At 35.0% G+C, this 261011-nt stretch overlaps 1 protein-coding gene across 1 annotated transcript; it reads left to right on the forward strand.

Annotated features, from left to right (window-relative positions):
• The first annotated feature begins 87714 nt into the window (after nucleotides 1-87714).
• RNF217 (ring finger protein 217) lies at nucleotides 87715-243372 on the forward strand. The gene is made up of 6 exons (XM_074187496.1): nucleotides 87715-88480; nucleotides 188550-188783; nucleotides 199668-199832; nucleotides 220325-220526; nucleotides 232714-232785; nucleotides 234845-243372. Exons 1-6 carry the CDS (start codon nucleotides 87740-87742, stop codon nucleotides 234916-234918), a joined length of 1488 nt encoding a protein of 495 aa, XP_074043597.1. The 5' UTR covers nucleotides 87715-87739; the 3' UTR covers nucleotides 234919-243372.
• The last annotated feature ends 17639 nt before the right edge of the window (nucleotides 243373-261011 follow it).

Here is a 261011-nt window from a genome sequence, read left to right on the forward strand (position 1 = left end):
ATGGTAGAGAAAAGAATGCTTACAGTCAACAAGACCAAAGTTAGAATCCTACCCCACATTCTTATGAGTTGGATGACCCTGGGCAAAGCCCTTAAACTCTCTCAACTTCAGCTTCCCTATCTCCAAATTAGTGATAATGATAGCATGGAGTAAGATAAAATGCAAAAAATTTTGTAAACCTTAAAGCACTAAACAAATGTTAGTTACTGTTATGTCTCTTAATTTGTTGTCCTTTAGACTTAACTATTTCTGTCAATAGTACTATCAATTCCTGTATCTTCTGTCATTCACCTGATTCCCAAAGATAAGAAGGCTGAATTTGAAGTTTAAAAATCTGGCTTCAAACCTAACACCTATCTGACCTTTGGCAAATTTTTTGACTTCTCCTGACTTCAGTTTTCTTATCTATAAAATGAAGAATTACAATGGATAACCTCTAAGGTACAGTCTTCAATCTGTAATCCTATGATCTTTTGAGTTTTACCTTTTGCCTATCTCATATCTAATTCCCTACCAGATTCTGTTCCCTCTCCATAACTTCTCTTATATTTCATCCCTAACTCATATCCTCACTTCCTAAGAGTAGCAAGATCCTGGGCCTAAAGTCTACATAGTATCTCTCTTAGAGTTCTTCACTTTCTCCTACCTCCTCTCAAGACATCATGCTATTACCATAAAATAATTGATCTATTATAGATTTAAGATGCCACTTAGTTGTTGTTCATTCATGTCTATCTCTTCATAACTTAATTATGGGATTGTCTTGACAAAGAAACTGGTATGATTTTCCATTTCCTTCTCCAGTGGATTAAGGCAAAGAGAGATTAAGTGACTTGCCTAAAGTCACACAACTAGTAAATACCTGGGATCACATTTGAACTCAGATCTTCAAAGAGATGTTAAGTTACTTTCCCAGGGTCACTCAGCTAGTATGTGTCTGAGAGTGGGATCTGAATTCAGGTCTTCCTGATTCCAGGTCCAGAATCCTATATACTTTGCCATCAAGCTGCTTCCAACTATTTAATACAATTTGCATATTTTAAAGATGAGGAAACTGAGACTCAGAGAAGTTAACTGACCTGTCCAAGGCCATGTAGGAAGTAAAAATCAAAGATAGGAGTCAAAAGGAATTCTGATTATAGGACCAAAGCTATTTCTACTATACCATTCTGTCTCAGGAATACTTATATCTTGTCCTTTTTATCTGCTCCAGAATTTTCATTAATTCTTTTTATGCCTCCCACACTCAAATTTTTTATCTGGTATTCAAAGCTCTCTACTACTTGATGCCATCCTACCTTTCAAATTTTGTTTCATCTTACTTCCCTTCTTTCATTCCAATTACAGTCAAATGGGATTACTCTTGTCCCCACAAACATGTACTCTAATATCTCTGTGACTTTGTTCATGTAATGTCCTGAAGTCTTCTCTCCCCATTTGTTGAATCATTTAATGTTCAATTTAAATGATAACGTTTTCAAGAAACCTTTCTTGATTTCCCCTGTTGGTAATGGCCTCACTCAGTTTCGTGTGTGTGTGTGTGTGTGTGTGTGTGTGTGTGTGTGTGTGTGTGTGTATGTATTTATAGATAGATAGATAGATAGATGATAGATATATCATGGTGCCTTAGCCTTGTTAGTCTTTGAGTTCCATAAGGAAACATGTCTTATTTAACCTTTATAACTCTTTGAGAGGTTGGTATACTGCTCTGTACAAAATTATATGGTGAAAAGATTTCCTGGGTTCAATTTCTGCCTCTTTTATTACCTGTGTTGACCTTGGGAATGTAACATTCAATTTTCCCATCTGAAAATGAGGGAGTAGGAGCAGAGGTTAAAGACATTACCCTAACCAAACTCCATTCAAGGTATACTGATTTTTCCTTAAAATATATTGAAGCCATTCTTGAGTGAGCCTCAATTGGGAGGAAGCATTTATGAAGTGCCTATTATGACCAAATACTATATTGTCTTATTTAAGCCTCATGTCAATCCTGCAAGGAAGGAGTTATTATTATCCCCATTTTACAGTTGAGGAAACTTAGGCAGATAGAAGTTAGGTGATTTGTTAAAGGTCATAACAGCTAAGAAGTGTCTGAAGCTGGATTTGAACTCAGGTTTTCCTAACTCCAAACATAACATTCTATCCACTGTGCCTGCTTGAATGACTTAGGAAAATAAAAGCTTGGGTCCATTGACATCATTTCCAAGTCACCTAGATACAAAAAAGTCACTATGCAACTCCAGTCTTTCTAATGCTTGACTGCTAGTCTTTAATGGGAAACTCATGCAAGAGAACTTCATGTAGGTAAAATAATTCACACTGTTCTAAGTGCCTGTCCCTATTGAATTATCTGTTTCTGATATGGCTAAACAAATCTCCTTCTGTTAACCAATGAATGACCCATGAGTCTCTTCTTTTCTTTCAATATCTGACATAAATCATTAAGGAACTTATGTGAGTCAGAACAACCTCTGAAATTCCTTCCAGCTCACAATCTATGATCCTGATAAGTGTTTATAGAATTGTTGGGTGACAGAGAAAATCTGTTATAAATACTTGCTGATTCTCAATCTCCCTTTTTCTAACAGCATTGCTACTTTCTCTCCATTTTTGCTTTCCTTCTGATATCTTTCCCCCTTGTCCCATATTCATTTGCCCTCCATTAAGTGCCTACAGAGTTCCTTTCCAGATTGCTAGCTGTGAGTTCTTATATAGGTTTCATGCAAGCAGTTTTTTATCATCAAACTTCATTTTCAGGAAGAACCCAAGAGGTAATCCTTTGAAAGATAAAGGATTTCAACCCATCTGTCAAAAATCAGCTCAAATAACACAATTCAAAACTGAGAAAAATTGTCCTTAGACAAAACTAGAATTTCTCTTTCCTTAAATGAACAGAAGAGGGAGCTCTGAGATTGGAATGAACACTCCAACCTTATTAAAGGATTGAACTCATGGGAAGGATAAAATTACTAAACAGAGATAAAAAGAAAATCACTGGACCCCTTTAATGAAATAAATAAGGAAAACTACAAATGTATTTTTAATCATTCCAATGCCAAACTGCAGTCCCTTGACAATATGATGACTTTTCAGCATTCTAATAAAAGTTGAAATATTCATATAGCTGAAAATATAGTATATATTTGGAGATTTTGAAAGTGGAAAAAACTTATTAATGTCACTATTGAAGGTAGAAGGGGAAACCATAGGGCTCAGAGAACACAAAACCCTCTGCCTCACCCTGAAAAAGTGGTATTGCTGGGCATATCTGATGTAGTTGACTTCTGAGGGTACTGTCACTTCCCCTAAAATATTTGGGGGAGTCACATATTTGGAGAAGGATTGAAATTAGTTCATCCTAAAGAGAAGTCAATCAAATTTGTCATGAGATAGATTAGAGAGAAGGCAGGGGGGTCACACTAGCTGTGGCATAAAGAAATATATATGTGTGTGTATATATCCATATAGATGTATATATATATACATATATATATATAAATATACAAAATACGTACAAGACAATTTGCTGAGCAGAAGGTACTAGTGACTGGGGAATCACAAAGTCTCAGGAACACATTAGTGATACAGAAGAAAAGGCACTGGTCCTGTGTGATTAGAAGAAATGACCTCCAAGGATTCATCCAGTTTCTAAATATATGAACCCGAAGATGTAGGAAGCAGTTCACTGAGGTCCTCCAAAAAATACTTCAAACATAGAAAATGCATCAGACCAAATTGTTATTTGCAAATCCAGAAAAAATTAAAAATGATTTGTTCTTCCAGCCCAGGTAAGCACAGAGACATAGATTGATAGCTCTAATGACTCTGGAGACAAGGTCCTCAGGAGCACACCATGGAGAGAATAATATTGTATTGAGGAAGAGTCTTACACTGGGGCAAGAAGTCAGACCCATATCAGGGCACTTCAAAAACAGCAGCTGCCAATTTTCAGTTTTCTCACTTACTAAGCAGTTGTGTCTTACAAACACAGAGCAGGTTTGAACCCATATTGCAGAGAAATAAGCAGGGCATGAATCCCAGACCAAAAGGGAGCCGGAAATTCTCTTATTCTGAACCAACATAATTTCCCAAGTGGTTGACAGTGACTGAATCCAGTAGTAATCTACTCAGACCCAAACCCATGTCAGGAAAATTGCAGACTTCAATCTGGAATGGAGTACAGGGGTGGAGAGGTAGTAATCACCCTCTTCTCTCACACCAGTTTGAGAGGATTGAACAGTTTTAGGATCCAAATATGAGCTATCCCCAAAGTCTGGAAATAACCCCTGAAATAACCCAAGGAAATAAAAGCAGTAAAAATCCACATCTTTTCTCTGGAAATACAAAGAGCCTGGCTCCAACCTCAGTTCTGAGGTCAAGAAATAGTCTCCAAGAATGAACAAACAAACCAAAAGGATCCCACCATAAAAGACTGTTGTAGTGGTGGGGATACTCAAGCATAAACCCAGAGGGGAAAAAATGACTGAAACATCTGCAAAGAAAACCTCAAAAAAAAGAATGCATAGATTGGGCACAAATCCAACCAGAATTTTTGGAAGAGATGAAGCAAAAGTTGCTTTTTTTTAAATAGACTTGAAATCAATTAAATGATAGTTATAGAGGAAAAATTGAAAAAGAAATGAGAGCTATGGAAAAAAAGAATCAGAAAGGAAATTGACAGTTTGGTAGGAGGGGTATAAAACCTTTCACAGGCAACAAGCTCTATAAAAATTTACAATGAACTAAATAAGAAATAATGGTTCCATGAAACAAGAAATATTGAAAAAAAGAAAAAAGGTAGAATATTTCATAGCAAAAAAACTGACTTAGAAAGCATCTTGGTGAGAAAAAGCTGACCACTAGTCTACCTAAATGTCATCATTTTTTTTAAAAAGCCTAAAAATTACTTTGCAATTAATGTTAAAGAAAAACTGCACAAATATCTTAGAACTAGAGAAGAAAGTAGAAATACAAAGAATTCTAGGTCACCTCTGAAAAGAAACACACAAAGGAAAATCCCCAGGAACATTATAGTCAAAATACAGTGTCCAGGTCTAAGAAAAATACTGCAAGGATCCAGAAAAACAGAAATCCAGAACAAAAGTGCCAAGGTCAAAATTAAACACAATGTAGCCTAAACTACCACATTGAAAGGGCAGAAAAATTGGAATCAGATGCTCTGTTGTTATTGTTGTGATTTTTTTGTTCAGTCATTTCAGTAATGTCTGATTTTTATTGACCCCATTTGGGGTTTTCTTGGTAAAGACAGTGCAGTAGTTTGTGATTTCCTTCTCCAGCTCACTTTATAGATGAAGAAAGTAAGACAAAAGGATTGACTCGTCCAGGGTCACAGAGCTAGTAAGTGTCTGAAGTCAGATCTGAACTCAGAAAGATGAATTTTCCTTATTCCAAGAAGGAATATATATAACCTAGCTACCCCCAGAATATGAATTACAAACAGCAAATTATACAGGCATATAGCCAAAATTAATTTTCCCAGCAAAACTGAGTATCATCCTACAATAAGTGGAAAAATGAACTTTTAATTAAATAGAGAATTTCCAAGCATTACTAATGAAAAGATCAGAGTTGTGTAGAAACTTTTCAGGTCACAATACAAGAGTTAAGAGAGACATAAGTAGGCAAACACATGCAATCAAAGATAAAGGACAAAACAAAGATAAACTGATTATATTATAATATAGATATATAATTAATGTAATAATATAATATAGTAAAAAGAAATGATACATTTGCCTTCTTTGAGTTCATTCACCATCAAAAGTCATAGAGAACATCTAATTAGAAAGACCTGGGAGTGGTTTTTTTTTAATATATTAATAATCTTAAGAGAATGGAAAGAAAGGGGAAGGTGAAGACATTGTGGGAGGGGAGACAGGGAAGGGAAAGAAAGGTTAAGGAAAATTATTTCACGTAATCAGAATACAAAAATAGAAGTGACATTTCTATACAAAAAAGAAGTGACATTTCGACTCTCAGTTGAATTGGTCACAAACACACAAAACTCTGTTAGGTGCTAAAATATATTGAGTATTCAATAGGGAAAGAAAAGGGAAAAGGAAGAATGGAGGAGGGGAATCTGGAGAGAGGGGAAGTTAGCCCCGAACAAAGCAAACTCTCTCTCTCTCTCTCTCTCTCTCTCTCTCTCTCTCTCTCTCTCTCTCTCTCTCTCTCTCCATATACATATACATGTGTGTATGTGTATATATATATATATATATATATATATATATATATATATATATATATGACTCTTTGAGAAAGAATGGAAATCTGAGAAGGTGCCCTTAAATTGGGGAAAGAATGAATAAATTGTGGTATATACATGTAATTGTATTACTGTGCTACTGTACTATTATGCTGTTAGAAATTATGATTTAAAAAAAAAACTGGAAAAACTTCTGTGAATTGACCCAAAGTGAAGTAAACAGAATGAGGAAAATAATTTATACAATGACAACAATATAGCAAAGGCAGACTTTGAAATAATTAGGGATTCTAATCAGTGCAAAAACCACCCATAATTCCATACTATTGATGAAAAATGCTATATCCTCCTGAAAGAAAGGTGAAGCACTAAAAATAGAGAATGAGATAAAAAAAACTTTGACATGATCAACACGGAAACTACACATGATTATAATGGGTTTGGGTTTTCTTTTGTTCTCATTTGAGGGTGGGAAGAAAGCAGTTGGATGGAAGGAAAAGACAAATTCTGTGTTTTGAGAGAAATAAAATATAATTTAAATAAACAAAATAATTGAAGAGATTTGTTCCCAAATAAATAAGTTTAATGATTTATTGATGTTAATTTTGATGTTAATTAATAAATTACTTTATTTGAAAACAGAAATTTAAAAAAGATTTATTTGTTTAATTTAAAAATTGAAAGAAAAGTCATAGAACTTGCCTCATGGATGTTGAAAGAGCTTGAGGCCCCAAGCTTGTCATGATTAAGAGCTATAATAAAGGGTACCTCGACCATCTGCAAATGCTTTTATAAGATCTAGGATTCAGTTTAGCAAAGTCAAACCAAAACCACATAAGACTGAAGGCTAATCTTGACAATGACCTATTGCCAGTGAAGGCAAAAAGTTATAATGCAGTATATGGTTGTATGTTATTGTACATTCATTTCAGTCATGTGCCTTCATGATCCCAAATGGGGTGGAGTTAATGGGGAGAAAGGAATGTATTGAAAGAAAGGGAAAGGAGAGGTAGAACGGGTAAATTATTTTTCATAAAAGAGGCAAGAAAAAGCTTTTGCAGGGTAGGCTAAGAGGGAGAAGGTGAGGGGAGGTGAATGAGGCAACTCTCATCAGAATTGGTTCAGACAGGGAATAACATACACACCCAACTGAATATACAAATCTTTCTTACCCTAGGGGAAAAGAGTAAAGGGATGAAAGAAAGGGAAGGGGGGAAGGGTGTGTAGGTGATAGAAGTGATAGAAGGGAGGGAAGATGGCCGGGAGGTAGTCAGATGCAATACACTTTTTTTTTTTTTAGGTTTTTGCAAGGCAAATAGCATTAAGTAGCTTGCCCAAAGCCACACAGCTAAGTAATTATTAAATGTCTGAGATTGCATTTGAACTCAGGTACTCCTTACTCTAGGGCTGGTGCTCTATCCACTGTACCACCTAGCCACCCCTGCAATACACTTTTGAAGAGGGACAAGGTGAAAGGAGAGAGAGAATAGAATAAATTGGGGTGGGGGAATAGAATGGAAGTAAATACAGCTAGCAATGGCAACTGGGAGGAAAATATTAAAACAAGTTTCTCTGATAAAGTCCTCGTTTCTCAGTCAAATTTATAAAAATATGTTATTCCCCATTTGATAGATGATCAAGAGATATGAACAGTTTTCAGATGAGTTATTAATATAATCTATTTAAATACACATAAATATATATATATAATTTTTTGAAATGTCCTACCTCATTATTGATAGAAGAAATGTGAGATTTAACAATTCTGAGGTACTACTACATAATATCTATTGAATTGACTAATAGGACAGAAGGAAAAAATAACAAATGTTGGAAGGGATATAGGGAAATTGAGACATTGATGCACTGTGAAATGATTCAACAATTCTATAGAGTAATTTGGAACTTTTCCCAAAGGACTATAAAATCATACCTTTGGCCTAGCAGTGCCACTTCGAGGTTTGGAATCCAGAAGAGATGAAATATGAAAAGAAAAGTATCTATATGCATAGGCATATTTCTAGCAGCTCTCATCTGGGGGGAAACTAGAGATTGAGGGGATATCCAGAAGTTGGGGAATGGCTGAATGTGGTATGTGATTGAGATGAAATGCTGTTCTGTTATGGGAAATGATGAACAGGATGCTCTCAGTAAAAAACTTACACAAGGGCGGCTAGGTGGCACAGTGGATAGAGCACCTGCCCTGGACTCAGGAGTACCTGGGTTCAAATGCAGCCTCAGACACTTAATCATTACCTAGCTGTGTGGTCTTGGGCAAGCCACTTAACCCCGCTGCCTTGCAAAAACTAAAAAAAGAAAAAGAAAAAATTTACACAAGCAGAGGTGATGGGTAATGTGTCTTATACAAAGTAATAGTAATATTGCAGGGTGATCAGTGTGAATAACCTACCTTTTCTCAGCAATGCTGGGACCCAAGAGAACTCTGATAAAGAATGCTATAGACAAAGTTTGATGATGATGTCTGAATACAGACTGAAGCATCCTTTTATCACTTTATTTTTCTTGAGATTTCTCTCTTTTTGTGGGATTCTGCTTCCTTTTACAACATGACTATTGTAGTAATATATCAAAAAGAAATAAAAGTTTTCATCCATCAAAAGGAAAAATCAGGGGCAACTAGGTGGCAAAGTGCATAGAGCACCAGCCCTGGAGTGAGGAGGACCTGAGTTCAAATTTGACCTCAGACACTTATTAAATGCCTAGCTGTGTGACCTTGTGCAAGTCATTTAACCCCATTGCCTTAAATTTAAAAAAAAAAGATTAAAAATTTTTGAAAAGAAAAAGAAAAATAACCCAAAGGACTAAATCAATTCCTTTTGATTTTTGAACCACCCAAAGAACCAAATCAATTCCTTTTGTTTTCTCAATATTACTCCATTTAGATTTGCTGTTTAGATCAGTTATAACCCAAGAAAAGCTACTTATTTTTAATGCCTTCTTAAAACTAAATTATACAAAATATAAATAAAAAGGTAGACAAAAATTAGAGAAATGTAATTTTTTGTCAAAATAAATGAGATTTGTTCCTGGGGAAAATCAATTTATTTATTTAAAGATAAAGAGTATTTATTTGAAAACAAATAATTCAATTGGTTAATATAATCATATAAATGAATGATAAAAGGGTAATAGTGGCTCCTTAGTTGTAGATTTATCTTTAACCACCAACCTTTGGTAGAAGGATCAAATTTGACTTAACAGAAGTAATAAAGGGTATGCAGGTTGTTTTCAGAAATACTAACCTCACCACTTGCTTGTTCCAAATGAGTCATTTAATTTAAAATTATAGATGTATATACTTTTAATATGCACTACTACTACTATTAGTGCTGTTGCTATTACTATCTTTTCTAATATTACCACCACTACCACCACCATTACTACTACTACTACTATTACTACTACTACTACTACTATTAAAAATACCATTATATTATTATTACTACAATTACCACACCTCCTCTCATTCTTCCTACTGCTGCTACCACCATCATCACTATTATTAGCATCATTACCAACCACACCTTTTCCTCCTCTGCTTCCTTCTCCAACTACTACTACTACTACTATTCTCATCACTACCACTACTACTATCATTACAATTAACACTGCCACACTTTCGTCTCTCCTCTTCCTCGTAGGATTCCTCCCTCCCACCACCACAGCCACCACCACTACTACCACTACCACTAACACCACACTTTTTTCTCTCCTTATCCTTCTCTTCTTCTTCCTTCTCCTCTTCCTACTACTACACCCACCACTACCACCACTATTGCTACTACCACCATATCTCTTCCTCTCCACCTCCTCCTCCTCCTCTTCCTCCTCTCTCTCATCTTCCTATTTCCACAACCACTCCTATTACTATATCTATCTTCTCCTCTCTCCCACCACCACTATTGCTGACATGACTTCTTCTCCTCTTTGTTCTCCTTGTCCTCCTCACTCTTCTCTTTTTCCCACCACTACCACCACTACCACCACTCTTACTACCATTACAACAACACCTTTTCCTCCTCCTCATAATAGCAGTAATACTATTCCAAGTACCTGAGCCTGTGGTACAAGGAAGACTTGGCTTGATAAGAGTAATAATAAAGGGATTTTACCTACTTACAGGTGTTATTGTATTTCTTCCAGTTAGATATAGCAAAGTCAAATCAAAAGTCCAGAAACTTGAAGAAGAACCTCACCTCTTAAATCTTGTCTGATGAATGTTAAAGTTAAAATGCAGAGAAGAACATAATTTTTCTGACATGGACAACTTTAAGATGATTTCTTATCCAGACATGTTTTAGATATATTTTTAGCTTTTATATTGGGGGAAGAGGGGAATGGGACATTTTTCCAATTTTTAATAGGGCAGTCCATGCAGACCAGCACTTTTTCTGCAATCATAATCTTTGAGAATTATTTAGTTAATTCAGAAGACAAGTGACTTGCTCAGGGCCATAAATCTGTTGCTAAGGCCAGTTCTCTATTCTCTTGTCCATGGCTCCTTGCCTATATCCGATGCCAGCAATTAAATTATTTTTTACTCTGAAGAAGTGATGTCCATTTAAATTTTCAGCACCCTGCTCAACCATAATTCTTGTCCTGAGGATAGTGATCCTTGATATTCACTATTATAATTCAGAAGTATGAGATGCTAATATGCCTTCCAAATAACAAAAATTCATTAATTCTACTCAGTAGTTGAACATGTCTTAATCTCTAGTTCTCTGAGCAATAGTTGTCCACTAAAATATGCTTGATAACTCTGTGAACTCAAATATTGGATTCATCTAAACATCCCATTTCATAGTTCTGCTAAATAACAGTTTGTTGAAACATTACTATAAACTCCTTAGGGAATAATAAAGTCTTCTTTGTAAACTACCTTTTTTAAATAAATAAAAGCAAAATTAACATATCACTTCAAAAGCAAATCAAAGATTCAACACCCACAAATAGTCTACTACCATTCTGGATCACTTTTAATAGGTAAAATCATTAGATAATCCTTTACCAAAATGTATCTTCTGCACAGAGAAGTGTTGAATTAATAACAAGATTAGAGTAAGTATTCCTTCCCTCTGATGCACCCTCATTAACAAGGGCGATATGCTCTTTGTCCTATGGATGACAAACTGGCAGTCATTGAAGAACTACTAGATTTGTCTATTTATTCAGGGCATATAATTTCCTTTTAATGAGGTACACATTAGTGTCACTATAGAAGAGATTTGTCAGGAAGGACTCCTTGCATTTTGTGGTGAAATTAAACGACTGCTTTATCAATGATCATCCAGACAATAGTTCCTCAAGCATTCGGCCAATAGACTTGGCAGAATTTGACCCTTGGTCTTTGTTTTTAGCTCTTAGCAAATATTTCCTGAGCATATGCAAAGATGAATAAAATCATTCCAAGTCAAGAGACTCTATTCTAGCTTAGGATAAAGAAAACAGACTGAAAATTAGCCTTGCATTAATTTTATGGATATTTTATACATATTTATATGTATGCATTTTATCTTCCAAATAAAACATAATCTCCTAAAGGGCAAAATTTTGTTTCATTTTTGTCTTTGTATCCTCAGGGACTAGAATAGAATCCAATATATAGTAGATGCTTTATAAATAAATATAAATTAATATTATGCTGACTCTCAGGGAAAGGGGTCTGTATTTGTGTGTGTGTGTGTGTGTGTGTGTGTGTGTGTGTGTGTGTGTGTGTGTGTGTGTACTAAGGAAAAATTTCTGTGGGAAAAACTTCTTTAAGCAATCTAAATTGTATCATATTGAATTGTTACCTTCTATAAATGTCCATGAAAAAAGATACATCTTTGAAACTTGATAATGAAAATTATTAAAACATTTGAATCATCTGGCATTATTTTCACAGCCTAAGGTTAAATATTTACTAAATGAACAAAGGGCAGTTAGGTGGCACAGTGGATAGATTAGCAGGCCCAGAGTGAGGAAGACTCATCTTCCTGAGGTAAAATCTGACCTCAGAAACATATTAGCTCTGTGACTCTTGGAAAATCACTAAACTTTGTTTACCTCAGTTTCCTCATCAGTAAGACCTGAGATGAGAAAGGAAATGGCAAACCTGTATCTTGAGCAAGAAAACCCCAAATGAGGTCACAAAGAAGCAGGTATGACTGAACAACAACAAAAATGGAAAAAATAGAATATTTAGATTGCTGACACTCTGACCTTGGCTCAATCATTTCCTCTCTTTCCATTTTGATATCCTTATTTGAAAATTCAAGGAATGAGCTATGATCCCTAAAGTCTCTTTTAGCTCTAAATCCTAGAATATCCCAAAATTTAAGGACCAAGAATCAGGAATACTCATTTAGAAAGGACAAAATTCCTCAATGGCATTAGAAAATCTGAGACTTCTGAATTCTGAGGTCATAGAAGTTAGGGACTTGAAACTAGGTCTTTCTGAACTGAGACAACTGTATTCACCAAAGCAAAACAACTAATTTTCTTTTCCTCAATCTAAATACATATTTGGTTTAGCAAAGAAGCCAACTTCATTTCATCAAAAATGTCAAATATTCCTAAAGTCAAAGACTATATTTGGAAAATTGCCATAGCCCCCTAGGTCAACAAAGCTTGGGATCATTTTGGTTTTCATGATCTCAATCTCAGCCATTACATCTCAACCACACTTTCCTAGTAGCAAAAAACCATAAAATCAGATTCAGAGCTATGTAGATAAAATGTGATCAGGAACATAGTCATCTTCTCTAACAGGCAGTGAGAAAAATTCTGGTTGATAATATCAAAAGCATCAGCTACCAAAATAGAACACATTATCACCTAAAAATCTACATTTTTTAATTGGACAGGTGTCAGTACTACTCCTTTCCAAGAAAATATAATTATGTCATTCATTGATTTGAGAGGTTTTCCTGTCCATATGTCAATAAAATTCTCACACATCTATTTAAGAAAAGTATTTGTGGATGAAAGTGGTAAATTAAGAATTCTTCTTTAGCCCACCCAATTAATCTTTAAATATGTTGCTTGATTTCCCTATTAAATGGGGATAATAGTGTTTATTTATTAATTAAGAATTTGAGAAGCCTATTATGAAATCATAGGATGAAGGCCTAAAAGGGACCTTAAAGGTCAATTAGTACAATCATTTTGGTTGGTAAAAATGGTGGTAAAATGGTGGTAAAAATGACTTTTGAAGAGGTATGCAATGAAAGGTTGCATGTTATCATGCAACTAGAAATCCCTTCTATCAACATAAAACTGTATTGCTGGGCCAGACAACTGTAACCATGCTATACATTCCAAGCAAAGCTGCAGACTAGTCTTAGATGATCTGGAGTCTGGTTTCCCCTAAGGCTGTTGGAGCAGCTGCAGCTGCTCAAATTGCTTCAGAATTCAAAATGACAGCACCCTCCTGGCTGGCAGCAAAGCTGTCCTTCAAAACAGAGATCACAGAGCTTATATCATTGCTTACTTTTGACTCTCAGCTTACAGACGTCAGCAAGAGCCCAGACAGTGCGTAGGCCATAATAATAGAAACTTGCAAAGCAAGAAAGTCCTCTCAACCATGACAAGATATTAACCATCCTTGTTGGTGAAATAGTGTCTAAGGAATTAGAAAAATGAATCTAGAATCTCCACTTTCCTATGTTTTAGTCAGCAAGAACCAAGTGGGGATTCATAAAGGAGAACCATTAGTACAGTAAAAATTTAAAAAGTAATGTTTTAGGGTGAGCAAGATCAGTCAACCAATAATCATTTCTTAAAATCTAATTCTGTGTCAGAAAATTGCTTATACTTGTTACACAAAAACAGGGCACCCTACATTTCACAAAGTCTGAGAATTAACTGTGTGTTCCTTGCCTTCTGAATATGACGTAGACTCTCATGTCCATAGAATTTCTCTTTTAATGCTGTCAAAAACAGCCATCAATCTCTTTGTAGACAATTTTACCACTTTTTCAATGCTTAGGTGAATTTTAATGCATTTTTCATTTTTTTGAATTACATGTGAATAATATTTTAACATTTGTTTTTAAAATTTTGACTTCCAAATTCTCTCCCTCTATTCCTCCCTCTTTGAGAAGGCAAGCAATTTGACAGAGATTATACATGTTTGGATATGTAAAATATTTTCATATTAGTCATTTTGCAAAAGAAAATACAGTCCAAAACAAGCAATAATAATAAAGTTTTAAAAAAGTATACTTCAATCTGTATTTAGACTCCATTAGTTCTTTCTCTGGAGATGGATAGCATTTTTCATTTTAAGTCCTTTGGAACTGTTTTGCTGAGAATAGCTAAGTTACTCACAGTTGATCATCATACAATATTGCTGTTACTATGTAGATTAGTCTACTGGTTCTTCTCACTTCAGTCTGCATCAGTTCATGTAAGTCTGGCGAGGTTTTTCTGAAAGCATGCTTTTCATCATTTCTTACAGCACAAAAGTATTCCATTGCAATCATATACCACACCTTGCTAAGCCATTCCCCAATTGATGGGCATCCCCTCAATTTCCAATTCTTTGCCACTATAAAAAGAGCTACTATGAATACTTTCTTACATATAGATCATTTTCCTTTTGCTTTGATCACTTTGAGGTACAGACTTATTAGTAGTAGTAGTACTGCTGAGTCAAAGGTATGTATAGTTTAGTAACCTTTTCGGCCTCTTTCCAAGGACTCTCCAGAATAGTTGAACTAGTATTCAACCAACAGTGCATTACTATCCAGTTTACCCATATCCCCTCCAATATTTGTCATTTTCCTTTTCTGTCTTATTAGCTAATCTAATTAAGTGTGAGGTGGTACTTCAGAATCATTTTGCTTTCCTCAGTTTTCTCTATATATTTGTGAAATGAGGACTTTATGAAAGAAACTTGATGCAAATTCCCATTTTCCTGCTTCCCTTTTAATCTTGTTGCATTGGTTCTTATTTGTACAATATATTTTTAATTTGATCAGAATTATTTAGTTTCTATCCTATAATACTCTCTATCTTTAATTTGCTTGTAAATTATTTTCTTATCCATAAATCTGACAGCTAAGTTACGCCCCCCCTCTTCTTTTTGCCAAGATCAGAGTCTATAGATATGAATTACTTCATATAATGTCAGATTTTCTCAATGTGCTAAAATTTCTGAACTTTTTTCCTCCTGTCTCATATTTTTTTAGTTTTTTGCAAGGCAAATGCAGTTAAGTGGCTTGCCCAAGGTCACACAGCTAGGTAATTATTAAGTGTCTGATGTCATATTTGAACCCAGGTACTCCTGACTCCAGTGACAATGTTCTATCCACTGTGACACCTAGCTGCCCCCCCTGTTTCATATTTTTTATCATGAGAATGGCTCTCTAAGAAGTAAGAGAGGAAAGACCCATTGGGAAATATAGGTTTGCTTATAAAAACAAAATTATTTGCTTTTTATTTTCTAACTTTGACATTAGGAACTATCCTATTTTCTCAGATCCTCCTTATTAGTTCTAAAATATCTTTGTTTTTTTTTTTTTTTTGGCTAAACTCCCCATATTACTGATTTTTCCTTCAACATTCTTTTGGGAGATGTGTCACAAGAGTGAAGAATCTCTTCTTTTTTCTTCTCTTATTGATCATAAATATACTCCAGGTCTCTATCCAAGGTCCTCTAGTCTTTTCTCTCCTTTTCTGGGCAAGCTTATTGTTTTGAATTATCATCTCTAAATGGTTGACTTCTAATCCCTTTAAACTATCAAGTCTCACATTTTTTCTTATTTTCCAATGGAGTCATCATTATCTAATTGCCAACCCAAACTAAAATAATCTCCACTCAAAGTTTCTCAATACTACCCACAACACTTACCTCAAACCTTCTCCACTTCACAATTTCTGGGAAATCTTCTTCCTATTCCCTTCAGATCTCTAGACTTCATTCTCTCTTCTTTCTTACAAACTTCCTCAACTAATCAGCTGGCTATTCTGCTGCTGTTTCATCTACAGGATTTCTGAGATCCTTCTCTTCCCTTTTTATCAGAGATATCAACAGAAACTTTGTTATCTAGTCCCTAAAATCCTCATCACTTAATTTCTTATCTCTTCAGTTTTGCCTAAATATTACAGTTAAAATCATATTTCCATCATTTTCACACTGCCACCCTCAAAATATTTTCTTCACGCCTCCTTTCATTTTGTTCTAGTTTTATATTATTTGTTTTTAGTCTCAGGACTCTCCACAAGAATAACCTAATAAATACTGCCTATTTTGTATTTTTAGACTCCTTTGCCTGTTCTTTAAATTCAAGGTAAGAAAAATTTTCTTCAGTAATGTAGAACTAGTTTAATTTAGTCCGGTTGCAGTATTATCAAGGTTATTTCCATAGTCAAGACTTTAATTTATCCTAGACTACCAGACAAGGATATAATCTAGATTGAGAGATCAGGGTTACAACCTGATCTCCTGGTTTCTTGAGATGACTTTTGAGGGGTTATAGTCAGCAAATTCTCAAACGTAGAGGGGAATGGCAACAGCTTTAGGTTTTAAGCTCCAGATAGCCCAATTCTTCCTACCAATGGGGTCCAATTGGTGTTACCTACTGAAGAATAGCAGAACTATTTATCTTTATTGCTTTGGATTCTGAATTTCTAGTTAACTCAATCAACTGATATTTCCCAGGATGTTGGCACTAAAACTGGACCATTATGGAAGAATGCCTTTGGGCCCAACTAATAGCAATTTTGTAAATGTGATTGTTCTCATCTTCCTCCTCCTTTGTGACTTCCATGTGTCCTGACCATGGTCAGGAGCTTCATCAGTTGCTAGTTCAAGACAGGGTTATAGTTTCTCTTCTTAGATGGACAAAGTCTTTTTCTAGGGTCTTCCTGGAATGTATAATATTCCTTTGTAGTAATTCATCATTCTTAGATGATGAACTAGAATACAACAATTTGGAAAATAATGAAGTATGGTTGAGATGACAAAGCAAACTTAGGCTCTTGGGACCTCATCCTCTTGGGTACCATCATAGGTTATCAGAGGATTTAGATCTGGAAAGATCTTTAGCATAAACTAGCCCAACTGCCTTGTTTTCCAGATGAGAAAATAGGCTTAACAAATTTAAATGACACTCAAAGTTTCATCTAAGAAACAAAGCTGAGATTCAAACCCAGGTCTTCTGATTCCAACTTCAATATACTTTCTACTACACCCAGTTGTCTCTTGTAGTTCCTCTTCAGAGTCTTAGGAAGTCTACTCCATAGTGAGGTTTTTTTATTGTTTGATGTTAGTTTTTTTCCTCTTATCTAAACTACCACCATCAATTCCTTCCTTTTCTTTCTCTCCACTGATCCATTTAAGACTCCAGTAGAACTAGAGGTTGATGTTATAGAATGAATTGGAAACAACTCATTGTTCTTGTCTAAGTAAAAACAAAGTGAGAAAAGTGGTACTTTTTTTTCTTTCCTTTTATTACTCTTTCATGTCATTTCCTCTTTTCTATATGTTTTCAATATACCATTTCATGGTTACCCTCTTCACCAGAACTTGGGATCAGGACTTGGTATCTGAATATTAGGGATTATTAGTCACATTGTAAGAAAACAGAGCAAGACTATAAGCTTACAATCAGTCTGCTACTCTTCACTAGCCTCCCAGCAACTCATTCTTGTCTGATAAAGAACAAGGACAGTATGGAGCAATGGAAAAGCCAAAAAGATCTAGAGATTTAAGTCTAACATCTGACATCCTATCTCAGATAAAGAACAATCAAACCTCACTTCACCCTTGACTTGTCTCTTGCCCAGACATCCTTTTTATTAGAAGTCTAATAATCTTTGACATATGACTTCTACTTTTGGACGGCTCTCATCCAATCAGAAAATGTATATTGATGCTGATCTTAGACTCATTTTATTGTAGCCTTTTTGTGAATTCTAAAAGAAACATCTAGGAGATGAGAAATTCTGGCATAAGGCACACATATAGATTTGACCCTAGCATAAGGATCTATCTTTCTTATTTTCTAAGATCCTCATTAGTTCTAAAATATCTTTTTTTTTGCTAATTAGAAGGGCATTTCCCAAAAGCAAACCATAGTCTTATGACTCATCATTTCTATAATTTACAGTAAGAATGTCAACAGAAAACAGAACTGTGATCAGGTACTATAAGGATAAAAATAAAGTTAGTGATCTTGCATGTAGATAAGATGTGAACAAGATAGAACTGGTTTAAAAAAAACAACTAAGAAACATGGATTTCCCCTACTCCATTTTTAGAGTTCCCTCTTATTATAAATTATGATATCCCAGATTTCATAGGATTATAGATTAAAGTTAGAGAGACATTAACCCCTTCCCCTTTTACTGATGAGGAAAATGAATCCAAAAGGGATAAAGTGATTGGGTCAATGTCACACAAGTAGTTAGTGGTAGAGCCCGTGTTCAGACCTTCTAAGTTTTGAGTCTGAATTTATCTTATTCCCTTTCTACCAAATTGGAGTTAGCCTTCTAATTTTATTTTTGTTTTTGCTCCAGTCAACAAACAACAATACATAGGCAAAGAATATTTAAATGCACTGTATAACTTCCCAGAGTATATATGCACTACTCTGCTCATCAGAAAGTGGATGTATAAGTGAATAGGCATTTTGCTAAAGAAACTAAAAAGGCAGGCCATGAATGTGGAGCTGATATGTGAATTAAGTTAACCTTCACTTTTGGTGAACACCACCAGGAATGAGTGACCCTTAAGCAATATTTGGGCAATTGAAGGACTTTAATACTGAAATGTTGTGTATTAAGGTTGTTCCTGCCAATATACATCCCCAAAACTATTCTATATTTTAGCAAGTTGATTTTTGTAGCCTCATTCTGCAGTCCACTGTGTTGTGATACAATTTTTTTTTTACATTATAACCTGCCTCAGAGCAGTCTAGAAATTTGTATATGTGCATTGGACATGGTGGTAGTGGCCATGGTAGCTGGGCAGCTAGGTGGAGCAGCTAGATAGTGCTCTGGTCTTGGAGTCAGGAGGTTGGTAGTTCAAATCAAACCTCAGACACTTGCCACTTAACCCTGATTGCCTCGCATCCAGGGCCATCTCCAGGTGTCTTGATTCAGATCTGGCCACTGGACCCAGATGATTTTGGAGGAGAAAGTGAGACTGGTGATTTAGCACAGTTCCCCCTTCACTCAAATTCAGTTCATGTGCTTTTCATGGCTTCACCTCACTGATGTCATGGTCTTCTTTGAGAACAAAGGACAAACATCATCATCATCATCATCATCATCATCAGTGGCAATGGTGATGATGGCAAAACAAATGGAAATTTAATGCTGTTTAATTTCCCAAAAGCAATCTAATGTAATTTAGTCTTCTCTTATTCAATTCTGGGCCCAGTTCATTATCCTTTTATAATATCTGACAAATATGGGAGAGGTAGAGAGATGATTGATATGCAAATAGATAAAAAGATAGATAATAGATTGGGGAGAAAGAAAAAAGACATAACAAATAGACTTCAACTCTCAAGGATTATCAGGACAAAGGTAAAGATTCATAGAGAGAGATTTGGGAACCCAGAAAAATGAACACATTTCATCCCCACGTAGCTTACTCTTGTAAATATTGTATAGACAAAAAAGGAGGCATACAAGTCAGAAATTATTTCTTTTAGGTCATCTTTGTTTGACAATATAAGAAAATAGAGATTCAGAATGATTTGATGAGGTTTTAACAACCACTGATCCATTTATAGGGCAATTAAGTGGTACAGTGGATAGAGCACTAGCCTTAAAATCAGGAAGACATCTTCCTGAGTTCAAATCTAATCTCAGATACCTATTTGATCCTGGGTAAGTCACTTAATCATGTTTGCCTTAATTTCCATCTATAAAATGATCTGGAGAAGAAAATGGCTAGCTTGACACGACAGAAAAGGAAAAATGATAACTGTTGGAGAGGATGTGGGAAAACTGGGAAATTAATATATTGCTAATTGATTCAACATTTTGTAGAACAATTTATAGCCCAAAGGGCTATATCCTTTGATCCAACCAGCACGGCACTGGGTCTATACACCAAGAGATGATAAAAAGGGGAAAAGGAGGAGCTGCCCATCAACTGGGGAATGACTAAACAAATTGTGGTATATGAAGATGGAATGCTATTGTTCGCTATGAAATCATGGTCAGGAGATTTTAGAAAAACCTGGATAGACTTACATAAACTGATGCTGAATGAAGTCAGCAAAACCATGAAGTTAGCAGCACCATTATGTAAGAATCAATTTTGATAGACTTAACTCTTCTCAGCAATACAGTGATCAAAAACAATATAATGGAAATTACCACCCACATCCAAAGAAAGTGCTATGCAACCTTAATTCAGACCAAGCATACCCTTTTCCCTTTTTAAAATTTGTTGTGCATTTTTAAATTTCTCACCATTTTTCCCTTTTGTCTGATTCTTCTTAGAAATAAGAGTTTAATAGCGTGAAATTTCAAGAATCTTTTGTAGAAGAGATTCCTGCAGGGAGACTTGCCCAGTGGAAGACACAATATCTAAAAGTTGAAGAGTAGAAAAGAAAAGTAGAAAGAAACCTAGATCAAACCAAGTTCACATGTGTAAATGATAATTTCAAGGGTATTAAGAATCAGTTTTCAAGCTATCTAAAAGAAGAGAGAATATCAAAGGGGTGTGTGGCATAAGGCACACACATAGATCTGAGAGAATTTGAGATTCAATTGAGCTCATAATAAATATTTATACAGCACTTTAAGGTTTGTAAAAGTCCTTTACAAATATTATCTCTTTTTATTCTCCAAACAATTTGGAAGACAGGTCCTACTATTTATCTCCATTTTATAGATGAGAGGACTAAGTCAAACTGATGTTTAGTAACTTACCCCAGATCACACAGTAAATGTCTGAGGCAGTATTTGAACTCAAGTCTTCCTAATTCTAGATTCATTACTCTATCTAGTAACCTAAGAGAAACACACATTCCAAATAAATAGGTACATATGGAAGTCATTTGAGAGTGGAAGCAGCTTCAAGAAAGAACTACATGGTTCTTTTTGCACCACATAGGATGGGATGTCATATATATGTATGTATGTATACATATATATATGTGTGTGTGTGTGTGTGTATAAATGAATATATTATATATGTATAGTTAAATCAATATGCTTGCACACATACACACAGCTATATGTAGCTTGCTTTTTTAGAAATTCTATAATAAATCCAACTGGTTCTCAAAAAAAAAAAAGAACTACTGACTAAAGAGAAGTCTGAATACGGACTCAAAAAGACCCTATCATTGTCAGCTGCAAATTGGGCTGCCTGAGGAAAAGACTTTTAAGCCCTGTAGTTAAACAGTTGTGGTTCCCTTGCATTTCCTACACATATATTTCACTACTTTTGTATTCTTAAGTTTCTACCTGTTTTTCACAATGATGCTCTGTATATTTGTCTGGTTTATTGGGGGGAATATTTTGTAGATGCTTTTGTGTCTTCTGGTTGATTGTTAATGATGAGGGCTCATAGTATTAGAATATTAGAATATTAGACCTACTGTATACCACTCCTGAACTTTGAGATTGGCATTCAATCTTCCCTTCAATTCAATATACATTTACTTTTGCTATGGGTCAAGCACTGTGGTACATCCAATCAATGATTGTCCAAATTGTAGAAGTAACCCAAACAGAATACTTCAGAAATGACATTTCAATTTCACACACACTCTCACACACACACACACACACACACAGACACACACACAGAGAGACACCTTTGATTTTCTTCTTTTAGATAGCTTGAAAACTGATTCTTTATACCCTTGAAATTATCATTTCCATATATGAACTTGGTTTGATCCAGGTGTTCTTTCTACTTTTGCTTTCATTCATGTTTTTTCTGTTTCATTATGTAGCTTAATCTAGGCAGCAGTGTTAGAGTTCAAATGTGTTTTTTCAAGTGTCATTAGTGGACAGAACAAGATTGATATTGAGATTGCCAATTTTTTTCCTCTTGTTTGTTCATTGGTCAGTCAATTATTGAATTACTATTAAATGACTTTGAAGTGATTGGGCATAATTGGGTCTATTGCAAAGGTTTAATATAAACCCATTCTTGCACATACCCACAGTTGCTCTATATTTTCTGAGATCACACTGTTCATAATTTTTCACCATCTTCATCTGTGCAGTTTTATAAACTATGTAATATTCTTAATTGACATTGAACTTAGTTGACATATTTCTCCACTAGACAATGAAATACTGTCAGAAGCAGTTTCTAGATTCTTTTCAACTCCTGTGGGAATTCATTCATAACAATTAAAGTTTTGGTTTCTCTTTTTTAGAATATGGTAGTAGTCTGTGTTCATGACTGTTCTTTTATCCAAAGCCCACTTCAGGAGCAGCATCTGGCTTAAGTGGATCAAGATAGATTTGTCTCAATTGTCTGCCTTATTTTCTGATTTGGTATTGCATTTAACAGAAATAACTCTAATATTGGTAGTCACTTTACTGTCTAATAAAATATAATTAATTTCATTTTATGATACTATCAATATCAGACCTTCCCAAATCTCTTCTTGAGGATAGTAAAAGTGATAGTTTTTGAGGTTTCCATATAATCTATAAGTGTTTGATGTGCCTTATTTCTTATATGTAAACCATGTTTTCCTACTTTTTTTGCTGTGCCTCTTAAAGTTCCTGTATTAAAATAACTAAGTATTTATCGATTTAATTTTGAAGACATTACCAGGTTCTTTTCAATTTTTTCTACTTCCTAATATTCTACAATAAATGTTAATGCAAAAGCTACAATTATCTTTGTGTTGCTAATTTTTTTGGCAAACACTTATAATGAACACTTCTATATGAAATAGAATGAGTTAGCATATCCTGTTGCCTTTTAATGCACCTTCAAACTAACTCCTACAGTCTGTTTATTTACCCCTCTAAGTCTTCATCCTTCTTTTTAGTTGCAAATTTCTTTTGTTTTTTTGTTTTCATTAAGCCTGAGAAAGTTCAAATTGCTGCATCTCAGTTCATCCAACAGACTGTTGATTGGTTACTGAGCTAGCAGCTCACATTTGAAGAACCAAAAGCTAAGTTGATATTTATGGACTGACTTAAACCTATGCAATTCTTATCATCTTCTTCCCCCTTTTTGAATATTTGCCACAATTACTACAGAAGCAGAGGGGATCAATGAGGACTTAGAAGGACTATGGTTTTGTTGTTGCTGTTATTGTTGTGTTACTATACTAAAAGTATTTCTAGCATGATAGATTCCACAAGACTTCTTATGGTATCTACAAGAATTCAGAATCATGATGAAATCATGATGATGAATTTTGGGTTAGGACTTTGTGAAGGAAGATTTAATTTTATTCATGAATTCATAAGGAATATTTCTCTAAAGGATAAGTAATCAAAGGATAAAACAGTTCTTCAAAAATTACAAAGTATTGCCCATTAGGTAAAAGAATGTCCCAAATCAATAGCAATAAGAGAAATGCAAACCAATTAACCCCAAAGTTTCATTTCATAATCTTGAAAACTGGTAAAGATGGCAAAAGTTGAGAAGAGCTAATGTAAAGAGAGGGAGGTATGGGAAAACAGACACACTGGTGAATTGTAGGTAGAACTGTGAATTGATATAACTATCTTGGAAGACAATTTACAATTGAGCAAATAAAGTGGCTAAAAAAAATCTATAGCATATCCTTTAAGAGAACTGTTTAGAAACGTGGGAGATTGATTGATCCAGTGTCTCACAATGTGTTTGAGATAAGACAGTATTCATGATTGTCTTAAATTGAACATACTTTTCTAATATGAGTGCTGGAGAGATGTGGTGTTATTGAGGTAATATCAAATTGGACTTGACACAAACCTAGATCTCCTGATTCTAGGTTCAATGTCAACCATAGCATACTATCTTTTCAAAAGTCCTATTAGGAAAACATGAAAATAGATTGAAATAAGGCAACTATGAATATTCATAAGATCCTTGGTAAAAAAATTTCTTCTTCTGAAAAAACTAAAGTTATCTAAATCATTAGATCAGAGAAATGCACATTAAAATAACTCTGAGATATCACCTCACTCCTATCAGATTGACTAACATGGCAAAAAAACCTGAAAATGATCAATATTGTAGAAAATGTGGGAAAACTGAGACACTAATGCATTGCTGGTAGAGTTGTGAACTGAGCCAACCATTCTATAGAGCAATTTGGAACCATGCCCAAATGGCAATAAAACTGCACACCCTTTGATCCCTAATACTACTACTACTAGGTGCATACCTCAAAGAGATAATAAAAACAGGGCAAAAAAACCCCACGTGTACAAAATATTTAAACCAGAGGGAATATTCACCAATTGGAGAATGGCTGAACATGTTATGTAGGAATATTATTATTCTGTAAGAAAAAAATGAGCAGATGGATGTTGGAAAAGCCTGGAAAGACTTGCATGAACTGATGCTGATAGAAGAACAGGAGAACACTAAACACATTAACAGCATCACTATAAGATGGTCAGGTATGATGGATGCAGTTCCTCTCAGCAGTTCAGTGATCAAGGACAATTCTGAGAGAGAATGTGGCAAATGCCATCCACATCCAAAGAAAAAACTATGGAGTCTGAATGCAGAGCAAGGCATAAGATATTTCTTTCTTTCTCACGATCTTCTCTCCCTCCCCCAAGTTCTAATTCTTCTTTCATAATATGCCTAATACAGAAATATGCTAAACACTATTGTACACATGCAACTTATATCAGATTGTTTGTTGCCATGGGGAGAGGGGAGGGAAGAGAGGGAGGAAGAAAAATGTGATACATAAAAGACTTGCAAAAGGATAAATGTTCAAAAGTATCTTGGCACATAGTTGGAAAAAATAAAGAAGAGAGAAAAAATTTATTAGTTGTAAGACTTTAAGCTGGCCATTAAACATCATTGAACCTCAATTTTCTTATCTGTAAATTAGGGTTCAATAATATCTTTCCCTCACCAGATTGTTGTAAAGATCAAACAAAATAACTTACATGAAAATGCCTTTTCAGCTGTACTCTGCAAATCTGAATTATTCCCTTTACTTTTTAAAATAGCAACAAAAATTTGATAGAAAAATATGATAAAAACACTATCCCTATGATAGTAACAAACTATTATCAATCTGAGAGTTCTCAATATGCCAGGGGCTCATGCTTTCAGTATTTAAGATCAGGGTTTCATTTTCAAAGACAGCATTCATCATCTATATCCATATTCTTGATAAAATGGCAAAGAGTCATAAGTAATAGAATACACAGTTTTTTCCCAGAAAATAGGATATGCACCAAAAATACATTTTCAACATATGGTAAGAAAGTAGACATACTTTTGCTTCAACATGCTTTGAATATTGATGGACTCCTCTTATATTTCCCTTACCAAAACTTATAATGCATATTTTTCAGCAACAGATAATATAAATCCAGAAGAAAATTCAACTTCCTGACTGAACTTTGTTAATAAAGAAAATGAACAGAACAGAGAAACAAATAAATGACAGAGAAAAATTAGCTAGAGATAGAGATAGGTAGATAGACATAATCAGAGAGAGAGAGAGACAGACGGGGGGAGAGAGAGAATTTAGGGCAACTAAAAATTAATTTAAATGGGAAAATGAAATCTATATATTGTAGTTTAATTTATTTAAAAAGCAGAAATCAAAACAAACTGATGTGATTTTTAAAAATTTGAACCTATGATTTTGTTTATAGAATTTGCCTCTATGGAAACCTCCTCCACTTGTACAATTCTGCAATTTGTCTCTAAGTTGTCCTTTTGAAAACTGTCTGATGCACTGAGAGGTGAAATAACTTGCCAGTTATCACATCTATCAAGGGTAAGACTTGAACCCAGGTCTTCCTATATCCAAAATTAGTTTTTTATCCACCACACCAGAAATTTCATTTTTTATTAGAACTTATCACATTGTATTTGGGGTGGCTGATGAAATAATAATTATGAATCAGCACTTTATTATCTAGATTTTTGGAACTGAAGAAAATTACCTTCCTCTCCCCAGTTCTCACCAGAATAATGGAAGAAAGAGTAAAAAATGGCATATGTAACTAGACTAGAAAAGTAACTTATTATAGTTAAAAGAAGACCCATTTAATTCAGATCTAGCTTATCCACTAAAGAGGAACAGCAGATTTAGTGAAATGTAGAGAATTTTGCCTGAAGTCTCTTGAGTGAGAAGGGAAGTATGGTATGGAGCTGATACTAAACAGAAAGATATTTCTGAATTCTCTTACAAATGATCCACCAAGAAGACAATAGGGAGCTCTTCTACAAGGACCTATCTCTCTTTCCTTCCCCTCTTCTCTTGTCTCCTCTCATCCTCTCCTCATTTCCCCCTCCATCCACAAGAAGCTGAAGTCAGGTGAATGTACCTTTCCCCTTTCTTCCTCTCTATGAGAGAATTATGTTTCATCCTTCTACTTCTCTTTTGTTCTTTCTTCCTTTGGCTTTACCAAAGCAAACCATTAACCACCATACCCTGTGACCTTGGAGGTTTTTTAAATTCTGCCTCTTCATTTTTCTGTTTTTTCCCCTTTTCCTTATTTTCATCACTATTTGATGCTCTGAGTTTGCCTGTCTTGTCAGGATTAGGGGACCTTGACTTTCCAGGGCTTCAGTTCTACTCCTACCTCAGATATCTAAGGAACAATTCTATTTTAGGTTCTAGCCTAAGGGGTCCTCTTCAACAAGAAGGCATGGGGACTAAGGGACTGGAGTGGGGAAGTTAAAGACACAAGGGAATAAGAAAAGGTGCCCAACAGATAGTTTTTCTTCTTATACAAAAAAGGAAATACTAAACAGTAAAGAATAATAGAATTATTATAGTCAGTTAAGAAATTTTTTTGAGAGTTTGAGAGTTTCCTGCTGTGGTTGAAAAGCCAATAAACCCCTTTAGAAAATTTGAAAAGTATAACCCATGACTCAAAATCCAATTGCATAAGACTGTCTTCATTAAAGGATACTGATTACTCAGTGCCTCAGTGCCAAGAGGGAAATTCTGCCCAACTGGAAAGAAGGTAGCAGGTAGCAGGTAGAAGAGCGCTCTCTCTCTCTCTCTCTCTCTCTCTCTCTCTCTCTCTCTCTCTCTCTCTCTCTGTCTCTCTCTCTCTCTCTCTGTCTCTCTCTCTCTCTGTCTCTCTCTCTGTCTCTCTCTCTGTCTCTCTCTCTGTCTCTCTCTCTCTCTCTCTCTCTCTCTCTCTCTCTCTCTCTTGAACTGAGATAGAACCTCAGTTCTATTTTATTAGTTTTTGGAACTGGGACCAACTGATTAAGAGGAATGAGCAAGGGCCTTCATATTTGTGCCAATAAAGGTGAAATCTTTGGACATTTGCCAAGATTGTTTTTATTAATCAAGAATGAAAGTTATAGGTTCAAAAACAATCAGATACTACCCTAATTCCAACCACAAATGATGCCAACTAGGGATCTTATTCCCAGGACCTGCCAGGCAGCTTCCAAGAACCAAAGTCTTTGAGTTCTAAGGGGAGTATGGTTGCAGAGCTGAGTAGAATAATACAACCACTTTACTGAGCATTAAAAGATCAAGAAACAGGATAACAATACCAAAAAACTGCAACTGTACCAAGCTGACAATTAGACCATCAAGAGACATATCAGCTATAATGTGGTTCGCAAAGTTGTCATCAAAGACGGCAATACTGATGTTATGCCTGGCATTGCTGGAACATTGATAGTAGTGCTTTGTTGATACAAGAGGAAAACCATATCCATAAAGTCACAGACTCCCTCAGCATCAAGACATCACCGAAAGTCCTGTTTCCTATCAAATCAGGCCAAGAGGTGAAAAGATTCTGGAAAAGAATGAGAAAGATATCTTTGCACAAACTCTCCTGATTATAATAACCATAAGGTTCAAGTCATGTCAACATATATTTTGATGACTTGGTCTTCTTCGATTATGAAGGACAACCACAACTATTACCACTCTCAATGGGAAAACTCATTCATTCAGTGTCTGGTATTTATTATTATTATTATTACTTCTGGCTTCTGTCTGATAACTGTGATCATTATGTATTTATTTGTTATTTGATACATATGTTAATTGTAGAATTGGCATTTAGTAGGAAAAGAGTTAAGCTTTAAATACATAACTTAGGGGCGGCTAGGTGGCGTAGTAGATAAAGCAACGGCCTTGGAGTCAGGAGTACCTGGGTTCAAATACGATCTCAGACACTTAATAATTACCTGGATGTGTGGCCTTGGGCAATCCACTTAACCCCATTTGCCTTGCAAAAACCTAAAAAACAAAAAACAAAACAAAAAAATAATAAATACATAACTTGGGGCATTCCTTTGTTAAGGGACACTGATCAGGGATACAGCTTGTACCTAAGAAGCATTTCTCCTAAACCAACAATACTTAGGGAACTGTCTGGGGAGAGCAAATTGACCAACCTCTGACCACAGCCTCCTGCTTTCCTTTTTATCAGGAATCAGTCTCTCTTGGAGAAGGATGAGGGCCAGACACCAGAAACATTCAGCTACAGCCTTGCCTAGAAGGCAATTAGCTCACATCTGAACAGATCCATGTGAATGTATATAACCTAGATGGTGTGCTCCCAACACATATCCCTACAGAAATAGTTTCTTTTCAGTGGCTCTTAATTAGCCATTTTACATTTTAACTGCTCCAAATCCAACTAATCAATGTCAAATGGAATCTTTCTTTCTTTGGCCTCTTTTTGTTCTAATGTTTTCCTTTTGACTGGTCTACTGTTGCTGTTGCTAGGATTCCTGCTCTAGTAGCAACAGCCCAGCTACTCAGGAACCTGGGAAGGGGGAAATGGCACCTGCCTTTTGATATTTCCAAGATCCTCTACCAAAGAGGAGAAACTACAAATAACTTCCCCATTCCAGTCAAAACCTTGCCTAGGAAGCAATGAGCTCAGTGCATTTATCCAGGTAGAGAGAAGTACATTTCTCCCTCTACTAGACTTTCTAAAGCTAAAAGAATCTTCAGATAAGCAGAAATGAGACACCTAGGGAGCCAGAAATATCCTTTTAATATATCAACAATTACAGCTCAGTGGCCACTTAATTCACTTTTATAACTACACAGTATACAGGCCTTCTTCATTATGACCTACAATAAGTAGTCAAAGGATAGCTATATCAATAAGGAGTAGAATCAGGTCCTATCCAAGTATTCATGAACTTAGTTTGAATGCCTATTATGCATGCTCCAAGGAAATAGGGAAAGTGGGAAAGAGGCAATATAGCTTTGTAAATGTTAGCTATAATGGTTTCTAGAACCACTCAAAAAAGATCAGTTCTTCTCTTCTCATCTTATGCCTTTGATATCATACCCAATTTCTTCTATTTTACCCTAATCTCTGATGAAGAGATAACTCTTTTCCTCACCAAAGCCAATTCCTTTTACATACCTATTTGGTTCTCTCCCCTCTGCTCTTCTCAGTAGACTATCTCCATCCACAATCTTTTTTCTATTCTTCAATAATTCCTTAGATAAGGCTCATTATCTGTTTTCTATAAATATGCTTATTTTCCTATCATTCTTTTAAAAAGAAATATTTTAATTGACTCTACCATCCTTACTATTATTTTTGTATATCCTTCCTACTTTTCTCTGCTAAATACCTCAATAAAAACATCTATACCAAGGTTCTCTATTTCTTCTCTTCTCACTACCTTATAAACACTATAATCTATCTTCTGAATCCATACTTCATTTGAAACTACTTTTTTCCCAAAGTTACCAGTGATATTTTAACTGCCAAATATAATGGCCTTCCTTCAGTCCTCATTCTAATTGATCTCATTCTATTTGACCCTTGATCACTATTTGCTATTGGATACATTCTTTTTCTGTGGTTTTCATGACACTGATCTTAGATCTCTTCTTACCTGTCTGACCACTCTTTCTTGGTGTCATTTGCTAGATTTTTATTATCACATCTCCTAACTGTAGACAATCCTCAAAACTACTCCCTCTTCCCTATTCACTTTTCTCTCTGTAATTATATTATTTGATGATATCAGCTCCTATTGGTTTAATGATCATCTCTATGAGATGACTTCTAGATCTATATATCCAGCTATAATCTCTCTTCTGAGCTTCAGTCTGGCATCTACAAATGCCTATGAAACACTTAGAACTGTATGTCTTATTGGCATCTCACACTCATAAAGTTCCAAAATAAACTTTTCCCTTAAAAACCTTTCTTTCACCCTGACTATCCTAATTAGTATTAAGGCACTACATCCCATACTCCTAAGTTCTCAGTCTTGACAATCTTCTCTACAACTCCCTCTCACTCAACCCTCATAGTCAATCAAATGTTGTCAATTTAAATCACAATATTTCTCATATACTTCTCTTTCTCTACTCATTCAGCCACAACTGTAGTTCAAACCCTCATCATCTCTTGACTGGGCTGTTTCGATAGACTCCTAATTGATCTCCCTACATCAAGTTTCTTTCCATTCAATCTATCCTTCACATTGCTGCCAATCGGCAACCTGACCATATCATTTTCCTGATCAATAAAGTCTAGTGGCTCCCTGTTACCTTCAAAGACAACTATAAACTCCTGTTTTGAATTTAAAGTTCATAAACTGTCCCCTCTTTACTTTTCCAGTCTTTCTATTCACTCCATGCATACCAGTGATACATACTTGATACAAGGATCCTAACTATCTCTCCAGCTCTTCTTTATACAGTTGTGTATGCTATTTCCCAGTCTGGGATATTTTCTTTCCCTCCTCAATTATTCCCCTTTACATCCCTAGCTTCTTTCAACACTCAGCTCAAATGCCACCTTCTAGAGGAAGTCCTCTTGGTCCCCCTAGTCACTTGAGCCTTCACCTCTAATGTTACCTTCCTTCTACCCCATATCTATAATGTATGCACATATTTATTTACAGGTTGTCTCCTCCATTAGTACGTGAGCTCTTTTAAAACAAGCACTGGGGTTTGAGGTTTTTTGCCTTAATGGGTATGCTCAGTGCTTAGCACTTTACCTAACACATAGTAAGTTCTTAATTAATGCATGTTGAGTGATTGATTGAATCTAAACAGGCAAAGAATGAAGTTGATGAAGAATCCCTATTACATACAAGAGGAATGGTTGTTGAGTAATGTGTATAAGCATTCATACAAATTCTACTTCATATATTTATTGATTATGTGATCTTGGTTAAATCAAATCAACTTTGACCTTTGGCTTTCCTCATCTGGAAAATGGGAATAATAATAGCACTAAACTAACAAGAATTTGATGAAAAACAAAAGGAATTTTGCATATCTATCCATCCACATAGATATACACATATATGTAAATTTATATTATGTAAATAAATTGCTTATCTACCTTAAAGTACAATATAAAAGTCAGCAATTATTATTTCCTATCATAGAATTTTTATACCTCTTGAACAATATTAGGGAATAGTCAAAAGGATTAATTGCTTACTTTGTGGATGTCTTTTCAATATTTAAAAAGTTACAATTTAGTTTCTAAAAAAATGACAAGACAGTTTGAGGAGTCACATTCATCAAAAAGGAGTTCCAACTATACCTATTGCAAAGGTCTCCCTTACCCAATAGATATGATCCTGTGAAAATGTAGGGCATTTCTTCTGGATATGATAATCCCGGAAAAATAGAACCACTATGTAAAAGTCCAGAGCACCATGTCACTGATATCTAGGACTAGCCCTAATGGGTGAGAACCCAGGGCAAATCACATTATGTATTCTTTTTACACTTCCCCTTATTTTTTACAAGGATTAAAACATCAAAGTTAGAGCACCAAGAGCAGCCTTAAAGGGAAATAGAAGAAACAAAAGGGTAGCCTTCTTAAAAGTGTATGTGGAAGGTTGCAGAAGGAGAGAAGACACAGTGTTCCTACTTTGGCTTGATGCTAAAAGTAGGACATGACTTGGTGTAAATAAATGATAGTATTATAAGACTCTGGGTTGGGGGGGTTTGTTTTGTGGGGTTTTTTGGTTTTGTTTTGTTTTGTCAATAGTTGGGGACCACTTCTCCATCCCTTCCACCTACCCTTGCAATATCTCACCACCTAAGAGCGAAAACATAAGAACATCCCCCAAAGTTTAGAATCTGAAATTACTTTTCCCTATATTTTTATATGATTAATAAAATAATTCACAGAGTAATGTATCAAATATAATGAAGTATGGTTTAACAGAAAATACATTGGCTGTGAAATCCAAAGATACAGTTTTAAGAAGCAAGGAATACCCTTTGGAAGTAACCTTCAGGACTCCATTTTTTTATTTAATGTTTTTTTCCTTGATAGATATTTTATTTTACATGTTATGAAAGTTTTTCAACATTCATCCACTTGCATATTTATTAATTACATATTTTTCTATCCCCCTCCCTTCCCTCACCCCTCCCCTCAGTGGCAAATAGTCTGGTAAAAGTTGTATATGTACATTTGTATTTAACATGTTTGCATATTAGTCATTTTGTGTATGAGGAATTAGAGCTAAGGGAAAAAAAGAAAACCACAAGCTAGTCAAAATGGGGGGCGGCTAGGTGTCCATTCAGATTCTGTAGTTGGTTTTTGTTTATTTGTTTTTTCCTCTGGATGTGTAAGGTGATGTCCATAAAGAGGTCTCCCAGAGTTATCCTAGATCTCTGAACTGCTGAGAAGGGCTACATTCATCCAAGCTAATGAACTCACAATGTTGTTGTTAATGTGTACAAGGTTCTCTTGGTTTTGCTCCCTTCATTCGACATCAATTAGTGTAATTCTTTCCATGCTTTTGTAAGGTCTAACCATTCATGGTTTCTTATAGAACAACAATTTTCCATAACATTCATACACCAGATGAATTATTCATCCATTCCCCACTTGATGAGCATCTCCCCATTTTCAATTTTTTGCCACTATAAAAAGAGCTGCTATAAATATTTTTGAACATGTGAGACTTTTGTCATTTTTATGATTTCTTTTAGATATAGAAATAATATCGGTATTTCTCTGTCAAAGGATATGACCAGTTTTATTGCTCTTTGGGTACAGTTCCAGATTATGCTCTAGACTAGTTGAATTAGTCAAGATTCCATTGAAGAGGAATTCATCTGGCAGTAGAACCTGGACATGAGTGTGAGTGACATTAGTTCTCTTCCTCTGGTCATTAGAAAGTCCAACTAGTTTTCCTATGTGCAAGAAATAGTTATGATGAGTAATCCTGTTAGGGTCCCTTCCATTTTCTGAGACTATTTTGTAAGCAGGCAATTTATTCAGTCTCTCAACAGCTTTGTATGAGTTAAATTTCCATCAAAAAGCTAACTTGTATGTCCCTTGAATGACAAGATTTCTCAGTACAACTCTGCCTTTTTGCAATATGCTAGAATTTTGGAAAGACTTGAATCAATTCCAATCAGTTCTGACATTGTAGTGCGGGGTATAGGGTCTATATATACCTGAGTTACATGTCTACCTTTCTCTAGACATCAACAATTTCCTTGAGCAGTTCAAACTCACTTCAGTGGACTCTTGGTATGAATGGTTTTTAATACTCAAATCATTAAGCCCATATTTTGACATAGATTTTAAAGATATTTTTCCCAAATACTTGATGAAAAAGCTGAAAAATGATGCTAACTTAAGATCCACTGTCCAGAAGAGCAATCCATTGTCTAAAAAAATTACCATCACTTCTGAATGAAATCTGACGAGTCCAGGTGGAATATACTTAAAGGAATTGATGAGGATGTCAATATAACTGCCCCTGGAGCCAGGAATGACCTCCTTGCCTGACTCCATCCTAGTATCCCTAAGATGGATAAGAAGATTTTTAATTTCTTCATGAAAAATGTTATAGCTTCTTTGCTATTACATCCCACCTAAGTATGATCACAGCTAGGACAAAAGGTGGACCTGGTACATTGATGATTATCTGAAGGAAGGTTTGGTTTTTTTTATATTTTCGTACCTTCCATTTCTTTGGTCCTCTGCTCCTTCGAGCAGAATACAATTCTCATCTGACACCTGATTTTCTCTATTTCTGTGTCTGCAGCTCAGCACATGTGGTGATATTGCCCTGCTTTACTTTTGTGCTCCATACTTGAGAAGACCTACTGAGCCTGAGTCCTGGGAATTTATATTGAGCCTTGAATTTCAAGAGCACTTCTCTTACCTTGGACATTAAATTCTCTTTATCATTGAAATCAAGGGTCAAGTCTCTATCCCTATCTCTAAATTCAGATAAGAAGACTGCCAAGAAGGGCTGGTTAGGGAACTTGGAATCAAGCCCAACAAGGATTATTTGAAGGAATTAGGGATGTTTATCCTGGATAAAAAGAGATTGATATCCATCCTCTAATATTTTAAAGTCTCTCATTTAGAGTATTTCTACTTGTTCTTAAAGATCAAAACTAAGAACAGAGGCATAAGTTCTCAAAAAAATTAAATTTCATAAGAGAAAATTCTCTGGCAATTACAATTGACCCAAAATAGACATGTCAAGAAGTAGTGAGTTCTCTATTACCAGAGTCCTTCAAATAAAACCCAAATAATCAGGCAAGATATAGTTGAAGTCAGGATTCTAACTCATCAAGGCTGAACAAACTTCTGAAGGTCTCCCAGTTCTCATATTCCTTGACTATATCTTTCAATGACTGTGAGAAAAGATACTATGTGAATCACAAAGATAACTTTGGGTTGAATAAGGGAGGGGGGAAGTAATTTTAGCTACAAATTCATGATTTGTATATTTGTGTATACCATACTGCAAATCCCCTGATCCATTAAAGTAGAGAATTTTAAAAGCAAGTCAGATAAATGACAATGTGCAAGAATGCTCAGGACACTCTTGTTATTAGTTCTCCAGTTTTGTTAAACAATGTGTCACCTCTGCAAGAAAAAGTGATTTGCCCTGGGTTCTCACCCATTAGGGCTAGTCCTAGATATCAGTGACATGGTACTCTGGACTTTTACATAGTGGTTCTATTTTTCCGGGATTATCATATCCAGAAGAAATGCCCTACATTTTCACAGGATCATATCTATTGGGTAAGGGAGACCTTTGCAATAGGTATAGTTGGAACTCCTTTTTGATGAATGTGACTCCTCAAACTGTCTTGTCATTTTTTTGGAAACTAAATTGTAACTTTTTAAATATTGAAAACATATCCACAAAGTAAGCAATTAATCCTTCATGTCCAAAGTGAAACTTTGATGAAATGATTGGAGCAGCTACTTTTGAGCTTTATGATTTGGAAATCTAACTGCACTGTTTTGAAATCAATCTATCCTTTCATGAAAGAGTATTCTGTTATGCCAGGGGAAAGGATGACATACTTTTAAAGTTTCAAAACAATCTTGTGTCTTTAAGGGAGAAAATGCAAAAATAATCTGGAAGGATACATAAACAAGAGTTACATTTTCCAAAAGATGACTACAGAATCATAGGTCTGGAGTTGGAAGGGATTCCAAAGTCCAGCTGTTCCATATTCTGACACACTCTGTATCTTCATTTAACAGTTTAGGAAAAATGAGTTCCGGAAAGGTTTAATGTTTTGCCTAAGGCCATAGAAGTTATAATCATCAGAAGTGAGCTTCTCAGGAGTCCCAAATTTCTCTAGCCTAAGCAATCTTTCTGCTATCTCAGACACAGTTCTGACCAAGTATCATATTTTAATTTTGGCATATGGAATAAATATATACATATATAATACTATACATACACATATATCATATAAATACATATCAAAAAGGTGACTTTCTGGGTAGGGGGAAAGGGAAATAAAAATTATACAAAAGCAAAATACATAAATACAAAATTAAAAAATAAATTCAACAAATGGTTAAACTTTCAATAACCTTGACCTATTCAACTCCAGTGACCTTGCTATACCTTGAATTCATCATCCCTTATATTTTTCTGCTTTCAATTTCTTAGTCTAAAATTCCCATATCTGACCATATCTTCCATCAATCCTACTTCCTAATTTATACTAAACATATTTTGTATACCTTGACTCCTTATTCTTCCTGTCCATTATTCACTTTGAGTTTTACTCATCTCTTTAAATTCTGAAACCCACATTCACCTATTTCAATTCTGCCTTTGCTGATGCCCTAGAATCCCTTCCTCCCATAATTATCTGTCATGTTGGCCTTGCCAATTGCCAACCCTAGGAAATATCCACCATCTGCTTTCTCCCTTTCTGCTTTTAAACTGCCAAGAGTGACTGGAAAAAGGTTAAAAAATACCAATTGAGTTCACTACAAATCCACATTTTTAACTCAGTTTTATGAATCCTTACTACTACTACTACTACTACTACTACTACTACTACTACTTAAATTTTTTCCATTTATCTGATATTCTTACTAAATTCCTTATTATATTCCATACCAAGTCTGCATTAATACATTCTTCTAGTTACCAACTTTATCCCTAACTTCTCCACTTTTATCAAATGACCTTTTGTACTTATGCCTCATTCCCAGACCAGGTTTTAATTCCATAGAGAATCAGAGCCCAGTCAGCCCAGCCATCTTACAAGTAAGCACTTTAAAAATGCTTGTTGACTAACTGATCTACATTTCCAAAATTTGTTATCTAATCCCAATTAAGTCCTCACCTTTACACACTTACCACACTATAACTCTATTTTCCATTCTTATACAGTGAATATGATTAAATCAGTATTATCATTGTTCCTAAAAAGGGCAACATAATTTATTACCCATGGGTGCACTCAAAATCCCTATTATTTAGTTTGGGAGGACTTACACCAAAGTTCCTTCTCTTGGCTACCATTTCCTGTTCCTTCATATCCATACTTCCTATGTGCCATTGTTTTCATCATCACCCACCTCCATAATTCCCATATCTTCTGGCCATAAATGCTTCTTCTTCTCTTTCCTTATGTATCACTCCTACCTAAACATACCTAGGTAAAGGAAGATCATGACATCAGGGAGATATTGCCATGACAAGAACATGAATTGAATTTGAGTAAGGGGGTACTGTGCTAGGTCACCAGCTTCACTTTCTCCTTCAGAGCTATATGGGTTCAGTGGGCAGATATGAGAATTAGGATAACTGGAGATAGCTCTGAATGTGAAATAATCAGGGTTAAGTGATTTGTCCAAGGTCACACAGTTAGTAAGTATCTGAGGTCAAATTTGAATCCAGATCCTCTTGACTCCAGGGCTGGTGCTTTATCCACTGAACCACCTAGCTGCCCATATTGTTAAACATTTCTGAAGAAATAGCCTTAGTTCAAGTCTATTATTAGACTGTGAGCTCCTTGGGAGCAAGACTATTTTTTAAACCTTTTTTTGTATCTCCACAGCAACAAGTAAACACCTTAAAAATGCTTGTTGACTGACTGATATACACTTCCAAAATTTGTTATCTAATCTCAATTAAGTCCTCACCTTTACACACTAATCTTATAACTCCTCCCTGATTGACTACTATATTCCATCCAGAGGCAGTTCCAAATATTTTCCCCCTCAAGCCTTCAACACTCCCTACTTGTGCTGTTCTCTGGGAAGGACCTGGCCTCATATTGTTTGGCAAAAATTAAAGTTATCTTTCTAAAGCTCCATTTTATCACTAAATCAGCTAAGAATCATCTCCTATCCTGATTGCTGCAGCCTCAGGCTATGAAGTGGCTCTTCTTTGTCAATGCCAACACTCAAATTTTCACTCTACTATCTCCTCTAGAAGTTTGTCCATCAATCATCTCTCTCTCACCCTCTAATTTACCATTTCTCCCCACATCACCAGTTCCTTTCCTGTTATCTTAAAATATGCAAAGATCTCCCCATTCTTAAAAATAACAGCAACTTTCATATGCTATCATCCTATATGTCTATGACCAAAATACTCTTTCTCTCCACTTAGTCATATCCCACTCACATGTCATAATTAAAACCTGGATTCTCTTTCCACCACTCCAATGCAACTGGTGATCTCCTTATTGGTAAATCCAATGACCTTTTTCAGTCCCCAACTTTCTTGTCTTCTCTATAACATTAGATATCATTGACCACTCTACTGCTTTCTCCTCCCTGGATTTTTCTGAAACTGCTCTGTGGTAGCTCCATTCCTAGTCAGTCAATTTATATTAAAAATCTACTATGCACCAAGTACTCACCATATCACTATCTTACAAATATTTTACTTACCTATCAGACTGATAGTTGTCCATTCCCTCTGCAACATAATCATTCATGGCCCAGCTCCTATTTCTGTATATATTTCAGGGCTCTATTTGGGCTTCTCTCCTCTTTTCTCTTTCTGTCTCTTGTAGACCTCTTCAGCTTCCATGAATTCAATTATTATTTGCATAAGACTTCCAAATCTCCATGAGCAGTCTTCTCTCTCTCCTAGCTTTCAATTCTATCTTGCTTGGTGCCCATCTCCACCTTGTTATCCTATAGGCATCTCAAATTCTACATGTTCCAAACATGATTTAATTATTTTTACCTCTTCACTCACCCCCCCCCCCACCCCACTCCTAACTTCTTATTTCTTTTAAGGAAGCCACTATTATCCTAGTCACCTAGGGGTCTATAACCTTAGAGTAATCCTTGACTCTTTATTTGCATTTATTCCTCCCATCCTATGCCAAATCTTGTCATTTCCAACTCTTCAAAATCTAACACCTTTACAATCTTAGCTTTTCTTTTTTTTAGCTTTTTTTGCAAGGCAATGGGGTTAAGTGGCTTGCCCAAGGCCACAGCTAGGAAATTATTAAGTGTCTGAGACTGGATTTGAACTCAAGTACTCCTGACTCCAGGGCTGGTGCTCTATCCACTGCACCACCTAGCTGCCCCTAGCCTTAGCTTTCTTACATCAAAGTCACTTTAGTCTGTCTTTATCATCTCTTAACCTACACTAATGTAATAATCCCTTAATTGGTCTTAGTGACTCTTTGACTTACTTCAGCAACCCATCCTTTTCACAACTGCCAAACTGGGATTTCTCAAGTTCACCTCTGAACATTTATTTCTCTGCTCAAGAAGTTTCAATGGTTCCTCTTTACTTTAGGACAAAAATACAAATTTCTTTGAAATTTAAAACCTTTCACAATAGGGCCCCAGTTTCTCTAGGCTGATTACAGGCTCCTACTCCCATGATATATACTTACTAGCCAAAATAGCCTACTTGTCAGTTCCCCACACTTAGTATTTCTCCCCGGAGTCTGTATTTTTGAGTGGTTTCTTCCCTCTCCTCACCTCCTGCAACCCCATACCTAGAATAACTTTCCTTCCTCAAGTCTCTTTTGGAACCCCTACCCAACCCACTTAAAGCTCAAATTAAGGGCCTTCAACTTCAAGAACCATTTCGGATTCCCCTGGTTGTTAGTGTTCCTCCCCTTCTGCATCACTATACAGTTATTTTGTGTATATACTAGTTTCGGTTGTGAAAATACTCTGTATCCTTCCAAAAGAACACACATTCCTTAAAAGCAGGGACTCTATCACTTTTGCCTTAGTATATTTAGTACCTACCATAGTGAAGGGCACTTCATAATTGTTTGTTGATTTGCCTGAAAAGGTTAAGGAGATTCAGCAGAAACTCTTTAGTTTCCTCCCTCCATATCTCAGTACATTTTTTTCCTATCTTGTCCACCCATTCTCCCTTTGTCTGCTTTGTCAAGGGAAGAGAAACATCACTCTATTTATATTAGGGGTAGGAAAAGAGGGATCAATTTGCAGCAAGGTACAATGAGAGACACTGGTTTGTAATTTTTTTTTTTATCAAAATATATATTTAAATAGGGCAGGTAGGAGAATAGAGTGCTAGGCTTAAGAGTTAGAAAGACTCATCTTTCTGAATTCAAATCCAGTCTCAGTTACTTCCTAGCTATATGACCCTAGGTAAATCATTTAACCCTGTTAACCTCAGATTCCTCTTCTGTAAAATTACCTAGAGGGAAATGGCAGAACACACCACTTTACCAAGAAAATCCCAAATGATATCACAAAGAGATGGACACAACTGCAAACAACAAACAACAATAATATTTAATTGTCTAGAAATCATCTCTCTATCATTTGGAGATGTTTTGTGATATATCGAGCTTAAAAAACTAGTTACAGTAAAACCACAAAATAAGGAAAAACACTGTAGGTACAGTTTTCAAATCTTGTAACTAGGGTACCCCCAAAACTGTCCTCCAATTCCTCCATTGTAATGACTTTGGTCCCAGATCTTCTCACCACCTCTAAGACTTCACTTCATGTATCATTCTCTTATTTTAAGAAACTTTCCATGAATCTTCCATTCACCTACGCAGTCAGGTTACCTCAATCCTAAAACAAAGCAAAAACAAAATTTCCTGAGGCATTGCTACCTCCTCAAACCAACAAAGAATTTAAATGTTTTTCCAGTGATAAATTTCTACCAAAAGGGGTCTATTTTCTTCTGCTTCTACTTCCATTGTCTCCTCAAAGCCTTATAAATTCACACACACTATTGAAATCCCAGGTTTACTAAGGAGTAAACTCAATCGACAAAGTCAATGGTCTTTTAGCCATTATTCTTGACATCTCTGAAGCTTTTGTTACTATTTACAATTTTTTTCCTTTTGTAAACATCTTCCCATTACTTTAGTTACATTGCACTCTCCCCCATTCTCCTCCCACCTCTCTGGTAGTTCATTCTGTCACCTCGTGAGCTTCTTTTTGTGCTCTGAATGTAATTATTTCCAAGGTTCTTTTTCTAATCTTTTCCTCTCTCTGTAAATTCATCAGTTCCCATAGCTTCAAGTACTACAACCTCTAGGAGAATAATGCCTAAATATCTATATCCAATCTCTCTTGAGATCTAGACTCTTGTTTTCAAATGACTTCTAATATATCTACATGTTCTGCAAAGAGACCTTAAAATTTCAAAACTACCTTCCAAAACCTGTTTCCTCTCTGTTTCTGGTTTTTTAAACAGTATCATCATTTTTTTCAAACCAACTGGATTAGAAATTTAGAGGTTTTAAAGTAAAGACTGACAGATTGCTTTCCATGGGGGGGGGTGAGTAAGATTGGGGGGAAAATTGTAAAACTCAATTAATATCTTTAGTAAAAATAAATTTAAAAAATGAATGTAGAGTTTTTTTAAAATTTTCTTCTTCCATTTAATTTCACATTTTCCTATTATATGATATATTAAAGTACAAAGAAAACAGGCAAAAAATGAAATCCCCCCTTCCATCAAGGACCTTACAATCTACTTGAGAGCTGTAATATATATACAAAAAAACAAAATAAAAAGACAATCCTTTATCATTAAGGAGACCAGAAATAAGGAGATGGTACCAGAGTTGAGTTTTGAAGGAAGCTAAGAATTTTGAATTGGAGATGTAAATGGATTAGAACTCCTTTTCTCTGAATGAAAAATTTTTACAGAAAGGAAGCAGAGTCTCTTTTCTGTACCTGTCAAGATGTTGGATATATATAGGATTTTGCTCTGTTATTAAGGATAGTTTATACCAATAAAAAATTTATTTAAAAACTTTCTCCAACTAAAAATACATTATTAACCACTTAACAATCTATTATCCAACCAGATCTGTAAATGTGAGTAGAACTACCACATTAGAACTTCCTAGAAAAGAAAGAGTTAAAGGATTTTTAAAATTTATTTTAGGGTTTGGTTTTTTTTTTTTTTTGGCAAGGCAAATAGGGTTAAGTGACTTGCCCAAACCTTGAGATCGGATTTGAACTCAGGTACTCCCGACTCCAGGACCAGTGCTCTATCCACTGTGCCACCTAGCTGCCCCTAAAGGATTTTTTAAAATTACTTAAAGAAGTAGGATAGGAGAAAATTGAAAGTTGGAAGAATGAAACTTTGAGTCAAGCTCTCCAGATAGTATGTAAGTAAAATAAAGAAATCAGGGGCTACACTGGCCATAATCTTTAACAACTAATCTTATCTCTGACTAGAATGTAATTCATAGATGTAAGAAACATGGACTCTGTAAACTCTATAAAATTATAAAATTTTGTGTGTATGTGTATAAGTTGGACAAGGAGGGCAACATCTCATCTTATTTTCTTTTGACATGGTCTACCCTTACCATATCTAAACTAAATGGAAAGGAAAAGGGTAGACAAAGGAATCAGTTAGCCTGCCTCTGTCACTTACTTAATCCCTGTGGGTTTCAGTTTCCTCATCTTCAAATGATAAATTTGTACTAGATGGTCTCTAAAGTTCTTAGCAATTCTAAATCTGTGATCCCATAATTGCAATTACAGGGATGCAAAAAGAGTAGTAAAAGCAACAAACCTATATTGACTCTAGAACCTTAGGTTACATAATAGGGGACAGGTACATGATGGGAACCAAGGCAGATTAGACTTGGAACTAGCTAGGAATAGCTCATTCCCATTAGATCTGATCCCTCAACATCTATTTTTCTGTTTCCCCATAGATGCCCTTAGCTGAAAAAATATGAAGAAGGAAGACTGAGGAGGTCTGAATTCAAGTCAAAGTAATGAGTCATTTTTTTCTAATGGTCCATGAATCTGACATTCATCACTTAAGGGATGAACTATAAATGTCATGGATGCATATAAATTGTAAATGATGACATCATACTGACTATAATTATTCATGAGCAAAATGTAAAGATATTATGAAGGGTTGCTGAATTAAAAAAAATCTCTCAATATGGATCATAACTCTCCTGTCATTCAACATCATTTCAATAAAAAGAGCCAAGAGGTTGACAGATTACAAATGATTTCTAGAGACAATAGAAATAAAGTGAGGAAACAAAATAATCTCAAATTAAGTAAACAATGCAGCTATCAAGATAGCTTGAAATAGGAAAGAATTAAGAGCAAAGTCTAAACTGAGCTCTTTATCTTCTACTACAGACCATCTGTATTTTTATTTTCTTTTATCTGTTCATAGTAAGAGTTTTCTTTTATGTTTTCAGATTTAAAATCTCAGAGTCACTCTTCAACTTTCTCATTTCTCATATCTAACTGGATACCAAATTTCTTTCACTCATTAGTTTCCCAACTCCATCTCCCATCAAACTCACCCATTTTCTGAACTGTCCTATTTCTATCAAGGACAGAACCATTCTTCCCATTATTCAAGTTTACAATCATATTGTCATCATTACTCCCTATGTTCTTACACACATACCCTCTAATAGTTGTAAATTCTGGACAATATTAGCTCTACAAAACTTCTAACATCTGTCCTCTCCACTCACATGGCCTCAATTCCAGTTTAGCTATTACCTCTCCCTTAAACTATTGCAATAGCTTCCCACTGATTCTTATTTGTCTATTATGACTCTGCCTCAAGTCTATTCCTAGTTCAATCTCCACTTAGTTGCCAGATTTTCTTAAGGAACAGGTCTTTCTCAAGGCATACATTTCTCCCCTGCTCAAAAATTTCAAGTGATTCTCAATTACTTCTGGGGTCATTTGAAGATGAGAAAACTGAGGTGCAGAGGGATTAAGTAACATGTCTAAGGTCATACAGGTAAGTGATAGAGGCAGGATAATTGATTCTCTTGTTTACTTTTTTCCATTTAGTTTAGATATGGCAAGGATAGACAATATCAAAAGAAAATAAGATGAGATGCTACCCCCCAACCTGTACATACACTACATATCTTACATATTACATGCATGCACATATATACATATAGGTGCATATATCGATATTCATATACCTACCTGTGTATATATAGTCAGACAGACAGACATATAATTGCCAGGATCGAGATCTATCTTAAAGAAAGAAATGGGAATATGTAAAGATAGAAACCCAATGCAACAAAGCAGAGATTCCAATAATGAAACATGTTACTCTCCTTCTGACAGAAGGTTGATCAGCTCAAGGTGTAAAATAAAACATGCAGTTTTAGACATTACAATTGTATGGATTTATTTTGTTTGTCTATGCTTATTTGTTACAAGGATTGTTGTCTTTTTTTTCAAGGGAAGGGGCAATTTGAGAAGTGGGGTGAGGGGATGACCATAGTGTTGCTGAAAATAAACAAAAGAGAGTCAAGGAAGCATTTTTTAAAATGCCCAGAAAAGAATAGAAGGAAGTCAAAGGGAAACAGGATAGTTTTGAAAATAGTGTGTTAAAATACATACAAACACATATATATGTGTGTATTTATATATAACATAAACTATACCTATATTAGAAATTCACAGTTTCACATGTAAATCTTTTTCTGTTCTCTTATCTATATTGAAATCATCTCTTTTTTGTATATATTAAATGTGGAACAAAAAAATTAAAGGTGGAGGAATTAAAATAGAGAATTTAATTCCAAGAGGTGGAATGTGATTTCTTAACTGTGAAATTCTGAAATAATATTAATATCTTGAAATGGCACTCAATAAAATAAAGAGGATTAACATTTCAGTTTTGGAAATTAAACTTCTTAGTTTTATCATTATTCTTAAGTAACAATTGATATTACTAATGTTTTTCTTTTCCCCAGATATATTTTCCCTAAGTTAGATTGTAATATACTTAATTTCATTTTTTCTGACCTTAGGAAATCATGTCTGATAGTAGGGTACAGAAACATTTTTAATGAATAGTAAAAGAACAAAACTTTAAAAGTATAACACATTAAACAGTAACAATGTCACAAAAGACAGGATTGTGATAGGTTTTCTGAAAAATCAAATATTTTAAGGGAAACTTTTTTTTATTTATTTAGGCCAAGGAGTCTGTGTCTTTGGCCTCTTTGGACTCGCAAGTAAATACTTTCAATCAACTCTTTTTTTTTCACGTGTGCATTTCCTGTCTATCCATTTAGATTATAGGCCCCATGAGAACACAGACAATGTCTTCTATTTCTTTTCCTCTTCTTGATGCTTCAACAGTGTTGTGCTATACAATACATCCTGAGTATTTTCATTCCACTTCAGCAATACCTCTGTTGTTCCTGTTTCCTGCACCTGGAATTTCCTCTTCCTCTACATCCACTGCACTCCCAAGCCTTTCAAGTCTTCCCTCACTACCACAGTCCATAGCACTCTTAACTTCTCTGAACTCCAATAACATTTAATATTTATACCATTCCCTTGACATTATTACATTACCTCACATTATGAGTTAACTTTTTAATGTGTATTTGCACATGTGACTTTTCTCTTCAACTATATTTAAATTTCTTGAAGGGAATACAGTTCAATAATTTTCTTCCCCCACCCATGATATCAATAGTGAACAATAAATAAATAATAATTAAATGATGGCTCAACCTACAGTAAGTGTTCAAGAAATAGAATTGCTTGACCAAGTTTTTGATGGGACTTCTAACTAATTTTATTCTATCTCCTATTTCGTTGCTTTCTTGGGATCATAAAGTAGAAAAGATCAAGGTTGAAGTTCCTGCTCCATATCTTTCTATCTCTGTCTCTGATGTTAGTTAGATTATTTTGAATCCAATTCCTCCAATTATTCATTAGCATAATGTGGAAAATTATAATTGTATCATCAATCAACCAATCAATACTTATCTAGTGCCTCTTAAGTGCTAGGCTCCTTCTGGGATTGTTGTGAGAATGAAATAAGATAATATTTTAAAGCATTGGGTAAACTTTAAAGTGCTATATCAATCACTGGCCCTAGAGTCAGGAGGTCCTGAGTTCCAATGTGACCTCAAACACTTAATAATTGCCTAGCTGTATGACCTTAGGCATGTCACAACCCCATTGCCTTGCAAAAATAAAAAGTGCTATATCAACACTAGTTATTATTAATTATTTTACTTTCATCTCCAAAATAATTAATAAAGTACTTTTAGATGAAAACACAAATTATATCTGTCAATGTGTAAAGTAGACATAAAGTCTTTTGCAGTTAGCCTACTTCAGCATTAGCTAGGCACTGGGGTTACAAAAGTTAAATAAGTTGTAGTTCCTGCCATCACAGAACTTATACTGTGGTAGGAAGGATGAGATATAGACACAATAAAAATAATATAAATTTAATTAGGATTTAACAATATATGAACATCAAGGTAGCATGAAAGATTCAAGAAAGATTGAACTTAGAAGAGGAAGACATTGTAGGGGGGCAGGGGGAATGATGCCTAATCTGGATCTTGAAAAGGATTTCAAGAGACCACATGTAAAAGGAATGGGGCAGATAAATGGTGCAGTGGATAGAACACTGACCTTGGAGTCAGGAGGAGTTCAGATCTAGTCTGAGACATTTATGATTTACTAGCTATGGGACCCTGGGCAAGTCACTTAACCCTAGATAGCCAGGGCTAGCTCCAGTCACCCTGATTCATATCTAAGCACTGGACTGAAATAAATGGAGGAGAAAGTGAGGTTGGTGACCTAGCACAACATCCCCCCATTCAAATCTAGTTCATGTGCTTATCATGGCATCACCTTCCTGATGTTGGGATCTTCTTCAAGAATGAAGGACCGGGGCGGCTAGGTGGCGTAGTGGATAAAGCACTGGCCTTGGAGTCAGGAGTACCTGGATTCAAATCCTGTCTCAGACACTTAATAATTACCTAGCTGTGTGGCCTTGGGCAAGCCACTTAACCCCATTGCCTTGCAAAAACGTAAAAAAAAAATGAAGGACAAACATCATCAAAAGGAACATGTTCTAGTCATGAAGGTGACAACTTCAGATTAAGAAATACAGAAGGCAGTAGAACAAGATGAGAAAATGGCAAGTATTCTTCTTAGGCTGAAGTATATGGTGCCTGAAAATGAATAGGATGAAAACAGGTGGAAAGGTAAATTAGATTAGGGAAGATCTTGAAGCTAAGTCGTTCATGTTTATTGATATTCAATTCAGAGCCACTACAGATGTCTGAGCAGGGAAGTGATATAGGGTCATAAGATTAGCTAGAAAGGAATGTAGAAGTCATCTAGTCCAGCCTCTCATTTTATAAATTAGGAAACTGGGGTCCAGTTAGATTGAAGAACTTCTTTATGAACATAGCTAGAAAAGATTTGAATCCATACCTTCTTAAAATCAGATCCAGAATGATCAGATCTGTGCCTTAACAAAATTAGTTTGGCAATAACATAAAATGTAGATTGGAGAAAGGAAAGACTGACAAAAGGAATTTATTTAATTAATATATATTTCTTTCTGTTTCCCTTCAGGGTGAAATTATCAAGTTTCTTTCATAAAACTGTAAAAAAATTAATCAAAAAGGTGAAAAGTATCTTAAAATTAGTTTATTGTTAAGCTCTTCTCTTTTTATTTTTTTTTTATCTTGAAGTAAAATAGGTCCTTATTTCTCACCTAAACCTGAAGAACAGTGATCACTTTAGGCAGGCTGGGTTCCCCCCTCTTCTGGTGAGGTGGGGTTTCAATATATTGGTCTAATAGTAGACATCAAACTGGATTAGCTCACTATGGCTCAGACATCCTAGTTCCAGAAATTCAACAGCCTCAGCCTCCCCAGGAGCAGATATTATGTGCCACATGAACCTGGCAACCTCTCCATTTCTCCTCCTTCTAATATCCTGAGTGGCATACTTTTATATCTTCTTCTCTTCCCACTGAGAACTCACCACAGTATTAGATTTTGATATTGATATCTATTTCCAAGTGATATAATAAACAAAATCTTCCAAAAGTCTTTTTAGAAAATTTATCATAGAATCAGATTTTTAAAATTCTGCTTTGGTGAGGTAAATATACTAGAAACATCATACTGACTTTAGGATCCTTGCCATGGATTTTCCTTATAGGTAAACTTTAATTCAGGAACATAGCCACTGTGCCACCTCACTGCCTAATCTTTAAAAGACATTTAAAATATTGATAGCTGCACTCCCTTTGATAAACTCCAACTCAGAACTTGTTTATACTGTTCCACTTTGTAGGACAATGATATAGAATGAGTACAATGTGTTTCCATAGAATTATGTAGTTAGAAGGGGTCTTAGAGACAAATCTAATCAAACCTCCTCTCTTTCCAAAAAAAGAGAAATCTCAAGTCCACTGCAGTTAATTGACTTGCACAAGGTCACACATACAGTGTCAGAGCTGAGTTTAAAACTCAGATCTCAAATGTTCTTTCCACTATTTCATCTTGATACCCTACTTATATATTTGCATCTAAATTTGAGACTTGAGACCTTTTGAGTAGCTCTGCTAAGACAGCATGAAATTTAAAAAAGCAACAATAATAAAAACAATTTAATCATTCAAATGGAGCAGAGTTTGGGTAGAGAAATAAAAGTTATAGAGAATGGGGCACAGAGGAAATAGTTCTATTTTCATCCAGATATTTAGAATTAAACAATCTCAATAATCTCAGAAGTCAGATATGTAACATCATTGGCTCTTCTTTCATCTCAATTTCATCCTTTTGAGACAGTATAGCATAATGAATAGAGTTTGGAATCAGAAAAATCTAGGTTCTGATCCTGCCTCAGACATTTATTAGCTTTTTGCCTTGGTCATTTAACCTCTGCAATTCAGTTTTTGCATCCCTAAGATAAGAGAAAGAAAGGATTGACCTCACTTTTATTGCACAATCATTGGTAGGATTTCTCTCTCGTTACTAAGGGTAGCATGAAAACAAAGGCAGATTTGTTGTTTTTCCTTAGTTCTCTGGTATTCTGATGGCTTTCACAAATCTTCTGACACAGTGTATTGGTTTTTGGAAACAGTTTCAATCTCCAAGATCAAAATTTGCAGAAACCTAGGAAAAGTTTGCCATTGTTGCCACTACTGAACTGCAAAGTATCAACATGAATGCTTTTTATTACATCTAGAAAAGAAAAAATAGAATTATGCAATATTTATGACTATTATTTGGGATCTGCCATTGTGAGAAGTACCTCCAGTGGAACTCTTTTTGAATAGTTTTCTAAATTGAAGGGCACAAATAAATATTCTAAATCAATGGTATATTATTTAAACCTCTCTACTCTTTAAGGAACTCTGGTCTTCTGGAAATGAAATTAGAGCTATGTGTATGTAGTTCTATTCCCTTCTGTTTCTTCAAAGAAATCATTTAGTCATTCCCCACCTACCCCACAAAGTCACATTAATGTGTGCCTTTTGGGGCCTGCTTACTGTCATCCTAGAATCCCTGACTGCCCAGCAAACTTTAATTCTCAAACTATCCATCCTCTCCAGATATAGTCTCCATTTTGACAAAGACCAAGTCTAGGTCAAAAAAGGCAAAGTCCCTGCTTCATCCCTATCACATAACATACATGGCAAGTTCATGTTTCTAATACCTGATGACCCTTACAAAGGTAACTCTGAAGTAGGACTTCTAAATCAGAGAGCCTATCCTGGGATCTCTTTTGCCCTCCATCCCACCCACCTCCTATATTTGAACAGGATTTTAGGAAAAGTCTCCAGGAATCTTCTTCAAATTTACTTTATGGCAAAGCTTCATTTTTTGAAGATAACATTTTCTCTTTTTTTTCTTAATATTTTAAATTTAACATTTTCTGCAAATATTGAGGTACAAATAATTAAATTATGGAGTGGTTCTCTAACTAAAACTTCCAACTTTCAAATCTTGATTAAAAAGAAAGATTACAAAATATATTTAAACAAAGCACACATAAATGCAACTGCATTTTAGCCTGTGCAGAACAGTCAGTATAAATATGAAACTGTTCTCCTTGGTATTTTGCAATAAAATTCTTTTATTAACATGTTTCCTATTCTGACTTGCATCATAGGCAATTTTTGCCTACATTTTCAAGTATTCTTCTTCATATGTTAGTTTTTGCATGGAAGTATAATATTTTTGTTGTTGCTCCAGCTGCTATTGTAATCGTTTGATCTATAATTTCATTGGCTTATGGAACAGTCAGTTTGGAAATTCCTGCCACTCATGAAGTTCAACAACATTTCCATAACTTATATTGTAATAATTGTCTGGAGCATTGAGAAATTAAAATACTTCATAGACTCATAGAATTACAGTTAGAAGGAGCTCAGAGGCTGCTGTTTCTCAATCCTTATTCAAAATGGAATCCTTGCTACCAAATATATTTGACAGGTGGCTATTTAACCCTACTTAAATACCTCCTAGGTGTCCTACTGTATCTGGGGCTATCTTCAGTAGTCCTGATCTGTATCTTGCCACTGAACCTAAATGATTCTGAAAGAGTGAGGCTCGTGACTTTACATAGCCCTGCTTCACATTAATCCAATTCCCTTGCAAGTCATGACATCACCTTCCCAATGTCATGGTCCTCCTTGAGAATGATGGACAAAGAGCAACAAATACCTCCAATGAGGGGGGAGACCATGCCTCTGGAGCCAGTCCATTCCTTTTCTCAATAATCATAAATGTTAGGAAGTTTCTCCTGAAAATGAATCTAAATTTACCCCTTTATAGCTTTTATCCATAACTTTGGTTCAGCTCCCTATGGCCAAAAGGCTTTACAAAATTCCTCTTTCACCTGTCAGACTTTTAAATAAATCTATTCCTCTGATGCCGAGTGAAGTGAGCAGAACCAGAAAAACATTGCACATATTAACAACAACAATGTGTGATGACAAACTATGATGGACTTGGTCATCTTAGCAGTAAAATAATCAAAGTCATTTCTAAAGGACTTGTGATAGAAAATGCCATTCACATCTAAAGAAGAAACTTTCAATTTTAAAATTTGTTTTATCTTTTATGATTATCCCTCTCCTGATTTTTTCTTTTTGTTCTGATTCTTCTTTCACAGAATGATTAATAGGGAAATATGCTTAACATAGTAATACATGTATAACCTATATTAAACTGTTCTTTGTGAGGGGTGAGAGTAGGGAAGGGGTTGAGGGAGAAAAATATGAAACTCGGGGGTGGCTAGATGGTGCAGTAGAGTACCAGCCCTGGAGTCAGGAGTACCTGAGTTCAAATCCGGCCTCAGACACTTAATAATTACCTAAGCTGTGTGGCCTTGGGCAAGCCAATTAACCCCATTGCCTTGCAAAAAAAAATTTGAAACTCAAAATCTTAAAAAAATGATTGCTGAAAACTATCTTTGCATGTAGTTGGAAAAATAAATTAATTGATTAATAATAAACTCATAAATAAATGATTAACTCCATTCATTACTGACACTTTTCTTCTCTTGGCAAAATGTTCCCCTACAAGACTCAAGACACATTTGCTATTTTCCAGATCATCATTGCTTTTCACAAACTATGCACAATCATAAGTTTAAATGCTTTAAAGAAAACAAAGTCCAGGTACAGATCCTTCACATTTTCCTATATAGTTTGATGAAAGAAAGATTATAGTGCACATACTCTAAGGTTGAGGTTTCTATTTGCCAATCCTCCATTTCCCCATACACAGATGAGGAATAGAGGTTCAAAGTAATTAAATGACTTGAACAAAAATCATTTAGAGAGTAAGAAAGAGATTCAAATTGAGCTATTTCCTGACTCCAAGTCTTAATACTCCTTTGACTACATCTGCTGCTGGTAAAACAAAGGACCAATTCATACATCCCCTTTCTTATCATTTCCATATATTCTGTATCTATTTATCTTATCATGGGTTATATATGTAGTGAAGATAGAAGGCTGGTTTTGGATTGAAGAAGATAGGGAAGTTGAAGTCCTCCCTCCAACTTTTATTATTATGGATCTTTTCTAAACCCCCAGCAATATGGCTTCTGGCTTTATCTTTAAATTAAATTGCCCCCTCACAAGTTATCAATGACCTCTTGATGCTCAAACTAATGATCTTTTTTCAGTCCCCATCCTTAACTTCTGACACTGGTAATCAATTTTTCCTACTGGATAATCAGCCCCTCCATAGATTTTCATGGCCATGCTCTCTCCTGATTGTCCTAATATATCTTCCACTACTTTTAATCCCCTTTACTGCTTATTCATTGAGATAATGCCCATTTAAATTTAGGAGTAAAATCAAGGACACCACTATCTTCCTAGTTACCTATGCTCACATCTGCCGCCTCAGACTTGACTCCTTACTTTGACCAGCTCCACTTATCTAATGTTTTCATGGTTTGTCATTTCTGTCTTCCCAAGACTTCTCATATTGTCCCTCTTTTCTCTATTCACACAACTACAACCATACTTCAGACCTTCCTCACCTTGCACTTATCTAACTGGTTGTATCTCTGCCTTAAGCCTCCACCGACTCCAATTCATCCTCTACTCAGATGCCAGGGTGATTTTTTTTTCTAATAGTATAGGTCATCACACTGTTCAGTGAGATCAGTGGCTTCTATTATTTCCAGGATCAAATATAAACTTCTCTTTCATTTAAAATTCATAATCTAGCCCCATTCTCACCTTTCCAACATTCTTTTTTTATTTTTTTTAATTTTTTTTTAGATTTTTGCAAGGCAAATGGGATTAAGTGGCTTGCCCAAGGCCATACAGCTAGGTAATTATTAAATGTCTGACACCAGATTTGAACCCAGGTACTCCTGACTCCAAGGCCGGTGCTTTATCCACTATGCCACCAAGCTGCCCCTCCAACATTCTTTATTTCCTTCAAGGTCCCCTGTAAATCCAACTACACTGGTCTATTTGCAGTTTCTTCATTTTTTTTTTTTTAGGTTTTTGCAAGGTAAACGGGATTAAGTGGCTTGCCCAAGGCCACACAGCTAGGTAATTACTAAGTGTCTGAGATCAGATTTGAACTCAGGAACTCCTGACTCCAGGGCCGGTGCTCTATCCACTGCACCATCTAGCCACCCCCTATTTGCAATTTCTTTAACATTAACTCCAACTCCTATCTCTGAGACTTTGCTGTTCAAGTGCCTGGAATTCTTTGCCTCCTAACTTCCATCTTTTATTTTCCTTGGCTTGCTTCAAAACTCAGTTCAAGGGGCAGCTAGGTAGTGCAGTGGATAGAGCACAGGTCCTGGAGTCAGGAGTACCTGAGTTCAAATCCGGCCTCAGACCCATAATAATTGCCTAGCTGTGTGACCTTGGGCAAGTCACTTAATCCCACTGCCTTGTAAAAAATAAAAAAAAACTCAGTTCAAGACCTTCACTATCATACTAATTTTTATTATGTTTTTTGTTTTTTTGGCAAGGCAATGGGGTTAAGTGGCTTGCCCAAGGCCACACAGATAGGTAATTATTAAGTGTCTGAGGCCGGATTTGAACTCAGGTACTCCTGACTCCAGGACCTGTGCTCTATCCACTGCACCACCTAGCTGCCCCCTCATATTAACTTTATCTAAAAAGTAAAAGTAAGATTTCTTCCATAAAGCATGCTTACAATAAATGAAATAAGAAAAAACAAGTTACAAATATAATTTCACACTATGATATGGTGTGGGGTGAATAGAAAAAGTACTAGTATTTTAGAATAGTTGGTAAAGCTCATGTGTTGCTTATTTTTTAGTCTAAATACACTGTGGAATCCTATAATCTGATTTTCTAGCCTTTCCTTTCAGGATAATTTAAAGTATGCTTTTTACATTTCTATATCCATTCCTCCTCAACCTTGTTGTATGAAGCAACTTAATTCTCACACATCTGCTAAAGAGATTATTCAGTCATTTTCCAGTCATGTATGACTCTTTGTGAATGTATTTGGGGCTTTCTTAGCAAAGATAGTGGAGTGGTTTGCCATTGCCTTCTCCAGTTCTTTTCATACATAAGTAAACTTGGGCGAACTCAGCAAGTGACTTGCTCAGGTCACACAATTAGTGAAGTGTCCCAGGCAAGAAGATGAATCTCCCTGACTTCTTCCTGTCTGGCACTCTATCCATTTCACTACCTAGCTAATAAAGGGGTGGGGGGGGGGGACATCCTGTATTTCTGCAGTTAGGAGTTGCCTTAATAGTACCTACAAGTTTGAAAAAAGAATCAGTAAATCTTTATTTTCCAATAGCCCAAAATATTTCCTCAAATGTATCATTCAGAATACCCATAGCATGCATGAATCAAATATGGAGATCATAAACATTTTGATAGTCTGATTAGCCAAAGTCATCCTTTTTTGTTGTTGTTGTTGTTTATTTATACTTTAAAAATACCTTTTGATTTCTATGGTGTAGGGAACTTTCATCAATGAGATCAATGACTGTTTTGCAACTTACAGACTTAGAAAGTTGCCTTGGTGTTGTGTCTTGCCCAGAGTCATACAGCCAGCATGTGTCAGTTGGTCAGCAAGCATTTATTCAACTCTTTGCCTTTATCAGCCACTGTGCCAAATTCTGGAGATACAAAGAAAGACAAAGCACAATCCCTTCCCTCAAAGAGTTCATATTCAAAACTTCAAATTGCAACTTGCAAATAATTAAACACAAGAAAGACAGATGATAGGAGTGTGTGTAGTGTGTGTGTGTGTGTGTGTGTGTGTGTGTGTGTGTGTGTGTGTGTGTGTGTGTGTGTGTGTGTGTGTGTGTGTGTGTAGAGGGAGGGAGGAGTGTGTGTGGGAGAGAGAGGGAGAGAGAGAGTTTCCTCCAAGAACACCCTGAGATGCTATGATTCTGCATCATAGCCCTTCAAATACTTGAAAGCAATTAGCATGTTCCCTTCTTTGTCTCCTCTTTTCACTAAAAATTCCCAGTTCCTTTAATCAAATTTATGACAAGGGCTCCAGATTCTGTGATTTGATTTTTGTAGTTAGTGGAGACATGTCTTTTTAACTTCTGTAAATATTTCTTATGGCATGTTCAGGCTAGTCCTGTATAACTACTTGGTTAATTCCATAAGAAGTATGACTTACTCATGATAGTTAATACAAGACTGTCCACACTATTGATATTCTGCTTAAAATGCAAAGCAGCAAGTTATTCACTTATTTTAAGGGTAAAGTAATTAACCAATAACTGATGAACTTAACAGAAGTTTGACTTGAGAGGTCTGAGCTCTAGTCATAGATTAGTCACACAATATTGATGCAATTTATCCTTTAAATCCCATAAAGTTAGGGATTTCTGGACATGGCATCTTCAGCCTGTAAAGGACTATCTCCTAAGTGTTATTTCTTCAGGAGTAACAACAGCAACCTCCAAAACACTAAAAGGGTGTACTCCCTCCACAAAAAATCCACTACCTTCCCAGGAACAGGTAACTTCCCATAGTGAGAATTACTTGCTCCCTTTTCCACAATACCCCCAAGTTTCATATTCACTGAGTGTCTTCCCAACACACACACACGCACACACACACACACACACACACACACACACACACACACACACACACGACAGAAAAATGATAAAGATCAATCTCTCCTAATTTATGCAATAGACTGAACAGAAAAGAGATGTAATTATGGAAGAAAAAATACTTGTTTAGAAAAAAAAGAACCATCCTATTAAAATATCTAAAAGCTATTATAAAATAATACTTTTAACAAGAAGGAACTCCTTTTAAGCCCAATGGGAAATATAAAGACTTCTAAGGTTTCTCAGCTTTGACCTGAGGGAATATATTTCAGTCACTATGAATTCAGTCACAATTATTACACACCTTTGAATAGGATCATTCTTAATATTTAAACAGAAGTTTGGTTTCCTAACTAATCTGTCTCTTCTTGTCCTCTGACTTCCTTATGGTTGAGGCAAAATTCAATTTATCAGAAACCTAAATGGTAGCTTAACTTATAGTGGATAAATGGACATGAGGAAGGGATATTGTGAAAAAAGCCAACTTCTTCTTAGGACTTCCCAGATCTTCAGGTATGAGATGCCTGCAAAATGATTACCTTTCTCAAAATCACCTTTCTCTATTATAGCTCAATCCACCTTCCCCTCAGAGGTTTTCTAAAAATGCCAAGCCTATTTCAGCCTCTCCTATCCCACACCCTATTGATGAGATAAAACTACCTCATTATCAAGGCTATCTAAAATTAGAATGGGTTGTCTCAAGAGATTCTGGCTTCCCTTTCTCTGAAGATTTTACTGTGGCAGTTGGGTGACTATTTGTAAAGGATGTGTTAGAAGACCTTTTCAACTCTTAAAATTGGAGTAGATGGTTTCTTTCAACACATGTTCTGTGATTACGAATTCCCTTTCTACTTTCCAGTCATGTAATGTTTTTTTCTCCTCCACATATTATAAGATCCTATGGCACTGACCCATTGGCTATTCCTCAGCAAGGAATATCTTTTAAGTCCACGACTCCCCTGCCATTAATCACTGCTTTCTCTCTGAGATTAATTTATACACACACACACACACACACACACACACACACACACATTTTGTATGTTATCTCGTCTTTTAGAATATAAACTCTTGAAGTCAGGGATTTTCTTATTTTGTTTTGTTTTGTTTTTTCTTTCATGTCTTTGTATCTCCAGTGCTTAGCATAAAATCTGGCATATAGTAAGTAACTAATGACTGCTTGTTGCCTGACATATAGAAATCTACATAGCGTGGCTAGGTGGTGCAGTGGATAGAGCACCAGCCCTGGAGTCAGGAGTACCTGAGTTCAACTCTGGCCTCAGACTCCTAATAATTACCTAGCTGTGTGGCCTTGGGCAAGCCACTTAACCCCATTGCCTTGCAAAAAGCCTAAAACAAGAAAAAAAGAAAAAAAAGAAATCTACAGAAAGGAGATTCTCTCTCTCTATCTGTGTGTGTGTGTGTGTGTGTGTGTGTGTCTGTGTGTGTGTGTGTGTGTGTGTGTGTGTGTGTGTGTAACATAGACACAGATTTCCCTCTAGCTGAAAGTGATCTCACCCTCCATTCATTTTCATTGAGCACTTTCACTAGATTTCTCCTTTGTTACTTTTACAGTCTTCTCAAAGGCAGAAATTATCTTTTTTCATTTTTTTCAACAGAGACTACCATGTTGTGTCCATACATATTATACATACTTTCTCTTACTAAATGTTAGCTAAATTTCATGATAAATTTTAATAACTGCTGCATATTCATGTTGCATATTCAAATTTGCTTCTGCTTTTTTTTTTTAGAAACAGCATTATGGTGTTTTACTCAAGCCAAGCACATATGTGTACCTACAAATATATATATATATATATAGGCATATATACATACATATATATATATATATATATATATATATATATATATATATAAAACAAACATATCTAGGAGATATTAATTTACTATTTGTTGAGTAGCAAATTGCCTATAACATATCTGGTTAAAAGTGAAGCACTTTTTTTTGCTTCTGTGACCATCATTTTCTTTGACACAATTACTCTGGATGCTAGTGTTGTAATTTAGATACTAAATTTGTAGAGTTCCTTAAGCTAATCTATTGCAAAGGATGACCATATGGTTTCTACTTCCTTTCTTTCTTCCTTTCTTGTTTCTTTTTGCTTCTTCTCATCTAAAGAACCAGTGATTTCCTTTTCTCAAGGGCTAAAGTTTCTCTCTGAAACACCTTTAAAAGAAAATAAACAAATGATATTGACTAGGAAGTGCCCTCAACTTGTCTTTCTTGGGGTACAAAGTTCCTAGGATTTAAGTTCACTATGTTCTTAAGTTTCACACATGAAAACTATGCAAAAGAAAAACCAAGATTTTTTTTTTTTATCTAAACCAATGAGACTTTTCCCTACTCCTGTGGGAGTTTTCTCCTTAATTGAAGATCTTCAGAAACTCATTAAAATTCCCTTTTTATTTACAGGACACTACAATTATTTTAGCAGATATTTTGTCTCTCTTCATGAAACTCATGCCTGAAAATACAGGGGGAAAAAGTTCTATCCTTTTCATCCCCTAAATTTTAAAAGAGAGAGATTGTTTTCCTAAATTTTTATCTATTAAAAATCTTTTTTTTTCAACCATTCCATTGGGTTGCTGAGAGTAATAATTAGATCCATTTTTAAAATAGCACTAAGAATTTACACAGTTTTTCCCACAAAACATTCTCCATTGTGCATTTTATTTTTATAATGTGTTTATTCAATGTGACCATTCTTATTTTACAACTAAGGAAATGGAAAATTAAAGTGTATCCTATCCCATATAGACTCCGGAGTCCTTATTCCAACTCCCACTAGTACTGGCAAGTAAATTTCCCAGAGCAAGGTTTCATCTCCCCCTGAGGGACACCCTGAATAGTTAGGTCATTCTTTCCAATACTATTGAGTTGAACTGAGCTCGACATGATTTCCTTAATGTCATTTGATAAAGATTAGAGTCCTAATATAAATTCCCTTTAGCCAAAGGAATATTTGCTGAGAAGATAAAACAAGAATAAAATTGTAAACATATCCCCATACCCCCACCTCCCAACTGGAGCCATACTTTTATACCACTTCAGTCTCTGGGGATGGTGGGTTAAAACTAAAAACAGTTTGCCATCAAGTTTTTGCCCCACCAAGTTCACTTTCTTTTTTTTTTAGGTTTTTTTTTTGCAAGGCAATGGGGTTAAGTGACTTGCCCAAGGCCACACAGCTAGGTAATTATTAAGTGTCTGAGGCCAAATTTGAATTCATGTACTCCTGACTCCAAGGCTGGTGCTCTATCCACTGTGCCACCTAGCTGCCCCCCACCAAGTTCACTTTCTAAATCTAATAGTTGAGATGAAGTTTCCTCTTTGCTTGCAGAAACCAGTATCCTGTGGAGACTAGAATAGGGTAGTTTAAGTTTTACTCCTCATTGACTTGGTTGCCTACTAATTTTCCAAGAACTCTGGTCCTATACTTCTGATTCTCTCTACAAAGCTATAATACTTGTAAGACTACAAACCAGTCTTGTCTGTGTTACATAAGACTGTAAAAGAGGCACAATGAGGACAGATTAGCATCAGTGCCACATTCATATAGCTTCATATAAACCCAGTTGGGAAGAGTTGGCACTGGCCTCATCTCTCTAAGCACCAGCTGGAGATTTAAGAATGTTTTCAGATAAGGAAAAGACTGAAGCCCCTTCCACATCCAGAGGCACTCAGCATTTAGTTCTTCTGTATGGCCACAAGGGAAGGAAAAGGACTGTTTTGTCCCCATGGTAATTTTTTTTATGCCTACACAGTTCTAGCTCAGCAACCAAAGAGATATATCCTTTGTTATATGGTAAGTGAACTGTAAATACTTGTGCATATTCTGAAAGTCTACTTGAGTATTAGACCATTCTGAACATGTTCATAAGAAATTTGCTCTTATTGATCAGTGCCTAACTAAAAAGAATAATTTACTTGACCTTAACTCCCATCCCAAAATAAAACCTTCCAGCACAGTCTGAATGACAACTCTTAGAGCATCTTCCTTCCTTCCTTCCTTCCTTCTTCTTCCTTCCTTCCTTCCTTCCTTCCTTCCTTCCTTCCTTCCTTCCTTCCTTCCTTCCTTCCTTCCTTCCTTCTTCTCTTCCTCTCTTTGTTTCTTTCCTTCTTTCTTCTTAGGCTTGTACTTTCTTCCCTCTCCACCCCTGGTTTTCTTCAATCCCCTACAAAATAGTCTTCATTAGCCTATGTCAGGGATCCTAGGGATGCCAAGGTATTGTAAGGTGATTCTGAGATAGTTTATTCCTTGTCCTTTATTTATGGGGCAAATGGTCTCTTTCATCAATAGTACAAAAAAACCAAGATTCCATATAATAAATGTTTCTTACATCCTGGGAAATTTTTCTTAAAGTAGAGGGGCACTTTCAGTATTATGAGAATGTGGGTTTATTTCCATATTATTTTTCTGAATCCCAAATTAACTCCTTACAATTGTGTCTTTCCTTACAGATGAATTCTTAAGATATTGACTGATCCATGAAAACAATTACAAATCAAACCATGCTTTGAATATAACAGAGTACTAGTTAAAAAATCCTGACAGCATGAATTATCTTGTAATAATTATTATCTCTTAATCTATTCACTTTAAAACTTATACTTTCATATGTTAAGGGAGAGAGATAATTTGAAGTGGGAGAGATCATTTTTCAGCTGGGGAAATGACTGTATGTATGAACACACATTTGTATATAATCTCCATACAGTGCTTCAGAAAATCACATAGGTTTCTATGTGGTAATTCTCTTCCATTTGAGTCTCCTGAGGTATGACTATCCCAAGTTTGAGTTATTCTATGGGTCTTCACTCCTACAACCAGAGTTCACAAGGACCTCACTATTGTGTTCACTTTTAGTAGTTAGTCTATTGACATAATTAGCTCAAAACAAAGCCATTTACTGACATAGAAGATTTATCTTTGGTGAAACTTTCAAACCTTTCAAGACCAAGAACAATCACAAGCTATTCAAGTTCACATGTTAAACTAACTATAAAGATGTGTCTATTCCCTGAACTTTAGGATGGGTGAGTTTTCCTTCCCAACAGATGCAAAGGCAGCAACTTCATTGGACTAACTAAGCTCTAACTAGCCAAAGTCTAGGCAGGGAGAGAAAGCAAGCTTGGGAGGACTTTGAAGATGAGGCCCCTGCTTGAGGGAGAGAAGAGAGATCTTTCATAGCAATGAGGTCTAGCAGATAATTGGGAGACTGGCATTAACCAATTCAGGAGTTAATTCATGAGAGGGTTTTGAGGCACAGCCAAGGAAGAGGACACAATCCGGTTGGTTAAAGATATAGAAAGATAGTGCTTAAGAGCAAAGGCAGAATGAAGGAGCAGGATGCTTGGCAACAGAGAAGAGAGACATCCACAGCAAAAATTAGTCCCTGGTAACTCAGCTGAACAAAGTGCTAGCAGATACCCCACCCAAGTAGCTCTACACGAGGACCTTATGGAGGGAAAAGGCATTTTATGTTCAATACTTGGAGTAATGGGCTGCTTTTGACTTATCCATGTTTTTCACTACTTTTTGTTAAATTCGAATCTATTCTCATGGATGCTATAAATGAGAGTGTTCAATCCATTTTCATGGGGGGGGGTGTTTTATATCTATTTTTACTATGCTTTCTTAGTAAATAAATGCCTTTTAATAGAGTTAACTGTAACTACAATAAGCACTTAGGTGGCACAGGAGAGAGAGAACTAGACCTAGAGTTGAGAGTTCAAATTCAGCTTTAGACCCTGCACACCTCTGTTACCTCATTCTATTGGTTAATAAAGGGTAATTTATGGGGAAGCACCCTGGGGGAGAGTCATGAACCATGATATTGGTTGTATAGACCTAGAGATACCTAAGCGGTAGGAGCTTTGAGGAGTGGGGTGAAAGGAATCAAGCAGCTTGGGCAAATAAGAAAAACCTCATGCAGAAAAATGTACTTGAAGTGAGGACTGAAAAGGAATTAGGGATCTTAAGAGTGGAGAGGAAGAGGGACTGTATTCCAGTAAGGGGAATATTCTGTGCAAAGCCACAGAGATAGAAACAGAGCTGTTAAGAACAAGAAGGGGGTTTAACTGGATCCTTTAGAGAAGAAAAGGGATGATATATAATGGTGCTACAAAGATTGTTGGAGTTGGATTGTGAAGGGCTTTAAGTGAGAAATAGAGTTTCAATTTAATCTTTAGAAGTAAAAATAAGTCAATGGAGTTTATCGAGCAGAGGAATAGCATGTCTACAAGTCTTTGTTGTTCAGGTGTACTTTTAAGTGCAATTAACAAAGATTTATTGAGTCTTCTATGTCTAAGACTTTGTGGTAGCCTCTGGGTACCTGAATTTTTCTAATTTCCTTTTCTTTTACCTGCTTTGTGAATCTGCTTAAATAAATTTGCAAGATTTGCCAGGTTGTTGTTACTGTTTTTTGACCCCAGAATCTATTCTCCACTTGTTTCCCAAAATCAATTATTCCCCAGACTTTTTTCCCCTTATTTTTTACCCAGACTAAAACCAGGAACTTGGTCAATTATAGACCTCTTTTTAAAGATCCTGCCATAGATTCTTTCTTTAATCTATCCCTAAACATTTGAGAAGCAGAAGAGTATAGATTTGGTAGTTTGCTACCAAATCAGAGTGTGCAAATAGTTCTTCCCATAACAGGCAATTATTGCTATCTCTAGGTTATTTCATAATAGTGTTAGTGGGAGATTAGCTTCAAAAAGCAGTTCTTCAGTGACTTGATACTATGGCTTATCTAGTAACTGGATCAACCAAAGAAACAGCATTTATTATGCCTATTATTTACCAGGGATTGTGTTTACACAGGGATGCACAAACAATGAAGTAATCCCTATTTTCAAGTAACTTACATTTAAATGGAGCTTCATTCTCTACAAGCTTACTCTTAGAATTTCTTATAATGTATTACAAATAATAAGTTCTTGAAAATGGTCTTTACCAAAGAAATAAATATGGCCAGCTCAAAACATAGGATCATTATTGGTTTTATTTATTTGCTATTTATTTTAGTTTATTCTTTTCTTTTTTTGTTGAGTCAGCTAAGTGGTACAGTGGGCAGAGTAATGGACTTAAAGTCAGGATCAAATAATATAACATTCATAGCATTTTGTAAAACTTTTAAAGCATTATGTAAATGCTGGCAATTATTATTCATGTTGGATTGAGAACCATTTTGGAGCCCTTTAAATTCCAAACCTATTATCCTGTGTTTCTCTGAATACAAAAATTAAAATAAGCATAATCTCAGCCTTCAAGTTATTAATAACATAGAGATGGTAAGATATGTAAGTAAGAAATAAGGTCCAAGAAGGGTTCTAGACAAAGTGGGAAGATCCAAGAAGGAAAGCTCACTTCAGCTGGGAGATTAAGGTAGACAGTGATAAGGAAAAATTTCATAGAAGTGGTACCTAAGATTCATTTATAAAATTAAAGGGTTGGACCAGGTCTTGAGAATGAGAATCATCTCTGCAGGAAAAAAATGAGGAGAGAATGTTTTTCCATTTAGGAAGTATAATCTGAATGAATATACTGAGTTCAGAGACAAAAGGATGACTTCAGAGAACAGCTAATGGTTTAGTTTGGTTGGAATGTAAAATGAATTGAAGGGAGTAATAAGACCTGAAGGGTGGGTTTCATCTATTTTGTGGAGAAATTTAAATACCAACTTAAAGAGTTTGTATTTCATTTTATAAGCAAGAGAAAAACGTGGAAGACTTTTGAGCATCAAAGTGAGAAGTCATAATTATGCCTTAGGAAAATTATTTTGCCACATATGTAAAGGACTGAGAAGAGGAGAGATTTTCTATTTGTTTATACACACACCCACTTACATACACACCTATGACTGAGCCCTGAAACATGTCTGTGCCTGAAAAAGTCCTTCTGGCATTTTTTTATCTTGGGGAAAAGACTTGAATTGAATTTCAGTAATTTTCTCAAGTAATCACCTGGAGGCTATTAATGGAGGTAAGTGTCTCTAAACATAATTCTGAAATTGCCAGTTTCAGGAAGGTTCAATGCCTGGCCATAATGCAGCCTATAATTCCTACCTCCAGTTATATGCTATAAAATATGCCCTGGCTAGAAATTCATCTAAGGGAAAGGCTTAGAGCCAGATAGGTTGCTAAAATTGTTGGTATGTGTACAGTTGACTAGCTTCATCAGCATCACCTATGAGTCACACTCATGTAATGATAGAAACCTCCACAGTGCCATCCTGCCTGGACCACAGCCAATCTATCAGCTTTGATGTAGTGCTCATTCCCAGGAGGCTCAGCTGGGCTGGCTATCTATGTGTGGAGAATGGATGAGAATATGAAAAGCTGCCAGATTTTTCCATCTCTGAAGATTTTAAAGAAGCAAATAGGCAACCATTTGTCCTGGATAGATTAGCCATTCACCTGCCTAAAAGTAAAAGCCTGGATCAGATGATTTCTTGAGAATCCTTCCAGCTGTATGATTAATTAATCCAGGAAAATAAGTAAGTAGTATTAAATTCTGAGAGAATCTATTGTTGATGAAGTGACTGAAAAAGAGGGAATATCTATTACTGGAAAGAGAACAAAAATGGATAACTCAGATTAACTAAAAATAGAAAGAAAAACTGGAAAATTTCTGAAAAATATACATGCTGAAGAATTATAAAAAACTATTGATCAGGATAGACAAGAAAAATATAGGAACAATGAAATAAAAATCTGTACAGATTATCTTCAGTGTTTCTAAAACCAGTTATCACCTACAGGGAAATGAATATTATATATATATATGTGTATATATATCTATATATATATATATGTATGTTTGAGTGGCTACAACATTCTTAATAAGGAGTTCCAAAGAAGAACTGGAGTAAAAGATTTTATCAAAGAACTGTCTGAACAGAAAAGATGGATAGGTCACATGATTAGAATTTAGGATAGTTGATAGACAATACACACCTTGGATTTTATGTAGCATCTCTACTGGAAAATCTAGAAAAATTGCCTCTTCAGAGACATATATCATTAGAAATCCTGGAAGCTATGTTTCTTCCAAGAACAGGACACAAACACAAAATGCTTTAATAACATAATTGGAAATGATAGGTGTTCAAATCACACACAATCTCATGATCAGGACCGGAGAGTAGAGTTTACAATATAACTGAAGTCCAAAAAAGCTCTCTGAAAGATAGAGGGAAGTGTCATTCTTTTGTTGCTGCCACTGATATTCCCTCTCTGTCTTTCCTGTCTTCTTATAAAGTCTTCTCAAAATCTCACTGTACCCAAAAGTGTTATATCCTGCCTTGATGAATCCTCTCTCCCTAGCTCAGAAGGATCTTTAGAAACATATACCTCTAATGACGCAGTTCAATGTCAAGAGTAGAACTCCATAAGGTGAATGAACCTTCTAAGGCAGACTACAGGATAGATATGCAAGGAAGTGTTGTAATTTGCACCAGTGGAGGGAATAATCAGCAAGGAGATGGGGAGTCATTTAAATATTTGACCATTTGAATTCCTAACAATAAGATTTGTCAGGAAATGGTTATATGATCTGTAATATAGTCATGTTATGGTCCAACTCAAGAGTCAACTTTTGGAAGCATAAGAAAATTTTCTCTTGAATTTAAACCTTTTGCAGAAAATGAAAGGGAATCTCACAAGCTAACAAGTCATGTGCTCATAATTCAAAGGTCATTTATTTCCTGGATTTTTTCCCTACATCTCCCATGAACTGTCCCAAAATCATTGATTATTCTTTGCAATATTCTTTGTTCCAAGAAGAGGCGGTAAGGGACTAGACTGCATGCTGAATCCTCATCCTGGTCTGACTGATGATCAATGCCCTATGCCATTATCCTTCTCAACATATTCTCACTCAACAGTTAAGGAACAAACCCAACCCCAGTCCATAGCTTCTCGTAACCCACCATAGAAACTGAGCTACTCTCCTGCCATATTATCTCTATGGCTTTTGTTTATCTCCCAATCCCTGCAATGATTAATCAATGATCATTTAGTAGAAAACTTTCCCCTTAGCTCATCCTTATTTATTTTTTTATTCTCAATCCTTCCCTGCTGGACACCACTATGTACTCAATCTGCCTTACTCACCTTATGAAATTCTGGTTCCATAGAGAATATACTTTTCTTTTTCCTGGACCTTTCATATTCTTTTTAGGATTTGAATTAAAGTCTTCCTTACTCTAAACAAAGCACTATATCCACTCCACCACATAGAATTTTGAGTCTTATTTCCAACTCTTTAATAACCATTTACTACTTTGTATGTTAGTTTATACACCTGCAAAATTAGAAAGACTACTTGATCTGTGAAGCCTATTCTTACTCTAAATTTTGATTCTGTATAATAAGTGCAAGCTTTTTTTAAATGAATTCAGTAAGCCTACAGAGCAGCAATGAATTCCTATGGGAACTAAATAGGTAATATAAGTGAACTGATTGAAACATTCCTTTATGTTCAGAAGAGAATATAAGGTCTTCATCATCATTCTGTAATGTAGCATAAAGGAGAATTCAAACAAAATTATGTAGCTAATTTGAAAAGTTATCTCAATCTCTACAGGCCAGACATCTTTAATTACTTCATCTAATTATATTCTTGAACCCTTTTTATATTATTAACATTGTGAAATATTTATATACTAAATTATTTTTAATATGACTTTCTGAGCTTATTATTAATTGATATTAAATTAGAAAAAAATTAACAAACATTCAATGTTCTATAAAGAAGAAAAAGAGGAGGAAGAAGAGCAGAAGAAGGAGGAGGAGGAGGAAGACTAAGAAGATGAAGATAGATAATGGTATGCTGAGAATTAAACATATTCTTGATTTGATAATATAGCTGCTTAGTCTTAATTTGGCATAGCATTCACTTGTATAGTACTATGAACAGCTAAATAATTTAATCAACTTAAAATTCATTTGCCTCTTGGTAAGCATTTTGTGCAGCATATTTTTTGTCAGGTAATTCTGTGGAAAGATTTAATTTAAAAGGTCAAAATGAGGTAAGAAAAATGTCTGTCAAAGAGATTCCCTGTATATGAAACTAATATAGAAAATATTTAGATTTTCTCAAATGTTTATCATTTTCTATTGGTCAGGTCAGCATTTCCAAATTCTGAAAACAATCTTCCAATCCAGGAAAACAAAATCAACTCTACGTATAACCTAGGGTTGTTCTATACACAGAGAGGTTACCATGGAAACTTGTTGGTCCTTCCTTCCAAGGGTTTACATATTGCTAGATCACAAGTGAGAGCAAGGTGATATTGCAGAGAACATTGCTTAGATTCATATTCTAACTTTGGTGATTATTTTCTGTATATCTTTGGGCAAGTTATTTAATATACCATCACTTAAGTTACCTCATCTATAGAATAAGGGGGTTGGCATAGATAACTTCTAAGGTTTTTTTTAAGTCCTTCATCTTTTATCTTATTTCTTTCTGAATCCATTACACTAAATGTGATGCTTTTATACTGTTCACAAGAAACTGCTTTTCATGCTATTAAAATGAAAGTTAGTACCTTCCATTTTCCTTCATAAGCACTGGGCCCTCATTAAGAACAATGGTTCAGCTCTTCCCCATGCTTTATTGTTTGAAACATTATAGAAACCTTGATATTTTAATTAACAAGTCTATGTTCTTGAAGAAGAAATAAAGTCCTGATGGTTTGCAATCTTCAAACATTAAATTAAATTCTGTTATAGCCATAAGGTATAGGAAGCAATAACATAGTAATCAGTTTAATGTGACTTTGTAAAAAAATACTGAGTTAAAGGAAAATTGTGCAAATTTGGTAAAAGGGTATTATGGAAAAACCTTAGCTCAATTTCCTAAAATTAAATATAGGTAGACTTGTATGTGACTAAATTTCCCTCTAGAAGATAAATGTCTAATGTAAGAAACAACCCTTGTTGATTAAAAAAAAATGGAGTCTGTAGTAAGAAACATGACTGCTTAGGCAGATGAAAATATAATAAGATACCCCCTATTCTTCTGTGGTAGGCAGAAGTGTCTAGAATGATGATTGAGAATACAAAACAGATCAGTATTACATTGCATAATGTTTATATATAATAAGAAAATTGAATATAGTGATGTTTGATATATTAGTCTTCAATTTCTCAAAGGGTTTATGATCTCATTGATAAGGTTACTGGTCAACAGGTAGAAAATATAATTATTATCACAAATACTGGGGCTTTTTTCTACTTTGCAGACACTTTTTTTTCCTTTCTGTCATTTTTAGGAAACCACCTAGAATTTCAGAACCATTGATGGTAGATGAGGAAACTGAGGCTCAAAAGAGTATATTACTTGAGTAAGGAAACAGCTCTATTGACCAGAAGACCCCAGACAGGAGTTCATACATACAGAACAAAGGATTATTATCCATCTCCCTTATAGGTCTTTGTCTTCTATAGTAGCTACTATTCCAAGACCCAAGACCCACCTCAGTCACCTTCCCTGGGATGGATAATATATTCAAGAGTAGCAAGACCTTTAGGACAAAGATGATCTGGCTGAAGTAATTAGGGTGATATTTATCTTAAAGGTTTCTTATTCCTTCATAGTCAATCAGACCCCAGACCTCCACTATTCCCTACTTTGACCACCAATAAAGGACTTGAGCCTCTTCCCTTCTGCATGAATACCCCTTCCCTGACTACTTTATACTCCATGCTCAGAGAGTGATAATTAAAACATGATTACCATTCCCTGAATGATATGGCATGTAAAAATCTACTGCCCCTGTGGATCAACTCAGAATCCCTTGGCCACCAATCCAGGCTACTTCATACTATTCCATGTTCTTATGAGTTCTTATAAGGTGTGTACTTTCCTGAAGATATTAATTTTAATATGTTTTCTTACAAAAAGTTTTCTATACATGATTCTTTCAATTGAAAATTCCTTGAGCTCAGGTTTATTTCTTTTTTGGCTTTCTATCTGAACTGCTCAGTACAATGAAATAGTAATAAATGACTATAATAATCTACAGTTTGACAAACCCTAAAGCATTAGTTTCCAGGTTAAGAACTCACTACTCAACAAGAAACTGTTGGGAAAACTTTAAAGTTAGATGGCAAAAACTAGGCATAGATCCATATCTCACCCCTTATACCAAAATAAGATCAAAATGGGTTCAGGATTTAGACATAAAGGGTGATACCCTAGACCAATTAAGAGATCAAGAAAAACTCTTATCTGTTGGATCTATGTAAAGGGGAGAAATTTATGACCAGAAAAGAAAAGGAATATGTTATAAATTACAAAATGGATGATTAGACTATATTAAATTAAAAAAGATTTTGCACTTATTAAAAAACCAAAGCTGAGCAGCTGGGTTGCACAGTGGATAGAACAATGGCCCCAGAGTCAAGAGGACCTGAGTTCAAATCCTACCTCAGAGTTAACAATTACCTAGTTGTGTGACCTTGGGCAAGTCACTTAACCCCATTGCCTTGCAAAAAATAAGTTAAAAATAAAAATAAAACCAAGCCAAGATTAATAGGAAAGCAGAAAGCTGAAAAACAATTTTCACAGCAGTATTTCTGATTAAGGTCTCATTTCTAAAATATAGAGAGAATTGAATCAAATTTATAAAGTTATAAGTCATTCCCCAATTGATAAATTGTAAAAGAATATGAACAGTTTGCAAATGAAGAAATTAAAGCTATAATATATAGTCATAGAAAAATGCTCCAAATCATTATTGAAATACAAATTAAAACAACTATAAGGTACCACCTCACCCCTATCAGATTGACTAAGATGACAAAAAAGGGGAAAAATAATCAATTTTGGATGAATTCAGCATTCCTAGTGTAAGAAGATTGGAACATTCATACATTGTTGGTGGAATTGTGAACTAATACAACCAGTTCTGGCCAGCAATCTGGAACTATGCTCAAAGAGCAATAAAACTGATCATACCCTTTGACCCAGAAATATTGTTGCTAGGTCCATATCCAAAGAAATCATAAAAAATGGGAAAAGTCCCACATGTTCAAAAATATTTCTCTTTTTCTAAAGGCAAAAAATTGGAAATTGAGGGGATTCCCATCAATTGGGCAATGACGGAGCAAGTTATGATATATGAATGTTATAGAGTACTATTATATTATAAGAACCCACGGGGGCAGTTGGGTGACACAGTGGATAGAGCACCAGCCCTGGAGTCAGGAGTACCTGAGTTCAAATCCGACCTCAGACAAATAATAATTACCCAGCTGTGTGGCTTTGGCCAAGCCACTTAACCTCATTGCCTTGCAAAAAAAAAAAAAAACCTAAAAAAAAAGAAACCATTAATATTCAAAATTTAAAGAAGCATGGAAAAAATTACACAAACTAATGCTAAGCCAAAAGAAGCAGGACCAAGAGAATATTCTACATATTAACAATATCTTTGTGAGCTGATCAACTATGTTGGATGCAGCTCCTCTCAGCAGTTCAGAGAACTAGGACAACCTTTGGGAGACCTGCTATGGACAATACCAATCATATCCAGAGGGGGGAAAAAAACAAAGGAAAAAAAACCCAAATCTGAAAATACTATGTTCACTTTTTAAAACCTTCTCATGTCTTCCCTTCCTATCTAATGTTTTTCTTTTTTTTCCCCGATAGTCCTAATTCCTCATACACAAAATGAGTAATATGTAAATAGGTTAAAAATAAAAATGCATGTACAACTTTTACCAATCTATTCACTACTGAGGGGAGGGGAGTGAGAAGGTAGAGAAGCAGAAAAATGTATAACTTAAAAAAAGTGCAAGTGGATAAATGTTGGAAAACTTCCATAACATGTAATTGGAAAACTAAAATAAAATATCAATTAAAAAACAATAACTGGAATACAGTATTTTTTTAAAAAAATAATTATCGAATTAAAGGTGGGGAAAGTGTTTTAGAATCTAATTCTTTTACCTTCAGTGGGAAAGCAAGAAGATAAAAATAAGTAAATGTAAAATATACCCTAATGAAACCATAATGAATAAAAAATTTATTAAACTCCTTCTATATGATAAGCACTGAGATAAATGTTTTATAAATATTACCTTATTTGATCCTCACAATAGCCTAGGGAGATAGATATCATTATTTTCTCCATTTTAACACTGAGGAAAATGAGGCAGGTAGAGGTCAAGCAAATATCCCAGGACATAGAGAAGATCTGAGGCTGAATTTGAATTCTGTTCTTCTTGACTACATGTCAGTATTCTATCCATTGTGCCATCTAGCTAATTTCCCTATATCTAGTCTCTCCCTTCTTCAAGGTCATATATCGATTTTAATATCCAAAATAAATACAGAATAAGTGACAATCATGTAAGAACTCTTGGAGGCAGAAACTTAGTTGTGTTTTTATTTTTTAATTTACTTTTTATTGTTCTAAACTTTTGAGTTCCAAATTCTTTCCTTCTGTCCCATCCTTCCTTGACTCATTGAGCAATATAACAATTATACATGTAAAATTATGCAAAATATAATTCCATGTTAGTCATTTTGTGGGGGGAAAAGAAAGAAAAATAAAGTTTAAAAAATTAAACTTTGGGGGCGGCTAGGTGGCACAGTGGATAAAGCACCGGCCCTGGAGTCAGGAGTACCTGGGTTCAAATCCGGTCTCAGACACTTAATAATTACCTAGCTGTGTGGCCTTGGGCCTTTGCCTTGCAAAAACCTAAAAAAAAAATAAACTTTGATTTGCACTCAGAGTTCATCAATTTTTTCTCTGGAGGTGGAGAAAATTTTTCCATCAATTAGCCCTTTCAATTTATCTTGGATCACTACAGATCAAAATAATTAAGTCTTTCTCATTTCATCATTGTTAAAATATTACTGCTGCTGTATACACTATTCTATTGATTCTGTTCACTTTACTTTGCTTCAATTCATAGAAATCTTCCCAGGATTTTTATGGAACCATTCTCCTTGACATTTACTTTAGCGTAATAGTATTCCATTTCAGTCATATACCACAACTTGTTCATTCATTTCCTGATAGAAGAGTTTTCCCTCAATTTCCAATTCCTTGCTGCCACAAAAAGTTAATATAAATATTTTAGTTCTTATATGTACTTTTCCTTTTTCTTTGATCTTTGGGGTATAACCCTAGTAGTGGTATTGTTCAATCAAAAGTTTGCACAGTTTAGTGGGGCAGCTAGGTGGTGGAGTGGATAGAGCACAGGCCCTTGAAGTCAGGAGGACCTGAGTTCAAAACCGAGATCAGACACGCACCTAGCTGTGTGACCTTGGGCAAGTCACTTAACCTCATTGCCATAAATAAATAAATAAATGAAAGTATGCACAGTTTGATGACTATCCATTAGCTATAATATTTCAAATAACTATACAGAATGGTTGGATAAGTTCACAACTCCACCAATAGTGCATTATTGTTCCTAATCTTCCAAATCTCCTCCAGCGTGTCATTTTCCTTTATAAAAATTATTTGTTTGTTTTTTCATCCATATGCACATGTATATTTTTAAGTTGCAAAATTTCCATTGCAATGGAGCCTGAGAAGAATCAGAATGACAGGCAGGAAGAGAATGACAACAGATCAAAATGCAAACTTCTCCTGGACTCTGAAGAGAAAGGACCATTCAGATGAATTTGAAGACCAGTTTCTTGGATTGGGTATATGCTGTTAAGTATTTCATACATACATACATACATACATACATACATACATACATATATACGTATATATATATATATATATATATATATATATATATATATATATATATATATGTATTCAGCACAATTTAGACCCCATGAGCACTTCTATATCTATGCATGTTCTTTCTAGTTGATATTCATAACTTGTAATCTGGTGAGTTTCCTTTTTTTTCTTTCAAATTCCTATCTGTAACAGATTTGTAACTAAGGGCTCTAATTTTTTGCTAATCTTCCTCAACTTCAAAACACTAGAAGTAGCTTAGACAAAACTATGAAGCAGTAATTTTTTTACATATACACAGATCATTTTGACTTTTTCCATTGTTGCATTTCTCTTCTTCCTCCATCCCCAACAAGTTAAAGGGGGCCAAATATGACTAGCTAGCATGAAGACAGAAGAAGTCATAATTTAAACTTATGTCATTTTTTTCAAAATGACAACCAGCTCCCATATATGTCTTTTATATTTTGATGTGTTTTAATGATGACATGCCCTAAGCAATAATCAGTAATTTATTTTAACAAAATTTTTAACACAAAGTTTCAATAAATTTCTCAATATATTTTTCTGAAAAACAAAAGTTGAATCTCCCAAAATGTTTGAATCAAACCACTTACCTTTGTCTACTCTTAAATTTAATTTTTCTTCTGTTTCATGTTTTTCTCTCAATACATTAAAAAGATTCTCTTAAAATTAAGTGTGAAAAATAATGGTCTGAGCAATGAGGACTCAAATCATAGTTTTTCTATTACAGAAAGCCTTTCCCAACCTTTCTGAATTCTGAATTCTCTTTTAATTATTTCCTATTCATTCTAAATATAGCTTATTTGATTATATTTGTTTGCTTCTTGGTCTCCCTATTAGATTGTGAGCTCCAAGGACAGTGACTATCCTTTGCTTCTTTTTTTTTATCCCCAGCATTTAGCATGGCATTGGGACTTAGAAGGCTTTATTGACTGACTTTCAGTTGCTCCTATTATTGAGCAGTTATTCAAAATTCTGCAGCTCCAGTCTCCAGATGCCTGTCCGAACTTCATTATAATTTTTCCTTTGAAAACCAGGCATCCAATACATCCAATAAATAAAAGGATTCTTTATTTGTAGAAATGACATCACTGGTTTATATTTTATTCTCATTCAAGTATAAAATCAGAAACAATGAAAATAAGACTGTAAATCATAGAACTGAACGATGATTTTTGAAGATGACACATTTTCTAACTTATCTATTTGATCAAGAAAGGAGGAAACTTTGAGTCAACTGATTAGGTTCAGTAGGAGTAGGAGGTTTATATAAAGATAAGGGAGAGAAAAAAGTCCCTGTGACTGAGCTAGAAAAAAACATTTCTGATCTAGCCATAAAAACAGAACTATGGTTCACTGCCAAGGTAGTATCAATAGTATCAGATCATAAAGTAACACTGACTAATAAAGTCAGTTTATAATCTCAAATATGCTCATCACTGACCTATTTTGAAACACATTAGTGATGCTTAAATGGCTAGGTTTGAAAAATGGCATTGGGACAGGGACATTGAATTTTCAAAATTGTAACATCAACTTAAAAATATGGGAGCAGTTATAAAGAAATCTACCAAATCTGGATTGTTTGTATCATAAGAGAAATGTAGCTATCTGGTTTTATGGGAAAAGTTTCTTTTTCCTGGATAAATTTGTTTATTTTTAAACTTATTGACACTTTTTTTTTTTAAAATAAGACTTCCCAAAGTTTCTACCAAATACATTTCCTGGGGAGGGGGGTAGGACGAGAACAACCACAACACTAGTATATTCAGTGTAAAAAAATAATAGTTTCAAATTCTGGTTCTGCCACTGATAGGAAAGTCACTTAAACTCTCTAGCTCTCAGTTTCCTTATTTATAAAATGAAAGAATTGGACTAAACCATATCTAAGGTCACTTCTATATATGAACTTAGAGACATGATTACAACTGATCATATATGTTACTTCCCACTTTTATAACAACATGTTAACTGAAGGATGTATGCTTTGACTTTAATAACAATAATTCAATTAAATGAACTTTAACGTTTGCAAGGTAACTTCCTCATAGCAACACCGAAAGGCAAATAATATATTATTCTTTTCTACATATGAGGAAATGGAAGTTCTTAGGGCTAAAGTGACATGAGATCATAATAAGTTTATGAGGCAAGGTTTGATTCCAAATGCAGCACTGTATCTGCTTCTACTCTGTTTTCTCTAGTGGAGTGAGAAGATATTCAAATGCACTTGAATAGAATCTTGTTGACTTTTATTTACCATTGTTGTTGCAACTGTAAATTTTTTTTGATTCCACTTGCATCATTTCAATCCAAACCTTATCTCTCTGAATTCTTCACATTTGGAATTATATGTGGTTCAATAATATTTCATTATATGGCTACAGCAGTTTATTTAGTCATTAAACACAAATTCTGTTTCTATCCTAGCTTTTTGTTATAATAAATAATGCTGCTATGAATATCTTTGTGTAAAATAAATCTTTTCTAATTGTCAACTATCCTCTTAGAGAAGAATCTTCCTTCCTTCCTTCCTTCCTTATTTCCTTCCTTCTGTCCTACTTTTCCTTCCTTCTTTTCTTTCAATCCATTTTTCCTCTTTCTTCTACCTGCCTTCCTTCCCTCCTTCTTTTAATCTTTCCTTCTCTCCTTCCTTCTCTCCTTCCTTCCCTCCTTCCCTTCTTTCTTTCTTTCTTTCTTTCTTGCTTTCTTTCTTTCTTTCTTTCTTTCTTTCTTTCTTTCTTTCTTTCTTTCTTCCTTCCTTCCTTCCTTTCTTTCTTTCTTTCTTTCTTTCTTTCTTTCTTTCTTTCTTTCTTTCTTTTCTTTCTTCCCTTCCTTCCTTTTTTTCCCCTTTTCTCCCTTATGCTCTCTTTCCCTCCTTTTCTCGTCTCCTTTTGTTCTTCCTTTCTTTGTTCCCATATCTAGAAAGCATAGAGTGGTTGGAGCACCAAGATGGAATCAAGAAAACCTAGATATAAATCAGGTCTCTGACAGGTATTAGCAGTCACTTACCCTTTGTCTTCCCCAACTTTCTCAACTGTTGAATGGGGTAACAATACCACCTACCTCCTAGGGTTGTTGTGAGGATCAAATGGATAATATTTGTAAAGTATGTAGTGTAGTACCTGACCCAAAGACCATCTTCCCTTCTTTCCCTTCTTCCCTTCCTTCAGACTCTGGTAAGAAAGGGTCAAAAAGATTTTAGACATTAAAAAAACATGATATCAGTGTGAATAGATAAGAAATATGCAAATAAAAAAATCCTTTAAGATCATTATAATTTGAAAAAGTAGCTGACAAAATATTTGGAACTTTACTGAAACCACAATATTTGAAAAACAGCTTGTGACATTTAGCAAACTCCAAATGTGGCTGAGTTCACTCAATCTTGCATGGTAATATAGGCAATGAAATGACAAGTTGAACAAAATATTTACTTCAAGTAATAAGAAAACCAATTTAGCTAATTCAAGCTTTGTTGATTATAAGAGACTCTGGAACTTAGCTTCTTAGTTTTACTAACTGTTGCAAATTGATTACATTTTTAAAACATCCAAGATCATTTAATTATCTATATTATCCATGAAAACCAAGCCCTAATTGATCACGGAAATAATACATTTCATGTTTTTATTTTCCCATAAAGACTCCTTAATTTTGGGCAGCTAGGTGGCACAGTGGATAGAACACTGGCCCTGGAGTCAGGAGTACCTGACTTCAAATCCAGCCTCAGGCAGTGATTACCTAGCTGTGTGGCCTTGGGCAAGCCACTTAACCCCATTGCCTTGCAAAAACCTAAAAAAAAAGACTTCTTAATTTCCTTTATGTTACCTTATATACTTGGGGGGGGGGGCGAAAGTGCCCCTGAAAGTGGATCATTATGTGCTGCAATAGTAGGGTCTATTAAATATATCTTGTCCCTTTGTAATGTACCCTCTTAAAGGAAAAGGAGATTGTGTTTTACTGTGTACTATTCAACATATTTAATGTGTGTGTGTGTATATATATATATATATACACACACACACACACACACACACATATATTTATATGTATCACCCTTAGATAGCTCAAAAGGTTCAATACCATACTATAATACTCAATAGATACCACAGAAATAGTCATAACTTAGATTGAGGGCAAGGGTTAATTTATCCATTTTATAGACTACTGTCAGAGATCTATTTGCGGAAAGGACCAATCACCTAAATTCCAGATGTAGAAACTAAGATTTGTAAAGTTTAAGTTCTTTGGCCAAGGTAACAGAGCCAGAATTTAAGAATAGACCCTCTAACTATAAATGCGATATTCATATCACTTCATAGCTTCTCAAATTTATTTTTTATCATTCACAAATTAATCAATCCATATGTCAGGAACTGGACTAGGTTCTAGAAATATGAAGACAAAATTGAAATAGGTCCTGCCCTCAAGATACTCTATCTAATGGGGTAAGAGTGGGGGGATGAGGAGAAACTGAACATGAATATAAGAATATTTAAAAGATATCTAAAACAAATACTAAATAAGTTCATTTAGGGTGGATGGTAGTAGTTAGAGGGATCTAGATAGGCTAATCTCCTAACTGCCAAGATTGATGATTCTATGTTCATTATTTCTTTCTCATTCAAATAATCAATTTTTTAAGATAAATTGCAAGGACAAAACCAATAATAGCTATTATAACATGACATGGGAACGCCAACTAAAGCCAGACTCTTTTTTTTTGCAAGGTAATGGGGTTAAGTGACTTGCCCAAGGCCACACAGCTAGGTAAGTATTAAGTGTGTGAGGTTGGATTTGAACACCTGACTCCAGGATCCATGCTCTATCCACTCACTGCACCACCTAGCTGCCCCTAAAGCCAGACTCTTAATGCTTAGTCAAGTTCTCTAGGCTGGAGAGCATTTCTTAACTTTATCTTTAATTCCAAAGATGGTATAAATGTCCATTTTGCATATCAAGGTATTTATTACTTTCAAAGAATTAAAAGTTCAGCCATTTATTTGTAAAAGAGAGACCCTGCAACTATTAAGTTCAGAATATTCATTATTCTTTTCCTCTCTATGAAATGACTTCTCTCCCTCTGAATTCACCAAAGAACTGAGGTGATGGTGATTATGCTCTCTTTCTATAGAGATAAATATAGGGAAAGAGAAGAGCCTTTCTTTGTCCATTTATCAAGCAGCTTGAACTTTTAAACAGAGAAACAGAGGACATTGAAGAGTACACCCCTGACTTTGGCTATAATCAAAACTTGTAAGATAAATGTATTGCATCTTTAGTCTCTTTCTTAAAAGGAAGTTGAGATAGAAAGATGAGGATGTGGCTTCACAGTGTTTTCACATCGTTTTGTGCCTACCTCAAGCTCCTTAGTCACTGGCCTAGAGGAAAGCCCATAAATTTAATTAAAAGTATCACATAATATCAGAGAGGTACTTCAGAGCAATTACCATTTTAAAACCGGATTTCCATTTGATACATAAACTTTAAGAAAAGGGTTCATAAAGATAATAAAATTTTACCCCTCCATTTTACAAGTGAGAAAACTGAGGCTTAAAAAGACTCCAGGTTAACATTTACTTGATGGCAGAGCCAGGACTAACATTTGAGAGTGTGTCTGAACTATGCCCAAAGAGCAATAAAATCATTCATACCCTTTGTGCAATTCCAATTCTAGATCTATATCCAGAAGAAATTATTTTAAAAAAGGGAAAAGTCCTACATGTTCCAAAATAGTCATAGTAGCTCTTTTTGTAGTGGCAAAGAATTGGAAATTAAGGGGGTGCCCATCAATTGAGGAATGACTAAACAAATAGGGTACATGAATACTATGGATATTACTGCTCTATAGGAAACCATAAATGATCAGACTCTAGAGAAGTATGGAATGACTTATGGGATCTGATGCTGAGTGAAAGGAGCAGAACCAAGAGTACAATGTACTCATCAACAATAACATTATAAGATGAATAACCTTTGATGGAAGCAGGTCCTCTCAGAAAGCTAGGACAATTGTATTATGTATCAGACTGGCTATGGACTATGTTATCCCAGAGGAAGAAAAAGAAAACAAACACACACACACACACACACACACACACACACACACACCCCATTCAGAATCTGATTAAAACTTTATAAGAATTATCTCTTATGTATCTCTTTCCCTTAATCCTAATTTCTCATACCAAAAATAATCTGTAAACATGTTTATGAAAATATGTATGTATAATGCTAACCTGACTATTCTTAGTTGAGGGGAGGGGGGGTGGGAGGGGAGGCAGGAAGAAAATTTTGTAACTTAAAAATAAACATGTTTATATGGATGAAAATAAATTTAAAAAAGAGTGAGTTTGAGATCTGTCTGAAGTCCTTTCCGATTTATGATTTGAAGTCTGGGTATCCCTGAAGAATATGCGCCTTGGGATTGTGGGAATACCTATAGGTATTACTGAATCTTATAAATTAGGGAGAGAAATAGGAACTTGATCTGTGATTTTGGAGTATAGGAAGTGCCAGGTGAGGGACCTAGTAAGTTCAAGTTTGTACCACCTCTATAGTATAGAGTATTAGAGAGCAGCATAGAACACTGAGAAATAAAAGTGATTTTTCCAAGGTCAGATACTGCATTTAATTAAGTACATACAGATGGATGCATATGCAAGTATAGGTATGTGTGTGTGTGTATATATTTATGCCTACATTTATAAATATATACATGTGTGTGTGTGTGTGTGTGTTTGTGTGTGTTTGTGTGTGTCACAGGCAACACTTGTACCCAGGATGTACTGACTCTCTCCTGCTCTCTATCCATTCTGACATGTTGCTTCTCTATGAATTAAATAATCTTAAATGTATACAATATTTTACCTTGCTCTTCCTCTCAAGAATTCATTTCTCTATAATTAAAAAGCCCGAGACAAATTTAGATTGAAGAGACAAATTTAGATTCAATATAAGGATGGATTTCCTAACAATTAGAAATACTCCTAAGTAGAAAGGGCTGCTTTAGTAGTCAGGTAAATACTTATGTATATAGGAGATGTATGTTCTTGGTCGACTTTCCAACTCATATTTTTGTAGTTTTTAACTTATTTAGATTTCATGTCACAGTTTTTTTTTCTGTAAATTTAGAATTAGTAGTTGATATAGTACCTCCAAGAATATTCAGGTTTTAATGCTTATTTATTAAACATTTTCATTGTCTTTGTCCATTTGCCAAATGGGTACAAAAAACTACTTAATGGAGATATAGTTTTATTGTTTTACAAAACAGGTAAGGAGAAATTAGTATTATTATGTTCTTCATTTTAAAAGCATAAAATGGTAAAAAGTGACTTCCTGATGCTTCACCTCTCAAATAATGGAATGAATTACAACTCCTGAACTAGTTTTTAAGTCCTTTTCCTGAGTCCTGAGAGCAAAGCTAAGAGAAATCATCAAGGAAAAGACTAGGAAATAATGAAGACTAATATTGTGAAGAAACCAGAAATTATTATCCTGACATTATAAAAAAGACTCCCCACAGTTGTTGGCCTCCTCTTAGGGAAGATACACATTTCATTATAGATGACATTTGAAAATGGTTGAGGTTTGAGGTGGAGACAAGTAGAAAACTGATGTTTGTTCTTATCTGGTTGCTGACTGGTTTCTATACCATGTGGTAAATTGGAACTAGCAGTCTGAGCCATGGTACAGAGAATATTGTTTGTGGTTTATCACTTTTTTCAAGTGACATTTTCTAAAACTTAATCATTAATTCATCCTGAAAGGACTACTGTCTTCAATGTCTCTCTATTCTAAAATCATATAACAATATTTATTTTTCACATTGTGTTTTAAAGTCTTAGTTTTCTTCTTATTTAAAATTTCTTATTCATGGGCTGCATATATATATATGTATATGTATGTATATATATATATATATATATATATATATATATATATATATATTCCATCACCCTTATTGGATGTCCAAGGAAAAGCTGGCATATTAACTTCAAAAGAGATTAAAAGCTACTGGATTTTTATAGCCTATTGGATAGGCTGCTCTTGCTAATTTGGTCACCAATCATCTTTGACATATACCCTACTCTAGCTTTGAGCAGTGGCAGTATCTAGACATATGCCCTACTCTCAAATCCATCATAGGGGCAAGGGACCAATCAGGATCTAGCAAAGCCAGAATTCAAATCTAGGTCACAGTCAGTAAATATTTATAAAATGTTTGCTGTGTGCCCTCCATTATGCTAAATGTTGGGCACATGATGAGAGATAAAAACATAGCTTCCTACTCCAAATCCAGTGCTAGATACAAATGACCTTAAGATTTATCAGAATGCATGATGAATAGTCTATTTATTATCCTTTGATCAGACAGATTCAAATTCAAATGAATAAAATTTGGGTACAAACAAGAGACTACTGCTATTGCGAATCTCCTAGGATCTAAAACACAGGTCTCTAGGCCATGAAAAGATGACAGTGATGCTGAGCCTAGACTGAATATTTTACTCCCTGCCTTCTTTACTAGTGGGGTTCCTTCCAAATGCTGATTTTGACTATGGATTCATCACCAATGGTTGGCAAATTCTCACCCTCTCTGATGTTTTTCAATCCTATTGATACTGAACTTCTTACTACCAAAGAGCAACTTTTTTTCCTCCAACCCTTTTTCATTCCTCATCCATCACAACCCCACCATCCCAATGTCCAATTCCAATTCTGTTCACCTCTTCTAACAAACCCTCTAGACCTCCTCTCAACAAAATTCCTTTCATTTTGGACTCCTTCCTTGCTCCTTCTGCCTTTTGTGATTTACTGAAATCTGAATTCACCTGAAGCATACTATATCACTGGCTAACCTTTCTAGTACTACTTGTACTTCTCTCACATGCTTTAAGTGGTCCCAAAACAGAAGTCAGATATTCCTCCCTGCTCCACCCCATATCCAGATCCACTCTCTGCTTACTTAGCAACATTCCCTCCTTTGAGATTCACTCTATCTAAATTTATCATCCAAGCCAAATCTTGGTGACTATTATCTACTAACCCTTATGATGTTTTCTCCTTTCTTCTTTCTCAATGTCTGACTCATAGTCTTCCTCTTCACCTCCAATTCTACCTTCATGTCCAGAGACTTCAATATACATGTTGATGTCCCTTCAAACAACCTCACCTCCCAATTCCTCTATCCATTCAACTCCCATAACATACTTCATTCTACCACAGAATCACACAGGAATGGTCATACCTTTGTACCTGCCATCACCGACAAGTTTTTCACTTCTTGATCAATAATCTTTCATCTAATCATACATCTTCTATCCTTCTTATGCCATACTACTCCTAAACTTATTCTTCTTCCTCATTGTTTCTTCTATTTACTCCTCTGTTCTTTTCAAGCTATAACCCTTGCTCTGCCTACATTCTTCTTCCCCACTGCTAATTCCTTAGCAATCCAGGTCAACTCTACACTATTAACTATTTCTGAATCCTTCTGTCCATTGCTTTATTGATATTCCCATCTTTCCAAACTCCAGCTTAGATTATTCCTATTCTCTTCTTTCTCCATTCCTAGAAGTTATACAAATATATTGACTGGTTCTATTAGAAATTTATCTAAGATAAATTTATCCCAAAGGCAGGAGACAATCTTTTCCTTTTCCCTTGTTGAGCCTTTACCTCATTACCCAGAATAACGATTGTTCCATATTTTCTCTCTGCAAAAGCATTACCTCTTCAGCTAAGGACCTTGACTAGTATTTTACCACCAAATAAATAAATAAAAGAAAAGTGAAAAATGAAGTCCACTTGCAGTTACCTTTACTCATTTCTTCATCTCATATGTTCTTGACTTCCTTACCCCCTCCAATTTCTTATTCTTATCTTATGATAGAGGTGGCTTTCCTTACCAATCACAACTCCTTTACATGTACATTTGATCAGATATCTTCTCTAATTCCTAGAATAATGCATTATTATCACCACCTTCTATCCCACAACTTCTCCCTGTCTACTGATTCCTTCACTAATTCCTACAGACTATTTAAGTTCCCCTCATCCAAAAAAGAAAACACAATTTATTAGATTTTTTGCCATCTCTTAGCATTAGTCCTTTATCTCTTCTCCCTTTCTTATTCTTAAGAGAACTGTTTATACATGCTTCTTTCATTTCCTTTCTTCTTACTCTCTTCATATTCATTTTCAGGAAGCATACTTATGCAATCTAACTTTTGACCTCATCATTAACTGAAACTTTCCTAAGTTACCAATGATCTCTTACCAATCTTCATTTTTCTTGCCTTCTCTCCTGTATTTGATATGATCAATTATAATTACCTCCTAGCTACTCCTAGATACTCTATCCTTTCTAGGTTTTTCATGGTTTTCCTCTTCTTTCTCTGTTCCACTGTTTCTTCTTCTTCTTCTTCTTCTTCTTCTTCTTCTTCTTCTTCTTCTTCTCTCTCTCTCTCTCTCTCTCTCTCTCTCTCTCTCTCTCTCTCTCTCTCCTCTGCTCTCATTCTCCCTTCTTCCACACTCCCTTCTTTTCTTCATCTATATTTTATCCATTACCTATAGGAAAAGATAGACCCTGTACTCTCTTCTATCTCTATACTCTCTCTCCTTCACTTGGTACCCTCCTAATCTCTTATGGGTTTAATTATCATCTCAATTCACTTGCAAGTCAAAGCATAACCTTCCTGATGCCATGGTCCTCATTGAGAATGAAGGACAAACAACAACCTGTGAGTAGTAGTAGCTGCCCCGCTGGAGATCCAACTGATCACTTCTAGCTGAGTATTCCAACTCCCTCCCTCCCTCCTCCCTTCCCTCCCTCTTTCCTTCCTTCCTTCCACATCTTGCCTCCACCTTATCCTATGTTCTTTGGTTGGAGAAACTGGAGGTGACTGGATAGGGCTATTTAAGTCAAGTTTAAATGCCTATCAATGGAAAAGTTCAGTCCTTGGGCTGGGCTTCCCCATGCTGGCTAGCTGAAGGTCTATACTTACCAAATGATCAATAAATGTGTTCTTAAACTAATTAGGTGTTTGCTCTTCCTTAATGCTAAAACCTCCTAACTTTGGGGGAGTTTTCCCAACAGTTTCCTCCTTCCTTCCTTCTTTCCTTCCTTTCTTCCTTCCTCCACTTCCCCCCCCCCCCATTCACATAGGGAATCATATCCTTACCTGTGGGTGTTTTCTCAAATGAATATAAATTTTGCTTGCTAAAACCTCACAAGATATTTTAGAGTTACAGGATACATTTCTGGCTTAAGAACCATACCTTAAACTCAAATCACACTGTTTCTTGTCAAGTGACCAAAATAGGTTCCAGCCCAAGCCTCACTTAGTCAATTGTTTGGACACTGATAACTCAGAATAGCAATTGTTACTGTTTTGGCCAGACACCCTGAGGGTCTTCCTTTCCTAGATTGTTTTTTTTTTTTTTTGACTAGGTAAAAGAGACCATTCTTTGCCTCATTTCTTATCCACTCTTAATTACTGAATGGTCATTGCCTCAGTCAAACTGAGACTTGGGAAAGACCTTAAGCTTAAAAAGATCAAGGTTTTCCCACTACATGAGGGATGAGGGTGGGGTGGGGAGCATCTCTAATTATCCTGATTTACATCTTGCCATGGATCCAGGAGAGAATGAGACTGGTGACTTTGCACAGCCTCTCTCACTTAAATGCAATTCACTTGCATCACCTTTCTGATGTTGTAGTCCTCTGAGAACAAAGGACAAACAACAAAGCAGCAGAAGACTGCCAAATTCATAAACCCAGCTCTAAACTCTCTCCTGAACTCTGCATCTCCAATTGCTTATTAGACAATTCCTATTGAATGTCCTACCCTATTTCTGTTGAAGACACCACTATCAACAGGTCCTCAAACTTGGATGTCATTTTTGACTGAACTTTTCCTAATTTTTTATAATTATTCAGTAGTCAATTTCCCCCCTATCTCCACAGCTTCCATACCTTGTCTTTTCTCGTTTCCCATTTTATCTAACTTCTGACTACTTCATTGGCTTCCTGATGGGCCTCCCTGCCTCCGTTTTCTTCCCTATTTCAATCTAATCTATCCTCTGCATAGCTGCCAAAGTGATTCTTCTAAAGGAAAAACCTGACCATGTTACTCTGCTACTCAACAAACTTCACTGGCTCTCTTTCCTCTGTGATTAAATATAAACTCTTCTGCTTGGCATATAATATCTTTATTACGTTGCCATTTCCTTTAATTTTCAGTTTATTTACACATTATTTCCCTCCATATTCTCTATGGTCAGCCACACTGACCTATCTGTTGTTTGTCATATAATGCTGTACATCTGTGATTTTACACTGGCTGGTTCCTCTTCTTGCAGAGCCTTCCTCACTTCTCCCCCTTGGAATCCCTGAGTTTCTGCACAACTCATTTCAATCAAACATTTTGATTGAGGCCTTTCTTGTTCCTCCTAATTGATAGAACTGCAAGATTCATTACAAAATTACTTCATATTTGACTTATATATACCTACATAAATAAAACTTGTCTCCATCACTAGAATGAAAACTTCAGAACAAGTTACTTTTTAAAAAGACTTTGTAGCTTCCTGTAAGCATTTAATAATAATTTTTTTTTAAATTTGCTGATTGAGGGGTGGTAGGTGATGCAGTGGATAGAGCACTGGCCCTGGAGTCAGGAGTACCTGAGTTCAAATCTAACCTCAGACATTTAATAATTCCCTAGCTGTGGCCTTGGGCAAGCCACTTAACCCCATTGCCTTGCAAAACCAAAAGAAAACAAAACAAGCCCCCCCCCCTCCATTTGCTGATCCATCATTTGAAATTCCTTAATCCCAAAGTGGTTGTTTGCCTTTTGTATACAGTGGATCATAGGATACATTTCAGCATTTTCAAAAGAATCACAAATAGAAGACAACAATATTATCTCAAGTCTCTATTTCCTTCCTTTTTGTCTTTGTACTTTTCTTTTTTCTTTCACTTTCTTTTATACCCTTTCCTTTCCTTATTTCTTCTTTTCCTTTTCTTTTTCCCCTTCCTCCTTTTTTCCTCCCTTCCTTCTCTTCCTTTCTTCCCTTTTACCCTTCCTTCCTTTTATTCAAATCACTTTGGTTTTACATTTATGTTTACCTTCACATTTTATTGACCTTTCTCATCCCATAGAATTACTTTTCAAGTTGAAAAAGGTAATCTTTGAGTTTCCAAAATGTTTTTTTCCCCTATTTTAAAGTAAATAAAACTGACCAGTGACTGATGGTTCCTGTATGGCTAAATCAACATAATGTTAAATGAGAATAAATTTACCGTCAAAGGGACAGTTCAAATCTCAGTTCTGAGGCTAATTGCATGTCTAATCCTGGACAAATCACAACTTCTCTGAGGCTGTTTTCCTATTTATAAAATGGGGGTTAGTAATCTTTAAATTAACTGTTTTTTTTTTTTTTTTAGGTTTTTGCAAGGCAATAGGGTTAAGAGCTTGCCCAAGGCCACACAGTGAGGTGCTTATTAAGTGTCTGAGGTCGAATTTGAACTCAGGTCCTCCTGACTCCAGGGCAGGTACTCCATCCACTGTGCCAGCTAGCAGCTAATAATCTTGAAGGGATGTGATCCCATCCTCGATCTAAATGAATGATCCAAGTATCAATGTGCAGCTTAGTGATGTGTTTATTATAAGATTTCTTGATAAGCAACCCCTTTTGAGGTCCGTTTTTATCATTTTGACATCTTAAAAAAAAGCAACTGCATGAACCAGAATGGTCAAGGGGATAGTAGGAGGGTGAATTCCAAATCAGATGACAGCCGCTGTCATATGGCAAAGTACTTAAAGGCATCATTTATTTTATTCTCACAAGAGTGCTGTTAGGCATGAAAATCATCTTCATCTTAGATGAGAGGGAGCCTCAGAGAGGTTAGGCAGTCACAAGCATCATCACTTTTTCCTCGATTTCATTTTATGGACCGTGCCACATGGGATGAATCTGGAGGAAACAGGTTCTGGGTGCTCAGTGGGTCCCATCCCCACCCTGGCAGCACTGCGCCCGAGCGGCCACGGATCACCAGTCACGTGACGCGGAGTGGCATGACTTCGGGGCTCCTCTGCTCAGCCACCTCCCGAGCCTCACACCCCCATCAGGAAGGCGTAAGCAAGGTCCCGAGGTTTTCCAGGAAACGGCGCAAAAGCCCTTATTAGTTTTATACTAAGTTGTGCCAATCCTAGCGGAAATGGTAGCGAATTTGTGTGTGTGTGTGGGGGTGCGTGCGCGTGTGAGCGTGGGGGCGCGGGGGCGCGTGTGAGTGTGGGGGTGCGGGTGCGCGTGTGAGAGTGGGGGTGCGGGGGTGCGTGTGTGAGTGTGGGGGCGTGGGGGTGCGGGTGCGCGTGTGAGTGTGGGGGTGCGGGTGTGAGTGTGTGAGCGTGGGGGTGCGGGTGCGCGTGTGAGAGTGGGGGCGCGGGGGTGCGCGTGTGAGCGTGGAGGTGCGGGTGTGAGTGTGTGAGCGTGGGGGTGCGGGTGCGTGTGTGAGAGTGGGGGTGCGGGGGTGCGCGTGAGTGTGGGGGCGTGGGGGTGCGCGTGTGAGCGTGGGGGTGCGGGTGCGCGTGTGAGAGTGGGGGTGGGGGTGCGCGTGTGAGAGTGGGGGGGGTGCGCGTGTGAGTGTGGGGGCGTGGGTGCGCGTGTGAGAGTGGGGGGGGGTGCGCGTGTGAGCGTGGGGGTGCGGGTGCGCGTGAGTGTGGGGGTGCGGGTGAGCGTGGGGGGGGTGCGCGTGTGAGTGTGGGGGCGTGGGGGTGCGGGTGCGCGTGTGAGCGTGTGGGTGCGGGTGCGCGTGCCCGCGTCCCGCCTCGGGCGGGGGGTGCGCCGGGGGGAGGGCCCCCGCGCGGCCGGGCCGGGCCCGTGGGTGAGGCCCGGAGGCCGGCCGCTCCCGCCTGTCCCCATTGGGGCCGAGCCTCCGCGTGCTCCGCTCGCGCCTCCGGGTCACAGGCCCCTGCGGAGCGGCGCCTTCCCAGCCGCCCCCGGGGGCCAGGATGCACCTCGGCGGGAGCGGCCGGAGGCGGCGGCGGCCCGGGACCGCGCTCCGGGAGTGACGGCCCCGCCCCGCCCCCTCGGGGCGCTCCCTCCCGGCCCAGGCAGCCGCGGGGGCTGGATGCGGGCAGCGCCCGGCTCGCCCAGAGTCCCAGGCGCGGCGCAGGCGGAGGCGGCCCCGAGAGGCGCGGGCCGGGCGCCCCCCGCTCCCCGGCCCGGCCGCCCCCCGCTCCCCGGCCCCGGCCGCCCCCCGCTCCCCGGCCCGGCCGCCCCCCGCTCCCCGGCCCGGCCGCCCCCCGCTCCCCGGCCCCGGCCGCCCCCCGCTCCCCGGCCCCGGCCGCGGCTGAGGCCGCCCGCGCTCGCGGCGGGGGAGGCGGCTAGCTCGGCGCTGCCCGGCCCCGCGGGGACCCGGAAGCAGAAGCGGGGCCAGAAGAGCCCGCGCCGAGCGGCGGCGGCCGGCCGCCCGCCGGGGCCGGGCGCGGGGCCGGACGGCTGGATGGGCAGCGGCGGCGCCCGCGGCCGGCGGCGATGGGCGAGGAGCAGAGCACGGTGAACGCGGGCGGCCCGGCCGAGGGGCGGCCCCCGGGAGGCGGCGGAGACCCGGGCGAGGAGCGGGGCGCGCCGAGGCGGCCGGCGGGGGAGGCCGGCGGGGCCGCGGGGCCGCGAGCCCCGGACCCGGGCGGCGGGGACGGCGCTGCCCCCGCGCCGGAGGCGCCGGGCGGGAAGGCGCGCGGGCGGCCGGCGGCGGCCGGAGCCGCGGAGCCGCTGGATCCCCGGACTTTGCGGCGGCGCGAGGAGCGGCGCGCGGGGCCGGGCCGGGACGGCTCCCCCGAGCCCGAGCCGGGCGGCGCGGCCAGCGCTCCCGACGGCCTGGTCCTGGAGGTGCTGGGCCGCCGCCGGCCGCCGGCCAAGAGGCACATCTACTGCACCGTGTACTGCGTGGAGAGCGACCTGCCCGGGGCCCCGGGCCCGCCCCCGCCGCCCTCGCCCGGCTCCCCGGCCGCCCCGGCCGGCGCCTCGGACCCGCGGGCCTCGGGCGGCGGCGGCGGCGGCGGCGAGCTGGACCTCTACCTAGCTCCGGAGCCCTTTTCCGTGTCCAGCCTGATCGGAGCGCCGCCCTACCCGGGCCTGGCGGGGCTGGGGGACCCCTATAACCCCCTCCTGGTGTTGAGCTGTCGGGTGTGCCTGGAGGATAAAGCCATCAAGCCCCTGACGTGCTGCAAGAAGGCGGTGTGTGAGGAGTGCCTGAAGCGCTACCTGAGCTCGCAGGTGACCCGGCCGAGCCCCTGCCCCCCGCTGCCTGGCTGCCCCCCGAGCCGGGGAACAGACCCACGCCCGTCTGTCTGTCTGTCTCTTTCTCTTTCTCTTTTCTCTCCTCTCTCTCTCTCCCCTCTCCTTCTCTCCTCTCTCTCTCACTCTATTTTTCTCTTCTCTCTCTCTTTTTCCTCTCTCCTCTCTTTCTCTTTTCTCTCTCTCTTCTCTCACTCTCCTTTTCTCCTCTCTCTCTCACACTCTTTTTCTTTCTCTTCTCTCTTTCTCTCTCCTCTCTCTTTTCTCTCTCTCACTCTTTTTCCTCTCCTCGCTTTCTCTTTTCTCTCTCCTCTCTCTCTCTTTTTCTCTTCTCTTACTCTTTCCTCTCTCCTCTCTTTCTCTTTTCTCTCTCCTCTCTCTCACACTTTTTCTTTCTCTTCTCTCTCACTCTTTTTCTTCCTCCTCTTTCTCTTTTTCTCCTCTCTCTTTTCTCTCACTCTTTTCCTCTCTCTTCTCTCTTTTTCTCTCTCCTCTCTCTCCTCTCTCCTCTCTTTCTCTTTCATTCTCTCTCTTCTCTCTCTCTCTCTCTCTCTTTCTCTCTTGCTCTCTTTCTCTCTCTCACTCTCTTTTTCTCTCTCTTCTCTTTTTCTCTCTCCTCTCTCTCTTTTTCTCCTCTCTCCTCTCTTTCTCTCTTTTCTCTCTCTTCTTTCTCTTCTCTCTCTCACTCTCTTTTTCTCTCTCTTCTCTTTTTCTCTCTCTCCTCTCTCTCTCACTCACTCTCTCCTCCTTTCCCCCCTTTCCTCTCCCTCCTCTTCCACTTCGAAGGAAGGGATGACACGGCAGGCTTTTCTATGCCGCCTGTCCAGTCCCGTATCTCCTTTAATGTGTTTGCCTTTCTGGAAGTTGCACTGTTAGTTGATTTTCGGGCACCCACCAGACAGCCGGGGCAATCTAAGAAGTAAGAATGAAAGGAACTTAGGTTTGAGGTCAGTGAGAGCGAGTCATAACTGACCACATCTCATTGAGCTCCAGCTACATTTTGTCCCCATTTAGAACTAGGTACTCATTCTTTCTCCGCTGCTTAATTTTTATTTTCTAATTTTTTTTTCAGAGTAAAGTGGACACCGTGTTTTCACTAAAGATGAATTTAAATAGAGCATTTTTTTCTTTCTTTAAAAAAAATATACCCCAAAGCAAAAGCAGTCTTGTAGAAACTTTCAATGTAATCTCTATGCTAGAATTTAAAGTTTTATGTAAACTAATAGCTAACTTTCATTCTTAATAATTACTCTGTTTGTAATGACTGCAAATTGCAGGGACAAGTTACCCATTCACATGTAGTTACTTCTATTTAAATGAGGAAACCCTTTTATGGTCATACTACTGGCTACATTACACATAGACTGTTCAATCGAACAGAGGAAATTTTAGGTAGGCAGAAAGGAATGTTTAGCCAAATAATGATTTGGCTGGCACTTAAGGTTAACCAAACTGGTACAAAGGATTTGGATTTCTCTTTTATTGTTCTTTTCAGAATTAGGTGTCTTTAACAGTAATAATGTCTACTTACGTTTGTGAGGTTTTGTTAACTGGTTTGGAATTCAGAGTCTTGGTAGGGGAGAACATAACAACCAGTGTTGATCATTTATAGAACAATTTGACTAATAATGTCTGCAAGTGACATAGCATAATGATCCTGAATGATAGATTTCACAAAAAATGAAATTTTCAGGAATATTTCAAGTGGCAAATGTAGCTCCAAATTTTTATTGTAGGTAAAAATTTACTATCTCTTTTGATATTAAGAATTAAAGCAGGGGTGGCTAGGTGGCACACTGGATAGAGCACCAGCCTTGGAGTCAGGAGTACCTGGGTTCAAATCCGATCTCAGACACTTAGTAATTACTTAGCCGTGTGGCCTTGGGCAAGCCACTTAACCCCATTGCCTTGAAAAATCTAAAAAAAAAAGAACTAAAGCATATTATATGTTTTCCCATCTACAATAATGGATTAAAATTATGAAATCTAATGGCATTTTTCAGATCCTTGTTACTAGTCATTCTCATTTTACAAATCTGGGCATTTCTTTTACATTGGTAATATGTAAAAATGAGATAATAGCATCATAAATGAAGAGTTGGACAGACCTCAAAGATTATCCAATCTGATCTTCTTATTTTTCAGAAGAGGAACAGGAGGTTAATTGGCTTACAAAAAAGTCATACAGGTAGTAAATGGTAATAGTGGGATTTGAACTTTAGGCACTAACTCTACCAGAGTTAGTATACTTTTAAATATTTTCTGATGTTACTCTTTAGTGAGGCCTCTGAGCAGCTCAAAATTCTTTAATTACTTCATTGATGTTCTTGGAAATTCAGAACTGGTTAAAAGAAGATATTTGATTAACCTGATCTTGTCCCTCTAGGGACATTTCTTTTTGTCTGCTTCAGCTTAGGGACAAGCATAACAATTCAATTTAGAACATTGAGTTGCTTTTGGAAAACAAAAAATTTTCTTCTGTCTTCATCACAGGTTCGTAACAATTGAGCAGTGGTATAGCCAAAGCAGCTCTTAATTGACTTGAAGTATTGACAACACTTAGCCACCAATCTCTGGCTATAGTTTAGTGTGTATGTGTTCATTATCTATAGCCTGTCCATTTCTTAGAAGTCTCAATTCCACAAATATTTATTAAACAACAATTGTATACAGTGGCAGTCACTGGAGGATATACTCTTGTGATTCAGCAAGAATATAGCCTGAATTTATAGATCTTCGGTTTTGTATAAAATGAATATAAAGCTTTCAAATTAGTCATCATCATCATCATCATCAGTCATTTCACTCATCATTTCCTTTATAAATTTCCTTTAGAGCAGATGCCAATATGTTATTTGAGAGGCTTTTTAGTAGAAGGAAGAGATTATGGAGTACCTATTAAACGTTTTATGCAAACTTTAGAAGTATATATTAAATATTGATTGGATTATTAGCTCCTGAGGGAAATATCAAAGTCTTTGAAAGGAGACTTACAAACTCAGAAGAAATGGCTTGAATTTTTTTTTTTTTAATTTAGAATGTTGGCTTTACCTCCATTAGTTCAAAGGCTCCTTCTGTGGTGAATGACTGGAAACAGGCTGTTAGTAACATTTCATTTCTTAACAATGGTAGTTTAGGCTATACCTCAGCAACATGACATGATTTAAAATGTAATAGAAATTTTTATTTTTATTTTTCAAATAACAATTGTCAGTATCTTAGGTAACTTAGCATGGTGAGAGAATGCAAGTAGAGACTTTTGAGAGAAATTCCTTGGCAGTATAATTGGAACCAGTTGATTCTTGGATTATATTTTGAAAGGGTGAACTAGGGAGATTGATTTTAAGTCAGTTGTTTGTGTTTTAGAAGATATCACAGGAACCTGATTGAACCACAGGAGGACTATTATACTAAAAGCTAAAACTAGTTTAAATGTACTTTTTTTTAGGTTTTTTTGCAAGGCAAATGGGGTTATTAAGTGGCTTGCCCAAGGCCACACAGCTAGGTAATTATTAAGTGTCTGAGACTGGATTTGAACCCAGGTTCTCCTGACTCCAGGGCTGGTGCTCTATCCACTGTGGCACCTAGCTGCCCCTAAATGTACTTTTTTTTTATGTGAATGATTAATGATGTTACCTTCATCTATCCAGGGACCTTTATAAGTTTGGTTGGAAGTAGCATCAGTAAAGATGGCCTTATATGTCCAAGATCCTTTTGTGATTTCACTTTTAAGAATTTAAGAATTTTTCAACTTGGATGACTTTTATTAGATTTTAAGTAAAAATTCTCTAGAAAGAAAAACCTTTATGCACTCATTAATACTAACTAGCTTGTTCAGATTTCAAAAATTCTCTCTCTCTCTATGTCTTTTTGCAATGCTAGTATCACATTGTAGTTTGGTCATGACCCTGGGTTCTTCAAGGTTATTTCAACAAAGCTCAAGTTCTGACAAGTCTGGCCCAGCCATAAAGTCTCTTGTAGGGTAGGCCTGACTCTGTCTACCAACTTATAACAAGTCTAAGTTCAGAGATGCTTATAAGCCAAAGTTTGAACATGAAGATATTAATTTCATGTCTTTGTTACAGGAGTTCATGAAGACCTTATTTTGTGGGGTTGGAATGTCCACATTGAAGGAATCTGAAACCCTTTAGTTATGCTAATTGACAAATGTCCACATGAAGAATATGCCTTCAAAGGATGTGTCAGATCACTCTCTTGGCTAGGGACATGGGGAAATTCTGTGGTACAGTTTAGAGAGTTTGAACTTTTAAGATATTTGAATAAAGAAAGAGGAGAATTAACCATGGAGAAAAAAGCTTTTAAAAGTTGGCCTAGCAACTGCTAGTATAGCTTTTACCTCTTAACTGAGGATTCTAGATTGGCAGATGGCTATGAATTATAACTACTAAAGCTGTGTAATAAAAGTAAGAGATACACAGGACATTTCTTATACATATTGTGAGCTAAAGCAGTTGCTGAATACTGATTTCCAAAAATGACTACTAGAGGACCACACTAGAATCAGTAATCTAGAGGTGAAAGACCGGGTATCCTTTTCTAGGTCATTTAATGCCACTTCAATAAAAAAGTAACTTAAAATGTACTTTTCTTTTAGACCTTATGACATCAAGAACATTTATAGATACTATATTACTATGTCAGTATTTATACTATATATATAGATAATCCACTATTCCATACTATGATAAAGTCAATATAGACTTCAAAAACTTAACTGATTCGCACTTAGATTACTCAAGTTTATTTTTTATGACCTATATTAGGTTATGTCTTTGATATCCTTAAAATCATGAAAAATGAAACATAACTGGCATCAATTTTGAAGTTATAACCTTTGACACTTTGGAAATGGAAAATTGGTGAATGCAACATCAAAATTGAGTTTTTGAGATATTTTGTACTAATTTTCAGGTTATATCTTAAATTCCCTTCTTTTACTTTCACGTTCATATTCAGTAAGTAATCACCCCCTTATTAGGAATAGGTAGAGATTTTTGTTTTTTCTAGGTTACATTCCTATTCTCTGCTGAAACTTTTATCCTAGATACAGAAGGCATTACCTAAAGATCCTACTCATGTATTTCCTGTCCTATCAGCTTGCTAGAATTGTAAATTGACCTAGATAGGGGTTCTGAACCTTTATGAATCCTGGGTAGCACAGTGGATAGAGAGTGATTGATTCATCTGGAGTTAGAGAGACCTGAGTTCAAATCCAGCCTCAGATCTCAGTTTTCTCATCTCTAAAATGATAGCACAGTAAAGAACCTATGACATCCTAGGCTAGTTGTGAAATTAAACAAGATGATATTTCTTTTTTTAAATTTTTTTTAGGTTTTTTTTTTTTTTGCAAGGCAGTGGGGTCAAAAGTGGCTTGCCCAAGGCCACACAGCTAGGTAAATATTAAATGTTTGAGATTGGATTTGAACCCAGGTCCTCCTGACTCCAGGGCCGGTGCTTTATCCACTGAGCCACCTAGCCGCCCCCAAGATGATATTTCTAAAGCACTTTGTAAACCTTAAAGCATTGTATAACTCCCTATTTCTTTTAGCACCCTAATGATGTTTTAATATGATTAAAATACATAGGATTACAAACTGATTAATTGAAATATAATTATAGGAAAAAACAAACAAAACCCCAAGACCACAGATTCCCCCCTAAGAGTACCTACTTGCTTAGGGATATCATTCATTCTCTGTTATTTTATTCCTTTATTCTAGATGGAAATAATAATTTTGATAGTTGGAAAGGATTTTAGGAAATATCTAGTTCATCAATCTCCTATCTGTGGACTTGCAGTTGCAAATCTATTTCTTCACATGAATATATAATTAGATTGTATAGAATAAAAAAGAATATATTTCTGCAAATAGATGAATGTCACAAATTTTAAAACATGAAAATTGACTTTGAGATCACAGATACAGTTCAAATGCCTTTTTTTATTAAAAAGATGAGGATATTGAGACCCAGAGAGGTTGAAATTTGCTGAAGGTCACATAACTTTGTGGCAGAATCATAATTCGAATCCATATGAGACAGTATCCCCTGGTTTTGAAATCAGAAGACCGAGGTCTGAATTCCAGTTTTGTACCATACTGTGTTGTATCCCCTTGAGAAATTACCAAATTTGAAAAATAAAGGGGTTAGACTAGGTTCTTTGAGGTCACTTGTAGCTCTAAACCAATTTACTCTCTCACCTTTGATTTTATCTGAGCCTGATATGAACTCAGTCCTCCTAACTCTATATTGTTCTTTATATTTCATTCTGATGAGAAAGGAAAATGAGGTAATATTTGAATTCTTAGACATAGATAGAAGAAGTGGGGAGAATGATTTGTTGTTGAAGCTAAAATAGGAAGATTCCTGGATGATGCATTCGGAGAATATGTGGCAAACTTGGGAGCCCAGTAGCAGAGACCCATTTTCTCAACTGGTAGCAACAAACAAACTCTAACCCTACCCCAGGATCACACACACACACACACACACACACACACACACACACACAAACACACACACACACACACACACATCCCTCTTCTCCTTTAGAAGGAAATTTTATTTGGAGGCTTGGTGACATTAAATGAAGTATATTCAAACTATCCTTTTTATGTTGAAGGCAAAGTTATAAAGCATGCACCCATTTATTCTGGAATGATTTAAAGTACATGCATCTGAGATTTTTCACTTCTTGCGTTATTTGACTCCCATATCGCTTCATAGAAATGATCAATATTTTTGGTGATGGTCTGCATGTTTTATTGTTCCATTTTTTTTTTTAGGTTTTTGCAAGGCAATGGGGTTAAGTGGCTTGCCCAAGGCCACACAGCTAGGTAATTATTAAGTGTCTGAGGCTGGATTTGAACTCAGGTACTCCCGCCTCCAGGGCTGGTGCTCTATCCACTGCACCACCTAGCCATCCCTGTTGCTTACTTTTGACAGCATATTTGATTTCTGCCATTTATGAGTTGTTTCTGAATTTTTTGTGATTGTTTTGTCATCTCTAGAACACTTCTTTAAAACTGGGCAGGAAAATATTTGTATAGTTTGTTTTTAAAAAGTCAAAGCTGTATGAATTGTAGAATGTGTTGAATGTTAGATCTATAAGGAAGCTGAGAAGTCATTTATAACAGCATTTAGTCAATTTTATGAGAAGAACTGATTACTGAAGTGTCCAGTGACTTTCCCCAGTCCCATACCCAACTAAGCAGACTTTTTTTTAAACCACAAATTCAGTGTTGTTTCTACCTTATCATGTGGTTTTTTCCCCCCAGCGATAGCTGGGAATATATCTAGTAAAAATTTATTAAACTGAATTGTATTGGGTTTTTTTTTTTTTACTAAATTTTACTAAGTAAGTTGCATAAAGCTTACACTAAGCAAGAAATGTATTGGCATTAAATTTCTTATGTGAAAGACATAAGAAACCATTTCTTTTGTGTCTTTTTTAAACTATGAAATACATTATTGAGCTTCATATCTGAAACAACATAATATTTCAGTCTGTCAGTATTTATTAATTTTATAATTATTTATTAGGTGCAAGGTGCTGTGGTAGACACTATTAGGATCTATAGGAGTGTAAGACTTATATAAGCCCCTTAAGGCCTAGCACCATTTATGTGCAATAATGTAAAGAAATATAATCAACAATTGGGGGAGAAAAACCCAAACAACTTTAAGGAATATGTGCCAAATGAGGGAGTCATTGAGATACACTATTTTAAAACGTATCTTACATTTACAGAGAACAAATAGAAATTATCTATAATAGTTTGGTTTTTGTTTTTGTTTTTTGTTAGGCTTTTTTTCAAGGCAAATGGGGTTAAGTGGCTTGCCCAAGGCCACACAGCTAGGTAATTATTAAGTGTTTGAGAACCCAGGTACTCCTGACTCCAGGGCTGGTGCTTTATCCACTGTGCCACCTAGCTGCCCCAATAGTTTGTTTTAAAGAACTTGTCTATCTTGCCAGTACTTTGAAAGATTTTGGGGGCAGTTTGTTTGGGATCATTCAATTAGAAAATGGGATGGCTATTGATAGTAAATGGAAAAATTGATCATCTGTTGGTTTTATGATCATCGAGTACACTCAAATTAGTTCTTTTCTCCTCGTATAACCAAATAATCTTCATGAATCATATTTGGTTGTTTGTTTGTTTTTTTTTTTTTTAGTTTTTTCTGCAAGGCAATGGGGTTAAGTGGCTTGCCCAAGGCCACACAGCTAGGTCATTATTAAGTGTCTGAGGTCGGATTTCAACTCAGGTACTCCTGATTCCTGGGTCAGTGCTCTATCCACTGTGTCACCTAGCCACCTCATGAATCATGTTTTATATTTTTTTTTAAATTTATTTTTATTAAAGATATTATTTGAGTTTTACAATTCCCCCCCAATCTTGCTCCCCCCCCCCCCCCCCCCCCGGAAAGCACTCTGTCAGTCTTTACTTTGTTTCCATGTTGTACCTTGATCCAAATTGGGTGTGATGAGAGAGAAATCATATCCTTAAAGAGAAGAGAAGTCTAAGAGGTAACAAGATCAGACAATAAGATATCTGTTTTTTTTCCTAAATTAAGGGGAATAGTTCTTGAACTTTGTTCAAACTCCACAGCTCCTTATCTGGATACAGATGGTATTCTCCTTTGCAGACAGCCCAAGATTGTTCCTGATTGTTGCACTGATGGAATGAGCAAGTTCTTCAAGGTTGAACATCACTCCCATGTTGCTGTTAGGGTGTACAGTGTTTCTCTTATTCATGTTTTATATTTTAAAAATGAATTCAGTAACAATTAAGAAGGACTGTGTTCTTTATTTTTTTTCAATTTAAATTTTATTTATTTTATTTTTCCAATAACATGCAATGATAGTTTTCCAACATTCATTCCTTTGGAAATTTGTGAGTTACCTATTTTTCTACAACCCTCCCTTTCCTCCCCTTTCCCCATGACAGTGAACAGTTGTCTGTGTATAATTCTGTTTAACATATTTCCATATTAGTCATGTCATGAAAGAAGAATTAGAACTAAGGGGAAAGAAAAACCATGAGAAAGGAAAAAAAAACAGAAAAGTGAACATAATATATTTTGCTCTGCATTCAGACCTCATAGTTTTTCCTCTGAATGTGGATGGTATTGTCTCTAGCTGGTGTCCCAGGATTGTGATCTCTGAACTGCTGAGAGGAGCTGTGCTCATCCTAACTGATCATCTCACAATATTGTTGTTAATGTATACAGTGTTCTCTTGATTCTGCTCACTTTATTTAACATCAAGTCTTTCTTGTTGTCTGGTATCACTATTTTTGTCTAGATCCCATTTTGACCTTATTTTGGTATAAGCTGCGAGATCTGGGTCTATGCCTAGTTTTTGCTTTACTCTTTTCCAATTTCCCTAATAGTTTTTGAATTTTTATTCCAAAAGCTAGTGACTTTGGGTTTGTCAAACCATAGATTACCATAGTCATTTACTACTGTTACTTTTGTACCTACTCTAATATCCTGGTCCATTACTCTTTTTCCTAACTAGAACTGTAGAATTTAAAAGTTATTCTGGATTTTTAACAAATTGATCAAATTATTAAAAATGTGTAGAATGAGAGGTATTTTCAAGTATTTGAGTTATATCTTTTAAGTTTCTTTTCCTTTTCTTAGTTTCTAAGTTAACACTTCAAGAATACTTTGTAGGGGTGTGGTTAGGTGGTGCAGTGGATAAAGCACCGGCCCTGGAGTCAGGCGTACCTGGGTTCAAATCTGGTCTCAGACAATTAATAAGTACCTAACTGTGTGGCCTTGGGCAAGCCACTTAACCCCATTGCCTTGAAAAATCTTAAAAAACAAAGAATACTTTGTAGGACTGAAACAACAGTTGACACAGTGCAATTTTTAATCTATAAGTTAAAAAAATAGAGATAGTAGGATAAAACCTTTTAATTCAAAGTAAAATGATAGTATTTTTGTTGTTCTTCTAATATAAGAAATAAAGAATTACTTTTCTAGGTAACTTTTCTTTCTCTTTGGACTAAGAACCAGCTTGATCTTCCTGTGGTTTAGTGCCATGAGATGAAACCTTCTGATCCAAAAGGGAGAGATAACTTGTCTGTGGCTGCATATTTTTGAGAGGAAATGGACACCATTCCTTTGCTTTCCACAGAGGTCCAGAGAAGGCTTATTTATTACTCTCAACCTCTAATCTATAGTTTGAGGGATAATGTTTTAATCAGGTAGAGGAGCATTCTTAATCCTTTATGTTTAACATTGATGAGTCAGTACTTTCATGGATTTGGGTTTCCCTCCTCTGGTGCACATCTCAACATTTTCATACCTGTTCAACATGAGATCCTTGCTCATGTCCTACTATAGAGAATCTACTTAACATGTTAGAAGCCTCTTCTGATTCTATTAACATTTGATAGATATCCCTTTTAGTGCTCTGGCTATTGCCCAGTTTCTGGGTAAATGAATGTCCTATTTTTCTCCTCCATGATGATGCCACTCTCTTGCATGCAGGTCATAATAGAGAATATGATACAATTCATTTTCCCTGTGTGCAACTCCATTCCCCACTTCACCCACAGAAATTTTTTCTCCTGAGGTTTTGATTCTCTGTAATTTATAGATAGAATAAATCACTGGGAAAATACTGCTCTTTAAACAGACAGATCTAAAAGATTTTAGAGCTAGCAGAGACCTTATAGATAATTGAATTGAAACCCTTCACATTACAGAAAAGGAAATGGTAACCCAGATAAATTAAGAGACTTCCCCAAGATCATAAGGAGAAAATATTAGACCCTTCTCATTTTTCACCTGCCTGCACTACTTTTGAGACTTATCTGACTCTTCCACCTTGCCGCAGGAAGGGGAGAACCTCATCAACCTGCAAGATCCTATCAGGCTTGAGAACTCCACCTTATCCCTACTCTCCATCTCTCTGATTGGAGGGTATAGGCCGTGAACTCCAAAACCATTAAAGAGGGAGCTTGAGTCAGAACCTCTAATGTCTCATCTGGCTGCACTACTTTGGAATTTCTCTGACTTTTCCACAATGCTTTTTATTGGATTCATTCTCTTTGGCCCCCCCCCTCCAGTTTTTTGGTGTTGTCTTCCCTCATTCGATTTGAAGTTTTTTGACTGAAGGGAATAGACAAAAATGTTCATTGGTTGACTAATATTTTTGTATTTGTATCCCCAACGCTTAGAATAATGCCTGGCATATAGTAGGTGCTTAATGATTTTTTTTTGACAATTATTGGCTGAGCAAGAATTCAGATCAGGTCTATACCATATTGTATGTAGGTGATTCTTTTAGTCTTTTAATTAAAATAATCCTAATTAGTACATCATTGTTCTGTGTACCATGATCTCTGAACTGCTGAGAGGAGCTGTGCTCATCCTAACTGATCATCTCCTCAATATTGTTGTTAATGTATACAATGTTCTCTTGATTCTGTCCACTTTATTCAGCATCAAGTCTTGTTCTCTAGAATCACAATTTTTGTCTAGATCCCCTTTTGACCTTATTTGGTATAAAGTGTGAGCATTATTCACTTTGATGAATATCTTTGATAGGGTTTTTTTTTTTAGGTTTTTGCAAGGCAAATGAGGTTAAAGTGGCTTGTCCAAGGCCACACAGCTAGGTAATTATTAAGTGTCTTAGACCGGATTAGAACCCAGGTACTCCTGACTCCAAGGCTGGTGCTTTATCCACTATGCCACCTAGCCGCCCCTGATGAATGTTTGAATCCTTAAATAATGATTTATCTAATTCTAAGCAAGATTTACATAGAATCTACCTTCAGGAAAGGAAATATTTTCTTTTGTGAATGCTGGACATTTTTCAGTGTTAGTAGTATTATCTTGCTTCAGTAATTCCACCATTCTTTAAATATTTTATATGATTTAGGAAGAATACTTTCAATGTTACTAAAAATCTTCAAGTCACTTCAGATCTTTACTATTCTGGTCATTATGGGTCAGCTTCAAAACATACTTATGTTATATTTTTTTATTGTATCCAACTTTATACATAACTATTGCTTCACTTTTTCATTATATCATTTCAAATTATATATTATTTTAATAGGAATTTTTTAGCAGAATTGATGTTAGACTCAAAATATTTTAGTTTCCCAAATCTAAAACTCCTTCTCACTTAACTTATTTCTGTTGAGGCCACCATCATCCTTTCAGATCACTAGAAACACGTATTTTTGAATTCCCCCTTTTTTCCTCACCTTATTTGTCCAACCCTATGTGAAGTCCTGTATTCTATACCTATGATCTCTCTCAAAGTTTTCACCTTTCAAACAGACAATTATAATACCTCTTTAACTGGTTTTCCTAAAGTTACTATTCTTCCTAATGCATAATTCTGATAATGCTAGTCCTCTGCTACAAGAACTTTGGCTGCTTCTCCATAGCCTACTAAATAAACTATATCCCTTATCCTGACATTCAAGGCCCTCTGCAAACTGGCTTTGATCTACCTTTATGGCCTTGCCTCAGACTTCTTCACTTCATTTATATGTTCCAGACCCCAAATGAACCACTCCTTCTTCTACTATTCAATTACTATTCTACTATTCAATACTGTTCTACTGATCTCTCTCTGTGCACACATCATTCCCCAAGCTTACAGTGGGCTCTCTCCTAACATTCCTCAATCCTTTTTCTTTATTAGTTGACATCTCTTCCTCTATCCTCCACCTCCCTCTCACTCTTGTTTTCTATTTTTGTACTTGTTTCCTCCCCCCACCAAACATTATTTGTAACCGTCTTGAGTGTAAATTCTTTTGTATGTTTCTGTATACTTGGAGAAACTTAAATTCAAAAAAATTAAATAATTGTGAATTTCATAATAATTACTAGAAAGTAAATTATCTGGACCAAAATAACCAGGGCCTTTCAAATAAAAAATGAACCCACTAGATATTAAGGAATGTTAGGAGGCTTCTATTGAGGGAAGAGTTGCTACTTAAATAGTTAACCATTTGGTTATGTAACAGTGTAGTAAGATGGAGTGAGAAATCTTTTCCTGGTTTTAGTTGAAATCAGAATGCATGAAGCAAAAGAGTAGATGGCCTTTTTCTTGGCTCCTGTAATTCTAGATGCTGGGCTTATTCATGTAAATGGCTAATCCCTTTCTTAATCTTACTAATCTATTTACTTCAGTAATATCTTGCCACCATAAGGTTCATGGGTTAATTATATGCTGTGTAGCAAATTGCTTCCCTTTTGTGTTGTTGATTTTCCCCCTATTTCCTCAGATACTTGTAATCAGCACCAAAGAGTATTTACAATTCACTCACTTGCTCAGAGTATAGAAGAAATTAAACATAGTTTCTGCCTTTTAGTTACTTACTCATCTAAAATAGGATAACAAAGAATTTTTGTTATAGTTTTCAGCATTTTAATTTGTTATTTCATAGTGCTAATTTTTCCAGTTTCTTCATTTTGTTCCCCCCCAATCAAGCAATCCAAGTGTTGCAATCTATTCCAGTAAGTTTTGTATAATCAATAAGCATTTATTGACTGCATACCATATGCTGAGCATTGCCATAGATCCTGGGGATAGAGAATCCTCACGGAATTTTCATTCTCTTAGTGGAGACAACATATACAAATAGAAGCATATGGTTATACACACACACACACACACACACACACACACACACACATTTATACACATACACACATATACAAAAATATATATATAATATACACACATATACATACACAGAAAATAAATAGAAAGTAATTTGAGTTGGGTATGCATTAGTAGCTACAAGGATCAAGAAGAGGACTAATGTGAGACCACTAGGTAATATAGTGGATAGAGGGTTGACCTGAGATCAGATCCAATCTCAGATACTTAACTAGCTGTGTGAACCTTGGCAAGTCACTTAACTGGTGTCAGCCTCAGTTTCCTCCACGATAAAGTAAAGATAATAATAACCTACCTCACAAAACCATGAAGATGGCTGAAGTAGGAGTTTGGTCAGACATTGCCACTGCAATCCATGACATCCCAGACTATTCAAGTCATCTTGACTTTTGTCTTGCCACTGGACTTTGATAACTCTGGAAGATAGAGAGGCTGATAACTGTCCAACTTTGCTTCACTTAAATTCAGTTCACTAGCAAGTCAAGACATCATTCATGTTGTCATTGGTCTTCTTGGAACACAAAGGACCAAGAACAATGACAACCACCTCATAAAGTTGTTGTGAAGATTCAATGAGATAATATTTGTGTAGCACTTAGTACAAAATTCTTCCCTTCCTCCCCTTCTTATGTTGAAAGTAGTACTTAAACTATATTTTGATTTAAGTAAAAACCTACTAACTAGGAATTCTATGAGGTAGAGATGACAAGGAAGTGCATTCCCACGTGGAGGAGGTGTAGTAGCGTGCATAATGATCACCAAGTAAACCAGCATCACTGCATCACAGAGTTCATGAAGGAGAATGATTTATGGTGAGACTGGAAAAGTAGGTTAGAATGATGTAGTGAAGGTTTTACTTTCTCAACAGGAAAGTTTGCATTTGATCCTAAAGGTAATGGAGAGCCCTTGGAGCTAACTGAGCAGAAGATTGTGACTTGATTAGACCTAAACTTGAGGGAAATTTCTTTGACAATGCAAGATGGATTGCAGAGTTGTTCAGTCACTATCCATGACCCCATTTGGGATTTTCTTGGCAAAGCTGCAGGAGTGGTTTGACATTTCTTTCTTCAGTTCATTTTACAGATAGGAAAACTGAGGCACAGTTAATAAGTGTTTGAAGGTGAGTCTTCCTGATTACAAGCTCTATGCTCTATCCATTGTGCCACATAGCTGCCCCAAATTACAGAGAGGAATGATTTGAAATAGAGAAACCAATCAGTAGGCTACTTCAGGAGTCCAGTAGAATATAAGCTTCTTGGGAACAGATCTGTTTAGTTTTTGTTGTACTTCCAGCACCTGATAAAGTGCCTGGCACAATTGGTAAGTGTTTATTGAATTGAATAATCTGGAAGAAATCCACAGATTGCATTGTGACCAGAATTTATTAGCCACTGTTACTAGAAAGGTTCCCCCAAAGTTGAGAGGATTTAATTATTTTTCTATAGAACTATACAGTACATGGAACCTTATCTTTTTGTTCTCTCCTTGGAAACCCCCCACTGATTTCTTCCTTTCCTGAGTACTCTACCTTCTTTTCAACTTTTAATGATTTTTTTTGCAAGGCAAATGGAATTAAGTGGCTTGCACAAGGCCACACAGCTAGGTAATTATTAAGTGTCTGAGACCCCATTTGAACCCAGGTACTCCTGACTCCAAGGCCAGTGCTTTATCCACTATGCCACCTAGCCAGCCCTAACTTTTAACGATTTTGAAGCCAAACTTCAACCACTTCCTTCATGGTTAACACATTTCTTGAGAAGCTCCTTTCAAAGTAGTTGTTTTCTTAAAACCAAAGTGAGAAACACTCTCTGTTATTTCCATATATTATTGCTTTATAATTGTGCCCCCCTAACCCCCAAGAGCATTTTGTATTAGACAAGGTGGATTAGATTCTTTTTATTTCGATATAATCATGTCCATGAGCCCTGGTGATCAGCCCAGTGATATTATAGAGCCTTATAGGACTGCCACATGTATCTTTGTTTCAGGTGCATCTGAAATTTGGTCTCTTGTGAGAAATGAGTAAGTTATCTCAGGGTAAAGGAGTAGGAGTTTAGAAAAGCTTTACAGGAATGTACTGAAAGAATTGCTTCTTTTTCTAGAGCTTCATTTTTCTTGTTTCTCAGACCAAGTAGTATTTTGAAACCAATAAAGTTTTGTCATTGTCTTCTTCTACTTCTTTTAAAAAGAAACAAATTTCGGAGTGTTCTTTTTTTTTTGGTAAATCAAAAGAGACTGACGCAGTAGATTATTTAGAGTATGGTGTTACAAGGACCAAGGTCAGGGTTTCATTCTGTAGGAGTGGCTGGTGGGGTTAAGGAGGAACTAATAGTGCTCAGTAAAATCCTATATTCTAAACATGTTCCATTCCTTTTATGACCTACACCCCACTCTCCACCCCCTGAAAGAACAACAATGACCACTACCAAACAGACTAGTCTAGAGAAGTTTTATGATGCAATGAAAATTATTACATTTGAATTATAGGACCTGGGGTTCCAATTCTGACTTTGCCACTTATTGCTTGTGTGATCTTGGGCAGGCTATTTAACATGTAGCACTTAGTTTTGTTACCCATAATATGAGAAATTTGGGCAGATAATCTTTAAATTTCATTCATACTCTAAATTAATGAATGTCCCTAAGATCACCCCAATAACCACACAACCTACATGGGGATACATATATTGTTTATTAAGGACTTACTCATTGTTGAGTTAGGTAAAATGATAAATGAAAATGGTCCTTGTGCTTATGGATGGTGTAGCACCAGTGTATCATCATGCCTTCCAATGACCACAAAAGGAATTGGTTAAGAGCTGGCAAGATGTTTGATGGAATTTCATCACTAACATTATATTTCTCTTCCCTAGTCAAGTTGTGAGAATTGTTCTTCTTCACTTGCACTCTATTTCTCCATATAAAAGTATGAATGCAGTTTTATCTCTTCAAAGTATTTTCTTTCCATTTAGAATTGTAGCAGCAGCAATCAAGTAAAATTACAATTATTTAAACCATATAACCACAAATTCCTAGTGAAGATAGTAAAAACCTAATAGTCAGAACAGTGTAACAGAAAAAAAAATCCCTCACAGTCCTGCCCTGGTAACTGCTTCTCTAATCCTGTTCTAGCACTTCTGGAAAGATGTCTACTGAATAATTAAAGAGCATTAAGCTTAGATAAAGCACTTGCCACTCAGTAGTGAAGATGGAGAGGACCCACTTGAATTTAGGTAAAGATAATCAAAGGGAAATGGGACATCTGATTTGAAGTTTTTTAGCCAACTGGTTTATATTGACGATTTGCTTTGTATGTAGTACTGTGCTAGGAGACTTTGTTTATAGAAGACTAAGGAAAACCAGGCAGAAGAGTTTGGGACTGTTGAAGTAGGAAAGAAGTGTTATGTGGTAGGTGGACTTCCTGACTGCCCACCAAGAAAGTGTTTAACAAAACATCATGATAGAAGGAGGAAGCTGTGTTTTAGTGGACACAGAGCCTTTGGTTTGGAGTTCAAAGTCTTGGTTATAGATTTTTCCATCACTAAATTCACTGATTGAGCATGAGCAAGTCTTTTTATATTTCAGAGATTCAGTTTCCTCATCTATAAAATGTGGATAAGAATACACTATGTACATCACAGGGACTGTTATGAGGAACAAATGAGATGATGTGTGGAAAGAGCACTTTTTAAAGTAATATATAAATTGAATTCTGATCACTTCAACAGTCATTTATCAAATGACTACTATTTATGAAATAATTGTGGTTGTTGGGGATATAAAATGAAAAATTAAATAGATCTTATGAAAAGTTTATATTTTACACTTATGGAGTGTTACTTTAATGATGACATGTCTATTAAAAAGTGTGAAGGGCATGTTTTAATGTCAGTAAACAGAATATTTCTGTAAGGCAGCTGGTGACATAGTAGAGAGCTGAGCTGGGCCTTTTGGCCAGAAGACCTGAGTTCAAATGCAGCCTCAGCACTTACTAGATGTGTAGGAAAGTCACTTAAATGTCTGTTTGCCTCAGTTTTCTCAATTGTGAAATGGGAATAACAGTAGCCCTTAATTCATAAGGTTGTTATGAGGATCCAATAAAATAGCATTTGTAAAAAAAGTGCTTAGCACAGTATTTGACACAAAGTAGTGTATTGCTGTTCATTTGTTCCAGTTGTGTACTCTTTGTGACCCTATTTGGGATTTTCTTGGCAAAGATACTGGAGTAGTATCTGCCATTTTAGAGTTGATGGTTGGAGACAAATGTATTAAGTGACTTGTTCAGGGTCATACAGCTACTTAGTACCTGACACCAGATTTGAACTCAGGCAGAGGATACTTCCTATCTCCAGACCCAGTTGTATCACTGTATTAAAGTCTTATTCTTCTTCCCACCACCCATTCCACATATACTAAGATTTCTGATTTTGTCTGGCAGAAACTTGAGATTCCCACTGTGCCAGACAACAATTGAGGTTTCTACTATCAGAATATAATTTTATGTTTGACTTGCATATTCCCTAAAGCCAGTTTTATCTACTTTATCTGTAGATTCAAGGCTGATCAAGCCCCTAGGCAGGAAGCAGAGAAAAGCTTCTGGCTTAGTTTGTTGAATAATCAAGATCTGTTTTTATTACTGATTTGAATCTGTTTTTTTGATTACTTTGCTCTGCCCATTTGGTTCCTATGAATCTTCCAGTTCCTGGCTGCCTGCCCAACCTTTTTGAGCATCTGCTTTGCTTTTCAGTATTTGTGTACTGGTGCCTTACCTTTCTGATATTTTGCCCTGCAGCCTTTCTTTTAACTAAAGTCTCTGAATGTGCCCCTACTATGAAGTCATTGGTTACTGATCTTTGCTTTGACCACAGATTCCAATTGTTTCCTGAAGTCATCCTTGTTCTCTCAACCCTTGTTGGTTTCAATCTCAGTTCTCCACCCCACATCCATGATCCACCACTACTTTCTCCAATCTTTGTGCTAAAATCAGACCTTTAAAAATAATTTTGATTTTTATTCTTAAATTTAATGAGAGAGAGAGAGAGAATGAACAAAAGAAGATAGAAAAGAGAGAAGTAAGGAGAAGAGAGGGAGGAACATTTTCAGATACATAATAAAATAAGACAAGATGTTTGCAAAACTCTCGGTATCTTTTACAGCTTTTAAAATATGTACACACATAAAAAGTCAGTATGTTACTTTCAAAGCTGTCTTGCTTATCTTATTTCCTTCAAACTTTGTCCAATTTTTATAATATTTTGTCTCTTCTTCTTTTCTTTTTTTTAGGGGGTTAATACTAATGGTAGGTTCATTCCCCCTGGCAAGTTCCTTGTCCTCAAATTAAAAAAGAAAACCACTACCCATGTAATAAATAAGTACAATAAAGCAAAACAAATCCACACATTTACCCTGTCCAAACAGTTATGTTTGACTTTGTATCTTGGATCCATCTTACTTTGTCAGGAAGTTTCATCCTCATTCCTCTTGAAGTAGTAGTTGGGCATTTCAGTTATAAGAAATTTTAAGACTTTTAAAATTGTTTTTCTTCACAGTGTTGTTATAGCAATTGTTCTCTTGGTTTTCATTCATTATGCATGCATACAAATCATCCTGAATTTCAGTATTTTATTGCATTCTTATACCACAATTTGTTCAGCTAGACCCCAATTGATGAGCCTTTCTTTAGTTTCAAATTCTTTCCCATCACAAAAAGCTACTACAGGTTTTGCTCATATGTATATTCCCCCTTTTTCTGGAGTCTCTTTGGAGCATAGGTCTAAGAGTCACATTATTAAAGTTGCATACATAGTTGAAAGTCTTTTTGGTTGTAGTTCCAGATAGCTTTCCAGAATGGCTGGATCTTCACAGAACACTAGTGTTCCTGTTTCCTTACAACAATTGTTTATTTATTTTTGTTATCTTTGCCAATCTGATGGGATAGAGTGGAATCTCAGAGTTGTTTTCATTTGCATTTCTCATTTAGAACATCTTTTTTTAAATTTATTTTTATTAAAGTTATTATTTGAGTTTTACAATTTCCCCCCCAATCTTATTCCCTCCCCCCACCCCACCACTGAAAGCAATCTGTCAGTCTTTACTTTGTAGAACATCTTTAATATAATTGTTGATAGTTTGGATTTCTTCCCTCCTTTTAGAACTGTCAATTTATTAACTAACCATTTATCTGCCCAGAATGGCTCCTGTCTTTATATATTGAAATCAATTCCTTTTATATGTTTTGGAAACCAAACCTGTGTCAGAGAAACTCCCAACAAATATTTTTACCCATTAATTGTTTCTATTGTAATTTTAACTTGACTAATATTATTTGGGCAAAAACTTTTTTTTAATATATAATCAAAATTCTCAATTCTAATTTTCAGGCTCTTTTCTGTTCTTTGTCTAATCATGAACCCAGTGTGTTTCAAAGTCGAATTCTGTTCTGACAGGTAGGGAAGAGAGGGGCAAATGGATGTAATATTCCTTCTCCTTCCGGTACCACCTTAAACCCTATTCCTTCCTTGGAGAACTTTTACAGTAATTATAATCCTTTCCCTTCCAAGTGATTTAGGATTGCTGTTTAGTGTGATTATAAGATCATAGGGTTTAATACTGAAGTTATTCTAAAAATCCTGTACTCCTCCTTCCATTTATTTTTACAGGTGGGAAATTAAGGTCCAAAAAAAGTGAATGACTTACGAGGGTCCTATAAGTATTAAATAATACCAACAAGTCATGAATGCAGGTTTCCAGACTCTAAATATAGTGTTCTTATTATATCACATTTCTGTCATTTGCCCCTTATAATTTGATCTGTAGTTTACTTATAGAACCCTTTAACAAACAAAAAATTTAATGGCAAAAAGCTCAGTGAATGCATGACTTAAACAACCTCCTCTTCTATAAGGGAGTCTTTCTCTATTCATTCTGTTTTAACTAGTTCTTTTTAAAGAGTTTCTTTGAATATCCTTTCATAAGCACTATTTGGTTGATACCAATTTATTTCAATTTATTAGCCATTAAGTACAATCATTTTTCAATTAGTCAAGCAATAAACATTATTATGTTCTTACATTTTAAGTGTTATATAAGTCTTGGAGATGCAAAAAAAAAATTCTTGCCCTCAAGGAGCTTATGAGGAAGATCACATACAAACAAATATATATACAGAGTAAATAGGAAATAATTAACATAGGGTTTAAGAATTAAAGGCCGGGAGCTAGGTGGGTATAGTCCATAATGCACTGGGCTTTGGAGTCTGGAAGACTTGAGTTCAAATAAGACCTTAGACACTTAATAATTACCTAGCCTTGGGCAAGTCACTTAACCCCATTGACTTGCAGAAAAACAAACCAACCCAAAAAACAGAATTAAGACAGGTTGGGGAAGGCTGCCTATAAGAAAAGGGATTTTAATTGGGACATAAAAGAAACCACAGAGGTCAATAGTATAAACAGAGGAGGGGGGTAGTGTTTCAGACCTGGGGACAGGCAAGAAAAATCTTGTTTTACTAACATTGTTTGCTCATCAATGGTTCTGTTGTCACTACCTGTAATGATTATTTTTAAAGGTTCCTAGGTTAAGACTTAGTTACCCATGCACACCAAACTATATTTCATTTCTGTTTTAGCTTTTTTTTTAAGACTAGGAAACAGTGATTCAGAAATAAGAACTACTTTTTTGGTCTTTAAACTGAAAAAGATTGATTCCTTCTCTCTCCTTCCCCCCAATTCATACATATACATGTATCATAGAGTTCTAAACTATTTCATATACAGCATTTCTCTGATAACATGAAAAATTCGCTTGAGAATGAAATGCTGGTGGAAATGTTTTTTTTAATTCATAAAAAAGATAAATGAAGTTAGGAAATAAGCATAAAAGAAATGAACTGTGATTTGAGGAGGTGGCCAACTACAACTATATTTAAAACAATTAGTTCAATAAATTTTTCAAAGTGGTTACTCAAAATAACATTCCTGATTATTGTGAAATCACTCAAGCAGCAGTATTTATTAAGTTAAAATATTTCTAATGGGTTATTTGTAGATTTATCAAAATTGTGCAAATGCAAAGCTCTGCCTTCTAGTTCAAAAGCAGAATTCTCTAGACCCCAATCCCTGACTTGTACCAAAGTATTTCCAAATAGAACTCTTGCTGCTTAGACCATTTACTGACTGTTAAATGCCACTTTCTAATTTAACCCAGTTTTATTCTCTGCCTACCGTCTTATTCTTCCTATCAAGAACAAATTTCATGGAAGGTAAATTGAATCTAAGTTAAAAGTAAACAAACAAAAAAATTTCATGTAAGAATGTGAATCTAGATTCATCCTGGATCATCATAAACACTTCTTGCTTTCATAAATGCCTATTTTGTTGAGGAACACAAGATGATTTTGTGAGGCAACTGTGGTTTTTTTCTTGTGTTTTGCTCAAACACTTTACAATTTCTTTTATGCTTCCAGAAGCAGTTATGTGGTCACAGATGCCTTCTGCTATACAAAAGCTCCTCAAACTGAAACCAAAAATAATATGCATACATGGAATCATTTTGGGGAAGTGATGCATTTTATCAAAATGTCTTAGTTCATTCTTATGTCGCAAAGAATTTATTAAGCATCTCTTTCCATGTGGTGCTCAGTTGGGTGCTGCCTAAAAGGGATTTAATTATGCTCCCCATTCTTTAGCTTGTAATCACTAAAAGAACAGGATATATACAACATTTGTTTTCCAAACCACCTTTGTTAATGTTACTGATATCTTTGTAGGGGGGGAAATGTCAAACATTGATGACTTTATAGGATGTGAAAGCAATTTACTCAGTTCCTGTGACGGCATGAGGAATGGAAATAGATTTGCATTAATTATCTTTGAATAAGATTGAGAAGCTATGAAGGGAAGTCATCCATCTTTCCCTTAGCAATGAGGCCAGACTGAGGGTTTGTTACATGAAAGGGAATTGGGAAGGAGAAGTAAGGGTTGGGAATTTTCAGAGATAGTATCAAGACCACTTTGTAAGAATAATCAGTGTTGGAAAACTTTCCACAGGCTCCCTTTTCTTTTCTCTCCCTTTCCCCCTCCACTAAATATATATATATATATATGAAATTGTGCTTTAAATTTGAAATATAGATAGAAAGAGGGGCTTCCTTAGTTGATTTTGCTATTCATGTGTAGTTTATTTTTCATAGGAAACTAGTTTTACTTAAAAGTTCTGAGTATTAGGACAGCTAGGGGCACAGTGGATAGAGTACCAGCCGGATAGTCAAGAGTACCTGAGTTCAAATCCAGCCTCTGACACTTAATTACCTTGCTGTGTGGCTTTGGGCAAGCCACTTAACCTCATTGCCTTGCAAAAAAAAAAAACCCTAAAAAAAAAGTTCTGAGAATTGACATGAAGAATATAGTAGCATTAGATTGCATATAGAACTAATACGAAGTCTGTAATCCAGAGGGAATTTTAATGAATTAATTTGTCGACCTGAATGAAAGAGTCAAGAGTTTTGAGCTAAAAAGATATCTTCAGGAGATCATCTTGTCCACACTACCTTGGTGCCTAAAAAACTTAAATGACTCTCAAGGTCACAAAGCAAGTAATAGACAGAACACACTCCTGGTTCAGCACTGTTTCCAGTGCATCCTTCTGCTTCAGTTTGACATGTGAACTGTTATAATTATTAATGGTAATATTTTTATTGAGCCTTATACTTAAAAAAAACCCTCTTTATTCAAGATAACTATGAAGTAAGTATGGCAAATGGCATTTATCCCTATCTTATAGAATGATACTTGGAGAAGCTAAACAAATTGTACAAGGTTACCTAATTAAGACCCAAACTGCTATCTTCTAAACCTTGATTTGTTGCTCTTTTCTACTATGCTTTGTAGCATTTGAAGGTTCAAAGCTAAAAACTAATGATAACCATTTTTTACTATTTTAAGTAAGGTAAATGTACAAAGTCCAGCTCTATGAAAAGCCTGATCAAATATAGTTCAGGCTACTGGGTCATTCTTTGGCTTAGAATTAGTTGGTCAAAGACAGCCAAAAGTTAGTCCATGTTCTCAAGGAGCAGTGCACAAACCAGTTCTATATGCAAGCTCAATTGGAAATAACTAGAGGGAGACTGGGGAAAGGCTTCCTGTAGAAGGTAGGATTTTATCTGAGACCTAAAAGGAAGTCAGGGAAACCAGGAGACTTGGGGGGGTGGGGTGGGAAAGACAACATTCTAAACATTGGAGATTTGCCTAGAAAGTGCTAATGAAGAGTGCCTGGGTTTGGGAGATGAGGAATCTTGTTTAAGGAACCACAAGGTGATCATTATGCCTGGATTGAAAAGTACAAGGAGGGTGAAAGGAGTAAGAAGATTGGAAAGGTTAGGAAGGGCTTTGAATGCCAGAATTTTATATTCAGTAGTGAGAGGGAGCCCTTAAAATTTTTTTTAGTATTGGGATAGCTAATGTTAGATATGCACATTAAGAAGATGAATGCAGTAGTTGAGTGGAGGATGGATTGGAGTGCCACAAGATTTGTGGCAGGGAGATCAGCTAAAAGACAATTACAGTAATCCAGGAATGAGGTGATGAGGGGTCTGTGTTAAGTGTCAGGAAAGAAAGGAGTCAGAGATGCTCTAAAGGTAAAAACACAGCCCTTGGCAACAGTTTGGATAGAGGTGGGCTGGGTGTGAGAGAGATAGGAGTTGAGGAGAACATCTAGATTACCAGCCTAGATGACTAGGAGTATAGTAATGTCTTCTATGGTAATAGGAAAATTAGGAAAAATAAAGGTTGGGGTGTGTGTGTGTGTGTGTGTGTGTGTGTGTGTGTGTGTGTAAGGTGATAAGCTCCATTTTGTAATGCATTTAGTTCAAGACATTCACTAGGCAGTTGGAGAGGTGAGTTTGGAGATTAAGAGAGATTAAGGTCTACATAAATTGATATGAGTATTCTCAACATAGAGAAGCTAAGTGAATCAAGATGAGATCACTAAGTGAAATTGTATAGAAGGTGAAGAAAAAAGAACCTAGAACTGGTCAGATTCATGTAGCAGGAGGATCAGGAGAAAGTAGTACCAGAAAAAAACAAGAGAGAGTATAAAGGAGAAGAGGGGAAATTGATAGTTTTTTGGTTTGTTTTTTGTTTTTTAGGATTTGGAAGGCTAATGGGATTAAGTGGCTGCCCTAGGCCACACAAACTAGGTAATTATTAAGTGTCAGAGGCCAGATTTGAATTCAGGTGTTCCTGACTCCAGAGCTGGTGCTCTATTCACTGCACCACCTAGCCACCCCAATAGTTTCAATAGAGGTCAAGAGATAAAAATTGGAAGGAAAAAAAGTCATTAGATTTGTCAATGAAGAGATTATCAGTTGAATGATAAGATCTGAAGTCAGACTAATGAGAATTTAACCCCACAAAAGAGGAGATTTATTGGATGATAGCTTGCAAGGATGAATGATGAAGTGAGGGTATTTTGAGGATGGATGAGACATGAAGTAGAGAAGAAATCTGTATATAGAGAGAGACTGAAGATAAGTGAGAGATTGTGAGTGATAGAGGGGGAAATGGGGTAGAATTAGATCACTTTTGCAGGTAGAGAGAGAGTAGAAGGACCATCTCTTCCTGTTAGAGTTAAAGGAGGAAATAGTGGCAGAGGTCATCTGAGAGATATGACATGAGGAGAAAAGAGGGAACTTTAGAGAAATGGCCTCAATTTTTTTTTTTTAATTTCAGTAGAATATGAGGAAGTTCCTCAGCTGAGAAGGTGAGAGGAAGGGAGGTCATGGGAGGCTTAAGGATACATGAAAAAGTCTGGAAGACCTATTGTGGTAAGTAGAATAGTGAGTTAATTTAGGGAAATGGGGAAGGATTTCCTAGCAGTAGTAAAGATCCAATTGAATTTATGTAACAGAAATTTGTAGTGAATCAGTGGGAAAGATTTCATGATTTTTCTTTCACCTTCAGTCAGTCAAATGTATGTAGCAGTGAAGATGATAGTGATGATCCAAGGCTGAGGGCACTGTCATCAATATAATAAAAGCACATAGGACTCAAGAAGAGTAAAGAGTAGAGTCAGGGGTCAGAATGGGGAAAAGAGAAGAGAGTGGCTAGTGTAAAGGGGATAACCTGGGAAAGAATTGAGAAGTCAAGGAGCTGTAAGTCATATGGAGATGAAGAGTAAGTACTGAAGGCAGAGGAAGTAGTGAAATATCAATAGATCAAGATCAGATAAGTGCATTTCAGTAAGTGGAGGTGGTTGTGCATTTGTGGCCAATGGGAACATGAAGATTAAGTCCATCTTTATGTTAGGTGAGGTGGAGGAGTAGGTTATCAGAAATGAATACTTTGAGGAACTGAGAGGTTAAGGTATTAGAGGGAGTATCAGTATGTCTAAATTCCCTTGTAGGAGGACAGTAGTTGAGGTGAGAAAGATTGTAAACCAGGAAGGGAAGGGGAGTGTAGACAACAGTTAACAGAATTTTGATTGGGTGGTAGATGTGGATTGTATAAACCTCAAAGGAGCAGAGATTACAGAGTAAGAAGTAGGAGGAGAAGAACTTGGAATTGGCAATATGGAACAAAGAGTATAACAATTTCCCAAATTTGACTATTAAGTTGAGAAATATGAGTGAGAGTGTACCTAGGGCTGAAAAAGGGAAATCAGGAAGACTGTCATTAGGAGGGGTTCAGGTCTCGGTGAGAGCCAGAATATGAAAGGAGTGGGAAAAGAAAAGATTTAAGAGGAAAGCAAATTTGTTGCCTATGGAGTTTGTATTTTAGTGAGTATAGTGGAAAAGATGGGTAGCTTTTGAATGGGATAGTTCAGATGAGGTATATGAGAATAAAAAGTCTGGCCTTTGGGGAATTGAGAATGGGACTTCAATGATGATTGCTAGGTGGGATTGTGAGATTGTGAGCAGGTTTTTTTATTGGCATTTTATTTTATTTTTCCAATTTTATATTATGAAAGTTTGTCAACATTCATATTTGTATATTTATATTACATATTCATAAGTTAACACAATTTTTTCTTCCACTCTCCCTTCCCACTCCCCTCCTCTCAGCAGCAGTGTAGTGAACATTGTACATTGAACATTTATGGTGAACATGTTTATATATTAGTCATTTTGTATATAAAGAATTAGGACTAAGGGAAAAGAGAAAACCAAGAAGTAGGAAGGAAAAACATAAGTTAAATGTTTAAAAAAGTGAACATAGTGTTCATTCAGATTCTGGTGGTTTTCATTTTTTTTTTTTGTCTGAATGTGAATGGTATAGTCCATAGCAGGTCTCCCAGGGTTCCCTAGGTCTCCAAACTGCTGAGAGGAGCTGCCTCCATCATATTGGATCAACTCGGAGTGTTGTTAATGTGTGCAATATTCTCTTAGTTCTCCTCTGGAGGAGTTTTTTAAACTTTGAGAGTGAGTAAATTTTCATTGCCCACAGGAGTTTGTCCTTGAGGAAGAGTTTTTTCTGGGATTTTGGCTATTCTGCAGTGACCAGTGCTAGGAACTATAGGAAAAGTGTTAGTTCTCTTTGCATTGGACTGAAGACCAGACTCAAGACTGGATGGAATGGCTTTTTTCTTCTTCCCTGGAAAGGGAAGATAAGCACTTGGAACATTTTACTCACAATACCCATTGGCACATTCAATTTATCAATATCCCTAATCTTAGAAGATTGACAATCTCAAAGAGGTTAGACTATTTGCTTGTGGCCACTTAGGAAGAGTCAGAGGTAGAATTTGAATTTAGGTGTCTAGGTCTAGGACTCTAGATATCATACTGTGCTCTTTTTTGCTAATTAAACTAAAACCTAAAATTTAACGAGATTTTGTTACTTATTGATAGAAAGTAAGATTCTTAAAATTTCCTGTTGTTACAATAATTTTTTTTAAAAATTCAAAATCCTATGTTGACCTTCTAGTACAATATATGATGATTAACTAGAGATTTGCTTGTAGGGGTGGATGACAAAGCTAAGTTAATTTTAATTAGAAAGTGAAGATTCCTTTATAAGTTATTTTTAGATATTATTTTTCCATTGTAAGAGTTTGTGTTAAAGCATTTGCTTATTATTGCAGATGTTCCTAGGTATTTACTTGTCTCTCCCTATTAAAAAAGTTCCACGAGAATAAAAAAATATTTCATTCTCCTTGTATTCCCAGAGTCTGGTACAATATCTGCCTGGCATGAAAAATACTTAATAAATACTTATTGATTGATTTCAGCATTTTAAAACTATCCAGTAAAATTCATTTTTCTTTTCCATTAAAAAATTCAAGATTAAAAATATATTCACAAATTCCACTTTAAAATTAAATTTCAAGTTAAAATCCTGACAGATTTGTTTGAGGGAACCTTCTGTTCACTCTTGTATTGTAGTTCAAAAACAGACCAATCAAATCTCCCATCAGGGATTTTACCAGGCTGCAGTTGTTTCTAGCCTACTTAATCAGACAGAACCTGAACACCAAAAAGGCCATCAGACAAATAACCTTCTAGGTTAATTCAGAACCCTTCCCAACATGTCCCTATTTATAGGCCCACATTTACTCATTCAGAATGAGCCTGTTAGAAAGGTGAGGACATTGAGTTATATCTCAAATATAACTGACTCATATTAGAATACTTTTAACCTCTTGAGCTGTAGTAGCCATTAGAGATTCCTCATATGACAACAGATAATGTATATATCTGAAACAAATAAGCATCTCATTCAATGAGGGTTTTTTAGGTCTTGTTTAGTTTCTTTAATAGCATATGGATTTTTACCTGTTCCCCTTGTGACTTTTTGGTGTGGTCAGCCTTGGAAGTCTGTTCTGTTAGGTAAAGCTATTTCCTGGTAGAGCCAGGAAATGGCTGTTTTCAATATCAGCAGTGTCCTTACTCCTGCCTTTGGATAAGGCTGCTATATTTTTGATAAGGTTGTGAAGCTTGATAAGATTTTTAATCAGGAAAAAAACAAAAAGGAGGGAAAAAAAGAAATGTGGCACATTATATACTTTTCTGCCTCATGGTGGGCTATCAATAAGACCTTAGATTCTTTTGGAGCAAGTAATGAGTTTAGGAAGTTAGGAAGATTTGATGCTCATTCCCCAGGAACATTGTAGTATCATCAATTAATCAAAAAGTATTTAAGCATCTGTTCTACTAACAGGCTGTGCTAGAAGCTAAGAGGAATGAAACAATTATGGCCACAAAACACTTTCTTTTTGTTTGAAAATGTCTTTTAAAAATATAATGGAATATGTGGATAGGAAGTAATGATGCATAATTAAACCTTGAAGGTATGCCTTCTTTCAGTTTTCTACCTTTTCTTTCCTTAAAAGTCCATCACAACCTGCCCAATCTACTTTTCTAGGCTTATTATTATAGGTAAATTGACTTCTTCACTTCATCTCCCATCTTCTTGCCACTACATTGACTGTTTCCATTTCTCCTTGCCTACCCTCCATCTTTTGGAATCTCTTGTTTTCTTTGGGAGTTAGCTGGAGCACCATCTTTTCTTGACCCCTACTTCCACCCCCTAGTGTTTGGTGACTTCCCTTTCAAAGGTGCAGAAAGTTACTCTCTGTCCTCAAGGAGCTTTCAGTCTTTCATGGAGACAACATGTAAACCCATATAAAGCAAGCTTTATATATAGGATACATAATTTGTAGAAAGAAGGCACTGGAATTAAGGGTAGGGGAAGGCTTCCTGTGGAAGGTGAGTTTGGGGCAGTATTTATTGTTTGTTTCCCCAGATAAAATGTGAGCTCCCTGAAGGCAAGGATTGATTCTTTTTTTGTTTGTATTCCCTTTGTCTGGCACAGATTGATTATTTAATTGATTCCTAGTTTCTTGTGACTCTATAAGATTAAAAAAAATATTTGTATTGATTATATCTATATTTATATATTACCTATGTTTATATCTATTCAGTAGATTTTTCCTTTGCCAAACTATACCTTTTTTTAAAACCTACATGATATATCTATACAGACCCTTCACCCAGATTTCCTTCCTTACTCTGGGATTATAGATCTAGACTTGGAAGAGACCTCAGAGGCCATCTAGTTTACCCTCCTCATTTTACAGGCAAAGAAAGTGAGGACCAAGGAAGTTGATCTTTGCTCAAGGTCACACAGGTAATAAACATCAGAAAAGAAATTTGAACCCCACTGCCCAATATGTTCTTCTTAAAATATCACTTCCCTTTGTATTTATATTTTTAAAATTCTCATGTTAATCCTGATATGATACTGCACTTACATTTGCTATTATATTTTCTTGGAAAGGTCACTTCCTTTCTCTGGGTCTCAGTCTCTTCATTTACAAAATAAGAGGTCAGATTAGTTGATCTTTAAGTTCCTTTTCTTTTTTTTAAATTATTAAAAAAAAAATTTTTAATTTAAGGCAATGGAGTTAAGTGACTTGCCCAAGGTCACATAGCTAGGCAATTATTAAGCCTCTGAGGTCAAATTTGAACTAAGTTCCTCCTGATTCCAGGCAGGTGCTTTATCCACTGTGCCACCCAGCAGCCCCTTAAGTTCCTTTTCAACTTAAAAAAAAAGCTTTCAAAAGCTCTTGGATTTTGAACTGGAAGGAATATTGGAGTTTTTTAGTCTATCCTCCTCATTTTTCAGATGAGAAAACTGAATCCTGGGAAGATTGAACTTGCTAAAGATCACACAGGTAGTAAGTGGTCTCAAACTAGAAATTAAGCACTAATTAGATTATAAACCTCTTAAGGGCAGGGGTTATCTTTGCCTCTTTTTGTATTTCTGGCACATTTTTATTGTTATTCAGTCTTATCAGGAACAGATTATTTGTGACCCCCATTTGAAGTTTTTTTTTTTACTTGTTTTTGTTCATTTTGGGGGATGGGGCAAAGATCCTGCAGTGGTCTCCATTTCTTTCTCCAGCTCATTTTTTTTCCAGATGAGGAAACTGAGGCAAATAGGAATAAGTGATTTGTTTGGGGTCATACAGCTAATAAGTATTTGAAACCAGATTTGAACTCAGGAAGATGAGACTTCCAGATTCTAGGCCCTGTGCTCTATCCACTTGGACACCTAGTTGTTCACATAGTAGGCACTTAAAACAGATTGATTGATTTTTCTCTTGTTCCACAGTACTCAAATGAATTTTTGCTTACATTTCTGTTGAGTGACAGGTTAGCCTTAAAATTGCTCTTTACTCATCTTCTGAGGTTTAACTTGGTGTCAGTGGATACCTGAGTATAGTAATAAAATCTTTCCAGGTGCTGTGGTAGAAGATACTATTCAATAAGTCACAGCTATGTTTTAGATTTTTAATTAAGATTGTGAACCTATCCTTTGTCATTTTCTTCCAATAACTCTTTCTAGTATCTAAAAATTCTTTTTTTCTGGTCTCCTGCCAACTGATAAAACAAAAATTGATTGTTTATAGTTATTGGGTACTTAGAATTAGATGAATCCTGCAATCTATGGCTCTCCATCCAAGTTTCCTCTTAAGTAATCTGCTTCATCAAATTACTGGGGTGGCATTTGGGTCACTAAGTTTTTATAAATAGGGTAAACTGTTTTTAAATCTGAATTATTTTGAAGTGAGCTTAATGCTATTAGGATTCTTGATTTCTTGGAATCTGTACTGGAATACTTCATTGATCTGTGTACCATGAGGGAGCATTGCCTTAAAACTAGACCATGCTGCCACTTTTGCCATTGTTCTGCACTTGTTAGTGCCACGAATTCATTAAAATGAAGTTGAAGTTTTTATGACTTAAAAGATTAGTGTATGAATAGTAACAATTATAGTGGATAAAGGGCTTCTTTGGAGTTAGGAAGAATTTGAATCCTGCCTGAGACACTTAACCACTAATCAAATCATTTAACTTATGATTCTTTTTCTTTATCTATAAAATGGGAATAATAATAGCACCTGCCCTACAGGGTCGTTGAGAGGGTCAAATGAAATATGTAAAATTTTTGTAAAAGTTTTTACATAAATTATATTTAATATAAATTTATATGAACCATAAAGTTCTTTATAGATTCTAGTTATGATGACTGTGCTTCCTTATTTTTTTTGTCTGTTAAGTTTGTTAAAATTCAGATTTTTTTAGAACCCAAGCTGCTACTATAGTAATAATATTTAAAAAATATTTTCCTAGATTTCTGAATTAAAAAAGAAAGGTTTGTCTGTTCTTTCAGAAATGAAGATATGTTATAGAAATGTAATATATTTATATGTCTCTAGTGACAGTGGAGAGAAGACCACCTTTATGACCAGAAAACTCAGGTTTAGGAACAACCTCTGCAAGCTACAAACTGCATGCCTACAGGCAATCTTTTTATAATATGACTATATTATGCGTTGTTAAAGGGAATTAGAAATCCTTATGAAATCATTGCCCTCCCCCATCATCCTGTTCATTAAGCTAATTAAGTTTCCTGATTTATGGTCTTGAATTAGGCTTTTCCTGGTTATCTTATGTTTTATTACTATATTCAGTTTTTTGAGTTCTCATTCCAAGGAGGTTCATATTTTCATTAGTTGGATCGAGTTAGGTAATTGTTTATCATCACTGAAATGACAATCTTTATGGAATGTTTTCTAGAGATATATTCATATTGATGTAGAAGTGCACAATAGCACAACTGCTTTTAAAGAAATACATTTCAAGTTGGAAATCTGTTTCCCTCCTGCTTGCTACCTATTTGTTATTTCTCTCCTGCCTAGTTCACATTCTTAACCCCGAACTTCTATTTCCAAAGCTGAAGATCACCTTTTCCATAAATTTGCATGAGAATGCCACTGTCTGAATTTCTTAAGCAATTTTATCCCTTGTCTTCCTTTGCAACTTTGAGGATATTTCTGTTGGTTGGGTGGGAGGTGAGTAACAAACTTTCACTGATATTCTTTTCAAGGACTAGGTCTAAAGGCTGCCCTGGATTTTCTCTGCTTCCTCATGGCTGAATTTCATCATTGTTCTTTTACCCACTTGTCTAGAGCTGGGATTTTTTTTTTCCTTTTTCTTCACCCAGTTTAGTTACTGGGTGTTCTTTCTGTGTCATTAGGGATTTTATGACTGAGAACTCAGCCACCCACTCCAACTCCCATGTCCTTAAAATAACACTGAAAAGCAATTTTTGGCCTTATCTTTTGTCCAAAAAAGCCCAAATAATTTTAAAGTAGAAGGAACTTAAAGATCATCCCATCCATCCTTCTCATTTTACCCCTGAAGAACTTCAGGCACATCAAGGTTAAATGATTTGCCCAAGTTCACTGAACTAATTAACAGAAGATTTGGGACTAGAACCAAGATCCTTCTGTAATTTTCTTTCCATACCTTTTTGCTTCTCACTCTATAGTTTTGTTTGATTGATGCTCAGATATAAAATTGATTCTGACAATTATTTTTTTCCCCCTTTAAAGTCGGAGTTGAAATGGATGAATGCTAAATGTCCTTTGAGTCCTGGCATTTTGAGATCTAAAACACATTAATTACATTATCCCATTTGATCCTTACAATGGCCCTGTGAGATGGGTAAATTGGAAAACTAAGAATGTTACCAGCAAAACACATTACCTATATTATCACATTTGATCCTTACAGTGACCCTATGAGATGGGTAGATATTATGATGATGATGATGATGATGAAGGTTAAGTGCATTGTCTAAGGTCACACAGTTAGTAGATAATATAACCAGGACTCCAACCCAGGCCAACCGATTCCAAAATCATTGTTCTTTTTTTTTTTTTTTTAGGGTTTTTTTTTTTGCAAGGCAAATGGGGAATGGGGTTAAGTGGCTTGCCCAAGGCCACACAGCTAGGTAATTATTAAGTGTCTGAGACTGGACTTGAACCCAGGTACTCCTGACTCCAGGGCCGGTGCTTTATCCACTGCGCCACCTAACCACCCATCATTATTCTTTCTAGCATATCACGCTATCTGCTTTTCTGTCTTCTAATTGTTCATTAGTGCTTTTAAGTTGAGTTGAGGTGGAAGATAAAGAAATTTTATTAAATTCTGGGGATTTCTAAAAGTTTCCCCAAGCAAATCAGTCTTGAAGAATTTGGGGGAATATTAAATGAAGATTATTCAGATAATAAGAGGAAATAAAAATGATTAAGTTTGTGTTTTATTCAGTGAATTTGGAGCATTGTCTGTTTAACTTTAACTATCAGTGTAAATGTAATTTAAAATATGAACAAAAGTATAAACTGAGTCCTCTTTTGAAGACTCAGTGTGTTGTGGAATTGACTATGGTTCTTGAAGACTGTATCAGCAGAGCATAAAGTATGGCAGATTCTGTTAAAGGGAAAAAATTCTGAGTATAACTGTAGTGATGAGACCAAACTAAATTTAGAGTTTATCATAAGTTTATCAGTGGTAGTACAAGCAACAGTTCTCTGAACATAGAAACTTATAAAGATCTACTCCAGTGTAAAAAGAGGTTAAAGTCCTCTTATAGTCAAGGGAATACTTTCACTGATACAGTGAAAGATCTCTTAAGTTTTGAAGCGATTCCAAATCAAATTCACATATTGCAAATTCTGCCTTGTAAACATAAGAACTGATAGACTGTGCTAATTACTTTACAATTTCTATTTTGTTAGCACATTTTTTATTAGGGTTTTTTTTTTTTTTGCAAGGCAATGGGGTTAAGTGGCTTGCCCAAGGCCACACAACTAGGTAATTATTAAATGTCTGAGGTTGGATTTGAAGTTGGGTACTCCTGATTCTAGGGTGAGTGCTCTATCCACTGCTCTATCCACCTAGCTGCCCCTTGTTAGCACTTTTTTTTAAAAAGATGATGCCATTTTCCACTTAGACCTTAGAATTATAACTGAAATCATGATAATCATTAGCATTTTAAAGTTTGCAAACTGCTTTTTACATAGGAGCTTAGACACATTTTATACCATGGGAAATGGAGGTTGGGAGAATCTAAGAGAGAGATACTCAGAATCACAACTAATAAGTGTCTGAGACAGAATTTGAAGACAGGTCTTCTTGAACCCAAGCCTAGCTCGCTATCCACTGTACCATCTAGCTACCAGTGTATACCTATAATACTTAAGTACTTAGAATGAATCTCTCTTCAATGTGGCTATTTCTTCTAGTTGTAAAAATCACAGCCTAAGAATCCTTTTCATGTTTTATTTTTATCCATCATATTCAAAGAGAATCCACTTAGTATGTTGGGGTCTTCCTCCAGTAGTAATGGAAGTGGTAGTAGAAGTGGTAGTGGTGGTGGTAGTAGTAGTAGTAGTAGTAGTAGTAGTAGTAGTGGTAGTGGTAGTGTTGGTGGTAGTAGTGGTAGTGGTGGTGGTAGTAGTGGTATTATTATTATTATTAGTAGTAGTAGTAGTGGTAGTAGCAGTAATGGTAGTACAAATAACAGCAGTGTTCTTCCTCTTCTCTCTTCCTTTTCCCTTTCTTCCTCCTTTATCTTCTTCCTCACATAATTGGTATGTCCCCATTTCTTAATATATATTTTTTCAAGTATATTTATTATTACTGCCACTCTTGCATATAGTTCATGATTGGAAATATGTTACAGCCTGACCATCACCTACTCTATATTTACTCATGGTCTTTTGGGTTGCTCACAAAAAAAAAAGAGTGGTTGACTTTACATGCTTCTGAGTATGAAGAACATGATAATACATGCCTTTTGTTTGATTCATTCTATAAATGATCAGTTTCCCATATGAAGAGGTCATGACTTGAAGTCACTCAGCATTTCTGACTCATCTGAGATCTCTGTTTCCTTCTTGGTTCTCCTGAGCATCATAGCAGTTGAATATCATTGTTTTTGACTGCTTTTAAGTTTTTCTTTGAAATACAAACTTTAAACACTGGTGATTTTCTATGAACACGTGGTGAGCATAGTTTTTTTATCTGTAATGACCATTCCCTTACTCTAATAGATGTATATAAACCTTGTGAAGATAATTGATTGGACCAATAAGTTTATAATTTATGAGATGGGGAAAAGTTCTGGGTATGGGATGAAGGATAAATAAGGCAAACTTTTTTTTTGTTGACTAGCTGGTTTTAAATTCCAAGTTTTATAATGAGATTACTGTCATGAGCTATGTATTTTGTTCATTTTAGTCTTCTGCTTGTAGGAAGGACACATACACTTCAATCCATTTTTAGGTCACTTGTGACATTGGTGATGACAGCAGCAACTGCAGGTTGCCCAGAAGCATCTGATGGCTATCAGAAGTGGCTGGACTTTGCTTTCTCAGCTGACACCCCTCACAGTCAGCTCCTTTTGTTTCACTAGATGCTTACATTCTTTACTGAGACTAGAATATTGGTATTCATTTCCCTACTCCTTTTGAGGAAACCGAAGAGAAGAAAAACCATTCTTATTTCCTTTCTTGTTAGATTTCTAATCATGTTACTTTGGTCTGTTATGTGTAGTATAGTAGAAAGAGGGACTAGAATCAGAATTCTACAACTCTGTATAACTATGAAGGAGTTCATTAAGCTCTCTGTGTCTGCTTCCTCATCTTAGTAAAGATAATGATTATTGTTGTACTTTCTCATAGAGTGATGCACTTGGAGTCCAGAAAACCTGGGTTTAAATTACTAACTCAGTGACCAGGGCCTAATCACTAAACATTTCTCAGCCTCAATTTCCTTATCTATAAAATTGGGATAATAATTTTGTATATATTATATGAGTTGGTATCCATAAAGTACTTCATAAAATTTGACTGTCTGGAATTATTTAATACTATTTTACTTGTTTTTAATAATATCAGTAAGTATAAGTTAAAATAATAGCTTAAGCATATTCTTATGCATACAAAATACTTTCATAATATATTATCTTAGTTGATTTATGCTAACCGTACAAGTAGGGTAATGCAAGCATTATTATCACCATATTACAAACAAGGAAATCATGACTCAGAGGTTAACTGGTTTTTCCAAGGTCAGATACAAATGCAACTCTCAACTATTCTAGTAAAAAAAACCCAGAGCTTTTCCATCCTTTACCAAACTGATTTCATTCCACAAGTACTGAGTACCCTTGAATCTATGAGGCCTGAACTATGGTGCTGGCAATGAGAATAAAGAGATTAGGTAGGGTGGAAGCTTCATAGAAGTAGAGATATTGGAGATTGGCAGTTGATTAGCGCTGAGGGGAGAAGGCAGAGTCAAAGGCAACTTCAAGATTTTGAGCCTGGGAGACCTGATAGTTTAAAAGTTTAAAGCATTAAATAAGGTTATGATCGAAACATTTTCTTTTCCTTATCAGGATTTTGGGATTCATCAGAAAATTATATTCCTTATTACAAGAATTCCATTTTCTGACAACACTGTCAATTTACTAGCTTTTCTATCATTTTGTATGTCCCTTTTCTGACTTCTAAAGAGAGATATTATGATACTTTAAGTAATATAGTTGTATAAAATGAAGGTGATGCTTTGCATAGAAAATTTTTTTCCTTTTAACTTTCTTAGGGAAATAGATAGTTTGGAGAATTTCTTAACATATAATAGAACAGAACAGAACTTTTATGTATAGAAAGGACTTTAAATACCTGATAGAGCAACCCTATCTTTTTTTAACAAATGAATGAATGAAGGAAAATATATTTATTAAGCATCTCTTATCTGTCAGATCCAGTGAGAAAACTGAGGCTTATTAAAATTGTGACATGCTGAATAATACCATGCCTGGCACTGACTTAGCAGATGCTTAATAAGTATTGATTGATTGAATGAATGAATATAGTGATAAAATTGAGACGAAACCACTCTACCTTTGCAGTGTCTAGCAAGTATATAACTTTTCACTCTGCTATACTGCTCCTCCAAAGATGGAGTACCACTTGTGTTTGTGATAGAATGAATAGTTCATTAGGTTTCAGATAGTTTTTCATATTGTTTCTAGTCTTAAGATTTTTGTTGGGTTTTTTAAATCTTGAATCAAAGTGATTGATCTCTCGGTAACTGGAGCAAGATATTGAGATAGATTAATAGAATATTGAAGTAGACAATTGAAATAAGTATAAATTGCCAGATATAGGGTGATCAGCCACAGGGCACTTTGCATTTTTCAGTTGTTAGAAGTAGAATAATGTTTTCAGTGTTTTCAGTTGTAAATAATAAAATTCTAACAATTTTTTAAAAATAATGCATTCTTTTTTTTTTTTTTTTTGGCAAGGCAATAGGGTTAAGTGGCTTGCCCAAGGCCACACAGCTAGGTAATTATTAAGTGTCTGAGGTCAGATTTGAACTCAGGTACTCCTGACTCCAGGGCCGGTGTTCTATCCATTGTGCTACCTAGCTGCTCCAAAATAATGCATTCTTAAAGTACTAATTAAAGGTTATAGATTGGATATCCCACTAAAATTTGAATTTATTTGTTGATTTCCTTGGTAAGTGCATTTAGTTAGCAATTTATTAGAACCTCTGGGAAATTTTTGCCTATCAGCCTATTTTGAGATAAGAGAAATTACTGTAATTCATGGTTTCAAAGCTAATCTCCAGTAAGGTAGAATTGAATACTTGAAGGTAGAATTCTTTATTAGATTTTGTTATAAACCTAATTCAATTTACACAACTCCAAGATGCTTACCTTTTGTCTGTCTCTCTTAGAGTGTATTACTGTTAAAAGTCAGTGGTAAAGGAAGACTCAATTTTTTTTTTATATTCTTGAGTGATTAATAGAGTTCTAGAAGGAAGGAACTGAGGAGAAGTTAAGAAGGTGACAATCTATAGCTATCTATATCAATTGCTTAGTTCCCACAAAGATAGATTAGGATAAGATAATATGCTTTGACACTTGGAAAGTGGAAAGTCAGCATCAGGGCATTTCCTAGGTAATTGACTAAGTATGCTTGCCATTGATGTTAAATAGTAGTATCTTTTAGAGTCCTGGAAGAAGCTAAATTTTTAAATCAGGAGTATTAATCCAGTACCCATTTTTGTGGCTCTTTTTTCATTTACCTTTTCAGTTTTGACCAAAGTATAGGATTTCCTCACTGTCCTAACAAATGCTTTGTGCAGTATCAGTACATTGTAATGAAATCCTCCATGCATCAATGCTGAGCAGTGAATCTTGGTCTATTAGTGCTGAGAGAAGGGAAACAGAATGAATGTTTCATAATGCTGAGTACTGGGATTTAGAACTATGATAAATGGGAAAATGCACAGTGCATAGCGACTCAAAAGCAAACTTTACTACCTTTGACTTACCCTTCAACTCTCATGTACACAAAAGAAAGGGGTCTAAGGTAGTCAACCCCAATTTATCTTATTTGTAACTGGGCAGAGTTATTAAAAGGAAAACTATATGTTTTTTAAAAAGTATTATTCTAAACTGTCAAATTCTTGATGTGTGATGTGAGATATTTTAGAAACTAAGTTTTCTTAAAGTCAAACTCCCTTTGACTTTCATGAATGTGTGTACATGTGTATCCACGCACATGTACATTATTAGCAGGAGTGAGACTATTTCAGTGATGTTAAGTAGCAAAGTAAAATATCATAATGTAGAAGAATACCCTGGGTGATATAAATTTATTATATTAGCTGAAACATCTTTCTGTATCTAGTTTGCTATCTTAGAAGTAGTTAACCTTTCTGTCTCTATAATTACTGAATATGAGTGAAGTTCATTTGAACACTGAAATTTTGCAGTCACTTTTGGGAGGTGGAACAACATAGTCATTTCTGAATTAAGTAAAACAACAACCTGACTCTTTCTAATTTCCTCCTAGCTCAGCTTCCTCTGTTTTATATCCAAAGTTTGCTTTTTTGAACTTATTTGCAAGGGGGTTGTCTAAGGACCTCATCTCCAGTTTTCTCCAAAGGAGTGCAATCCTTTTACCCTGATTATATTTTCCTCCTTTTCCCTTGGATGATCTGTTTACCTCTTCTTGTAGTCCACTGTAACCAGTCCCTTAAATTTTGGTTCTTCAGCCTTTTTTTTTCTTTCTTTCCTCTACTTGGTCTCTGCCACAATGTGAGGTGCTATTTTAACAAAATCATTTAGGATGACATAAAAAACATTTAGGATATAGCACAAGGGTACTGCATTTGACCCATGCAGAATGTTTCTCTAGTCTTCAATTATTAATATAAATAAAAATCTAGGATTTGGGCACTTTCTTCCAGTAACCATAGAATTTAGTCATTCTCAGATGCCTCATCCTTACCAGTTGGCTTCAAGCCTGGGAAAATGCCTCTTGACCCTGAGATTCCTAGTGAAAAAGTGTTTAGTAGTTTAACTAAAGGACTTTTTTATGTAGGGTAGTATCTATTTCATATATATTTGTGTTCTTTGGAATAATCCTGAGTTATTTTTCTTTTTTTTCCCTGTGAACTTACAAAGAAAAAAGTTTTATATGGACTACATTTAGTTCATTTTTGAACTTTTCATTAGTGAAGTATATCTGATGCAGACAATTGGATGCAGGCTTTGCTGGCAATTATTTCTTAATTACTGACGCATGAAACTTACTCAGTTCAACAAGTATTAAGCATCTCTACTCAATTCAACAAACATTTAGCACCCAACCCACTACAAAGTATTCATTAACAATCCAAGGCACAAATTGTGTCCTAAAAATCAAAGAGAAATAAGCTCTAGATAGGTACATGGTCTTCACCTAATAATTAGCCTCGATTTTAAATAAGTTTACAAACTGACCAGTTGGCATCCAAGATCATCTACTGACCTTTTCCATTTTTACCTGCTCCCAGGGTCCCTTTAGTGTGGAAAAAAGTCTCCAAAACCCTTCTCTGCTTCTGCTCTTTAGCCCCCTTATCTAGATTCTTTGAACATTTGAAACCTAAGTTGCTGTTGAAAAGGTACTGATTTTTTTACATGATCTGTACTGATTTGGACTATATTGTTATACCTTAAAGCGTCATTTCTTAGACAAAAAAGTTTGAAACAGAATCAGGATACTATGTTTTGGAGCATTACTGAGATGGAGTTGGGACTGTTGGTAGAGAAGTTATCAGAGGACAATGGGATTGGTAATTTCTTCAACTCTGACAGTCAATCAAATTTTTGATTTGAACAAGCTCGACTGCTTCTCTCTAAAACACTTGAAAAACAGGTTTTCTCTGCCTTTCCCATTAGGTTATGAATCTTTTGGGGAGGGAAGATTTAGTGAAGTTTTCTCTTCAAGTCTATATAATTTAAACAGATCACTTTATTTCTAGATTACCTTTCTCTGAGATAATACCGAAAGGTAGAAATGAATTTAAGAAGGTTTTAGATAAATTCATGGATGATAGATCTGTAACACACTATTTTGAAAAATCCAGTCGGTATTTATAACATCGAAAGCATGTTATCAAAAAAAAATTGCCTTTCTGTCTGCTCCCAGGGATAACTTGCAACTGAATAAATGAATCACAAGTCTTAGTCTAAGATAGTAGTCCTTTATATTGCAATCAGGAACTTTGAAGTCTAAAGGATTATAGGCAATTCTCAATTTACATTAATTCAATCTCTACAACTTGGGAAGTGATACCCACTTGATCACTGTGAATTCAGGTAATGGAAAGACTGTGAGAGATGCTGTTGAAGAAGAATTGATAATACTTGGCAACTGATTGGCTATGGATGAGAAAGAGAGCAAAGAGATCAGAATGATGTTTGGGAACCCTGGTGATTAGAAAGTTCAAATTCCTTTGACAGTAGGGAAGGTGAAGAAAAGGCTAAGTGCTGAGGGAAATGACCCCTCCCCACCTTTTTGGACATGTTGAATTTAGAGTGCAAGTGACTTGCCCAAGGCCACACAGCTAGGTAATAATTAAGTGTCTGAGACTGGATTTGAACTCAGGTACTCCTGATTGCAAGACTGGTGCTCTATCCACTGTGCTACCTAGCTGCCCCATTTATGATTCTTTTAAAGACATTGGTGGGTGTAAAAGGATTTGTCCTATAAACATTGCTTTCTCTTTTTCTGCTCTTAATAATTAACCCCATTTTTTGCATCCTAAGTCTAGGTTAGAGGTTGTTGATAATAGAGACTGTGAGCCACTCCTTCTCTTGGCCAACTCATAGGAAATCTGGAATGTAGTGTGTGTAGGATGGGGGTGGAATAGTGTGGGCACCATGGAGTTAGTTAGACTCCAGAAAACCAAACCTGGTTTTTTTTTTTTTCCATTATACTCTTAGCAGGTCTTCCAGAGATATGAAACCTGTTGTTTTGTGCCCCTCTTTGTCCACATGTAAGACCATATTATCTTTACTGATAGTGCTCTGATATGAGACAAGTAAGGGGAAACAGTTTTTTTTGGCTGATATATTGCCAGGTAATTGATTGGTAGCAGGGCAGCTGGCTGCTTCCACTGTCATTGGGTGGAGTTTCTGTTTCTGTGTTTACTTGAGCAGTGTCACTCAAGCTCATTAGAAGACAATTAAATAGATACTGGTTGACACACCTTATTCCTCCTACTGGTGTGTGTGTGTGTGTGTGTGTGTGTGTGTGTGTGTGTGTGTGTGTGTGTGTATACACACACACACATATATATATATGTATGTATGTATGTTTGGAAAATATATCTGAAACATATTTCACAATTCTCTCTTCTCCTTACTCTAAACATTGTTTTCCTGTTTTTGAATTCATGATTTCATCAGTAGAGGAAAGTTTCAGGGAGAATTCCTCTACCAACATAGATTAGCAATAGTTCAAAAATATAAACTCTTTGGAGAGTTGTATGGGACACCTAGAGGTTAGGTGATCTTGTTTCTTACTCTTCTAAATTACAAACTCTTACCTCACCTCACTTTAGTCTTCTATTTTCTATAAACTGTTTATTTGTCTATGTATTTATTGCTTTCTATTTCCTTTGATGGATTCAATTCCTTTGTATTGTATGTGCCTATCTTGCCTCCTAAGGAGAACAGGGAATTCAGTTTGGGGTGGGGGTGAACCTCATTCTTGACACGTTCAAGACCTCCTGCCTGCTCTGATTTCCAGTGTTTTATATAGAAACTCAAAAGGACAAGTTCAGGGACTCTTAGCAGCCCTTAACAAGGGTCGATAAGGGATATTACTTTGACAGTTTGTGGAATGAACTGGAGAAGGGGAAAGACTGAAATTAGAGCGATTTATTAGGAGGCTGAATAGTTCAGGTGAAAGGTGAGGAAGGCCTGAACTTAAGATATTTTATAGATGACTGGGTTGATTCATTATATACTGTAAGTAGAATTGACAAGACAGATTGATTGAGGGAAAATGAGAAGTCAAAGATGACTCGAGTTGATGAACCTCAGTGTCTGGAAAAGATGGTGGTACCATTTGGTGGCAAAATCAGGAAAGTTAGAAATAAGGGATAATTTGATATGGGAGTGTGCCAATAATGAATTCTATTTTGGTTATTTTCATGAGGTTATTTCTAGAAGAGATGGTATCTGATAGACAAATGCAGAATTGATGTTTAGAAGAGATAATGGAAAGGAATATATTGATATGTAGTCATCTGAATAGAAATTATAGATGAACTCATGGAAGTTGATCTCCAAGATTGAGGGTAAAATGTAGTTCAAGACAGGTAATACTCATGAACAGGGGTGGGGCAAAGAATATAATTTTACTAAGAAATCTGAGCCATGAAAAATAGTGTCATGAAAACCCAGGGAGGAAGAGGATTTTTAGGGAAAGTGTTTTGATAACATAATCAAATATCAGATTCTACAGAAGGATCATCAAGAATAAAGATTAAGTAAAAGCCCATTCAGATTTGCCAATTGATAGATTATGGTTACTTTGCAGAGTCCTGTTTGATGGGATCATTAGATCTTAACTTTAGAGCTGAAAAGTACCTCAGAGACCATCTTGTCCAACCAATTTTCAGAAATTGAAGCCCATGGAGATTAAATGATTTCTTGCCTTTCTTATCTTCTTTTTTTAATTGATATTTTATTTTATTTTAGCAATTACATGCTATGGTAGATTTTCAAGGTTTATCCATTTGCAAATTTATAAGTTACACATTTTTCTACTACACTTCCTTCCCTCCTCCCTCCGTTCTCTGCCTCCTCCTGTTGGCAGACAACAGTCAGGTAAAAGTTGTACAAGTATATTTGTTTTTAACATAGTTACTTGTTAGTCATTTTGTGAAAGGGAATTAAGACTAAGGGAAAAGAGAGAAAATGGTGAGATAGGAAGGAAAAACAGAAGTTTTAAAAAAAGGTGAACTTATACAAGATTCCCCAGTATTTTTTTCCTTTCTGGATTTGGTTGGCATTGTTCATAACAGTTATCCCAGGGTTGTTCTTGATCTCTGGAATTGCAGAGATGAGCTGCATCCATCATAGTTGATCAACTTACAATGTTGTTGTTAATGTGTGCAATGGTCTCCTGGTTCTGCTCTCTTCACTCAGCATCAGTTCATGTATTTCTTTCCATGTTTCTCTAAAGTTTGGCAACTCATGCTTTCTTATAGAACAGTAGTGGTCCATAACATTAATATACTTGTTCAATCATTCCCCAATTGGTGGGCGTCCCCTCAATTTCCAATTCTTTGACACTTAAAAAGAGCTACTATAAATAAATCTGAACATGTAGGACTTTTCCCATTTTTTTAATGATTTCTTTTGGATATAGACCTAGTACTGGTATTGCTGGGTCAAAAGGTATGATTAATTTTTATGACTCTTTTGACGTAATTCCAGATCTTTCCTGTCTTCTTTTATGTTGGTTTTTTTTTTGGCAAGGCAGTGGGGTTAAGTGACTTGTCCAGGGTCACACAGCTAGGTAATTATTAAGTGTCTGAGGCCAGATTTGAACCTGAACTGAGGGCCAGTGCTCTATTCACTGTGCCACCTAGATGTTCCTCCTTTCCTGCTTCTTAACACTTTACTCCCATCCATATGCATATTCTTAAGATCCAGTGACACTGTGCCCTTTGCTTTCCCATGTGCAAGACAAACCCTCTAAGTGGCTTTCCCCTATCCCAGGAATGTTTTCCTTTCTCAACTCTGATTCTTGCCTTCCCTGCTTCCTTTAAGTCTCAACTAAAATCCTACCTTTTCAAAGTAGCCTCTCTTCATCCTGCTTAAAATGCTAATGCTTTCCCTCAATGAATATCTCTAGTTTATTGTGTGTGTGTGTGTATATATACACATATGTTGTCTTTCCTATTAGATTGTGACCTTCTAGAGGGTAGGGGCTGTTTTTGCCCCCTTTTTTTTGTATACTACATATACTTTTCACAGAGCCTGAAGCACACTAGGCTCTCATAATGCTTGTTAAACTTGCTTTATTTGATTCAGGTCCTCTGACTCCAAGAAACTTTGTTTATTCTATGACTCATCAATCAAGTGATGCCATCTAAAGCTAGATTCCTAAGGGTAGAGAGAGAGAGAGAGTATGTGTGTGTCTGTGTGTGTGACATGAAAAGGAAGGTGTTTAGCTGGGTGAGGAGAGGTATAGAACTGTAGCTTGACCAGATCTTAGAATCAAGTAAAGAGTTTCTAAACAGTAGGGAAATTACTGTTGGATAAGAAGAAAATGAAAATTAGGAAAAGTTGATGATTGAAGGGGCAAACTTCCATAGTTGTTTTAGAAATATGTGGATCTAGGGTACAAGGAAACAGTCAATTAGGGGTGGAGGTGGGGAGAGGGAAATAATTAGGGCCAGGCTTTAGTGAAAAGCTACTCAGTGACTTTTTTTTTTAAAGATAAAACTAGAACCAATCAAGCTGCAATTGTTTATTAAGCAACTGCTGTATGCTAGGTGCTATAATAGGACCTAGGGATACAAATACAAAAGTGAGGCATCCCCTGCCCTCAGGAGATTCAAACTTTACTGGAAAGATCCTCCCTTACCTTCCCCTTTTTAATTGCACTTAATAAGTGATGATGAAACTTATCCTTCTGGCTATGTTAGTCTATCACTAAGGAGGAAATACAGTCCAACTGCTTTCTCGCCAGCCAGCCTCACCCATTCCCATTCATTACTTCTTCTACATAAAGCTCTACTTTGAGAATATAACAATAGTCATTCTCCAGATGTCCTAGTGTTGTTTTAATAGTTCACGAACTGCATTACCTCATGAAGTTTGTAGTTTTGCTGTTAAAGTGATAAGGAATTTCTTTTTGTTTGCATGCTCATTCTATGTGGAGGAAAAAAAAATGAGAAACTAAAAATGAAGTCATAAATTCATATTTAATCATATTAAATTGTAAATACATTTGACTTATATTTATTTGAAATCCTAGAATTAAATTATAGCATACAAAAGCCTAATGAAAATTGGTGAAACAAATGGAGATTTTCATTTGAGGCAATTGTTGGGAGCTAGTTTGGATCAAATTCATTATATCTTTCATTGTCCCAAAAGTCTGGCAGGGACTAGGAAAAATTAAAAAAAACTAACAAAACATCTATTTCCTCAGATTTTAATCTAGCTATTCAGAAGCAGATGCCAAATTACTCTTGGTAAATGAAGAAAGCAACTCTCTAGGCTTATAAATTATTGAGCAGGTGCTAATCTGCCCTGAGAGAGGAAGTTTCCTCTGGGAGTTCCCCATATTAATATACTCACATGTCTAATGCAGAAAGGACAGGGGAAATGAACCAGAGTGTGGGCATTCCTCCTCTGATCCTTAGATCTCCCCAACATCACAATGGTGAACTTTTATAATTCTAGAAAAGTTAGAGTGCAGTCTGTCATAACACCCAAATATTTACTCCTATATTCAAAGTGTGAGGGGATCATTTGTTTGACATTTATACATGGATTAAAAAAAATTTTTTAATTTAAAAATACTTTTACTTGCAGAACTGTACAGTTTTTCCTTTTGAAAGTTTAAACTGTTAAATAAAAAAAAATTAATAGACCACATATATCTGTATCCCAAGGAGGTCAGAGGTGCCAAATATGCCAAAACACTTGTAACTGCTTGTTCTGTGGTTGCAGGAAAAAAAAAAAACAAAACCAAAAACAGAACAAAATTCAAAACCTGAAAAAAAATGATTTCCCACTCCTTTATAACAAATCACAGTCAAGCTAAAAAAATCAACACATTGGCTGACTAAATGACTGAAAAAGTATAGCATGTGAATTTAATGGAATGTCACATCAACATGAGAAATTATAAATATTTAATGAAATATGGAATATGGAATGAAATATGTGGAACACTTATATGACATGATACAGAATGAATTAAGTAGGAACAGCAAAACATTACAAATGACTCCCTTCCCCAACCCATGACTTTCAGAAATGCTGCCTAATCTCTTGTCCTTCCCCTTTCCACCTCTAACTTCACAACTCTCTTTTTTTTTATTTGTATTTTCATAGCAATTACATAATATAGTTCCTGGAACATAGTAAGCACTTAATAATAAATGCTCCCTTCTCCCCATATCCTTTGAAGAAGATAAGCTGAAAGGCAGCTGAATTAAAATTAATTACAATAACCAGGCTTTCTTTTAGAGAACTAACAATGAAACACATTTCCCCTTAATAGAGAGGAGGGTGACTATGGGAGTAGAATGTTGCATATACCTTCAGGTGTAGATAATTTTAATTATTTATTTTTCTTTATACTAAACGAGTTTCAATAGGTAAGCATATATCAAGATATTTGGTTAAAAATCAAAAGGCATCAACAAAAGAGGTTTTTTTTTAATGTGTCAAGGGAATTAGATAGAAATTGCAAGCTTTATTTGTAACTATTAAGTTCATCTGTTGTTAAATCTGTACGTACTTATTGACCCTTAATATTTTCACCATCCTTTTCCATATCAAACACTGTCATAGAAGTAATGAATTGAAAGGAGCATCAGAGGAATGCAGCATAATTGTCTCTGCCCTGAAACAAAAGAGCCAGTGAGACTTATGAATGATATAGGAACTGAGGAAGAAACTGCTATATTATTGAACCATCATGAATCTGGTGACAAAACTATATCATAGTATTTCTTCATCCTCTTCATCTATTTCATCAGTCTATTGGCTAGTATCCTATATATATATATATATATCTTTTTTAAATTCTGTTTTTCCAGAATAGCCCTTAACTTTTTTATCCTATTCTCATGAGGAATTCATATATCATCCTGATTATTTGGTTCTTCAAATCTTTTTTAAAACTTTATTTATTGTGACTTAATAACATCAACATGAACATTTCAACATACAAAGAAATAGAAAAGATTGTATGTGAAACTATGAACTTCCTTTATATAGTTTGTTTTTTAAAATATATATTAAATTTAAAATGATGTTAATAAAAATTTTCTGCTCTTTATCTCATTTCATACTTCTTTATGTTCACTTCTGCTTATTTTAAAATGTTTTGTTAATGTTCTTTCTTTTTTCTTTTTTTTGTGCATCCCTAACACTGCCTGCCCACCAACTTTTGCCCTTCTTCAAATAGAACTCCTTTGATAACCAATCACATAGTCAAGCAAAAAAAAATTCAACACATTGGTTATGTCTATAAATTTATGATTTTCTGAACCTCTGGTCTTTTATCTCTCTGACAAGAGGTGGCCAGCATGTTTTATTATTAAACTTCTGAAGTCATTATTGATCACTACCTTGATCAGAGTTATGAAAACTTTCAAAATTATTTTCATTTTAATTATCGTATTCATCATGCAAATTGTTTTTCTTGTTTCTGCTTAGATTATATCAGTGCATATAATTCTTAAGTTTCTCCAAATCCATCATACTTTTCATATCTTTCAACACAAAAAGTGTTGCTGGAAAAAGTTGTATATAGCTGAGCTATATCTCCCTTTTTGTTGTCAAAATATATATTTAGTATTTAAATAATGAGGGCAGCTAGGTGGCGCAGTGGATAGAGCACTGGTTCTGGAGTCAGGAGGACCTGAGTTCAAATGCAGCCTCAGACACTTAATAATAATTACCTAGCTGTGTGGCCTTGGGCAATTGCCTTGCAAAACCCTTAAATAAATAAATAAACAAACAAACAAATAAATAAATGATGAGATGCTTTTAGGTCATGCAATGGGAGATTTATTTAACTATAGCAGGAAGACACTCAACTGGGATAGGCTTGGAGGACACCTCAAGTTGATTCAGTTGAATAAAACCCATCTTTTTTCCACCAGTCAACCATCAAATAGCCCTTGGTAATCCTGGTGACTAATTTTGTACTCAGGAGACCAGGAATGATATCACTAGCCTGAATCTTTAGTCAACTGAGGCAGACAACTCTTGAAGATGGCATTAATACCTGTTTAGGGGAAAAAAAACAGCCTAACTTACACGGAGGCAAGGGTGAATGATTTTATTTAATTTATTACTTAATTTAATCCTACCACAGAGTACCTCTCTGGCTACCTCCACCTCCTCCTCCTAATCCAGGGAGTTTGAGAGTTAGGGATTATTTTTGGACATTTTGGGGGAAGCTGCTTCTACTCTGTAGTTCAGTAGACTTCATACACTTCATATGCAGAAGCATATAGGAATAGTAGTTAACAGGATTTTATTACTACTCACTCAAAGTAAGAAGAGAACAGATGCTATCAGGGACACAACAGTCTAGGTATTTGGCCTTCATTGGTTCTGGCAATGAATGGTGGGTAGTTTCCAGATAGGGATGTGTAATAGTGTTGACATTCTAGTTGAAACCCATAGCTGTTCAGCCAGTATGGCACCTTTTCATCCATAGAGGAAGATAGTTATATATCTTAAGTTTTATACATAATATATATATACATATATATATAATATTGTATATACATACATATACACACACATATCTATATCTATCTCTGTCTTTCTATCTATCCATCTATCTTATATACCAAGTGTGACTAGGCCATTTTAAAAATTGCCTAATAAGGTCTAAGGAATGAGGGGCAGGGATCTAGGAAACTGAATTCTAAGTGTGTTATCTAGCAAAAAAGCTGGGAAGAGAAGGAATATTCAATTACTGGTTATTAATCTTACTATATATGTATCCTGAGGGGTTATGACCATCATGTCAGACCAGTTTTCACTGGTTAACTAAATGGGTAGACTAGCTTTTTATGCTGTACGTCTTGCTTCCCCTTCTCCCCCAATGATATAATTTGTCTCAGAATCAAAGGCTCTTAGATATGGCCCTGAGGTTGGAAAAAGTATTGCAGCAGGATGCAGTGCTTTTGACTTCTGGTCCCCATTCTACTTTCTGGTGTGGAAGAATAGTACTTAAAATTTGTAGGACTTAGTTGTCATCCTAATGACATAATCTCTTAAGGTCCCTTCAAACTTGAAGATCAATGATTAATAATAGTGTCCTGTATTTTAGTTCCGTGTTTGTTAACATTTTTACTTACTCAAAGTAATTAATTTCTTGGACCCTAGACTTATGAACTTATGCTAATCTGTATGTTTGTCAGCTGTACTATTCCAATTTCAGCACTTCTGAAGTAATTTTTAATACATTTATTTGGGAATAAATATGAGATGAAAGTAATTCAGATAGTTTGTGAAGCCCAACTGTTAAGTTCTATTTTGTCCTCTCACATTTCTAATTTCAAACTTTTTATTTTTCAACATTGATTTGTTTTTAAGATTTTTGAGTTCCGGGGGTGGCTAGGTGGCTCAGTGGATAAAGCACCGGCCCTGGAGTCAGGAGTACCTGGGTTCAAATCCAGTCTCAGACACTTGATAATTACCTAGCTGCGTGGCCTTGGGCAAGCCACTTAACCCCATTTGCCTTGCAAAAAAACCTAAAAAAAAAAGATTTTTGAGTTCCAAATTTTTCTGCCTCTCTTTTCCTTTCCCATCCTCAAGACAGCAAATGATCTGATATAGGTTATGTATGTACAGTCATGTAAAACTTATTTCCCTATTGATCATGGTGTAAAAGAAGAATCAAAATAAAAAGGAAAATACCATAAGGAAGAAAAAAACAAAAACAAAATGAAAATAGTATGCCTTGATTTGTATTCAGGCTCCATTGTTCTTCTCTGAATGTGAATGACATTTTCTGTCACAAGTCTTTTGAAATTGTTTTGGACTACTGTATTGCTGAGAACTGTCTATCATAGCTGATCATTACACAATGTTGCTATTATTGTGTACAATTTTTTCTGGTTCTGCTCATTTCACTCAGCGTCAATTCATGTAAGTCTTTTCCCAGGTTTTCTGAGATTTGCCTGTTTATCACTTCTTATAGAACAATAGAACAATAAACCATTGCATTCCTATACCAAAACAGCCATTTCTTAACTTATGGGCATTCTCTCCGTTTCCAAATTTTTGCCAGCACGAAAAGAGCTGCTATAAATATTTTGTACAAGAAGGTCCTTTCCCCTTTTTTATTATCTCTTTGGGATACAGACCTAACAATTTTATTGCTAGAGCAAAAGGATATTCAGTTTTATAGCCCTTTGGTCATAGCTCCATATTGCCCTAAGATTGGTTGGATCCGTTCATAACTCCATCATCAGTGTATTTGTCTTATTTTCTCATTAATATTTATCATTTTCCTTTCCTGTCATATTAGTTAATCTGATAGGGTTGAGATGGTATCTCAGAGTTATTTTAATTTTAATTTCTCTTATCAATAGTGAGAGCATGTTTTTATATGACTGAGGATAGCTTTTTTTTTGCTTTTCTTCTAATCTTGGTTTTTTAAAATATTTTATTTGTTTTCCAATTATATAAAAGAGTAGTTTCTACTTATTATTTTTTGTAAGGTTTTTAACTTTATGCTCCTCCCTACCTTCCCTTCCCTCCCCCCACCTTCAAAGAAGGTAGTCTGATAATCTTTACATTTTTTCCATGCTATACATTGATCACAATTCAATGTGCTGAGAGAGAAATTATATCCTTGAGGAGAAAAGAAAATATCAGAGATAGCAAAATTATGTAGTACATAAGACACTTTTTTAATAAATGAAAGTAATAAAGACTTTGGCCTTTGTTTAAACTCCACAGTTCTTTCTCTGGATACAAGTGGTATTCTCCATCACAGATACTGTGAAATTGTCCATTATTATTGCTTTGATGGAATGGGCAAGTCCATTAAGGTTGATCATCATCCCCATGTTGCTCTTAGGGTATATAATGTTCTTCTGGTTCTGCTCATCTTGCTCAGCATCAGTTCATGCAAATCCCTCCAGGCTTCTCTGAATTCCCATCCCTCCTGGTTTCTAATAGAACAATTGTGTTGAATAACATACATTATACCACAATTTGTTCAGCGATTTCCCAATTGATGGACATTCACTTGATTTCCAATTCTTTGCTTCCACAAAACGAGGCTGCTATGAATATTTTTAAACAAGTAATGCTTTTACCCTTTACCATGATCTCTTCAGGGGATATACCCAGTAGTGGTATTGCTGGATCAAAGGGTATGCACATTTTTGTTGCCTTTTGGGCATAATTCCAGCAAGGTTGGATGACTTCACAGGTCCACCAACAGTGTATTAGTGTCCCCCAGATTTCCTACATCCCTTCCAACATTGAATGTTATCTATCCTTTCTGGTCATTTTGGCCAATCTGATAGGTGTGAGATGCTGCTTTAATTTGCATTTCTCTAATCAGTAATGACGTAGAGCAATTTTTCATATGACTGTGGATAGCTTTGATTTCCTCATCTGTAAATTGCCTTTGCATATCCTTTTACTATTTTTCAATTGGGAAATGGCTTTTTTAAATAAATCTGACTCAGTTCTCTAAATATTTTAGAAATGAGTCCTTTGTCAGAAATACTAGTTGTAAAAATCGTTTCCCAATTTATTACATTTCTTTTCATCTTTGTTACTGTAGGTTTTATCTGTGCAAAAGCTTTTTAATTTAATGTAATCAAAATTATCTAATTTGTTTTTAATGGTGTTCTCAAGCTTTAATTTCTTCATCTGAAAACTGCCTATTCATATCCTTTGAACACTTATCAACTGGGGACTTTTTGCATAATTTTTATAGCTCCTATTCCTTTATATGTATATAATAACTAGCCCTTATGAGATGCTACATACATTTTTTACAGTGTTTTCCAAATATGGTTAGGAATTTGGATTTGAATGAAGATCTGCAAACAGATTTTACTTTGAAAGGAAAACCAGAGCTAACCAAAAATGTACGGGCCCTCCTTGGTAGATGTTCAGCCAATTACAGGTCTTTAAGTAAAGTTATAGATGACTATTTCCTAGACTTCTTGCTCACATATTGGTTGTATGAGATGGCTTCTGAGAATACTTTCAATTCTAAAATTCTATGATTCAGTAAATCCATGTAGATGGTCCTTGTGACTATTGTTAGTTCGCCCATTTGCCTATTTGGCGTCTTCTATTTTTAAAAAATTTCCATAGTGGCTGTAATAACACTCCAGAGACTTCATTAATAAAGGCATATTTATAATTAGCATTTGCTATTTCACCCTGAGAAGGATGAGTTTTTAATATACTTTCTTCTGTTAATTCAAAGTACTTCCATTAAATGTTTCTAAAATTTCCCTTGGTGCTCCTTGACAGTAATCAGTTTGTGGGATTTCAAAGTAGTTTTTGGCTTCATAATATGGGTATACCATTAATTTTTAATAACATAGAATAAGGATTTTTCAGGGTTTTTTTGGGGGGGGAGGTAGCAGTGAAGAGGTTAGTTAGAAACACTCTTCCTCCTTGGTCAAGTTTTTACCCTTTGTTCATCTAACAACTTTAATTGTTGTATTCCTTTCCCTTGTCAAAATCCCATACTCCAACCAAAAATATTTCCTTTATAGTCTTCGATTTTAAAATGCTTGCTTCATTGTAACTATAGAACATTTTCAAAAATAATAAACAAATTAGTTGAGTTTTATTTGATTCCTAGAAGTTATTATTTTTTAAATAATTTGGAAACTTTTTTTCCCTTTTGCTTTAATGAAGATAAATTTCAGTATTATTCTTTTATTAATTTCAAGGATCTTGTGTGTTACTGGATGGATACCAATAGGTTCATAAAATAACTTGAGGAAGAAGTGAGCAATAAAATCTAGGACTAGGGTCAAATAAACAACTGTAGGCAACCAAATGTGGCCATATATTATTTTATGTCTATTAGGTAATTTTGTTTATTTTTATGCAAACATGGTGTTTTATGTATTATATCATTACAATGTAATTGGAACATTTAACATAATTGGAACATCAATAATATAAATAATCAAAATTTAATTGTTTTTGGACAGTTGGAGTTCAAGAAGTGAACAACATATTAAGAATTGTTTGACCTGTGGCAAAGACCAGAACCAAATATATGCCATAATGTAAGAAACAGGAGCTCTTATTGAATAAATCTTGACTATATATATGGAGTATGAATTTTATTTCAGATTGTAATAAGATAATAGTAGCATTAAGGAGATCTGTCCTTAGTTCAAATTCTCACTAGTTTGTTATATCACTTCTATGCTCATGGTCTATGAAATTTTAAAGCCATCCAATTAATAATAATCTTACTTTTATGTTTTTGGCTGGTGAGTATTGAGGGAACAGATTTTCCCAGTGGCACTTAATCAATTGCTACTGTGGGTGTATGGTTAAGGGTGACATTTTAGCTACCCTAGGGTGAAGTTATACCTACCTAGATGCAGAAGGGGGGGATTTGAGACCTTGCACAGAAATGAGAAAATTTACTGGGACATTATTGAATTGTAATGGATGAATGAGAAGTATAGTTGTGCTAGAGATAAATTTGATGATTATAGACCATAGGGAACGATGGAAAATAGATTTAGAACTTGAAGGGATCCTAGAAGGTATATAAGCCAGGTCCTATTTTACAGATGAGAAAAGTCCCAGAGAAGTTAAGCAAATTTTACCTAATTGCTATCCTATAATTGGTTGATTATTTGTACTTCTTGAGGTCATACCATAGCCCCCACTTTGGAGATTCCTACCCTCTTTGTCTAGCCATAAAAAGAATTTACTTAATCATAAGGTTGTTGTGAGACCAAGGTGACAGCAATAGGTGTGAAAAGGACTTTGTAAAGTTTAATGCATTGTACACATGTTGTGTATCATTATCATTAGTTTGTTGAAAATGTTTGTAAGAGGTTGAAAGCTGAACAGATTACTACTATTTAGTGGTTCTGTAGAGTCTTCTTTAAAATAGATTTGTGAGTAATTAGCATATTTGGTTAGAATATTTTTATTGGATGTAGTATTTTTGAAGGATTTATAATATATATTTGCCCTTGGGGAGGAACCGATGGTGCCTAAAATATTTTTATTACTTTTTTTTCCAAATGATGCCCCTATGCATCAGTACACAGGAAAAAGTATTTGTGCTAGATATCAAGGAGGTTTATCTTTATTTTTAATATACTATCTTGGCTATGATCTGATTTCTTTCTTTATTTGAAATTTTATTTTATTTTTCCAATTACATGCTATGGTAGTTTTTCAGCATTCATCCATTTGCAAATTCATGAGTTATACACTTTTCCACCACCTTCCCTTTCCGCTTCCATCCCCTGAATATGATATGCATGTAGATTCTATGGTTCTTTCTCTGGATGTGGATGACCCCAATCCATAGGAGGTCTTCCAGGGTTGTCCTAGCTCTCTGATCTGCTGAGAAGAGCTACATCCATCACTGTTGATCATCTCACAGTGTTCTTGTTAATGTGTACAATGTTCTTTTGGTTCTGCTTCCTTCACTAAGCATCAGTTTGTGTAATTCTTTCCATGCTAACCATTCATAGTTTCTTGTAGAACAATAGTACTCCGTAACATTCATGTATCAGGCTTGTTTAGCCATTCCCCAATTGATGGGCATTCCCTCAATTTCCATTTCTTTGCCACCACAAAAAGAGCTACTATAAATATTTTTTAAAATGTGAGACTTTGCCCATTTTTCAATGATTTCTTTTGGATATAGGCCTAGAATTGGAATTGCTGGGTCCAAGGGTATGATCAGTTTTATTGCTCTTTGTGCACATTTCCAGATTACTCTCCAGAATAGCTGAATTCTTTCACAACTCCACCAATAGTACATTCCTATATCAATTTTTCCACATTCTCTCCAACATTGATCATTTTCCTTTTTTGTCATCTTAGCCAGTCTGACATGCACCAAATGTTCCCCAAGAAGTATTCTATAATTAATTTTAATTTTAAAAGACTATTTTAAATAAATCTCTAATGTACAAGTTAAAGGGAGTTTGGGATGTTGATTGTAAAACAGTCTGATACTATTTATTGTACTTGAAAATTGGTGTGATTTTTGTTTTACAGTTTGAAACATAAAATATCATAACCAAATATAGAGGTATCAAAGGAATTTTCTAAATATGCAGATTCCAGTGGGAGTAATAATTCCATAGCAGATGTTATATGTAGTCATAGAAGTCTCTGAAGACTCAGGACTGCAGTTCTCAAATGAGCCCTCAAAATACTTTATCTCCCCAAATGTCTTGGTACAGTGTTAACTTTGCTTTTTTAAGTTATTTAAGCTATTAAATAAGACTTTTTTGGAATAGCCTGCATAAGTCTCATGGATTAGGAGGGCAGCGTAATGTCTTCTACTAAGAGGTCCCAGTTTCTCTGCTCCCTGGAATTAGGTTCATATCCTGGGGGAGCCTGGCTCCATTGAAGATTGGAATCTCACTCTCTGACTTAATATGTCTTCTTCCTGGGACTTCTAGGGAAAAACTCAGCAGTGTTCAAGAATGGATTATGTCTAGGTTGTGTGCCCCCCCCAAGATATTTATAGAATATCTTTTAAAAAGTCTCAGTTGCAAGTAGTTCAGCTCCTTATTTCCTCAAACAGTAAAGAAATGCTTGAACCGCAGAAGACTCATAAGCATACATTATTAGCTAATTCTTAAAACATGAAAGAGTATCCAGTAGACCTGTGTTACTCTTGTAGAATGTGGATACATAAAACATTAAACATGAAATTCATTGTCTTTCACAACAATCATTTGATCTTTACCGCAACTCTGCACTCCAAGCCACTCAACCAAGTTTTTTCATTAGACATGCAAGTTCCTTGGTCTCCTCTAACTGGCAGTGGTCATCTCCTAATTAGTGGTTTCAAAAATTACCTCCTTTAAGGTAACCAGACTTTATCTAGGAGTACCTGGCCTACAGAACCCAAGAGATTCATTCAGCAAGGATAGAAACATGCATCTGTAGGATCCTTTATTTAGTCCATTGTGCTAAGAGAATGAATACAAAGTTTAAGAAGCAGCAGTAGCCTCGAGATCCCTCTTAAATGTATGTTCTTGCTGTCAAGTGTGAGTAGCTACTAAAACTACCCACCTGGAGGGGAGAAATGCTCAGTTCCTGACCCTAGATGGAAGTTCAAAAATGACTTCCAATATACTCAGCAGTTGGAAAGACAGACATGAACTGAAAGTAGTTGTTAGGGAAAAATAATGTATTGTGGGGCATAACAGTCCATGTATTTATAAAATAAAGTTGTATGCTTCAACACTGTTTGGCACATAGTAGTTGCTCAAGAAATGCTGACTAAAATAATTCAATTGGTCCTACCCAATATTGGTGAGATTGCAACTTAAATATCAAGTCTTGGGCAACATTTCTTACCTTAGAGAGAATGTGAGCAGAAAAAAATGACAAGAGCACTAGGAAAAAAAATTATTCAGAAGTATTAGTTTAGTTTGTTTAGTTTAAAAAAGAGAACTTGGTCTTTTTTTTGTTTTTTGCAAGGCAAATGGGGTTAAGTGACTTACCCAAGGCCACACAGCTAGGTAATTAATAAGTGTCTAAGGTCAGATTTGAACTCAGGTACTCCTGACTCCAGGGCTGGTGCTCTATCCACTGCGCCACCTAGCTGCCCCGAGAACTTGGAAATAGAACAAGATTATAGTCATTTTTGAAATATAAAAATTGTTAAGAATAGTGGGAAAATTTCTAATGGTACCACAACTGAAGAAATGCTCAGTAATAATTATAATACTTGTACTACTTCCACATAAATTGTTTTCATTTGATCACCCCAATAATCCTGAGGAAGATAGGAAGAAAATTTTTATTTTCACAAGAGGAAAGTGAAACTCAAGCTTGGTCTTTCTATTCTATAGTCTTTATGACTCTGACACTCTCTCTCTCTTTGTCTGTCTCTGTGTGTGTATGTATGTGTGTGTACACACATATATATATACATACATCAATGTGTATATATAGTAATTATGACCCATTATGACATGTTACATCACTAATTTAGACAACAAAAAGAATGTAGCATGGGGAAAAATAATTTTTGGTAGATCAATTAGTATCTAACCTAAACATGCATATAAATAGCTTTGATTTATTTTCTGAAAAGTACCTTTTTATATCCTTTGACCATTTGTGGAATGGGGAATGACTTGTATTCTTATAAATTTGACTTAGTTTCTATATATTAGAGAAATTTAGCCTATATTGGAAATAGTTTCTGTAAAAATTTCTCATTCTTTTATGTTTTCATTCTAATTTTGGTTGTGTTGTTTTTTTGTGCAAAATCTTTTTAATTTTATACAACTACCATTATGGTTTATGTTTTATAATGTCCTAATGTTGGTTCCTAAATTCTTCTTTTATCCTTAGATATGACAAGTAAACTCTTAATCTAAAAATCTCCGTAATATCCCACTGAACTTTACAAGAATGAAATAGAGTTCAAGCCCTTGCTGTCTAGGAGAGGATTCAACCAGATGATAGTTGTCACAGGCTCTAGTATTGTATTTTTCCTCATGGCTATTGCTTAATATATGTTGAATTGAATTTAGCCCATTTGATTCTGACTGCATATGTCATTTGCTTAAAAAATATGGAGTAAAAGTTTTCCTTAGTTCTTTTTGTGTAATTTCTGTTAACTTTTTTGGGAAGCAATTTCCTGCTGAGACTACTATGTAACTTTATATAATAGCCCCTAACTTACTCTTTCTATGTTGACGTGACTTGGAAAAAGACAGTATTTAAAAGGCAAATGCCAGTATAGGTGTGCCTCACTTAAAAAAAATTAAAGGAAGTAATTTAAAGGGATTGGTTATTCACTGTATAAAAAGGCTCACCACAAGTTTCCTTTATTTGGTTGGCTTTCTTGGTCTGTTGAAAGTATTTGATTATTATGTGCAACATTCTTTTAATACAGTTAAATCAAAGAAAGGGTATGTGTCAGGTTTCCTAAATTAAGTTACATTATTTCTGTTATTGACTTTGAAAAAATAGACTAAATATATTTACTTGGTGATTATATTGCTTTTTTTGTGAGATGTAAAGGTTATAAGTAAATAGACTTTACCCTGCAGAACTACTGCTTCTTTATAGAACATTTTCTGAGTTGTAGTTGTTTTGTTTTTCCTCTGAAGTGGACATCAATCAAAGAAAACAAATATTCCAGACTTACTATTGCCAGTTAGAATTTACCTGTCATTTTGAATTTGTACAATGGTGATTACATTCATTTATTATTTAATCCTCACAACTTTCCATTGAGGCTAACTTCCATTATCGCCATTTTTCAGAGGGATCTAATTATTTGCTAAAAAGACATAGAGGAGATTATTAATGAATAAAGAATTAGAATTCACAAAATCACAGAATTTTAATGGTTGGGAGGAACTTTTAGTTTAACCTATCTTAAAGAAGTGATGACAAGAGATTTTCTAGTTTTTAAGGGTTTTTTCAGTTTTATACTTTTAAGTTGTTTTTCAGTTTTATACTTAAAATGTTGGCCAGCTATGATAATCTGATTTAGTCAGTGCATCTCTTAATCCAGAGTATCCATCATATATTAAAGTCTGACTTTTTATGCTAGCAAGTAATTTTCAAATGTATTACCATGTAGTACACCATTCTTAAAATTTTAATGTTTAGGACTTCCTGTTACGTCTTTACAATGAGAGCTCACCAGATATAAATTCTGCAACTGCTGTTTATATTAGATATTAAGCAAGGATATCATGTATTGGAGCTAGATGGTCTAGCCTTGAATTTGAGTTCTGCAGCTTTGTATCTGTGTAATCTTGGTTTTTAACCACTATGACCTTTAGATTCCTCGTCTATAAAATGAGATAATTGGACTAGATGACTTAGGAAGTCTTTTATCTCTTAGTCTATGAAATAATTTGGGAAAAACATGCTATAAAAAACTCTGTTTTAGATAAAGTTGAGTTTTAGCTTCTCTATTGTCTTCTAATTTCATGACCTTCAGAAAGTCATCTAACTTCTGGACCTCACTTTCCTATCTCATCTTTAAAAAATAATTATGTTTTATTTTTATGAAACCTGGAGTTTGTATCAGACATTTTAAAATAGTCTCTTTCACCTCTAAGGTGACAGATGACAAGAGCTGAAGTGGGAAAGGGACATGGGACAATCACTCATCATTCCTCTAGTGAGGGTGGGTGTCCTTTCATATTCAACCATCAAGTGATGTCCTCTCACCATCTGTCTGCCCTTCCCTCTCCCCTTTTTATACCTCATGACAAAGCTGCCTTCCCTTGCCACCTGTCTCCTTTGTATTTTGCCTTCCCCCCCATTAGAATGTAAATTCCTTAAGACAGAGATTGTCTCTTCTTAAAAATAAAAATTGTAACCCCAGAATTTAGTATAGTGTTTATGCTAAGGATAAATATTTCACCATATCCATTCATTCATTTCTTTCGTTCATTCATACCAAAGCCAATCTCTAAATGGTATTTTTTTATCTCTTATTCTGTTCTTTCTTCTCTGCTGTATACAGAAATACCCTCATTACCTTCACTTTTAAATTTAAAATAAAACAAAACTCTTGGTTGATCCAACCAGTTCCAGTAACTACCATCTTATATCTTTACTCTCCTTTGTGACTAAATTTGAAAAAGTAATCTAAAATCTTTCTACCTCATTTTCTCTCACTGTATTATAAATCCTCTGCAGTCTGACTTCCAGACTCATAATTCAACTTAAACTGCTCTCCCCAAAGTTACTAATGATCTTAAACTTTCCATATCCAATTACCTTTTTGTAATTCCCATCTTTTTTGACCCTTGTGCAATTTGGGAAAAAATATAAAAAATTTTAACCAACTAAATAAACAGAAAATGTTCTGATTTACTTTAGTGACTAATGGACTACATTTTAATTTATTGACTGATTTGCTAATGGCAGTATGTATCTCTTGAATTGATCTGAATGTAGTCATACTTTTCTCCTTCAAATCTGATTCATATTAAAATGAATGACTGCAAAAAATGCTAAAAAAAAGCAAAATGTAAAAAAAATTTAACAAATGAAAACCATTTTCCAATAAATTTTACTTTAACAGTGTCTTGATTTTTTTTTAGATTTTATTTATTTTGGATTTTACAATTTTCCCCCTACTCTTGCTCCCACCCCCCCACAGAAGGCAATTTGTTAGTCTTTACATTGTTTCCATGGTATACATTGATCTCAGTTGAATGTGATGAAGAGAAATCATTTCCTTAAGGAAGAATCTTAAAGTGTAAGAGATAGCAAAATTTCATAAGATAACTTTTTTTTAAAAATTAAAGGCAATAGTCCTTGGTCTTTGTTCAAACTCTGCAATTCTTTCTCTGGATATAGATGGCATTCTCCATCACAGATACCCCAAAATTGTGCCTCATTGTTGCACTGATGGAAGTCCATTGAGATTGATCATCACCCCCATGTTGTTTTTAGGGTGTACATTGTTCTTTTGGTTCTGCTCATCTCGCTCAGCATTGGTTTATGCAAATTCTTCCAGGCTTCCCAGAATTCCCATCCCTCCTGGTTTCTAATAGAACAATAATGTTCCATGACATACATATATCACAGTCTGTTAAGCCATTCCCTAGTTGCAGGACATTCACTTAATTTCCAATTCTTTGTCACCACAAACAGGGCTGTTATGAATATTTTTGTACAAGTGATGTTTTTACCCTTTTTTCATAATCTCTTCAGGGTATACCACCCAGTAGTGGTATTGTTGGATCAAAGGATATGCTTTTGTTGTCCTTTGGGTGTAATTCCAAATTGTTCTCTAGAAAGGTTGGATGAGTTAACAATTCCACCAACAATGTATTAGTGTCCCAGATTTCCCATATCCCTTCCATCATTAATCATTTCCCTTTCTGGTCAAATTGGCCAGTCCGAGAGGGGAGAAGTGGTACCTGAGAGATGCTTTAATTTGCATTTCTCTAATAATAAGTAGTGATTTAGAGCAATTTTTTATATGACCATGGATCACTTTGATTTCCTCATCTGTAAATTGCCTTTGCATATCCTTTGACCATTTGTCAATTGGGGAATGGTTTGTTTTGTTTTTTTTTTGAAAATTTGACTCAGGTCTCTGTATATTTTAGAAATGAGTTCTTTGTCAGAAATACTAGTTGTAAACATTGTTTCCCAATTTACTACATTTCTTTTGATCTTGGTTACAGTGGTTTTGTCTGTGCAAAAAGCTTTTTTAATTTGATGTAATCAAAACTGTCTAGTTTGTTTTTAATGATGTTCTCCATCACTTCCTTGGACATAAACTGCTCCCCTTTCCATAGATCTGACAGGTAAACTATTCCTTGATCTTCTAGTTTGTTTACAATATTGTTTTTTGTGTCTTAAATCCTGTATTCATTTTGATCTTATCTTGTTATAGGGTGTGAGGTGTTGGTCTAATCCAAGTTTCTTCCATACTAACTTCTAATTTTCCCCCACAGTTTTTATCCACGAGAGAGTTTTTATCCCATAGCTGGATTCTTTGGGTTTATCAAACAGCAGGTTACTATAATCAATTCCTGCTATTGCACCTAGTCTATTCCACTGATCCACCACTCTATTTCTTAGCCAATACCAGACAGTTTTGATGACAGATACTTTATAATATAATTTTAGATCTGGTAAGGCTAAGCCATCTTCTTTTGCACTTTTTTTCATTGAATGCTTGGAAATTCTTGACTATTTTTTTCACATGAATTTACTTATAATTTTTTTCTAACTCATAGGGCACTGATAGGGCACTAAATAAGTAGTTTAATTTTGGTAGAATTATCATTTTTATTATATTAGCTGACCTATTAATGAGCAGTTGATATTTGCCCAGTTATTTAAATCTGATTTTATTTTTAAGTGTGAGAATAGTGTCTTGGTTTTTGTGATTATCTTTCTGTAGGTGTATGTTGCACATGTGTGTGTATATATATACACACACACATATATGTGTGTGTGTGTGTGTATTTGTGTGTATGCATGTGTTTATAATTTAGAAGATGTCAAGGAACAGATACCCTATCTGAATTAATTTCATATGGAATTAAATTTAAGAAATTGCCCATCTCCTTGATAATTCTGGGGAATCAATTTTAGAGCAAATTTGATGTTTATTGCAAATGAGTAGTTCCTAAAAGTAGATAGATGCTTGCTGCTTGTTATAATACTATGGCTATGATCCATCCACCTTTTAGTTATCTTCTTTCTTTTTTGTTGTCAATTGTTTCAGTCATATCTCTTGATCCTGAGTTCAGATTTGATCTCAGACACTTCCTAGCTCTTTGGTTTGCCATTTCTTTCCCCAGTCCATTTCCTTTATCCAGTCACACAACACAGGATGGACCCAGCGTCACATAGCTGGTAAATGTCTGAGAGCAGATTTGAACTCAATATTTCCTGGCTCTAGACTTAGAGCTTTATCTACTTTGCCACCTGAAAATTCTCGAGAAGGCTATCTTCAATGTTCAATTCATTACACCAGTTCTTTTACTCTCATGTTCTTCTTAATTCTTTGTAGTCTGGCTCCTGACCTTGTCTTTCAACCATAACTACTCTCTTCAAAATTATCTATAATCTCTTAATTGCCAAATCTATATTCTTTTATCATTCTGCATTCTTTTTTGACCTCTCTTACCTTTTGCCACTATTGTTCATCCTATTCTCCTTGATAATGTTTAAACACATAATAGGGTTTATACAGGCTCATTTCTTTCACTTTTGTTCCCATACTCTCCAAGTTTCTATGACACTGCTCCTAGTTCTCCTGGTTCAGCCTTATCAGGCTGGATCTTCATTCATTTCATGCCTGCTAACTGTGGTTGTCCTTCAGGGTTCTGTCCTTGTCTCTTTTCTGTCTCTGATATTTTGTTTGTTGATCTCATCATTTTCTGTGTATACAGTTATCACCTCTATGCTTATTATTCTCAAATCTAATTTAGGCAGGAGGGCAGCTAGGTTGCTCAGTGGATAGAGCACCAATCTGGGTTTAGATTCGGTCTCAGACACTTAATAATTACCTAGCTGTGTGACTTTGGGCAAGTCATTGTTAACCCCATTGCCTTAAATAAAAAATAAAAATTAAAAAAATCTAATTAGGCAACTTTAATCTCTTAATGAAACTTTATATTCACAATTGCCTATTAAACATCTCAAACTGAATATTCCAAAGACATCTTAATATCAACATGCTCAACACTTAAACTCATTTTTCCCCTTAAATATCCTCTCTTCCTAACTACTGTTGAGTATACAATTTTCCTAATCTCAGGCTTGCAATGTAGGTGTCATCCTCAACTCCTCATTCTCTTTAACCTCCATATTTAGACTCTTGTCCAGGACTGTTCCTTCTTGTGTATTTGCCCCTTTCACTTCTCTGACATTCCATTATCTTTATGTAGGCCTTTATCATCTCACACTTGATTTATTACAATAGCTTTGGATGGGTCTCCTTGAGTCTAGTCTCTCCCTACTCCAGTCCATCTTCAACTTAGCTGTCAGATTTATTTTCCTTAAGTGTAGATCTAAAGCAGATCACTTCTCCTCCCATTCATTCAACTCCAATGGCTGCATCACCTCCAGAAACTAACTATGAATCCTGGCATTCAGAGCTCTTAGTAACTGGGCCCTATTCTATCTTTTCAGTCTTTTTATACCCATGCACTCTGTGATTCAGTGACACTTTCCTCCTTGCTGCTCCTTACATAAGGCAATCCTTTGGTTGAATGCATTTTTATTAGCTGTCTCTCCTATTTTACTTTTGTCTCCTGGCTCTTCCCCAGCTTCCTTCAGTCTCAGTTAAAATACCACCTAATCTAGGGAGCCATTCCTAGTTCTTTTTAATTCAAATAACTTCTGTTTATTGCTTATCTGTAATATATCTTGTCTGTAGCCTTCTTATACATACTTTTTTTTTTCATGTTTCCCCAAACTAGGGGAGCTCCTTGAGCCAGGAAATGTCTTTTATTTTTGCAACCCCAGGGTTTTTCATATTGTCTGGCTCATAGTCAATTTAAGAAATACTTATTGATTGACAAAATAAAATCTTATATTCAAAAATCATGCAATTTACCTTTGAGCTCATTCAGCATTAAAAGCTTAGGACAGAGTGTTTTATTTGTTGTGTGGTCCAGACTTGGCTATATTTCTGTATTTTTTTCATCTTCATTGCTCCTATTCTAGACCTCCATCTCTCAACAGGACTTTGGGCAGAATTGTTTGCTCTGTTGACAAATTGTAGATACTCTGTCTGTTTTACCAAATGACCCAGATATCCACTAGGTTAAGATTGGACTTCAGACTAGGCTTACTCTGCTGATATCTTGTGCCTTCTATAACAGTAGTCAGTTGTTAAATTAGTTCAGCAATCTTATATGGTGTTTTCTAGATATTAGACCCTTCTTTGACAGAATTAGACACTGGATTTCAGTAGTCCCAAGTGGTGTAGAAAAATTCTAGAACCTTGATTTGAAAACATGAAATCTTTTTTTTCTTAAATGACTTTTCTCACTAATAATGTTAAATCATTCCAAATGCCTAACTGAATAAGCATCTATTCAAAACAGATGACATCATCAGTTAGAAACAGAGGCAAAAAAGTTCATATATCTTTTGTTTTCTGTGTGTGATACTTAACTCATGATACAGCTTAGCTGTTATTTAGCATCAAAACATTTAAAATTGCTTTATATATGTCAAATATAAATAATAACAGGAGACTGATACTTTTCTGGGAAGAGCTACATATTAAGAGCTGGAAGACCTAATCTAATCTTAGTTCAGGTAATTTAATCTGATAAATATCTCTGAAAATCACTTTACTTCCTTTCCATTAAAATAGGAATGTTTCTTTGTCTACAAAACAAGATTGTTGTGAGAATCAGATGACATGATACACATTAGTAAGTATAAAATGACTTAACAAACATAGGTGTTTTCATAACTTTATAAATGAAAATTCATTTTCTTCAGGTATGCAAAATTTGTGATTGTTTTAAAAAATTAATATGCATTATTTAAATATTTTATTACCAGTAGCAATTAGTAGCTGATAATTTAATAAGTGCCTATTACGTAATGTTTTAATGTTCAAAAAGTACTTTATATACATTATCTCATTTGATCATTACAGCATCCTTTTCAAATAGGTATTATAAATATTATTGTCTTCATTTTACACATATAAGAATTGAACCTTTCCTGAATGTTTCATATAAGCTACCCATGCTTCTGTGCATGCTTTCTCTCTCATTAGAACATAATAAGCTCTTGAAAACGGGGTCCCTTTTACTTTCAATTTGTATCCCTGTCGAATAGAACACTAGGCTAGCACATAGTATTCACTTAATAAATTGATTAATAGTTTTAATCGACTTGCCTAAGTGTTGGAGGCAATATTTGGGCTCTGCTTTCTGCTGACTCTTACCATTATGCCTCTATGCTTTCAAACTTTAGAGAAATAAATCAATATGACTAGTTTGGGTTTTTGTTTTTTTGTTTCTTGCTGTGAGATACTCTTCAAGATTGAAATTAGTGAACAGTGTTATGTCAGATAAGAGGGGAGACAGAGAGAGGTATGGTGATGGAGAAACAAAGGAGAATTAGAAACAGATCACATTGATTAAACATAATATATGCCAGTTGGGAATAAAAATACAAGCAAAAAAGAAAGACATTTACTGCCACCTCAAGGAGCTTACATTTAATTTCTAGGGAAATCACATAAAAAAGGATCTAAATGGGGAGAGGCAAGTAGAAAGTAACTGGCAAGGGAGCATAGGAGAAAAATTCCTATAGAGATGGATCAGTAATGCAACGTGGAAAAGACTGAAGCTATCTTGATTGTCTTGAACATTCCCTCAAATGGAGGTTCCTGGAAGGAATTTACCAATTGGAATTGGGAGCTGAAAAATGAGAGGGGAAACAGGCAAGAATGCAGTTGTGGTCCATTGCTACCAATTTCTGAAAGCTACCCTTTGCTTAACTCACCTGATCAGCCATTTGAGGTGATTTTCCTATTGATCTTTGAAGGCTTATAATATCTTATCCATTGGGATAAAAGATCCTCTTCTGTAGATAACCTGGCCCCCCCATTTTATTAAAACTAATTTCAGAAACTTTTATCTAGGACATTTTATTTGATTGTGCTTTCCATAATATGGGACAAGGAGGGAATGAATCTTAAGGGAAGTTGCCTAACTTCTTTGTTTATTAAACTTGATGTCTTTTAATTATTTTTCTACTGGTATGTTACTGGAGGATAGCCACTATGTTAATAGAGAGGGCTGAGACCGCCTTTGCTTCATTTAATGATAAATGTAGATGGACTTTTAAAATATTTTTAATCATTTATTTAACAAAAATATATGCCTAATAGCCACCTGAGAATTATAATGTTAAAATTTATTGACTGACTCCTATTTGCTAGAAGAAACTTCATGTGGTAGAAGTTTTGAAGAGGTTTCTGTGTTAATTCATTTCAATTTCATATCTATGTATTATACATATATTTTGTGCATTGTGTTATGATTTTGTTGTTATCCTCTCTCACAACGTGCGTGAATTTCCCATTGCCATAGCAAAAATGGCCATAAATACAATTTGCATCTTTCTTTGAGGGGCAGTCATGTTGTTATGGGGAGACAGCCAGCCACCAAAGTCAGAGAGACCTGTGTGAGCAAGTTAGTCTCTCAAGTACCTCGGACAACTCTTTAAAATTATGAGTTGTAGAGATGGGGCTGATTGACATTGGTAGAGGAAGTTTCCTCATTGGCAGTTCTCTCTATCAAAGAAATCACAGGTCCAGAAAGAAAAAAAGAGATTTCTTCTTAGCATAGAAATGCTTATACGTCATGTATTTCATTGATATCACATGGTTGATCAAGGGGAAGAGAGGGTGAGACGGAATGAGGATATATCCATATTTTCCCTTAGTGAAAAGTTCAGTCAGAGTGAAAATAGCCGCAAAAGAGTTTCAGGATTGAAGTTGTATGTTTATTGGGCTGAAATAACTTGTTAGAACCTTTGGCCAAACAATGTCTCTGATGCCTTCAAATTTGTTAATGGAGGGGTGGCTAGGTGGTGGAGTGGATAAAGTGGATAAAGCACTGGCCCTGGAGTCAGGAGTACCTGAATTCAAATCTGGCCTCAGACCCTTGAATAATTACCTAGCTGTGTGGCCTTGGGCAAACCACTTAACCCCATTTGTCCTGCAAAAAACCTTAAAAAAAATAAGAATCAGAAATTTGGTAAGCATTTTTCATATACAAAAAAGCAATTTGTTATTAGTCCACTCTTAGGATTACTTACTGGATTAGTCATATCCTTCAGACCTTTCTTTTACTTAGGACAATTTAATAGACTTTTAATAGGTCCCCCGTTCCCAATTTCTCTTCTCTCCAAGCCATTCTTCACACAACAGTCAAAATTATTCTCCATACTCAGAGGACTGATTATTTTCCTTTCCCACTCAAAAACTTTTGGTTGTTCTTTATTGACTAGGAGCTATCTAGGTGAAACTAGAAGCCATAGTGAAGCTGAGGAGGACATGAATCAAAATCCCCCCTCAATACAGTGATCCTGTTTAAGTCACCTTACCTCTTGTCTGCCTCAATCTTCTTATTTATAAAATGGGACTCATTATAGTATCTGCCACACAGATTATGAGGATCAAATGAAATATTTGTTAAATGCAATCCTTAAATTACTATATAAATACTAGGTTTTATTACTATCCTTATATAATTATTTATATACAGTGGTATAGCTTAGTATAATTTTAATATATTAAAGGTTACTTATTGGGGAGGCTAAGTGGTGCATTGGATAGAACACCAGCCCTGGAGTCAGGAGTACCTGAGTTTAAATCCGGCCTTAGACACTTAATAATTACCTAGCTGTGTGGCCTTGGGCAAGCCACTTAACCCCATTGCCTTGAAAAACCCTTTAAAAAAAGGTTATTTATTGCTTATAAGATAATATAGAAACTTAACTTATCACTTGAAGATTCTTATAATCTAATTCCAGCCTATTTTCTCAACTATTTTCCATTTAACTTCTCTTCATACTTAATTTTTTCTAGCCATATTGATATAGCTGCTGTTCTCAAATCCATCATTTCTGCATTCAGACAGACTGTATCCTTCATGCCTAGAACTGGTTTCCACTTGCTAAAATCTTCCTTCAAGGTCCAGTTTAATTTTTTCCTCTATGAAACTTTCCCAGAAAACCTCACTCCATCCCTCCACAAGGTTTTCTCATTCACCCAAATTTTCATAGGGTATTCTAAATCCCTTCTTTGTCCATTGCACTCAACCCTTATAATTCTAGCATTTGGGTGTGTACTTATAACATTTTTTTTTAGGTTTTTGCAAGGCAAATGGGGTTAAGTGGCTTGCCCAAGGCCACACAGCTAGGCAACCACCAAGTGTCTGAGACCAGATTTGAACCCAGGCACTCCTGACTCCAAGGCTGGTACTCGATCCACTACGCCACCTAGCCGCCCCCTACTTATAACATTTTCAAGTCGATTTTAAACATTTTACATTCTAAGGCATGTTTTTTATTTTTTATTTTTGTGTCCCCAAGTTAGATAACAGGCAATTAAAAATTTGAATTGTACTCCAACAATCAAAGCTAGATCCTGACTTCAATTAAAATACTAGTTTCTATATTTTCTTGTTGTGTGATGATGGTGTGCAAATCGCTGATTCTCTCTGAGTCTCAGTTTGCTCATCTGTAAAACAGGGATAACAACCTAGAATTCTTTTTTTTTAGGTTTTTTCCAAGGCAAATGGGGTTAAGTGACTTGCCCAAGGCCACACAGCTAGGCAATTATTAAATGGCTGAGGCCGTATTTGAACTCAGGTACTCCTGACTCTAGGGACGGTGCTCTATCCAACCTAGTTGCCCACAACTTGGAATTCTTTTTTTCTTTTAGGGTTTTTTTTGCAAGGCAAATAGGGTTAAGTGACTTGCCCAAGGCCACACAGCTAGGTAATTACCAAGTGTCTTTGAGACCGTATTTGAACCCAGGTACTCCTGACTCCAGGGCCAGTGCTTTATCCACTGCGCCACCTAGCCGCCCCTACTTGGAATTCTTAAAACAATAATATGCAGTGTAAACTCTAAATGTAAATCTGTAATAGCAGTAGTACCAATATCATGCAGGAATGTGAATGGATTCTTGAACCCTTCTCCTTGACAAATTTTCCATGTAAAACTAAATTCCAACAAAAATTGATCCTTTCCTAAACCAGCAAGGCTTAAATATTTGAATTGTTAACAGAGCAAATGAAAAAAAAATTAGCCAGTCCTGCATTGCCTTATGTTAAGATTTCCTAAATAAAATGAAAAGTTGTGTTGAAGCTACACTGAGATATGTATTTGTCATTTCTATATGACATCTTGTGTTCTCATTGGAGTCATTTTATGCTGCTTATTGGCCTTTTTTATTTCTTGAAATTGACTTTTTTGATTTTATTAGTGTAGGGAACTCTCAAAGAGGATATTCTTTTTACTAAAATGCAAATCCTTATTGGTACCTTCTTTGTAATTTATAGTCTTAAGCATTTGTCAGGGGATACTGAGAGAAAAACCAAAGTGATTTTCCAGACACTGCTGACATATGTCAGTGTTAGTTCCCAGACCTTCCTCATCATGATTCCAATTCTCTATTACTACTTCCCTTTAAGGAAAGACTATTGATGCTTTTAGGTCTCCAGTTTGTCATCCTTTTGAAGGGATTAAGATACAAACAGGGAAAATTTCTTAAGAATCTTTTCTTTTTTTCTGGGGCAGCTAGGTGGCGCAGTGGATAAAGCACTGGCCCTGGAGTCAGGAGTACCTGTGTTCAAATCCGGTCTCAGACACTTAATAATTACCTAGCTGTGTGGCCTTGGGCAAGCCACTTAACCCTGTTTGCCTTGGAAATAAAAACCTAAAAAAAAAATCTTTTCTTTTTCTCTCTTTGTCTTTCATCTCCTTGTTTTCCCCCTTCCCTATATTTTCTTTCCCTTACCTTCATTTTTATCTCTTCTCTTTTGCTATATTCTTCTCTCACCTCTTTCTTTACAGTTCTTTCTCTCTACCCTTTCTCTGCATCCTCCTTTTTCCTTCTACCCAATTCCTTATTTTCTTCAACTCCCTTCCTTACTTTTCTCCTCTCCTCCCCATTTTCTTCTCGCAATCATTTGTTGCTGAGAGATTAAAAGGAAAATCTAATTTTTGCATTCTAGAGCTTGAAATAATGAGTAGAAGCCATGGGGGAAGGATTTGTGCTTCCCTCTGCTTTCTGTGAAGTCATCAGATAATGAACAGAATATTCCCAGAACTGAGTTGACGTTAATCATTATTGATGGAGCACTAACAGATATGTTATAGTTTGTCAAGGAAGGAAGGGCTCTGTTGAAATTTCTGCTCTTTAAACTGTAAGCCTTGTGAAATCAGTTTATTATCTAGGAAATAATGTGTGTGTATGTCACTCATAAAAGGCCAGTATCATTGAAGCAGGGGAGACAGAGGGAGAGATAGTAGAATTATTTTTAAACAAATAATGAATATTTCTTAAAGTTCTATTGTGTGTCAGATTCAAAAAAACCAAGGTTTGTGTTTGTGATAATGGTTCATGTTTTTGATGATTACTTTTGTTTATCCTAAATCTTCAGATTTGCTTAAACTGTGGCATAAAGCAAATTCTATTTGATCAGTGTTTAACAAAAGACATTGAACCTTAAAAAGTAGATGGGTTTCATTTTCTCATTATCCCTCAGAAAGAACTTTTTTTCCCCCTTTTATTTTGCTTTATTATTTTGGCATCTTTCTGGAGGATGCCATTTTATGGAAATGACATGAAGCTATAATAAGACCCAGCATTCCTTGTTGTGGAGTAGGATTCCTGCAGCTTACTTTAGCTCTGGCAAAACCATCTTCTTCACAGTGCATTAAAATAGATTAGAGTCAGGCAGGGAATCAACTTATTTGTCCTTAGTGCATTTTCTCATTTAAATTGGTAGTTCCTATTTTTAGCTCATTTAGAAAGCTTTTAACATATCAAATTGGTATAATAATGTAGTAATTATAATTATGAACAAGTTGTCAATGTTGTCTGTTTTTCCATATTCTTAATCATGCAGACTACAAAGCTATATTGTATCAGATCATTGGTCTTTCCAGCTCCCTTTTTTGTCTCTGGTTGTGCCAATATTATATAGTTTGTTTCCAAATGAAAACTCAGATTAAAAATCTACCTCTTTGATTTTTTGAGTATTCTGTTGTGAATTAAGATTTGTTTAAAAAGATTTATTCCTTGAAATTATATATAGTTTTAAGCTTATATTCCCTTTTGGTGGAAATGAGTTATATGTGTGTGTGTGTGTGTGTGTACACTAAGCAAAACAATGCTTCTTATTATTTATTCTTAGCTTATTATTCTTAGCTTATTATTTATTCTTAGCTTGTTTCAAATATTTTTACTATTCTCAGATTTATGGAACAAATCCTTAAATTATTAGATGATGCTGGCTATTCATTAGTATAGAACAAACTCCTTTTATTCAAAATATTATGCAACTTGCCTATAATTTACAGGGCCACCACTTGGGCCACCAAAAAATTTGTATAAAATCATATAGCTTGTTTGTGTGAAAGGCAAGACCGAATTTAGGTGTTCTGCTCAGCTCTCTATCCACCATGTCACTTTACCTCTTTGGCTCGTTATGTTCATCATGGACTTACAAACTTTGCTCTCAGCCTTTGTCTCTCTGAAATTTTTGTTATTTTGTTTTAGTTTCCTCTTATAGTGGAAGCATGTCATCTTCATGATCATTTAAGTTCTTTTCTTGGGGTCCTCCACTTCCTTTATGTCTTTCTTCAGATTTGGTGTTGAGAAGTATATACAAGTATGCCATATTGTGTGCTTCTCATTTGCGGGTAGGGTAATGTTCTTCCTTTGGACAATACCCAACAATTTATGGACACTTGGATCATAGTGGCATGCTAGGCTGATATTTTCAGAAAACTTTCTCCAATGATTGCTGGACATCTTTCCTAAGTTGGATATTCAGGCTCACATCTCAAAAGTATCATGAGAATTCATTTTCTCAAGATAAATTGTCATATACATACACACACACGTATATATATATATATATATATGTACATGTATGTACATATATATATACACACACACATACATTTCTATGTATATATAAGCTGGACTCTAACTGCAACTTTTCTGTCTCTCTTCATACAATTTTTGTAGTTCTTTTCTTCATTTGTTCCATTTTAATTTGTGATTTTGCATTTGTATAAAGATGTATATAAAGAGCTTAATATTATCAATAAATTTGAAGATTTTCTTTTGAGTTGAATCTCTTTGTTTACTAAAAAACTCCTTAGGTCTAGCACTATGTACATTTTCCTATTGAGATGTAACATTTATCCTTGAATAGTTGTTTTATCTCTAAGATATTATTCATGATTATGTGTTTCATTCATATTCATGGCATTCGCTCTTTTAAAAAATTATCTTTATTGGGAAACTACAAAAGAAAATTGTCAAGTGTTGATTCATTTCCTAATATGTATGTTATTACATTGGGACCTGATCGAAGGAAATGTAAGATGTAGTTTCTGTCCCCAGAGTGTGTAAATATGTTTGGAGAAATGTTCTAAGTGTATGAAAATACATCTAGTGCTATGTCTTAGATGGGTATGATAGATAATAAGTGCATTGAGAGCTTAGATGAGGGTAATGTCACTTTATGTTGAAGTGTGCAGGAAATACTTTAAGGAAGAGCCAGGATTTTAATTGAGTCCTGTACAATGAGTAGGATTTTGATAAAGAGGAAGGTTAAAAATGTGGAGGAATGACTTTAAACTTAAGGATATAACTGGGAAATTCAGAACCCTAGGACAATTAATAGATCAGTTTGACTGAATTTTAGAGTATTTGTATGATAAAGTAATGAGTGATAGGATTGCAATGGTAGATTTAGAAAAGATTATGAATAGCAATGAACACCTAGCTATGAATTTGGACTTTATTCTGTACCTTCCTCACCAATTACACTTTGATTACTTGCCTGTTTATCCCTCAATTAGCTCCCCTTTATCCCATGCTCTTCACCAATATAGTATCTTGACTTATTCAGTGATGTACTTTTTTTTGCTTGTACTTTCTACTAGTTTACTAAATATGGAAATTAGTCATTGACTGTAATTCCCAGGATCCTCTCAATAGTCATTGTCCTAAATGGGAATCATATTGGAAACTGGACAATTTTCCAACCACAATTGCCATTTATTGTGACATTTTACAGATTTTTGGTGGCCAGTTTTGTAGGCTTAAAGCCTGCATGCCATCAGAAATCTTGAGGAAATACCATCAAGATTGTGGTAAATTATATATGTCTTAGTTATCAAACAATTTAGAATAACAAATTTTTACTGATTTTCTAATTCTAGCTCTGCCATAACTAGCCTTGTAACTTGAGGCAAATTGCTTAGCTCATCTCATCAAGGTGCATGTTCTCATCTTAAAATGAGACAGATGGATTGATGATCTTCCAGCTCTGACATTCTTAATGCTTTACTGAAGTGATGATATCTACTATCATGATAACTGTTTCTGCAAAGATCAAAAGAGAATTCATGGATTCTTAATGACCTTTTTTTCCCTTTAACATTCCTTTTCACCATAATTCTCAATTAGTTTCTCTGCTTGTCTGGTCAAATGACTTTTGAATCTCTTTTAATTTACCAAGATTTGTAAGGTTCTAGGTTTATCCTGACTTTGGAAATCTTTGATAAAAAAAAAATTCCCCCTACACTAGCCTTCATTACTTATAAGAGAATTTTCCTTAAGCGTGTGATCTCTTTGATTTATAATATTTGTTCTTACCTTCCTATGAATCCCAGTAAGGTATTTTCTGTTTGTTTTTAATAGGGTGTTGACTAAATACTATTTAAATATTTTTACCTCTCCAACTACTAATAACATTTTAAAATCCCTTTTCTAAAATTTAGCAACTGCAATTGTTTTTAAAGTACTCACCTTTTACTGAATGTCAAATTAAATCATGTTATTTTTAAAATGTGCACTTTCAGTGGTAGTGAGTGACCCCCAATCCTTGCATTAGTTCTAGAAGCCAGGCTGGTCTTTACTTTCATAGTTTATAAGGACAAATTTATATTTATTTATTTATTTATTTAAAGGCAATGAGATTAAGTGACTTACCCAAGGTCACACAGCTAGGCTAATTATTAAGTGTCTGAGGCTGGATTTGAACTCAGGACCTCCTGACTCCAGGGCTGATGCTCTATCCACTATACCTCTAGCAGTCCCAATAAGGACAAATTTTAAAACAATAATACGTGATTTAATTAAACTCTTTTCTACCCCAAATGTTGGGTTCAGGTTTCACTATCTGACAAAAACTGCTTGGAAAACTGTATGGCAATATATGCAGAAATTCGATTTAGATCAACAACTCAAACCATATATCAAGACTGACTCAATGGTCTAGATAGCTAAAAGTTAATATCATAAACAAAGTAGGAAAGAAAGTGTGGGAGGGTAGAAAGTATCTCAGAAGATAAAAATGGAAAATTTTAGTTGTGCAAAATTAAATAATTTTGTACAAATAAATCAAAGTTAACATTAGAAAGGAAAGAGTTAATGAAAAAAATCTTTTGGTAGGTTTAACTGATAAAGGTATTTCAGCTAATTTAAATTTATGAGAATAAGAACTATTTCCCAAGTTGATAAATGGCCAGAGGATATGAACAGACAATTTTCAAGCTATTGCTAGTCATATGAAAAATTGTTTCACATCACTATCAGAGAAATACAATAATTAAAGAAATATAAGTTAGAGCCACTCTGAGGTTCCATATTATACCTTCATATTAACAAAGTTAACCAATTAAAAAGAAGGAAATGTATGATTTTAGAGGAGCCCTCAGAAAACTGGTATATTAATGCATTTCTATTAGAGCCTATGAATTGGTATAGTCATTCTGGAGAGCAATTGAAACCAGGCTCAAATAGTTACTAAATTGTGAAAGACCTTTGATCTAGAAATACCATAAATTAAGTGTACACCTCTATGAGATCAAAGAAAGAGATAACATACCCTATACTACAAAAATATTTGTAACTACTTTTTGTGGTGATGAGTATCATTAAACTAAAGGAATGCTCATCAACTAGGGATTTGCTGATCAAATTATGATATGTGAATGTCTTTGAATACTAGTGTGTTCTGAGAAACAACGAAAGGGATAGTTATAGAGAAATTTGGGAAGATCTTTATAAGCTGATGCTATATGAAGTGAACAATTTAGGAGAACAATTTATATACTATATAACATTGTGAAAAGTTTTGAAAAATAAGAACTTTGATTAATGCATGTGTGGATAAATCATGATTCCATAGGATCCATCTGCTTTCAGAGAGGTGATGGTTTTAATATGCAGAATGAAGTAAATGTTTTTGAACATGGCCAATATGAAAATTTAATTTGCTTGACTATGCATCATTCCTCTTCCTCCTCCTCCCCCTTCTCCTCCCTTTTTCTTTGCAAAGCAGTTGGGTTAAGTGATTTGGCCATAGTCACACAAGAAGTAAATGTCAAATGTCTGAAACCAGATTTGAACTCAGTCCTTCCTCCTGATTCCAGGTCCACTGCCCTATTCACTGAGCTACCTAGCTGTCCAATTATGCATTATTTTTCCAAGAATTTAGGTTTTCTTTTTTTTTCTCCCCAGTAGAAATATTGGAATGATGAGGAAAGAAAATAAATACCTATTAATTAGAATATCGGAAAGTTTTTTTAAAGATTTTTCTTGGCAATCAAGCAACTATATACTTTTTTGGGGACATGTTATTTTGATTTTTGAGAAATATTTGTTGCATGTAAAGTTAGTTCATTCCATGGTTATCCAGACCTAAGCATTTCTGAGGTGTACAATCCATTTATTTTTTTTTTTTTAGGTTTTTTTGCAGGGCAAATGGGGTTAAGTGGCTTGCCCAAGGCCACACAGCTAGGCAATTATTAAGTGTCTGAGACCGGATTTGAACCCAGGTACTCCTGATTCCAAGGCCGGTGCTTTATCCACTGCGCCACCTAGCTGCCCCAGTATTGAGGGTTTTTTTGTGTTTTTTTTTTTTTAGGTTTTTGCAAGGCTAATGGGGTTAAGTGGCTTGCCCAAGGTCACACAGCTAGGTAATTATTAAGTGTCTGAGACCGGATTTGAACCCAGGTACTCCTGACTCCAGGGCCGGTGCTTTATCTACTATGCCACCTAGCCACCCCACAATCCATTTATGAATGAGAATTTTTCTCTCCTTTCTCCATCTCTTCTCCATTAACACCTTGATGTACAACTGAAAATTCCTGTCCTCAAATAAATAATAAAATTCTTTAACTTTTTATTTTAATTAAATTTTATTTTTAATAAGCAAAAATCTGTCTTCTCCCTTTCCCAATTTACCTACCCTAATGATAATGAAAGAACACCAGAACCCCTATTTTAAACAGAGAAAGTCAAACCAAGCATATTTCTGCATTGGTCATATCTATGAACTTATACCTCTCTAACAAGAGGTGAGTGCTGGTTCACTGTCAATTCTCTAGAATCATGGTCATGAATGATGTCGACCAGATCTCCTGTGTTTTCAGAGTTGCTTGTCTTAACAGGCTTGTTCTATTACCATAAATTATCCTGCTTCTTTTCTCTTCACTCTGCAACACTTCATATATGTGAGGTATCTCTGAAATCATCTATTCCTCATTTCCTAAAGCACATTAATATATTATAACAGTGTTACCAAACTCAAAGAGAAGTAGACAAGAACCCCTTTTGCAGCATATTGCCTTAAAAAACCACAAATTTACACCATCTTTGTTGTATTTATTTATTTATTGTTAAAAATTTCTCAGTTACATTTTAATCTGGTAGAGGAAGGACTGAATTTTGGCACCTTTGAGTTTGATACCTTTGTTCCATTATTTTATATACAATAATTTCTTTACCCATTCCCAGTTGAAAGGCACTCCCTCAGATTTTTGTACAATCTCTGGCCTGTTTAACTTAGCATTAATGACCTCCTTTCCCTTTTCCTTCCTCCTTTATTCTATATCCAGTTCTATGTGTGTATATGTGTATCTGAATTCTTCCCTCCTTTTGCCAATTCAAATGAAAGAAAGTGGATTCAAAAATTTTAGGTGTTTCTCCCCCCACCCCCATCCCTTACGCCTTATTTGTATAGACTTAAACTTATGCACTCTTAATTATGTAAGATGAGATAATCTTTTTTTCTCCTTTCTCTTCTCCAAATTCTTCATTTAAGATCATCAAGATGTGATAGAAACATTACTAGGCCTTATTTCTAATTAAATAACTCTCCCAGATAGTAATAGCATTTGGATAAGACACATGTATTATCTCCTCACATTTGAATATCACCATTATCCTTATTGAATCCCTTATGATTGCTCATTCCTGACTACATTTTTAAAATTTTCTTCTTAATTCCTGGCTTTGAACTTCAGAGTTTCTATGCAACTTTTCATCAGTAATTCTTGAATGCTCTCTATTTCATTAAAAAAAACATCAATTTTTTTTCTTGAAGAATTATGCTTGATCTTCATAAGTGAGTTATTCATAGCTGTAAGCCTTCATATGTGCCTTCAACAGCAAATTTTCCAAACCCTGCTCTGATACATAAAGTATGATCCTGCCTCTGGTTCCTTAGTACTTGAATTCCTTATTTTGGTGCTTGAAATATTCTGATTTTCTAGATTTTGGCTATGCTGTTTTTAGAAGTTTTCATTTTGAGATTTCTTTTAGGTGACTTGTGAATTCTCTTTTTTTGTCCTCTTTTCCCTCTGGTTCTAAGAGATCTGAGCAGTTTTAAAATTTCCTGAAATAATGTAAAGTCTCTCTCCATGTCCCTGTCCCTGTCCCTTTCCCTCTCCCTCCCTTCCTCTCTCATTATAACTTTCCATAGTTCATCGATTCTTAAATTTTTTTCTCTATAATGTTTTCTATATTAGTTGTTTTACAAATGAATTCATTTTTGATGGCTTTGTGGAATCAACTAACCATTTTGGAAAACAATTTGGATTGTGCTAAGGAAGTAAATAAATAATGTATCAAGCCTCAAAGAAAAAAGATTTTTGAGATAATAATTAAAAGACTTTACTGATTTGTTGGATAACTTTGAAGAAATTGACTATTGGAAATTTTTTAACATTAAAAAATTTCAAACATATTAAAAAAAATCTTCATTTTAAAGATGAATTACAAGCAAGAGCATTTTGATACTTATACATACCAAAGAATAAAAAAGAACATCATGAATGAAACTGCGAACTTCTTTTAAGTGTCATTTTAAGTGCATATAAAATGTAATTTGCTAGTAACATAACTGTCCTTTAAGAACTTCTTTTTCTTTTTTAAATGTTTTATTGACCATCTTTTATTTTTTGCTTTTTTCATCATCTGTCTACCAACTTCTCCTCTTTCCCTGATTATTTTTTCTTTAATTAAATATTATGCTTTTATCTTTCACCCCAAACCCATATGTGTAATTGGCAGGTAGAACAATCTATAGTAATAATTACAGTGATTCTGGGAGTACTCTACTAAAAAAAAGTAAACCCTAAGTTTTATTATTGAGTTCCAGGAAATAAGTATTTGTTCTCCACCTAGTATTTGTGTTTCGGTATGCTTTTCAAAGAGAGAAAGAGGATGTATTCAGTAGAATTACATTAAAAAAAAAAACAAGTTCATTTATTCAGTTTTTGTAGGATAAGGTCTTCCAGTATTAGAATACAATAAATTTTCATTTTTGTTTTTCTTTTTTTTAATGTCTTTTTTTAACAGACTATACTGAGGTGGATCATTTTGTTTTGTTTAGAAATCAAGGGAAAAATTCCTGCTAGTGGTTTGGAATTCAGCCAAATCCTTTGCCTTCTAGTTTCCATTTCCAGTCTGTGCCTGAAAATCTACTTAAGTGGATGGTTGAGGAGTTTAAAGTACTATGGAGTTGGTAAGCATGAAGAAGGGAATTAAGTTTTGAGTTAGAAAACCATTAGCTAGATAACAATTTTGAGAATTATTATTAGAATTAACTTTATTTTATTATTATTAGAATTATCTTTCTCCATTACAGATTCCCTTGGAAATTGTTATAATGGATAGTTTTTGTGGCATGGGCATGAGGATATTCATAAAGACCAGTGCCATCTTGCCACCTAACTGGTTTTTCACAAATTTAACCAGTAATGCCTTCTTTAATCTCATTAAAAGGCTTATATCTATTTTATGAAAAAAGGGATAGATTATGAGCTAAATCAAGATTGCCACAGAACATACTCAATTGAATTTGAGCACCATTCATTATTGATAAATAGAAAATGTGAATTAGTTAGCTTATTCCCTTTCTCCCTAAGCCTTCACCCACCAAATGAATTTTATAAGGAAAGAATGATGTCTAGCAAGAAAAAGTTCTTCCCCTCTGAGAAAAGTGAACTATTAACTAATCTGTTACAAGTCTGCAAATATTTTTTTTACTAATTTTTTAATTAAATCACTATTAGCAGCCGCTTCTCTATGGTATTTTTTAAAAAATGGATATTTCTTAGATGATGTGTTTGTACTAAATCAAATAACTACTATAATATTTTAACATTTGTTCATAAGAATGAATTTTACCTTTTTTTTTTTTTTTTTTGCAGTGCAGTGGGATTAAGTGACTTGCCCAAGGCCACACAGCAAAGTCATTAGTAAGTGTCTGAGGCCAGATTTGAACTCAGGTACTCCTAACTCCAGGGCCAGTCAGTGCTCTATCAAATGTTTTCCCTACAGCTTATGAGTATAGGTCTCTTTTTTTCTCAAGGACCATCATTGATTACAACCAGTTTTCAAGTGATCTGATTTTCATCATTTTCATCCTTATAAGGTTCCCTATATTTTATTTAGTTGGGTAAATGGCATTCACAGTCCTTTTGAATTTTCTATTTCAATTAATTTAACCTGGTTTCATTGGGATTTTGGTTTTTTAAAGAAAACATTTTCATAAATGTATTTCAATATTGTTTTTCCTTTGTGATCCTAATGTTTTATTTTTATTCACTGAAAAACAATGTTCTGAGGATGGGTCTATAGGTGTCACAAGGCTATCAGCAAGATCCATGATTCAAAAAGTTTTAGTCCCTGTCCTAGATTATTATTCTTCCTCATTATATCTGGTGCTTATATTTGTGTATACAATTCCATGTTTTATATTCCAAGGTTTGTTAAACTGTATTATTCTGTGTCCTTCACTCAGGACCTTGTATATAATTGGTGATCAGTAGTCTTTGATAGATAAAGAAACAAACTAGTCAAATCCATCTAGTTGAATCTTTTTCGCATCACCCCCAAGCCTGCTGTTGTAACTCTGACTTTCATTCTTAGTGCCTAGTTGGGGCTTTTTGGTTTCATCTTTTAGTTATAGTTCTGTTCATTTAAGAAACAGGTAAATTGCCAAATACTTTCTCCTTTCTACTTCTACTGTCTATTTAGTTTCTCACTTTTAAAAAAAATGACCATTTTATGCTTTAAAAAATTGTTGGATTTATTTTCTGGATCCATGATTTTATAAATCTGATCCCAGACATTTAATGACTTTGAATCCTTAGCAAATCACTTCTTAGTTAACTTAGTTCTCTCTCTCTCTCTCTCTCTCTCTCTCTCTCTCTCTCTCTCTCTCTCTCTCCCTCCCTCCCTCCCTCCCTCCCTTCCTCCCTTCCTTCCTTCCTTCCTTCCTTCCTTCCTTCCTTCCTTCCTTCCTTCCTTCCTTCCTTCCTTCAAGGTAAATGGGGTTAAGTGGCTTGCCCAAGGCCACACAGCTAGGTAATTATTAAATGTCTGAGGTCAGATTTGAACTCAGGTACTCCTGACTCCAGGGTTGGTGCTCTAGCCACTGCACCACCTAGCTGCCCCAACTTAGTTTTTCTCATCTGCAAAATTAAGATTTTGGACTTGGTGACATCTCAAAGTAACTCTCACATCTAAATTTACACTCTCTGATCCTAGAATTTCACCCCTAGATCTTGAGAGTCCTGTATCAAATTGTATAGTTTGCAAAATACTTGTTACTTCACAACTGAATTGTAACATCTCACTTTAGGGAAGGTCAATATATGGCTGTGAAATTCCTGAAAATTCCTGAGGCCAAAGATACAGGAAGACTCAGGAATAGAAACACGAATAACCTAAAATGACAGAATAGTTTGGGTACTACCTGAGTAGCTGAAGTCTTAAGAACTAAGATGGGGAAAACTAGTTGCCTAGCTATATGAGATTATAAAGCTAAGAGTGCCAGCCAGAGAACTGTGAGTGAACTTGATTCCCCTAAACTTCAGGTTTTTTTTTTAATTTAATTCCTTGCATTTTCCATCCCTGACCAGCATTAATATGTTGCTATGGTTATATATGAAATTCACCAAACTTCCATGGAACTTGTTTTGTGCAAAGTACCTTTATATGAGCATGGCACTTTCTCCTTTTAATCCTTGAATGTTAAATATAAGATATATCCTTTCTCTATGTCTTTAAGAAAAATTTGGATAGTTAGCCAATTAACAGAAACTTCCTTTTAAAAATACTTCAGATTCAGTTAATCAACTCTGATATGTGCTTTGATTAAAAAATACCCAAATTCCCCAAATCCCAAGTTCGGTGTCTATAATGAAAGCCTTTGGACCAAAAAAGAATAAAGGTATTTTGAATTTTAGCAAATTAATAAATAAAATAATTTTAAATTGGAAAACCTACAGAAGAAAAGCCACAAAAATGGGATGAATGAAATACTTCTGTTTTCTCTAAAATCAAAACAATTCAATTCACTTCCAAGTAAGAATGTCATCATTCAAGAGGATGCCAGAGAACATGAGTTTGAAGAAAATGCCAGTGTGCAAATTAGAAAAATCATAGAAAATGCATTCAGATAAAGTAAACCATTTTTGTAAAATTTCAGCAGATATTCAGCAATTGACAGAAACTAACTCTAAGCTAATAAGCAGTTAATCAAGTCATAAATATTGATCCAGTTTTTTAGAAGGAAAAGAAACTGTGAATGACTTAAAGAGAAGCATACTTAACCTTAAAGTTGGGAGACTATGATAATAGACCAGATAGAAATATGCCACTATATTTTTGAAAATCAAAAGAGCAAACTGAAGAAAACTATTGTATTTTTAGTATCAAATAGATTAACACCAGTCTTTTAAATGGACGTAAGAGTTGTCCCACAGTGATAGCAAATACTCATAGAGTATGGATTTTATTATGTATACAACTGAGTGATACTGTAGCAGGATTTTTAGATAAAAAAATCTTAATTAAAATTGGGATAAAAAGGAAGTGTGAGTCCCAAACTAATTATGTCTACATACAAGATATTAACACAGGAAATTTTAAGCAGAGGAGAGGATTTGAAAGAAATAACAGTCCTGAAGGCTACAAATGTTAAATACTCTTGAGACTTTAGTTTTCCATCATGTATTCAGCAAAAGGAGGAATGTACTCTGTAGAGAATTGTACAGAGGAATGTGAAATGTTAAAAACAAAAATTAGAGCAATTCCCAGAAATTTGCTATAGCAGTAAGAAGAAAGTAAAAGGGAAAAAATATATAGTCTGTGAAGTAGGGTAAGAGACATGCCACTGTGTTTGTAATGTGGTTTTTTAAATCACCTCTTGATTTTTCTGACACCTAGATGCTTCAGAAGTACATTCAGAGCTTCTATATTTCCCTCACTGTTAATTTATTCATTTATTTGTTTGAATCAGATATATATATATATATATATACATATACATACATACATACATATACATACCCACACGTGTGTGTGTGTATGTGTGTGTCTGTCTTTCTGTGTGTAGGGCATCAAAGTTTTGCTGCCATCTATATAAAAAGGAGAGTTGTATTTTTTCTTTTCTTTAAGAAGCGGAGGTTTGTTTTTAACTTATTCATTGAATCTAGAGCTTTCACTTCTAAGAACTTAGTTGTATAAATGGAATTGCATTTAAATGCTTGTCTAAGTATCTTATTCTGAGTGGTTTTTGAAACTACGTTTGATACCACTTTTCATTGTTACATTGAAGGCTTTTTGGTAGTTCACAAATATATAGCAGACAGGACTTTGATATCCTTTAGTGAGGGTACTAAACCGTAAATACATAACAAATCATTATGGACTGCATATTGACTTAAGAAACCACAAATTAACATTATCTATGTTTTACTGTATTGGTTCTGACATTGGGGAGTGTTGTAAGTTGCCTGTGGTCCAAGGACAGGGCAGCATGTTTGATATCTCTGTTTTACATTATTATTAGTGTTGTTAAATTTCATAGATTTCATCAGTCTGTTTTTTTTAAAAGCACAGACTCCAATCTGCATTGGAAATAGAATTTTCTTTTTCCCTCATTGATTTTGCATGAGTGTGATTTGCATGAAAAGTTTCTAAACTTCTAAACTTTTTTCTGATTTTCTAAATTTTTCTGATAATGTTAATAATTATTTGATGTGCCATTAGCTGAGATTTACTTTTAAATAAAGTGATTTCATCATTCCTTTTGATTCATTTTTTCCATCCTTGAATTAGAGATCTTGTGATTCTGGAGTCATTATCTTCATATACAATATTTGTTTACAAAGAGTTCTTCATGTTTCATTCACTATATTCAGTCTGAGAAGTCAGGGTTCTGATTTCCTGGTGCTGATTCTCTGATAGCAATGTTGTCAGAGAAGGAACACCTGATATATTAGTTAACTCTATAAACGTCATGGTTAGTAAAATTTAAATAACATTAGAAGCAATATAAACATTTTAATTTTTAAAAAAATATATACTTTGGGAGATACTTGAACTGATATCACCATAAAAATAATTTTGTTTGAGGTAGCAAAATGATAAAAATATGGTACTACTATGAAATGGCATTTGAAGCAACTCCATATTTTAGACAAGAGTAAGAAAATCCAGATTTTTAGACCCAGTTCTACCACTTAGGTTTCTTTAATTTGAAATCCTCCTTATCTTTCACTATGGAATTCTTTTTGTCACATAATCTTCAATTGAATGACTGTTAAGGAAATTAAATTCTTTAAAAATGGAGAAAGCATTGAAGTGGAAGAGTCAGGGAATTGTGGCAGGGATGATAGTTGACAAGCAGTTAATTGGATGTTTAGGTCACATTTGTGGATCAGTCAGGCTATAATCATTTATTCAGCAAATATTTATTATTGAATACTTGATTTTTTTTGCTAATTGAGAAGTAAATGAATGAGGCTATTGAATAAGACATAAGTTAAACTACATTTACCTAGACTCTTTCTTAACTTAGTTCAAGTCAACAATATCTATTAAGTGCTTACTGTATACAGGCCCTGACAAAACAAACACTGGTCCCTGCTCTCAAGTAGCTTACATACTTTTTGAGCTTAGGAAACAGGAAGAGAGCACTCATTTTTAGGGAAACCAGGAAAATCATATTGAAGATTCAAAGGTGAAGAAATATATAACAGGTATTCAGGACATCTTGTGGAAAGGCCTGAAAAATAAGAGAATTCTATGAATTCAGGAAATGGTAAGGAGGTCAGGTTGGTTAGAACATGGAAAGTGTGGAGAGCAGGAATGCAAAATAAATCTGAAAAGGTAGAGTTTGTATTTAACCATATAGTCAACAGAGAGCTTTAAAAATTTTTGAACTGGGGGTTTCATAGTTAGACCTTGCTTTTAAGATGATATTGACAACCATGTGGAGGACAGATTATAGAAAGGAGAAACTAAAGGTCTGGAGACTTTGATTATTGCAATAGGGAGATGAATTATGCATTAGAGTCTAAACTAGGGTAGTGATCATGAAAGTTGAGCAAATGTAAAGATAAAAATGATAAGATTGTCAGTGATTAGATATGGAGGTTGAAAGAGTGAAGATTTGAGAATGACTTTAAAGGTGAAAGATTAATTTAACTGGATAATTATTCTCTAATAATGGAATATTCTTATTATCTAATAGTAGATGTTATTAACTATAATAAAAGGTTTACCTGAATAATTATAAGAAAATTATAAAGAGAAAATTTTAGTTTTTTAATTTACTTTTATTCTGAACTTAACAGATATCAGATAAAATGAGTACTTCCATATACAAAGAACAGGAAAAAAGGAATAAATGACTATAGATCTTTATTATATACAGCTTGCTTTTCTTTTTGTCTATATAATAATTTGAACCTGTATCTTTCAAAGCTGTTCTTCTTTGTGCTTCTTTCTGAACTAATTTCTGTTTTCTTCTCTGCATTAAAAAAAGATTCTTTCATTTTCTTCCTTTAGTTTCTCTTCCCCCTTTTTCTCCTTCTCCCCTTCCTCTCCCCCCCTTCTTCTTCCTCCTTTCCATTTCCATCTTATTTCTATCTCTTCTCTTTCTTTCCTTCCACATTTACCATCTATCTTGCTATCCTATCTCTTATCTGTTTTACCACTCCAACTCTCCCCACCTCTCCACCTCCCCATCTCCCACATTTTGCCAGAAAAGAAGAAATAGGCATGTGACAAATAGGCATAGATAAGTAAAACAAATTCCCACATTACTTTTATCTGGAAATATTATCTTCTGTATATTGTATCCATTACCTTTTGTCAAAAGGTAACTGATATATTTCATTTATTTTTTCTCAAGAATCATAGTTGGTTAGTACATTAATTACAGTTCTCAAATCTTTCAAAGTTCTTTTACTTTATAGTGATGTTAATTTATAAACTATTATTCTATTTTTTACTTACTTTAGTCTGCATTGGTTTGTGAAATCCTTCCAAGTTTTTCTGAACCATTCATTTTATCCTTTCTTCTGGTACTATAACATTGTTACATTCATATTGCATAATTTTACTTATCCATTCCCCAGTAGATATACATTCATTTAGATTCTATGTTATTACTTCTATAAGTAGAGTTGCCACAAATACTTTTGTATATATGGGTCCTTTTCCTCTTTCACAGACTCAGGAAAATGAACATTTTTTCCACCTCCCCACCTCCCCCATTGTTACTTTCCATTAGTGTTTATTCTGATAAAGATTTATTGCATTGTGGATAGATGAAAGAGAAGATTCAGCTTGGCATTCAGTTCATCTCTGACAGTTCTAGCAAACCAATCATTTTTTTTTGTTAAAATGTAGTTTAGAAAGCCATTATATTTTCCAAATGTGTCAAATTCAAATTGAAACAGGGCCCATTAAATTATATATGAATCCCTGCAGGCAGAATATTGACATAGAAAAACTTTATGTTACTGTTATATTTTTCTGTGTTCTATTTAATTTTTATTTATTTTGTTAACTATTTCCCAAATGACATTTTAATCTAGTTTCACTAACAGGAAAGTGTTACCAGGAATGTGTTTGACACTTTTGTTGTAGACTATTCTAGCCTATATTGATCTGTCACTCATTAGAAAAATACTCCCATACTCCTCCCATACTCCCCCCCCCCCCCCTTTCCCTGAATCACTATTTGGAAACTTGATTTTGTACCACCTTGTATTCTCATTTAAATACTTTTGGATGTAGGGTTTGATTTCCTAAGGTTAAATGTTAATGTCCTTCAATCCAAGGACTTTTTTGTATTATTACATCTTTCCCAGAACTTGATTTGGGAAGGAACTAGATTTTCTCATCTTGGGAAATTTAGATGAAGTCTGAAGTTGTGACTTGAGACATTTGGTTGGACACTAAGTGTTGAAACAAAGTGCCAAACCAGGAATATGCAATATAAGCCATATGTATGGACCTATATGTGTAATTAGATAATTAATTTCTATTTATGTCCATGATTTCCTCAACATAAGTAGCTCCTAGTCAGGAAACCCACTATTACCAATGCAGATCTGTAAGTGTTCTTTCATCTTTTGGTCCCAGAGATTGCCCAGAACATGGAGAAGTTTAAAGTGACTTTTCTAGGAGTTTTCCTTTTTTGTGTTTTGTCCTAGTGATCAGTTCAGTTATAATTTAAAACCTGACATTGATGATAACATCAATTGGCATCATAGACTTAAAAATCACGGGATTTAGAGATCAGCTACTCTAAACTGCTTCAATGTATAGGTGAGGAAATTGAGACCCACAAGTCACGTGACTTATCACTTAACTAGCAAGTAGCAGAATCAGGATTAAAACCCAGTTCCTTTATTTTTTTCCTACCACATCACAAAGCAGCTTGTGATTCAATCCTGAAAATAGGCACAAAAAATTATTTCAATAATAAATACAGTTTGCAGATGAGTTTCCCAAATAGGTGCTTAAAATAGGTGATATATGTCCATTTCTTTTAAAAATTTAATTAATCTGCCATTTTTCCTATGCACTTGGTGGGTATGAGTCACTAAAATTATTTTTGATTTCAAGTCTCCCAGATGGGAAATTAGCCAACTACCTTAAGTGGATAATGGCACACCTTAATCATTCCCCAGGAGACTGTTACAGGTAAGTAATTTTGTCTGACTTGAATAGGCTTGTTTTTTTTTTTTTAACAAAACTAACTTGGAGAGCATACTTCTTAGTGATTTAAACAATGATATTTGCATTGTATATGACACATTTAAAATATTCTTAAATATGTAATTTATTTTTTTTTAGGCATGTGCATTGAAATAATTTTGAGAGTTAACCAAAAAGGTTTTGGAGATTAGGAAGAGTCTTAATAATTTAAGACCAACAAATTCTAAGTATCTGAAAGAGTATTTTCAGTTTGCTCTTTTCATATATAGAGAACTTGCACTAAAGTTTTTCCAGCAAATAAACTTCATGAATTAGGATTTATTTATAAGTAGGCTCCTTTATAATGTATGATTTACTTTTGAGTCTTAGAGGAAATTAGCCTGAACTATACAAAGTATTTTTTTTAGATTCTCTGAATTTATTTTCAATGATACACTCCATTTGGAAGAACCCGATTATAGTGAACATTAATTATTTTGAGAATAGAAAGGGAAAATCATTTTATGTCATAAACTAGAATAATTTTCTAAACTCTCATTTAAAATATATGCAGTCTCATCAAAGGGACAAGTTTTTTTTAAAAAAGTTGTTTAAGGGGTGGCTAGGTGGCTCAGTGGATAGAGCACAGGTTCTGGAGTCAGCAGTACCTGAGTTCATATGCCGCCTCAGACACTTAATAATTACCTAGCTGTGTGGCCTCGGGCAAGCCATTTAACCCCATTTGCCTTGCAAAAACTTTAAAAAAAAGTTGTTTAAGAATTAGTTAGCTTCTTTAGATAGTTTTTTTTTTTTTTGCAGTGATAATAGAAAAATTTTAATATGTAGTTAATTCTAAAACCCACGTTGATTATCTATTGTTGTTTTAACTTGTGTGGCTCATCTAAAGCAAAACTGATCTAGATAAAACACTCTATACAGTTTCTCATGTTAAGTAGTGGAAATATACTTTGATATTTTGGTTCCTTGGTTTCACTGATGTGGGTGCCAGCTCACATTGTAATTCCTCCAGGCCTCTATATTCTGTTCAATTCTTGTCTATTCACAAAAAATATATGCCACAATTTCTAAAGAGTTATCTGTTGGTTTCTGGACCATTTTAGGGGTTAGAATGAGACAATAGACTTTCTATTTGTCTTACGCACAACAAAGGACTGCCCCACTTCCTTTTCTGACCATACGACCATACGTGCCATTGATGCTGTCTGTATATCACTTCTTACATTCAATTCATAACTGCATATGCTGTACCTTACTTGTTCTCACTCTGATTTCCTAAAATAATGCTATCCACGGTTTGCTATTTGTGTTTATAGCTTGCCATATATTCAGAAGAATATATTCTTTATTTCTCAGCCCCCCTCTTAGTTTAAGCAATCCATCCTTTCCAATAAAGATTTTAAAAAAGAAAAGTAATTTCACAAAACCAATCAGCATATCGACAACAACTAAGAGTATATGGATTGTCCCTATTTATAATATGCTTTATCTGCAGTGAAGAGAGGGACATATATTTTCTCAGCTTTTCTCCAACCTAGTTTGGTATTTAAGATTATAAAATAGTCAGATTCATTTCATTTTTAACTTGTTTACAATTCGGCCATTGTTGTATTATTTTCTTGGTTCTGACTTTGATATTCATGGAGTCCTCCCATATATTTTTTTTAGATTTTTGCAAGGCAAATGGAGTTAAGTGGCTTGCCCGAGGCTACACAGCTAGGTAATTACTGTGTCTGAGGCCACATTTGAACTCAGGTACTTCTGACTCCAGGGTTGGTGCTCTATCCACTGCGCCACCTAGCCACCCCTTCCTATATTTTTTAAAATCATTTATCTTCATCAATTCTTATGGTATAGTAATATTTCATTAAATCCATTTTCTCAGAAGTTTATTGACCTTAATATATGAGCTTTTGAAGCAATGATCAGATTAGGACTAATTGTTCAAAGCATTATACAATTCTGTCCCAGTCTATATCAATTCCTATTCAATTCCACATAGCTCTTTGACCTGTCTGTGGTGTCTGTATTAATGCTTTAATAGAATAAACTGCTTATCCATCAACATGTCTGAATCTTAGTAATATGTGCTTTTCATCTGGCATGCTTTTTCCAGGATAGATTATTAGAACTGTCTCTTCCACATTGCAATAAATTTCACTTAGAATGTTCCTGAGTGTTCTGGGCGTTTTGAGTGTTATATATCATGGACAATTTTTAGCACATAATGAGAAATAATAATTGCTTGTTGATTGTTGATTTAATTAGTGGAGTATATAATTGATATCCATCATAGATTGTAAATTCCTTGAGGGTAAGAGCTGCTTCTTTATATCTATATATCTGCAATATCTTGAACATACTGACTTTCATAAATATTTGTAGAATTGAATTTAATTTTACATGACAGCCTTCAAACATTTTCAGATATTTATCATTTTCCTACTAAGCTATCTTTTCCAAGCTAAATAAACTAATTTCCTTCAATTAATACTAATTTGGCATAATTTCAAGGTCCTTTCACCATTCAAGTCACTCTCTTTTGCATACTTTCCAGCTTATCAAGGTTTTTCCTAAAAATGTGTCATCACCCAGAACTGAATGCAATAATTCCAGTGTGATTTGACTAGGGCAGAGTACAGCTGGACTTTTACTTCCCTAGTTCAGGACACTATGTCTTTCAGTTAATCTTCATTTGGTTGGCATTATTATACTGTGGATTCCTTGGGTTTGAAGTTCTTATATCCCAAAATATTTTCAAACAAATAGCTGCCTAACCAAATCTCCCAAAGGGTATGTCTTTGCATTTATATTTTCCCATATAAAACTTCATTTTATTACCTTTAGCCCAACCTCCTCGTCTGCCAAGATATTTTTGCATTCTGAATCCATCATGCAACATGCCAGCTATTCTTACAAACTTTGTATTATTAGAAAATTGGATCTGCATGCTCAAGGCATTTATTAATATTTTAAACAGCATAGAGATAAACAAAGAGCCTCTGGGTCACTCTTCTAGACTCCTTTTTCCAAACTGCCATCATGTGATTAATGGCAACTCTTTTGCCATTTAACTAGTTCTGAATCCATCTAGTCACAGTCATATAACTTGTATCTATTCCTTTTGTCCAAAATAGCATAAGAGGTTTTGTCAGATGCTTTACTAAAATTTAGGCATTATTTAATCTGTAGAATTTTCTTGATTTGCAAATCTGATATTCCATTTAAACAATAGAAATGGTTAGTTACAAAGACCTATTTTTGTTAAAACCAAGCACTTTTTGTGATCATTGACTTTCCTATATATTCACTAGCCATTCCTTTAATATTACATGATAGAATTCTATCAGGAATTGAGTAAAGTTCTGTGGTTTCCAGTTTTGTACTCTGTTCTAGTCTTTGAAAATCAGAATAACATGAGCTGTTCTTTAGGCTACAATACTTTTGTTCTCTTCATTCCATTATAGAATCATGTATTGCAAATTGAAAGGAATTAGAAAACATTAAATCTATTCCCCTCATTTTACAAGTAAGAGAATTGGGACAAAAAGTGGTTAAGTGACTTGTCTAGGGTCAAATAGTTAGTGTCTGTGGGCAGGATTCAAACACAGATCTTCCTGATTTCTTTTTTTTTAAAGAAGGATTTTATTTACTTTGAGATTTGCAATTTTCCCCCATTCTTGCTTCCTTCCCCCCACCCCCTGCTGAAGGCATTCTGTTAATGTTTACATTGGTTAGATCTTCCTGATTTCAAATCCAGTGCCTTATCCATTGTATTATGATGCCTCATCCAGAATTTCAAAGATAATGGAAGCTCAACAGTAATATTTACCACTTCTTTCAGTAATGCATAATAGCTGCTATTCATCTGGAATTGGTGACTTGAACTTATTAAGATTATCCAGGTGCTTATCTTTAGTTTCAGTTCCTTGAAATATATCTCTATAAGCTATTTATATTCTGTCCTTTATGTCCCAAAGTTATTCTTCTTGCCAGTAGAACCGAAAACATTTTTATAAAAATTTCTGGAGCCTTTTTCCTTTTATTATATTTCTATCCATTCTGAGCATTAGTATCCCCCTCCCTTCTTTGTTATTTTCCTTTTCTCCATTTTAGTATTAAAAAGTTCATTTTTATTATCTTTAGTATTCCTCATCTGCCTTAACTTATTATCAACGTTGACATCATTCTTATAGGATTATATCATTCCTTGTTATTCATGCTTTCTTTGGTTTTGTTCTTCTATTTTTAGTTCATGTCTTTTTAATAACTGTTAGTGTATGATTTCCATGTGCTTCCACAATGATCACTTTAAACAACTCTCATTTTCCCTTCTCATTGCTTCTTTTTGGGGTTTTCAGAATTTCATACCATCTCTTTAGAATTTTAAGCCATTGCATCTTCACTATATTTCCTCTGATGTACTTTTTACAATTGATTCATTAAAACTTGGATATATTTTATTTTTAGGAAAATGTTGGCTTAATTTATACAGCAAAGAATATAAAAAGGATTTGTACTCATGTCCATTGTGAATGAAGAAAACTTTACTCCTTTCCAGTTGGCTTCTACCTTTCCCCAAAGGACAGTCATGTTATGAGATTCCCAGCAAGGAAGAGAACCCAGTTTGTTTTAAAATGTTATGTATGACACTCTCTCCTTCAAGTCCATATTATAAAGATCACAGATGATACCTTCATGCTGATCACCACTCAGTTTTCAGTAACTACTCAGTGTGATTGGACCCAGAGTAACTTGCCACTTCACTCTGCCCCTTGTCTTCCACCTCCAAACATTGCTTTTTCATGGGTCTCTTTTCAGTGATTCAATCAATTACATTTATTAAAGTGCTCCCAAATTCTAGGTTCTAAGACATCTATTCTTCTACTATGGATCTCACTAGTTTATCTTTTTAAAAGATTTTTATTTTGAATTCATCAGTTATCAATGATTACAAATCAAGATTTGAAGAATAGGGAAGAGAAATACATATGAAACTAAGAATTTCTGTTACTTAGTTTTTAAAAAATATATGAATTTAATAAGGCAGTAATCCCTGCCTTATTTATGTGCATTTTTAAAATGCTTTATTGATGCTCTTTTTCATGTCTATTATTACCAGCAACCTACTTCCTGAGTAGAAACTTTCTCTTATGTTTGATCAAGGAAAACAAAAAATTGGCCATTTCTGAAAATACATATTTCTGTACCTCTAGTCTAGTCCTTATCTACCAAGGGATGGAAGGTATGTTTTATCATCAGCCCTTTTAAGTCTTTAATTGGTTGATGCTTTGATCAGAGACTAAAGTATATTTTAAACTATGCCCTAGCTTTACTCTCCAGTATCATAAATTCTAAGGTGGAATGCTCACTTCCCTTCTAGTTAATTCCTATCTTGGCAAGATTTTGTTCCAGAGTATAAGTTGCTTTTATTGAATTTCCCCTTTTTGAGTAGGAAACTATGTTTGACAAGTTATTAAATGCTCAGCTTTTGTCAGAGAAAAGCCCCTGTAAATGTTTGGTTAATTGAAGTCCCTAGTCATTGCTACATCATGCCTCTGTGCTAGACTTCTGATCTGTTTCCTTAATTATTCTTCAATTCTCTGTAAATTTAGGCACATCCTCTTGTTTTTGCTCTTTTTCCTATCTTGTAGCTACCCTTTATTGTAAGGGGCAATCAACAAGTATATTTTTCAATTGATATTTTATATTCTTTTCCGATTACATGTTATGAAAGTTTTTCAACATTCATCTCCATGCTTATGCATATTTTTAAGTTACATAATTTCTTTCCACCCTCCCCTCAGTGGCAAACAGTCTGGTGAATATTGTACATACATATTTGTGTTTACCATGTTTACAGATTAGTCATTTTCTGAATGAGGAATTAGTATTAAGAGAAAAGAGAAAACCATGAGATAGGAAAGAAAAATATAAGAGAAATTTTAAAAAAGGGAATGTCATGTTCACTCAGTTTTTATTCTTTTCTGTTTTTCTTCCTTTGGATGTGTATAGCATTGTCCAGAGTAAATCTTCTAGGGTTGTCCTAGCTTTCTAAACTTCTGAACTTTCCATTTCTTTGTGATTTTGTCTAGATATAGGCCTAGTATTGGTATTGCTGGGGCAAAGGGTATGAACAGTTTTATTGTTCTTTGGGCATAGTCCTATATTGCTCTCCAGAATGGTTGGATCTGTTCACAGCTCCACCAGCATTGCCTCAATGCCCCAATCCTCCCATAACCTCTCCAACATTGATCATTTTCCCTTTTTGTCATCTTAGACAATTTGACAGGGGTGAGGTGATACTGTAAAGTTATGTTAATTTGTATTTTTCTTATCAATAATTATTTGGAGCATTTCTTTATATGATTATATATAGCTTTAATTTCTTCATTTGAAAAGTCTGTTCAGATCCTCTATTTTTTAATTGGGGAATGACTTGCAACCTTATAAATTTGACACAGTTCTCTATATATTTTAGAAATGAGATCTTTATCAAAACTCCTAACTATGAAAATTGTTTCCCAACTTTGTTTTCCTTCTAATTTTGTCAGCATTGATTGTATTAGTGAAAAAACCTTTTAATAAAGTCAAAATCATTCATTTTGCAATTTATAACATACTCTATTTCTTGCTTGGTCATAAATTTCTTCCCTTTCCATATCTGTTAGAGTATTTCTTGATCTGTTGATTTGTCTATGATATCACTATGTCTAACTCCTGCTCCTATTTTGAGCTTATTTTGGTATAAGGTGTGAGATGCCCAGTTTTTGCCATACTATTTTCCAGTTTTCCCAATAATTTTTGTCAGATAGTGAGTTTTTATCCCAGAAGGTAATGTCTTTGGGTTTGTCAAACAGTAGATTACTGTAATCATTTACTATGGTTTCTTTTGAACCTATCCTAATCTACTGATCCATTACTCTATATTTTGTTAAATTTTTTGTAGGTCTATAAAATAGTTATTTGGTAGCTTGATTGGTATGGCACTGAATAAATAATTTAATTTTGGTTGAATTATTTTTTATATTAGCTCATCCTAATCATGAGCAATTGCCATTTTTTCAGTTGTTTAGATCTGATCTTATTTGTGTAAAAAGTGCTTTGTAATTGTGTTCATTCAGTTTCTGGTTTTCTCTTGGGAGGTAGATTCCCAAGTATTTAATGTTGTGTGCAGTTACTTTATTTTTTAGGTTTTTGCAAGGCAATGGGGTTAAGTGGCTTACCCAAGGCCACGCAACTAGGTAATTATTAAGTGTCTGAGTCTGGATTTCAACTCAGGTTCTCCTGACTCCAGGGCCGGTGCTCTATCTACTGCACCACTAGATGCCCCTGCAGTTACTTTAAATGGAATATATCTTTCTATCTCTTGTTTTGGGCTTTGTTGTTTATATATAAAAATACTGATGATTTGGGAGAGTTTCTTTTATATCTTGCTACTTTGCTGAATTTGTTAATTGTTTCAAGTAGTTTTTTTAGGCGATTTTCTAGGGTTCTTGTAAGTTTAGCATCACATCTGCAAATTCTGATTCCTTCAATTTCTTTTTCTTCTCTTTTTGCTAAAGCTAACATTTTGATTACTGTATTGAATAGTAATGGTGATAATGGGCATCCTGTTCATCCTATGAGCATGCTATCCTTCATCCTGTGAAGCACTTACAATATATCTGGCACTATATTAGGTCCTGGAAACTCAGACAAAAATACAAGAGCATGTTTTTTAAAAAAAAAAGCCTGAACTCCACGGGGAAGGGTAAGAAGCACATTCACATATAATTAAATACAAAATAAATAGAAAATCACTTCAGGGAGAAGGGGACTTGCTACTACTAACAGGTGATTAGGAAAAGCTTTATATAAGAGGTTGTGTAGGCAATGAAGGGGACTGATGACTCTAAGACACAGGCAAGGAGGAAGTGGATTTCATTCTCTGAGAAAAAAAGAGAATGTAATGTGTTAAGATATGTCTTATAGATAAGTTTGACTGGAATATAAAGTGTGTAAAGGAAACTTATGTGTAAAAATTCTCTATCTTGATAAAAAGGTTTAAGTAATGTTCTTCTAGCTTTCTTTTCAATTTTAAGTCATTTTTATTTGATTTTCAAGACTTCAGGCAAATGTTTTATCAGTATTTGTTAGATGCTTTCTTTCTCTAGTATAATTCTTGTGATGTATATAACCTGTGATCTGGAAATCAAAATTTCATTCTAAATCTTTATCTTTTTAATAAACTGCTCAGTTGATAAATGTACCTCTCTTATTTGAAAATGCTTGATTTTAATTGGATAGTGGTGATAAAAGGATCATTTCATTGACATGCCATAAAATAATTGCCAAGGACATTAAGAATTGTTTTAAGTGTGTTAAAATATCTCTCACAGAATTGCTAAGAAATTAGATATTTCCTTGAAAAATTAGTAGAGATTGAATTGAACTGAAGAAGTATGGAGAATGAGAAATCTTCATCATGATATCATGGCTATGGCTTATCATATGATTATTAAGCTACAATTAGTTAATTCTGATCAGAAAACTTTCAGTATAATATTTTATTTGCTACCTATATATTTGTACGTCATTCATTTAAATGGGTCGAGAAACATGTACTAGATGATTTAGATGATTTTCTTAGGGTTCTCTTAGCATCATATCTGCAAAGAATGAAAGCTTTGTGTCCTCATCGCCAATTCTGATTCCTTCAATTTCTTTTTCTTCCTTTATTGCTAAAGCTAATAGTATAGTATAGTTTTAGATTTGGTAGAGCTGGTCCACCTTCCTTTACATTTTTTTCATCAGTTCCTTTAATATTCTTGACCTTTTGTTGCTTCAGGTAAACTATACTATAAAGCTGCCTGGTACTGGTTAAGAAATAGAGTAATGGATCAGTAGATTAGGATAGGTTCAAAAGAAACCATAGTAAATGATTACAGTAATCTACTATTTGACAAAAATATTGTGTTAAATAGTATTAAGTGCAGAACAGAATATTTCCTTGAAGTTTAAAGAGGTTTTAAGGTCTTACTTATTTTATCCATTAGAGTTTTCAAATTCACTTGAAAATAGATTTTTTTTTTTGTCATATAATGGCTATGTAGAAAAATATCAGCATTTGATTTTGGGAGCTGTTTAACAGATATATTTGGTGTAAATATTTCTTATATGGGGGTGGCTAGGTGGCGCAGTGGATAAAGCACCGACCCTGGAGTCAGGAGCACCTGGGTTCAAATCCGGTCTCAGACACTTAATAATTACCTAGCTGTGAGGCCTTGGGCAAGCCACTTAACCCCATTTGCCTTGCAAAAACCTAAAAAAGATACTTCTTACATGGGTATTTAAAATTTTCCAAAAACAAATGAAGAGAAAAGGCTAAAATTGATACAAAAAAAAATATAATTGATTTATGAGTTTATTATCCAGATGTTTTCTCACAGAAATTAGTTTTCTTACTTATATCATTTTTGTTTCCTTACTGATGCTTTTTGCTGCATTTTATTCTAATCACAAATTTTGTATGTGTTTGAATGTTTTCACTTCACTTTGATAATGGAATTCGACCTTCATATTGACAAAGTGGAGACGTGGTTTGGTGTGATATTAGTCTTTATCAGTATTTGGATTTTTTTTAAGTTAATCTCACTTGTAAAGCAGGGAACTGGTTGGTGCCTACAGAAGAATTCTTTTGCTTTCTGTTTGAATTTTACCAATTTTACTCATCTTCCTTATTTTCAGACTACTGTAAAGGCATCTGCCTGGAGTTAAAATGGACTATATGTTTTTGATTGTTGCAAAAAGATCAAAGTAGTAAGTTTTATAGTGATCTTAGCATATTTCTCATTATAAACACAGGTAGGTTCATTTTAGTTTAACAGGTTATAAATTCAAAAAATTGACATCAAATTTGTCATTCAGAAAGCAAGCTATATTTTATTGTGTTCACAATTTGGTGACCTTTGGGAAGCCTACAAAAACTTTCTTAATTCTAGATATAGTTAAAAATGTTGGACTGTATTGATATGCTATTAATTACTATTGAACCAGAACACAATATGCAACAATATTTCTATGGAAAGATGTTCTCTGAAGTCTATCATAGGATGTCAGGAGCCCATGTGCCTTTCCTTTCACTCCCCACCCCCAAATTTCCCTAGGTACCCCAGGGACAGATAGATAGCTAGGTGGTGCAGTGGATAGAGCACTAGCCCTGGGAGTCAGGAAGACTTGAATTCAAATCCCACCTCAAACATGTGACACTTACTGTGTGACCTTGGGCCAATCACTTAACCCTGACTGCCTTGCATCCAAGGCCATCTCCAGTCATCCTAATTCATATCTGTCCACTGACCCAGATGGCTCTGGAGGAGAAAGTGAACTTAGTACAGTATCTCCACACAAACATCATCATCCCAAGCACATATTTTCTTGTGCAAAATTCCATCACTTGAGGCTACTTGAACCCTCAAGGTTTAAAATTCAGCCCTTCCCACTCCATCCCTTTCACTAATGGTCTCTTTGGACTTTGGACCCTCCACTATGAGGAAACCATTGGGAAAAACTCCCAAGTAGCAAGTTTTTTTGCCTTAAGGAAGAGCAAAAAATGAAATAGATTAAAACCTATTTATTGATAGTTTGCTAGGTCAAGACTTGATGCAGATGTGCATTTATTCTTGAGTTAAGTACCATTAACTATTGGGAGGTACAATCCTGTCACCTCCAACTTGTCCTATCAAAGAAGGCCTTGGTCCCCAATATAGGATGAGTCCATTGTAGGAACCTAGGGAAGGGGAAGAGGAAGAGAAGGGGGAAGTTGACTGCAGGACACATTTCAACTAAAGGAGAATCTTAGAAGACCTTTCAGGCAAATATACAGAAGTTCTCTCTGTTTCTTTCTGTTTATCAGTAGGAGGATTTATATAACAGGGGAATTTCCAGTCTCTTGTTATAGATATATAAATTTAAAACTCATTCATCTTTGACAGCTATAATATATGCAATTTGACTTAGCAAAAATTAATACCTAAATTTTACAGAAAATATAATTTTCTCCCTCAAAATATTATATTACTCCTTTCTTTTCTCAGTCTTCATTAACCATCCTTTAATTAATATGTTCTGGAGTTTTGCCAGAATCAAAATTAATTCACTTTAGCAAACTCTCAAGTTCATCACTGTCAAATGAGCTGCCTCCTTGCCTGATAGTTAAAAAATAGTAAGAGATACTCTCTTTTCTTCAAGCTGTTGTTAGTCTTCTTCACTTTTGTAAAAATGCTCCATTTTAACTTTTGAAATTTTAAACTCTAACCCTCAGCTTAATGTTGTGATGCAAAACCATCTGTGCATATGCAGAAATCTGGGGTATATATTCACTCTACCTTCACTTCACAGTTATTATGAGTATGAAGTTGTTTGAACATACTGTAGTTTCTAGAAGATTATAATGATTAATTTCTCTTGGGTAAAGCTTTTAGTTTAGTTTGAGAGGTTGGTAAGTTGAAAGATATGGTAAACGTAGCTTAAATTTTAATAGAATTTCTTGCATGACATTCTGAAAATACCAAATGGCTCTTTTTATCATGAATATATACTCTCAGAATCTTCATAGATGAAATATCTTTTATTTTAACCACTGTTTAAACTATATTATATGAGAAAACTCTATGTAAACTATTTTTTAATCTGTCTCTTGCATAGGTCCAACTCGGTCAAGCAGAAATCAAGTGCCCCATCACAGAATGCAATGAATACTTAGAGGAAACAACTGTTCTCTATAACCTGCCACATGAGGATGTCATCAAATACAAGTACTTCTTGGAACTCAGCCGTATTGATTCCAGTACCAAGCCATGCCCTCAATGCAAGCACTTTACAACCTACAAGAAGAAAGGACATGGTCCAGCCCCTATCAAATTGGAGAACAAATATAAAGTGAGCATGCTCACCAGAGCTATGGATTAGATGTCACATAATAGGAGCATCCAAAGTAGGACAGCATGTGGTGGGCATTATGTGGGCTTTCTTCTCTTACTGGAGCCTAATGTAAGCTATGTTTTAGAATATGATTCTGTAGTACTATATTCCTACATAAATATTCAAATCCTGGTACAGTTTTATATATTCATAGATGTAATCATGATTATAGTTTACAAACACATGATTCCAATACTTTTTTGTCCATTTTAACCTTCAGAAGATCAACAATTTATTATATATACAAAATTAAAATCTAATATTCAGAGTAATAACAATTTACGATGTTTAAGACCTCTTGCATATCCATATATGTTAGACTATTTTCACTGGTATACCTATGACTCAATTATTTTGACTAATTTACCCACAGTAATAGAAAACTTTTATAAACTTTGTGATATCAGAGCAAAATGGCAACATGAAGGTCTTTTTGTATCTTAAGGTATTTGTTAGAACATCTTATATCTTAAGAGTTGTTATAGCATTCACCAAGTGGTTTCAATAGAATTGTGGTTTGACAGATAGTTTCCTCCAGTGTTTCAAGTTTGAAATGATGTATATAGTGAGTTAGATAAGGGTCATTAAGATCTTATAAGTCTTTAAAGCTGGCTACTATAAAAAATAAACTAATTTAGACAGTTTGGGTTCTTATACAGTCAGCCATATTTATATTATTGCTTAATGCATGGTACCTCTTAGATGATTTTATTAATTTTGTTCGTTAATAATCTTCAATAATTGTGGTGTGTTTTTTAATTAAGTTGTCCACTTAAGAATAACGCTATGATGTGATTTTTAAAAACTGAATTAATATTACAAAAAATAGTTTCTCTTCAATTCCGGCTTAGAATTCTTTTATTATATAACTTTATTAAAATTCATTTTATTAGGACAAATTTCCCTTACAGGTATTTGCATTCCTCAGTTTGGAGTGTTTAAATAATATCATAAATTTTAGACCCCATAATGGAAGAGTAAAAATTCAGATCCAGTCAATTTGTGATGTATATTTTTTAACCACTTGATATATGATTCTTATTGAGGAAGAACTTCACATTTCTGTTTTTACAAAAAGAGATGATAAAAGGGTTGTTTTACTATAACAATAGAATGTTGCAGATATCACATCATTCAAAATCACTTAAGTCAAGATGGAAATAATTTTTTACATTTTAATTATTTAAAGGAAATATGGAGGGGGGCAGGTAGGTGGTGCAGTAGATAGAGCACAGGCTCTGAGGTCAGGAGGACCTGAGTTCAAATCCAGCCTCAGACACATAATACTTACCTAGCTGTGTGATCCTGGACAAGTCACTTAACCCCATTGCCTTGCCCCCCCCCCCCCACAAGGAAGGAAATATGGAGAAGGTATGTAAATTTCCATTCACATTGCTAGAGCCAAAAATTCTATGGAATTCTTTATTGAATTCTATTGAAATTTTTTTGAGTTAAGGGTTTTCAGTCTATGTGTTATTTAGTTCCTAACCTTCCCCCCCCCTTTTGTTCGAACCCAGTAAATAGTTTGTGTATTAGCTGAAGATAAATAAGGTTTCAATGAAGCCAGACCTGGTTTTTATTCTCCCTAAAAGAAGGGAAATATTGCTTTCAGGTCAAAAGGGAGTAAGTGCCATATTACATTTTTAAAAAACTAAACTATTTCAGTCTTTGTAGGAAAAATTGAAGAACGCAATACAGTATGCAAGAACAGGGCATCATTCATTCAATTGAAATTGCTAGAATATTTTAGGAAGCATGGTGGTATTATTCTTTTTTCATCTTTACAAGAAAGAGAGAAGATCTTTAAGTAATTAGAAGTAGCCAGCCTTGGGGACAGCTAAGTGGCTCAGTGGTTAGAGCTCTGGCCCTGGAGTCCGGAGTACCTGAGTTCAAATTTGGTCTTAGACACAATAATTGCCTAGCTTTGTGGCCTTGGGCAAGCCACTTAACCCCATTGTCTTGCCAAAAAATCCCTAAAAATAAATAAAAAAAATAAGTAGCCAGCCCTTGTTCTTTAAACTACAAACAGTATAGAGAATTTTGTAGAAGAGTTCAGCTATTCCTATGAAAATAGTTCTCTTGCTATTTTGGTTTCTGATATCATTACTATACTTAATTTTACATAATATTATTCTCCAAACAAGGAATTCAGGGTGTAATTCATTCTTTGTATAGCTAAATTATGTAAGGTGGGTAACTGGCAATAACCATATTATCCAAACAAAATAATTATCTTGGATTGTTTAATAAGTGGCAGAACTGGGCACAAAACTTTGTCTCACTTCCATTTCTATTCCCCATCCAGGTACTGTGTTGATTGCCATTGGTAGAAAGAGATAAATTGTTATAGATGAACTCAAATCTATTTAATCAATTCAAGATTACAGATATGAGTAGAAGAGCAAAATAAACTTTAATTTGTTGCTTCATTATTTCATTCCTTTTGAATGGATAGATGAATTTTGGGAATTGTAAATCATTAATTAAATATAATTTCATCAGTTATGTGACTTATTTCCAAATTCTTTAGAGTACACTATAACTTTTTTTTAGATTGGGTCTCCCCATTTTTCCAAGCCTGGCAGTGGGGCAGTCAAATAGGTCCAATCCGAGTACTGATTTTCTTTCTTTCTTTCTTTCTTTCTTTTCTTTTCTTTTCTTTAGGTTTTTGCAAGGCAAATGGGATTAAGTGGCTTGCCCAAGGTCACACAGCTAGGTAATTATTAAGTGTCTGAGACCGGATTTGAACCCAGGTACTCCTGACTCCAAGGCTGGTGCTTTATTCACTACACCACCTAGCCACTCCTCTGAGTACTGATTTTCACAGGAGCTTTGACCTCCTTTGTTTTCTGACCCCTCTTTAGGCAGCCCGATGCTCCATCCTATCAGTTCCCAGACCTCCATTATATGTGGACAGTCAGTTGACTTAGCCTATTGCCCATCAAAAATCCAAGGGCTCTATATGCCATAGCATCCCCATTTGTAGGGATTACAGGCATACACCACAACTCAGTGCAACATACTATTAATTAGTAGTAAATTACAGTTGAAAGCATGGAATTTTAGAAATATTAATTTGTTTTATAAGGCAATGGAAACAGTATTTAAGTTTCCACTAATGGACATTGTATTCTGCTTCCCCTAGATCCTCTAAAAGCATTTTAAATCCTATTACAATATTTCCACCAACCCATCATGGGCTTTTTTTTAACTCATCTATAAAAATTGAGGTATTAATGACATACCCTACATTGTAACACTTCCTACTCATACTATTAATAATAATTACTTATAGCTTCATAAAACCCTGTCATGTCTCATAATTTGACTGGTCACCTAAAGTATAAACTGGATAGTAGCTGACTTCCCTGACTATCCTTAGAGAATTCTTTTCTTAGGCAGAGACTGGCAAATATCCCACTCAGAGGTTTTAAAGTTCAGAAAATGGTTGCAGTGTGTCACTCATCTGAATATGGAGGTGCTTTCACCTTTATGGTCCTCATTCTTTTTAAGGACTCCCAAGAACCGTATTGCTGTCATGTTGGAGAGGTAGATGGAGTGAATAATTAGGAACTTTTCCTTCCAGGGTTTGGCTGGCACACTGAATCCTTTTCGGGTTGAGACTTTTGCAACTTGTGAATTATGAAACACAAGGAAGGATTGCAGGGTTGAGCACGGTGACTGAGAATATGGGGATGAAAGACATGGAACTGAAGATGTTGACAAGTGCAGGAATTTATCAGCTGAATTCAAGGAACGTGGCTTATGTGGGAGTTGCTCTCCAATTGTGTTCCACCCAACTTAACATTTTAAAAACTTATGGGTCTCTGAGGTTGAGGAAGCAAGATATTGAATTATGCAAATTATATAGATTTAAATCTTTATAAAAACAACTTTTATTGCCTAATTTTTGACCATCTAGGAATGAATCTCTCATTCATCTTGTTTTTTTCTTATGGAACTTACTCTTAACCTTGATATTATTTAACTTGTGATTGTGTAGTCACAGAATAAGTTAGTGTTGTTAGGGTATTTCTGTAATTTAGTTCAGTTTTTCTTGTTTTGATTACATTGATAATAATAGCTTAGCTCTAAAATAATTACCAGTTTGAGTATTTTTTGAGGTAATGGTGCCAACTCAGTAAAATTTGGGTTCTGTGTTAAAATATCAAAATTTTGATTTCCATTATTTTGTGTTTTAAAAATAGTATTTATCACCATAATTATTATCAACATTTTTATTATTCTCTGGTATGATCCTGGGGAATTGTGATTTTTTTATTTGTTAAATATGTGAAACAAGAAATCTCATAAAGAAGATATAAAAATAGAGTAAATACAATTACATCAATTAGCAATAACCAAAATTCTTAGATACATAGGCTTCAAGAATAAACTTTTCCAGGGTCGGCTAGGTGGCCCAGTGGATAGAGCACCGACCCTGGAGTCAAGAGTACCTGCGTTCTAATCTGGCCTCAGACACTTAATAATTACCTAGATGTGTGGCCTTGGACAAGCCACTTAACCCCATTACCTTGCCAAAACCTTTAAAAAAAAGAATAATTTTTTTCCAAGTAAAAGTTTGAGTATGTAGACAAATTTCTCATTGTTTTCAATGTCATTAAATCAATTAAAAGTCAATAGCTCATGTTCTCTCAGAGCAGAGAAATTCCAGACTGGGGAGATTTTTTTTTTCCTGAGAGAAGCTACCTTTGGTCAAACCCAGGGTGATTATCTTAAATGTAGTATTTCTTTGTTTCACTGTGATTCTGATTATGCTGAATCACTCTCTCTTAAGAGGGGAAGGAAATAGAGAAAAGACTCCTTTAAAAAGAATTAAACATGTTTATATAAAAGCTCATGAATATAGTTTTAGTTGGGAATCCAAAGAAGATCCCTTGTTTGCTTAGGCTCAGAATATTTAATAATTAAATAGCGTTAATTGATATGAAACAAGTTCTACCTGCGCCTTTCTCTAGAAATTTCTAGAATTATAATCAGTTTTATAGGTAATTCAGTTTTATTAAATTCATCTTCAATTCCTCTTCCCACAAATATCGTAAAATTAAGCTGAGACAGATGCAAAATAGTTCTTTGTTCCATCTCAGATTAAAAGTTGAAATGTCAGTATTCTATCATCAATAAATGTGCCTTCTTGATTTGTCACCTCTATTAAAAATGTTTAGCCTTCTAGAAAAGAATTCTATTTCACAAAAAGCATTGTTTCTCTTCTTTGGCAAATGTTCAGTCCTTAAGCATTTAATAAGGGGCAATACTATGCTAGGCCCTAGGTTTACAGAGGCAAAGGTAAGACATCACACTTGCATTTTATTAGAGCAGAAATTCAAACTTTTTTGTGTGTCATACTCTCATTTGCCAATCTAATGAAGCTTATGGATCCCTTCCAAAATAATATTTTTAAATGTGCAAAATAAAATAGGATTACGTTGCAATAGTTATCAGAAAGTTTTTTAAAGGTCATAGATCCCAGTTTAAGAATTCCTGTACCAGAGAAATACATGTTCACAGATAAATATAGGATAAATACATAGGGAATTGAGTTGGGGTATTAATAGCTGGACAAAAACAGGAAAAGACTCTTGAAAAAGGTGGCATTGGACCTGTGCTTTGAAGAGATTTGGGTTTTTTTTGTTTTTTTTTTTTAGGTTTTTGCAAGGCAAATGGGGTTAAGTGGCTTGCCCAAGGCCACACAGCTAGGTAATTATTAAGTGTCTGAGACCGGATTTGAACCCAGGTACTCCTGACTCCAAGGCCAGTGCTTTATCCACTATACCACCTAGCTGCCCTGAGATCTGGGTATTCTTAAAGGTAAGGGTGAAACAGGATAACATTCCAGATGGGGTGATAGTTTGGGTTGAGGCACAAAGGCACATGATGGAATGCATAAGGAACAGTAATTAGACTGTTTAAAACTTACCTGCACATTTTCAGATCCCAGATCAACAGATTAGCTCCTTCTAAAAGTAAATATAAGCTATTGATGGTGATATTGATATGAGAAGCTACATGGTGTAGTAAATAGAGCTGAACTTAAAGTAAGGAAAACCTAAATTCAAATCCTGCCTGTGACATATACATACTTTGTGACCCTAAACAAGTTTCTCTCTCTTACTGTCCTAGAAAATTATTATTAATTGCAGAGAATCTGCAATGATCTGATTGCTTTGGTAATAGAAAGTTTCTTACTGGGTACTCCCTACCCCAAAGCAATCACAAATCCAATTAATTAAAAGAAAGATATGCAAATGTTATGTCTATATATATGTACATATATATTTATTATATACATACATACACATATATGTAGACACACACATATATATATTATATAATTTTCCATATAAGAGAAGTGACGTCTTTTTATTCTCTCACTTCTCTCTAACAGTATCAGTCTAAATAAAAGTGTTTATAAATCAGAAATCAGTATATGCATCAACCCTACAAGATCAATTTAGTTTTTGAAACACCCTGATTCCTCTAGGGATTAATGCATCATCAGTGTCAGGGAACTGAAAGAAAACAAGTGTAGATTCTGAAATGATTGTTGCTGACTGAGATTTAAGGGAGATACAGATGAAATCATTAATCCTGTTTCAAAGAAGTCTAAATACTGTTGTCTATTAAGCTTTGTGTTTTACAATCTGTGTTATGGTGTTGGCATATTAAATCTTGTTAGGCTTACTTTCATGTCTTTATTTACTAATGACTTGTTTTACTAAAATGGATCTTGACTGGCCTTCTGTTTGTCTTAACTGTAAGGATTTTGTGGAGGTTTCTTACTTGTGTTTTATCTATTTAAAAATGTTTCAGTTAGATATGAAGTAAATAGTCAGATATTAAAATGCTTCTCAAATATTGCTCTTTTGTCTCATCTTAAATAATAATTCTAGTAGTTTTTTTAAGATTCTAAACTCATGGTCATCAGGTTTCAGCTGGCAAACTTCCAACTGGTCTTTGGGTTTAAGCATCTATAGTTGAGTGGTACTAGAATATGGCTTCAGATATCAATATTTGGAAAAAACACAATGGTCATGCCTTTCCCACTTGCCTATAGTCATAGTATCATAGATTAGAGCTGGAAAAGACATTGCTTTACTATACTGAGGAAACCATGGCATTGACTATTAAGACATGGCCAAGTTCACCCAGGTAACCTGAGCCAGGATTTGAAAACAGTTCTTTTTGATTCCAAATCATCCTATTCACTATGTCATGGCTTCTCTCTCTCTCTCTCTCTCTCTCTCTCTTTCTGGCAAGGCAATGAATGGGGTTAAGTGGCTTGCCCAAGGCCACACAGCTAGGCAATTATTAAGTGTCTGAGGCCGGATTTGAACTCAGGTACTCCTGACTCCAGGGCCAGTGTTGTATCCACTGTGCAACCTAGCCACCCCAGTCCTCTCATTTTTTTTAAAGATGTGAACCCATTCCTTCTAACTCACAGTTCTTGGGAGTTAAGGTAATCAGGAAAGCCCAACAGAAAGGAAGCAGCTGAAAGATGAGTGTCTGTGGACTTTCAATGCTGCTAAAGAGGCTTTTAACAATGTACTTTTCTTTCATCATTGTTGTGAACTCAGTAATTTTACTCCTTGGCCTCTATGATCACTTACTCCTCATAATATCCCTTATAGGAAAGGCCTCAACTAATTTCAAAGAAGTCCTTAGACCAAACTTCAGTTCTGTATCTTATCACACTGCTTTTAGATCACAACCTTTCTCAACTCCATTCTTTTACTGTGAATTATTTTGTAAACAATTTTGATTGCCAAAAGGTTTTTGGAAAGGAGAATAATGTAATTGGTAAAAAAATTTTAAAGAAATTTTAAAAAGAAAAGGAAGCTGGTAGAGCCTGTGGTATTCAGAGAAATAGGTCATCTTAAAGAGCATATTTAAATGTCAATATAGTGACTTGCTTTATATAAAACATTTTTTCTTGACTGACATTATATTCATATGAGTTCTAAACAATGAAGCTATTGTTATATGGTCATAGAGGTAGAGCTGGAGGGGAACCCTTAATAGTGCTTCCTAGACCCTTTATAGAAGTCAATTAAAATTTCTTGCCCTACTAGATTTACAACCTTTGTTCATATCTATTGTATTATTTTATAGCCCACACATTGACTATTGTTAACTTTGTAATATCTGGTTATGTTGTCATCTCAGACATTCCTCTTTGACATTCATTCTTTGTGTTTTGTTTGCAAACATCAGTATTGTTAGGTCAAAGTCAGCTTTTAGATCACTTTTTTTAGATCTGCCAGTCATGTTTCTGGGGAAAGAGATGGAAGGGAGATCTTTTTTTATAGAACTCATGGGAACAGAAAAATAGAGTAGCAGAGAGTTAAAAGATTTGTCAACAGGCTATTAAAATTTCATCCTATTTTAGATGTTCAGAGGTTTTTCAGTGTTTTAATTCTATTTTGGACCCTTTTTTAGAGAACTAGCTGTTGTAAGGGAGAACTAGAAAAGTTATCTTTTATACCATTACTAAAACAAGATCAATGAGTATTTTTTCCTATGAGAAGACGTCCCAAATATACTTTACCAAAAAAATCCCCTGTCACATCACCTTGGTACAAGGAAGAGTCTTTGGATTTTAAAAAATGCTGTCAATGCATGCAAGTCCTCTTCTCTCTGGTTCTACCAAGCTTTTAAAGCTTCAAATACAAGCCTAGTGATAGTATCTTCTATCCAAAAATCAGCATCCCTAAGTACAGAAGTGTTTATTATCTAAATGTTTGATATTGAGCAATATTTTTTAAGCTGTATAAAACTCTGAAATAGTTAAAAAATACAAAATGACTCTCAGTTCCACAAGGGCTCTCTCTACTTCCCTAGATGCAATGGTAGAGAGGTGGAAGCAGAAATGAGGATCAGTGAGCTAAAAACTACATGGATATAACTATTACAGCCATCGTTATAACCTTTTTCTAATAGTGAGAGAATGGAATAATTTATATGTTGATATTATTGTTACACATAATCTTAGAGAACTGTTTGTTGGTAACTAACTTCAAAGCTGTCTCCTTTGCCAAGCTGTTTTCAGTACTCCCCTAGAAACACTCTAAACTCTTTAAGTTTCAAAGCAGTTACAGATCTTCCATGGTAAAAGGGATTTTCCCTCAGGTAGTTAACTACACCAATGGAATTTCGTCTTTAGACCCCCAAAATTTTGTTTTGTTTTGTTTTGAATGGAAACATAATAAATTACAGGTTAAAGGGGAAAATTCTTGGGCTTTCTTATAGAAAAATAATAACAAAAGAGTTGTCAAAACTCATTTCACTGTGAACCTAAACATTATACACATTGCTTAGTATATACCTGATCATATCCTCATGCTGTTTTCAAAATAAGCATAAATAACAGTATTGCTTTGAAGATGATTGCAGTTTTTGCATCGACATTAGTTGTATAACTAAATTCTATGAAAAATTTGGTAGGATCCTCTGAACCCAGTCAACATAAGTTTTGAATTCATTGTAAAAGTAAGCACAAAAGATGACAGAGCTGGAAAATATAGGTTGATATTAAGACTAAAAAGGGATTAAAATATATAAACTACTCAGGAACATCCTATCTCTGTGTCTTAAGTTCTTTATTCACAAAAGTTGAAAAGCATTGAAACCAGGGATTAATAATCAAATTTCTCTTTTGTGTTTTTTTTGTTTATTTTTAAAAGTTAATTATTTACTTCTAATTAACAACCATTTATTTTTCTCTCCTTGCTTTCCCTTCCCAATTTGACAACATAATAAATATGCATAGTAAAATAAAAGAAATTCCCACGGTAGCATTCTTTAAAAATGAGATCATTTCACTGTCCAGTGCAGTCAAAGAAACCATTATGCCATTGATGTTAAGGATAACTTTTACCCTGGAGTCAACTTGAAGAACAGTTTAAGTAATAAAGAAATAAAACAGCCTCTTCTATATAATTAACACTCACTAACTTCTCCCTGATGGCATCCTTTAAGTTCATGCTTTAGGTGCAAGCATCTTTTCTATTTTGGTTTAAGTATTGTTGAATGTATGCGAAAAAATGAAGCTAGTTTACTGAATTCTGCTCTGAAACAGGTTATATTGTAGTTAATTGAACACTGCATTTCAGTGGGAGATAGATATTGTATATCTGATCAGATTTACCACACACTATCCTACATATGACATATTCTGGTAGTGTGATTCTACACACTTAAGTTTTTCAGGTCCCTTAGACAGCTAAGACTACAAGAATAAGCTGATTTTCATTATAGTGGGAGTTTCACCCAGGAGTTCTCTAATACCTGTGAATTCACAAGTCTATAATAGTTTTTTTAAATGATGTTTTCAGTATTATATTTAAGGAGGCAAATACATGAGAGTCTTTGGCTTAGTGCTCATGAATCATACTACCCTTTAAGAAATATAGATGCAGTGTTGAAAAAAAATCTATTCAGAAGAATATTAAACTAGAAAGTACTTGTATTGAACAATCTTAGAATCTCTCCCAGCATATAGTTCTGGTCTACTCCCCTTCCAGATGATTTTCAGGGAGGTTTAAGATCTGCCTAAAGTATCTGTTTCAGGTTAGACCTGAGATTGAAAAATTATGTGGAACTTAGCATAGGTCTTAGAACTAATATCACTTTTTTCCAGTAGAATAAAAAAAAGTGTTTTTCCTTTGAATCTATAATATTAACTTCCTGTTATGGAGTAGTTAAGTAAAATTTGAGTTCCTTTTGTTGGCCCCTTCCCACCAGTTTATTTTTTCATTTTATGAATTTTCTATATGGTTACTGAGCTAATTAAAATTGTCCCTTATTTTCCTTTTGTTGATACAGATCCAATGCCCCATTTGCCAATTTGTCTGGTGTTTTAAGTGCCACTCACCCTGGCATGAAGGTGTTAACTGCAAGGAGTACAAAAAAGGGGACAAGTTATTGCGTCACTGGGCCAGTGAAATTGAGCATGGTCAGAGGAATGCCCAGAAGTGTCCAAAGTGCAAGGTGAGTTACCCTCTAATAGGAGAGAGATGAAATGAATAGGGCATAAGAATTACAATGTTTTTACATTTGTAGAAAACTTGAGCATAGTAGGCACTTCACAGATGTTTATTGAATTAATAAAAATATTAGGTCAGAAAGGTTGTACTAAATTGAGTGCTTTTTTAAAAAAAGAGAAAACCTATTTTAAAAACAAGGGAAACCAATTAAAAAGAAGAATTTTATTAAATGAGTAAGCTTGATATTTTTTGATCAGTTAATGCATGGATCTCCCAAAATAGATTTCATGTAAAACAGTTTTATATTGTAGAAAAGTTATTTAAGCAAATAAAAAGAGACATGTATTTTTCTTTTATATTAGTATAGATTTTATGGAGGACAATCAAATATTAACATAGCAGATTAAGAACTGGGGAAATACACATTTTCTACTTTTCTAAAATGTTAAAATCATATTCATATATATATGTATATATATATGTGTGTGTGTATATATATATATATATATATATATAAAATATTTAAAACATCCTGAACAAAAATAAGAATTAGAATGATGAAAGTAAGGTTCTTAATATGCAAATCGCATATTTGTACACTTAATTCTCAATTATTCAGACAATGGTTAATTTTCTTTTGAGTTCTTCAGATTCTTTACCCCTGTTTCTTCCTTCAATTGCCTACCATCTGTCAAAAGGAGAAGAATGGAAATTATTCCATGTTGTTTTTAGTTAGCAGCTGTCATAAAACTTTTTTTGAGGGAGAGAAGAGAATAGCTCAAACTAAGGAATATACCTTTTTTGTGTAACATCAGATGAGATATTACTTGCATAAATTTTCTAAAGCCATTTCTTGATAATGTCCCTATGTAATATGCATAGAAGCAGTCAGAGCCGTAAGATTTGTTACCATAGTTTTAGCAGCAGATATGTAACCTGACATAAACTCAGGTATACTAAGCAGTATTTCTGATCAACACTGGAAGTTGGAAGTCCATGTACTCAAATCAGTGGGTTGCTCAATAGTAAAAAATAATGACTGTTAAAGGAATAGAAAGTTATAAAAAACAAAACAAAAATACCTACTGTTAATAATTTTTCGAACTTGTTTCACCCAAATAAGGTGATCCTAAGTTTTATTCTCTATTACACTACTAATTTATAGATGATGCTGTGTTACTGATGTATGGCAAGCTAGAAAACATTTAAATGAATTTTAATATTTAATTAGAGATATTATAAGTGTTTTGAACTCTGTAGTTCCATTTCACATTAGTCATTTGACTACTGAGGCCAAATTAACCGTACAAAATGAAAGCCATTCACTTTATATGCATTATTTTGAAGTGTACATCATTGTGTGATGCATTCCAAGAACATTTTCAGAAATCATCTTGTTGGAATTGCATTATGTTCTTGTTTAGAACTCTGTGCAACCTGAATAGTAATAAAAATATTTTATTTAAATCATGTTTCAGTACAATAAAAACTAAATATATGAACAGGAATTGCTTCATGCTTGTAGTGCAATATTTTGCAAACTGGAATCCAATAGCAGTTGATCCATAGCAAGAATGAAAAATAAACATTCAGGAAGATAGAATGTAATTACCTAAATATGTTATTACCAAAATCTTAAGTTTGGTCATTTGAGGCAAAATTTGCCAATAAAGAACAAAGATGTTTTTTTATGAATAATTATAATATAGATGTCCAAACTTGGGGTAAAGAGGTCATTCTTTTTCATGTGCCTATTTAATCATTGGTCATGGCCTACCTTGTACAGCTAAACATCATGGATTGTAAGAGCTGTTAATCAAAAATTCAAAGATAGTGAGATCTTAATGAACTTTGGACTAACCTTCAGACAAGACTAGATAGTATAAGGGAAAGTTAGGGTACTTTTTTTTGGCCAAAGGCCACTGATGCTCAGGGAAAAAAATAAGGACTTCATAATTTATTTAATTGAGGTTTTGTGAGTAAAGAAATAGGCAAGGTAGCTATACATATAATAGGCATAAATAGGTTCCCTTTAGAGGGAAAGAATCAATAAGTAGAGCTGGGGCTCTCAGGCTAGAAATCATCACTCATACCTCAGTTTCTACTAAGGCAACTCTACACAATATTATCTGATTAACCAAATTTCTCTGAAGACTTCTCTGTCCAGGGAACTTCAGATCTCTGTTTTAATGCTTAATGCCTTGCTTCTGCCAGCTTGGAACTTTAACCTACTAATTTCTACTTCTTTTATTTTGTTTGAACTTCTTTGCCCTTCATTACACCTAAACTTAACTACCTCCTACATGAAAACTCTGCTGTGATTCATGTCCTACCCATCTACTGCCTTCTGTGCCAACCTGAAATACTGCCTGGGATATTTCATCCAATTATTACCCAAAGCCTGCCTTGTTCATGTTCCAAGCTAAAATTCCAGATCTTTGCACTAATTCCTGATACCTTAGAAGACACAGACAAAAAAGAGAAAGAATAAATGTGGGAGCAGAAAATGAAAAGGGTTTTCATGATGGATAATGTAGAATTTTTACAGAAAAATCAAGTACAACATAAAATACAAGCAAATAAAAAAGTGAGGAAACTAAATTTATATTAGAAAATGAGTTTTCTAATTTCTCCAAACCAGAATGTATAGACAAAGGAAATTTAACCAACACCTGAACCAATATAGAAGTCTGTGACTTGCCAGAGTATGGAAGCACAAGAAGTTCCAGAGTGGTTCCAAAGAGAAATGAAAATCTTAAGAAAAAAGTTAGAAGGAATGTCACATAATTTATGGAGTCTGTTGCAGAAATAATTATTAGAATAAAATCTATTGCAGAAATAATTATTAGAAAAGAATAATATGAATCTTCAGTGGTAGGTCTCTTCAAAAAAAGTGACAGAACAACAGATGTGAAACATAAATATCTGTATTAAAATGAGAAATAAAGGACACCTGGAAGAAGAGAAGCAAAAGGCAATAAAGTTAAAACAACAGATGATTTTTAAACAAGTAAAAGCCATTGATCTCAGCAATAGATTGTGTACAAAGAATCCTTGATTTCCCCAACAAGCATCACACATACACACACACACACACACACACACACACACACACAAAACTGAACATGATAGTGTAGCAATTAATACAGGAAATTACTCTGAACTAAATATAGAAAACAACTTGAAAAATCCATAGATTATCTTAGAGGTGGGGTGGGGCTGGGGCTTAGGGAGGGTGTGGTAGGGAGAACCTATACTTTAAGACACATAATGGTTAAACTTAATAGTTGCAATGAGAAACAACAAATGCTGCAATGAATCAGGGAAGGTAATTTCAGATATAAAGGAAGTAAAAATCAAATAATGCAAAGACTAACCTGAATTTACTAGAAACCTCTGAAGAAAATGGGAAAAATATATTTCAAAACACAAACTTTGTTGCTCAAAATGCAATCCAAAATAACAATCCATGAAAACCTGAGCCTGAATTTTAAAGAAATGGATTATTAAATTAAAAAGAGGCATTTGAAATATTGGGAAGGGATGGGGGAAACCAACAGAGCAGATTATTTGACTTACAAGGACCTCAAAAGAAATATAAAAAATACAACTACCAAGGAAAGAATGAGTAAAAAAACAAATCATAGCTGGAAATTTAAAAAAAAAGAATAGAAAGAAAAACACACCAATTATGTTTTTTAAAAACAAATAAACCTAGAAGAGATTTATTTTTTAAAGTACACAAGTATAAAGTACACAAGATAAAGATGTAAGCTAAATTTTAAAAGTAAGAGAAATAGTGATAGAAGAGCAGGCACACAACATCAAGAGCTAAATCTTGCAACCCTCCTACAGATGAATCATTTGGTTATGTTATATAATTGCAGAAGGGGAGGATGCTTAAGTGGGGTAAGTGAACATGTAAAATAAAGGGAAATGTTTGGTATACTAAAATCAAGTCCACAGTTAACAAAGGGAAAAGTTCAGTTACAAAACGTTAGCTTCTTATGGCTAGACTGTGAAAATATAATAAAAATAACAATAGTCCAAATATTAATTTACAGTTTTAATGCCGTGTCAGTGAAGATACCAAGTGATACATTATGGATGTAGATAAAACATAACAATTCATTTATCTAAATCAAAGATCTATAGTATCAAAAAAAATGATGAACACTATGAATGAAGAATACCTCTCCTAGATTTCAAACTGTATTATAAAGCTACAATTAAAATTGCAAAAACGTTTTAACATTAGTTTGAAAAGTTAAAAGATAATCAGATTGTATTATACATTTTATATATATATATATATATCATATACACACATACACCTTTCACAATTATGAATAAAAGTTAGATTCTTAACTAAAATATAGAGGCAGTTATAAAAAAATGAATAATTTGGATTTAATGAAATTGAAATTTTTATACAGTTAATGGATAAGAAAGTAAGTAATTGGCAAACAATATTTGAATCAATTTTTTTGGATCTGTCTGTAGACATAAGGGTATATGTATATGTTTGATATATTATAATATATAGACTGCTGATAGAAACAAAACCAAAAGCCATTTCCACTAAACAGATGGTTAAAGGACATGAACATTTCTTAAAAGATGTATTGCAAATTCTTAATCATCTGAAAGAATATTCCATATCACCAGTAATAAGAAAAATATAAATCCATATAATATAAATATATATAAATATATAAATATAATATATAAATATAAAATAAATAAATATAAAAATATAAATCCAGATAATAGGAGAGAACAAAAATGAGTGGAAGGATAGACTAAACCAAATTGTTCAGAGAAGGGTGTTGCTGCCTGCAGTTGCTATAGAACTTGAGTCAATAAGGTATCTAAAGGAGGAAAAGATAACAAGTACTTGAGAAAGTCTCAGACCTTATTTATCCCCTCCAAAGTGACTTGAGATATTAGCAACAGCCAACACTATGTGCTTAATTTCCTATTTGTTTAAAAATTTTATGAGAATTAGCTAGACACATATTGAGGTCATTATTTATGGGTGTTTTAATAAGGGGAAAAGAAGGGTTTGTGAGTGATATTCTATAGTAGATCACATCTTAACATTATACAATTTTTTGAAAAATATAGAAAATAGAAGATCCACAATACTGATTGGTTGTTGATTTTATAATAAAATAACAGTGTTAGATTTTGTAGAGCAAAATTTGGCCTTGAAGATTTTCTTTCAATGAGACACATTCAATCCATGTATAACTCAGGCTAGAAATTGAAAGGATACAAGAAATTTAATTTTGTCAACAATCTTCTAGCCATAAATATCAATCAAAGGATTAAAACAAGTATATAAATATTCACCCAAAGGTATTTACCACAATCATGGAGGCAACCAACCATTCAACCAAAGCAAAATAGCATTCAAGTAAAAAAGGAAGTATCTTTTGATGTTGAGCTCCTCTAGATGCTCCTTTTTAACTACTTCTGTAAGCATTTGTTAAACAACAGGTGTTAAGCATAATCTTCACTTTTCCTCACTCTGTGTATCTAGGTATTCGCTAAGTCCTATCATTTTTACCTCCACAGCCTCTCTCACAGCTAACCTATTCTCCAGTCATGCATTGCCCACCCTAATTTGATCTTTAATCATTTTTCAACTGGAGAAAGAAAGTTCATTAGAGGGCAGGAAGGTTAAATAAGAATTCGGCTTATATTTATTCTGCCTTTACCATGATATATAGTTCTTAAAATAAGGTTATGTGATGAGGAAAATGGAGTCTAAATGTACTCATTTTTTCTAAATGTGAAAAACAAAGAGCAGAATATTTCTACAAAATTTTTAAATGGAAGAACTGTAATGAGCTGATTATTGGAGGTTGATTTTTTAACTGGTAACAATTTGTTGTATTCATATGTGTGTTTTTGCTATTTAAGAAATTAAACAAAAATGTTTCCCTAAATTATTGGATAGATCTGGGTTTAAAATAACAGCAATATAAATTCTAATTAATACAGCAGGGTGTCTCATTGGATGGAATGTTGGTCCAGGAATCAGGAGGAACTAAGTTCAAAGCCAGTGTCAAACATTTCTTAGTAGTGAAACCCTAATTTAGTCACTTAACCTCTACCTGATTCAGTTTCCTCAACTGTAAAATGAGAATAATGAGAACACCTACCTTCTAGAGTTATTAGAGGATGAAATGAAGTGATATTTTTATATCTTGTAGTTCAGGGTCTGGCACATAGAGCTTATTAATATATGCTTGTTTTCTTCCTTCTTTTTTCTAATAGAAATAATAACTTTTTCTTAAATGAATTGCAAAATTATCAAAGATGGACTGTTCTTAAAAATCTTTGCATATTTTGTTACTTCTTTTTGTCACATAGCCCTAATTATGTTGCTTTGTGTATAGCAAGTATATTTTTTCCTACCTCAGTGGAAAAAAAGATTAATTTTTTAAGTGTATATAAACAAGTTGCCTATATATTATGCTACTTTTATGAGGTTCAAATTCCTCTTTAATCAGATCACAATGGGAGTAGAAAGTTAAAATAGCAGGAGAAATTTCAGCACTTGTTTTTTTCACTACTGAGAATTTCAGTTTGACCCTTTAACTCCATTATTATGGAAACTGAACAAGTAACAGAAAAATGTGTCTAGAGGATGTGCCAAGGTCAAAGGTAGACAGATGTAAACAGCCCCCCAAAGGAGAAAGAAATTGTTCTTGATAAGAAAGAAAAGCCAACTACAGAATTAAGGATGTTGCAAGTTAGTCCTCCCCCCTTTGTCACATGCATTCCCAACATATGTTCCTCACTACTTTTGTACTGTTATTTGTGCTCACTCTCCCCCTGAATTCCCTGCATATTAAGGGGGAGAGTATGGCCAAGACTTTTGGTGGGATCAAATTTGTCAACTACTCTTTCTATATTATATTAGCAGGTATCTTTATAAAAGCTAAAAATTTAATTGAGAATATGGATTGTATTGGTAAGGGATTGTGAGCAACAGTATTAGACAATATCAGAACAGTATTAGGAACCTAGACCCTTCAGAGAGCAGTAGTCAATCACTGCCTTTGGGACCTGACCCACCAGTATGAACGGGACTTGGGAAGTGAGTGAATAGGGGTGGAGGGGGAGTGCTTTACATGAGGATTCAAAAAATATTTTTTGATTAACTTGTTATGCCAAATCCTGATCCATCAGGCTGAAAGCAGTATCATCACAAAAATAGTCCATAAGGCTATTTCATCCTGCTTCAGCATGGTCTAAATAGGAATTGTTCAATAAATATCTGACTTTGCAAATAGAATGGTAAAGTGAATATTTGGTCCTGGAACTTCTTAACTATTCAGAGTAAATATAAAAGAATAACATTTGATCCATTAATGATAATTCACCCCCACCACCAAAAATAAACAAACGACAAAACAATCTTTTAGACATAATCTATTTTTATCATAGAATTATGGGAGAAATAATATTCCCTGTGATTTGTACTTGGGATTTAACAGATCACATGTCATTTGTGAGCTTCTGAGTGTTCTGGTGGATTAGATGGACTTATTAGTCTGATGTAAATTGTCTATGAATTTCAGGCAAAACTATAATAGTACAGCAAAATGACTTGGGCTTGCTTTTTCTTTTTTAACAGTCAAATAGTGAGTGGCATATAATCTTAACTTCCCCAAGAAGAAACTGAACTGCATACAAACATAAGTTTAAATTTATGGTTTGAGGATAAACCTTTTAAAAGCAAAGTATTCTTAGGGATGTTTGACATTACCAAATAGAAGATAAGTTCTAAGAGTTCCCTTAGCAGTAGTCAAACTAATTATCCATTGGATAATCAGAGCACAGCTGGACTCTGGTTAGCAGATGGGAAAAGTAACTGTCCTTATATCACATTAACCCTCTCTTTGTTGGTTCATTTTTTTTTCTTCTGTAGAATAGCAGAGTATTTCTATACCAACAAAATGTATTCTAATTAGTAATAAGACTACACTGCTAAGAAAAAAGCATGTGGGTTTGACATTTTGAAAAGATTAAAAAATTTTATTGATATCCCATATTTTTACATCCTTAATTTCTCCTCCCTACTTCACTGATTTCCCCTCATTTCTCTCCCAAAGAAAGATATCCCTTTCAACAAATAATAAAACAAAAAAGTAAAAAAGTTCAGCAAAACTAATGACAATATCAACCAATTTCTAGTCTATACAGTTCTGCACACCCACAGTCCTCTGTATCTGCAAAGAAGGGAAGGGACTGGCATTCTCAAATCTCTTTTTCAGGGTCAAGATTTGTCTTTGTAATTACAAAGAGTTTAATTTTGATCTTTTGTTGATGTTATTTTCATTTATATTCTTGTATTCCTATATATTTCTCCCCTGGATTTACTTGTTTACTTTTCCTTATTTCATATTAGTATTACCATCAGATATATAGTAAGTATCAAAGCATGGATCTGGTGTTGGAAGGAATCTCAAACCCTATCTTAAACCAATCCCATTATTTTGCAGATGAGGAGTCTAAGGCTCAGAGGAGTTAAGTGACTTGCCCATACATAGGACTGCATGATTTAAGTTTCATTCAACATGTGTGTTTGTGTGTGTGTGTGTGTGTCTGTGTGTGGTGTGTGACAGATTATAGATAGATAAATCTCCACATATATTATGTGTATATATATATATTATGTATATGTATGTGCATATAAATATATGAAGTAGCACTTGGAAACCAAGTCCTTCTTGATCACAAGTCCAGAACTCACTCTCACTCACTCTCTCTCTCCAATATGTAAAAAGTTTGTATTATAAAAATTATTTGCTACATTTTCAGAAAGATCCCCTATGTGACCAGACCAGTTTTCTTTTGAGACCCTGCTGGGAGTGAAATTTTTGCAATATGCTATGACAAAAAGTCAATATAATATGAAAATGTGACCAAAAGCCCTTTCAAATCATTGTATAAATATGTGTAAGTTAACTGTGCAAGCAGAGTATTCAGGATCTTGGGTTGCTGCTGGTTGGTAAAAAGAAGATAGCTGCTGCCTTCTATCCCACTTTCTTTTGTTTCAGGAGCATCTATAAAGCAGAACAGATGATCACAATTCTACATAAGTATTTAGGATAATTAGGAAGTGAGTTCAGTCTTTTACTCTACCATTCACAGTTTGGAGTAGCTAGGGTTGGCTTCATTTACATACTTACAGTATGTGTTCTGGATCCCCTTGGCAATCTAGTGAATCCTTCTCAGAATAATGTTTTTAAATATATAAAATATTGGAATGACAAAGAAATCCAATTATATTGAAATAGTTATCAAAATATTAAAAAAAAACCAGCCAAGTTCATGGACCCTAGGTTAATCCTGGTCTAGAAGGAGAGACTAATTGTTGTAAGAGTGCATCCTGAACGTGTTTCCATGAGGATGTGTCACATTTCAGTTGCAGGAGCCTTTCAAAGTGTGGAACTTAACTTGTTAGAGAATCATGATATGTGAATCATGGGAAGGAGAGCTGGTTTGTGACCTGATCTCTAAAATTACCCCCACACACACACACATACACACACTTTCATATCCCCACACAGCATCTATTGGTATAGAACAAAAAGAAAGCTAAGAAGACCACATTTTTTCTAATACAGATTATCTAATCTATATCTGAGATTCCCTTACAAGATTCTGTTTCAGAAGGAAAGTGGCATGCATAATATACATCATATACCTAGAGCAGAGTGCAGAGTCAAAGAATATCTGTAAAAATCCCTTGCCAACAGATTCTGCTGCTAGGGAGACTGGGACTGGTTGATTAATTAGAACTGAGTCTGCTGCCAGTATGATGAATTTGAAACCCTAGGAGCAGAGGGCCAGTGCTATGTCAAAAAAGAGGGTAAGTGATGTAGACCAGAAGGATTAAAACTTATTATCAGTTTGGGGGATTGGGTCTTGAATGGCAACTATTGCATTTTTATCCTGGGTAAGATAAAGAAAAAAGGAAGAAGAGGTTGATGGACAGAAGCACAAGAAGGAAGAGAAAGAAGAAAGGAGGGAAGGAAGGTTGTAGCTATAAATATGAAATAGCACTGTCATTATTAATCAGAGAAGACTTATGGAAGGAAGGAATTCAGAATGTGACAGAAGGATATCCTGGAGACTGAGAGAAGTTACATACCTTTTCCCTCAGAATATACATGAAACGACATAAAAGCAGTCTTAAGAATATATGTACTTGACAGGAATGAAATCTGTGACAGAGAAGGAAAAAATGAGATCAAGAACTGTTATAGTTATTCATTTGTGTCCAGTTACTATTACCATATTTCAGTGTGTTTCAGGGACGATTTCTTATATGAATAATGATTTTTTGTGCATTTATATTTTATATCTCTAAAAGTAATTTGAACCTTTCTTTCCTGTCAAATGTGTTAAGCACTTTCAATTTATTGAAATGAGATATACTTTAAAATTTAAGTATTTATAGATCCTAGTAGATTTCCTTTAATTTTGTTTACCTGTAAACCTTTTGTGAGGTTGTTATAAAAAATAACCTAGAAATAATTGAGAATGATTTTATAAGTTTTATAAATGATTTTATAAGTCTTTATAAGACTTTCGCTGGTGATATTAATCATTAGTGCCATCTACTGTTCAATTTAGATTTAGTAATGATTTTTTCACAAATAACTAGGATCATAGGATTATAGATTAAGAGCAGGAAGGGAATTTGGAGGTCCTGTAATCCAATCCCCTCATTTAAATATAACGGAAAATAAGGATCATAAATTTAAACTTAAGTCAAGTAACTTATTTAAGTTACTTGAGTAAAAAAATGAGCCAAGATATAAGCTCTGATCCTTTTTAAAATGGAGGATATGCTGATGATAATCAAAAGAAAAAAAATCTTCATAATGTTGGGAGAGGGTCAGTAATAATATTTACAGAATACTCTAAATTTTACCAAGTGCTTTTTGATTATCTTATTTGATCCTGGAAACAGCCTGAGAGAGCTTAAGGGACTTGCCTCTGAGCTACACAGTGTCAGAAACAGAATTAGAACTCAGATCTTCCTACTTCTTGGATAAGTCCTCTTTATTCATTGATTTTTGGTTTTATAGACTTTACTACCGTGCATCAGCTGTGGGGCCTCCTTACCTTGGAACAACCCTCCAACATGCAAAGTCCCTTCTTGTGGGACTTCTTCCTGGGACTTCCTTTTTAAGGAGGGGCCCAGGTCAGCCCATTCCTTATTCTCTTTCTTCCTTTGCTTTTGCTTTTCCTGACTTCTACACCATTGCCCTGTGCTGTTATCTCATCTTCATCCCAATTTTTCATCCCCCTCTTGTGTGTGATCTTCTATAAGAATGTCAGCTTCTTAGGGACAGGAACTAATTTTTTTCCCTCCTATTTGTTCCCCCCCCCCCCCCAAAGTTGAGAACAGTACGTAGGCCTATAGAGTAAAAGCTTAATAAATACGAGTTGCTTTGCCTTGTCTGTCCACTGCTGCCATACTGCTTTCAAGGAAGGGGAAAAAATGTTTTGCTTTAGGCCATAACACAGCCAAATTTTCTAACAAGATTTTTAGGAATATCTTTAATTATATAGTTATTGAACCCTTTGCAGGAGATAATGAATGTGATAGAATTCCTATGTTTGAACCTTATTTTTTTTAATGCCAGAATTTATTCCTTAAACAGCAATGAGTTATTAAAAGTTGTTAGTAAGGAAAGGACATTATCTAAACTCCTTTTGAAGATGGATATGGCTGAGTTGATTTGGAATAAATTGAGACTAGAGCAAGGGAGACTGCTTTAGGAAACTATTGAAGTAATCTAGGGATTAGTAATCAGGGCATGACCTGTAGTGACTGATAGTGGGATTGGAAAGAAGATGATGGATTCCAGAGGCATTGTATGTGTAAAATCCATGGAATGTGACAACTGCCCAGATCTGAAGCAGCAAGCTAACACAGAGACAACAAAGAGCAAGTTTTTTTCAGGGTGGGAGGGACTAGCAAATGGGAGTAATCAGATTACATTTTCTCCAGCATAAACTACCTACAGGGAGAAAGAGGTGAATATTTAGAATTAGAAGGAATATTACTACTAGGGAATTTCACTGTCTACTAGTCTCTGCAAAACAAAACAAAAGCAAAGCAGAGATGCTGAACAAATTCTTGTCTTGTTAATAATTTTGGCCTTCAGAAGTTTAGAGGAGGAATTACTATTCTGGATATGAATCATGAATAATGAGAATTTTTTTGCTAAAGTAGAAATGAAAGTAAACTTAAAAGGGAGTTATATTGTCATATGAAACTTTTTGATAGACAAGGAGGGGACATCTGGGCAAATTATAACATATCTGTTGCCAAGACCTGGGAGAAGGGAAAGGATAATTGGCTTTTTCTGGGATCTGATATGATAAAGAAAATCACTATTCAAAAATGATGTGCATATTCAAGAATGAAATAATGAAGACAACAGTGATTATTCTAAGGACCAATAAAAGAATGTATCAACCAACTCTTATTTTTAACATATATATATATATATATATATATATATATATATATATATATATATATATAGTAAATGTAAGTGAGGGAGAAAGGAAGGGAACAATTTATTATACACTAAGCATGTGTTAAAGGTAGGTAACTTTGCATAATATAAAATCTTATATTAATATCAATAATGCTTTAACCAAAAGTATTTTGGGGTTTTGTAATGAACACTAAAAAAAACTTTTTAAAAAGTTTAATAAATTCAACTCAATTCAAGAAGCAATTTAAATCAAATGAGATATGTGAGGCAATTCTCAAACCTTAAACTGCTACATAAATGTTAGCTATAATTATATACAACATACTAGGTACTGGGGATTCAGACAGAGTGCTTTACAAATATGATTTATTTCATTTCTTCCTCACAACACCTTGATAAATAGATGGTATTGTTATTCACATTTTACAAATGGGGAAACTTAATTGTGGAACCCAGGGTGGCAGTGTCTGAGGCTAACACTGATGATATCTTCTCACTCCAGTTTGTGTTCCATTCATATATTTTGGGGGGGCAGAAGAGATCAGGAAAGACCACATGCAAGAGGTTGCTCCTGAGTAGATCCTTAAGCATAAAAATGCCAAGGGATAGAAGTGAGGAAGAAACACTCACTAGCTGTGTGACCCTGGGCAAGTCCTGTAAATCTGTCTTAAGTTTTCTCATTAAAAAAAAGAACTGGAGAAGGAAATGGAAAAGCAGTCTAATATCTTTGCCAAGAAAATCCCAAATGGGTTAATAAGAGATAAACATGCTCAAACAGCAACATAATAAAGAATAATAGAGAAGAGAAAAAAGGAATAAAGAGAAGGGAAGGAAAAGTTGTGCAAAATTAACCAATACTAATATCTCAGTTGAAATTTGACAGTACTCAGTTTTACATTCTTAGTTCCCCACCTCTACAAAGTAGGTAGAGATATTAAAAAATGGAGGCTTACTAAAAATACATAAAATACATAGATAATGGACATGTAATTGAGAGGGTAAATGGGGCTGTAGGGGTATAGACCAATACATCTTATTCAGGAATAATGGATTTGATCTTGGTTCTTGATTCTATTTTTTTTTTTGCAGGGGGCCAGGGTACTGTGGTAGAGAGAGTAATGTAAAATAAAGCTTACCTAAAATAATGTTCCAGAAAGTCAGTCACCAAACAGGAGAGCAGAGCCTCAGGTTAAAAGTTCCTCCAGATCATAGTTGTGAAACAAAGATGAGTTGAGGAGATGGCCTGTGAGGATGGAGTACAATGGAATATGGCCAAGGTATTTTGGAAATACTGTTCCAGAGAGGTAGCCCACCAAGGTCAGGCAGTTGGGGCAGGGTAGGGTAGGGTAAAAGTTCCTCAGGATATGACCTGTATTGTAGGAGGCTATGGGGATAAAGGATCGCCTGAAAGAACTGAAGATCTTTAGTATGCCAAAGAACATTTTTTTTAGTTTGTTTTTTTTTGCAAGGCAAATGGGGTTAAGTGGCTTGCCCAAGGCCACACAGCTAGGCAATTACTAAGTGTCTGAGACCGGATTTGAACCCAGGTACTCCTGACTCCAAGGCCGGTGCTTTATCCACTACACCCAGTGCCCCACCAAAGAACATTTTTAAAGGTTGTTATGCAGTAGCACTCTCTGAGTGTCTGAATGGTTATCATGTGAAAGAAAGTTATAAATTGTCTGGGACCTCAGGATAGAACTAGAACCATTGGATGTAAATCAAATTTAATTCAACAATATTCTTTAAGCAGCTACTAGGTGTGTGTGGCTGTGTGTTATAAAAAAACAGGATGTCACAAGCTAAAACAGCTGGCATATCTGTTAAAACTTTACAAGACCTTTACATTCTTTATCTAATTTTATTATCACCACAACTCTATGACATATGTACTACAGATATCCTGTTTCACAATTTAGGGAGCTAAGAATCAAAATAGTTACAAGATTTGCCTATGGTCTCAGAGCTCATAAATGTAGGAGGTATAATTTAAGTTCACATCTCCCTGTTGCTTAAGTCTAATTTTCTTACCACTACACCTTGCTATCTTAAAGAGAGAAGAAAATACATTGTGTGCATAAATAAGGCTAATGCAAAATGGAATTGATCTAGACAAAGGAAAGTCAAGAAAAGGGATAGAAACATTTGTGAGAAATGGTGATATTCTTCTGGGGGGAAAAGACTGAGATGGAAAAGGTAACATCTGAGTTATACTTTGAAATCAAGGAGAGACTTCAACGGAGAAGAAAAACTTGAGTATGGGGTTAAGGAAAATGCATTTTAAAAACTGGGAATAGAGTAAGCAAAAGTATAGAAGGGGAGAAGGCAGGGAAAAATTAGGTTTGGAGATGCAGATGGTTATCTTTATTGTTTTGGGGGTGTTGGGAGATAAAGACATTTAATTTTTCAAAGTCATCAAGAACCAAATATCAAGTACACATGATATATTCATCTATATATGTTTTCAAAACAATTTCAACAGTTTTTTAAAATTTTATTTATTTTTTCCAATTACATGAAAAAGTAGTTTTCTACATCTATCCTTTGCAAGCTTTTAAATTCCACATTTTTCTACCACCTCCTTTCCTTCCTCTCTCCACATGGCAGCAAGCAATCTTATTTAGGGTGTATGTGTACAATCATGTTTCACATAGTTTCATATTGGTCATGTGACCCATTGGTTGTGGAAGAGGAATTAGAACCAAGGAGGAAAATCATGAGAAAGAAAGAAAAAACATAAAAGATTTTTAAAAGTGAACATAGTATGCTTTATTCTGCATCAGACTGCATAGTTTTTTCCCTCTGAATGTAGATGACATTTTCCACAAAGGGGATTTTAAGGGTGAGTTGTGTCAAGAGGCAGAGGAGATAGTATGTCAGTCTTTTAAACATGGTTCTATAACAATGGAGAACCACGAAAGGGAAACCAGAGGTTGTTTAAGTAGAGGAGAATTATGATCATGGCATGACCAGAGAGTAGCATAGAATATGGATCTGAAGGCAGGAAAGCCTGCATTCAAGCCCTGCCTCAGTCACTCACTGGCCATGTGATTTTGGGCAGGAGTCTTTACCTCTAGCAGCCTTGGTTTCTTCATTTGTAAAGTGGGAATGATAATAGCAGCTACTTCATGGGAGCATTGTGAGACAGGAAGTGATTATGTCAAGTGTTTAGAAAACATAAAACATTATATGAAATATTAACAATTACTAACTAGAATCATAAACTGGCAATTTTTGCACCTGGGATAATTAGCACAAAATGTATACAATATTCTGAGGGAGTTGGGATTTGGAGTGAAGGGGTTGGCTGACTGATTGGCTGGCAATTAGGCCTAGAAATTCACCCAAGGTGTGGTGGGTTTGGAATAAACCATCTTTATAGTTTCCTACTTTAACAAATTATAGATGCTAAGTTCAGTTGTTTCTAGCCAGCTAATAACTGTCAGGATCCTAGTATCCTCCCAAATTTAACTGTCCTAAGAAAAATCCTGTTGGCCCCACTCTAATTATAGATATGATATCTGTACCCATTACTATGATTTATACAAATATAGTTACTATTTATAATGAGTTCTGTGCAAATATATACTAATATTTAAAATACATAATCAAGTTTTATTAGATAGTTATTCATGCTTCTACCTTAAGAAAATAATTTTTGCTGTTGAGTGGTAGAGATATGATTGGTTGGTATTATAATTTCTTGCATATATCTCACAAAGACCTCTGTAACTTGAAGGATGGTGACACTCAAAAGGAGAAAAATTGTAATCTGAAAAAAAGATGCACACATAGAAGAAAAGATGAATTCCATTTTAGACAGTTTAATGGAATATTCTGATGAAGATGACTATGGATAGTTGGCAGTTATATGCACAGAAATTATAAGTCAATCTAGAGGAACTGATGAATTCACCAAGAAATTATAAGAAGAGAAGAGAATACAGAGAATCTTGGATATTATCACTATTTATGTGCGTCAACAGTGAAAGATATGTTTTGCTAAGTACTTAGCATAAGTACCTTCTTGCAGTGGTAGATGCTTAACAAATACATTTATGCCATTGAATTCAACAAATAAAATTAATAAAGAGTAATCAAACTGATAGAAAACTAGGAGCAAACAACAAAAGATATTCACCCTTTCTTTGGCTCTGTATTGAGGTGAGGCAGCAAGGGGTTTAATGGATGAACATTAGAAGATCTTAACATCAGAAAGACTGATATTCAAGTCACCCTTAACACATATGACTGTCAAGGGTAGGTTTTTGAGATTATAAAAGAACTTTATTTTAGAAGGAGCCCCTCTAATAAAATCATAGGTCTGGCCAGAAAAAAAAGGCAAGAATAAGGAAGGTAATAGCTCTGTCAGTCTTTACCCTGATCTGACCACATCCGAAGTAACCATAGTCAATTCTAGGCATTATTTTTCTCAAAATGTGGTATCATATCAGGGTAGTGAGCAATCACTATTCCAGAGGACTGATTTATTTCCTACTAAAGAGGTGATAGGTGAGCTTAACATGCAGACCAAGACAAACATTTTTGGACACGGCCAATGCAGGAATTTGTCTTGCTTAACTATGCATTTTTGTTACAGGGATTTTGTTTTTGTTTTTAATTGGAAGGGGAGGTAAGAGGGAAAGAAAAATATTATCTGTTTTTAAAATCATGGTATAATTGATGATATTGTTACTCATAATTATTTTTTCACCATTAATTAATATATCCGTATTTTGTCTATAACAAACCACTTTTCATACAAATAAGATCAAGAACAGGAGTAATTTTCCCAATGTATGTTTTGTCAACTCAGAGAACTCTTTACTCACCTTAATTTAAATGAATCTAGCATCTTCAAAACGTACTAAGTATTTTAAGTTCAAGCCCTTTTTGAAAATTTCATTTATCACACACACACACACACACCACCCAAACACCCCCCACATGTATATAAAGCTTCATTCCCAAGCTTTTCTGTTTATAAAAATTTACAATTTTAATTTTTAAAAAATTTGTTTTTATATTATTCACCAAGGTTAATAATGTTGAGAAATAGAACTTATTGTTGTACTTTTAAATTTTACTCAAAATTGATCTAACTTCAAGCATACACACTTTAACATTTAATTGAACAAGCATCATGAAAGCATGAGTCCGCTGTCTCAAAAGCATACAGTAATAGATAACAATGGAAATAGTTGTAGCCATGTTAAATTATACCCACTCAGATTTGACCATGCCATATAATGTATGAAATAATTACAATACTACATGTGTTTTAGATTGGAATAAATTGTCCTCATTGGTGTCCTCTGTTGACCATGATTTGGATTTTGTCTTGGTTGAAAAAATTGGATGCATTTAAGTGAGAGCTAACAAAAATATCCAAAATTTTATAGGTTGTTTTATATCCTGCCCCCCCACCACAATTTGGAAAACTTTACTTTAGGAAAAGATTGTCTAATTTTATCTTTATATTCCTAGATTTTGCTAAATTGATTTTACATTAATAAATGTTGAATTGAACATGCACAATTTTGCTGGACAATAGACAGAACATACAGAAGATACAATTTATCACTGAATTTTAGAATTGGAATAATCCTTAAAGGTGTCATTTATCTAACTTCCTAACCAAAACATGAATGTCATACTGATCATTCCTTAAAATTTTACATGTCTAGCAAACAGGACAGCATATAATTATCTAATTTTTCACAAAAAATAGGATAATAGTCATGGAGAACAGTTTTTCCCCAGAGCTAATAGTTTTTAACAATCTCTTCCTCCATTCTGATCTCAGAAATGGAGAATACCTTTGTCCTTGCCAAGACCAATAGAACCCATTCTCTCCCATTTTCTCCAGCAAATTGTCCTGTCATTCTTGCTGTTTACAAAAATATCTTATTTCTTTCATTGTTAAAAGAAAAAAACAAAATAAAACTCAAAAAAATCCCGATGCTTCTTACTTGATCCTACCGTCCCCGCTGGTTATTGGCCTATATTCTCTTCTTACATCCATTTGGCCATTATTCCACTTCTCTCTTTTTTAACTAAATGTCTGAAGAAAGCTTGATGATCATTGCCTCAATTCCTCTTATCTCCCTTCAATCTAGACCCTTTTCAATCTGGTTTCCCAACTCAACATTCATTTTAAACTGTTTTCTCCAAAATTTCCAGTGATTTCTTAATTATAAAATCTAATAACCTGTTCTCAATCAACATCCTTCTTGATGACCTCTCTGCAGCCCTCAACACTATTGGTCACCTTATCTTCCTGACCACTCTTCCTCTCTAGGTTTTTGTTGCACTGTTCTTATCCTCCTTGTATAGACTACTTCTTTTGAGTCTGCTTTGCTGGTTTTTCATCAGTGTAGTTCCTCACTAAATATAGGTACCCCCAAGGATGTGATGGAGCCAGCTCATACCAACTTCCTATGGCCAAATGTTAATGTTTAGTGTGAGCATTTGTACCTCAGGCATCATCACACATTTCAAATGAAAGCATGATCTGTTGTTTTGTTGGTTTTGTAGACTTAAAATATTGGAGAAAATATTGATGAAGTATATTAAACTTGTTCTTAGCACAGCACACCCCTGGACTGTTCCTCCTTCTTTCCTCCTCCCCCCTCCCCCCACCAAGGTCCTATCCTAGGATTCCTCCTCTTCTTTTTCTATATTGTGTTCTTTGTTGATCTTACCAGCTTCCACAGACTCCACTATCATTTCTATGCAGATGATTCTCAGATCTATTTTATATAGCCCTTTTCCCTTTCCCAAGCATCAGTAAATCCATAGCACCTACTTTTTGGACATCTCAAACTAGATGTCTTATAAACAACTCAAATTCAATTTACCCAAAACAGAATTCATATTTTCCCTCCCTTCTTCCCAATTTCCCTATTACTCTTGAGTACAGTACCATCCTCCCATTCACTTATGCTCAAAACCTATTTCATCCATAAATCCTCAATTTACCCTTCTTACTTATTCAATCCTTTTTGGATCTTGCTATTTGTTTCTACCTTCACAACTTCGCTTGCCTATGTGCTCCTCTCTCCATATTTACACAGTCAGAGCCCTAATTCTCACCCTCACTACATCTCACCTGGATTATTGCAGCAGTCTCCTAACTGAATGCTTTGCTTTTACTATCTCTCTGAAGCATGAATTTCATTCTGACCATCCCTTAAAAATGTCCCAATCCAAACCTATTTGGCTACTAAGGTGGTTTTTCTAAAGCATAAATAAGTCTGATCATGTCATCCTCTGTTCAGTGAATTGCAGTGGTTCCTTCTCCTATAAACTATTATTGGCATTTAAATTTCATCTTAAGCTGATCACTTCCTAATTTTCCAGTTTGCTCCCCTCCATACATTCTACAATCCAGTGATGCTAACTTACTTGCAGTTCTTCAGAGAAAACACTCTGATCTTCTGACTAAATACTGGCTATCTCCCTTGCCTGCAATGTTTGGCTGCCTCATATATATCTCTTAGTTTTCTACCTTCTGGTGGGTTTTATATTTACCTGGTTATATGATGTCTTCTCCATCACAAGGTAAATTCATTGAGGTCAATAACTAGTTTTTACCTTTCTTTAAGTCCTTAGGCCTTAATACTATCTTAGGTACAAATACAATTTTGTTCAGGATTGATTTTAACATTACATATGTATATTATATAAATGTGAGTATATGTATGTATATATGTGTGTATGTATGTATGTATGTATACACAGACAGATATTTATGAAAGGAAGAGAAAAACTGTCTGAGGGCTCTGACAGTAAATTGGTATACTGTTAAGTTTATTGAAAGATGCTTTTCAATCTATAAACTTACAGTTAACTTTTTTCAGGTAGGAACTTTTTTTTTAACTGTTTTAATTTAATCGATATTTTAATAACTTTTTCCTTCCTCTTTTTCTTTACTCCTATCTTATGGATAAAGATCCACATCCAGAGAACAGAAGGATGTGACCACATGACCTGTTCACAATGTAACACTAATTTCTGTTACCGCTGTGGGGAGAGATATCGCCAGCTCCGCTTCTTTGGAGACCACACATCAAACCTCAGTATATTTGGATGCAAATATCGCTACCTCCCTGAGAGACCGCATTTAAGGAGATTAGTGCGAGGCTCAGTATGTGGTAAGTATATAATATGATTTTTCATAAGTTTACCACATGGAACAAGTAGTTTAAATACTAGTCTCAAATTTGTGGGTTAGATAGAGAATGAAATGGAAATTCGGCTGAGTTTATATGATGTTAGGTGAAGATTTATATAATGTTCTTTGGTACCCCTTACCTACATAAAAACAAGTGGTTAATTTGGAATCTACACCTCACACAATTTCATTTCTCAGGGACTAACATTTTAAACATTTCATGGTAAGCATTTGTATTATTTGAATGATAGATAGCTTTCAAAAAATAAGATGGTGGTATTCCATCAAATATTCTACATGGAGAAAGAAAGTGGCTTCTTAAAAGTTGTTATGGGTTTTGTAATCTGGATTTTGTCTCAGTTGTATTTCTTTTATGTTTTTCTCCATCTTGTACTTTCATACTTAGTCTTCATGCTACTCTTATTCAATGACCATTGCTTTCAAATTAATAGAAAATTTAAAAAAAAAGAATTTTTGCTTTCGTTGAAAAGAGGACCCTTCTTCCAAATCTATAAATTAAATACTTTGTTATTTTTAGAATACTTTTAGAGCATTTATGGGACCTATCTGTAGTGTTTCTTCAAAATTAAGGAGATGGTTTGGGTGTTTTATATTTTCCTTTGCTTTCTATTTGTATGACACAGTTTTGTTTTTTTTTTTAACAACTATGTGCAATTTATATCTGTAAAAGATGTTAGGGATGCATCTCAGAATTGGTAGAAATATAAGAAATCTGTTTTGATGTATTAATTACTTTTCAAATACCTCAAAATTTTTTCATGAAACAACCAAATTACAATTTTCTTAGTCACATGTAGATATAAGTTTTTCTTTTTAAATAGGCAATTTCTGTGTTTGGGAAGACCTTATTCAAATAGGAAAAAAAAATCTCCTTTAGCTGTATATTTCAACAAAAGTTAAGTAAAATGTGCATCTGTGTTTCTTTATTTGCTTAATTGAACATTCCAATGTACTTTTCAGTAAGAAAAATGTACCAAAGACACAAGAAACAAGCTGGAACATATGTGAACGTAACATTTAATTTTTTCATTATCCAACTTTTATTTTCTCAAGTTAGAGAGAAATGGTATTGCTCAAGGGAGAATAAATTCTCTGCTCCACCTAATCTAGATTGACTTTCTGAAGGATATGGACTTGAGTATGAGTTTTCAATAAAGAATGACTCATAAGATGGCTTATAGAAAAAAGGAAAATGATTAAAAGTATCTAGAGAAAGAACTAATGACATCAAGTCACTAAAGAGCCAAATTGCAACACCTGAGGATATTTGAGAAACAGATAGCGTGAAGTTCTGAACGTACTAAGAACAAATTTTAGAGATTATCTAAATTAGGGGACCCACAAATTTGAATGGAAGAAAAATTATATATTTATTTTCACTCACCTCTTAACTGCCAACTTAGCATTTCCTTCAACTATAAATGTAGAAAACAAACATTATTAACAGTTTATATTCAAAAGTTTAGAGTAGCACACAGATCCAATCACATAAAAAAGGTTAAGAGCCTCTAGTATGATTTGACCTTCTATAAAGCATGAATATCTTCTATAACATCTTAAACTAATAATATATCTAATCTACACTTTAAGATTTCTTGGCTCACTAATTCCTAGAGAATCTAACTTCATTTGAGGTATATTGCTCCTCAGATCCATGCTACCTTCTATTGTTAGACTAATCTCGCCATTTTCCTCATATCACTTTCTCTGCTCCAGAATTTGAGGTGACTTCCTATTGTGTATTTCAAATTCCTGCCTCACTTTGAAGCACCTCTACAATCTGACTTCATGTTAATCTTTTGCCACTATAAAAAATGTATCCTTTATTGCTCTTGGATTTATCTATTTAATGACTCACAAAGGGTTTTTATGGTGGTTATATTATTTTTATCTCTCCTTGTGCATTGTTTCCCTCTGCCAAAACTGTTTGTTCTCATTGACATCTTTTCTGATTTTATCAACTCTTCTCTTTTCAAATAACCAAAGCCAGAGGGAGCAAAGTGGTGGAATGGATCAAGTACCAAACCTTGAAGGTAGAAGAACCCGAGTTCAAATTTGGCCTCAGACACTTACTACCAATGCCCATGGGCAAGTCATAACCTCAGTTGCCTCCTTTCCTCCCCCAAACCCCCCAAATAAATAAATTAAACAAAGCCAAAACCTGCAGTTTAACAAGTAATTATTCCCTTATTATTTCATGTATATTAGTTTTGACTCCTCATATAGGCAGTAGGTCCCTTGAGTACAGTGTCTATCTTATTTAACATATACTGTATTTAAACCGTTTGTTTTTAGTCAGTAAAGGGTATAATTAATAGTTTAGATTGTGTATGGAATAGCGAGATAATAATAAAGAGCTCTGAATTTCTTCTCCTAATCTTTATCATGGTCATGTCATTAAACTTTCAAAAATGGTCTTTGTAGTGCTTTACTCATCACTTGTCACCCAAAGATAGAATCAATGCTTGTACTTGAACAATTTTAAAAATGGTGCCATTGAGAGTAAAGAAAAAGAAAAGAAAAAATAGGATAGTTCACTTTAAGTTTGTAATTCTGGAGTTAAGGATCAGTTCTTAGAGCTCAATAGAACTGATCCTTAACTCCAGAATTACAAACTTAAAGTGAACTATCCTATTTTTTCTTTTCTTTTTCTTTTTCTAATCTTTTTTAAGAAGCTAGGAGGCATAGTAGACTATTGGATTTGGAGTCAGTGTGCTCTGAGTTCAGCTTCTGCTTCAGACATTTGCTGCTGCCTCAGATCATGCTTACAACATCCTCCTGACTTTCCTGGCTTCTTTTAAAACAGCATAAATCCTGTTCCTATCTCTAAAGGAGGCTTTCCTCATTCCCCTCTGCAGGTGTCTTTTGTCTGAAATTACCTTCCATTTATACTTATTTTCTCTGTCTGTCTCTCTCTCTTTGTCTCTTCTCTGTCTCTCTCTGTCTCTCTCTCTTCATATATATATATATACATATATATGTATATATGTATATTGTGTTGTTAGGTTTTTTATTGTTTTGCCTTTAACAATGGAATAGAATAAATGTTTGTTGACTGATTTGAGTCTAAAGACATACCAATTAAAATTGCTCAGGTTTAAGGAAGGAAATCTAGTATTTGTAGAGTTGTCTCTGGACCATAATAGACACCCAGTAAAGGTGTGAATGTGTGTGTACGTGTGTGTGTGTGTGTGTGTGTGTATAAAATCTATTTATAATTAAGACCCCCTTTGAGCATTATATGCTTGCCTATGTGTTGTTGCTGTTGCATCATTTTCAGTTGTATCTGTTTGACTCTTTGTGACCCCATTTGGGGTTTTCTTGGCAGAGATAGTAGGTTGGTTGCCATTTCCCTCTCCAGCACAATATGCATTATAAGAAAGTAGGGTTAAGTTACTTTTCCAGGGTCATACAGTGAATACATATCTGGGACAGTATCTGACCCATTTATATGAGTCTTCCTGACTCCAAATCCAGCACTTTATCCACTATTACGCCAAGATGCTTTACAGATCTATGCCCTCTAGAGTAGAAAGCTCTCAAGTGAGGAGGATCTGAGTTCACATCCAGCCTCAGACACTAGCTATGAGACTTTGGCAAGTCACTTAATCCTAATTACCTCACATCCAGGGTCATCTCCAGACATCCTGATTCATATCTGGTCACTGGACCCAGATGGCTCTGGAGGAGAAAGTGAGACTGGTGGTGACAGCATAGCATTCTCCTCTCTCAGATCCAATTTATGTTTGTCATAACATCACCTCCCTGATGTCCTGTTCCTCTTCAAGAACAAAGGACAAATATCATCATACAGATCTATAAATGTGTGTAATACAAATATGCATATATGTATATGTGTTGATGTACTGTTTTTTAAAAGTGATGGTTGTATGTACATATACACATATATAAACAGCCATGCATACATCTGTGTGTGTGTGTGTGTGTGTGTGTGCGCGTGCGTGTGTGTGTGTGTATATGATAGAAACTAGGGCTGTGATTTTATATATATGTACATATATATGCATATTTACATAATTTTGTTATACCTCCATATACATAAATGCATCTATGCCTTGAAGTACTGTTTGTATTTGAAAGTGAGTGGTTCCCCCCCCCCCCTTAAGTTGGCCTGCCTAAGTATTCCTATTCTTCAGGTCTGCAACTCAGGAAAGTTCTGTTGTTCAAAAAACTTGACAGAACAGTAACAATTATCGTATATTGGTAACTACACATTTCTTCTCACTCTCTTTTCCCTGGCCTGACTGCCCCTTGTCTTTCAAATTAGGATAAAATATAAAATGCTTACAAGGAAATGTAGAAGCTTAATCATTGCTTGTTGTACTGAAATCAAAAATTGATAAATAAAAAGGTAATACCAAAAATAATATGATCCTAAGAGTCAAACTTAGGACTAGGACAAATTTTTAACCTTGTGAAGTCTCTTTTTTTTCTAGTTTATTGGATAGCTGTGATTCAGATTACTGTAGGAAAAGAGATTATGAGGTGTAATTATAAAAGAGTGAAGCAATTATATTCATCAGTAAGTATTTTTAAGTACCTACTATGTGTCAGACATTATGCTAGATACTTAAGATTTGGAACTGTGCCCAAATGACTATAAAACTGCCATTTCCTTTGATACAGCAATACAACTCCTAAATACTTTATCCTAAAGGGAGAAAGAAAAAAGGACCTATTTCTACCAAAAAAATATAGCAGCTCTTTGTGGTGTTAAAAAATTGGAAATTGAGGAATGCTCATCAATTGGGAATGGCTGAACAAGTTGTGGTATGTGATTGTGATGAAATACTGTTTGCTATAAAATGACAAGCAGAATGGTTTCAGAAAAACCTGCCAAGACTTATGAACTGATGCAAAGTGAAATTAGATGAACTAGGAGAATATTGTAGAATTGAAATCAAATTCCTTGCTTTCTCAAGGAGGGAGGAAGAGAATTGGGTACTGAAGATTTAAAATAAAATGATTGTTGAAAACTTTTTTACATGTAATTGAGAAACAGTTAATGATATAAATAAAAATAATTTGAAAAAATAAATCACTACAGACATCAAAGGAATCTACACTTCATATATTCAACAAGTGATCATCCAGCTTTGCTTAAAGATCTCTAAGGAAGGGGAACCCAGTGCTTTTTGAGGCAGTCCATGCTATTTGTAGACAGCTCTAATTGTTAGCAAATTTTTCCTGACATCAAACCTAAATTTTCTGTTTGTGGCTCTCACTCATCATTGTTCTGTCCTCTGACCTAACAGAACTTTATCTAATCTCCCTACCAGTTGACAGTCCTTCAAATACTTAAGATAGCTATCACTTCTTTCTTGAGTCCTCTCATCTCCTTGCTAAATATCTTCAATTCATTCCACCAGACTCTTTTTGTGTTTTCAGATTGTATGACCCCAAAGAATTTTGCCTCAAAATCAAGTCTACCCTCAAAGGATAAAAGATTCTTTGCACTGAGAATATTAATTTCAAAAGTGTTTTTGAACAATAACAGTATCATTGGAATAAGTATTTAGGTTCCCTAGAGCTTTGGGATGGAACCTTCTAAATGCTAGTCAGAAGGAGCTAGTCCATTTTCACATGGGAAGAAAAGGTAGCAAAACCACTGTAAAAGTTGGCAAAAATGGATAAAACTTCATTTGGTGTCCCCTGGTGATTAGAAAATGCTGTGATCAATAGAGTCAAAATGGGAATCAATCAGAATCCAATCTTGGTGGAAAGAAAAGAAAAGCAGGAAGAGGTGAGAAATAATTCCTGTTTGAATTCAGCTTAAAATTTTCAGCTGTGGGCAGCTTCTTTTTTACACAAAGGCTTTAGAAAGAATCTGCCAGTTGCCAGTCAGGAGTAGCTAACTCAATGTCATATAACAAGACAGGAAGCCTGCTATAAATAGGTGGAGGCTTGCTATGAAGATCCCAGAACTAAGCCTTCAGGACTGAACAGGTGTGGCAGATAAGCAGTTGCTATGGCAACTTGCCACAGGAGTTGGGCACAAGGGTTGACAACCAAACAACAAAGAAAAAGGATTGCTTCTAGAAAATATAGAATGGAATGAGAATTTTTTAATGTTAATTTTTTGGTTATTCTGAATTTAAGAAATACAAGGCAACTATAATTTCCATGTATAAATAAGAACAGAAAAATGATTTTACATGAATTTGTGAATCCCCAATATGAGCTGCATGTGTTTTTAAATTATGTATTATACTTAGCAAATTAGCTCTAAAGCCTTCTAGCCTGTCTCTGTGTTTCTCTTTGAATCTGCAACAGAAATTTTGCATTGCTTTGCAGACAGCATCTTATATTTTTGTTTCTGCCACTGCAAACAATAGTTATATATAAAAGTTCATTTTGACACAAGCATAACATTGAAAAGAATGGACTCTACCATGGGAAAACATTTGGAGAATTGTGCCAGATTTTGTTGTCATATTTTAGAAAGTAGATTTGTAATCTACATAGCATCCTTGAATGTGCCAACTTGGAGAAGGTTTTTATGATTTAGGAAGAACACATGAATATTTATCCTGGAGAAGTGAAGACATGAGAATGGGGAGGTCATGATACTGTATGTAAGTCTCTGAAGGGTTATCACAAAAGTGAGATTGAACTGCTTTTATTTGGGCTCCTGAGAGCAAAATTAGAAATAATATCTAAAAGTCAAAATGAGATAAATTTAGGCTGGAAAAGAGAAACTTCTTAAAAACTAGCGCTGCTCAAATTGCCTAGGAATTAATAAGTTTCCCTTTCACTGGAGGTCTTCAGACAGAAATTGGATGACTACTTATCAGATATATTATAGAGGGTATTCTTGTTCAAATATTGGATGAATTAGATGACCAGTAAGCTCTGTTCCTACTCTGAGATTCTGTGACAGTCTTTAAAAAATTATAGTTGCTGGATGACTTCCCTGTCCATTTACAGTGCTCTCTAGATATCTCTGCCTTTTGCTCTTCTAAGAATTGCTTATCTTTATCTCTTCAGAATTTCATTCTTGAGAGCTTACCAACCTTCCTGAGTTAATAACTTAGTTGGTAAAATTTTAGTCCAAGGAATTCTGACTGTCCTTTCCCTGAACCTTTTAAATTCTTTCTCCAAAAACCTTCAGCATATCAGACTATGCCCATTTATTTATTTATATATATATATATATATATATTTATATTTATATATTTATATATATATATATATATATACATATGTATATATTACATATTCTTTGATAAAGGGGTTATTTTTCCCTCAAAGTTCCTATCATTTCTTCTCTTAGATATCCTGTTTGTTCTAGAATCATTACAAACTTCTCTATATGGCCTTTAAATTCCTCCATAGATAGCCTGGCTTCAGCCTACCTTTCTAGTCTTATTTCTTTTTATACTCCTCTCCTTGGTATTTCCTGAATTTTATATCCCATCTGACACCAATCAGTTCCTGGAATGTTTCTTGTTCATTTTTTTTCCACCACTGAATTCCTAGCTTTCTTTGAGTTCTAGCTCCGACATAGAGAGCCCTTCCTGAATCCCACGATTGTTAATTTTGCTCTCTCCTCAAATTACCCTTTTCAATTTATGAAGATGCTGGGACCCATCAGTACAATGCAAGCTCTTTGAGGGAAAGAATGTTTTGTGTTTGCCTCTGTATACTTAGTGTCTACAAAAGAACTTTGTAGATACTTATTAAATATTTGAATTAAACTAAAATACTGTAGATGGAGTCCTTATTCTGGTATGGATTAGACCAAATTGTATCTGAGACTCTGTCTAATAACAATGACATTCTGTAATTCTTTTGTTATGATTTATGTAGATAAGTTGTGGTTTACTTATTGAAAGAGTACTGTGTTATTTAATAACTGTATACCATAGTCCATCAGAAAGTCTTTGTAAAAGAAAAACATGTAAATTGACTCACATGTATATATATCTATACATATATCTATATATCTATCTATATAATAGGTATGCCCTTTAAAATATATTGTTCAGTATGCCTTGGAGTAGTCTTCATTTTCAGGTTGGCAGGGGAGATTAATTGATTATATAGGGTGTTCCAAAAGTCTTATTGCTATTTTAAACTTTAACAGCTTAAAAGATTGATTCAGCAATTGATTTTTATGTCTTAAAAGCTAATTAAGTATTTAAGATATTAAAATAAATCCAACACTAAGACTTTTGGGATATCCTGTATTTGTAATGACCTTTCAGTAGGTACTGGTGATGGAATGACCTTCTTTGGAATAAGAAATAAAACTGTTTTCACCAGTTCTGACCATTTAAATTTTGAGAAGAATAAAAATGTGACTTATTCTTCTAACTTACAGAAAGAAACTAAATTTTGCTTCTGTGGAAGCTTAATTTCTTAATTTCATATTCTTATTCAGTGTTCTCTTCCAATTATAATGCATTACTGGTGGTATGGCAGATGTAGTTACATCTATTCCATGTCTTAATAAAATGGTATATATAAAGGGTCACATACATAGATATTCAAAGTGTTTTGATAAATGTTACTAGAAAGCTATGAAATAGATACCTTTTTTTCTTGGAGTATGTTTCTTATATCTGTTCAAAGTCAGTAGTTCTTCTGTCATTAGGGGTGTATGAAATATGTTTATACATGATTGGAGCGTGTCATAAACACTATTAAATTATTCATTTGGAAATAAGTACCTGTGAACATCTCCTGGTTCCCATTTCTAGACCCTCAAGCCACCTTGGATTGGAATTTCATAATTGCAGCTATTCTTTTTAAAAAGTCAAGAATAAGTGACTAATACAATCCAGTTCAATGCACATTTCCAAAATTGTCTCCATAACATATCTGACAGCCTTGACCTGAGGACCTCCATGAGGGAAATTCACTGTCTCCTCAGGAAGACAATTCATTTTTAGAATGTTTTTCCCTCTAAATTTGTTTTTATAATCTCTGCTCATTGCCTTCTGGGACCAAGTAAAAGAAGTTCAATCCCTCATCCTTTGACATCCCATTTAAGTACTTGAAAATACTAATTATGTCTTTCCCTCTTCTTGAAGTTAAATACTCTCAGTTTCTCCAATTGATCCTCATCATGGCATGAACTCAAGATCCTTCATCATTTTAGTTGGCATTCTATGGCTCTTCTCTTTAAATGAAGAAAGCAGAACCAATCACCTCCCTAATTCTGGACATTAATTCTTAATCCATTCTAATTTCACACTAGCTTTTTTGGCTGCCTATAGCATTGCTGATGTAGTGAACTCAGATCCCTGGATCTTTGTGAGAAAAAATCACTGTCTAACCATGTCTCCTCTATGTTATGATTATGAAATTGATTTTTTTTAATCCAGGGACAAAATATGACATCTCTCCCATTTTACTTAATTCGAAACAAAACAAAACAAAACCTGATCACATATCACATGAACAAATTCCCTAAAACAAGCTGGCCAAATTCTTCCCAAGTCTTATCCACAGGGTAGAATTTCAGTGCAAGTAGCAGCTAACTCTTGTTCATACCCCACTCCCAAACTTAAAAGTATAAAAATTATAGAGTTACATCAGAAAACCCTATAGTCTAACCTTTCTTGCTGTTGGGTTAACACAGGGTTAATCTTTGTGTATATATTTTTATTTAATATTTTAAATTATGGTTTCATCAGTTCATAATTTCATGCCTGTTTCATTAGGATAACTGTTTATATAATTTATGATTGAATGATTCAGTTTTTCTTTGATCCACTAATATGATAATAAGAGATAATATTTATTTGGACCTTTAAAATTTCCAAAACACTTTATACATTTGATTTCTCATTTGATTCTCACAAAACCACACAGTAAAGATGCTGTTATTATTGATATTATAAATAATACAAAGTAAATTCCATCCAAGATCTTCTGACTTTAAGTCCTTTCCTTTATCCTGGGCCATGCTGCCTTTCCATTTCAGACAAAGTTTAAGGGGAAGACTGATGGCAGGAATACTATTTTTGTATAATCTACTGGTTCTCTGTTTTGTGATCTGTCCAGACTTTTCCCCCTGAATATTCAGCACCAGTTTTTTAGCATCCTCTAACAAACATTCAAATGCTTGTTCTGTTCATGGTGCTAAGATACAACATAGGTCTTGCGAAAAGAAGACAAGTATACAAATTACTGTGATACACTGAAGAGTCCAATAAGTACAAAGAGTAGGTCTAAGGAAAATGTTATAAGGAACCTGGGAAAGTAAAAATGACTTTTACTTCCAGAAATTAGGGTTAGGGAAAGCCTCCTAAAATATGACATTCCTTAGTACTTATTGGCTTTACTTGAGAGAGGCCATCAACTTAAAAATGAGTTCATACTACAAAGGGGAGAAGGAAGAATTAAGCAGCAAAGAGCAGATGCAAGGATAAATGCAGGTATTTATAAACATTTCTGAATTATCCAACTGTTGCTAGGTGAAACTGTTGCTTGTGGAGCTATGTGATTGTAGGGAATATTCATTCTTCTTTCAGTCACATAATACAATATATAGTATGCTGGTTGTGGAGTTTTGTGCACTTGGTCAGATCAACTTATCACTACCTATATGTGATCTTGGGCACACCATGACCTACTTGGGCTTCAGTTTCCTTTTTTGTAAAATGAAAGCATTGCTCTACCTGACCTTTAAGTTTCCTTGTGAATCTAAATCTATGATTCTATGATGTCTGAGGTCCCCTTCAATTGTAAATCCATGTTCTGTATCCTTATATTCCTTACTTGTTGCAAATTTCATTTCTCTTCTGCTATGTTTTGTTGGTATAAGGGACCTTTGATCAATTTCCCTCCCCTTAAGTGTATCTTCTCCTTATGGATTGATTTGAAAGGGGTATAACAACTATAGGAGACAAAATTACCTCTCACTGAGCTGGGTAAGGCTCTTCTTGTTCTGTTTAGTTTCCTCCCATTGTTGATTGTGGATTTTTATGGGGTAAGTTGTGACCCATCACCATCATGATTATACTTTTGATCAATTTTTTTGGTGTCAAGAATTGGGTTCTATAAATGGAGAAAGAATAATCTTGGGATTAGAATGGTATTCCCTTGGGGAAAACACTGTGAAAGCAAGTTCTGGGAACTAAGGAAATTTCATCAGATTGTAAAGGAAGTTGTGATAATTTGTGAGTTTCAGTTAAAGGAAAACTCTTATTTTCAGATTTTTTAATCTTATCAATATGAATTCTTATAATTGTGAAAACCATTTGATATACATTCTTATCATTTGGTGAAACTTTTGACCACTGCCCATAGAACAGCATAGAGTCACACCTGTGGTAGTTTCTCTGAGTATAAAGCAGGACAGATGTAGAGAAGTTGTGGAGGTAAGAGTGACAAGACTTTGTAACTGATTCTGAGTGAGAATGAAAATAGAGGATGACATCAAGGTTTTGATCCTATATATTGAGAGCATAATGCTGCCATTGACAAAAAATAGGGAAGTTTGGGAGAGAGGTAGTTTTTGGTAAGAAGATATTACAGTCTAATATGAAGTACTATTTATCCATGCATATTTAAGGAACCTATGAGGTAGCCCATAGCACTTGGTTTGTTTTTTTTTTTTGTAAGTTATATATACCCAAAGACCAGCCTTGGGTCACCAGGAGCCTGTCTATAATCAGAGCCCCTTGCCTTCAGAATATTGTCTAGGATCAAGTACTCATATAACTACTTCTGATCAAGAGCCAAGTGCTTCATACATTATCCTCTGCTTTCCTCTAAGGGAGAATGTGAGTATAAATGCACTTTTAATCTTTTGCCAATTTAAAAATAAAGTTGAGTTGGTATAAATGTAAAATTTAAGCACAAGAAGATAATTGATTTTTAAACAAAAGTAAGTTATTAGAGACTTTGTTCTGCTTTTGGTGTTTAACTATAGCAGAATCATGTTAACAAAATTTTGTGAATGTGTATCCTGTGAATTTGTGGGACTAAAAAAACACTTTAATTCTTTATTTAAATGGAATGGTGACCTAATTTTTTAAAACTTTAAAAGAAAATTAGATTTATAAAGGGTATTTCATCAGCACATGTTATATTTAACATTAAAAGTTGAAAGATACTTTGAAAGAAGCTGTATAAATATACATGTAATTTTTTTATAATGACTTTTTTTCCAGCTGGAAAATTAATCATTGCACCTCTGATCCTGATTTTGGGACTGGCACTTGGGGCCATAGCCGTTGTAATAGGTAAGGTTAATTTTCTTTCCTCACTTATATGTTTTTGAGATGGGAACTCCTTCATGTGATGAAAACATAAGAAAAAAGTAACAGGAATATGATGTGTACAAATTCCTGTTAACTGTTTGAAAGTCTGGACTTTGTTTTAGTAGTAGAAAAATTAATTATTTGGGAAAATAATCATCCCATGATTATTAAGAGTAGTAGGCATAGAGTTCAAGCTCTGATACAAGTTTTGTGTCCTTGAAAAAAAGGCATGTCCTTTCTCCAAACCTGTGTTTCCATATCTATTATATTGGGATGAACTTTGCTATATTAACCAAATGTCATTTTTCTTTTGAGGAAAGCATGTTGTTTTAAATGTGAGCTCCTATTATAATTATTAAGTTCAAACCTAGAGGAGGTGTGGCAAAGTGGATAGAAAGCTGGTCTCAAAGGGCAGAAAGAACTGAAATCAAGTCCTACCTCTGATATATCCTGACTTTATGACCCTAGTCAAGTCACTTAATTTCTGACTAACTTCAGATAACTCTCTGAAACTACAGATTGCAAAGAAAATAGCCATTCTTTTTAGTAGAAGTTCCTTATTGGGAGCTGTCTACAGCAATGAAATTATAGGTTTGAGGAATAGTTCCTGGCCTTGGAATCAGGAGGACTTGAGTTCAAATCTGACCTCAGAAATTACCTAGCTGTGTGACCTTGGGCATTAACCCCAATTCCTTGCAAAAACCAAAAAGGGAAAAAAAATAGTTCAGGGTAGCATGCTTTTGTGCTTTAAAAAAAAAAAAACAACCTCAGGGACGGCTAGGTGGCACAGTGGATAGAGCACCGGCCCTGGAGTCAGGAGGACCTGAGTTCACATTCGGCCTCAGACACTTAATAATTACCTAACTGTGTGACCTTGGGCAAGTCACTTAACCCCATTGCCTTGCAAAAACTTAAAAAAAAAAACAACCTCACAATTTCATTATACTGTTCCTGTGGCAACTTGCCATGCCTTAGGAGGTATGAGTCTTAATGAGTTGGGTTCAGAATATATCATTTTCTCCTGGCAAACTTATGGAGATGGGCGTTTCTGCACCTGGTGAGGCAAGTTCCAAAATGAGAGATACAGTTTGCTACTAGGACTTAAAGTTGGAGAGCTGGGACCATATCCATTTCAACATGAGAGATCAGAATAAAACATTGGGTGGAGGCAGTAGACTTAGTTTAGTAAATAATTTAGTAAATAATTCACTTACATATTAGCAAATAATTTAGTAAATAATTCACTTACATATTTTTCTCTCCTTTTCTTAGCTATAGCATTTGCCAGTTTAGGGAATTTATTTCTTGACTGGCATCAAAAGAATGAGATTCTAGTCTTCTTTAGACATTTTTTTTTTAGGTTTTTGTAAGGCAAACGGGGTTAAGTGGCTTGCCCAAGGCCACACAGCTAGGTATTATTAAGTGTCTGAGACCGGATTTGAACGCAGGTACTCCTGACTCCAGGGCTGGTGCTTTATCCACTACGCCACCTAGCCACCCCTAGACATTTATTTCAAGAAAAAATGGTATTCATCATAGACAGTGAAGGAAGTAACTTGTGAAATCTATCAGTTATTGTAGACCTAATTTGAAGAAAACAAAATTCATTTAAATATTTGCCATGGAAATTTATTTATGCTAAGCTTTTTAAGTCTTTCCTTATTATATATTTAAATAGGCAAATATTTTCATTTGACAAAAATAAGAAATCATCACCGCAGAATTATTCAAAGGAAGATGTCTGGTATAAAGTCAATTGTCCATATAGCCCAAGAAAATGAATAGTATGGAAAATGAAATAACATTCTATCCTTGCTAAAGTCACAACCTTGTAAAGTGGGCATAGGTTTTAGCCACTTTACAAGGTTGGATGGAATCTTTGACCCTCACAAATTAGAAAGGATTCTCAAAGACTTTGTTGATAAATTTTTGAACAAAATCTATAAAAGATATAGCTTATTATAATTTATAAATCACAGAAAACATAGACTTCATGGTATAATGTATATCTTTAATACATATTGTGGATTTTTTTTCCCAGGTTTATTTGTATTTCCCATCTATTGCCTTTGTAAAAAGCAAAGAAAACGATCACGGACAGGTATGCCCTGGTGAAAAGCAAACTTTTTTCATCGCACTGATCCGAGCCCTGTCATGGGTCTTACAAAATGGTGCAACGAAGAACACGGGCATCCATATGCAAGTCGCCATCCTGAAAACTGAGAGGGACTTCTTGCCATCTCCTCTCCTCTTAGTTCACTGCTGCAGGCCAGAATGCCTCCTTGCTATGGTGCACTCCAAAAAGGGTAGCCTACCCCTTCCCCCTTTCTGATTGCTGCTTAAACACAAATTAAGGAGTTGCTCTCCAGGTTACTTTCATAGACTTCTGCATTTAAACTGTAATTCTTCCTATTGTCCTTTTATGAAAGCATTTTTGGTAACAACATGCAGCTTATTTGATCAGGACTTTTATGAGAAAGAGCTGAAGGTAATTTAAATTGTCTTTGTGTCCTGAACTTCCTGCTCATCTTTTGGGATGTGTTCTGAATAGGTCACATCCTAGTTCTACCTTAAAGCAAAGTCAAATTTCAGAAGACAGAGGCTCATCATATCCACCTAGTTCTACCTATGGACCAAGCATTGTAATTCAGCCATTTGGCAGGAGTTGCAGTTGCCAAAAATCTCAGTGCCTAAAAGGGAACTAATGAAATCAAATGAAAAGAAGAAGCATGTGGCATAGTGAAATCCATGTGTCAGTGTGCAAGTAAATATGTGTTAGAGTTGTCCCCAATAATCCAGTAGTTGTCTAGTCACATAATACTACAATATTCTTCTGTATTTTGTTAGGACTGTTTCAGATTGGGCTTAGGGTCCTCTGCTGTCTCAGGACACACAAAGGTCAATGTGGAAGATATCCAAGAACTCTATTATTATTATTATTTTTAAAAAAGACAATATTATTTAATAAAGTATCAAATTTTGTGGACCAACAGCATTGATATGTAATGGTCTCAGAAACTGAGTCCTGGAAAAATATTCCTTATTTTCCTTTTGGTTCATCCTTTCCTGTGCATATAACAATATGAATTTCCATGAAGATGCACAGGAATTTCATTAGTCAATCCAAAGAATAGATTTTATTTGAAATGAAAACTGCTTAAATATAAAAATCCTTTATGGAATTAGAAAACTTTAAATTATGATCATAAAGAATTGTCCCTAAGGTTAAAGTTCTGTATTATTTCCTTTCCCTTGTTTTGATCTTGGACTTTTGCAGAAACAAACTTTTTTTTCAGATGTTAAGTCTCATGCCTGCTGTTCAAAGTTTTGTAACTATGTTAGTGATATTTTTATGGAAGGAGTTCACTAAAAACAAGATTCCTGTGATCTTGGTTATGTACTTTAAAAAAAAAACCCAAATCTGCTGCTAGAGAAGAAATGGAGAAATTAAATGAAGGAAAGTGTTTCTGGAAGTTTTTCAGATCCCAGTTTCTTCAAAAATGAGGAGACAAATAGATAAATATCTGCCAACCCTTTTTTTAATCATGAAAGTTCACCAGTGGAGTGAACAAAATGGAGCCTGAGCAGCTTAAATTCTTCATAACTGCCTCCACAACTATAAAACCTAGCTGTATACCAGGGATAGAGTCCATTCCTTTGAAACACTTGATATCCATACATATAACTGCTCTTTGTTGTTCTCCAGATAATGGGAAAAGTGTCATTTTTGGTTAGACTGACATGTATGTGGGAGAGGAGTTTCTTAGTGTCAGTCTTAAGATACTTTGCTTTCATTCTTTCTCATTTAATGCGCTGTATAGACATTTTGGAACTCCTGGAGTAATCTTCCATTTCATAGTAAAGACATGCTATACCATAATGATTCTGGCAAAACATCTTTTGAAAGAGTATAACTTGATTCAAGAAAAGTAGTACTATTGTTTCAAATAGTACCAAGTTTGAAAGAGTTTCCAGACAAAACCCATGTATTTATATGTCTTAAACTTATTATCTTTGTGATGCATATTTTCCTGACTTGGGCCTTTGTTTTTATAATTTATGTATATAAGCATTTGCCCTCAATCTTGTATGTGTGCATATGTGAATGTGCATATGTATGTTATACATATATATGTTTATGTAAAATCTTTTTATGGTTGCATATAAATTGTATGCACACAAATATTGACTGGTTGAATAGTATATGTCTGGTCCTAGATAATCTATTTTCTTAGGTCTATTATATCTGTTGTCTATGGCTTACTCAGGGATTTGTATTCCTTCCTTTAAATAACTTATCTTTTTGGGAGGGGGGGTATTTTTATATTATTTAGAAAACTTTCCAACTTCTGAATGATTGAGTTGGTGTCTGATATGAAGTCTGTAAAGGCTTTTTTAGTACTTTGAATTGTTTCTGCATTTGGTTGCACAGGATTTCCTTTATTCTGTTTTATTGATTTTTTTTTTAAAAAATTCTACTCATACATTTGTCATGAGATGGTTGATATACTACCGTTTTCTTTCAAGTAGCTTGAAGTAGTAATTTTTGAAGTTCTGATGGGGTATAATGAAGATTTTAAGAAAAGAAAATAGAATGATTTTTTTTTACTTTAGTGCCATCATTGAGGGTAAAACCTCATCTGTAACTTGTGTGTGAATTTTAATTTTTTTAATCCATTGTTAGAAAATATGTAGTAGCATGTTTACAAAATACCTTTTATAGTTTTTTAGTTTAACCAAGTAGAGGAAAATAATTTGGCTTCTACCATGTATGTAGTTGTGGTATTTTATTTCATATCTAAAGGTATTTGCAAAAAAAATTAAATAATTATTGTTAAGTTCTACATAGCATGTACTTTTCTATCATTCTCCTCTAAAGAAAATGAAAAGACTTAATCTAGAAGAAGGTAATAGTTATGTTTTTGTTTTGAAGACAGGGCACTTATTTCCCATCTTTATTTCATCTGCTCATTTATTCAAATTAGATATCTTGCCAAAATAAAGAACTAGAAGATAATTTTCATTTTTCACTGAAAACAAAATATGTGATTGGATGCCAATAGTTTGACAAGAGAAGAGTATAGTAATCAGGTTGCCATATTGCTTTAAAGTCTATTAAAAAATGAAAATTTAGAATTAAAAATTACTCTGTGGAGCTATTTGAGAAGAGTTTTTACATTTTCCAAACCTAACCATTAATTTCATATCTACTGCCCCACTGTGTCATTCATTCTTACTGTAATTAAAGGTCTTTAAAAAAATGTTAGCAGATTAATGATACTGGATTTTGTTATTGTCATGAAAAGCCACATTCATTGAAGAACTATCAAGATAAGAGTATGGAACACTCCATACTTGGAAGGTCTCAGGTCATGTTGATTTTCTTTTCAGTACATCAAATGATGATGTCACATTTGTTTTACCCCAAAGCCCACCCAACAAGGTTCCTTGTGATTAAGGCTAAGAATAGAAAAAAAAATCTGTATATTTTGATGTTCTGGCACAGGCATCATTTATTTCCCGTGGCTTAGATTTCCTGATAGGAGGTATTGTATCCTGACACTTGGACAGAGAGGATACAATACAAGATATGAAGGATTACAACCTTCTATCTGATTGTGTTCTTCTTGCTGAGGTATCAAGATTCAGTTCCCCCAAAACTATATCAGCTTGCATCTCCCCAGTCCTTCCTACTTGAATTAGGTGGCCTTATTCCTCCCTAATTCCCTCACTTTGTAATATCCTTGACTTTCTTCTCCTGACCCTCTCTTGCCATGTTCTTTCTGATTATTCCTGCCTTCCTTTTTTGCTTGACCTCCATCCCATAGATACACAACTCTTACTGATGAAACAATGAAAAAAAATACATTTCTGACATGATGCAAAGGAAAACAGTATTCTTTTCGCATCTTTTCTGCATGTGTTGAAAGCTAAATTAGAGTACTCCTATCAAAATGATATAACTACTTGTATATTACATAGAACGTTTTTAATTCCTGATTTTTATTGCTGCTTGTTATATTTGTATTTATATTTTTTAATGATTAATAGGACCTGAATAACACTGTATTCAAAATAAGTTTTTTGTTACTGAATCCCATAAGAAATTTCATACTAAAAGCCATAGTAATATTTTAAATTCCTTAACAAAATGAACATATGCCTTAAAATTCAAATTGTCATATTCTAACCTATGTTTAACCTTATTTTGCTTTAGAAAGTGAAAAGTGATTCATTTTTGTCACTGAATTCTATGCCATTTGTAGTAAATTTGTAATTTTTCCAACTTTATTATTTTTCTTTTTTCTTTTTTTTTTAGGTTTTTTTTCAAGGCAATAGGGTTAAGTGGCTTTCCCAAGGCCACACAGCTAGGTGATTATTAAGTGTCTGAGACTGGATTTGAACCCAGGTACTCCTGACTCCAGGGCAGGTGCTCTATCCACTGCACCACCTAGCCACCCCTATTATTTTTCTTAAGACCATAATATAGCCTTAAAGTTAGCAAATGCACTTTAAATTTCTCTACAATCCTCTGTGCCATTTGAATAATTAGATTATGAAGTTGGAGTTTATAATGCTATGCAAAATCAAGTTGTTTTAAAAATACATTTTCATCAACTATTCAAAATACATATTTTATTTACTTAAGAATAGTTTTAAGAGTTTGCATTTTTACTTTATTTTTACTTCCAAACAAAATTTACAGCTGTAAAGCAGATGAGATGAACATGCCATCAAAAGTCTATGTCTCCTGAACAAAGGAAAAGTTTTAGGATGAAAATGGTTGAAATATTAGATTTATAGATTACTTAATTCTGGCAGTTTGTATCAGAAGTTCCAAGACAGTATAATCTTAGTATGTTCATTGATATGCCTAGTACATGAGAGATACCTAAACATTAATAACATAGTTGGAACATTTATTTGAAAATATTTGATGCCCTTTCCAACCTCATTATAAGATTGCTATGCAACAGGGCCCTGTATTAAGCAATAGAGTAATTGGATTTCCTCTAAGTTTCAGAACAGTTATAAACACCAATAGCCAATTCAAGTATGCTGGATTTTCAATTATGTTTGTTCCTTACAGTTTTTTATTATTATTATTTGTAATAAGTTTATAGTCCTTTCTAGGTACAAAAAAATATCTCTAGTCCCTCTCATGTCTCAAAAATAGGAGGAAGCAAAAGGAAGGAGACCTCAAGAAAGCAAAGAAGTTGAGACCATGTCTTCCCCCCAAGGAGATTTTGTTTTGCAGATATTATCTGGAAAACATTGATGCATACAATTAATTTGAAGAACACTGGTTTAATATTTTGGGCTATTTAATGATCTGAGATATGAATTCAAAAAATTAGAAAACAAAAGACATTCCTTCTTTCTTTTAATATTGACATTAGAAGCTTCTTTCCTTTAATATTGGTATTAGAAGCTAAGACCAACATTCACGTTGCAAACTAACTGCCCATCAGGTTTCTCTTTATGTGGTTGTCATGTTTCTGTATATAATTTCACTCCTGGTCCATTTAAGTCTACATCATTTTATTTATAGCCACGTGATAAGGGAGTTTTGAGAAGTAACTCACAATGAAAAGTTTCAGGTCCTGCCTCTGACACATATTGTCACTAGTGTCTTGGCATCCCAGAGAACTCTCTTTAAACATTTAGTACAGTTGCTAGTCTGCTTCAGTAGTAGGAGTTTCCCAATTCCTGGCTATCCCCATCAATGAAATTACAGGCCCCCCAAACAGAGATAAGATAATTGAGTTTTAATATAGTTCTAATTGTTTAAGCAGAGCACCTTTTAATTGCCTGGTTTTCTATTGAAGTAAAGTTCAAATCAGAATGCCATTTATTTGTGTTATTGATCACTGAAAAGAAATGTTGCCAATTATAGAACAGCAAAGTAATTGCAAGACCACAGGATTTCCTTTTGAGCTGGTGATCATCGCATTCTTCTGAGAAGGGTACATTATACTTAAAATACAATAAACAGAAAGCACAAGGCAATATTATTACCTTTGGTCTTTCAAGAAATATTCTCATAACTATAAGATGGTTGGTTACTTTGCATAGCTTAGCAGTAAAATTTATGTGTGCAAGGCAAGTATAAACAATAATGAAAAAAGATGGCTTTTTCCTTTGTACTGCAGATATTATCCTGTTTGTTTTCTAATAATGTGTCACTTTTTTCTTTAATTAACATCAGATAATATCATCTCTACCAATTTTAGCACATTGCAGTTTTTTCATAGCAGTCCCTTATCCTTGACCTTTGGAGTATTTTGTTCAACTGTGGGGGAAGAATTCTTTCTTATCTTTATAATTGCTGCTAAATCCAGAGAGATGAAATTCAGATACAGAAATTGCTTTGAGTTGTAAGTTCACTGGAAATAAGCATAATTTATAACTAGGCTGTATTTTACTTGGAAAGAAAAAAACAGTGTCAAGAATTTTCCTTCTTGGTGCAAATGGCAATATTGAGAAATGTCACTGTTTCCTAGGAAAAAAGTAAACTAAATTGATTTTAAAGCAACAATTTGATCAAAGGACATGCAAATACAGTCTCTGACCTATGTATAGCCCTTCTATACAATGGGATTGCCAGTGGCCACATAAAATCCTCTTCTTTCTCTTTCTTTACTTGAGGTCTACCTTCCCCCAAGCAAATAGAAGAAGCTCTGAAATTACATTCTGTTCTGTAATGAGCCAAGAAAGAAAAAAAAACCTTGCTCAAGAGCAATAGATAGTATCAGTAGAAAATGAAGTAGGTGGCTCAATCTCCCAAGGCATGAAAAAGGGACAGGGAGTCAGCCAAGTATTGAGAAGTGACTTTGAGAGTTAGACTGAATATTTCTTCGTCCTTGCAGGTAGACCTGGACCCTTACTCCCCAAATAATTAAAGCCTTTACTCTTGTTCCCCAGTCTTCAACTTGCTGGAGTTTATACCCCAGATTCATAGAATCGCTGTTAGTGACTTATTCTGGTGTCAAAGTCCTGCAAGGAAATGTTCTCAGTGCATTTATCCATAGAAACATTGTTTACATTTGGTGGTTAATAGTTACTATTAGTACGTTTCTATGGAAAAATGAGGTTTGATTTCCAAATAAACATCTTACAAATGAACATTTAGAAAACTAGTTATTATTTTAAGATTGGTGCTACTCTAACTCTTCAAAATCAATGTACTTTCATTAATTTGACGATATTTCTAAAAACACAATACTTATTCCTTTGCTATTTTTTGTCATTATGTCAGAGAGTAGCTTTTGGGCAGTTCCAAATTCTGATTTGGAACTAATAAACTGAGCTAAATGATGTGTAGTGGGCTCTATGTAAGACATCAGATGACTCCTGCTCCAGTCTCAGCCCCAGCCTGTGTGTTATTAGACAATTCCACTGCCTTTCTGCGCCTCCTGTTCCTCATCTGCAAAATGAGGGTAGTAACACTTGTCTTGCTGATTGCCCCAGAATTATTGTGATGATCCAATTTCTCATTTGATGTGAAAGCACTCCAAAAAACATAAAATGCTATTTAATTATAAAGTATGATTTTTAATAGAGAAATTGATAAACATACTATAGCCAAATGTAATTATCTTGCAGACAAGTTTTTCTTCCAAACAATTCTACAGCATTTGGAGGGTGGGGGGCACAATACAGCTAGTATAGAATCATTTCCATATGAGATGCTTGATCCAACCATGCAACACTGAATTAAGGGTGCCATGCCATTAAATAATCTCTATTAAATCATGTAGACTGTAGCCAGTATTATTCCTTCCCCTGTAGAAGTCATTTTATCAGTTGCAAATGCCTTGAATTCCTCTTTTTGTAGGAATATATAGATAATTGTTAAAATGAGTGAAAAAGATTTTTATCATGGATCTAGCTCCTAAAACAGGAGCACTAGTAAAGTAGCAATCTTGAAGATGGACTGTGATTTGGAAGGGGGAGGGGCACTTATTTTGGAGGAGAGTTTGTTTAAAATGTCCTCATATATGTAAAATATAGAAGTGCTAAAACAGTGATACCAAGCTGACCTGGATTTCCTTTTCACAACTGATGAGTTAGATAAAGCATACCAATTTACTGAATGCCTCTAACTGCATTCACCCCAAGTGGCATATAGTGCCAAGAACCTCTAACACCCTTCCTTTTATTTTCCCCAATGGGGTTTGAGAAAGGTCATTAGAGAAGGATCTAAACTTGGTACAATCTCTTTAGTAGTTTGAAAATAATTACACTGTATTCACTCAGGAATCTTAGCACTTTTCCTATCATTTTCTTTCAGTCAGCCTCTATACGAGCTCTAAGATTTCTACTGGCTTTCATTTCTAAGAGCTTCTTCTGTTCTAAAACAATCATTATGTCTGTAGTCAAAGTTTTATTTTCCATATGCTGGACTAGAAGCTGAGGAGTGTGAAGATGGAGGTGGAAGAACTCCATAGTGTATGTCTTCTTCTGCTCAGACAGCCTAAGGAAAAAATAGCCTTTTACACAAACACACACACACACACACACACACACACACACACACACACACACAAACAAACACAGATGTGGTTGTGCAATAACACACACCCCTAATGCTTTAAAAAGAAAGTTATATATTGCTGCCCTTCAGTCCCTTAATTTTGCCATTTATCCATCTTAATCTGGGTCATGATGAATAAAGTCTTACAGATCTTACCTATAGCATTAGAGCTAGCATTTTTGTAAATAATATGTGGAGTTCGAATGCAACCCTCTGACACTTACTAGTCATATAAGCATCACTTGGCCAAGTCACTTAACCCTGCTTGCCTTGATCCAGGGCCATCTCTGGTCATCCTGATCCATATCTGGCCACTGAACCCAGATGACTCCAGAGGAGAAAGTGAGGTGGTAACATAGCACAGCACCCCCTCAATCAAATCCAGTTCACATGCTTGTCATGGCATCACCTCCCTGATGTCATGGTCTTTGGAAATGAAGGACAAATAATATGTGTTGTCCTTTTCATTCTCACAATACTCATCTTCAGCATTCTGCCACTGTTTTGAAAGACTTACTTATGAAGGAGCAGAACACTCGAAAGAAATCAGGTAGCACTCCTTTACATGACAAATATAAAGAATTTGGTATGGTAAGACTTGTTAGTAAGTCACATGTTATATATTTGGGGGTGTGATCATTGTTAAGTACCTGTTATAAGAAACAAAAACATTGATAAATCATGGGAAAAATAAATGCTTGTCACCTTCCAAACCTATTCTTCCTCCTATCCCCTTCCTCCTAGAATTTTAGATTGTTTGCTCCAAGTAGTTGATTAAAGTGCAGTCATAAATTAAAAGCATTGTGGCCATAGTGGATAGAATACTAGACTTAAGCTCCAGATAAGAAAGCTTAAAATCTTAACCAGGACACTTACCTTCTCAGTATAAGCCAAAGAAGAGTTCTGGCAGACAAGTTTCCTATACCAATGAAATCATAGGTCTGAACCAGGAAAAAAAGGGAGTAGGGCAAACTGGGATGAGTCATAAAAGTATACCATTGAAAGTACACAGATGAAATTGGTTTTAATCTGGTCTTATATTTTTCACATAAATTAAATTAATTTTGGCAATATAAATTATTTTAGTGAAATTGACAATTTTAAGAAATAATTATTTCAACTCTTTTACTGACTGCTTTATAGCCAATTGAAAGTTACAACAAGAGAAAACTTAAATCTAAAATAATGCTACAACTATTACTCAACAATTCCTATAAAATGCTTTATTAAGTTGAATGGAACTTATTGCCTAATATTTATACCTGTTTTGCAATCAGAATAACAACAATTTGGGGTATTTCTGGTTCAGTATCAGAATGTACCTGTAAGAATGATGTTATTTTTTTGGTTACTCATACAAAAGACAGTTACCTTTTGGGATTTATTTCTCAGTTTTTTATACATTTTATCAGATGACGTCAGACCTTCAGTAATTCATTATACTATAGAAAACAACAATTAAACCAAAATCCAATCTATAAATGTTATTTTAAAATGTTTGAAAGAGAATTGAAGTGAAAAAAACAGTTTTTTATGAAAATACTGGAAAAAAAGGAATTTACTGTCCAAAGCCATTTTTTGCTCTCATATTATTACAATATTTCAAATTTTTACAGTTGTACATTGTTTTAATGAATATAGTTTCCAGAATATTAAATGTTTTGTTTATATCATTGTACTGTTTGTGCAGGGTTTAATAAAAGGAAGAAAGAAATTGGTAATTAAATGCTTAGATAATGGGTTTATACTCATTTTTTCATTGACACCTTCAACTTTTGGTGCTTGGTGTAACAAGATTTAACATTTTAAATCCTTTATAGGTGCCTTATTTTTTCATTAAATTGGACTTCTTTTTTTTCCCTGAAAAGTCTCATGAAAATTCAGAGTTGTGTTTGCTTCCCTCTTAAAAACACAAAGGGAGCTACATATTCTTTCATATGAGTAATGCTATTTCAGTGAATCTAGCCAATTTTATTATCATAGATAAATAATGAAATATTTTATTTAAATGGTACATGTTTTTAAGCAATTGGTTGTGTTAAGAAAAAATAAAAAAGTAAAATATTGACTGCCAAATGTTTAAATTGTAGCTTCTCTCAAATCCACTAAGATTAAAAATCTTCAAAGTGATCCCAGATGCACTGATTATATCTTCTCATCATCACTTGAGCAGTTAAAATAGTTCTTTGTCATGCTCTTTATTTATGAGTAGGACAGAATCATTCAAAAAATTGTAACCTCTATAAGATTTCCAGAATAGATTTTTCTCTTTGGCAATATTTTACCCACAGTGTACCTTTCTCTATAGAATGATAGTATGAGGTATTCACTTGATATTTTTTCTTAGCCTCTTGATCTTCATCTCACTGATTTGTCCATTTTGTTGGGTAATTCCATTGGTACCTTTTGTTCTAAGTAACCCACACAAACTGCCTCTTTTTTTCTTTTCTTTAATTTTTATCTTAGTTGCATGACATTTAGTTTGTCCTGTTGATGTATCACTAAAAGCTAAAACAAATCATGCTATCTGAAAATATATTGACAAATATTGTATATTCACTTGTATAAATATTTGAAGAAAAAAATTCCTCCTGCCAACAACTGTCCTGCTGGCCAGGACCTTAAGATTAATAGATTTTTTAACACAGAATTTTGAAAAAATCTTTTACCTACTATTATTGATTTCTACATTTATGTATTGTGCTGCGTGAGTGAGTGTACTACTCCATTTTAGTAAATTCAACATCATTTTACTGCTGGCAGTTGGAATAATACAAGTGTCAAATCACAGTGACAAATTGTAATTGAAAGAGGATTCTTAAGTCCAAATTCTTGGGGATATTTTACAAAATAACTTATGGGCTCACAACTTCAGTCATCGAGTCTGATTCTTTTTTTTTTTTGCTTTTAAAAAAAACTGAATGCTAGCATTACTTTATCCACGCCTATGAAAGACTACAAAGACACTATACTCTTATGAAAATGATTGTGGGAAATAAAATATTTTGCTTGTTATACAGATTTTGCCATCTGGATTGCAGTTGGATTCTTATTGGCATGCACAAAGCAGTGTAGTTATCATGCAGTGTCATCTGGTAAAATCTAATAAAGTCTGGAAGAAAAAAATGATTGTTGTCTTTATGTTTGTGTTGATCATTTTTGCCTTTAAGGGCTGGTACTCTATCCACTGTACCACCTAGCCATCCTTTTTTTTTAAAGAATAATCATATATATCTCTTTATCATAGAAAGAAGAAGGGATGAGGAAATTCACTTTATTTTCTTGGAAAGGAGAAGACTTTGGGTATAGGACATTCCACACCCTATTTAGATATAGCCACTTAGTTAATTCTGTTTAAATGTTTTCCTTTGTCACAAGAAAAGATTGCATGGGGATAAGTTGTTATATTAAAACAAAAAGTATCAGTGAAACTTTTTAAAGAAAGAAAATGGGCTAGATTTAGAGCTAGATGATCTAGGTTCAAATTCCAGAAAGTAATCTTGTTGAAGTCTTTGGACATTAACTTTCACATCAGTTCTGGGAGCCACATTTATTGAGGATATTGATAAGCTGGATAGAAGAGGATGTCCAGACTAGTTAAGATTTTTAACTCATGTCAAAGAACTGTGGATGCTTCTCTGGAGAGGAGATTTAAAGAATTTATAATAGCTGCTTACAAGTTTGAAGTTTATCTTATGACAAAAAAGCTTATTCTATGTAAAGTAGAGATCCACCTTCTATTAAAGTAAGGAGAAATAGGTGAAAGTTGAAAATTGTGAAATTAGCCTTAGTGTGAACTTTATAATAATTAGATCTGTTCAAAAGTAGAATGGGATATCATAGAAGGTGGTAGGCTCCTATTCATTAGAGGGTTTTGATTGGTTCTTACCCTTTTTTACCCAAGAGGACCAAAACGACATCACTATGTTAAGAGACAAGTTATAGTGTGACTGACTCTGGCTGATCAGACCAATATGAGCCCAGAATGCACAAATAGTCCTTGTGAATACCTGGGTGGGTACTCGAAGCTTTCACATCTCACTTTTCCTCTGAGCTTTATGCCTTGCTCATAGAGCATAGCACCCTCTGATGAGAAGATTACCAAGCTGGGTGGTCTTGTGCCAGTGTCTCACCTTTTCTACAATTATCCCAAAGTTTTTTTTTTCGTTTTTTTGCAAGGCAATGGGGTTAAGTGGCTTGCCCAAGGTCACACAACTAGGTAATTATTAAGTGTCTGAGGCCGAATTTAAACTCAAGTACACCTGACTCCAGGGTCAGTGCTCTATCCACTGTGCCACCTAGCCGCCCCTATCCCAAAGTTTTAGAGACACTTTTAGAGTGGCCTTGTATCACTTTTTCTGACCCTGTTGTGAGTGCTTCTAGTTGAAAGATTCTATGATTCTGTTATTTCCATCTCTGCATTATCTATTTCATGAATTCTTTCCTATTTATTCCCACTGCCACTATCCTATCCTGCCCTATTCATTCATTGCCTATTCATGTCTTCATCAAACTTGGCTAGAAATTACTGTAGTAACCTCTTTGCAAGTCTTTGCCAACTAAGAAAAATTTTTAACTTGTCACTGGACTAAACTAGAATTCAATCTGCCTGACTTTAAAGTTTATGAACTTAAGATGGCTAATATACCTCCATAGCTTGTCTGCATCCTTGACTCTTGAACTCTAGTCATTTTTCTGTGAGGCCAGGCCCTCTTGTTGAGGCCTAGTGGCAAATAGTAAAGGCATGCCAAACTAAGTTGAAAATACAAGGGACAGGGGCAGCTAGGTGGCGTAGTGAATAGAGCACTGGTCCTGGTGTCAGGAGGTCCTGAGTTCAAATGTAGCCTCAGACACTAATTACCTAGCTGTGTGACTTTGGCAAGTCACTTAAAACCATTGTCTTGTTAAAAAAAAAAAAAAAAGAAAATACAAGGGACTCCCGGAGTGGAAAAACTGGCATCTATGACAATGATCAGGGTCAGGGTGGAATTCAGCCCAGAAGAACCTCCAGTGCCATGCTTAGAGCCTTGGGATTCCAAATAGATCTAATGCATTGACTTCATTGCAGCAGAAGCTGCAATGGAAGTGTGAAAATTTGAGCATGCTTTCCCTATTCTAAACATCTTTTGTTCTATAAATTGTTCGTGTCATGACATACACCCAAGCTTTTTGGAATAAACATTCTGGTTGCCTTATTCTGGACACTTTCAAACTTATTAGTGATATACTTCTTTTGAAACATAGCTCCCAGAATTGAACATAATACTACAGAGGTGATCTGAACAAGGAAGAGTATAAAACTATAACTTTCTTATTCCTGGATGCTAAACCTCATATGATGCTGAATAGCCATGCACTTCCCCCCCCCCCATTTAATGTGTGTGAGATTGCTTTTTAACCTAAATATAAAGTTTTATCATCTTACTTGTTAAGTCCCAATAATCTACCTGGTAAAAAAATTTTTTTTTGAATTCTGATTCCGTCATCAATTGCATTAGCTACCCTACAAAAATGTCACCATTGAAGGATGCAGAGCCAAAAAAGGTGGAAAGGCAAGGATTTGCTTGAGCTCTCCCCAAACACCACCAAATACCTTAAAATAATGACTGAACAAATGCTAGAGTGGCAGAACCCATAAAAAAGATGAAGTGAAACAATTTTTCAGCCCAACTTAGAAAGTTGGCAGGAAAGGTCTATTGCACCAGAATGAGGGTGGAGCACAGTCTAAGCCCTGCTCAGATCCAGTGGTGCACAGTCTAGACCCTGCACAGACCTGGTGGAGCACAGTCTGGTCCCAGTAGCATACAGTCTAGACCCTGCACAGACCTGGTGAAGCATAGTCTGGACCCAGTGGAGCACAGTCCAGACCCAGCATAGACCCAGTGGAGGACAGAACAGACCTGGTGGAGCACAGTCCAGACCCTGCACAAACCCGGTGGAGCACAGTCCAGACCCTGCAGTCTGGACCCAGTGGAGTGCAATCTAGACCCTGCACAGACCTGGTGAAGCATAGTATGGACCCAGTGGTGCACAGTCCAGACCCAGTAGAACACAGTCCAAACCCAGCACAGACCCAGTGAAACACAGTCCAGACCCTGCACAGACCCAGTGGAAAAACAGTCTGGACCCTGCACAGACCCAGCTCCAACAGACCAGGATCAGATCTCTGAAAACAGTTGCATGAAACCCCTGAAACTTAGGATAATATGCCCTGAGTCCATGAAGCATATCCCTTTTAACAAAGAGTTAAAAATTAAGTATTAGACTGGAGAAAATGAGCAAGCAACTGAAAAAAAAATCTGACCATAGAAAGTTACTATAGTGACAAGAAAGATCAAAACACACGTTCAGAAGAAGATAACAAAGTCAAAGCTCCAAAGTCAAAGTCTCTACAAAAAATATGAATTGGTCTCAGGTCAAGGAAGGACTCAAAAAGGATTTTGAAAAATCAAGTATGAGAGGTAGAGGAGAAATAGGTAAGAGAAATGAAAGTGATTGCAAGAAAATCATGAAAGAATATCAATAGCTTGGTAAAGGAGTAATACACACACAGTGAGGAAAATAACATCTTAAAAAACAGACTAGGTCAAATGGTTGAAGAGGCATAAAAAGTGAATGAGGAGAAGAATGCCTTACAAAGCAGAACTGGTCAAATGGAAAAAGCACAAAATTCACTGAAGGAAAAAAATACTCCTTAAAAAATAGAATTAGCCAAATGAAAAAGGAAATACAAAAGCTCCTTAAAGAAAAAAATTCTTTAAAAATTAGAACTGAGCAAATGGAAGCTATTGATTCTATGACACATCAAGAAACAATAAAGCAAAACCAAAAGAATGAAAAACTAGAAGACAATGAAATATCTCATTGGAAAAACAACTGACCTGGGAAATAGATCCAGGAGAGAAAGTTTAAAATTTATTGGACTACCTATTGGGCTACCTTACAAGAAATTATCAAGGTAAACTGTCCTGATATTCTAGAATGGGAGAGTAAAATAGAAATTGAAAGAATCCACTGATCATCTGAAAGAGATCCCAAAATGAAAACTCCTACAAATATTATAGCCAAATTCCAGTGCAACGAAAAAAATATTGCAAGCAACCAGAAACCCAACACAGATATCATGGAGCGAGCCACAGTCATGACAGCATATGATTTAGCAACTTCTACATTAAAGGATCACAGGAATTAAAATATGATATTCCAGAGGGAAAAAGAGCTTGGAATACAACCAAAAATCAACTGCCTTACAAAACTGAGCATGGTTTTTCAGGGGAAAAACATGGACATTTAATATAATATGGGATTTTCAAACTCTTCTGAGCTGAACAGAAAATTGAACTTTCAAATAGAAGACTCAAGAAAAACAAAAAGAAATCATAAGGGGCTTAATAAGGTTAAACTGTTTATATTCTTACATGGGACAATGATACTGGTAATTCAGAACTTTCTCATTAATAGCAGGCATGTATATAGACTGAGTAAATTGAACATGAAAGGATGATCTCAAAAAAAAATTAAAGCGTAAAAGAGGAATGTTCTAGGAGAAATGGAAAGGGAGAGTAGAATAGGTTAAATTATCCTCCCATGGGGATTTATGATTTATTTGATGAGGGGGATATAGAAAATTTCTGGATGAGGAAACTTTCTACTTTATAATGTCAGCATCTTCTCTAAAACTATGTCTTTAAAGAGTTGCCTAGAGAACCAAGGGATTACGCAATATGTTCAGAGGTCAGAACTTGAATCCAGGTCTTCCTGGATCTAAGACCAGTTATCTAACCCTAATCCTATGCTACTCATTATTTTCCCTGTGTTAGATTATAAATTTCTTCATAAGAATAGGGATAGAGTTTAGATATGTGTTTTCACTGATCTATGTATTATATATATATATGTATATATATATGTGTGTGTGTATATATATATATATATATATATATATATATATATATATATATTGTTCTATCAATACATGTGGGAGTTGGGAAATCTTTTTTCTGCCAAGGACCACCATTTGGATATCTGTGACATCATTCACAGGCTACATTTAGTCAAACATTTAATTAATTCCCCCTTAAAAGGTCCTAAATTTATTGAATTTCCAATCCTGCTAACAGTAGTCTTGGTAGTACCAGACCAATATGACCCACCAGCTAGAGGTTATGGATTTATAATCTATAAATCATGTAAGACTACAAATTATAGAGTTGCCAGACAGCACGGAATGTTAGATAAATCAATCAATAAACATCTGTTAAGTACTACTAAGTATCAAAAACTGAGCTAAACCTTGAAAAAATACAAAAAGAGTCAAAGGGCAGTCCCTGTTCTCCAGGAATTTACAATCCAATAGGGGAGACAATATGCAAAAAAAATTTTAAATGCAGGATATATATACATATACATATATATATATATATGATAAATAGGAAATAATTAACAGAGGGAACGCACTAGAATCAAGAGTGGTTGGGGAAAGCCTACAGTAATAGATGGGATTTTACTCGGGATTTAAAGAAGCCAGGAAAGTCAATAGGCACAATTGAGGAGGAAAGGTATTCCAGGCATGGAGTACAGTCAGAGAAAATGTCCAGCACTGACCGGTGGAGCATCTTTTTCTTGGGTTTGCCTGCAGGTCAATATCACTGGCTAGAAAAGTACCTAGTTCTGGATCCCAAATTCAACATGTGTAGGAAACAGAATTTGAATCGAGGGTTTCCTGGTTCCAAGGCTATGTTACACTGCCTTCAAATTCCTAGATTATATATTCAAAATGTGTGTTATATATGTGTGTGTATAAATATATAACACATATATGTGTACATGTATATATTTACTTACTACTCTATCTTTGAACCTCTCCTAGCATCTGGTTTACATATATCAAATACTCAATATACTTTTACTAGATGAATTTATGAATGATATGTAGAAAGTAACAGTTAATTTTCCTTTACTGGAAAGCACATAAATCATCTACCTTCCAGGGTTGTGGAGGTGAGCACTGTGTAAACTTTAGAACTTCAAACATTATAATCAGCCTCATTATCATGATTCTTTATTCTGTTATTACTGTGATGTTATTACATGCGATGCCATAATATTATGAAGGTGATAGTGGGACACAGAGTGATTAGTGTGAATTCTTAAGACTCCTGAAAACACTAAGGGGACATATTTCTAAAGTGTCTATTGTTTGGCACCACCAAGTGTTCATAGTGAGTATTGTAATTCAAAATCAGCTACAATGTCAGACACCTGAGGTCATGGTCTGACTCACTACCTCTGTATTAATTCAATTAACAGTTTAGTGTGCTTCAGCTGTTGGTTAATAAAATACTATTGACTTATAGTGGAAAAATGATGCAGATAGTTCACAAGTGACTTGATGGTTTTCATCTATAAAGTAGATTACTTAATTCTGACATGACCAAATTATTCAAAGTGAATCAATAGATTTTCTAAAAAAATTATGTTCTCAATCCTGCCTGTGTCCTACATTTAAGTCACCTGTTCTAAAAAGAATGTTAAGGAATTTAAAAAGTCCTTATATTGTAATGAGGGGGAAAGGGGAGATTTTTTTTTGATAAAATATTTATTAGAAAAGATTTACATAGTGAAAAAGACAAAAGGAATAGACAAATAACTACATTTCTCAAAAATAATAATACAAATCAAATTATTAGAGCAATGATTGGCTAAATTTTGTGAGTGAATATAAAATTTATGATAGAATATAAATGTATTGCATTGATCCATGTAACAACCCATATGCAATTATTTTTCTTCCATTATTATATATGACATTTCAAAATATGTTCTGGATTTCAGAACATTTTTCTGGTAGTTGAAGCAGTAGTCAAATCATCTGGATGGCATACTGGGGGTTATAAATTTCTAAAAAGGGCCAATGATGAATCTTAACAAAGTAAATCTTTAAAGTCAAAGGTAATTGGGGGTGGGATGAGGAATTGGGTTAAGGATATTAGATGGAAATGATAAAAAAGGATCAGGAAAAATATGCAAAAGGCTGAAGCAAAGCTCCTGAAGTTCATCAGGAATCTAAAGACTGAAAAAAATGATTTATAATTAGATATTGAATTATATGAGAAAGTTTAATGGACTCTGTTTTTCTCTCAAATTAATATTATTCATGAACTCTTAGTAGACCTAATTTTCTCATTTGACAGTTCTGTTGCAGTAATTATTCATTTCCCTTGCTGAACTGTTTGAAATGTCAGAGTTCTTCACATTTCTTTCAGCTTGTCAGATTTTGTTAATTTGGTTTCATTTTTCTAGTGAATACATTAAACTTGGGACCCAGTTTATCATCACAGAAGTCTTATCCTTTCCTATTTTGTGTGCCTCCTATTACAAAATAAACAGGTGATTAGATAAAAGACTTCTTTCCATACAGGAAAGCAGAACAATGCATTCAAGCATAAAATACCATGTAATATTTTAAAGCGGGATCAACTTCATTATTTCTCTTTTCCATATCCCTCCTTCACTGACATTCATTTCAGCCTCATTCAGTTCCTGAACTTCACTTGCCAGTCATAGTGCTATTAGATTTGTTAATATGTTTTAATATATAAACTACGAGAACCAACATGGGGTAGTAGGTAGAGTTCTGGCCTTCAAGTCAGGAAAACTTGTATTCAAGTACTGCTCTGATTACATACCAATAGTATGACCATGAGCAAGTCACTTAAGTTCTCTGAGTCCCAGGCAAGTGTCTGAGACCAAATTATTGACCAATTGCCAATCTTCATTTGAGGATCCCAATGACATCAGCAAACAAGGCTCAAAATATGAAAATTCTATGATCATGTGTGTATTATTTCCTCACAGGTGGCACATTAGGTTTTCAAAGGTATGATTAGACTCTCACAGGTTCCAGGGGAACTCTGTGGTACAACCATAGTTCATTAGGTCCAACTGCTATGTTTACCCTTAAGTCAATAAGTAAATATAATTAACTCAAAATAAAGGAATTTATTAAAATATTAAGATAGCACAACTGCAATACAAGATTCCTCCCATAGACTTGGGATACATGCATTCACAAATTCATGTGGCATCAGTTTGTAGAGTGGTCACAAACTAATATTTATACAGATATAGGAAATACATGAAACAAAAAGCAACTATTTTTTCTGATACTCTAACCCCATTTCCTTTCTTGCCTCATGGTGTCAAAAACAATGGGCTCAGGTTTTCTGCTAAGCAGGTCATTTAGAGCTCTGTCTGTTGTTTCCTCTCAGCTCTCTTTTAATCTCCTCTCTTTCCCTGCAACTTTTGAGATGGTTGCAGAATCTTCACTAGCTCACAGAAGTCCACTGAAAGACTTCACAGCTAATGGCAGGGAGGAAAGAAAAATCCTCTCCAGTACTGTTTTTTAAACACTACTGGTCACATGTTAGAATTCAGAGCAGACTCAAACTGCTTTTCCACTTTGTGTTCTATTGCTAGCAGGGACTCTTTTTTTTTAGGTTTTTTTGCAAGGCAAATGGGGTTAAAGTGGATGCCCAAGGCCACACAGCTAGGTAATTATTAAGTGTCTGAGGCTGTATTTGAACTCAGGTACTCCTGACTCCAGGGCTGGTGCTCTATCCACTATGCCACCTAGTTGCCACCAGCAGGGACTCTTAAGATTTTCCTTGCTATAGGTAATTTATCACCATTGAACAAGGGCAATCCAGACAAAGAAACTCCCTATTTCTTACTGGTCACAAGACCTCCCTTGTCTCCCTCTCATCTTTAATGCCCTTGGAGAGGTACAGTGTTAAAAGAGTGGGCTGCTTCCAGGGCTGGCAGTCTGAGCTTTTTAAAAGCCATTATGGACCTGGAAAATCTTCACCAGTCAACACCAAGTTCCTTTTCTGATTCAATCAGAATTTTCTCTGATTCACAATATGTTCACAGTATGTAAAGGGGTAACAAGGCTTTTGCACTTATTCTTTTTTAAGCATATTAACTCATCTCCTCTGCTATATGCCCTTTACTTTCTATGATTAAATCAAGTGGGCTGCTATTTATTACTTGTGAACCTTGGGAGAGAGTGTAAGACAAAGTTCATAGTTTGCAAAGAATATTCAATTCATTTTTCAGTCAAAGAGGTAATTAGATAAAAAAAAAAAAAAAGCACAGGTCATGAATGAGGAATCCAGAGCAAACTTAACCTCTTTGTTTTTCCATTAGGTGTGCTGTTGCTAGTAGGGACCTCTTATGGTTTTCCTTGCCATGGGTAGTTCGTCATCATGAAGCAAGAGGAATCCAGACACAGAAACTCTTCCCTGCCATAAAGCCTCCATTGTTTCCTCTCATCTCTTAGTCCAAAGATTTTGTCTGAGGCTCTATTCCCTTGAGGCCATATCTTGTCTTCTTTCCTAGGCACATTCCCCAATGCCCTTACTTTTTTCAAAGATGGAACTGGGGAAGTCCAGATAGAATGATGGATGTGCTTCTTATATGTGAGGAAACTAAAGTATCTAGTCTTCTTAGGGCAACATAACAAAATAATGATTGACTAGGAATTATATTTCTCAGCTCACAAATGTATAGCCTGGCAACCTATTGAATTAACTTGTATGGCATCTACCAATAATTACCTGTTAGAGGAAAAGAAATGATTAGATAAAAGAAATAAAACTAGATTTGGTGTTGGGGATATGGGTATGAGTCTTAACTTTGTCACTTAACAACTGTTAATAAATAACTTCCTTCTTTAAATCCTCATTTCTTCAATGATAAAACAAGAAAATTGGATTAGACTGACTCTAAGACTTTCTTTTCTAAATCCCATGAACTTGTCATGAAAGATTGCTTTCATTTTAACACTGAAGAAGCATATGAAATTACACAAGTGAAAGCAGTTTTCAATCTTTGAAAGAAAGATGTTATGTTGATACAATTATTTACTTGAAAACAATTACATTTACTTCCTTCAGGATCTAGTGTAGGGTACAATATTTTTATTTATTGTCATACATTGTTATTTATAATCAGTCAATATACTTATTGACTGAATGAATATTGTTTTTCCCCCACTGAAAAAGTATGCATTTCATACTAGAGCAAACAAAGGATAAAAGAGTAACAACCAATGTTTGGTTATTTGTCATCAGAGGAAATGGAAAAGAAAATCAGGATTAGCTCATAAGAGTGAGACACACATCCCCTTCCTTTCTTCTTATCTCTACTGAGAGAATGAGTTTTTTCATAGGACAATTCAATTTTAATTCAATTCAATAAGCATTTATTAAGCATCTATGTACTGTGCTAAATTTATTTGTATCTACAGTGCTTGTTAGTTCAGTGTCTAGAAGCCAGTAACCATTAAATAAGAGTTTCAATGTTCTTTGGCAATCTCTAAATTATAATTTACAGATATGGTGATGACATATATGCAATGCTATTAGGGAATTTTCTTGCCTAGAGTTTCTTATATTAATGAAAACAAATCTTTCCCTATATCTAGTCCTTATTCCTATTCCTAGGAAGGAATTTACAATCTAGTATGGTGATAATGGTATCATGGGATTGTGGTTGGATAACTAATCTTGGATCCTAAATTATCTGTAAGAGAAGATTTTAACCTTCAAACAGCTATAGGATCAAAAAAAGAAAAATCTAAACTTTGGGTCATGATTCCTGGCTTTTGTTTGCTGGGTGTGGGGGTTATGATGAAAGAGATGGTAGCTTGCCCCTAATAGAGAAGCTTCTAAGTAACTGCAGATAAAAGTCAAGGTTTAGCTGATTCTGCCAGGAGTCTACAGTGGCTAAAATAAAAAGCCTGTCAGAAACTATTCTCCCCAACAGTTACCAGAGTACTATTCAGTGGAGACCAGTAAAGTAAATTCACTAAAAGAAGGCTGTAAATATGGCATTCATTAGGAAGCCAGCATAGCTATCTGTAGAGCAGAGATTATGTAGGTGAGATCAGCGAGAGCCAGTAAGATATAAGGGTTCATGTGGTTGGAATTGTTAAGAACCCCAGTGTGGAGGCCACTTCTTTTTCCTATTAGGAGACCAACCCCATTTTTCAGAGCTAACCCTCCCTGAGCCTGGTGTGATAACAATCTGTAATGCTCACCCTCTGGGATGGTCCAAGCCACAGTAAAATCCCAGAACTGCTTCATACCGGAATCAGGTGTTCTTTGAGCTTGGCCAAGCACAGGTAGTACTCATGTTCTAGTCCTGAAGTCCTGCTATGAATCACAGTTATTTCATTGTTCCCATTACCTGTCTTTGTCATAGCTCATGGTGTAGCTCCTGGGGGAGGGTGGGGAGGAGCGGGGTGGGAAGGGAAACAAGATGGGAGCTGGCACATCTATTTCTAGTGTCCATCAGAGAATTTCTTTTCTCTTGTTTTTTTTATTTTACTTATAACCACCATTAGCTCTTTGGTTTTATTTTGGCTTTTTTATTTTATTTTATTGTTAGAGTTAACTATGCTTTTTGATAACCTATGTAATCTCTCTTTTTTTTTTAGAATTTACAGGCAGTTTAATGACTTCTGTGGCTTTAAGATCATTTGTGCTCAGGGTTGACAGAGGTATAAGTTATCTATAAACATTTATTCTCTATCCTTGTACTTTTGTGTGGATGGAAATGCTCTTTTTGTGTTGAAATATGGTGGGCCTCTCATTCGTAATCCCTATGTATGCTCACTTTCTTTAGTGATGGTATAAATATATATATACAAGGGAAGGGATAAGGGAAAAATGTTTGTTGAAAATCATCTTACTATGTTATTTCATTAAAATGTCTTTGTTTTGTTTTGAACTAATTAAGTACTCTGGGAGACTAGAACAAAAAAGTAAATAAATTCTTGGGAGCTTGTGTATTTCTTTTTCTGAGGCAATCAAAATTAAATGACCCAACCAGGATCACACTGTAAGTGTCTGAGGTCAAATTTGAATTTTTTTTTCAAAAGTGAAGGTTTATGGCAGAGTTGTAACCAGAAAAAGATGATTTGCCTCTGGTACATGGAAATTTAGCAGGTTCTTAATAGTATCTGTACTCCTTTAAAAGGTCACAGCTAAGCTTTGTATCTTATTAGTCTAACACTGCTTCTATACTTAAGCTCCTTATCATCTTAGCTCTACCCAGCTCCCTCCCTCTTACCATGACTACCTGCAGTAGCTTTGGGACATCCTGGGGTTCCTGTTCATATCTCCTTAGGTCCCAGAGGGCTGAAGTCTCTCCCCTCCCCTACCTCAGCTGAATTTTCTTAAAACCTGATTTTAGGGTATTGTTTCCACATTTTGTTTTCCTTGTTGTTTTCCATGTTGGGGACATGTCCTGAACCCCAAAATTTGCTATAGTGTTGGTTTTTGAGTTGTGGTGTGAAAGGAATTTAATTTATAATTTGTGAATAAAATTTGAAATTTCAAAGGAAAAGAAAATTTTTTATATAACTGCCACCATTCAGCCCCTTTATGAAGAGTATATTATTTCCATAATTTTCCTTTCAATCAAACTGGTAAAACTTGCATAGAGAAAATATAGCATAAAATCATTGTTATTAAATAACAATGGAAACTAGCAACAATGAGGAATTATGAATTTCATAGACAAAGAAAGTGAGGCATAGAGTTTAAGTACAAGTTAAAGAGACTAGTGCTGAAGGATGATAAAAGATTTTTTATGTCATTTTCACAGCAAGAAGTAATCTTTAAGCTGGTGTATAATCGCCAGGGTAGAAAGGACGTGAACTGCTTGTTCATTATGAGAATATTCCACATCCTAGTGGATCTTCAAGGGCCTAGGAGTCCATGGTCTTATCAGTACTATGTGCCTCATTTTTTTCATATCAGTCAATAGACATTTATTTCCAGTCCTTGCTCTCAAGGAGCTCACAATCAAAATGAAGGAGAACAATATGCAAATAAACATATACAAGTTATCAGGATAAATAGGACATCATTAACAGATAGAAAGCACTAGAATGAAGGGAAACTGGGAAGGGTTTCCTATGGAATAACAGTTTTTTTATCTGGTGTTAAAAGAAAGCTACATAATCCAGCCAACAGAATTGAGGAGAGAATTCCAGACATGGAATGTAATCAGAGAAAATGCCTGGAGTCAAGAAATGGAGTATCTCATTACTGGAACAACCAAGAGTCCAGTGTCCCTGGATTGAAGAAGAGTAAGGTGTAAGAAGACTGGAAAGGTGGGAAGGACTTTGAATAATAAATAGAACATTTTGTATTTGATTCTGGACATGATGAGGAACCATTAGACTTTACTGGGTAGGGGGGCAGGGGGAGGTGACATGGGCATACTTGAGCTTTAAGAAAACTACTTTAGTGGCTGAATTGAGAATAGATTGAAGAGGGGAGAGACTTGTGCAGGCTGAACCATCAATAGACTATTATAATAGTTCAGGTGTGAAGTAATGAAGGCCTGTACTAGAGTTGTAGCAAAGTGAGGGGAAAGAAAGGGGTGTATTCAAGAGATGTTGCAAGGATAAACTCAAAAATCCCTGTCAATAGATTGGATGGGATAAGGGTGAAGGGAATAAGAGACAGTGAGGAATCCATGATGATGCTTAGGTTTCAAACCTGAGGGATTGGGAAGTTGATATTGCCCTCAATAGGGAAGGAGGGAAATGGTGAGGTTTTATAGGAAAAGATAAGTTCAATTTTGGACATTTTTGGACTGGACATTCAATTCAAGTAACTGAAAGGCAGTTGAAAGTGCAAGATTGGAGATCAGTAGAGAAACTAGAGAACAATAGATTTGAGAATTATCACCATAGAGATGGCCATTAAATCCATGGGAGCTGATGAGATCATCAAATGAAGTAATATATAGGCAGAAGAGAGAAGGGTCCAGGAAAGAACCCTATGGGATACTTTTGCTTAGAGGGTTTGATTGGAGGATTCAGCAAAGAAGATTGAGAAAGAACAGTCAGATAGAGTCAGAGAGAAATGGTGTCCTGGAGACTGCAAAAGAAAAGAGCATCAAGGAGAACAAGGATTGATAAAAGTCCATTGATTTGGCACATAAGAGATCGAGAGTAACTTTGGAGAGAGCAGTTTCAGCAAGGTGAAGGGTTAAAAGAAAGTGAGAGGAGAGAAAGTAGAGACACCTACTGCAAATGGCTTCTACCAGAAGTTAAGCTATAAAGGGTAGATGAGATATAGGATGATAGCGGGGATAGAAGGATCAAGTGAGGTTTTTTCCAGGATAGGGAAGATATGGGTATGTTTGTGGGCAGTAAGGAATGAGCTAGTAAGACTGGGAGAGGTCAAAAATAAGTAACAGAATGGGGACAAAGGAAGGATCAAACTCTTGGAGCTGATGAGATGGAATGAGATCACTTGTGCAGTGCCTTGGAGTAAGGAGTATGGCTGAAGGAGAAAATAGAAGCATCTGAGTAACAGGAGAGTAACAGGAGTAAAAGAAAAGGAAAGAGGAAAAATGTCATGGCAAATTGCCTCAATTTTTTTCTATGAAATATGAAACAAGATTCTTAGCAGAGAGGGTGGGATAAAAAAGGCCAGGAGAGGCTTGAGAAGGTATGAAAAGGTTTGGAAGAGCTTCTATACAGAATAGAAAAGTGAATTCATGAAACGGGAATAGAAAGCTTGCTACATAGTAGTAAGCTGAAGTGTTGTAAAATGCATTTGTGGTAGACTCAGTAAGAATGGATGTG

Source organism: Macrotis lagotis, chromosome 5 (assembly GCF_037893015.1).
Source record: "Macrotis lagotis isolate mMagLag1 chromosome 5, bilby.v1.9.chrom.fasta, whole genome shotgun sequence".
NCBI classification, from domain to species: Eukaryota; Metazoa; Chordata; class Mammalia; order Peramelemorphia; family Peramelidae; genus Macrotis; species Macrotis lagotis.

What these genes read in the sequence shown, in the direction of transcription:
- RNF217 (XM_074187496.1), top strand. Translation starts at nt 87,740, where the DNA reads ATGGGCGAGGAGCAGAGCACGGTGAACGCGGGCGGCCCGGCCGAGGGG. An exon ending in AATTGGAGAACAAATATAAA is followed by an intron (nt 188,784 to 199,667) that starts GTGAGCATGCTC and finishes TTGTTGATACAG; the next exon opens with ATCCAATGCCCCATTTGCCA. An exon ending in AGTGCGAGGCTCAGTATGTG is followed by an intron (nt 220,527 to 232,713) that starts GTAAGTATATAA and finishes CTTTTTTTCCAG; the next exon opens with CTGGAAAATTAATCATTGCA.